Source organism: Pararge aegeria, chromosome 6 (assembly GCF_905163445.1).
Source record: "Pararge aegeria chromosome 6, ilParAegt1.1, whole genome shotgun sequence".
NCBI classification, from domain to species: Eukaryota; Metazoa; Arthropoda; class Insecta; order Lepidoptera; family Nymphalidae; genus Pararge; species Pararge aegeria.
Window position 1 is genome coordinate 1705001 of NC_053185.1, and position 243793 is coordinate 1948793.

Here is a 243793-nt window from a genome sequence, read left to right on the forward strand (position 1 = left end):
AATGCCTCTGCTTAATTCAATTCAATTCCATTCTTTTATTTGCCTAAATCATTGTAGGTATACATGTTTAGTCATAATATATGACATGCAAGTCATAATTTAAATAAACAAAATCAAAATATTCAAAGTATAATAAAAATATCATTAATTTTACTGTATGGAATAATAAATTTATAATCACGAAATGTCAATTAAAAAATAACATAAATTATTATTATTTTTTTAGCCTAGTAAAGCAGTAAAAGGCTAAAAAAGCGGCGATAGATTAGGGGTAAGGACTACCTCCTATTTCCTCGACCCGATTCTTCACCTTTTTCGAAATATCTGTGTTTTTATTTTGATCAATTAAATATGACATGCTAGGAAAACATCGTAAGGCATGCCTGAGAATTCTTCATAATGTTCTCAAAGGCGTGTGAAGACTTCAAATCTGCACTTGATTAACGAGCCTGCCTATACTCTTCTCATCCTGAGAAGAGACTCGCGCCTTTTACCTTTTTTTTAAAATTGTATTTATAAAAATCAATAATTGGTTTAAGAACATTATTTGATGCAAAAAAAAGGATAATATCCCATATCTATTTGCAAAACCAAAAGTCGGTTACATATTTAGTATAAACAAAACCCGTCCACCACATCCTTTTGTCCATCCCATTCGTATCTAAACGTAAATGGCCAATCAAAACTATATATCCGCCTGTACCTTCGCAAAGTCCCCCTAAGGTACACCCGTGAACAATATCGGGGTCCCGGGCCGGACATATTTAACCTATTTTATTTATTTTCGGATGCAAAATGCCTTATCAGCGTGTATAGTTTTGCTACACGTACACACTAGTGAACCTATAATTAATATAACTTTTTATTCATGTAACATATAACATGACGGCTTCGACGGCCGACTGGCGCAGTGGGCAGCGAGCCTGCCTTCTGCCGTGGGTTCGATTCCCACAACTGGAAAATGTTTGTGTGATGAACATGAATGTTTTTCAGTGTATGGGTGTTTATCAGTATATTATAAGTATTTAAGTGTATTATATTCATAAAGATATCCATCAGCTATCTTAGTACCCATAACACAAGCTATGCTTACTTTGGGAAGGATGGCGATGTGTGTATTGTCGTAGTATATTTGTTTATTTTATTTAACTCTTTTAAGTACCTACACCAAAACAAGCGTACGAAATGTATACAAAAAAAACGAAAGAAGTCATAACTAGTATTATAAAAGCTTAAAAAGTGTTTGTATGTTTGTCCTTCCTTTACGCCATAACTAAGCAACCAATTCATTTTGTGGAACAGGTATTATAAACAGTCATACTCTCAAATGGGTTTATTTTAAAGTAATTTTTATTAGTAAAACAATAAATTTGTATAGTTATTAAGTTGTTATAGATTGCTAAGTTGTTACATCCGTGATTTCACCCATCGAAAAACGTTCACTGAAAACCAACTCAATAAATAAATAAATATACTACGACAATACACATAACGCCATCTAGCCCCAAAGTAAGCAAAGCTTGCATTATGGGACACTGAAATGACTAATAAATATTTTTATGCATTATATAATTAATACTTACAATATACTAGCTGTCGCCCGCGAATTCGTCTGCGTTTGATTTTGTTTTTTGATGTAGCATTAAAATTAATTGTAGTTCAAAAAAATTTAAAGTATTCAGTATCGCTAAGCCTTAAATGAGGGGTTTGCTGCTGTCCGCTGAGGAGTTCTTTCCTCTATCTCCAACCACTGTTTGGGCTAAATTAAAAACATATTATAACCTCTACAGTACAAAAATTATTATTTAAATCGGTTATAATTTGTCGGAGTTATGGTGTAAAATCGTCAAACACTTTCGTCCCCTCTCTCAAAGGAAACGAGCTTAATGTCGGAATAAAAAGTATCCTATATTACTTCTAACACTTCCAAGAATATGTGTACAAAGTTTTATGAGGATCGGTTGAGTAGTTTTTGCGTGAACGCGTAACAATCAAACTTACATTGACATTTATATTAATTAGTAGGGATAGGGATAGGGATAGGGATAGGGATAGGGATAGGGATAGGGATATGGATAGGGATAGATAAGCACCCAGACACTGAAACACATTCATGTTCATCAAACAAACATCGCGTTGCGGGAATCGAACCCACAGCCTTGACACAGAATCATTGTCTAAAATGGTCACCCACTCGGCGACAGCTTCCTGCAGCTGTGGTGACGCCGAGTGGGTGACCGTTATCTTGTCACTGTCGTCGTATATATAAAAAAAAGAATTTGTATGATTAATTGTTAAGTATAAAGTCATTGTAAAGTCAACATCTCCTGGTGATGCTCCGGTTTCGGAGCGAAACGTGCGTGTATTGCCGAGGATCTGTGTGGTGTGGAGTATAAGGATTGAAGAAATTATAAATTACACCACACAGATTCTCCTGCTTTTCGCGGAGTATAGCAAATTAAGCTTAATTTTGATAATATATCATGAATTTCCGCAAAGTACGCCTGCTTCTATACAATATCATCCGAGATCTAAGCAAAGCAAAATTGAAGTAGGTATATCAATGGAAACATGCCTATACGTGGTATTTATAAACATGGTCATTTATTGAAGGTTTCGCATGATGGCGGTAGTTTTAAATGCCCACTAAAAGTTATTACGGGGAAGTTGTTTGAGCTGATAGGACAACGGTGTTAAATGGCGGTTCAAATGTTTACCTTACCTTACTTACGATATGTTTAGTTACGGTTTAAACCGACTTTACAATAAGGTGGTACCTTATTCATTGACATTTTTTACTTACCTACTTGTTTAAGAAACATCTTCTGAGATAGGTGACAGCTACCTCTCTTAAAAACACTATTAATTATATAACGCCAGGTAAACTAGAAGAGATAAATTAGTAAAAGAATTGCTGGCTCGCAATCGAGGAGTCATTTTCAAGTATAGAAATACTTACAACATTGAAGTAAAATAGATCTTATTTGCATTGAATTAAAGCTCTATTTTGACTACAATATACGCAATCGATTTCCACGCACCGTCGTCGTACTGCAACGGTAAATAGCTGGGCAGCTCGTCTTATTCGGTACACTGATATCTGACTACGATCGAAGCCTCCCACCGAACTAGACCAGATCAGAAATCATTAATTTTCAAACTACCAGATTGAACCTGGGACATCCCGCGTATACGACGACTGCGCTCACCACTGCTCTAGGAAGTCACAATTATTCGATAAAAGGAAAGTAAGATATTTTAATGAGTAGCTGACAAAAAAAAAGTTTTAATTTTCTATCACTTTTGCATCCAGATGCTTACTGTCATTGATTAAAGCAGTATTATTTCAATATTGTTGACGTTCTTGTATATGAATAATTATTATACTTAATTTATAGGCGTCAATGTATGTCATTCCAAACGGTCTCTTTAAAATCGATTACAGTAAGCCCCCTAAATATTATGTTCAAATATCTAAGGAAGCCTAGTTGTTTGCATACGAAACCCAAAAGGCCCAGAAAGGTTATCATTATTGAATCATGTCTCAGAGCAGATCCCCGTCCCAGTGTCCCGAAGTTGAATTATTTGCTCAAGTTATCAGGCCTCCGTTTATCACCGGAGCGTCGCGTTTAATAATAATTAATGATAATTGCCTTTTCGCAAAGCCGATCGGCCGGTCCACGTAACTTGCTTCAGTTTAACTTGGAATTTGAGAACTGTATCTTGTGTACTTCCCGTTTCAGGACTATAGAATGCATGGAGTTGTCTTTTTATCATATCTTTATAAACAGCAGCATTACTCGAAATTGACATACGAGTAAGTTAGTGACGTCTGCATACTTTTTGGGGCAGGTTTCTCAATATGTGCCATACTAAGAGGCAATCGTGAGGAAATAGGCATTATTATCCTAAAATGAAAATTACATGTTGAATTAGTTTGTTTTCGGTTTATAATGCGTTAAATAATTATTCATAAAAATACATTATGAATAATTATTTAACGCATTACAAACCAAATATTTAATTTACTTAACAAGCTGTATTTATTTTGTAATTTAATGGTATGTAAAATTATAATAACGTGTACCTAATATTTATAACGTGTAACCGAATTACAAAATACTGCGGAAGGTTGCATAATTATATTTCATAAGTATCACCCTGTAAAATAATTAAATCTAAAAAAAGCATATTTATTTTACAAACTAATTCAAAACAAAGTGCTTACTTATAAAACCCTATTAAAGGCATAGGACCAACACGCGCATAGTACCTACGCTACGCGATGCGTACCCAAGAAAGTGACAGGAGTTACTTGATTTAAATTTTGCATGTGATGTTATAACTGAGATGAGTAAAACTATGGCAAGTGTTGGCCCAACAACTTGAAGGTTTTCGATTTCACAGATAAAACTTAAGGACAGTACATAATATACCTCTAAAGCCTTTGAAATAATATTTTGTTTTTCATTTACACATTGTATTTAAGGGACTGTAAAAATCACTTTAAGGAAATTTTATAGTTTTTATTAAAGAGAAAGAAAAAATATATTATTAACGCTCCGTTGTCGGTTAACATATGAAGTATAAACTACTTGGTATTTCTTTCTTGACTAGCAATGCCCTCTCCACCCCACCTAAGTCCATACAACTGTATTCTTAATCACTTAGCATTGGTAAACGACAAGGTAAACAATATGAAGACTCCAACTTGAACTATAATTCACGGTTGCTTTAACTTGCGCGTTACTGCATTGTTTGACTACGACCAATTCTAACAATGACACACGGTTGTATTATTGAAATCCCTGGCCATACGGAGCCAGTGCGGGTAAGACAATCTTGATACATTATGTTTGTCTCTACTTTTGTTCATATCGCTAAACACTAAATATTATCATCGTTCAAAACCTTTATATATAAAAGTGACATAACGTTGGAATAGTTAAGCAGTGTTTTATCACATGAAATCCCTGGCCGTACGAAGCCAGTGTGAGTAAGACAATCTTGATTGTGTTTGTCTCCACTTTAAACGTTCATGTAGTAATTAGTTTCTAATATTTTACAATCGCTCAATACTTATTGGCCCTTATAAACGTGGCGTAAAGTCAGAATAGTAAAGGAGTGTTTTATCACACTTGAAGTAACCTTTCGAATATCGGGACGTGTAAAAACACTTACGTTCATTTTTGACTTGTAGGAGAGAGAATCCATATTTTTGGTCATAAGCACAAATTCAGAATTCTCTGAAATCTGTGTGCATAAGATATAAGTGTTTCATTTCGTTTCGGTGTTTTCTAAGCTGTTAAAAATTACCCGCCAACCGCCATTGAAGCAGCGGGGTGGGTCTATGCTTTGAAGCTCTTTCTTGTTTTAGAGTGGTGACATGATCCCAGCAGTGGGATATTATTGGCTTGAAGGATAATGAAGAATAATAGCATCGTAAAGTAAAATATCACGACAGGTATATTACTACTAAAACGTTTTGATGACCTTTCTGAGCTCTGTGGTTTTGAGCTAGAGATTCGATACCCAGCAGAGGCAATTTGGAAATTTATAGTTTTTGAATTTCCTTTGGTCAGGGTTCGGCCGTGGCTAGTTACCACCCTACGACAAAGACGTGCCTCTAAGCGATCTTGGGTCATCGGTTAAATATGACTGGCATACTTATTAACAGGTTAGCCCGCTACTTAGATTGCATCATCAGTAACCACCAGGTGAGATTGCAGTCAAGGGCTAACTTGTAGTGGAATAAAAAAAGTACACTGAATGTCCTTTGAGATCACGCAGTATCACGCACTAGCCCATAAACGCCCTAAATATAATACCGAAGGGCCATTCCAGCAATAACGCGTATCTATCACCCGTTTATCCGCAATCACAATAAATAACGGATAATGTTCGGGTAAATATTCATATATTAACAGGTAAGCGTCAACTTGCCGTGAATTATAACATCTACCCTGCGTTTAGGCGAACCGATGCCATTATCATTAATTTAAAATATTATTTACAGGCATAAGTCTTATTTGGATAGGACGAGGCGATTTTGGATACGACGATAAGGGGACCCTGTAAGCCACTTTAAGTGAAACTTCTACCTTCTAGGGAGTACCTCAGATTTTTTTGTAGTTTCCGCTATTTAAAAATAAGAATTTGGATTGGTCGTAAGTATATGTCATATACTCCACGCTTCGTGACTTATGCGCTAGCTAGTGGCAAATATCATAATCAATAAGGATTATTTATTTCCAATATTTTCAAACGGATCAATTGTGAATAAAAATTCAACAGTATAAAAAAAAAAAAAAATATTGCAAAGTTTTTTGAAAATCTCTAAATATACTTGTTGTATATAATAATATTTTTGTTTTGTTAAATAATATAATATACATATATATAATAAATTTTCTGACGATTGTGACATTCTATAATATTCGGTTATATTGACATGTAGGTACTGATCTAACCTTCAATTTTCTGTGAAAATGATATTAATGAATTTTGAAAAGAATATAAAATGAAATAGTGAATATTAAAGGAAATGGCGGAGTCCCATAAATATTTTATTCTTTCCCATCTTTCTCATCTTAGTACCCATAACACAAGCTACGTTTACTTTGGGGCCAGATAGCGATGTGTATTGAAACAGAATATTTAATTATTATTGCAATTAACTTAAGGATCTCTCCAATTCATTTGAAAATAGATTTTAGTCTATGTTACTTTGTTTATAGTATATTTGATAGTTTAGCTTTCTTTTGGCTAAGAAATGGCTACAATCGGTCCAGTAATTTCGGAGGTTATTGGTTACAAACAAACATAATAAGACACACAGCGCTCACCACTGTGCGGAAGTTGTCCAAACCTTAACAATAACTGTCCATTGATACAGATTTGGTCCATAATTGACCCGTAGCTCGTTTACCTGGCCCTTCTGTTCACGATCGTATCGTACTTTGTAATGCTGATAGCGCGGTAGAGCAGCGTTGTATTAACAAACAAGGTGTATCGCGAACTTTGCACATCGACTCAAATTTGTTCCCAACTCGCACAGTTAATGGGATGTAAGGATGGTGATTTGGCACTGCGATGACGGAGGTTATTGGATGTGGCATTTGTAAATATTTGATTACATCTGCGACATGCAATGGACATTAAGATTAATTTTGACGACCTCCCTGGCTTGAAATTTGAGTAGGAGGTTCGATTTCCAAAAGGGCAATTTGGGAATTTATAATTTTTGAATTTTCTCTGTTCCGGTCTGACGGGAGGCTTTGGCCGTGGCTTGTTACCACCCTACTGACAAAGACGTGCCGCTAAGCGATTAAGAGTTTATTTATTTATTCCCATCTTACATTTTTGTCATTACAGGAAAAAGTTATCCGGAGTTAAGAGTTACAGCGCAATGTTGCGTAGATAGCGATAAGCCGTAGCCCGCTATTATCTTAGACAACATCATCACTAACCACCAGGTGAGATTGCAGTAAAACTTGTAGTGAATTAAAAAAAAAAACAAAAATATACTCCGTAAAAAGCAAAAGAATCTGTACCCACCTCTTCTATCCTGTTTGTATCCGTAGTGTACTCTCTTGAAAGTACACTGCGTAGGATCTGTTTTGTGTATTTTGAAGTATGAAGAATGAAGTAATTATAAATCCACCGTACAGACTCTCCTGCTTATCGGAGGAAGTAGTTATAGCAAATTAAGCTTAATGTTTCTTAAGGCATTTCTCCTGATAAACAGGATTAAGCATAGACTTTTGAACACTGTATAAATAACAAATCTTCGTTATTATTAACAAAACTTGCCCACGTGTATCCTCTTAGAATGAGAAGGGTTTTAGCCGTTGTACATTAAATACAGATTGGCAGACTTCACACGCGTATGAGTACGTTATAGAGAACTCTCAGGCGTGCAGGTATTATCATGATTTTAAACTAAGATTCTCGTGGTTAATCAAAATTTCTCAAATATAGTTCAACGGGTACATACCACGATAATATTTTGGGATTTGTCGTATATTTCGACCCAAATGCATGGATCGTGGACACGACCGGACTCATGATGTTTTCACCTTAAAGCAAGTACATTTAATTTATTTAAACGTACATAGCTCCGGAAAGTTAAAGGTGCATTGCTAAGGATAGAACTCGGTCCTTTCGAAAGAGAAGCGGAAACCCTAAACACTAGGCTGTCACAGCGTACATAAACTAGCAACTACTAGTTAAAACATAAATAATAATAATAAAATAAATAAATAATAAATAAATATACTAAGACAATACACACATCGCCATCTAGCCCCAAAGTAAGCGTAGCTTGTGTTATGGGTACTAAGATAACTGATGAATATTTTTATGAATAACATACTTAAAATATACATATAATATAAACATACCCAGACACTGAAAAACATTCATGCTCATCACACAGACATTTTACAGTAGTGGGAATCGAACCCACGGCCTTGGGCTCAGAAAGCAGGATTACTGCAAACTGCGCCAATCGGCCGTCATACATAAACAAAAATAATTGTTTGCATTTTGCGAAAGCTATAGGACATTTCGTAAGCTGGTAGTCGTTACTATTGCACGACTCATGATGCGAAGCATCAGAAAGTGCTTTACGATCGAAAATATTTTTTTCTCCTCATTTCGGCGGCTATTTTTATTATTATAGCCTTGTTAGTTTTCATTTTCACTAATTTTTTTTTTATACTTAATAATTAATGGACCAAACAGACCAAACCATCGACTATAAACAGAAAAAAACTTCGCAGGGCATGAAAAGAACACATCCTGCAAAGTGTTGCACTGTGTCCATAAACCTGTGGCGTAGATGTAAGTCTCATGTGCCTGTCACTATGCCAGCAACTACGGCCTTCAGACTGGAACACAGCATTGTGATAATGCTGCTAAGCGGCAGAAATAAGCAAGGTAGTACTTCCCCGGACGAGATCTGATACAAAAAAGTCTATTACCACTAAAACCACATCAAGCACTAACTATTGTAAACTCTTAGGAGAGCTGATAATCATTTAAAAAGATCGTTGATGTTGTAACCTACTAACGTACGTAACCTACTACTAAGTTAAGTAACTTAAAACTAAGTTAGCGAATGTGGTTATCGCCATCATCTCACTACCTTGTAATTCTTATGTACGCATCAAAAGTGCCACCTGATTGAATAAAGATATTTTTGACTTTGACTTTGACAATTATGGCAAAACCCAGGTCCTCGTTAAACATGCTAAAAAAATAATTAAATGTCATGAAATTTTGATTAAAAGTTACCAGGTAAACATTTTACCACATCCTCGTTTCCTAAGCTCAGTCCAATAACCGTGTCAGCCGTGGGACTGTATCAGCGATCTCTTTGTTTGACTCATATCTTGAAACGCCGCTCGATACCTGATAAAATAACTCCAACGAAGAACTACAGTTCAAAAGAAGTGATTCACAATACACAAAATATTATATACTAGCGGACCCTCGCGACTTCGCCCGCGTATGAGTCAATCGAGAAGCTAGAATAGATCTAATGCTAACATAATAATCATCTTCTTGGTCTAGGTCTTTCCAAACCTAAACATACGACTAACAACCAAACTACTAAAACTAAGTTGGAAAAAACTAAGGACGGTAGTAAGCATGATAACAGGGCATTGCTCACTAAACAAACACCTTTTCATTTTAGGTATAAGCGACAGTCCTCTGTGCAGAGCATGCATGGAGGCTGATGAAACACCGACTCACGTACTGATCCAATGTATAGAAGTAGCCTTTTATTAGTAAGACGGTATGCAATATGCATGCATTCATCGTTTTCCCATATGACTTGCGACTTACTGTTATTTGTGAAGAGTTATGTCCTTTATCTCCGACAGTATTTACCAAATCTTCATTAAAATTAGACAGCACATGCTTGATAGTATACAATTTCAAATAAAAAAAGAATTATTAAAATCGGTTCAAATTTAACGGAGCTAAAATTGATAAAAATTATCATCCCGTTTCCCGGAGAAAACTTACTGTTTATCAAGATAAAAAGTATCCTATATGTTGACCAGGAATATCAGCTACAACTATTCCAAATTTTATTTGAATCTGTTCAGTAGTTTTCACGTGATGCCCGGACAGACAATACATTTCATTTCATTATATATATGTAAAGAGAACCTCTTTTCTCGAGTTCGTATATCGAACCTTTTTTGAAGTCACCAGTGATATTTACAGTCATAAGTGAATTTTAAAAATATACATAAGAGTTTTTTTGTACCAAGAAATTATAATATTTAATGACCTGAAGTAAACGCACCACCACCACCTTTTTTCCATTGTTAGTGTCGTTTTCTCTACAAACGTAGAATAAGCGTAAGATAAAAATTTTGAAATGATTTTTAACTTCTAACGCGTGTATAAGTATACATACTTTTTTCCTTTAAATTTTACTCGAGTTTTGCTTAGTCACAAGATAAAAATGTTATCTTATCCTATTCTGTAGCACTGTATCCCTGTTTAATTGGCATTTTGGGCCTTTTATTACGCGATTACTGATGGCATTAAGATGCTATCGGCACCTTGTATTGAGGTGGATAAATGAGTTTCGCCTTGTTCTAAAGTTTCTCCATCAGATAACATTGTCTCCGTGGCGTTACGGCTTCGGATTTAAATAACTGAAAACTTATTAAGGCTTAGGCTTGGAAACGTATTTGCTTTCGATTACAACAAAGTGTTGAGTGGTGTTGCCAGTTGTTCTGTTTTAGGGACGTAAGCACGATACGTAATACATTTTGATTTTTTTATCCTATTTTTTTTTTAGCAGAACCAAGCAAAACGTCCGATACTAAGCGCGGGCGAGAGGTTTTTTGGACTAATTGTATGATTATAAAAAAAATTATATCTTAGCTTGGCTTAACTTGCTGCGACAAGCGGTTACGTGCAAATTTTTGATGTTGTCTGATGACCTAGTCATTAAAACCTTCACCAAGAGTTATTTTCCTAATTTGGAGAAGGTAACTCTTGGACCAACGGACTAAAAACCTCCTCTTTTCATCACTTTTTTCTTGTTGGTATTACACTGAGTAATGGAGGAAGGAAGCTGTTTCACTTTGAAGCGTTTCCTGCCTATTCCATGCATAATCTAATATAATAAAATTTAAAAAAAAATGGCTTGTGACGATATAAATATTAGAAGCAAAAATAAACCCTTTGCGCAGTTTACTAGGCTACATAAAATTGCTAATTCGTTCAAGGGTATATTATTTTATAACAAATTACCAAATGAAATTTCTGAGATGTCTCTCAATAAGTTCAAAGTTTATATAAAAGCTAAGCTTACAGAAAAATCCTATTATTAATATTAAGGATTAATATTAAGGATTACTTAAACGATAAAAAAGCTTGGGTGTGTATTGATCTAACTTCATAGATAATATTAATTTACTGTGAAAAGTAAAGAAGTTTTTTTTATCACCAGATAAAAAAAAAAAATTTACCCGGCTAAGTTTCTGTTGGGCTCTTCTAAGACCAGGGCGCGTTTGGAACCCTCGTAGCTTTAGGTTTAAGTTGGTGAACGAAGTTACCAACGTCCCCTTACAATAAAAAAAACATATATGTATGAACGCTTCATTAGTGCCTGTGTTAGAACATGAATAAAGAAATCTTGAATTTGAATTTGGATCCTCTCGAGTCTTCCGATTCCTATAGCCTATATGTTTCTCTGTCCACGATTCGGTGTTATAATTATATTATATATTCTGCTTATCATCATCATAGCAACTCATTACCGGCCCACTACAGGGCATAGTTCTTCTCCTATAAGGAGAGGGGTTTAAGGCGGTAGTCCACCACGCTGGCCCTAGGGTTGCTAGACGGTCGGGAATTGGCGGGATTCTCCCGAATTTTTGTATGTCCTCCCGACTCCCGACAAAGCACACTAATCTCCCGAGAAACAAGTTCGATAATTTTAAGTTCACATTTTCGTCAAACGAAACTTGCAAACAAGACACAAAAAAAATAATTACAAATACTTATGGCAAGAACAAAAACAATAAACATGCTCATTCGGTTCTTATCTTATGTGTCACAAATACCTACTATGTTTTTTTTTCTTAGCTCTACAGTGCTATGCAAAAATATGTTTGTTTACTTAATATATTATGTATAATTAATATTATTAACTTATTTTTTTATTTCTCTTGACCAAAGCCCTAAAATCCCGAAAAATCGGTTATCGGATAATAGGAAGAATCGATCTTGCAACCCTAGCTGGCCTAGTGCCGATTGGTGGAGTCTGCTTATGATGACTTATAACTACGAAACGTGGGCCTTTTAAGAGGAGATCCGTAGAACTAGAAGCACTGTTCGAACACTTTGATCTTCAGGCATTGGAGTATTTTCTAAGTGAGTATCCTATTTTAAGAAGTCCAAGACATAAATATCCTAAGACATAGCCAGCTATCATTAGATAGACATCTTTAACGAAACACTCGATCGGTCGTTTAATTAAACACAAATTAGTGTTGCGAATTAACACGAACGTGTACGCATCACCTCGGCGGGCGATTAATTACGTTCCCAATTCTATTTAATTAACAAGAAGGTTTAAAATTGAGTGCAGCATTCACTAACTGTTCGTCGGAGGAAGACGATCGCGCCCTCTTACAAATTGGGCACATTAATACAGCCAAGAGGGTTATCTATCCGACCGGTGAATGTGCGTGGTTCATTGTTAATTAATATTTATCAAAATTGAAAGTCTCTTTTTATAAACAAGTTGTTTGCCACACGCATAATAAAATTTTGTCACATATTAAGTCATCGTTATTAATTAATCATCGACTAGCATTAGTATTTATTGATTAGTTACGGAAATTATTATTTTCAAAATATACAAAAATCTTTATCAACGTCAAATTTAACTTTGGATTATGGCAACCGGGTCACCTTTAAGATAGCGACCATTACTGCAAATGACTCCTGAAAATGGCACAGTATATTATGGTGTGATTAACCGGTTATAAAAATGAACCCGGACAGAGTGGTTTTGATGTGCACGATGGGAAAAGCGAAAACAAGACATATATAAACATCACAAACAGTACAAAACATACAGGTTACAGACTATAAATAACAAAGGGAAAAACCATTCGACTCAACTACTGCATCAAAACTGATGAAATATAGCAAATAATATATAGATTGCATACTAATGGAGGATATAGGTGATTTTAATCACGTAAAAGCGCCCGGGTATTCTTCAAAAGCATAATAATCTGATTGCTCAGCACCAACAAATTGACATATTTAATATAAGTTTAGCTAAATTCATAAATTATATACAGATAATTAAGTAATAAGATAATAATATTTTTTGTAATGTACATCCGTAACTGACTTAGTATACGTTTTGGCTAGCTGTAAGTATACTAATGATATAAATAAATATAAAATAAATAGCATTTGTTTATTAGCAATATACTGCTTGTATTTATCCCGGGAAAACACACGGTTCGGAAAGAGAACCTAATTAAAAAAAAAAGTTAATCACAAAAGTAAACATAGAACTGTCGCTGCTTAAAAAAATTGTATTTCGGGTTGTAAAAAATATCGTATTATTTTTTCATTCAAAAAGCAATCAGTGTATTAAAGTCGCACTATAGTGTGTCGACGGAGCATTAATGTAGTACATTCCGGTGTCGATTCGGTAACGGAGGCTGTCGAATGTTCGTCTCGCGGGCACACGGGGGATGAGCTCGGGGTGTAGTACAGTGAAAAATCCTATTGTCACAAAGAAAAAACTGTATTTTTGTTTATTTATTTATTTGAACATTTTTATTGTGTAGTATAGGATACATTAAGAATATTCATAAAAAAAATGAGAAGCAAAAGGCTATAGTGAAATATAGGTTATATGCTATCATTCAAACTGATCTCTTAATAAATTCATTCTATGCGTTAATTGAAATCTATGTTTTGTAATATTTGCATGCCAGCTAATGGTAATACACTGTGACTTCGTAATTGATATTTAAATGACATCTATGTAAACGTGTGTACCTATTATGTAAATAAAGATCTATCTATATATCTATCTATCTAAACGATAGGAATATACGAGAGAGACGGGAAATCGTAATTACATCAAAACAAACACACTTAAGTACATATTATTAATAAATAATATGATAAATGTAATAATTTTTATACTTTATTTATACTTTATGACTCCCTTCAATGGGTAGTTGAAATAAAGACGAAATTGCGTTTCTGTGTAAATACAAAAACAACATTTAAAGCCATTACTTTTACCCATTTACTTCAGGTCTTTCTAATCAAATCATTTCTTCTCAAAATAAACTCTAATAGTTTTAGAGTTTATTTTGAGATGAAATTCTTTTTTTAAAATGAACTCAAGAAAAGAGTTCTTTACATAAATATTAAGAGAGAAAAAAAGGGTATGTTTGTGTAAAAAAAGGAAGTTCTTATATGTAAACTACCTATAAGAAATTCCTATTTTCCTTACATAAGAGCTAAAGTACGTTTCATCTTTATTTATTTACTAGTTGTTGCCCACGACTTCGTCCGCGTTTGTTTTTTGTTTTCAAATCAGGTTTATAAGTTGTGTATTCTTGTAAAAAAATCGAGTGACGTTTTTAAATAGAACTTTTCCAGTTAAGTTTCGTTTAGGTGTCCTTAATTTTTTAATCTCGCTTTAACTTCTACTTTAATTTCCGATTAGAATAAATTAAAAATATTTTACTGCTATTAATTGCTATTTATATAAATAACCTCGATGGTAAAACTATTAATTTTAATAACTGTGATACTAATATAACCCACTTTTGATTCTAACAGCGATCTAGTAAAATTTCAGAACACAAAAACTGCAATTGCGACTACGACAATACACCCATCACCATCTAGTCCCAAAGTAAGCGTAGCTAGTGTTATGGGTACTAAGATGACTGATGAATAATATAAATAAATACTTATAAAATACAGATAAGCACCCAGACACTGAAAAACATTCGTGTTCATCACACAAACATTTTCCGGTTCTGGGATTCGAACCCACGGCCTTCGACTCAGAAAGCAGGGTCGCTGCCAATCGAGCGTCAAATATATGTAGTTTTTATGGATCATCAATAGTTTTCTCAGCGCAAGAAGTATCCCCGACGTAGCAGCCAACAAGGCCGGGAGCCGGCTGTCAATAAGTGCGGAGTGATACCAGTTTAATTCGCGTCTTGACACGGCGCGGAATGTTAATTAAGCGACTGATGGCCGATCGGCCGCCATTTTGTTCTTCAGTTAATCCACGTCAAAAGAAAGTAATTGCCGATTAAAATTAGTTTTGGTGTACTTGTTTTTAGTGTGTTTATTAAACTCGCGTTTTTTTGGTTGAAATTCTTGTAGACTCCTTTGTTGCAAATCTGTCAAATTGATTGTGTTTTTTTTTTAACCATAGATGTAATAATGTACAATATGGTGGTATCCAAATAAATAATAAATAAATAAATATACTACGACAATACACACACCGCCATCTAGCCCCAAAGTAAGCGTAGCTTGTGTTATGGGTGCTAAGATGACTAATGAATATTTTTCATTGAATAATATACATAAATACTGATAAAATACATATAAACACCCACACTGAAAAACATTCCTGTTCATCACACAAACACTTTCCAGTTGTGGGAATCGAACCCACGGGCTTTGACTCAGAAAGCAGTGTTGCTGCCCACTGCGCCAATCGGCCGTCGTAGTATCCAAATGTAATAAGCCATTAAAACTAATTTAAATAAACCCAGAAATGTACTTTCAGTAGAATCTACTGTGATACCCAGTGTGAGTACAAATGTTATTACAGTCTTTTTTAACTCGCGGGAGCTAACCATTTTACCAGGATATCGGACAGAGATAGCTTGAATCCTTGAAAACTGGTTCAAGGATTCAAGCTATGTCTGTCCGAAATGTCATTAAAACTTGGACAGTTCTTAAACCAAACAGGTACAAACAAATAAACAAACAAAAAAAACGCCAAAATTTCGCATTAATAATATTATTAGAATTTGCCTTTGGATTTTGTTCTACAAATACCATTAAAACCAAGTGTTTTTTAAGCATGAAAAGTAGAAAATGTTACTCTCTGTCCTTTCAACTACCTTGATGACAAAAATCAAGTCGTTTTGGCATTAATGTGATGGCGAGTTATTATGTATGACGGCCGACTGGCGCAGTGGGCAGCGACCCTGCTTTCTGAGTCCAAGGCCGTGGGTTCGATTCCCACAACTGGAAAATGTTTGTGTGAAACGCTTACTTTGGGGCTAGGTGGCGATGTGTTGTATTGTCGTAGTATATTTATTTATTTATTATCGTCCGATAGTATGTGTGGGTATGAATAGGATGGAAGGACAAACAAACAAACAAAGAAACACAATTTCGCATTTATAATATAAGTAAGGATAAGGCATCAAGAATGAGAATTAAAGTGGTTTTCATGTTTTCTATATCCTATATTAGAATTAAAATCGTAAAAGGAAACTTTTAGTGGAATCGATGATAAAGCCAAGTGGAAAAAACTCAATACAATACCCATGTATGGATGGGTACGGATGGGATGGAAGGACAAACAAATATTTTATTTAATTCATTATTATTTATTTATTTTTGTATTTTATGGTTATTATTTAAGTATTATTTTGTGTGCCCCGACCCTCCTTCTTCACTTCATGTACTTTAGGTTGCCTGGTAGAGATTTATATTTTAAGCGATAAAGCCGTCTATTGTACTTTTTATACTTTTACATTTCATTGTATATGAAAAAACTCATATCAAATACAATACCCATGTATGGATGGGATGGAAGGATAAACATACAAACAAAACGGACACAATTTCACATTTATAATATTAGTAATGATAAGGCATGGCATCTCATGTAATGAGAATAAGAATTAAAGTGGTTTTCATGTTTTCTATATCCTATATTAGAATTAAAGTCGTAAAAGGAAACTTTCAGTAGAATCGATGATAAAACCATGCGGAAAAAGCTCAATACAATATGTAAAAGAATTAAAGAACAAAAGAGCGTGCAACTCGCAACACTATCGCCGCGGGACGGCGCAATGCAAAAAGGCGCTAATTTCTCGAAACCAAAAAGTGGTAATGGTTATGCGTTGCAGCACCAACGCGTTTGTCTCGCGATAACGCGCGCTTACAATTAGTTTGGACGGCATTATGCGCTAGGAGTTCCAATAAAAAAAAAATATCCTATATAATATATTATTATTATATTTTTTAATTTCCAACAGTGAAATTATAAAAGAAAAATAAAAAAACGCTATTAAAAATTTATAAAAAAAGTCAGGGCTCCAGAGTGAACCTCCTCACAAAACGCGCCGTTTCAAGGACTACTGCCTTCTGTATCCCTTGATCAAAAAACCAAGCGAAAGCTTCTTAAGATGTTGGTCGAAACTTTTGCGAGTTCTTTGTGATGTTTGTCCAGTCTATTCTTAAACTGATTCAGTGATACTGCAATCACTACATCTTCAGGCAAGGCATTCCACATTTGTATAACTCTATTGCTGATAAAGTGCTTGGAAGTATTAAGCGATGTATGTTGAAATCCAAGTTTGAGACCAGAGCCTCTTAATCTGGGGTTAATCTTTTTTTTAAATATTTCCTCAAAGTTTGGAATTTCGTAGTACTCATTCAATATTTTATAAGTTTCAATGAAATCGCCACTTTCTCGCCAACTTTTGAGGGTCCTGTGTCCCAGGTTTGCAAGCTTTTGTTCATATGAAAGATCTTTCAAATCTCTTGGCAGTTTGTCTTTTAACCCTTTTCAAGCATTTCTATATCCTTAACCAGACCTGAAAAGCGTACTCCAACAAAGGTCTTACATATGTCTTAAATATTTGTATGAAGGTTATCTTATTTATATTATACTTCCCATTTTAGATCACTGCTTATGACCACTTCTAGGTCTTTCATATAAATGTATTATATTTAACGGAAAAAAGGATTTTTAAGAAGTTGCTTCTATTTGTTGTAGAACAATGGAAGTAACCTCAGCCGAAAAACTATTTTTTGAACTATACAAGTTGATCCTATTCGCCAGCCGATTGTATGATGAAAATAAAAGTTTTTCAGTGCCTGGGTGTTTGAGTTGTAAATAAATAAACTTTTATTGTACACCAAAGAAAACAGCAGTTGCAGGGATATAAACATACAAAACATAGAGGGAACGCTAAATCGCTTAACTATTTCCCTGGTAGGGTAACTAACCGCAGCTGAAGCCACCAAAAAAAAAATATTAAAATCATCAATTTTTTTTTTCATTACAATTCAGCCTTGACTGCAATCTCACCTGCTAGTAAATGAGGATAACCTGCTAGGGAGCGTGGCAGTTATATTTAACCCATGCCCCTAGTCGATTTCTATACAGCATCGCACCTGGCCGCTAAATAGACCAAAGAAGATTAGGATATAATTTCTTCCCAAATATCCGGGAATCGAGCTTAGGATCTCCAACATAAAACCACTGCACTCACCGTTACGCCAAGGAGGTCGTCAATATCTATTCTCACGTATGCGCTACAGCGCACCATTTTTTTTTTATCCACTACAGGTTAGCCTTTGACAGCGATCTCGTCTGTTGGTAAATATTCAGCATAAGATAGAAATAAAAGCGACTTGTTCCCTATTACATAAAGCCACCTCCACTCGCAATTAGACGTGACTTGGCGACTATAATCGTTAATGTTTAGCACCGGCCACATATTCTGTACCTTTGTGCAAATGCACCCTCCTTCAGAGCGTATGTGCGAGTTGCGAGACCAATCGGGTAGCTTCGCTTTAATAACGCTCTACGTTTGATGGAAGTATGCCTTTTTGTTTTAGCAAGCATTTATTCAACTGCCTGTGTTTGTCTGACTTTCCAGTTTAGAATATTATGTCATCCATTTTTTTTATTTTGAGTTTACTACGACAACACACAATTCGCCATCTAGCCCCAAAGTATGCGTAGCTTGTGTTATGCATAAAATTTATTAATCAGTTATCTTAATAACTGATTAATACATTTTTATGAATAATATACACAAATACTTTTATAAAATACAGATAAGCACCCAGACACTGAAAAACATTCATGTTCATCACACAAACATTTTCCAGTTGTGTGAATCGAACCCACGGCTTCGACCACGCCAGAAAGCAGGGTCGCTGCCCACTGCGCTAATCTGTTATTTTGATCAATTAGCCAGCTTATCTAAAGCGTGCTCGCTTACTATGGACCTCAAAAGAGGTCTCAGAGTCACTCAGAAGGCGATGGAGAGAGCTATGCTAGGAGTATCTCTAAGTGATCATACCAGAAATGTGGAGATCTGTAGAAGAACTAGAATTACCGAAATAGCTCAGTGAGTCGCCAAGCTGCAGTGGCAATGGGCGGGGCACATAGCTCGGAGCACACATGGATGTTGGGGTCTTAAGGTGCTGGAATGAAGACCCCGCACCGGTAACAGGCGAGTCGCTGGGAGCTGATACAGGCAAGCGGCCCCACAAAAGACCTATGTCCAGCAGTGGACGTAGATTGGTTCAATTGATCCAGCGCGTCGCCAGAAGCCAAGAGTTCCTGCAAATCATTAAAAAGAGAAAAGTCTAATTTCTGGGCTACGTGACCGACTGCTCTAGCTCATAAACAATACAGCAGGAATCTCCTAATGGACACAGTGATACTCTATTTATTTGTGCACAAAGGAGTGAATAAAAACACTCGCACTAAGGTAACTTGTGTTACGAGTGTCGCCATCTTCCTTCGGACCCATTACAACAACGTGAAATTAGGAAAATACAACCATCGCAATACATAATAGATAAAAAACAAAAATATATAATATATTAAATTAATTACAATGATCTGATTGATTTTTTTGTTTGTTTTTTTTTTTTGGTAGTAGAGCCTTTTGTACCACCATGCTTATTTCTCCGCTAAGCAGCATTCAGTCAAATTGGTTTAGTAGTTTTTGCGTGAAAGGGTAACAAACATCCATCCATCCATCCTAACAAACTTTCGCATTCATGATACAAGAAGTTAAGATTAGGTACACTTTAATCTAATAGATATTTTTCGCAGATATAAAATAGCGTGTCGTCTTCAGTTGCGAATTGCGATTTGTACACCAATCCGAATTCAAGATTCGCCTAAATGCCTTGGAGATGTGAAACTAATTAAAAGCCGTTGTGTCGTACGGGCCCTGTACAAATATGATAAGGCGCGTACTGATAGTCATTAACCGGCACATATCGACGCGGCTGATTTCTCCAGGGCGCCTCTACACTTTGATGAAGCCCGACGCCACTTTTATTAAGACGAAGCCACGGAACGCGCGTTCTACATATTATCAACATAAGACCGTGAAATGATCAGAATCGATTTCAGTATCATCCTCCCATAATGAGAAGGGTTTAGGCCGTAGTCCACCACGCTGGCCAAGTGCGGATTGATCCACACATCTTTGAACAATATGGAGAACTCTCAGGCATGCAGGTTTCCTCACAATGTTTTCCTTCACCGCTGAAAACGCACATAACTTAGAAAAGTTAGAGGTGCGTGCTGGGATTTGAACCCGGCCCCAAGAAAGTTAACCCAAAGTGGAAACCATTGAGCTATCACCACTACCAAATCATCAGTTTGACGATGCAACTTGCAATCTTTAATGATTGTCTTGGTGTCTGATGTAGCCGTTAGCGGATATCAATTTGATTCAATAAATTTATGACACTCATCTATACAAATGACTGGCTATCTTAAATACTTTTCATAAACAATTTATTTATTTTTTTCCCAAACTATGAAAATAGCAGGAGAATCTGTATGGTGTATTATATAATTTCTTCAATCTTTATACTCCGGCAAACGGCATTGGCATCAATTGCGTGCATATATGGTATGCACAGGGTATGCAGATGGTATAATGGAAGATAATCTCCAGTACAAGTTATGTAAAACTTAAGGATAGGCGTTTTAAGAGTTATAAAAAGTCTACCCGGAAGTATTTATAACTCTTATTAGAGGTTTTCTTCATTTTACATCATCTGCATACCGTCTATACTCGTTAATACACGCCACTGATTGCCATTCTAAAAAATGTAGCTTTATGAAAGTGTGATTTACAGAAGCTGAACTTATAATCAAGTCGTCAACAATTGTGACGAAATCTTTCATCCTTCCAACCTTAAAGACGAGATAAACTCAAACCTAAATTGTGCTTGTAAAATTTAAACGTTTTTCGTTCAGTTCCGCTTTAAGAATGCTACTTGATCTTCCCATGAATGTCGTAAAAGGCAATCGAGGTATAAAAATCGTTAAGTGAATTCACACTCATATTATAAATGCAAAAGTGTCTGTTTGTATATTCTTTTGCTACCTAGATTTTATTGAACCACTTCTTCGATCTCAATTAAATTTAGACAGTAAATAAATGTATTTAAGTATTGAATTTAAAAACATGGGACTTTTAACTTAAAAATCGAACGTCTAACGTAAAGCTGATTTTTTTTTTAAATTCCTATACAGGTTAGCAATCCAAGCAAATAGGGGTGAAGTTTGCTGGTTTGCCTATCTACTACGCAGGAATAATTCAACGTAATCTTTTGCTTATATAGGTAGTTGAATAATCAGAAAATGACACATTATAACCGAAATAATATGACTGTTATTTTGCGCTCTATATATAAGTATTCGTAAATAAACTAGGTAAGCGACTTTATCGCACATTTAAGAGCCACAACCCTAACCTTTTCAATGTGCCTATTCAAACGAAGGTTTGCACTTATCTTTCATTCTGCACAAAAAATATATTTTAAAAGATCACGACGTCAAAAATATTTTCATTTCTGAATATTGGGTCTGGGAATAACACCGAGATATTAAAGAGTGATTCGTCTAGAAATCTATCAACATGTTTATTCCAATGCTGGTCACAGACCTCAACTATCACATATTAAAATTATTTCGAAACGCTATGAAAACCTGTATTAAGCTGAACATTCACTTAGCTCACAACGTAGAAACTTGGACTTTTCCTAAATAAATTGACGACCTCCCTGGCGAAACGGTGAGCGCAGTGAATTTAAGTAGGAGGTCCCTCCCGCATTCCCGCATCCCGCCCTCTGGTCTGGTCTGGGAGGCTTTGGCCGTGGCTAGTTACCATCCTACCGAGAAAGACGTGCTACTAAGCGATTTGGTTCCTACCTTAGGTTGGGAACCTATTAGTATGACTATCATACTCCGTAAAAGGTTAGTCCACTACCATCTTCAGTCAAAGGATAACTTGTAGTGGAATAAATATAACATAAATTAAAAAAAAACAGTCTCTTCATACTTGCCAGTTTCATTTGAAAGTCAAGAACACCCAGTAAAAAGATGTCACCATTAAGACCAATGGGAGGAAAGAGAAATAAAAAAAAAAGAAGCGAAAGAAAAATCCACGCAAACATTGATTAAATTACGCTCTTTATCTCCTCAAATCACTGCGCTAAAGCCCGCGGAGGAAAATAAGCTGAAAATATAAAGGGGCCAAAACATCTATTAAATATTCATACACCGTAAAAAGTTCCGGGACCGGTTGGAACTCATCAAATTACAAGTTTCGCGAGTTAACAGCTTCGATCAAGAAGTAGGGGTATTTATTCTCAATAAATTCCTTCAGTGTTACGACACTGTGGGATTTTAAAATAAAAATTAACTAAAAATCGTAATTGGACAATCTTATCAATATAAATTAATCATGTCTTTTAAAAAGTTTATTTAAAACGTAAGCTTATAGAAATATCCTATTATAATATAAAGGATTACTTAAACGATAAATAAGCTTGGGTGTGTATTTCATTGCTAAATATTAATTGACTGTAAGATGGTGATAACAAAAAAAAAAAATACCCGGCTGAGTATGTTTTAGGCTTTACTTAGACCAGTGCTCCTTATTACAGCGAGGTTATTATACGATTGATGAATTTCTTAATGACAAGTTTGCTTTGAAGCATCCGGCCCCGCTTTCATCTCTCACAAGATAGAAAAATGAATTTAAAAATGCAAAATGTAAATTGTTGATATTGGAAAAGAGCAACTGCTGAGTTTCTTGCTGGCTTCTTCTCGGTAGAATCTGCCTTCCGAACCGGTGGTAGAGTCACTACACATAGATAGACTTGACGTTTCAAAAGAGCTTATATTAGGCCTACTTGAAATAAATGAATTTTAAATTTTTTTGAATATTTTTCTCGCTTGGAACCCTCATAGCTTTAGGTTTAAGTTGGCGAACGAATTTATCACCATCCCCTTACAATTAAGTAAACATATATGTATGTACGCTTCATAAGTGCCTGTGATAGGCCTACATGAATAAAGAAATTTAATTTGAAATTTGAATATCTGATCATTTCTTTAAGTGTTCTTTTTGATGCAAGAAGCTAAATTATATGAAAAACTGTTTTGTGGTTATGTACACAATTTTATTAACCTCAATTACCTACTTTTGTACATTATTTTGTTATTGTTTTCCTGTTAAATGTACTTTTTGTGGTGAACTATAATAGTAAGTGCTTTTATTCATTCATAAGAAAAAATTACTAAGGTAATGTGTAAATTAAATTAGCTCAATGCACGTTCGGGAAGCTTCGAGACTCTTTCTCTTCCAAAGTTCCTCAATGCCTGATGACCAAAGTCCTTGAACAGTGCTTGTTGCTGATGATTGATTATGACTCCCAAACGTGGTTCCTAACTGCCGACCCCATATGAAGTCTCAGAATCACTCAGTGATCAAATCAGAAATGAGGAGATCCGTAGAAAAATCACAGGTGCCTATTTAACTCAAAGAGTCGTTATGATGAAGTGGCAATGGGCAGGGCACATAGCTCTGAAAACCACTGAGACGTTGGGGTCCTGTAAGAAGCTGGAATAGCAATAAACTCAAAAAACCGAGCAGACGGAATCAAATGAGTAGCTTGGAGCCGTTGGCTTACACAGTTTAAATTACTGGAAACGATCAACCAGTTTTATAGACTAACTCTCTGCTCATCTACATCAGAGCAAAGGCATCCTCATGCCATCATAATCGAAGCTCTTTGACAAAAAAAGATGACCGTCAATTAATTAATTTGACGTATGAGAAAACGCTAGACATAACTTGTTATCATTAACATAAACAAAATTAATAAAACAAGTTGGAAAGCAGTGGTATTATTTATTTTATCAATTATATTTGATAAAGTCAATTATGCAGCGGTGTCATTATAGCACTCCCGGCGGACCGGCGGCGGCGAGCGCTCGAGGCGAACTGAATAACTTTTAATTTCTTCACCGCAGACATTGATGTCAGACGATCGCAATTGGCGGGAAAGTTACATCCCACAGATAAAGGCAAGTTTTTGAATGTAGAAATGTGTAATGGACGTTGTTGGACTAAAAGGTCGTTTAACTCGCAAACTGACTAGATGCGACGGTTTGACAAAGAAAATACTTTGCTTTTCTTTCGATTTATTAAAATGCGACGGGAGCGAGCGTCTTTTGTGAGATCACAGATCGGATAAATATTTGAAATATGGTAGCTGCCTTTGCCATGACCTCTGATAGTCTTGGAAAAATCTTAAAATCAGATGGAAAAATCTAAATATGCACCACAAATTTGCCAAACACAACGTATACGTCTACATATCCGTTATCCTGTGAGACAAAAAAAATACTCCCACAGTGCCTGTGTTTGTCTACAGAAAGCTAGACATACGCAAATAGGCTAAAATACCAATTTTTACAAATATGACTAGAGAATATCTTGATAATAAAGAATTTAGCACTTCTCGTATAAGAAATGTGACTGCAATAATTTAAACATTAGAAGTAAGAATAAACTTACAGTGCAATATACTAGGTTACATAAAATTCATAATTCGTGTAAAGGAAATTGCATACAATTCTACAATAAACTACCAATTGACATCTTGGAGATGTCTCTTAAAAAGTTCAAAGTTTGTATTAAACGTAAGCTTATAGAAAAGTCTTATTATAGTATAAGGACTACGTAAACGATAAAAAAGCTTGGGTGTAAATTATTGCTCTAACCGGGTTGCTCTTCTAATAATTTAAAATGACATTGTGAGATGGTGATAACAAAAAAAAAAAAAACACCCGGCTAAGTTTGTTGTGGGCTTCTTCTTAGACCGGGACGCGTTTGGAACCCTCGTAGCTTTAGTTTTAAGTTTACGAATGTGATTATCGCCATCATGTCACTACCGTGTAATTCTTATGTACGCATCAAAAGTGCCACCTATGGGCCTACTTGAATAAAGATATTTTTGACTTTGACTTTGACAGTAAAAGCTTACTTTACTTTAATCTTCTCCATAATGTACTCAAATGTGTGTGGAGTGTGACCACCAATCCGCACCGGGCCTGCGTGGTGAACTACGATCTTAACCCCTTCTCTTTGATGGAGGAGAGACCAGCCCGTGCCCGGTAGTGGGCCGGTAATGGGTTGATACGATGATGATGTATGTATAAGAAAGTATTTTCAAAATCTGAGAAAAGTGTGTTTCTTATTTTCATTATAAGGGCTTCAAACATATTACACGGTTTCATGGATATCACTTTAAATATGACAAACTTTTCAATGCCTTGTTATCCCTTGAATATTGAAAAGTCCTTCCTTAGTAAACCTAGGGTTCTCGAAAATTATCCCCCTTTTCACTAAACTTAGGAAAACCTTAAATCGGATGCCTAATGATAGAAATGTTTCACCAACACTTAGACGATGACTAACGACGCCATATAAAGTAACGTCACCGATTCAGCAGCGTGTAATGTTTAGGGAGCGTGAGCTGACACTTATTAGATGAAAGAAAATAAAATTCGTAATACCTAAAAATAAGTAAGTATACGAAAATAATAACCTTAAAGCCATACAAAAAATTTAAAATATGAAAATACAAACACAAAATACTACACCTTGTGTCAAGAAGAAGAAGAAATACATTATTGCACACAAATATAAAAATATATATAAAATAAAGAATAAACAAAAAAACAAGAATTGTAGGAATGCAAGGCGGCCTTATTGCTGCAAGCAATCTCTTACAGGCAACCTTTGGCAGATGGAAAAGTGCAAGAGTGCGGGATCATGCAATTATATATACATACATATTCGAAAATAAATACACATACATAAACATAATTATAATATAAATATATATATCATATATATATATATATATATATATGATATTTGTTCACATTACTTCACTCAAAGACCGATAGTAGTCTTTAAGACGACACTTACATATGACTTTTACTGATGTCAGCAGGCAAATTATTCCAAAGCACAACAGCTTTAAAAGTGAAAGAGTTACCGGAGAACTTGGTATTGCAAAATGGGAATACAAGACCTCCGATCTCGGCACGATAAGCGCAGATATTGGAGGTCAGTATGTGAATCGGAAATATAGCGAAAACGGACTGGATTGTTTAGGATAGAGTACAAGAATGAGAGAAGATGAAGTTCACGACGTAATCTGATCGGCAGCCATTTAAGTCTAACCCGTTACTCGGTACTCTCGTATAAACAACACAAATCATAAACAAGATATGACAAGATGTTTTTTGATTAGGCGTTACGATATATATGTATACGATAGTTAGTGAAAACGGGCATAATGCCTCAAATTGCAGTCATGGGCTAACTTGCGGTGGAATAAAAAAAAGCCATAAACTTCGGTCATATCACTTGCGTTGAGTTGTTTACAAAGCGTCGATTTGTATAATAAGATCCCCCATCAATACTTACGTAATCGACGCTCCAGTCAATAATCGTGATCCCGAAAAAAGGCACTCTGTTACCGAGTCAGCATATCGGCCTAATGACACGTGTTAGACGCCTAAACAATGTTTTAATGCGCCCGAAACTCCCTTACGTGGATGGGTGGACGTATTTGTTTAGGACAAGCTAACAGTCGGCCGTTTAGCAAGCGACCGTGCGCGTGTGGTGCAAATGACAAACTTTAGCTGTACGGAAAGTATATTCTTTTTCTTTAGGTGCCTCTTCAACTAGTGAAGGTTGGCCGTCAGTTTTTGATAACTCTCCTTTTCTCTCGCGAGGCTAAACAGCTGGGCGGCACTCGCTATAGTATGGATACCTGCATATTTTTCCCTGGAGAAAAGACAACATTTTATCTTTTCCCACTGGTTTATGAAATCCCAGAGCACACGTGCGCTGTGAATTCTAAGTACCTCTTCCCGATATTTGGGAATTTATAATTTCCAAATTTTCTGTGGTCTGGTCTGGTGGGAGGCTTTGGCTGTGGCAAGTTACCACCCTACCGACAAAGACGTGCCGCTTAGCGATATAGTGTTCCGGTGCGATGTTCCGTAGAAACCTATTAGGGTTATGACTATCATACTCCGTAACAGGTTAGCCCGCTACCATCATAGACTTTATCATAACTTACCTCAGGTGAGATTCCAGTCAAGTGTAGTAGATATAAATAAAAAAAAAAATACGTATGGAAATCATCAATAGCCTATCCAATCATCAACACACTCCACAGCTGGACTAAAGGCTCAACCAACAGTAGGTTTCGCCCATAATCACCCCGCTGGGCAGACGGGTTGACGATCGCAGTAGATGGTAGTAGTAGCACAGAGGAAGCTGCTGCCCGTTCTCCGCTATATTCCAGTCTGGAAATAATATACGTTTTGTAATAAACTGGAGTAAACTATTCCCTGTTGCCGTGCTTTGGCAGGTGGACACGTAAATTTTTCTCTAGTCCGGAAACACACATACACACACACACACACACAGACACAGGCTCACAACGCATGTAATGTTTCATTTGCATATGAAATAAAAATAAAATATTATATTATTAAATTTAAATGAAAATGTACCTTTATTATGTAAAGGGAGAGCGAGATCTTGTAGTACAGGTTAATTGATTACTGAATTCTTTTCAGTCTACTCTGGTCTCGCGGAAGGCTGCGGCTTTGGCTAGTCGCAATTCTCCACAAACAAAGGTACGTATCTTTTGTCGGTCGGGTGGTTATTAGCTACAGCCGAAGCTTTCCACTAGACCAGACCAGACACAATACTCAAATTTAATAATCTTCCACCGAGCGTCAAAAAAGTTTATCTATTCTTTTTTTTAAGGTGTTACGTTCTTATGGCATAAGTAATAAGACGATGTCACCGGAATCGCTATTCTCTTTAAAACTGTTCCAAGTCGTATACAGCGTGATACAGGTGTGAGATTAAATGGCTGCCGTGTATACAGGGTGTTCATTACGATATTGCTGCGACTATGGCGAATATTGCGAATGGTTTTTATTAGGGACGTCATAACGATGCCCAGTTTTTTGATGAGAATTGAAAATTTGTTTGATTTGGACGCCCGGGCTTTGTGTTCTGTTGTTTTCAGGGACCATTGTACTGATTGTTTATTGCGCTTTCCGCTTTTGGTTCAACACCTGTATTCTAATTTTGGATTGGATGCGTGGAATTCTGATTCAGCATTTTATTTTTACACTACGAGTATGTCTATACACGGTGGTAAATTTTTGGGTTCACATCTACAGCACCTCTTGTCTATAGAATCAGCAGGTTATAATGTAAAATATGTACAGTTTACTGCATTTGTGACAAAATTTTCTTTTTACTTCGAAAAAATCCATGGTTCCGGCGCGTTTTGTGAAAAACTGAATTTCGCGTAATGTACACGTATTGCACAGGTAAATTTTAACACACGTATATTCAAATTTACCTGTACAGCCTTGTTCATCTTAGAGAACACCGCGAAAATCGAATATCAAAGAAGTTTTCTGTGGCAAACTACCACGTAATTATTTTTTACTACAATTGCCAATTGCCAAGAAAAAATCACAGATGTGGACAGATTAATTCACTGCGAGCAACGCCCTGGAATGCAGCTAGTTGCTTATTTGGCTTTTGTTAATTTTGACTATCGCTAACGGCCTCTTTCTTGGGTCTAGTGGTTAGCATGTTTAACTACGGCTCACAATTCCCTGGGTTCGAATCCCGGGCCAAATAGCTATCCGTGCCTCGGAGAGCACGTAAAGCCGTAGGTCCCGGTCACTTTGTAGTAAAAGCCCACCAACCCGCGTTGGAGCAGCGTGGTGGGTCTAAAACCGTATCTCCGGTGACAGACGAGGCCTGTGAACAAGAAACTCCGTACTCCTCAAAATGTAGTATGTATGTACATATGATATTCAGGAGCATCGATTACCCCGTAACAGGTGGACGGAACGGCGCGTTTGAGTTACGGTTATATTTATGTCCGTGTGTACGTTCGCTCGTAACTCAAGAACTGGTGCATCGCTTTTGTCGCTGCCCGGCCACTACGATTATTTATCGGCTAAACGTGAGTAACACGCTGTATGAATATTCATTTTTTTATTGCTAGCTTGTATTTTAGACTAGTGCCCGATACGCGCTCATGTGACATCTACGCAACTTTTAAATTGACCTATCATTTTGTTCAATATCAAAACTAATTTATATCAAGTAGGTTTGATTTATAAGCACTTTTGAAACGTCAAGTCTGTTTGCAGTGACTCTACCACCGGTTCTTCGGTTTCTTCTCGGTAGAATTAAATTCTTCATTCAAAATAATTTTACCTACAGTTTAACAATCTATAGAATTTTTCTATTTTGTGAGGGATGAGTGCGGATCGGCTTGCTTCCAAACAGCCTTGTCGTTGAGAAATTCAACAAAACTGTTATTAAATCGTAGTTACTATAACCACTTAATAAATGCTTTTTTAATACATTGCTTAATTTTAGGTGAAGGTAGATCTAATTACCTTCAAAAGCCTATAAGCAAAGCTTTGGAGTACAAATAAAGAGTATAAATAAATATTAAAAAAAAAAAATTATAAGCCGCGTTAAAGCAGTGGAAGAGTGTCTAAGCTCTAAACACCTGCCTGAAGAGATATGTGCCAGTGAACTTATGCTTGCTATGCTTGAATGCTTGATAAATAAATAAAAAAAAAAAGTAAAAATAAAAAAAAAAATTATTTATTGAATGCTTGATAACTTAAAATAATATACAGAGTACGTCATCTCTCAACAGTATAACCTGAGTTTTTTTGTATTCCACTACAAGTTAGCGCTTGACAGCAATCTCATCTGTTAGTAAGTGATAAAATAAATAAATAAATATACTACGACAATACACACATCGCCATCTAGCCCCAAAGTAAGCGTAGCTTGTGTTATGGGTACTAAGATAGCTGTTGAATATTTTTATGAATATAATACATAAATACTTATTATATACATATAAACACCCAGACACTGAAAAACATTCATGCTCATCACACAAACATTTTCCAGTTGTGGGAATCGAACCCACGGCCTTGGACTCAGAAAGCAGTGTCGCTGCAAACTGCGCCAATCGGCCGTCAGATGCAGTCTAAGATGGTAGCGGGCTAACCTGTTAGGGAATATGGTAGTCATACCCCTAATTGGTTTCGACGCGACATCGCACCGGAACACTAAATCGCTTAGCGGCACGTCTTTGTCGGTAGGGTGGTAACTAGCCACGACAAAAGCCACCCACCAGACCAAATTAAAGCAAATTCAAAAATCATAAATTCCCAAATTGTCCCTGCCGGAACTCAAACCAGGGACCTCATAAATAAACCAAGTTACCTTTATCATCATCATCATCCCGTTACGACTCTCTCAGAATGAGAAGGGTTTAGGCCATATACACGCTGGTCAAATGCGGATTGGTAGACTTAGACTTTAGACACATCCCTCGCGATCATTATGTATAACGCTCAGGTATTCAGGTTTCCTTAAGATGTCTTGCTTCACCGTTAAAGCAAGAGAATTGCTTTATATGACCTGAGTATCAAAATAATATTTCCTTAAGTATATCGTTTCCATTATAAATCATCTATTCCCAATTTGTAACGTTCTATCCACAATACTTTACTTAATCTCCTTTTCTCAAATAATTAATTAAAATCCGTGCTAACTTTTCTTTCCCACCAATCGATCTTGTCAAACACGCGTCTCCCGCCATAGATCCTATACTTTTCTTTGGCAGTCTACTAAAGTCAATTATTCTATTTTCAATACATTTTCAATGAGTATACAAACTATGATTTGTTGATACATTTAATATAATCTTCGGGTTAATCATAGATAAAGTGCTGTAATTCCCTATTTCCTAACATGCTCATGTGACATCTACGCAACTTTTAAATTGACTTTTTAATTGATTGTTAAAACAAGAGAATTGCTTTATATGACCTGAGTATCAAAATAACATTACCATATAGAATTCCAACAGAGCCCGTTCTTCCCACAAACGATGTCACCAAAAATTTTAATTAAATATATCCGAATAAAATCATAAACACAAAGCGACGTACCTTTATTAAAGCCATTAAGAGGGTAGCCAACCCCCTCCTACGTCACAATATTATTGTTTCCTCACACGAAGTGACCTCTGCCCCCCCGTAACTCAGGGGGGGTTTGGTCAGGACAATTAAGGCTCAGCAAGATTTCACACGTACAATTTGAATTTTAAACTATAGTTTGTCATATAAATTTAATTTAATGTCCCAATGTTTGTAATTTGTAGAGTAGGGTAGTTATGGACAGTTTTGGGGTGGTTTCCGGCGCTTCATTTTCACCAGATATATGTATGGCGTATTTATGGAACCCCATCGATAAGATTTCACTTTTCATAGCGTAGTTAATTCAAAGTTCCTTTGCACTACCAACTTAAGAAACTAAGCAACGCCTCTTGGATATCCTTCAGCATGTCATTCGGTGAATGAGCTCCGTACTACCAAAATTCAAAATTCATTTATTTCAAGTAGGCCTGGTAAGTCTGTTTGTAGATAGATAGATAGAAAGTCTTTATTGCACATACAGAAAATAAAACAAATTGAACAAGACAAAAGGTACATAAATATATACGCGCAAAGGCGGCCTTATCGCTTGAAGCGATCTCCTCCAGACAACCTTTGATTGTATTGACTCTACCACCGGTTCGGAAGGCAGATTCCACTGAGAAGAGCCTGCAAGAATCTCAGCAGATTGCTATTTTCCAACGTCAGTTTATAGTATAGTATATTAATATAATATATAGTATAGTTTAAAGTATAGTTTTAAAGCCGGCAACGCATCAGTGGCTCCTCTGGTGCTGCAGATGTTTATGGGTGGCGGTGATCACTTAACATCAGGTGATCACTTGCTCGTTTGCCCGCTATTAATATTCAAAAAAAAAGTTAAACCATCTTTAGAATTTTTCTGTTTTGTGAGAGATCTCTCATCTCTCACAAAAGTGGATGCTTCCAAGCAGCCAGGAATTAATCAATCATGGAGTAACCACGATTGGTTAAACGTGTTTTAATATAAGTATACCACAAGTATTTGTCCTTCACGCCTCTTCCACCAACTGTGTTTGCTATTACGCATAACTGGAGTACCTTATAGGCACCTTGTAGCCAACCGTACAAACCTAGGCCTCGACCTTCTTTTTATGCGACGTGATTATTTATTTATTTGTTTTTCATAAGACACATCAGTAATTAATTGTAACAACATTCATGAAAAAAAAATTATGTATCAATTACCGGTGTATACAGCACTATCGTTGTTATCTCCGGTCACGTTATAAAAAAATAAAAACGAAAATAATGTGATTATTGTCGAAAGCCAAGCTGTCTTTGATGAAAAAATATGTTTTAAGTTGAAGATGCATACCAAGGTTAGACGGGCGATTGTCGCAGTGGACAGCGACCGAGCTGTCTGAGTCCAAGGCCGTGGGTTGGATTCCCACAACTGAAAAATATTTCTGTAATGAACATGATTGTTTTTCATGTCTGTATTTTCTAAGTATATATGTATATTATTCATAAAAATATTCATCAATCATCTAAGTACTCATAACACAAGCTACGCTTACTTTGGGGCTGCATGGCGATGTGTGTATTATCGTAGTAGGTATATTTATTATATAGGTAAATCTAGTAAAAATAGTTGTATTAGTGTATATAGCGTTGGAGGATTATGCCCAACAATTAATAGACTGAGAATGGTGACGAAAAATTCCTCTTCTAAGGGACTCTTTTCTTCTGTATATCATTGTATATCTCGTTTTGTTTGTATACCTACCTTCCTTTTATTGTAATTTGTTTAGTTAATTTTAATTGTAATGGAAGAGCGGAGTCATCTGACACAGGGGTAGTGATATACTCTTAAAAGAAGACTTCAGCGATATATTGATACCACTTTGTTTCTTACCGAAATAAACTATTTTTATTTTTATTTTATTCTTCTGGTACAGTAGTAGTACCTAGGTGAATCAAAAGAGGGCAAGAATTCCCACTGCATTGCGCTGAACTTCGGCCGAATTTTGCAAGACTGTGCCAAAGAAGTCGTCCTCATAATTTCTATTACACGCTCCATGACGTAACATCCTGTACCTCCATTTAGTTATGTCTGAAATAAATTGTCCTTAAAGCAAGGGACAGACGAGGGTTTACGCAATTAACTTAGTGGCGCCCGTAAAGAATAAAACGTTCGGATTCAAAGGTCGGGCGAACCGCGGCTGGACGCTGTCAGGGTTGTTGCTCAAACTATACTAGGAGCTGGAAGTTTTCACAGTTTAAAAGCTCCGGATTACGCCCGTTCAAAACGTTTTAAATCGTGAAACTGACTATATATTAATATGACGTGAATATGACGCGTCTATTTTTGGCAGTCACTGGCTAGAAACATGGACTAGTATAAATAGGTAAAAATGTTTCAGTATTGATATACCTAGGTTGATTGCGAAAACATTCCTAGTCCTAGTATCTTGCGATGAATTAAACTTTTTAAATACAACAGTAATCGGAGCGGTGATAGCCTTTTGAATGAATGAATGAATACATTTTTATATAAAATGCAAATGTACTACGTGTAACGGAAATACGAAATATACTAATGAATCTCGTTGTGAATCTTGTTTAAAATGTAAAATGTAAATCGTTATATAGATATTTTGATGTTGGAAAAGAGCAATTGCTGATTTTCTTGTCGGCTTCTTCTCGGTAGAATAGAACCTAGTCCCGTAACCAGGCAGAAAGCTGGAATGCCGTGGGATATCAGTTAGCCAAAGCCAGACATAACCTGTACTCATGAGCATTCCCTCACAAGAAAAGATCCTAACAAAAGCACCAATTGTCGGTAGCATAGCTTGAAGGACTTCAGTCCAGACTGGATGGTGCTAGAATGACGACACCACATTGGAAAAATGCATCGTTAATACAGAACCCATTTAAACCAGCAAGAGCTGTTATATCCACAGTGTTTGAGGAGATCAACCTTCTGAATGATCCTTCTGATGAGTGCTTATATGTATATTCTAAGTATTTATGTATATTATCTGCGGATCTTTAACTTGCCTATTCCCTTCTGTTTTATTTGTGGTTTGACAATATTGTATATATTTATTTTTTATTGATATTAATTATATAGGTATATATTAATTATTATCACTATCTATATATTTTATTGTAAGTTTGTTATATGTATATATTATATTTGTATATATAGGTTTATGCATGTTTATTTAAATGCACCACCTACCTCTCTTCTTGAGCTGTTTGTAACGCTTTTGGTTGCCTGGAAGAGATTGCTAATTAGCGATAAGGCCGCCAAATTGTATACTTTTTGTTAAATTTTTACTTATAATTTGTTATGTTTATGTGGTGTACAATAAAATTGTATTCATTCATTCATTCATTATTCATAAAAATATTCATCAGTTGTCTTAGTACCCATAACACAAGCTACGCTTACTTTACTAGATGGCGGTGTGTTTATTGTCGTAGTATATTTATTTATTATTAATTATTAATTATTAAAACAATAATGATTATTTTTAAATAAAATTTGTTTAAGATAAGCTGACTAATATAAGTAAGTCTTACCTGCCGTTTGCTTTAAATAGATTAACAATCAAAAGTTAGCAGCAACCGGTCGGTGTGAGGAGCCACCGGCCGATGTAACGGCGCCATTTAGCGGAATTAATAGCAGGTCTACACAGAGTCACGCCACAAAATACTAATTTTCCGTTTTACGAAATGTATTCAACTTTTCTAATTACAGCAAATGTGACGCCCCGCCTTTATTGTAACTTTGTCTAACTGGCTACTGGTTAACGATTGTAGTTGATGCTATTTTTCGTTTAACTTCATCAGAACTCTCGTGTTTTAGCATTTTAGTTCGTATTGCTGAAACACTGAATGATTGAATTAATGAATGAATATACTTTTATTGCACACCAAAAAAAGTCCAAAAAAAACGTATACAATTTGGCGGCCTTATAGCGACTTCTTTTAGGCAACCGAAAAAAACGAATACAGAAATATACATACATCTGTTAAAAATATTTTATTACTTAAATAAATATATATAACAATACTTGTAACTAAATAACTACCAATATAAACATTGTATGTAAAAATGATATTTACTTAAAAATAATATAATAAATTAAATGTGAAACAAAATAAATAATTATCCTCAAACATAAAAAATAAAAATGAAAATAGAGAAGAAGGGATTAGTAAACTATCACAGGTCATCAGACGACACTGCTAACCTATTAAATCAGTTCGAAAGGTGTTTTAATACAACAACTGTCAAGTGCCACCTCTAGTCCCTAGATGGCGTTCTTTCGACGCCCTACAAATCATAGTTAACTTTTACGCGATCGAATTGATAAAAAATCTCGCACTTAGCACACTTTCCTGTGTTGCCTGGTAGAGATCGCTTTTTAGCGATAAGGCCGCCCATTGTACCTGCGTGTTATATTTAGTGTATTTTTTTTATTTATAATTAGATTCTGTTAGGTGTATTTTAATTTTCATTTCATTTTTATTTCCGTCTAAAAGACTTTATTCCTTAAGAATTATTTGAAGATTGACTAATCGATGGCCCTGTAAAATATTTATATTCACTTCGACATAAAAAATAATATTAGAAATTATATTTCATTAAGATTCCCATAGAAGTGTCGAACGGAAGTGCATGCTGCAACGGAAGGCATTTAGCACTATCGCTGATATAAAGCTATCCGCACCAAAGCGATAGAGTTATCGCATTGACATTGCATTGAATTTCGCAACTAGCAATTTATATGATGTAATAATGATCACTGTAATCTTTTATGTTTATTTCGTGTTGTATATCTTTTTGAGGCTTCTTTTATTTTTTTTTATTTATTAATTTGACTTTTATTTTTCTATTATGCATTTATAGTAAAATATTCGTATATATATAATATTTTTGTATATCTGTATGTATTGATTTTTTAATATGTACTATGTTATATGTTTATTTAATTAAATTATAATATCTTACTTACATATATGTTGTACCTACCATCAACCAATTACCTATAGCATTTTCTCGTACGCCTTTGGTTGCCTAGAATACATCGCTATATATCGATTAGGCAGCCAAATTTTACCTTCTACCTTATTGTGCTATTGTATCTGCATCCCTGTCAATTTTCTCTGTGGCGTATAATAAAAGTGTATTCACTCATTCATTCATTCATTAAATTTAGCACGCCTAGAATAATTGTGATTTGTCATTATTTATTCTTCACTACAAATGTAACATCGCCAAAACAAGCAATTAAACATTATTTATCGTTCGTGCTCACTGTTCGTGCTTACGGAATTGCAGTTTCAAACTATATGAGGTTCCTTTTTAAAATATTTCTAGTTTGATTACTTATAGCGATATATTTTAACTGGCAACAAAGATTGAATGCCTTAGTTACTTTAATTCTTTGTAAGTTAACATAGAGAAAATAGTGTCACTTGCAAATGTGTTTACTGATTTGGTATTAATATTGTAGAGGGCGACTCATTTGCAATCATGATAGACATACTCTTTTAGATAACTAATAACGGACTTCAAATTATTTGCCAAATCTGTATTTTAGGTCTGTTCACTTCGGAAATAAACAACGATACTTGAAACATAATGCTGATTTATACCCTAAGTTTAGTTTTAAAAACTAACCTGAGTTGTAAACTTTAATAACAGTGACATCCGATTGGAAATACTAGGAATAGGTTGGCGTTGAAGAGAGTAAAAAATCTGTTTGATTAGATTAAGATGTATGCAGTATCATTATTATTGTAGAATGCAAATGGCTGTCTTTACAAATCTTTCTGTGGAAATCTACAAACAAACCTCTCAGTAAAGCCTTATACTAATATTATTTACTTACTGAAGAACAATAAAAAGAAGAGTTTATAATATATCTCTAAATAAATAATGCGCACAAATCCACTCGAAAATAACAAAAAGCAAATTCTTAAAGAGAACAAAAGGAAATTACATCATAAATAAGCTACTAAAATGGAAAATGCGAGCAAAAGCACAATGACCGAAATTAATTCCATAAACAACATCACATATGCAGCAATAGACAATAATTCGCACGCGCGCGTTTCCGAACGTAACCGCCACGTGGCCGGACAAGATGGCCACCGACCTTTTGGCGGGAATCGCTTGTCTAACGGTAATGGCGTCTTTTTACGCTACCTGCTTGCTAATTGGAAATTAGGAGCCTAATGTGTAGGGCTTAATGCTTGCTTGAACTGTTATTGCTTTGCTCAATTTACGTATTTTTGTCTGTATTTTTTAATTAGCCCCTTACTGTTTTATTTATTTAAGGAGACGTTCGCATCACGCTTAGTGTAAATAATTTTAAACATATTACATAATAATATATTTATATTTGATGAACTGTAAAATACAGGCCAAGTACTGATTTAAAAAATTGGTTGCCTGTAAAGTCGGTATACGGGCGAAAGTTTTACGTGACAACGACTTTGAGTGGTAAAATAATTTTAATGTGAATATTCATTCGTATAGTAGGAAGAAGGATGAAATAATAGTAACAATTTAAAACATTTATTTATACAAAGAATTATATTTAAAACATTAATTTATACAAAGAATCTCGCACTGAATTTCATATTAACAAAATTTTATTTTTACCTTTACACATACATACGTATTTATATACAAATATACATACAATAACTTGCAATACATTTGCGTACAATGAAACAGCGTTTACTACAAAGGGACGCGTGCCTTTCACTTTTTATGTCTGTCTCTCTCGCTCTTAGGCGGGCTAACCATGCCCGAGTGGAAGGGACGCGTGCCTCTCACTCGCTCTCATTGTGAGCGCATAACGTGAGCGGAGCGTAACGCAGTTTCTTGAAGTGTCACCCGGCAAACCAATTTATAAGACGTCACGTCAAAAGCACGTAAATGGGAATGATTATTTTACCAAAACTAAAAAACTAATATCCCGCATAAAAATCTATCTATATATTTCTAAATAAGCAAAGTACCTCGTTACTCTATTTGTCTCATAATTTAAACATTCAACCTGCTTACAATTATCTATAATATAACGCAAAATAAGCACCAAATAACAAACATTTAATATAAAATCAACAACGCTAAACGAATAAACAGCGTTGAGTGCTAATTAGATCACCTATGAATATGGCAAGATGGCCGCCGTGTTACCGCCATCTGTCGGTTGTAAAACGAATTTATTTATATATCTAATTGCTTCGCACGGTATTGCCGACGCGTATGCACTTAATACGGTTAATATTAACGCTAAAAGCTGGGAATATGCTTAAAACAACGGAATATTGTGGATATTCACGTCAAGTTTTACTGTTTAGAAACGGTTATGACGTCATCTATCTCTTAATGGTGGAACCATAACGTTTTATTAAAGGGATATCGAGTTATATCATATCGAAATAATAACAATAACTTTTTTAAGAGGAATATGATAAATCTGAGAGTCCATTGTTCTATTGAAACGTTATTTAGGTTTGTGTGTTGGTTTAGAATCAAGTTTCCGTATCTAAGAGAACCAAACACTGTTCTATTTTATGTAAAAAAAAATACAACAAGAAACTGTTTGGAGAAATTGTTTAGTTTAAAATCGAAATGTATGAAGTTTTTAAACGAGTATTAGTTTAAATTACCTCAGATTAATTTTTATCTTCTGCCATATTGCATTATAATATATAATGTATTTTAAATTCATGCAACATTTTTTTTTATTTTGTGATCACTGTTTGGTTTGTTATTATTAAAAACTGATAAACTTTATGATAGAGGGTTAGTTAAATGAGATTACTTTCCCCCCTACAATTATGCCCCTAAATTACAACCAAGTTGCCATTAGACCCGTAGAATGTCCCATAAACCACCAAATAATATGCATTAAAACATTAGATGGGTACCGGCATATCGATATTTTCACGATACGGTTACAAGTAATAAGGGTTCAAATGCGTTTTCTAAACAAACATCAAGCTATTTAAAATTCCTAACATTTAGCAGATGGATTTCGACCTAAAGTACTTTACTAATATTATCGAACGGTTATTTTGGAATACACAATCATAATCATTTATTTGCGAAAAACATGTAAAATTATAGATATTACAAAAATACAGGACAATGTTTCAGCCCATTTAAAGGCATGCAAATTTTAACTTAAAACTTTTTTTTTTAATTTTTTTGATTAAGTCAACTGTATACAATTGTATTATTTACAATATTTGAATCAAATCCTACCTTATTTAAGAACATCTGATAACTATTAATATATTTTTAATAAATTTACAAACAATACCTCTATTATATTTATCTAAAAAATCTATTGCGGTGCGTGTGCTCGATCGATTTTAATATTTTATTTTGTTTGTGTGCTTCATTGCTTGAATGGTGTAGAAAAAGAAAATGAGGTAAACCCCAAATGTCAATTCAGCATTTGAATGATAATAAAAGCATGTATCTCATGATCTGTTCTGATGTGAAGTGGAAAATGCTGTCAAATCAAATTTATGAACAGGTATTCATATATAAAATCTTAGTTCAACCAAGATAAGTTTAGCTTGATCATACAGATAAACACGTTAAACTTGTAATCCTATCTTTGCTTAAAAAAGGATTCTGGCAGCTGTTTACAGTATGTATAGGTAAATGCAGATACAGCATTCTCGATGGAGCCAGCCGAGCTACTAACGTCGCAAAACTGACGAGTTACTGTTTTTATTGTTCATCTGGTCATTAAAGCGGGGCCCGGGACATCTATCAATGGATATTGCTGTTTATTTGTTTTTATAGGGGCCCTAATATTTCGGGAGTGATGTAGATCCCGGGGAGACATAACACGCATCTGGTTTACTTCGCACTTACCCCCGGATCCAAAGATGGCGGCCATTTTGTGTTTTCTTTATGGTTATTGAAACTATGTTTTATTGTTTGACACGTCTATGTTCCCCAAGTAACCTCGCGAGTGCATTTTGGAAATGGGGAAAATATCCCGAACAAATGTCCATTTCGCCATAGTTCATTAGATAATGAACACTTTGTTATAAAATCGTTAATAACTTCAAAACCCATAACATTATTTATATATCAAACACTTTTATTTCCATATTTTTCTTATAAAAATTATAGATTTTCCCTAGACCCGGACACAGTACGGGCGCAATAAATTTCGGAAACAAAATTTCATTACGCACGGAGCCCGTTACATCAAAACCAATGTTGTTTAGTGCAAATTAAATGCAATTTAACCCTCAAAAAGCATACCGGCATTCCACAACAAATTCCGTAGTAAATTGGCAGAGGATGGTGTAACGGGCCCGATGTTTATTCTAAGGGGAAGAAAGTAAAGTAACCCATTTGAATGCATGCCTGTCCGTCAGTCAGAGCCGTATCAGGAGAGAGCGAACGCAAAGAGCTCTGCCAACCGTCCAGCTGTTCTTGACCTACCTTACCCCGATGTTATAACTCGGGGTAACATCCACGGGGGGTAAAATATACCCGCGTCAAGGGTCGAGCATATTTTGCCGCAGAATTGAACGGGCTAACTTGTCACATACACGATTAAACCTGATTGTGATGTAGGCTCACGGGATAACTGTTGATTTGATTTTATGTTACGCCGAAACGTCTGTTAGCGCGTTTATGGCTTATAAACTCTGGTTTGAATCGAACTGTATCGACAAATAAAATTGGCTGCTAAACGATTATGACTGTGTATTGCTTTGGATAGCGATGCTTACTACGGTGTTAGGAGTTCATTTAATCGTTTTTAAGCCAGTTTAGCACTTTATAAAGCAATGTAATCGAACACGGATTAGTACGTGAAATACAGAGTACGTGAGTGCTAGAAATATCGTTTCTAATAATATAAGTTGGAGTAAGTTCTTCGTTCTAAATACAAATGATTTATGTACATGTTTTTGCAAAGAGAAAAATAAATAAATATCTCGGACAATACACTCATCACCATCAAGCCCCAAAGTAAGCGTAGCTTGTATTATGGGCACTAAGGTGACTGATGAATATTTTTATGAATAATATTCACAAATACCAACAATATACAGATAAACACCCAGACACTGAAAAACATCTATGTTGAACACTGCGCCAGTCGGCCGTCAAAATGTATCTTAATCACACTATAGAGGATTTTTGATAATAAATATCTGAATAGTATTTCCACAAAGCAACCTTTAGCTTTGAAAACAAATTGTATATAAAATACTTTGATATCGACGTGATGGGCTATAAGTTACTCTACACACACGAAATATTATTGACAATACCTAATCTAAATCAAAGGCAAGGCAGTCTAAGTCACTGGCGATATTTAAAAAAGCCGTTAAGTTTTATTATTTTTCCAACTGAAGGCGATGTTTAATAGTATTTATTTACTTTTATCTAAGTATTTACTATATGGTTTATAATTAGTTTTTTTTATAGAATATAATTAGTTTTTTTTTATATATTTATTATATACTAGATGTATTTGTGTATATTAGTTTATGTATTAGTGTTTAGTTATTCGTATGTATTTATTTTATATTTTATACCACCTGCAGTTACTTCTCCTCTTTTTTTTCCTAATTCTAAGGTTGCCTTTTGTATTCTACTTCTATTTTTATGTTTATTTTTTTCTTGTATAATTCTTAATGTGGTGTACAAATAAAGAGTTATAATGATAATAATAATAATAAATATTTACTATTGAATTCCATGATATATTATAGACTATTATATTTATTAAAAATCTCAGTACAATAAATGTTTCGAATCCTGATCCCTAAACTAGGAAATCCCGTATCTTAGGGGCCAGTGATAATATCTAGTGCACTTTAACAAAGGAAGCTTTACAAAAATGTGTAGAGTTCTCTAACGGTTAAGTGAGAATAGCATATGTGTGTGTGTGTGTATGTGCGTATGTGTGTGTGCGTATGTGTGTGAGTGTGTGCGTGTTGGTGTGTTAACCAAGTAACAAATTAAACTTAATTGTGAAAACTAAGCTTACTTTGCTATACTTGGCGAAAAGCAGGAGAATCTTTATGGTGTAATTTATAATTTCTCCAATCCTTATACTCCACATCAAACAGATCTTCGGCAATGTACTCATCTACGCACGTTTCGCTCCGAAACCGGAGCATCCTCAGGAGATGTTGAAAGTTTAAGATATGTGAATACTTAACAATAATTCATTGTACATTGCCGAAGACCTGTTTGGTGTGGAGTATAAATATTAATAAAGATTGAAGAAATTATAAATTATACGGTACACATTCTTCTGCTTCACGCGGAGTATGGCAAATTAAGCTTAATTTTCATAATACTAAAAATTGACAAATAATTATACTGCATGTGGGCAGGGGCGTGCATAGAGGGTAAGCTCAGGGTATGCAGATGATATAAAATGAAGAAAATCTCCGGTACGAGTTATAAATTACTTACGGGTAGAATTTTAATAACTCTTAAAATGCCTATCCTTTAGTTTTTTGTAACTTGTATTGGAGATTTTCTTCATTTTTATATCATCTGTATGCCCTGTGCATACCCTCTATGCACGCCACTGCATGTGGGCTAGGCGTATTGAAGGATTCAAGTATTCATCAAACTGTTATCAATACTTCAATCTTTCGACAATAATACGTGTGTGGCGATACCTTACTCGACAACAGTAAATAAAAAGAAATTTACAAAGTTTGATGTATTGCGAAATATTCTGAAATGCTCTTTAACTTTTTATTTGTGTTTCTAAATATTAAAAATTTATTCTTAAATTGTCAAATGGATTTTAATTAAATTAAGTATAGATGGCAATTATTCCAAACAATAGTTATTATATTTTTATTCATTGAAAAAAAATAAAATTACACGTGGACAAAGCTGCAACCAAAGCGGTTTAATTAAGAACGCTTTTTGTATCCTAAACCCTTTTGTGTTTCTGTTTTTCTTGTTTACAGTCTTGTGTCGATTGTATTTGTCGACTCCCTACGAGACGTTTGACATCGTCCACCTAGTGGGGTCTTCCAATAATGAAGTCCTTTTGAGTACGGAGTATTGCTCTCGTGTAGAGTATCCAGCGGCACTACTATTCTCACGTTATTTGTAGATACTAACTAACTTGTTATAGACATGAACTATAAGCACTTTTAAAACGTCACGTCAGTCTTTTTGTAGTGACCCCACCACTACATATAACCTTCCAAATGAAGGCAGATTATACCAAAAAGAGTCGACAAGAAACTCAGCAGATTGCTGTTATTCAACATAACTTTATAGTTTCCAATATTTAGAATTATTATATCTTGATGAGTGCAGAACCTGCGTCCAAGCAGCCATGTCGATAAGAAATTCATCAATCGTATAGTAACCACGAATTATTATATGTGTTAAAATGTTACAAACCACATATAATATTAAAAGTTACTATTTATTATCACTCTGCTACATACAAAACATGTTTTCAATAATCGAAAACTAACAAAAACAACTCCGGTCGTCATCAACATGGCACAGCGCTGAACACATTACATTCGAACTTTGTGCACGAACCCCCCGCCAACCCCACCGGCAACCCCTCGCCCTCAAACGTGCGATAAATAAGGGGGGCACAACAAAAACTCTCAGAAGCATCACCTCGGCACGTCACCCTGCTCAGATTTCATTACCATAAAGAACTGGAAGCCTTAAAACCCCCCAGCAGTGTAAAAGGTGACGTATACCGACCATCTTAACGAGACCCTCAAGTTCGCTCAAGTTACCCCGCGTCGCTCCTGAAATTTGTATCAGAAGACGGGCGAGGAAGATCAAGAAAGATAGGGCGGTTGGATTCCCAAAGCGGGCCGGTCCCCGCGTCGAAATGTGCCGTAAATCGTCATAAAACTGTCTGGATCCATGATGTGACGCTGCCCCGGGGTAATTAAAGGACAATTTATAGTTTTGCCCGCTTCCCCCTTTCGTAGAAACCACCCCGGCCTCCTCGACGGATGTCGTAACGCTTCTGTTTAGTTTTTCTTCAATGTTTTCCTAATGTACTTTAATGTTTCATTAATTTTACATAGTTAAATCACCAACGGCATAATACAGAACATTCTATTGATTGCGTATTTATATTCAATGATTTAAAGTTATGGAATAAATGCTGAAAGCACGTAAAATAATACATAAAGTCATTTTAACTTTTAAATGCATGACAACATTGAGAGATAACGTTTATTCCTTCTGTCAAAGAGAACTTCATAAAGTTAAGAATTATTAAAATACCTCAACAAAAATTCACACTTTGGGTAAATATACGAGTAGCATAGTAAAATAATGTTATACATTAGTTACATATAGTTTTTTACATTAATTACATTACTACTCTTTTTTTTATATATATATCATGTAATCTGTTAGGTCACAATTATCTCTCTAAGTAACTATTAGGTTTAACTTATCTGTAAAAAGTAATAGTTTTTCAGTAAACCACTGCCACAGTTGTACTTACATCACATGCAAAATCAAAATCATATGACTCCGGTCACTTTATTAGGTCGCGTAGCGTAGGTACTATGCGCGTATCGGTCTTTTCAAAAGGGTTGTCATAAGAAAACACTTAGTATGTTTTGAATCAGTTTACATTGACAAATAAATACGCTTTGATTTAATATTTTTATAGGTTGATTCCTAATGAAATATAACTATGCACCCTTCAACAGTATTCCGTAATTCGGTTAAACGTTGTATACAGATATAATACAGAGGTTGAAGGGAAAGTTTGTTGTCATCGTTTGGAGCTCAACCGGGGAAGTACTGCCGCCAAGCAGCATAGCTGTTCCACAAAGTCAGAAGTCAAAGTCAAAAATATCTTTACTCAAGTATTTTGGACTTTGACTTACACAGTACTTGAATTACACGGTAGTGAGATGATGGCGATAACCACATTCGTTAACTTAAAACTTACGTTAAAAAAAAAACACTTTTAAGAATATATATTTAAAAAAAGCGTCCCACAGTATAGCATTTAGTTAATTAGCACCTTAGAGGATTTCGTCAAGGAAAAAGTGCGGCTTAAAAGCTTTGCGTGGAGACATTCATACATTTGGATAAACCGAGATTTAGTGGGGAGAGTCGGGGGGATGCTTCAGGTTTAATTAGGTATACAGAAAAATCCTATTATAATGTTATGGATTATCTAAACAATAAAAAAGCTTGAGTATGATTTGCTTTAACTTCATAGCTTGATATTAATTTACTGTGAGATGGTGATAACAAAAAAATACCCGGCTAAGTTTGCTGTGGACTCTTCTCACACCTTTTTTTTAGTTTTTTTTTGTTGACGGGGGGGAAATCTCTTGATTACGAGATACCCGAATTGTAAATAATTGGGTTATGTGGGATTTCTACCCACTAAAACCCCCTCGGTTGCCGGCCTCAGCACATGAAGGGAGGCTCCGGGATCTCCTAAGAACGCACCGGTGCCTCCCGTGTACGACGCCTACGCCTGTTTGGAATCCACCTAGCTTCAGTTTTAAGTTAACGAATGCAGAATTATCACCATCACATAACATTAGTGCTGACATGTTAAATGTATGAACGGTTTATAAGTGCCTTTTATAAGGTCCACATGACAACATTTTTGAATTTAAATCATTAAAATGGATTCAAATATGACGATTATAGCAAAAAGTAATATATAGACAAAATTTAAAAGAAAAATACATCGAATTCTTCCTCTTCAAAGAAGGTTAAAAACATAAATAAAGATACATGATTACATCGTAATTTGATCGCTCTGCGTAGACACGCGTAGCAGCGTAACCGCGTAGTCGTGCTACATCACAACCCAATTTCGTAGAGGCGTCCGAAAAATACAAAACAAAAGGGAATCATTTTAATATCCGCTCAATAACATGAGATCCTTGTTTATAATAGCAATAACACTCCTCAATAATGACGTAGTCGTGTATCGGGACCAGTGTACAAAGAGCCTCCTGTACGCGAAATAGTCAAAGAATCAGAGACTTCAAATTAGTCCTTGACTGCAATCTCACCTCGTAGTGATATATGATGCAGTCTAAGATGGTAACGTGCTAATATGTTCGGTAGTTATAGGCAGATTTATTTCATCCATATCCGAAACCCCATCGTAAAGGAACGCTAAAACACTTGGCGACACGTCTTTGTCGGTAGTAAACTAGCCACGGCCGAAGCCTCCGAATAAACCAGACTAGAGAAAATTCGGTAACAATATACTCCCAAATTGACCCTGCGGGGAAGCGAACTCGGGTCCTCTAACTAAAGCAACAGTGTGAAAAAGAATGTTTCTTTTAGTAACATCACCCTTATTGCAACCAAAGGATTAAATACTAATTAAAATTTAAAATTTCTTTATTGTTATAGTCCTATCACAGGCACTTATGAAGCGTTCATACATATATGTTTACATGATTGTAAGGGGATGGTGATAACTTCGTTCGCCAACTTAAACCTAAAGCTACGAGGGTTCCAAACGCGCCCTGGTCTAAGAAGTGCCCACAACAAACTTAGCCGGGATTTTTTTTTGTTATCACCATCTCACAGTAAATTAATATTAAGCTATGAAGTTAGAGCTACCCGCAAACCTATTCGGTTTCTATGCGACATCGTACAGGAACGTTAAAACACTTGGCGACACGTCTTTGTCGGTAGGATGGTAACTAGCCACGGCCGAAGCCAAGGACTAAACCAGACTAGAGAAAATTCGGGAATAATAAATTCCTAAAATGCTACTGCCGGGAATCGAACCCGGCACCTCCAACTAAAACAACAGCTGCGTCAGAAAGGACTTTAAAAAATTTATTACAAATGCAATCTATTATTAAAGTTTCATTCCATTCTAATGGCAGTGCAAATAAACACGGCGTTGAAATAGTTGTGCAGTGTTTTGCCACACTCAAAATGACAGCCGTTTACAATTTTTGTACTTTAAAGAAAAATACTTGAAACATAATGCTGATTTATACCCTAAGTTTAGTTTTAAAAACTAACCTGAGTTGTAAACTTTAATAACAGTGACATCCGATTGGAAATACTAGGAATAGGTTGGCGTTGAAGAGAGTAAAAAATCTGTTTGATTAGATTAAGATGTATGCAGTATCATTATTATTGTAGAATGCAAATGGCTGTCTTTACAAATCTTTCTGTGGAAATCTACAAACAAACCTCTCAGTAAAGCCTTATACTAATATTATTTACTTACTGAAGAACAATAAAAAGAAGAGTTTATAATATATCTCTAAATAAATAATGCGCACAAATCCACTCGAAAATAACAAAAAGCAAATTCTTAAAGAGAACAAAAGGAAATTACATCATAAATAAGCTACTAAAATGGAAAATGCGAGCAAAAGCACAATGACCGAAATTAATTCCATAAACAACATCACATATGCAGCAATAGACAATAATTCGCACGCGCGCGTTTCCGAACGTAACCGCCACGTGGCCGGACAAGATGGCCACCGACCTTTTGGCGGGAATCGCTTGTCTAACGGTAATGGCGTCTTTTTACGCTACCTGCTTGCTAATTGGAAATTAGGAGCCTAATGTGTAGGGCTTAATGCTTGCTTGAACTGTTATTGCTTTGCTCAATTTACGTATTTTTGTCTGTATTTTTTAATTAGCCCCTTACTGTTTTATTTATTTAAGGAGACGTTCGCATCACGCTTAGTGTAAATAATTTTAAACATATTACATAATAATATATTTATATTTGATGAACTGTAAAATACAGGCCAAGTACTGATTTAAAAAATTGGTTGCCTGTAAAGTCGGTATACGGGCGAAAGTTTTACGTGACAACGACTTTGAGTGGTAAAATAATTTTAATGTGAATATTCATTCGTATAGTAGGAAGAAGGATGAAATAATAGTAACAATTTAAAACATTTATTTATACAAAGAATTATATTTAAAACATTAATTTATACAAAGAATCTCGCACTGAATTTCATATTAACAAAATTTTATTTTTACCTTTACACATACATACGTATTTATATACAAATATACATACAATAACTTGCAATACATTTGCGTACAATGAAACAGCGTTTACTACAAAGGGACGCGTGCCTTTCACTTTTTATGTCTGTCTCTCTCGCTCTTAGGCGGGCTAACCATGCCCGAGTGGAAGGGACGCGTGCCTCTCACTCGCTCTCATTGTGAGCGCATAACGTGAGCGGAGCGTAACGCAGTTTCTTGAAGTGTCACCCGGCAAACCAATTTATAAGACGTCACGTCAAAAGCACGTAAATGGGAATGATTATTTTACCAAAACTAAAAAACTAATATCCCGCATAAAAATCTATCTATATATTTCTAAATAAGCAAAGTACCTCGTTACTCTATTTGTCTCATAATTTAAACATTCAACCTGCTTACAATTATCTATAATATAACGCAAAATAAGCACCAAATAACAAACATTTAATATAAAATCAACAACGCTAAACGAATAAACAGCGTTGAGTGCTAATTAGATCACCTATGAATATGGCAAGATGGCCGCCGTGTTACCGCCATCTGTCGGTTGTAAAACGAATTTATTTATATATCTAATTGCTTCGCACGGTATTGCCGACGCGTATGCACTTAATACGGTTAATATTAACGCTAAAAGCTGGGAATATGCTTAAAACAACGGAATATTGTGGATATTCACGTCAAGTTTTACTGTTTAGAAACGGTTATGACGTCATCTATCTCTTAATGGTGGAACCATAACGTTTTATTAAAGGGATATCGAGTTATATCATATCGAAATAATAACAATAACTTTTTTAAGAGGAATATGATAAATCTGAGAGTCCATTGTTCTATTGAAACGTTATTTAGGTTTGTGTGTTGGTTTAGAATCAAGTTTCCGTATCTAAGAGAACCAAACACTGTTCTATTTTATGTAAAAAAAAATACAACAAGAAACTGTTTGGAGAAATTGTTTAGTTTAAAATCGAAATGTATGAAGTTTTTAAACGAGTATTAGTTTAAATTACCTCAGATTAATTTTTATCTTCTGCCATATTGCATTATAATATATAATGTATTTTAAATTCATGCAACATTTTTTTTTATTTTGTGATCACTGTTTGGTTTGTTATTATTAAAAACTGATAAACTTTATGATAGAGGGTTAGTTAAATGAGATTACTTTCCCCCCTACAATTATGCCCCTAAATTACAACCAAGTTGCCATTAGACCCGTAGAATGTCCCATAAACCACCAAATAATATGCATTAAAACATTAGATGGGTACCGGCATATCGATATTTTCACGATACGGTTACAAGTAATAAGGGTTCAAATGCGTTTTCTAAACAAACATCAAGCTATTTAAAATTCCTAACATTTAGCAGATGGATTTCGACCTAAAGTACTTTACTAATATTATCGAACGGTTATTTTGGAATACACAATCATAATCATTTATTTGCGAAAAACATGTAAAATTATAGATATTACAAAAATACAGGACAATGTTTCAGCCCATTTAAAGGCATGCAAATTTTAACTTAAAACTTTTTTTTTTAATTTTTTTGATTAAGTCAACTGTATACAATTGTATTATTTACAATATTTGAATCAAATCCTACCTTATTTAAGAACATCTGATAACTATTAATATATTTTTAATAAATTTACAAACAATACCTCTATTATATTTATCTAAAAAATCTATTGCGGTGCGTGTGCTCGATCGATTTTAATATTTTATTTTGTTTGTGTGCTTCATTGCTTGAATGGTGTAGAAAAAGAAAATGAGGTAAACCCCAAATGTCAATTCAGCATTTGAATGATAATAAAAGCATGTATCTCATGATCTGTTCTGATGTGAAGTGGAAAATGCTGTCAAATCAAATTTATGAACAGGTATTCATATATAAAATCTTAGTTCAACCAAGATAAGTTTAGCTTGATCATACAGATAAACACGTTAAACTTGTAATCCTATCTTTGCTTAAAAAAGGATTCTGGCAGCTGTTTACAGTATGTATAGGTAAATGCAGATACAGCATTCTCGATGGAGCCAGCCGAGCTACTAACGTCGCAAAACTGACGAGTTACTGTTTTTATTGTTCATCTGGTCATTAAAGCGGGGCCCGGGACATCTATCAATGGATATTGCTGTTTATTTGTTTTTATAGGGGCCCTAATATTTCGGGAGTGATGTAGATCCCGGGGAGACATAACACGCATCTGGTTTACTTCGCACTTACCCCCGGATCCAAAGATGGCGGCCATTTTGTGTTTTCTTTATGGTTATTGAAACTATGTTTTATTGTTTGACACGTCTATGTTCCCCAAGTAACCTCGCGAGTGCATTTTGGAAATGGGGAAAATATCCCGAACAAATGTCCATTTCGCCATAGTTCATTAGATAATGAACACTTTGTTATAAAATCGTTAATAACTTCAAAACCCATAACATTATTTATATATCAAACACTTTTATTTCCATATTTTTCTTATAAAAATTATAGATTTTCCCTAGACCCGGACACAGTACGGGCGCAATAAATTTCGGAAACAAAATTTCATTACGCACGGAGCCCGTTACATCAAAACCAATGTTGTTTAGTGCAAATTAAATGCAATTTAACCCTCAAAAAGCATACCGGCATTCCACAACAAATTCCGTAGTAAATTGGCAGAGGATGGTGTAACGGGCCCGATGTTTATTCTAAGGGGAAGAAAGTAAAGTAACCCATTTGAATGCATGCCTGTCCGTCAGTCAGAGCCGTATCAGGAGAGAGCGAACGCAAAGAGCTCTGCCAACCGTCCAGCTGTTCTTGACCTACCTTACCCCGATGTTATAACTCGGGGTAACATCCACGGGGGGTAAAATATACCCGCGTCAAGGGTCGAGCATATTTTGCCGCAGAATTGAACGGGCTAACTTGTCACATACACGATTAAACCTGATTGTGATGTAGGCTCACGGGATAACTGTTGATTTGATTTTATGTTACGCCGAAACGTCTGTTAGCGCGTTTATGGCTTATAAACTCTGGTTTGAATCGAACTGTATCGACAAATAAAATTGGCTGCTAAACGATTATGACTGTGTATTGCTTTGGATAGCGATGCTTACTACGGTGTTAGGAGTTCATTTAATCGTTTTTAAGCCAGTTTAGCACTTTATAAAGCAATGTAATCGAACACGGATTAGTACGTGAAATACAGAGTACGTGAGTGCTAGAAATATCGTTTCTAATAATATAAGTTGGAGTAAGTTCTTCGTTCTAAATACAAATGATTTATGTACATGTTTTTGCAAAGAGAAAAATAAATAAATATCTCGGACAATACACTCATCACCATCAAGCCCCAAAGTAAGCGTAGCTTGTATTATGGGCACTAAGGTGACTGATGAATATTTTTATGAATAATATTCACAAATACCAACAATATACAGATAAACACCCAGACACTGAAAAACATCTATGTTGAACACTGCGCCAGTCGGCCGTCAAAATGTATCTTAATCACACTATAGAGGATTTTTGATAATAAATATCTGAATAGTATTTCCACAAAGCAACCTTTAGCTTTGAAAACAAATTGTATATAAAATACTTTGATATCGACGTGATGGGCTATAAGTTACTCTACACACACGAAATATTATTGACAATACCTAATCTAAATCAAAGGCAAGGCAGTCTAAGTCACTGGCGATATTTAAAAAAGCCGTTAAGTTTTATTATTTTTCCAACTGAAGGCGATGTTTAATAGTATTTATTTACTTTTATCTAAGTATTTACTATATGGTTTATAATTAGTTTTTTTTATAGAATATAATTAGTTTTTTTTTATATATTTATTATATACTAGATGTATTTGTGTATATTAGTTTATGTATTAGTGTTTAGTTATTCGTATGTATTTATTTTATATTTTATACCACCTGCAGTTACTTCTCCTCTTTTTTTTCCTAATTCTAAGGTTGCCTTTTGTATTCTACTTCTATTTTTATGTTTATTTTTTTCTTGTATAATTCTTAATGTGGTGTACAAATAAAGAGTTATAATGATAATAATAATAATAAATATTTACTATTGAATTCCATGATATATTATAGACTATTATATTTATTAAAAATCTCAGTACAATAAATGTTTCGAATCCTGATCCCTAAACTAGGAAATCCCGTATCTTAGGGGCCAGTGATAATATCTAGTGCACTTTAACAAAGGAAGCTTTACAAAAATGTGTAGAGTTCTCTAACGGTTAAGTGAGAATAGCATATGTGTGTGTGTGTGTATGTGCGTATGTGTGTGTGCGTATGTGTGTGAGTGTGTGCGTGTTGGTGTGTTAACCAAGTAACAAATTAAACTTAATTGTGAAAACTAAGCTTACTTTGCTATACTTGGCGAAAAGCAGGAGAATCTTTATGGTGTAATTTATAATTTCTCCAATCCTTATACTCCACATCAAACAGATCTTCGGCAATGTACTCATCTACGCACGTTTCGCTCCGAAACCGGAGCATCCTCAGGAGATGTTGAAAGTTTAAGATATGTGAATACTTAACAATAATTCATTGTACATTGCCGAAGACCTGTTTGGTGTGGAGTATAAATATTAATAAAGATTGAAGAAATTATAAATTATACGGTACACATTCTTCTGCTTCACGCGGAGTATGGCAAATTAAGCTTAATTTTCATAATACTAAAAATTGACAAATAATTATACTGCATGTGGGCAGGGGCGTGCATAGAGGGTAAGCTCAGGGTATGCAGATGATATAAAATGAAGAAAATCTCCGGTACGAGTTATAAATTACTTACGGGTAGAATTTTAATAACTCTTAAAATGCCTATCCTTTAGTTTTTTGTAACTTGTATTGGAGATTTTCTTCATTTTTATATCATCTGTATGCCCTGTGCATACCCTCTATGCACGCCACTGCATGTGGGCTAGGCGTATTGAAGGATTCAAGTATTCATCAAACTGTTATCAATACTTCAATCTTTCGACAATAATACGTGTGTGGCGATACCTTACTCGACAACAGTAAATAAAAAGAAATTTACAAAGTTTGATGTATTGCGAAATATTCTGAAATGCTCTTTAACTTTTTATTTGTGTTTCTAAATATTAAAAATTTATTCTTAAATTGTCAAATGGATTTTAATTAAATTAAGTATAGATGGCAATTATTCCAAACAATAGTTATTATATTTTTATTCATTGAAAAAAAATAAAATTACACGTGGACAAAGCTGCAACCAAAGCGGTTTAATTAAGAACGCTTTTTGTATCCTAAACCCTTTTGTGTTTCTGTTTTTCTTGTTTACAGTCTTGTGTCGATTGTATTTGTCGACTCCCTACGAGACGTTTGACATCGTCCACCTAGTGGGGTCTTCCAATAATGAAGTCCTTTTGAGTACGGAGTATTGCTCTCGTGTAGAGTATCCAGCGGCACTACTATTCTCACGTTATTTGTAGATACTAACTAACTTGTTATAGACATGAACTATAAGCACTTTTAAAACGTCACGTCAGTCTTTTTGTAGTGACCCCACCACTACATATAACCTTCCAAATGAAGGCAGATTATACCAAAAAGAGTCGACAAGAAACTCAGCAGATTGCTGTTATTCAACATAACTTTATAGTTTCCAATATTTAGAATTATTATATCTTGATGAGTGCAGAACCTGCGTCCAAGCAGCCATGTCGATAAGAAATTCATCAATCGTATAGTAACCACGAATTATTATATGTGTTAAAATGTTACAAACCACATATAATATTAAAAGTTACTATTTATTATCACTCTGCTACATACAAAACATGTTTTCAATAATCGAAAACTAACAAAAACAACTCCGGTCGTCATCAACATGGCACAGCGCTGAACACATTACATTCGAACTTTGTGCACGAACCCCCCGCCAACCCCACCGGCAACCCCTCGCCCTCAAACGTGCGATAAATAAGGGGGGCACAACAAAAACTCTCAGAAGCATCACCTCGGCACGTCACCCTGCTCAGATTTCATTACCATAAAGAACTGGAAGCCTTAAAACCCCCCAGCAGTGTAAAAGGTGACGTATACCGACCATCTTAACGAGACCCTCAAGTTCGCTCAAGTTACCCCGCGTCGCTCCTGAAATTTGTATCAGAAGACGGGCGAGGAAGATCAAGAAAGATAGGGCGGTTGGATTCCCAAAGCGGGCCGGTCCCCGCGTCGAAATGTGCCGTAAATCGTCATAAAACTGTCTGGATCCATGATGTGACGCTGCCCCGGGGTAATTAAAGGACAATTTATAGTTTTGCCCGCTTCCCCCTTTCGTAGAAACCACCCCGGCCTCCTCGACGGATGTCGTAACGCTTCTGTTTAGTTTTTCTTCAATGTTTTCCTAATGTACTTTAATGTTTCATTAATTTTACATAGTTAAATCACCAACGGCATAATACAGAACATTCTATTGATTGCGTATTTATATTCAATGATTTAAAGTTATGGAATAAATGCTGAAAGCACGTAAAATAATACATAAAGTCATTTTAACTTTTAAATGCATGACAACATTGAGAGATAACGTTTATTCCTTCTGTCAAAGAGAACTTCATAAAGTTAAGAATTATTAAAATACCTCAACAAAAATTCACACTTTGGGTAAATATACGAGTAGCATAGTAAAATAATGTTATACATTAGTTACATATAGTTTTTTACATTAATTACATTACTACTCTTTTTTTTATATATATATCATGTAATCTGTTAGGTCACAATTATCTCTCTAAGTAACTATTAGGTTTAACTTATCTGTAAAAAGTAATAGTTTTTCAGTAAACCACTGCCACAGTTGTACTTACATCACATGCAAAATCAAAATCATATGACTCCGGTCACTTTATTAGGTCGCGTAGCGTAGGTACTATGCGCGTATCGGTCTTTTCAAAAGGGTTGTCATAAGAAAACACTTAGTATGTTTTGAATCAGTTTACATTGACAAATAAATACGCTTTGATTTAATATTTTTATAGGTTGATTCCTAATGAAATATAACTATGCACCCTTCAACAGTATTCCGTAATTCGGTTAAACGTTGTATACAGATATAATACAGAGGTTGAAGGGAAAGTTTGTTGTCATCGTTTGGAGCTCAACCGGGGAAGTACTGCCGCCAAGCAGCATAGCTGTTCCACAAAGTCAGAAGTCAAAGTCAAAAATATCTTTACTCAAGTATTTTGGACTTTGACTTACACAGTACTTGAATTACACGGTAGTGAGATGATGGCGATAACCACATTCGTTAACTTAAAACTTACGTTAAAAAAAAAACACTTTTAAGAATATATATTTAAAAAAAGCGTCCCACAGTATAGCATTTAGTTAATTAGCACCTTAGAGGATTTCGTCAAGGAAAAAGTGCGGCTTAAAAGCTTTGCGTGGAGACATTCATACATTTGGATAAACCGAGATTTAGTGGGGAGAGTCGGGGGGATGCTTCAGGTTTAATTAGGTATACAGAAAAATCCTATTATAATGTTATGGATTATCTAAACAATAAAAAAGCTTGAGTATGATTTGCTTTAACTTCATAGCTTGATATTAATTTACTGTGAGATGGTGATAACAAAAAAATACCCGGCTAAGTTTGCTGTGGACTCTTCTCACACCTTTTTTTTAGTTTTTTTTTGTTGACGGGGGGGAAATCTCTTGATTACGAGATACCCGAATTGTAAATAATTGGGTTATGTGGGATTTCTACCCACTAAAACCCCCTCGGTTGCCGGCCTCAGCACATGAAGGGAGGCTCCGGGATCTCCTAAGAACGCACCGGTGCCTCCCGTGTACGACGCCTACGCCTGTTTGGAATCCACCTAGCTTCAGTTTTAAGTTAACGAATGCAGAATTATCACCATCACATAACATTAGTGCTGACATGTTAAATGTATGAACGGTTTATAAGTGCCTTTTATAAGGTCCACATGACAACATTTTTGAATTTAAATCATTAAAATGGATTCAAATATGACGATTATAGCAAAAAGTAATATATAGACAAAATTTAAAAGAAAAATACATCGAATTCTTCCTCTTCAAAGAAGGTTAAAAACATAAATAAAGATACATGATTACATCGTAATTTGATCGCTCTGCGTAGACACGCGTAGCAGCGTAACCGCGTAGTCGTGCTACATCACAACCCAATTTCGTAGAGGCGTCCGAAAAATACAAAACAAAAGGGAATCATTTTAATATCCGCTCAATAACATGAGATCCTTGTTTATAATAGCAATAACACTCCTCAATAATGACGTAGTCGTGTATCGGGACCAGTGTACAAAGAGCCTCCTGTACGCGAAATAGTCAAAGAATCAGAGACTTCAAATTAGTCCTTGACTGCAATCTCACCTCGTAGTGATATATGATGCAGTCTAAGATGGTAACGTGCTAATATGTTCGGTAGTTATAGGCAGATTTATTTCATCCATATCCGAAACCCCATCGTAAAGGAACGCTAAAACACTTGGCGACACGTCTTTGTCGGTAGTAAACTAGCCACGGCCGAAGCCTCCGAATAAACCAGACTAGAGAAAATTCGGTAACAATATACTCCCAAATTGACCCTGCGGGGAAGCGAACTCGGGTCCTCTAACTAAAGCAACAGTGTGAAAAAGAATGTTTCTTTTAGTAACATCACCCTTATTGCAACCAAAGGATTAAATACTAATTAAAATTTAAAATTTCTTTATTGTTATAGTCCTATCACAGGCACTTATGAAGCGTTCATACATATATGTTTACATGATTGTAAGGGGATGGTGATAACTTCGTTCGCCAACTTAAACCTAAAGCTACGAGGGTTCCAAACGCGCCCTGGTCTAAGAAGTGCCCACAACAAACTTAGCCGGGATTTTTTTTTGTTATCACCATCTCACAGTAAATTAATATTAAGCTATGAAGTTAGAGCTACCCGCAAACCTATTCGGTTTCTATGCGACATCGTACAGGAACGTTAAAACACTTGGCGACACGTCTTTGTCGGTAGGATGGTAACTAGCCACGGCCGAAGCCAAGGACTAAACCAGACTAGAGAAAATTCGGGAATAATAAATTCCTAAAATGCTACTGCCGGGAATCGAACCCGGCACCTCCAACTAAAACAACAGCTGCGTCAGAAAGGACTTTAAAAAATTTATTACAAATGCAATCTATTATTAAAGTTTCATTCCATTCTAATGGCAGTGCAAATAAACACGGCGTTGAAATAGTTGTGCAGTGTTTTGCCACACTCAAAATGACAGCCGTTTACAATTTTTGTACTTTAAAGAAAAATACAAATTGGTCCCTCAGTTTGAAGTTTCATTTATTTATTTATTTATTTATAAAGGACAACCAACAGTAGATACATTAAAACATGCTTTTTTTTTTTGGAATGAGTCACATAGTAAATGTTCAACTATTTACAGGTTATCACAGCATGCATTAAAATATAAAAAAGTCATTCTTATAAATTATTTACAATTAATAATTAGTCAGTTAATATAAACCTTTAAAAGTATAAAAGTATAAATATTTAAAGCTAAATTACAATAAAAAAATTAACTGAATCAATTATTAGGAGACAAAACAAAATCATGAGACAAATATACGACAATTTTCTTTTACATATATACTAGAGGCCCCTCAGCGCATATGTCAACTTAAATATAAAAATATGCTATTGCAGACTTTTTTTAAGAACTTTTAAAGTGAAACAATTTTGTTATAGAAATAGAAAATATTTATTACTAAAACTCAGTACACTAAATATTTGGAATCCTGACCCCTAAACTAGTAAATCCCGTATCTTAGAGGCCAATGCCTTCCCAAACATTGGTTCAATCATTAAGATAATATATAGTGCACTTTGACAAAGGAAACTTTCAAAGGTGTGTTGAGTTCTCTAACGGTTAAGTTTGAATAGCATGCTGACTGGAACGCGTGTGTATGCGTGTGTGTGTTTATGTTTGTGTGTGTATGGGTCTGTGCGCCCATCTGTACGAGAATGTTGTGAGTGTATGTTCATTTTATAAGGTTACATGATGTTGGAAACTAAATATGTATTTATATTTTTCTGTTTCGTCTTAGTTATAAATATCATACATGACTTTATCGAAACTTTAACCGTTTACGCACGCAGCGGACGCTCTCGAAAATTAGGCGGGTATTTTTTTGTTATCGCCATATTAAGTAAATTAATATTAATTTATGAAATTTGAGTAATTTATACCCAAGTTTTTTATTCTTTTTAATGTACTAGCTCTTGTGCTATAATAAAGGGGTCCGCATAGCCGGTCGTCGCGGCATTGTTGTGGATTTATAGTGAGCGTTAGGCTCGGTGGCCGGGTCACGTAGGGCTGTCCCTCTGATGGGATGATTTGGACCCGTCACGCGTCCTTGCTAACCGTTTATTATTATCTAATTCGCCTTCAATCGATCTGCGCCAATTCAATAAGGGATTCTTCTTATATACGGTTTTAATCTATTAATTCGTATATATTGATCAGTCAAATATTTCTTTATTCAAATAGGCACATAGATGACACTTTTGATGCGTTTATTATATACAAAATGTGTACATAGCAGTGAGTAGTGGTGGTGATAACTAAAATCGTAAACATAAAACTAAATCTACAGTCATCTTAGTACCCATAACACAAGCTACGCTTACTTTGTGGCTACATGGCGATGTGTGTATTGTCATAGTATATTTATTTATTTAATCTATGTTATATACTACGAAGCGGTGATGACCCAGTGGGTAGGACTCCACTTTTGGGGCAGGAGAGTTCGAATCCCAGCACGCACTTTATATCTATTTAAGTTATGTGCATTAAAATATCACTTGCTTCAACGGTTAAGGAAAACATCGTGAGGAAGCCTGCATGCCTGATAGTTCTCTGTAATGTTCTCAAAGGTGTGACGAGTCCACCAACCCGCACTGGGCTGGCGTTGTGGACTTAGGCTTCAACCCCTTCTAATTATGGGAGAAGACCCGTGCTTTGTAGTGGGCTGATAAAGGGTTGATATGATGATGATGTCCTCCGTGAGAAGTTTAAAGAAATAGGTATACTTACTGTAGCTTCACAATATATTTATAATAATGTAGTATTTGTAAGACAACATATTAGTCTTTGAAAACAAAAAGTGGATGTAAACAGTCGACTTACAAGAAATGGTCATAAATTAGTTACATCTGCATTTCGTCTGCGAAAGGTACAGAAGTCATTTGTGGGATTGAGTATACGCTTTTATAATATGATTCCTAAGATAATTTTGGACCTACCAATGCATAAGATAAAAGAATATGTTAAAACACATTCATTACAGCGAGGTTACTACATAATTGATAAATTTCTTAATGACAAGGTTACTTGGAAGCATCCGGCTCCGCTTTCATCTCTCAAAAGATAGAAAAATTAATGTTGAAATGTAAAATGTAAATTGTTGATGTTGGAAAAGAGCAACTGCTGAGTTTCTTGCCGGCTTCATCTCGCTATAATCTGCCTTCCGAACCGGTGGTAGAGTCACTACAAACAGACAGACTTGACGTTTCAAAAGTGCTTATAAGTCACTTGAAAAAAATTGTTTCGTATTTCCCAACTACCAAATTAGCCTCCCTACCTCCTAACAAATAGTTGCTAAGTAATCAATATCATGAATTATGATTACTCGTATACCAAACGACCTTTGTTACAATTACAAAAGTCACAGTACCACAATCCGCCATAGCAAAACTAAGTATTATTATAACTCTTACGCGCTCGAGTAGGTACGTTCGTAATAAAATTAGCCATTAAAAGCCAACGGGGCAGACCGAACGAGCGGAGTTCGTGCCCATAACTCACTGACTGACTCACGACTCATATTCGACACTCATAACTTTATATCACGCCGATCAGCCGTGAATCGCAAGTTCGGCAATTAAAGACGCCTGTGACTTCATTGGTACTTTGGGTGTCACATAATTCAAGTATAATTAAATACTAACCGTTTTCCAGTTAGAAAAAGTATCCTCCGTGATCCGTCTAAAAAGTAAAGTATCCAAGATGAAAGCCATTTATTTATTAAACAATTAGTACTTACACTTATTAACCATTGCATTATTATTCTCATTACACTCATGAACTACGCGAACAATATGTATTTAGGTAATTCAATAGGTACATTAAGCTGAGTCAGAACCTTTTTATTAGCACGACATATCGTAGACTTAAGCTTTTAATAATTAAATACAAAATTTTAAGTTACGTCCAGTTACGTTAGTCCGTATGTAAGTCTGTTTGTTTTGTTCTGGTAAATAAACAAATTCTATTCTATTCTATTTATTTAAAATTTGGGTACAAAAATAGAAAAGACAGAAATACTAATAATGTTAAAAACAATAAAAAGAAAACAAACAAAAAAATAATATAAATAAAAAACACATAGATAAATGAAATAAAATCAGAGTAGCTACCTACTCTGATTCATCAGTTAGATTCTTTCAGAAAACTGAAGTTACTGGAGTAGTAATTTATTATATTTATCGGCAACTATATAATTTATAAATTACGCTCATAGTTGGCACTTATGATGCGTTTATTACATGAAAAATGTGTACATGGTAGTGAGATGACGACGATCACCATTTTTGTAAACTTAAAACTAAAGCTACGAGGATTCCAAACGCGCCCTGGTCTAAGAAGACGCCCACAACAAACTTAACCGGGTGTTCTTTTTTGTTATCACCATCTCACATTGTCATTTAAAAATATTAGAAGAGCAGCCTGATTAAAGCAACAATTCACATCAAGTTTTTTTATCGGTTCCCTAATCCTTTATACTATATATTATATGCTATTTTATTTATATATATCATATAGTCATCCGGACTGAAGGATAGACCGGATGACCGAGCGAAAGTAAATGATTTAATCGTCATTTGCTTATAACCATATCATTGCTAGGTACAGGCATCTTATATCTTTAGAAAACGGTTTAATAATGATTATTTCATATAATTACCTTCATTGTACAAATTAATATAACAAAATTCGAAAAAGTAAGAATATAAAATAAATTGTCGACTGGGGCCCAAGTCTGCTATTGCAATTTTGTCTCAGTTGTCAATCAATATCAAAGAGTATTAATAAATAACAAAAATATTTATTTCAGGCGTTTTATACTCGTATTTTTTGTTACTAAAAATACATTGTTACACCTCTTTTCTATGTTCTTATGCCTTTGGTGGCCTGGAAGAAATCGCTATGTAGCTATAAGGCCACCAAATTGTACTCTCTTGCTCTATGTTTATATCTCTATAACTACTTTTTTCTTGGTGTACAATAAAAGTGTATTCATTAATTCATTATTTATATATGTCATTTTCTATATAGAAATAATGAATGAATGAATGGCATGTTATAAAACAAAAATATATTTTAAAAAATGTAAACTTAAAATAAAGCAAAAAATAAACTAAACTAACTCACTAATAAACTAAATTATACAGAAAATTAAAATTATAAAAAATAGTAAAAGACGTTTGGTTTACAGACAGACAGTCTTTAGTTTTAAACCAAATCTTCATTATAAAGATACCGCCAGCCGTTCGCGTGACATTTCATATCTCAAATCCTAAATTCCAAACACACGTTGGAACGTAACAATTGTCGTTAAACCTCAACGCGATCGGCTTGTTTACGGTTATGGCAACATACGCTGAGCTTGCAGCGACCGTTGTTAGTGTTCAGCGATGTTTATCCCGATTGTCTGATCACGCGCGCAGGCACGCCGCTTTATTAATTTTTAAACTGTTATTAGAACAAAACAAAAACGACTTCGATGTTATCCTCGTACTAACTGAAAAGTAAATATATTTTTGTATTAATCAAGCTTGAATAAAAAAATATAAATGACCTTTATTTCTAGAAACGTGCGATGATTAAATGCATATTAAAAGTATTTGAGTTCATACATAATATTTATCGAAAAAAGCTATTACATTATTACACCGACCGTGATTTCTAAGTCCAAGGCTGCGGGTTCGATTCCCGCAACTGGAAAATTATTGGGTGTAAATGTTATTCAGCATCGGGATGTTTATATGTACACCCAGACCCTGAATAGTTTTTATTATTATTAATGTGACTGAATTCCTTCTAAACGGCTGGACCGATTTGAATGAATTTTTTGGTATGCGTTTGGGTGGCACCCTGGATGGCTAAGATTCACATATTAGCCTGAGAGATGTCGCTAGTATTTTATACATATATTTTATTTAAGGAAGTATTTATATATTTTAATGTGTGAATTATGCAAATAAAGACCTATTCCATTCGATTCATATTTTCGCATACAGTCCGTCGTTTAGTCCGAATGAAATAATGTTGTTTTTATAAACAGAAAAACTTTTATAATCCCCATTCGCCGGCTCATTATTAAATGAATAATGTTGATTGCGGTGGCCTCACAACTTGCGAACTCCGCCACTATCTCGTAACTTGGATCGTAAACATTTGGTTTAAATGCACACTACGTTTGTGAATATTATATCCAGTCCGGGTTATTTCACTTTGAAATTGAGAAATTGTTTGTCTCAGGATTTGTTTCATCTCTCAGTGAAAGTTTACAAGTAAACTATTGAAGCTATTAATATGTTATTTTCTATGAAGTTTTCCGAAGAGTTATTTGCCCTAACCTTATCTTTTGTTTTTTTTTTAATTCGACTACAAATTAGCCTTTGCAATCTCACCTGCTGTTAAGATATGATGATGCAGTGCAAGATGGTTAAGGACTAAGTTGTCATGTGTATGGCAATTACACAACGTGTAAATTAAAACTTTTATATAACAAGACACAGGCTTCAGTCTTACATTATTTACGGTCTCTGAGACTTATATGTGAAACTAAGACGGTAATAGTTTTTGAGTAAACCACTGCCATAGTTGTTACTGAAAGCAATCAGATACGGCCCTAACATCACATGCTAAATTAAAATCTAGTGGCTCCTGTTACTTTATTAGGTACGCGTCGTGTAGCGTAGGTACTATGCGCGTGTCGGTCCTTTATCCTCAATAGGGTTGTCATAAGTAAACACTTAGAATGTTTTAAATTATTATGTATGAGAAAATAAATATGCTTCTTTTCATTAATATTTTTACAGTGTGATTCCTTGTGAAATATACTTATGCGCCCTTCAACAGTATTTCGTAATTCGGTTACACGTTGTATAAAACCATATCCCCTAATAGGTTTCTACGCGACATCGTACTGGAATGCTAACTCGCTACGGCATCTCTTTATCGGTAGGGTCTGGTCTGGTGGGAGTCTTCTGCTAGTACCTAAAAGAAGACTCCCACCAGAATATACCCGAGAAAATCAGAAATTATATAATCCCAAATTTTTATACAGTGAGGCTTAACACCTAAGCCTACGCTAAGTGTTTCTTGCATGCGATTGTATATCGTTTACCAACCGGTGGTCAGTCAATTATTAATATAAAATGAACAATAAAAGCAAAGGAATTACAATATCAAATTACTTACTTATAAAAATTATGTGCCAAATCTTACGAGGAGATGTCGATGCTCCAGATCTTCAAAACCGACTGTATTGCATATGTGCCCAAAAAGACAATAACCTTCGTCCACGAAATAACAAATTATTAAAAAGGTTTGCGTTCACTGCATTAAGGTGGATGGGAAACTTTAACCGGCCTCACGGTATCTACAATAATTTTTCGCAGAGTATCATTATAGTACACTATACTAATATCATGTCTTTTATAATGTTTAATGACATCTTTTATTCATTTGTCTTATAGGTAATCCATAAGATATGTAGTTATATCTAGTAAGTGTAAGTGGCCCTGCCGTACAAACAAGATGTAAAATAAATTAATAAATAATTCCTTTGAAAAAAGGTTTGCGATCACTGCATTAAGGTGGGTGGGAAACTTTAACCGGCCTCACGGTATCTCCAAGTATCCAAATCTGTAATTTCTGTAATTTGGCCGCACTTAAGCATTCACTTAGCGGAGTAATTAGCTCCATGGGCCGCTGATACCAAGTTCGTACTTACTTCCTTACGTTCAACTATGGTTTAACTACCCTCGTTAACGAAATTATTACAATAATATGCAGTTTTATCAGCAAGTGTAATAAAGAGCACAGAAATTTCAGAAGTTCCGCCTCTTTTTTTTTTTTTAAAGCGGTGATAGCGCATTCAACTTCACTTTCGGGGGGCCGAGTTAGTATCCCAGCACTCACCTCTAACTTTTCTAATATTCTTTTCTAAAACGCACATACGTTTTAAGTAATTAAAATTTCCACGATATATTTCAAAAATTAAGATTATTTTGCTATATTTCGCGAAATACAGGAGAATCGTAATTTATAATTTCTCCAATCTTTATACTCCACACCAAACAGATCTTCGGCAATGTACCCTCTACGCACGTTTCGCTCCGACACTGGAGATTTCGTGAAGAAATACTTAATTACCATACAGATTCTCCTGCTTTTCGCGGAGTTTTTTTTTTATTTATTAACTATAGGCCAGCGCTTGACGATAATCATGCCAGTTAGAAAGCAATGATCTAGGTTGGAGCACGCTTGCCTAGAAAAAGCCTATTCACTATAGCCTTGAAGGTACTCAAATTATACGTGGCAGGAAACACGTATAATTTACACGTAGTATAGCTAATAATGCTTAATTTACATTAGAACTTCTTGAGGTAAACGATATCAGACAACTCCGGACACCATCTCCGTTCCATTAAACATTTGGTTCGCAAACCCGAGTTAATCAAATTGAAACAACTATTGGAGCTATCCTACAATAAAAATAAGTCTCAGCGAGAGACCTTCAGACCCTCTGTGATGGCGGACACGATAAATAACACCCGTCTGAGTTGTCAACCGACCACCCTAATTTACTGCTAGTAATTAGGAGTTTGCACTTTGCCAAAACGATTTGCATCGATCGCCTCAAGGTTCCTTCTTGTAATATAACTGACAGAATAACTGCCCACCATTGTACGCTTTTATCTATGCGTCAATTATTGTAAAATTGCTGTCTTACTAACATACACAAATCCCTGAATTAATACCGGTCCAAAAGTAGTGCTATTTTTTTTTTTCATTTTTTCCATAAAGAAAAGGATGGTTTTTTGTATAATAATAGTTGAAGGACCAAACAAATGGCTATGAAAAAAAAAACTTAAAAATATGACATTAACTAAATTGTATTTAAACTAAATTTAGCTACTAAATCGACAGATCCAAAAGTAGTGCTGTCTTTGCTTTCGTATGATAACTTGTAGAATGTACATTTGTCTGACCGCTAAGACATTTTTCATACAACTCACGCGATGGAAAAAGGATTGGCTTCCCCAGCATTACTTTAAGGATCGCTCTTTGAGCTCGCTCTAGCCGTAAAAGTAGTGTTTTTCCGCAGCTACCCAGAAGAAGTTCGCGGAGTATAGCAAATTAAGCTTAATTTTCATAATATATTATGGATTTTCGCAAATTCCGGATTTGATTCTATGCAAAAAAAATTTTTTTTTCTCCCACAGCGTTATCAACTCTCAGAGCATTGGCGCACAAGTGGCAATAATATCCAAATAATATATATTGTGTAATAATAATAAACGCTTCTCTTTTTCCCGTGCTTAACAGGTAGACCCGGTAATTATATCCCCTGTATGTACCTATGTAATAATAGTGATGTAATTTTTGTCTCCTGCCTGTACTAGCCCTGCAGGTGTGACTAAGTGACAATCATTAATCCAAAATATTTCATTTATAATGATAGTATAAGTATAGTTTTTTTAAAAGAAATCAAATTTAAATGCTTTTTCTCTTTAATAATATTACGTAAATAATATTTTAAAAAGTGCCATCTAGCGGCTATCTTTCATACAACGTGTGGAATGTGATGAACCTATTCACCAATAGCTAGTCAACCTACATCACCATGTAGTTCAACTAGCTGACACCAGATGGCAAAGTTTACTACACATGAAAAATAATGGTCCCTCTTATACTTCATTATTTATTATAAATAATATAACATTTTTCTTTAGTTGATTTCCGATTACGTAAATAAATAAATTTAAAATTTAATGAAATTAACAAAACACTTTCGAGCTATCCAAATTGTTGATTGATTATAAATTCATTCTCATTATAAATAAGTTTTGTCTTTGACATATTTTGACGACCATTCCCGCGCATTTTTGTGTTGACTTTTGAACTTTGAAGTTTTGACATTTCAGAATAACTTGAAGATTTGGAAAGTATTTAGGAAGTACCGAGGAAAAATTGTACATCTAAACAAAACCTTCTGTTAATTAAGTCATTCAGTCAGTCATTATTGGAATCTTTATCTTACGTTACAAAATGGATCCTTACGAAATAGAGTTCATAGGAGAAAACCGAATCGTTAGCATAATACCAAATTTTTCATACGACAAAATATTCTTGATAAGCGGTGAATTTGGGCCGTTCCGGGCTGGTCTGCCAATGAATGTGCCTCTCTGGTTAGCTGTAATGTTGAAGCAGAAACAAAAATGTCGCTTAGTTCCACCAGATTGGATGGATATGGATGTTTTGGAAAATATTAAAGAGGAAGAAAAGCTTTCAAGGTGGGTACCTACTTCAATTGTTGATTCTAGGTATTTAGGCTCATTTTCGTAGTATAACTGAGATATTTAAGCTTAATCAAGTCTGTATGTAGTATTTGTATTAATAAACATCATAACCGACAAATTATTAGCCCCCTACTAGGGCAAGGGTCGCCTCACAGAACGAGAAGAGTGACTCTCAAAGGTGAGTCTCATTCACCACGCTAGCCAAGCACACATTTGAGTATTTTATGGAGAACTCTAAGGCATGCAGGTCACAATGTTTTCCTTCAAGTTATATTTTAATGATGAATGCATGCATCTTATGCACTGTAACTAAACTATGGATTATTTCATGATGTTTTTAAAATTGATATAGTTCATAAGATTTGGAGTTAATATAGGTTCTATAAAAACACATGTAAAACCAATGAACAAGTTAAAAATAACTTATAAATCCATCAAAATCAAGATACCACACTCAGCATCTTGATTTTGATGAGTTTATAAGTAACTAGGATGGTCCGTGTGGTGTTGTATAAAGATTGCAGACATTGTGAATTGCACTGTGCATATTCATATAGTTTTTGCCAATTGTAGCAAATTAAAATAATGTTCATTATCTCATAAAATCTTAAACATCTTCAGGTTCTTCACTAAAATGCCAAACGAACACTACATGGTAGAAGCAAAGCTGATACTCGGTGCAGCATCTGAAGACATTCCTCGTGCCGCTGAAATCAAGACCATTATTAAAGACATATGGGATATCCGCATGTCAAAGCTGAGGACCTCCATGGATGCTCTGATGAAGTCTGGGGGATCTTACGGTAGATTGGACCATTTGACCATGATGGAGATTAATTCAGTTAAACCCTTATTACCTCAAGCTATGGATGAGCTGCATAGAATGAAAATGGTAATTTTATGTATTCTGGGTGTAAATCAGCCAATTATATTACAATATAAATTACTAATATAATTTGCATTTGCTATATTCTGTGAGATCTGGACAAAGAAGAACATTATACAGATTGTCAGTTTGAAACTACATGTTTTGCCCAACATACTGAGAAGTAAATGTTCATTTTTTAGGTTTATCATGGGCTGCCCCATAAAAAGGCCTGCTTCTATCTAAGAATTCAATTTAACTAATCGGAATAATGTCATTGGATTGAAGTTTACTGAACGTGCATTCCAACTATTTTACTATCAGTGGTGGTAACAGCATTGCTTAACTCATGCAGTACAGTGCAGTATACAGTTTTCTGTAGGTTGTTTGTTTCATCAGGTAGAACCACTACAAACAGACATATTTGATGTTTCAAAAGTGCTTCTGTGAATTTAGTATTTTGCTTTTTGTGTATAGTAAAATAAAAAAAATAAAAATTGTGGAGACCTAGTAATTATCAAAATACCTGAGTCAGGAGGCCTTAATCTTAAATAGCAACAAAAGACAATTTTAAAAGAAACGATTGAGTAGTGTATGTTTATGTGTGTGTGTGTGCGTATGTGTGTGTTGCGTTTAATTAGTTTTTTTTGATTCGGTAAATTTTAACTATAAAGGTTTAAAAAAAGTCTTGCTGCTAATAGAACTATGTAAAAGTAAATTACTTAAAAAATTAGAAACTTTCATTTATATCATGATGACTTTTATAAAATAATTTCATTCCCTATTTGATGCCTCTGGAGTTGGAATTTTCAAAAACCCTTTCTTAGTGGATGACTACGTTGTGCAAAATTCCAGCCTGATCTGTCAGCTGTGCGTTGATAGATCAGTCAGTCGCCTTTGCCTTTTACGCTTTTATAATATGATTCCTAAGGTAATTTTGGAGCTACTAATGCATAAGTTTAAAGAATGTGTTAAATCACATTTATTACAGCAAGGTTATTATAAAATTGATGAATTTCTTCAATTCTTTCTTCTTAATTTCTAACCTTGACAACGTTGCTTCCGGCTTCGCTTTCATCTCTCACAAGATAGAAAAAAGAATTTTAAAATATAAAATGTAAATTGTTGATATTGGAAAAGAGCAACTGCTGAGTTTCTTGCCCGCTTCTTCTCAGTAGAATCTGCCTTCCGAACCGGTGGTAGAGTCACTACACACAGACAGACTTGACGTTTCAAAAGTGCTTATATTAGGCCTACTTGAAATAAATGAATTTTGAATTCTCTTGATATTATAGATAGATGATAACTCCTATCCTAATTTCAGATGACCAGAAAATCAACACCGGCCACTTTGAACACTTCAACCTTCAGCCAGTCTGGAAGCTCTCAAAACATTTGACACATAGTCTATAAAACTACCAAGTGTCAAGTTTATTTTGTTGCTGTTAACAGAAAACATTGCAGAGTGGTACTCTATTGCTTCTATGGTAGCATCAAGCTATGATGGCAGAGCTGAAATTAATATCAAGAATCAGCGAGGCCTTGCTGCAATATAATAAAGGGAGAGAAAGATAAATAAAGTATCTTCATTCCGACTATCATAGAAAGCTGCTACTTTCATTCTGTTATTTTAGTTCTTACGTTGTTGTAAAGTCTTAAATTCTTAGATAAGTTCTCGTCTAAATTTCTCTTCAGTGAAATGTTTTGACTGTACACAAATATCTTACCTATAATGACAGGTCTAAAAAAAATGCTATCTTCTTACACTTTAAATGATAGCACTACTTTTTTGACATGTCAATTTAGTTCTAAAATTTGTGTACAGAAAAATTAAGATTTTGCTTCAAATTAGCCGGTTTCTGCACTTAAAAGTTATCTGTATATAATGAATTAGGGCTTTCTGAAAGGATGAACGTTAGGTGAGAGTTTGAGAGTTTTCTATATATATTACGAAAGTTAAGCTTTTTTTGCTGTACTCCGCGAAAGGCAGGAGAATCTGTATGGTGTTATTTATAATTCCTTCAATATTTATACTCCATTGCCGAACAGATAAACTTCGGCAAAGTACTACGCACGTTTCGCTCCAACACCGGAGCACCCTCAGGGGATGTTGACATTACAATCAATAATTGTTAAGTTACATCACTGTTAACAATTATCAAATTTACACCCTACAGATTCTCCTGCTTTTCGCGGAGTATAGCAAATTAAGCTTAATTTTTATGATATATCATGGAATTCCACAAAGTACCGCCTGCTTCTATATTCGATTCAACTGTAAGCATTGTATATTTTTAATATTATTGGTTGAAGGTAACTAAGAATATAAATCTTCAATAGTAAATAAACTTATATGTAAATGAAAATGATTTGTGATGATATACTATAGTTAGATGTTAATTTAGATGTATTTAAAGTAAATAGTAAATGTAGATATTTTGTAATTATTTTTTTGCTGAAATTTACATATTATCTATGAAATAATCTTTACCGATGGTTTCTACTGAACCATAATCAAACGGATTTGAGCTTAGTTTCACAAGAAGATCATTTCATCTGATTGTTAAAAAATGTCTCGAATTATTTGATATAATTTTATAGGACTCACAGTCAATATGGTTATAAATTTATCAACTTATTGTCGGGTGCAGTTGTGTTTTATTTTTTATTTTAAATTCGTATAACTAATAGATGGCTGGCTGACATCGCACCGGTACACTAAATAGCTTGGTGTAGTGTAGCAACTACCCACGACTGAAACTTCCCAACAGACAAAAAATGCAATTGTACTTTTGTAAAAAGAAGAAACATATTGCCTACTTGGTAAAGCAATATCTGACAATCGAAAAAGAAATATACTAGTACAAATATATATATTATGTATATACATTATACAGATATACAGTACAAAAGCTTGTTAATATAGGTTACAATTTCTATTTCTATATTGTTTTTTTAAATAAAGTGTTTTAACTTATTTTTGTAACTCTAAGAGTTGCCCTCAGCGGTACCCGGAGTGTATATAGACTTATACACTCCGGGTACACATTATGTATGTGATACTACATACAGGTGCAATTTCTCCCGGATCCTTCCAGAATAGATCTTGACCTAATGTTAGAATATTCCAAATCGGTTGGTAAAGTTCTGAGGTTACAAACAAAAAAAAACATATAATACAACCGTTAAAAGCCTATGCCAAAAATCAAGTTGATTTTGTTAGGAAGTGAATGAAAATGGACGATTGGCGCTGTGGGCAGCTACCCTGCTTTTTGAGTCCAAGGCCGTGGGTTCGACTCCCACAACTGGACAATGTTTGTGTGATGAACTTGAATGTTTTTCAGTGTTTGGGTGTTTAACCTATTTATGTAGGCATATTATTCTCAAAAGGGTGTGGAGTCCACCAATCCAACCTTAACCTCTTCTCATTGTAATGGGTTTATATGATGATTATATTCGGATTCGTAAAGAAAAGAATATCTTTAAAGCCCACCAACCTGCATTGGAGCAGCGTGGCGGGTAAGCTCTAAAACCGTCTCTCCCGTAGAAGATGTGTCCAGCCGTGGGACTTTATTAAGACTGCAAATGATGATAAAATGGAGCATTATTTTGCAATGTTTAACTAATTGTTGTAATTTAATGCGATATCTTATTATGTCACTAGGACAGCAAAATAGAATTCTGGGTCACACTAAATAGCAGTGCATTTTGTAACCTACAAATTATTCAATCGTTGCTAATTAATGATAGCAATAATTTAGTTTATTATTCAACTAGCGATCTGCCCCGGCTTCGCACGGGTGCAATATAATTCAAAATTTCAAAATTTCTCTGTTCATGCAGGCCTATCACAGGCACTTATAAAACGTTCATACATATATGTTTGCATAATTGTAAGGGGATGGTGATAACTACGTTCGCCAAATTAAACCTAAAGCTACCCGTTCCAAACGCGTACTTATCTGATAAGAGCCCATAACAAGCCGGGTATTTTTTTTTGTTATCACCATCTCACAGTAAATTAATATTAAGCTATGAAGTTAGAGCAATTCACACCCAAGCTTTATTATCGTTTAAGTAATCCTTAACATTATAATATGATTTTTATGTAAGTATAAACTTTGAACCTATTGAGACATCTCAAAGATTTCATTCGGTAATTTGTTATGAAATAATATACAATTGCCCTTGAATGAATTAGCAATTTTATGTAGCCTAGTAAACTGCAGGAGTTTATTTTTGCTTCTAATAGGTAAATTTACATTTTTGAAGTAAAACTTCTTAAGGCGCGACTAGGGAGTAGCTCAGATTTTTTTCAGACGGAAGTAACCTTTACGTCAGACGTCTGTCTAGTTTCCGCTACTTAAAAATAATAATTTTGAATGGTAAGTATATGTCATATACTCCACGCTTCTTGACTTATACGCCAGCTAGTGGAAAATATCATAATCAATTAGGATTATTTATTTACAATATTTCAATGGTCAATTGTGAATGGCAAAGTGAGTAAAAACTCAACAGTGACAGTTCACCACGCCGGCCAAGTTTGCATAGCTAGCCTCCACACGCCCTTGACAATATTATGGCGCATCCACACATGCCGCCGGCTTATGCCGCCGGGTTTGCCGCCGACTTTCAGACCGCCTTGCCGCTGACTTTGCCGCCGGCTTTACCGGCGGCCTGCAGTCGCGGTTGCAATTTACGCAGTAGTGTTGTGACTTTCGTTGAAATTAGTCGTGTACGTAGAATCGAAAGATGTTGGACTATGATATAGTTGCGTGTATCGCAAGTGTAGTGTTGTATGTCATTATTCATAAAAAGAACCGCAAAATCAAACGAAGATATTGGGTCAGACCAAGTCTTCGAAATAGGCCTAATGTGTCCCCGATACTTGAAGATTTTAGAAGGGACGACATAAACCGAAGAAATATTCGTTCGAAATTTAACACTTTTCTAAGGATCTCTAGTGAAGAATTTGAAATATTACTGAATTTAACTGGACCCATGATATCAAAAACTGACACCCGCTGGAGAAATGCTGTGTCAGCTTCCGATCGACTAGCAATTACTTTGAGATACCTGGCTACAGGAGACTCTTATTTTTCACTCGGTACACTGTTTAAAGTGTCTCCACAAGTTATTTCTTTAATAATTCTAGATGTTTGTCAAACTTTGGTGTCTACATTATCCAATTATTTAAGGGTAAGTACAAAATATCCGTAACACATTAGGTAGTTAGAAACTGAACACCTACATTAGAAAACAAAACAGACCACATACATTCACACAGTTACGGCATGTACAAGACACAATTATAATATTTGATTTTATACTGTAGGGGAGAGTGCAATGGGTAACAGTGAATCAACTTTTTTGTAGAGCTAAATATTGCCACAATTTAACACTTTTAGAATGTGTTTTTATAATAAAGCCTGAGCAAAATCAATAAGGTACACACTGCCATAGCAATCTTAGGGCTACCTTTCTCAGGTTTATAGATATGACTATTTTTTTAAAGAAAGGATTTCCCTTTCTTTAAAAAAAATAGTCATATCTGATGACGCCATGTGACTTTTGATTCATATTAAATACTTTTTACAAACTGCAGCATTACATTTTTAAAACTTCAAAATATTTTGCTTTCATACTTACTTTTCCGTCGCACCCCGGTAGCGAGTCAAGGGCAATACAAAATAGAACGTAAAATGCTATATCGTGTAAATGTGCGCATTATATAGGCCGCGTTCGATCCACTGTACCCCTTGATCCACCGTTACCCACTCTCCCCTACCTGGAACTTCACACACATTTTACATACATATAACTAGAACTAAACACACAAATATCACAAACAATTTTTTTTACAGATGCCGAATACACATGGAGAATGGCTATCAGTGGCTCGAAGTTTCATGCAGAAATGGAATGTACCTAATTGCGTAGGTGCCCTCGATGGGAAACATATACGTATACTATGTCCAACTAATAGCGGTTCTGAGTTTTTTAATTATAAGTCATATTTCAGTATTGTTTTGCTAGCTTTAATCGATGCCAATTATAACTTTTTATACGTAGACATTGGATGTCAGGGCAGAATATCTGATGGTGGAGTTCTACGAAATTCAACTTTATTTGATATGATACGAGATGGAACTTTAAGTCTGCCACAAGCGATTCCATTACAAGGGAGAAATACACCTGTACCTTTTTATTTCATCGGTGACGATGCTTTCCCCATCTCACAGAATATAATAAAACCGTTTTCTGGATATCATGCAAAAGGATCACCTGAGAGGGTTTTTAATTATAGACTTAGTCGCGGGCGCATGGTTGTAGAAGACGCGTTTGGCATTTTATCTAATAAATTCAGAATTTTGCATTCACGCATTGGTTTACAAAATGAGAAAGCAAAAATTGTCGTGATGGCTTGTGTGCATCTGCATAATTTTATGAAGAGAAATGAAAGAACTACTGATGGAGTTTTGAACGAAATGCAACAAAATATACCGCAGATCGCTCTAAATGTAGAACCAAGTGTAATTAGAAATGAGCTAAAATGTTATTTTCTATCGGAACAAGGTCAGCTTCCTTGGCAATATCAAATATAATGTTTGAAAGAAATAAAATATGATTATTCAAATAATTGTTTTATTTAGGAATCAGAAACATGTATCAATAATTTTAAGCTTTTATTAAAATAAAATAATTTAACCGAAAATATAAACATTTATTTTAGTTTTAAGTAAAGGCATTGCGTTTTTCGTCATTTTAATATGTAACCTTATTTTAATCTATTACACTATTTTCGGTTAAATTATTTGGTTAAATTATTTTCCAAGACTTGTAACAGACTGTCACTTGTATTGACATCTGGGCTATTTTGCATTTCATAGTCTGATTGAACAGAGTAAGAGCGCGAAGTTGAGGGCGACGGTGACATTGCTAACGTTGTAGGTTGGCCGGTGAAGTATCCTGGACGAACATTTTGATAACGAAGAGGCTGAGTAGTATTACTAGTATCAAAATTCATCGAACCCATTCTCATTTCTGCTTCATAGATAATATTCTGGATTTGATGTTGTACTGTACACATCGTGTAATGATCCATCTTCCTCAACTTGCTACTTATATAGTCTGCAAATATAGCAGCATCATCGCGTTGCCTTGCATTAGACGTGATCTCCCTCAGTAATTGCAAAGCTTCATCAACTTCAGGTTCTCTCTCTATATTTCGCTTTCGTGAAGTCCTTGTCGAAGGTAGCGTAGTCTGGGGAGTGATATTATCTTGAGAAGACTGAAAATAAAAAGGAAATCTTATAAATAATTGCAAACAAGCTTCAATACTATATTTTGAATATATCCTATCAGTATGTAAATATTAAATAAAAACCAAGCTTATAAACATAACATGTATGTATAGTGTATACAAATAATTATGTAAGTTTAAGCTACATTTACTCAGTAAATAATTGATATTATTTCTTTATATATTTTTTTTCATCTTACATATCATACTTCATACTTCATACTAATATATACTAATATTATAAATGCGAAAGTGTGTTTGTTGGTTTGTCCTTGAATCACGCCGCAACAGAGCTACGGATCGACATGATTTTTTGCATGGGGATAGTTAAGGTCCTGGAGAGTGACATAGGCTACTTTTTATCCCGGAAAATCAAAGAGTTCCCAAGGGATTTTAAAAACTTAATCCACGCGAACGAAGTCGCGGGCATCAGCTAGTTGGCCATATATCACGTCCTCAAGTATTGCAAATGTCTCACCAGTAACCCTGTACACTCTTCACGAGCGCTTATTCCCGAATACTTCGCTTTCGGTAAGTGTTATGCCGACTACATAAGGTCAAAAACGAGAGTATGCTCGCCCGCGCTCCGTGGTATTATGTATTGTTACCGGGTTGTAGGTAGTAGGTATCTAAAATATTAATACGCGAAGCAAAAACTTTGTACCTACCCCTATTAACGAAAATATTGCATAATGAAATATGTATTTTAAATTTATTATGGTCGACCAACTAGTCTACTTAGGTAATTATAAGAATTTGATGGGTACTTACACTAGGTGTGTGGCTGTTCAGAGTCGGTACCGGTGCATTCTTGTCATTAAGAAATGATAACGCCTTATAAGCAAACCATTTCGGCAATTGAACATCATCCCGTCCAGATCCACTCCTTTTAGATTCTTCAAATTTGCGTTTTTCTCGAAAATAATGGCTAGATAAATTCTTCAGTTTTCTCTCAATTTCTGTTGATGCTATGTTGAACACAGAAGCAATATCCCTAACAGCATCGTTTCTTTTGTTGCGATTCTTGAAATCCATATGCCTTGGGTTCCACAATAGTTCATTTTCTTGATACTTTTCTATTAATAAAAGTACAGCACTATCATCCCAGTTAAATTCTGTCATTTTGTTATTTAAATGAATACGACAACACTACTACTCCGTATCGAAGCCGCAAGCAAACTGCCGCCGGCACCAAAAGCCGCGCGTGCCGCAGGTAAAAGATGCATGAGCCGGCGGCATGGCCGGCGGCCCGGCCGCCGGCCATGCCGCCGGCCGTGCCGCCGGGCATGTGTGGATGCGCCATTATAGAGACAGAGAAGGATGGCGTGCGGGTTTCTCACGATGTATATCTTCGTAAAAGAAAGCGATTGTTAATTGTTCAAATCAATAACGCACATAACTCCGAAAAGTTAGAGGTGCGAACTCAGTATCCCCGAAAAGGAAGCCAATGCTTTACGCTCTAGGCTATAACCGCTCCATTTTATTATACAGTAGCAAGGGATATTTGATTAAAAGAACTGTTACGAAAGAAAAATATATATTTTTCAGTTTAATATCAAAATCATCATGTACATTGTTTTCCTTAAACATTAACGCGTAGACGCAACTTTTACCTAAAACTAATCTTAAAACAATTTGTTAGTCTCATTTCTGTTCCTAGACTACTTTTAGTTTTGCTAAGAAAAATTTAGCGTAAAATATTTTTAGAGAGAAGCGAGAGAGAGATGCTCGGTAGATCTCTACGGGATAAAAAGGTTTTTTAATACAGAACTACCAACACTGGATGCATTCTGTACAAGATTGTGGAGCGTTGAACCACCTTCAAGCCCCATGTCCAGCATGTCAGCAATGTATGTATGCCCCTTATTTATATTCAATCTATCCGTAATCTATAGATCCATAACTTAGCAACTTTGTTATTGTCAAAAAATAGACATACAATTTTGAACCAACAAAATCTTTTCTAAGCAACCTATCAACAGATAACGAATCGATTGAATAAAGAAAACGGACGTAAGACGTAATAAACTTCTCAAATATTTTACGCTTAGTTTTTCGAAAAGTAGGTAATAGTATGCCTAGATAAGGTACTTAAATAGAGAACATCGCAACACCATTAACCTAGCTAGATTAACTAGATTCTAGATTACTAGGTATAAAAAACTGAACCTTATAGCGACATCTGTACAATATTATGAATATCGTAATAGAACGATACTTTTTTCCAAAATTAAATCATTTATCCTGCAATAAAAAATGAACTTTATACTCTATACCCTAAGTATAAACTTTGGGTTCTTGCAAAGTGAAAACTTCAAAGTAAAATTAACCTTGTATTCCTCGTTTTAAAGACGTAAGTACATAATTACTTTACTATTATTTTACACACATTCAGCTACTAGCGCTGGCTGCAAAGTGAAGACGAACTTAATTCTTAAAACAACGGTAACTGGGTCCATTTTTCTCTAACATTCAACTGAGAGTAATGCACGCAAAATAGAAGGAAATCATTACGTGCCTAATAGTAATGCTATCCTTTTCACAACATTCCTTGTAGAAAAGGACAGTGCTACTTTTAGATCTGTAAATCATGGTTTGTGTGCAATGAAATTGGCACTACTGTGTACAAATGTATTGGCATCTCGCTCTCGCAAGTCAACAATAGCTTCTTGCGGATTTCAAAAGAGCCCAGCAACAAGAAATTCAAGTAGTTGGTACTGAATAACTTGTAAATTCAATTTTTTTAATACCAATAACTTAGTACTAGATTAGGCTTCTTTTAGATGACGTGAATACTTTGGACTACATTAATAACAAATGCGTAATCTATTAACAACACAGTAACTTTAAATTCTTTGGAATCACTCCATCGCGTTGTCGCAGCGTGGTTGCAGATCATTTTAATGTCGTTGCATAGAATTCACATAAGGATAACGATTGCGTAAACGCAGAGTGAGAGCGGCGACCGTATACATATTTTCGCGTCGTCTTAATGCAGCCGAAGAGTAGGTACCTACCTATACGAATCGCTATATGGATCTTGTACAGTTCGCAATCAACCTTTTAACCACTTCAGAGCTGTTTAAGAATTTTTACTTTTATTGTATACAGTTCGTGCTAGTTAATTCAGCGTTAAATTTCCTTCTATTCAACTGATAAACTATAGAAAATAATTCAAGATTATGAATAATTTCCTTAACCTAAAAAGTTTTCAATCATTATTCATTATTAAATATATGCATTTGTTAAAAAAATCAACTTAAAAACAGAACAAAACCGGACTTAAAATAATCATTTTTTTTGTGGAATGTAACATTACAGTTGAGATAATTACAATAAATCGATAGCAAGCGTTTTTGAGAGATCCGAGAATAGATAGATACAGATAGAAAATTTTAGTTGGTCACACTGAAAGTTTGTATTATACAAATATTATAATATACATTTAACTGAGAATATAATTTTGAAATATGTTTTAATAAAAAATTACAGAAGAAGCAACCGTAAATGAAAGGTTTTTGTACACTATGCATTGAATAGAAATGAAAAAGATCAATATTCATAAAGTCCCTATATTTTTTAATCCAATATATAGGATGTTCCTGCGGAGACCAGTAAATAAAGATACCATAAATATGCAAATAAACATGTTATAATGGCAAAATGTATGGACATGTTTCAGTGGCGTGCATAGAGGGTATGCAGATACAAAATTAAGAAAATCTCCAGTACGAGTTATAGATACTCCAGGGTAGGCTTTTTATAACTCTTACAATGCCTATCCTTAAGTTTTTTATATCTCGTACTGGAGATTTTATTCATTTTACACCATCTGCATACTATGTGCATACCCTCTATGCACGCCAATGACATGTTTATGAAAAGTGTTCAGTTACGAAAATGAACTATGAAGTAAGAGGCTGGGAAAACAGTAATATAGACCACCTCCGAATAAAAGTTACATTTATAGGTTCATTTCTAATAGTTACAAAAGTGTATGTGATCTCATTTCGTTGCCTATTCTATACATAGAATACATATTATGCTTATATATAACAATCTAAATAATAAACAGCTTCGCCGTGTTCATTTGTTTCGCGTTGATCAACTTTGCCGTCAAAATGTACAAAAATAATAATAGTTATTGCTTCCGCAAAGTAATCAAAAAAAACACTTTGGTCTAACTCCAGCTTGTAAACAAACACACACAGAAATACAAGTAGTAAGATTATTTATATTTCTCTATTTACAACAATATTTTAAGGTAGAGAACACCATTTATTTAATACTAATTTAATGTTATGAAATTTTATTAATAAAGCACCAATTTAGTGGTGCAACAATTTATTTACGAGAGTTTTGGATCTGAACTTTGGGAAGTCAAGTATCTCAAGTAAACAATTTCATCTGCAATTTACCATCTCCATATTGTGACAGTTTAACATAAAAAACTTTAAGGCTTCAAAATCCTTTTACTACATTTTCTAACTGTTCATTGAGATTAAATTAAATTACTGAACTGGTTTTAGAAATGGAATCTATTAATAAAATCTGCATTCTTGACTAACTTTTGGTCCTTCCAGCCGGATAAAAATAATGCCTTCTTAATTATCAAATATCTAAGTATCTGCTAAAATAAAGGATGTTGTAATTACATAACATTAAATTGGTAATGGCCTACGTATCTTTGACAATTTTAGATAATATTATATACAATAATTTTTATTATTTGGATAAGTTATTTAGTTTAGTTTAGAAAATATATACAAAGATCTGCCGACAAAACGAATGTAAACGTTTCAAAGATTTTTTCTCCATCCATTAAATGTACAATTTTTACCCCCAAATATAAGTTGCAAGGATGTCTAAACGTATGCAAGGATTCGCAAGTTGGCAAGATATATTATATGTGTCGTATTACATTCCTGACAAAAACACCTGAAAGTTCCATATTGCAAATAGACTAATCTAATCACATTTTCTTTCCTGCACTATTGTTCCAATAGACTGATATGGAAACAGAAAGGTCATCCTTTAGTATAATTTGTACTTAAAACATCACTGCTCGAATATTATCTAAAAACTTTTGTTAATGGATGATATTAGTGCGTTTATTTGGGGGAAAAATTGTACGAAACTTTACTTTACTTTTTTGAGTTCGTGCATTTTTCAAAGAGCCTTTATTTAATCTCTGAAGGCCAACAAAAATGCAACAGAACGTTATAGCTGGCAACACACAATTTTTGCAGTGTCCTATAAAAATGTGTGTATTTCGTAATACATATTAATATAATATAGTTTAATTATTTTACAATATGGCACTGATTTTATGACAACCTTGTTCCTTTTATACAGGATGTTTGGTAAAACCACAAATTACGAAAAAAATATGACATTATATTTATGCGATAAAGTAATGGTAATACAATTAAGTTATTCAATAACATAAGTCTGTTTTCCGATTATTGTAATTAGTAGTCTACAAGTAAGTCCGAATTAGTTATACGAAAGAGAAAAAATACTTTTAAAACAGTTTGATTCGTTATTTTCTTCAAACGGCAATGAAACTCAAGAGATCTTCAGTGAAAGGATAACAATGCAGCGTTCGCAGCTTCTTATAAACTAAATATTTACAAATTTTAACCGATCGAAGCTAAATATGATGATAGAAAAAAGATTGAGGGTATGCCAACAAAAATTGTGCACTGTTTTCGGTATATGCCATTTTAAATTTAAAAAAAAAAAACATCCAGAAATTAGTTTGAAATATAACATAAATTAAAACTATACTGAGATTATAAAAATTAAAAAAAGTAACCGAGAAACATTTTACATTAATAATCATATTATTTTTGGCAGTAAGACTCAACTAACATCATAATATCGTATCAGTCTCTTAAAAAGGCCATGTAATATTTCTCGACTCTAGACGTTCTTAACTCAAAAATGCCCGCGACAACTCCAAAAATAAAGTATCCTAAAAAAAATATATACAAAAAACTTAAGAACTATGACTTTTAAATTATCTAATACTAAATAACAGTGACTTTTTGATTGTGCGTTGAAGCACCTTAGTATTGGTAGCACGGGGATTAAACTGCTACTATTTTGCTCGGATCGACCTTGACCCTGAGGAACATGACGTCATCTTTGACAAAGTTGCGTTTTTTGAGCATTTCGTGGGACACGAACCTCGGGAACCCGAAGCCTAACGCATCTGGCTCCTTTGAAGGTCTCTGGAAGTTTTTCCATGTGGGGTCTGGGACGAAGCTCTCGACGATATTGCACGCCCTGTCCGGACTGGAGCTTTGGTCGAAGAGTGTGAAGGAGACGGTGTGCGCGAAGGGCCAGCGGAGTAGGGCGTCGTATTCGCCGGGTAAAATCTTTATGTATACTGACATGTGGCTAGCCTCGCCCGCCCCGTTGCCGTTCAGGAAGAGTGACGCCTGTGAAGAAAGAAATACCGTTGAAATTGAGAAAAGGTATGACGCAAACGATAATACCTTGCTTGGGCCCAGAATTGGGACAGTTATAGGCTGAGGAGATGAGGATCGTGACTTAATAATAAAAAAAAATGTCCTTATCTATAAAACGGTGCTAAAATTATACTTTTGTGTACAATACAATTTGTATGTTAATATTAGCTAACTAATGCTAATATATATAATTGCTTTGTTGCGTAAGTTTAGTTTCAAATAACTGTATTTACTCAAACTCAATTTACGGAACAAAGTCATGTAAAAACCAAGTATAAACCAAACCAAATTCATTAAATATTTGAAAAAAAAAAACTTTATTTCTCAATGTATATATATACAATAATTTTACATTATTTTTGTAATCAAATTAAATATTAGACATAAAATGGACTATATATATTAATGGTCTTTTTAGGAAACTAATTAAATAAGTTAGTTTGAATAATTATTCATTAAGTTCTGTAATATAGTCCTCTTGCTACCTGAATTACATAAAGTCAATAACAATCAAACAAAATGGAACCTAATAGCTTTATATTCAAAAATAGAATTGAAAGTGTATTTATGGGGTACGGGGGCGAAAGACGCGATGCGATGTGACTAAGCGATACAAATTCAGCAGTGGTAGTGGGTTAGTCATACAATATTATTCACAGGTATAAATAAACCGTGCACATTTTGTTTACAAACAAAGGCCGCGTGTCATAATTTTGATTTACCGCGTAAAGTACACAATTAAAAATAGGTTTTACTTTATTATGTTGGAGCAAACGTTTTCTCACATTGATATTAATATTTAATTTGTATGTTTAAAATGGTCCTTCGAGCCGGATCGCTAACTTAAAAGTAGACCTATATAATGATTGATTGATTGGAATGATTATTATTATTTGCTACGTACTACAGCAAAATCGCAAATCAAGTTTGTATGCTACATTATTTATAACTTATAGATGGCTTATATGGAACTATGCTCTGAACCCCGTCTCCTATGAGAGAAGTGGCATATGTTCAGAAGTGGGACGTTTATAGGCTAAGAGTGAGTCTGTGCGATGTTTACTTATCATATATCTCTATGAGCAATTCGTCGCAGAAATGATCGCTGACTTTCATTAGGAGAGGCACTTAAAAAAAATATAAAGAGAAAAATGTTAAATTTTAAACGCTGGGGTATTTTTTCTCATGTAGCCCTATCACAGAACTTTGAATGTATTTAGTTCAATTTGGAATACATGGACATTTTATTAAACATACCTGCAACTTATATCCATATTGACTCGTATAAAACGCGGGTGATACAAGCTCGACGCCATCTTTGCACTTCGCCTCCGCCATCTTCGCGGCCCAGTCGCTGATGCGCCACACTAGCGCGCCGGTGTAATTGACCGACAGTCGTGCGACTGCTGACCGAAGGGATTCTAGTTGCCGCGCCTGACGTGTCGCCAGCGCGGAGACCAGGGCCAAATGCTGTTGGGAACTTTCTTCAGTGTGCCTTTCTAGAGCTTGCCTTGTACCCTGCAATGCAAGAATATATACACTACTATTGACTAGTCATCAGAATTAATAACATACAGAAACCGTGTATAAGACTATAATTGAAGCATCAAAACCACTCCACTTTAGTAGAGTTTCTCGAACAGACGGCTAATCACTTCATACCATTAAGCAGTCATTACTTTACATCTAATGTCCTAAACGTTTACCATAAAATGGGAAAATGGGAAAAAGTATGTGAGCTAGCAACATTACGCGGGTGTGAAGTGGGACGTGCGCGGGGCGTTTTCACTGTTTTAAGACGTTTTCACGTTTTCAGTGCATTAGCACTGCATGCTATAATGACTGAATGAGGGTTCTTAATTCGCTCATTAATTGGCATTAGCTCTCCACTCAGAATGATCTCATTCAGTTTTCGGTTGGGTTTAGGGCGTAGTCCACCACGTTGGCCAGTTAGTAGACTTCACACGCATTCTACATAACTCAATCATTTAGGTATCGTCACGATATTTTTCTTTACCATAACTTATAACGCAAAAAGAGAATTAAAAGGCGCGTGCCGGGGTTCGAACTCGGTCCCTCCGAAAATAAACCTCAAGTCTTACCCCGCTTCAACTATTGACTGAATACTAAAGTAGATTTTGCTATATTATTAAATGGTTTGAATTTTAATATCATGCAAAATATATGTCCTTAACTACTTCATTGCGATTTAAATTAATTTTTAATGCTATCGGTTCTTTTGGTTGTATCTATATTCTATTCAAGATACAAACAAAATAATTGCAAAACGAAATGTGAATTCAGAATGATCTAAATTTATATCAATCAATATACCTATTGAAGATAGACTATTTCTTAAGCACTTAACTTAATTGATTTTATATCGTAAGTCAGTATAATACATAATTTATATTAATCACGCCCCCATTTCAATATCTACTCTACAAGTTTATTGCATAATCGTAATTATATAAACACAGAGTGATGTCAACGACTTCGTTTACTCTAATCATAAGAACTTTATCCGCTATTATTTATCTGCATTCCTCATAAATTCATTTTATCTTACTAATAACATAAATGTGAAAGTGTGGATGTTTGTTACTCAATCACGCAAAAACGGCTGATCGGATTTGGATGAAATTCGACATGCTTGTAGCCTTTGACATGGAAAAGAACATAGGCTACCTTTTATCCCGATTCCTTAAGAAGTTCCTGATATAATTGAAAATAGTTTACGAACTAAGCCGGGGGCAGGCGGCTTTGAAATTTGGTATGCCCATGCTATGGAAATGAACATTCTGTACCGATCTGTGAAATAGTTCCCGTGGTAAGATTAAAAATGGTAACGAGCGAAAATTTAGACCCAATTCTGAAGTCTACGCTGACGAAGTCGCTGGCAGAAGCTAGGTAAATGTAATTGTTTACAGTTAGGTTACTGCCCTATCTTAATATATAATGAATCTTAATATATATTCCGATACATAATTAACGTATCAACGTTTTTTATATCAAACGTATAACAAGTTTAATTCATAAGAGATTTCATAGAGAAATCAATAACTGGCGAAAAAAATAATGAAACTTCTCTCAAGTCTCTTTGAGTTCCTATATAAAATAAACCTTCCAAGGCACAGTTTTGAGTGATCGAAACCCCATTATGTACGTATCAGTTAGGTCCGACCTTGGAAATGAACCTTCGTGATCCGCAGTCAAACATAAACCAAACAGGCTGATGTGAGTTTTGTTTGTATCAAAGAGGTTTGTTTCTTTCGTTTTCACGCTTGAACTACTTAACCGATTATCATGCAACTTCGCATACACGTTCTCAGGGTACCAAAGTCAAAGTTATCTTTATTCAAGTAGGCCCATAGGTGGCACTTTTGATGCGTACATCACATGAGAATTACACGGTAGTGAGATGATAGCAATAAGCATCTTCGTAAACTTAAAACTAAAGCTACGAGGATTCCAAACGCGTCCTGGTCTAAGAAGAACCCACAACAAACTTAGCCGGGTGTTTTCATCCAGAAAAAGTATTGTTCCTGATTGAAAATAGGTAATGCAATCTGAATACATAGGTATATCACCAACCCACCCTCTTCCCGCTGGTCTCGTACGAGTTGAATTAAGGAATATAACCAGCTGGCTGGGTTGCGGTTGTGTGCGAAAGCGTTCCCATGACCCAGTGACCAGGCGATGAGTTAGAACACCGTGGGGTTTTAGTCGGTAAGTCCGGCGTAACTACTGCACCTCCCCGTGTTTTAGTGGTATCCATGAGGATTTCCCGCCGAGAAAAAAAGGCAATATAATCAAGAACGGGCTGCAGCGTTACCGTGAAACTTATACCATCTTTCCAGACATCAAACCGTCTCCCCAGCGTGGTGTTTACCAGCGCTCTCTTGGGAGAGGGCCTTTATTCCAGAAGTGGAATGTTATAGGTTATTGATGAAAAGCTTACCTTAAAGCGACATCCAGCGTCCCTGTACGTGCACAGGACGGATCCAGCCGCGCAATGGTCTCGGAGGTGTGCATCTAGCTCGTCCCTCGCGGGCGCGGCCAGACACCGCTGCGGGCACGGCACGGGAGCGCGCGAACACATCGCCCCGTGGGCGGACACTGTGTCCTGGAACAACAGACATTCTAAGTTATCAACAGAGCCCGGAGATCTCACTATTACGTTTTTTTGCGAAAAGGAGTGCAGTGTTAATGTGTTCAGAGTTTTTTTAGGTTATTTATAGATGGAAATGACACTTACTTTTTTGATTCAAAATTAATTACTTCACAATGTTCAGACACATGCATAAACATTAAATATAATAATTATATGTTTAATGAATTTAATTTATTAGAATTTATCACCATGTAGTGTATATTGTAATATTTAGGGCTTAAATTTTTATTTGACTTAGCAAACCTAAACTAGCTTTTAAATTTTCCCATTGTTTCTTTTTTTTTGAATTTTGTTTTTGTGAAAAAATTCAAACAAAAACCCATTTTTATAATCTATTAGCGATCCTAATTTGTCTATAAAGGTTTTCCTTTTCAGTCTATTGATGTGATTCAAATATTCCTTTGTACTTCCTCACAACACTGTTAATTTCTCCAGTAAAGGTTTTCATTTGTAATTGTTCGTGGATTTTGTTGTCAGTTATGAACCATGGAAATTTGTCCACAGCTAATTTGTCGTAGGAATTGCGCTCGTTGTTAAATTTTATTATGTAATCACTGGAACTTCCCCATAATTGAATTCCATACATTCAGATTGGTTTAAGCATTACTCTGTGTATCAATAGTTTGTTTGAGCTCGTCTGGCTGGAGTGACCCAGCGGGGAGCTGTACCAGTGGCACTACGTACAACGGAAGGTGCCGGCCGACCAAGTACGGAGACAAGCCCATGGTGAACTTCTGGAGCTGCTTACCTGCGTGTACCTCTGCCCGCAATGTCTGCATGGCACGAGCCTCTTGCTGCAGTGTTGCTGAACATGCTGCTGTGTGTGTCTGCGTTGGACCTTAGCGCCACACTTGTTTTCGCAGTACACGGGCTCGTGGCCACAATTGCCTTGATGCTCCTGCAAAATAAAACACCTCGATGAGTTACAATTTTAATTTTGGATTTTAGAAACAGGTCATCTTGTTATCTAACCACAATGATAGCGCCTTGGTGCTTTAACCCCTAATTATTTAAAGCTGATGCCCGCGTTCTGTGTCCTGTCCGCATTTACTACGGTTTTTTTTACAAATCCTTTGGTTTTGTAGAGTTAGCTGAATGGACGGTGTATTACTCAACGCCCATTCAAGTAACTCTATGCCAAATTCTATATGATTGAGTGCTTGGTTCTTGGGCTACACAGTATCTGCAGAAAAAGGTACTCGCAGAGAACTCAGAGTCTACTAGGCTATCGAAGCTTCATCATTTAATTTACACAACTCTAAAAAGCATGGGTATTTGTTTATTTTACATGTTGTAGTACGGCAGGGCCACTTACAGTAACTAGATGAAACTTCATAATTTATGTATAACTAAAACGCGAATTAATGAAAGGTGACATTAAACATTATAAAATACATAATATTAATATATGTACTAAAGAGGTACCTCTGCGAATATTGAAGTAAAGGTCATTCAATATTCTTAGTACCTCAACAATTTACGGAACAAATCTGTCCACCCATCATGGTATAGATCCCATTGAGCATTGACATTAATGTCCAAGAGCGCGTTGAATGACATTGCATGCGTTATGAATTTACGCACCTCTATTGCATGAGTTATGAATTTACGTACCTCTAAAGCACTCCCAGAGAACTCCTTGCCGCAATGCTCGCAGTTGGCGCGGCGACGCGGGCACGTATAGCGCAGATGATCCTGCATCAGCACTCGCGGGATCATCGCGCCACACTGCGCCGCGCATAGCACTGCGTCGTGCTTGCAGGTGTTCAGATGTGCCTGGAGATAAGCAAATACCAATTCTTACCCCAAAAACCCAATAGTGTATCCGGTAATTTAAATTCAGTTAAAAAACGAGCCTATCTAACTTTTTATTCCACAAAAGGGCCTCATAAGAAGGCTCAGATGTTAGGAGAACGTGATCAAATCAGAAATGAGGAGATCCGTAGAGTAGGAGTTACCGACATAGCTGAACGGCAGCCCCGCACCGGTAAACGCATCGTTGGTCGACCCCAAACCAGGTGGGCAGTGGATATCAAACGCGAGTATATATAACTATTTTTGATCTATCTTAGTCAATATGATATTTTTCCTATTTACAAATCAGCTTAAAAGTCATAAAAGATAAACAATATGACATTACATCTTTATACAAATTTATTTCCATTAATCGACACAGCAACAAAACAAAACAATTAAGATTACTGAAACGCATACAAAATATAACGATAACAAAATTTTACTTAATATGCATTTCAATTGTGAGCCTAAAACTATCTACGTATACGGAAAACATATCTCTTGAGATATTTAGAGCAACACGTGCCAAGAGCAATAAAGATAAAAGAAATGTGTCGATTTCGACGTATGGACATAAAAATGATAGATGGGTACTCACTGCACGCCTTCTCAAAACTTTATCTAAACCAAATACAAATATTTACTATTCCAACTCACCTTCAGTTTACGGAGCTCGTCCGACCACTGGCATCCTTCTTTGTGATGGATGCAGTACACCACTGAACCCATGATGGCCTTTTCAGACTCCGGGTCTGGGTATATCTGGAACAAATATAAATAAATTGTTAAAAAAATTAAAACTTACAATCACTTAAAACTAAAATACGATAGATATTTACGTTGTTTCTTTTAAAAAGATGATTTGTTGACAATTTCAACTTATTAACTAGATATTTGAACATTTTGAATGAGTTTGTATGAAACACGACGTCAAAAGCAACGGTTGCCGCAAAGACTGATGGAGCGGCTGGTATAACGGATTAAATAGGACAACGCGATCAAAAATAAACCAAAACTCAAAGAGAATATCAAACAGGCGTAAGCGTACCGTGCGTTCGAATATGGAGCACATCGTTCGGAAATATGCAAACAGCAAAATGGCCGTTTGGATTTTCGCGCGTGATAAATTCACTGTGGGACAGGAGCGCTCACCGCAAGGGCTCGATACTCAATGGTTTGCGTCCCTGTTTGTACATTTTCGTTATCTTTATGGGTGCAACGAACAGATGGCTGGCTCTGGACCACCGTTCCCTTGTTTGTGTCGAGATAAGCGTGATTTTTCACTTCCCAAACCAGCTGGGTAATGAGACGGGCAAACAAACTTATTAGAATCTCTTGAGCGCTCTCTTTCACACAGTACAGTTAATTTTTCTACGAAAGCGAACCAAGATGCGCTAGAACCATACAAACGCTTTCGTAGGCCCGAACGCGTAAACAAACAAGATGAACAGATGAAATAGCAAATCTGTTTGTAAACAACGCCAGGCCGACGATGTGTGCCATCCCAAACATCTTTCACTATTACAGACGACGAAAATGTCAAAGCCAACGCCCGCTTGCCAGTTTGTTTTAATACAGATTACGCAATGTCATAGTGCTAATTTAGTGGTTAACTAAACAACAAACAAAGCTTCAAATCATGCTGACATATGTAGATAAGTATTAAGATCAACGATCGATGTAAATCGTCTTTATCGAATTTTGTTGCAAAATATCTCGCGAAAGGTGGACTTGCAACAAAAAGGTTCCACAAAATTATAATTTATAGTTCACAAATGAGCACTCAAGCAAGAGTATATACCTATACACTACACACTGTATAGTACACTATTTTATTTTATTTTATTTTAATTTAAAACCAATTTCTGCTTATACTGTAATGTCTTAAAACATAGACGAGTTAAAATTAATAACAGGGTTTCACAGATAGATCAACCTACTCGCAGAATCACTGGTATTTGGTCAACCCAGCTAAGACTTTTGCAAACAATGCCTACAGAATCGAATTTTACCAGTCCTAGTCGTTAATTTTATATGATATAAGTAATTGTCCCTTATTTCCATATCATCATCATATCAACCCATTACCGGCCCACTACAGAGCACGGGTCTCAATGAGCAGGGGTTATTTCCATACACTGAAACTATTTTACCTATGGTTTTTCACCCTATAATCGTACCTGTATATTTCTCTATATCTTAATCTTTTGAACTTCAGAGAAATAGAATCATTCATAAAAACCCAGCATCAAAACTCATAGTTGCGACGCTGACTGCTGTCTATTTACAAACATTGATGCATGTGGTCATCGGCATGGCTGCTGCATAACCGTACCACCTTAGGATCGTCACGCTGTTTTAGATTGAACACTTAATCCTTTCCATCACAAAGGAGACTATATCTTATATCAAGGTAATAGATGCGTAGTTCCTGTGGGTAGTTCGCAAGGAATAGATGATTTCAAAGTCAGCAGTGTATAAATTTTCAAATATAGAATGTTATTTGTGTAGTATTCTAAAAAGATGGACCGCGATGTGTTGAACTCTCCCGCATCGCTCAATTATAGAACGCGTTGTAGCGTAAATACGACAGAAACAGAACGTCATAAGGCTTAACAGAATCTATTCGGTTACGACCCTTTCGAACTAAAAGTCCCAAGTGAAAAGATAGATGGAAATGGTTATGTTACTATGCCATTTGTAAATAATCATTCGTTAGTTCTCTGAAGTCTGAATGTCGTATTCGTTAATTAAAGTATTACCGAAGTTAACGGTTTAGATTATATTGACAAATACCTCGTTAATCTTTGTCAAATATTTACGTAGATAATTAAGAAATAGTATCTAATCACTTTCCGGAATTAGATTACCGTGCCTATTGATTTAAAGTTACAGCTAAATTGATAAAACAATGTATTTTGACCGGAATCGAAAAGTAGGAAAGACGCTAAGTTTTATGTTCTATGAATATAACCGTTTTCATCAATAGCGTATTAAAATAGTGTATCATGACCTATTCAAATTTGTGAAGGTGTTATGATGATATTCAAAGACAAGGGGTGAAAACTCTTAATGTTAAACTGCAAATCAATATCATTCTTTTATATTATTTGTAATGGAATATTAGTTATAACGATTTAGCTTCTGTTTCCACGACCGTCCCTTTTCAGGAAAACGTATTCCATCTCACAGTAAAGAAATCTTTGCTGTCATATTTTTTTCTGTAAATATAATAACTTAGCGTTCCCAACCAGATAAAACCACTCAAATAATTTTATTAAAGGTCACTCTGCCTAAATTAGTCGCATATTCATTATGTTAAGACTAATCAATCAAGTATAATAAAATGTATGGTAAAAGAATGCCACCTAATGACGTAAATTACACCTACATAGACGTAAATTAAAACTATTTGTGCTAGGCAAATCAAAAAAAGCATGATCAATCAATGAATTGCGTTATTAGAAAGGTTATAGTAACTCAGTGGAATAAAAAAAACTGCTTATCTTATTTGATCTTTACTTTGGGATACCACATTTTTTTAAAGTAACAAATGCCAGCCGTAAGAAAATTTCCTTTCAACCAATACTTTCATCAAAATCAGTTTAACTACCTAATTTTTTTCAACCCCGAAGTCGAACTTGTAGTGTACCATTTGTTTCTACCAATAAGGACAATATTTTAATCAAAATTGATTACTTAAAATTTTAATCAAGGTCTGAGAAAAACCTATAAAGGAAGGCCGTCTACACGCGTGGGTGCCAAGCAATTATTACCATAGGCTCCCCGTAGGCGGTTCTTATTGCTCAAAATTTTTGTCTGTTCGATTTTTACTCCTTTTACGGACAAACCAGTTTCTGTTCTCGGATGGAAATTTACAACTTGTCAATTTTGTTTCTACGTTATGTTATAAAAAATGTGTATTTAATATCTAGATTTGACTACCTAGAACCATCAAAGTTTTACTTCTTATGTGCGTTTTAAGTAATTAAAATATCACTTGCTTCAACGGTGAAGGTAACTTCGTGAGGAAACCTGCATGGCTGAGAGTTCTACGTTATGTTCATGTTCTCAAAGGTGTGTGGAGTCTATCCAATCCGCACTTGGCCAGCGTGGTGGACCACGGCCTTAACTCTCATTGTGGGAGTTGACCCGTGCCCTGTAGTGGGCCAGAAATGGGTTGATAGCATGAACGGTTAAAACTGCAGTAATTCTTTATACAGATTGTCTTCTTCGACCAAGATGTTCCGGGTCTATGAATCAGGATGTGTTTTTTATAAACTGACTTAATATAACCCTTTCTAATATTATGAGTCTTACGATAGTGTGTTTGTTTTTACTTACTACGGCCTAACTAACCAACCAATTAACTAGATATTTGGCTTAGAGTTAGTAGAAAGGACGGAGAATAACATGGGCTAGCACTTTTTATTCCAGAAAAAAACACGGGCAAGAACTAGTACAAAAATCTTCTGTGTAATAGACAGCTTCGCGCTTGGCACGTACACAGATGATTAAAAGAAAGGTTCAAAACATAAGTTCATTGCTAATTTTTTTCACCGAATAGCTTCAGTTAAAATTATAGCAATTTTAAGTTTTTTATGTTGGTAGAACAATCTCACCACCTCTAAGTGCATATTGAGTTTCACAAAAAGAGCCAACTTTATGACTCCTCCAGCAAACAAATAGGTAGTTTGCTAAACTCAACACGTGTGCACAATTGAGTTAATTTCGCTTAGAAAGCCGCAGTGGTGTTATTTCGGGCTGGGCAATTGTTCGCCGCAATTTATTGGGCGGTTATGTCCGGTGCACGTCATTTTGACTATCACAATTTTATAAATTATCTCTTTGTGCAAACAATTGTGTTAATATTTGAGCAGAAAAAATATATTTGTGTTGACTTGGTGGTCAACTTACAAAGAATAAAATTAAATTAACATACAGCTAAACTTATTCAAATATACACATCAAACCGTTAACAAAAGTAACAGAAGATGGGTTACTTTCACAGTGCATTCCCATTCAATAGAAGTCATTCCCATTCAAGGGAATTCCTGAATGCGATTAAGAGAACATGTTTTCTTCACTAAAGAAATTTATCTTCTCTCTATTAAATATTTGGGCATTTAAAGGATCAAAACTGCAATATTCCCCCCCCCCCCCCCCTGCTTTGATCCCCCTTGGAAGATATGGTAGCGTTTAAAATTTAAAAATATCGTTGGTTGTTTAAAAAGGAAAGTTTACAAAAACAATAGTTTGTCATAACTATTCAAAAGGGACCGTATTGAATTGTTTCAATATTTGGAAGGTAATAGGGTAACGAGGTAGGTAAATTTAAAAATATTTTCGAAACTGATCGACGCTATCAAACCCTGCAGTCAACACCAAGTCTCTCCCACTTTACAATTAAAATGTAGTCTCCTATCGATGAGATTTCATTAACACCTGAGATCTAAACATTGTTTGCTGAGCCATCGACACCACGTGGGAATGTAAACAAATCCCAAATAGGAAGTACATTGGAGGGCAGATACACTATCGGATACCATGGTATCTCGATACGTTGATGATAACAATTGAAGATAAAAATGATATTGACTGAAATTCGTTTTTTTTTACGAATAAGCAGAATGGTGATATATAAAATGAATGTATTGCAATGCAAATTCAAAACGACTTCGTTCATAGGCGCTGATAAATTATTATTGCAAAGTTTTTCGCATTATTTTGACTTGTATCAAATTAATTGTGGGTTCTAAACTCGCCCTGGTCTAAGAAGAAGCCCACAACAAACTTAGCCTAGTATTCATGTTGTTATCACAAACTCCATGCCACTTGTAATTAAGTTAAGAGCAGTCATTCTTACTGAAGCTTTTGATCCTTATTGCTCTGGTTTATCGTCATTTTGTTTTTACAAGTCATACAAAGTACACCGTTTTAAAACTTTACAGACTGAACTGTAGTGTATGCGTTTTTTCTGTCACTATCCAACCAATCATTTAAAGCTAAGGTTTGTAAATTTTACGGTATGGGAAAAGATAAACATAGGTAATAGTGTTGTGAAAGTAAAGATGTGAATTATATCTGGTAAAACTTTACTTCGTTTTAAGTCTAAATATATATGCGAAACCACTTTTATTTTTACTTGTGTATACTATTAAAGAAATACTCATCGTAGCGAAAAAAATGTTGTAGTAGCACATTTGGTAACTAACGCACTGTTTTGAAATATTTGTAGTCACACTATCGGCATAACGAAGCTTTTTTTAGGTTTAAAGACATTTTATTCTCAAAAAGAAACAGTTTCACTTAATGAGAAATTATACACTTAATGACATGGTAATATATTATCTAATTAGTTTTGCTAAAAGCAGCTTTTGGTAGTAAAATAAAGTAAAATGTGGCGCGTTAATAAAAAATTTAAACAATGCTTTTTTAGCTTATTTTTAAATGATTTAAAAGATTTCTCGCAAAGAAATTTATGTAGACTATTGTACAGTACTGCTCCCTCAACCTGTATAGTTTTAATCTTAGGTCTAGTCTTTGGTAATATTCGTTTTTGCCTAATTTGTGTATTAAGATTAGCTTTGCGAATTCTTTTGACAGCATTGCAGATTCTTTTTTATTTCTATACACTGTCTGTCACTGTTTTTTGAAATAAAAAGTTTTACTTAACATCGGTTTCTCAGCATACACATGCTCTTATAAAGAGGTTTAGTGTAAACATTTGTAACGCAGGTAAATTGAACTTGAAATAAATTAGAAACAGTTTGCTTTGATAAGCTTACGGTGTAGCTTGTAGGGCAAGGGCTATTCTAATTAGGGAGCAGGTAAACTAGCCACGGTTACGGTTAACATGAACTTGCGCTTTGTGATGATAGATTGAGCATTCCTAATAAAGTTGCTTTTACACCGACAAAATATTTGGACTCTTGGGTATTTTCGCGGTCCGAATCTCATAGAATCACTAAGATAGGAGGATGTCAGAGTTAAAGTGCCCCATTTCTCAGTGTCTGGGTGTTTATCTGTATATTATAAGTATTTATGTATATTTTTCATAAAAATATTCATCAGTATCTCAGTACCCATAACACAAGCTACGCTTAATTTGGGGCTAGATGGCGATGTGTGTATTGACGTAGTATATTTATTTATTTATCTTCGTTGCACCCATGCGAAGCCGGGTCGAGTCGCTAGTTGTGCTATAAACGCTTTTAAGACCCCGGGTACAGCTATACCTAGTGTTTAATATTAAGTGGAGGCACTGAAGTATATCGCTAATGAACGTATTATAAGTAAACAACACTTCTCGCAAGCTACAGTTATATAAGAAGTTTTATTTACCCACTAGTTGAAAATAACCGTAACGTAGCAAGAACTCCTAGAAATCACTGTATTCTTTAATCTATTATAATTAATGCGAAGTTCTTTTTTTTTTCAAAGAAAAGTATCATTACGGCACGCAAACGGAAGTGGGTTCGATGCCCGGCGAGCGAGGGCAGGCGGGTTACCACTTACTGAGGAATATGTAATAGCTGTCTTATATCATTTTGATTGTCGCTAACAATACCTATTACTCCATTTTCTCAAACATGTTTTGTGTTGCAGTAAATTTATAGAATGGGTGAAAATGAAACTTTCGATAACTATAAATTCTTTTTTGCCATTTATTTTATTACTTGATTAGGATTTTTTGGATTAAAAATTTGAATTTGAACATGAACATTGGGTTCATGTTCAAATTCAAATTACATTCGAGTTGGTGCGTATAATGATATAAATAAGAATAGAATAGAATAGAATAGAAAAACTTTATTGCAACACAACAAAAAAAAGGAAAATACAAGGAAAACAGTAATAGTACTTAGTGCTAGGGTGCAAAGGTGGCCTTACCACTAAAAGTGATCTTTTAAAGGCAACCTGAGCTAAGACTGCTTTTTCGATACACTTCAGTCCTACATGGACTCGAACGATGCAAAGATACCTCCCGGTGTCTTAGTCGTTTATCACTTGTAATGTAAACAATCTTTTCATTATTGTTGAGTGTAAAGTATGATTAAAAATTATATAAAAAAAATAAAAAAAAATGCAATCGAATGAGATTTTATTTATGTCATTGTGTTTTTATTACGTTTTTAATAATTTGAAAATAAACTTTACACTGAATTAAGCAATAATTATTGATTATTTATTTAATACTCAGAACTACATAGATCATTTAACTTATGTGACAAAAATTTACCAAAAGTTGTATGTTGGGGTTGCCGCCTGACTTGTTATGTTGCGACTATTTATTTTGCTAAGTACTTTTTATCACAGATTCGTACAAATAAATACATTTCATTTTTCAAAAGTAACAAAAAGATCGTTTACATTATAGGGCAATTGAGGAAAAATATACTTTACACAGTTAAACGCCAAGTAATCCAATCTAACCAAAAGGATGCCCAAAATAGAACAATTCCGGGATAATTCAATTAATTTTTATGTTTTTATAACGAAACAAAGTGCGCCCTCAAACAGCGGAACCCGACACCCGCACGGCGCGTTGACAGCAACCTAATTGATATCACGTTCCACATTCAAATAAAGTGCTCTATTCTAATCTTTTATTCGACCAAAAACAATTTCTATTTTTTTTTTTCATCACAAAGTAGTTTGCGTTAGGATAGTCGAACAGTACCAGATCGATTGACGTAAGGTAAACAAAAACAAAGGCCATGCATTAGGCTGAACGGTGATTAATTGTCTGTCCATCAGTTCATTGAAGATATTCCGGTTTATAACGGCTCGACGTTTATGAATAGAAGATGTTAATAGTGCGTTTATCGCTTATAATTAGCGATTCTGATAAAACGTTTTGTTTATTTCGACATGGTCTGTTTTTGAAGCGAAGCGTAACATGTTTGAAATAAGTTCTGGTAAGAAACCGCAAAAAGAGCAATCGGTTATTGAGGTTCCGAGGATATGGAAGATTGAATAGCGCAACTGTCAAAGTTGAACCAACTAAAATCGATCAATCTCCACACGAACTATCAGAACGTGCTCAAATGAGGTTCGGTTGTGTAGAAATACCCGCGGTTACACAGGAATGCGACGTGGCGGGCTGGTATGCGCGGCATTCGGTGTTCTGCCATACATTTAGTTATCTTAAACGAGAGAAATCATGGCTAATGCGATAAACGTTTTTCCTCAATATTTTATTCTTTAAATTGTTTTTTTATTCCACTGCAAGTTAACCCTTGAATGCAATCTCACCTGGTGGTGATGATGAAGTCTAAGATTATAGCGGGCTAACCTGTTAAGGGATACGGCAGTTATATTAAACCATCCTACAATAAACCATAGCCCTTATCCGGAACGTTAAATCGCATGGCGGCACGTCCTTTTCAGTAGGCTGGTTACCAACCACGACCGAAGCCTTCCAGACATGACCAGAGGAAATTCTGAAATTTTAATTTCCCAAATTGCTCCTCCGGATGATCGAACCCGAGATTGTGAGAGAGGTCTTTAGAGTAAATAGTTTAACCAATTTAACATTTGCATGGTGTCGGTGGACACCATGCAAATGTTAAATTGGTTTTGGTATTGGTATTGGTGTAATAATTAAATGCATTCGTTCACAATTATTGTGAACGAATGCATTTAATTATTGTAAAACAATAACAGCAACCCACAAGTTTGGCAAATGAATTGTTCTTCTTCTGACTCGCGACTTGCGGTTTTCGGTTTTCCGGTCAAGAAATTCCTAGTAAGAACCGGAGTTAGGTAAATTACGTTTTGTTATTACCATGCCTCGGAGCGCACGTTCATACCTGCATGTATTTTATTATCACGAGATAATAAGCATTTAAGCTAACATTGGAGTTTATTTTATATCTTTTAACGAGCAATTCTCGTATAATATATATATATAACTAGCTGTTGCCCGCGACTTCGTCTGCGTTTGATTTTGTTTTTAAAGTATTCAGTATCGCTAAGCCTTAAATGAGTATAGTTGTATATACATATAACATGTGACTGTCAATTAATTGTAGACAAATAATTTGCAATAAAATAAAATTGTGACTTTACTTAAAGATCTAAGCTATCCTATCTCTTAAGTTGGACCAGACTGCTCACGGTGTGCCAATTTAATTTAAAATCGGTTAAGTAGTTTAGGAGTCCATCGCGGACAAACATCGTGACAGGAGATTTATATATATTAAGATTGGAATCTCGGAATCGGCTCCAACGCTTTTCATGAAATTTAGTATACAGGGGATTTCGGGGGCGATAAATCGATCTAGCTCGACCGATAATAACCGATTGGACGCAGACGAAGTTGCGCGGGTCAGCTAGTATTTAAATAACAATGGAGACTATCTTACTGTTTTTATTAATATTATTAATATTGTTAGATCTCCAATTTTAAGGAGTGACTGTGTAGCCTCTCACGTAATTTATTTATTTATTCATTAACAATATAAAAAACATACATAAAAATAATAATAAATACCTACTACGACAATACACACATCGGCATCCAGCCCCAAACCAAGCGTAGCTCGTGTCATGGGTGCTTATATGACTGATGAATAATTTTATAAATAATATACATAAATATTTATAAAATACAGATAAACACACAAATATAAACAAGAGAAAAACATTCATGTTCATCACAGAAACATTTTTCAGTTGTTGGATCCGAACCCACGGCCTTGGTCTTAGAAATCAGGGTCGCTGCCCACTGCGCCAATCGGCCGTCCAGTAGTTAATAGGTATAGTTTTAAGAATGAATATTATCCAGTGTTGCAATAATAATATATGTGAACTAACAATACTAACTTTAAACTTTTTAGAGACATCTCCATCTAAGCCACAGAATTAAAAACATACAGAATCCGTGTACACGCCTAATAAGCATCAAAACCCACTCCACTTTAGTAGTGTTTCTCGAACAGGCAGTTGGTCACTTCATTCATTTAACAGTTGACAGTAATTATTTTACCTCGTATGTTCTAAACGTTTACGATAAAATTAGGAAAATGGGAAATGTTTGTGAGCTAGCAATTCCACGACTGTGAAGTTCGACGTGCCCGGTACGTATCGAATAATTGCTAAATGAGGAATCTGTATGTTCTTAATTCTAGGTACTGTTGAGACTTGGGAGCTGTAACCTATCCTATGGTATTGACGCAACCCGCCCGTTCTACCTATCGCCGTGTTATCTCGAACAGAGAGCAGACGCCGATTCCCAGTAGTCATCGGGTGCAGTAAATCAATCGCTCGTCAGTCAGCAAGTGGGCCGGAAGCCGCGTATCTGTATCATTTGTATTGCTTTTATTTGCGTTTTTAATTGCTATACTGCATGAATGAAATGTTTATCTCCCGTTTTGTAAACTATATTTTAAAGCGCCAATAACTTTCCAGAGTTATGTGCGTTTTAAGTAATTAAAACATTGTTTGTAGAGGAACATCAATTACTGTCTTTGTGACTTATCCGTAAAACCAAACCGCTAGTAGTTATTGAGTAAAACGCCATAATTTTCACTGAAAGAAATCAGATACAGCCCTAACGTCCCTCCGGTCACTATATTAGGTACGCGTCGCGAAGGTTAGGTACCATGCGCGTTTATTTTCAATAGGGTTGTCAATAAACACTTAAAATGTTTTGAATTAGTTTGTATGGAAAAATAAATATGATTTTTTTAATTTTATATTCTTACAGCGTGATCCCTTATGAAATATACTAATGCACTCTTCAACAGTATTTCGTTATTCGGTTACACGTTGTAAAATAACTCGGTAGGAACCAGCCAACTTACATTGATTTTTAATAAACCTACGTAATTCAATATTATAATTGGATTATATATTTATATATTATATATTTATTTATATGTTATATATTTCTTGTGTTTCAGAGTCAATAAAAACTAAGCCATCAGGATCAACGTCCGAATTTCCAAAGGAAATCGCGAATCGCACGACAATAATGGCGATATCCGGTGATCGATCAATCTGCGAACCCGCAGTTGTAATGACCGTATCAATGACACACAAAATCCACTAGTATTTCAATCACAATAGAACTTTATTTTGATTGACATTACCACGCAATGATACTCCTTATTCCGGCAGTAAGGAAATTTGACCATAAACATCGTAGTGTTAAAGGTCAAAAGAGCTTGTCGCAATTGAATTGTTTCTGAAGCATTATCCAATTGGAGTTAAGCGGTTAGTGACTCGCGTACGGAGGTCACACTTGTTGAGTGGATTGTGTGATTGAACGGTGTTTTATCAATTGAGGTACAGCAAGTGATTGTAATAGCTCCATTTGAATGGACATAGGTCTTTTGTAGGAAGTTCCACATTCCACGGTCCGGGGCCGCTTGCCTCCAGCGGCTCCAAGCGACACGCCTTATGTCATCTGTCCACCTCTTAGGGGGCCGACCTACGCTGCGTTTACCGGTGTGGGCCATTCCAGCACCTTAAGACCCCAACGTCCATCGGTTCTCCGAGCTATGTGCCCTACCCATTGCCACTTCAGCTTCGCGACTCGTTGAGCTATGTCGGTAACTCTAGTTCTTCTACGGATCTCCTCATTTCTGATTTGATCACGTAGAGACACTCCTAGCATAGCTCTCTCCATCGCCCGCTGAGTGCCTCAAAATTCTAAATTCAAAATTCAAAATTCATTTATTTCAAGTAGGCCTAATACAAGCACTTTTGAAACGTCAAGGCTGTCCGTGTGTAGTGACTCTACCACCGGTTCGGAAGGCAGATTCTACCGAGAAGAAGCCGGCAAGAAACTCAGCAGTTGCTCTTTTCCAACATAAAAATTTTACATTTTACATTTTAACATTCATTTTTCTATCTTGTGAGAGATGAAAGCGGAGGCGGATGCTTCCAAGCAACCTTGTCATTAAGAAACTCATCAATTGTATAATAACCTCGCTGCAATAAATGTGTTTTAACACATTCTTTAAACTTATGCATTGGTAGGTCCAAAATTACCTTACCTTACCTCTGAGCCTGCTTATGAGGCCCATAGTAAGCGACCACGTTTCGGATCTTAGAAGGTCGTTCCGGGGATTGAACTCTGTTCCCTCGTGAGGGAAGTTGAAGTCTTACCCACTAGGCTAATATTTTGTTCGATATATCGGTATTATAAATTAAAAAAATCGATATGATATTTTTTCAGCATCCTTATTTTACTTACTATTTATATTAATTTATGGCATGTTAAGTTAGAAGATTATAGTGTCAAAAAAATAGTGTCATTTAAAAGCCAAATATTAGAGTAATGAATAAAATAAAAATAGCTTTATTTTCCAACACCAGTTTTGGGTAGAAATAAACTTAGTATAACAATTTCACAATAGACTTATTGTGAAATTATTCGATCCAAAACTAGTAACTTAGCTATATGTTGATGTATGTCAAAACATGCTGTGTTTTTTTTATTTATTCATTTCCTTTCTCAGTAGTGAAAGCCTCCTCCAACCTATATTATAGTGTGTAAATAAAAAGTGTAACATTTTGTAGCACAACGCGACATCGAATAATTTGGAAAAGAACATACAAACGAATTAAACAAACAATGAAGAGAGTTATAGAAGCTACCAAAAATAAAAAGAGACCTATAAACAGACATACCAGAAAACGTGTTAAAAAAAAAACGATCAGGGTAAAACACCGGAGATACGTTCTGTTTACTTTTTCACGGCATCGCTATTGCAATATGAATGTTTGCATAACGCGAATATTATGCGAATTACTAAAGCCAGCTTGATGTTGTAAGTTATTCGGTTGTATTTATTAGTTATACTCGTCAATATTTATTTTTCTAGCGACTGTTTTTGGTCAAGGTTTATAATGATTGTTTTTTTATTTGTATTCGTCGGTATTTAAATAAATTAAACGTAAAACAATCAATTATAAAGACATTCCATTCCGCTTCCACCACCTAATCCAAGCCTATGTTTAATAATAATAATTATTCTTTATTAAGTAACTTTGACCCATCTGCACTGTTACATTGATAACTAGCTTTTTCCCGCGGCTTCGCTCTCGTTATGTTCAATTTTTGATTTTGTAAATTTTAACTACAAAGTTTAAAAAAAATGTCTTGCTGCAAATAGAAAAATATGAACGTAAATTATTTAATAAATGAGAAACGTTCATATAAATTTTCATCCCCTATTTGATGCCTTTGTAGTTGGAATTTTTTGAATTTGTGAAACACGTATTTCTTCATGTAACTTGAAAAATAAATTGATGAATAAAGGATTTTATACAAACTTTCATCCCCTGTTTAACCGTCTTAGGGTTGGAATTTTCAAAAATCCTTTCTTATAAGTGATAAAAAACAGATGATGAGATAAAAAACAGTAATAATCAAAAACTTAATTTGTAAAATATTATTATATGAGATTGATATTAAATATTCGCCTTATTTCAATTGATTTACATGACATACCACAGTAATTATTAAAATAATTTAATGACTAAACAATTGGCTGAGCAATTTTTTAATATTATAATAGATTTATTAACTTGGCGATCTTTAATAGTGACAAACTATTCTGACAAATATATATATTCACCAATTAGAATCCTAAGACAGAAATCGTGTATTTGTATATTTATAATTTATAAGGGTCGAACTGTTTCTTATTGCTACGCCCCGACAGGGCCTCAGGACTATGTTAAGGCATGGATGCAAGTAAACAAATAAATAAATATACAAATTAGTTTAATATTATTAGTTTATAACAAAATAAAATTTCCGCTTGCAGGCAGCCCTACATAGAGTTTAATATATAGCTGGTAAATTGGAGCATCGTATCTATTTAGTAATGCCTTCAGAATGCCGTTACTGCTTACCCACGTTCTTTTCATCAAGGATGTAAAGAAAGATTTAAGTAAAGACTTTGACCCTTCGACTAAATCCTTTAAAAAAAATATATATATTAAAAATGAATTACAAATTTTTCGGTGGTATGGAGTCATCATTAGGATCATCATATAAACGCATTACTGGCCCACAACAAGGCACGGGTCTCCTACCACAATGACAAGGTGTTAAGGTCGTAGTCCACAACGCTGGCCCGGTGCGGATTGGTGGACTATGCGGTATGGACTACCTACTTCACGAAGAGGAAGTTGAAAAGTAAGAGGTTCAATTCCCATCATTTACATAAAATAAGTAAACCCCTATTCCCGCACTTACGTAAACTGAGTACATAGGTATACGTCCGTAATTAAATGACTAAATTCTATTCCATGAAGTGACCACGGTAAGTTTTATCATGCTGTGGCCCAGAATGATATGACTCACGGAATAAATTATGACTTGAGTCATGTCAAATAGATCATTGAATGTCTGTTTGTTTGTAAATTCAAAGGCCTTCCTTGTAACTTAACATCTATTAATTATTTTAAAAACATGTTTATGAAATTCTCGTAGATAAGAAGCCATTCATAAATTGCGTCACACGTTAGGGGAGAGAGAGAGGGTCAACAACGTGACATCGTGTGACAAAACGGGCGACGAGTTATAAGCTTTGACGTAACATGTATAAACCTAAAATATTAATCAATTCTAACTCTAACGATTCATTTGTCTTCTTTTTATTCCACTACAAACAAAGCCCTTAACTGCAATCTCACCTGGTGATAAATTATGATGCAGTGTAAGATGGTAGCGGGCTAACCTGTTTGGGACATGGCATTTATATTAAACCCATTATAATCGGTTTCTACGCGACATCGTATCCGAACGCAGAATCGCTTAGCCACCACTTAGCCAGCCACTTAGTTCCGACCGGCAAAGACGGGCACGTCAACGCTGAATCGCTTAGTAGCACCGCGTCGTTGTCGGTAGGCTGGTAAGTAGCTTCGGCTGAAGCCTCCAACAAGACAAATATTTCTAAATATTATATTTTTAATCTTAATATATATAAATCTCCTGTCACGATGTTTGTCCTCAATGGACTCCTAAACTACTTAACCGATTTTAAATTAAATTGGCATACCGTCAGAAGTCTGGTCCAACTTAAGAGATAGGATAGCTTATATCTTTAATTATAGTCTCAATTTTATTTTATTGCATATTATTTGTCTTTAATTAATTGACAGTCACATGTTATATGTATATATATATATCTATATACTACTATACTCATTTAAGGCTTAGCGATACTGAATACTTTAAAAACGCAGACGAAGTCGCGGGCAACAGCTAGTATACTATATTTTTAGTAAGATAAAAAACAAAATCCCCTCGTGATTTAAAAAATATAATTAAATTCCTATGACGTAAGATAGGCCCCTTAGTGCGAAAAAAACAGCTTTTAGCGAATAACAAATATATAACTACTTTTTACGTTATTGGCCGGATATCGCAGTCGCCGTCGAACGGAAGTAGCGCCATTCTATCATTAAGCCCAAATGTCCAATACATCATCCTAGATGCCAAGTGCGATTACAACGTCAAATATGATTGAAACATGCAGAGATATAAACTTCATCTCCTCAGCTTTTAAAAAGTAAAAAAATCCGACAAGTTTTATATTATTAAGGATAGTTATGGAAGTGGCGATAACCTAGTGGGTCAGTCATCGGCTTTCCTTTATTGGAGACCGTGTTCGAGTTCCGGCACGCACCATTGACTTTTCGGAGTTATGTGCGTTTTTAATTTAAGCAATTTAGATATTACTTGCTTTAAACGGTAAAGGTAAACATCGTAAAGAAACCTGCACGCCTTAGAGTTCTCCACAATGTGTTAAGACATATTTCAGGTTAAACAAAACAACACGTGAACAATTAAGTTATGTAAGCGATCCAGTTTTTGATAAAGCTGTGAGAACGAGAGACGACAGTTAAACGAGCATTAGTTTACATTCAATTACGGTTATCTGATTACGAGCTTCACCTAGACTATTTTCTTAGTTTTGCCGAGCTTATATAGTACTAGCGATCTCTCGCGACTTCGTCCGCGTATAAGTCAACCTTAAAAGATAGACATATGCTGTCGCGGACTTTTAATATTATTATTATTATCAGGTTATTGAGTAGAAATAATCACGAGTATATTATCAAATAAAAAAATTAAATACAAACAAAGCATTAAGAAATAGAAATTTAAGTTTAAAATATTACGAATTGCGGTATTTTTTATTTCATAAAGTTTTTTTTTATCGGAAACGGCTCTATTGGAATCCTTATTTCTTAGAAGTGTTTATAAACCATCAAATTATCATTAGAAAACATATATATATATATTTAGTTTCATAATTTTATTATTTTTATTAGTGTTTTTAATTTTATAAATTTAAAATGCATAAATTTTTTTTTTCTTTTTTCGGAACCGACAGGATTTGAACCTGCGACTCTTTGGCAATCGCAGCCAAAATTTATAAAATTTATACTTAGTCCATTTTCCATAGGATTATGAATTTTTATGTGTGGAACTTTTCAAGCTTAAAAAATGCATCGCCACGTTAATAAGTACTTGGCTAAGTATTAACTATTAAGGTAATTATTAGAAAGCTTTATTTTCCAACTAAATACCGCAAAAAATAGAAACCACATAACCATATAGGTTTTGCTTGGATTTGCGTAAGACATCCTAACAGTCTCTGAGAGAGGTGTTGCGATAAACGACCTACATACATTCGACGTTTATCTTCTAATAAAAATATTCCGTATCTTTATGATATTTGCTCAAATGATACAGGGTTTCACAAGAAATATACTCGTAAACGCTGACCTAGGAATTCGTTGCTAATACGTAGAGTTCCTTTTCATCGCTATTACCTATCAAACTATTTCCCATTGCTGGGCATAAGCTGGCTTCTTTTATAGGAAGGATAGCTTTGAGTAGGTACCTCGCTGCGCCATTATAAAAATAGGAACAAAAAATGTAAAAAAAAAGTTTTTATTATTGACAGAACAAAAAAGAAAAGTGTGTACTGATTTACACGCTTTAGAAGTTATACTTCTTTGGCGTATCAAGTGAAAACATATTTAAAAAAAAATTATCTTCCGCCTTATCTACGTTTGTAGAAAAAACGACACTAACTAAAACTAACTAAAAAAAATTAATACATCGAAAGTTTTATTATAACGCATTATCTAGTTATCTAATTATAGGACAATTTTCACTTAACTTAAAAGAAGTATAACATCAAAAAAATGCACCTATAATTCATTTTTAACCGATTAACAAACAAAAAAGGAGATTCTCATTTTATTAGTATTTTTCTTCATGTTTGTTACCTCAGAACTCTTGAAAAACGAAATTGAAATAGTATTCTTCCCACGAGGTCCCATTTTATTCAGGTTAAGATAGTAAAAAAGTATGGATCATATTATTCGTATTTAACCTTTTATATACCATATCATATGATATCAAACTAGTCTGCAGACGGTTGCCGGTAACACAAACCCCTTAAAGTCAGGTTTTCCTCTGACATGTGACAAGCGCGATTGTGTCTACGAGAAGGTTCCTAAGCTACGTTAGCTTTATTTTTATTTCCCACAAATTCCAGGCTATCAATTTGTCGACGTGAATTTAATTTTTTTTTTGTGATGTTATCTTAAACGTTTCACATACACTTCTGTTAGTTGACCCTAACCGAAGTGTATGAGGATCCGATGAAGTTTCTGTCCAAGAGTGAGAGGTTATCATAGCTAATATAGTAAACAAGATTAAACCCTCCAATCAGCAATACAGCAGCGTTGTGGGTTTATGATCTTAAACCCTTTCCTATGATACTGAAGACCTGTACCCAGCAATGGGGCATCATTAAGTTCAGGATGATGACTAGGAAAGTTGAAGTTGTCTACATTGGTTTGTTTTTTTATGGTGCCGGAACCCTAAAATTAAAGCTCAGTTAAGTTCCCACGGCAATTGACAAGTAACGCCTCTCGGAACCCTTAACTAAACTTGCTGATAAGTAATTAGGCGGCTTAAAACTATTAAATAAATAGGGTTGCCCGCTCATGTTACTCCAAAAAGTTTATTCTAGTCTTACTAGGATAGAAGCAACGCAAGTATTTTAACTTTAACAAAGATTGATTCAGTCGGCGTTATAAATTTAACAAGAAAACATTTGTTATGTGAAGTAATGTGTGTGAAAAAAATTTATAATAATTGCCGTATTTCTTTTAAAACCATATGTGTTTATTATCGTTTTGAAAAGGGCGCTAGGCTATATCGTGATAAATGTAATAGAAACTAAGAAATATGGTAAAACAATATACTTATTGAATCCTTACATTAAAATTTTACATAAAATTCTTAAGTGCCTGTGATAAGCCTACATTAATAAAGAATTTTTGAATTTGAATTTAGTAAAACCAAAAATAAGAACTGGATGTGCACAACATAATTATTGATATATACCCCATATATCAATAATTCTGTTGTCTAGATCCAGTTATAAATTCAAAAAAAGTCAATCTATATCCATCAGCTGTTTGAAAATTACGGACACCGAAAGTAAATTCCAATAAATTCTATACACTGTCTTTTGATCCAGTTAAACTGACCAATGTCTACTATTCCTAGGTAAAACATAAATATCAAGAAACTATATTTAAAAAAAACTTAGTGTATAAAAATTAAAAAAGCACCCTATAAAGAGTTTCAGCGTTGCGGTGCGGCGGCGGTTTCAACTTAAGCAATTGTGGATTTCTATGCAGCTAATAGCAATATCAGCTGCTTCCAAATTTCTAAATGAAGAATTCAATTCAAACAATTTGTTTTATTCAATTATTTTGGATATTACTATAGATCTAACACAGTTGCTTATATAATTGTAGATCCAATAGATTAAAGAGGCTTAAGATAATGGACGATAAACAAATCACAGTGTATATTGAAAGCAATAATATATTTATCTGCAAACCTCAAGCAACTCGTACAAGAAGTCCACATAAATCATAACTTTTTTTTTTCACACAATCACAAAGTCAGAAGTCGCGTTTACAACTGCCCCATAGACCATAGTATACTGAGGGATTAGCCAACATTGTCTATGCGAGTTTGTGCCGCACCTGGTACGCCTACGTCGCCCCTTGATGACCTGGCTTCACTAAATATGGAAACCAATCAACAGGCTTATGGAATATTTGTCTTTTTTACCGTTTCCACTCACTAATTAAATTTTACGCACCGCTGAAGGTAATTTGGTTTATAAATATGTAATTTATTAAATATTTAATAAGAGGAAATTATTTTAATGAAGTACGCAGGTACCTAATCCAGACGGCATCGCAAAGCTTTTTTGGTCTACGATTTATAGGTAACTAGTGTGCTACAAGTGGCACGTGTAACTATATGTGTATATTTTCAAAGATAGATACATTAGATATTATGTAAGATATTCCCTAGAAGTTTTACAGAGAAATGCGCATTAAGTTTAATAATGTTTCAAATAAAAAAAAGCGTAAAGCGTCAAAAAAATCCCTAACCATCAGAAATACAGAAATATCGTGTACAGAAGTATGAGGCACACACTCTCTCACACACACACACACACACACACACACACACACACACACACTTTTTTTACTTTATTTACTTGAGTCCAAGGCCGTGGTTTCGATTCCCACAACTGGAAAATGTTTGTGCGATGATCATGAATGTTTTTCATTGTCTGAGTGTTTATCTGTATTAAAATATTCATCAGTCATATTAGTACCCAAAACAAAAGCTACGCTTACTTTGGGGCTAAATGGCAATGTGTGTACTCAATGTCGTAGTATGTATAACTTGGACTCAATTGTCATAGTATATTTATTTATTTAATTTAATATTATTGGCGTAAGTTAAGCAATAAGATAATCCCACTTCGACAAGTTACGGCAAATCTCATGGCGCCAAACCGGTCTTAAAAGTAGTCCTTGCGAAATCCACAGACCACAGCTTAGCTTACTGTTGTCTTGAAACAAGACTCGAGGTATCCAACTTTATAACTTAACTGACCATCAGCAGGAATTATAAAATTATATTTTACGTTATCACTTTTGATCCCCATTCACCCATCACAAAAAAGCATAAATACCAAAAATATTCCTTTAATAGGATTCAAAGATTTAAAAGGTTAAGAATCCAGAGCCCTAAAACCACGTTGTTAAAAAAGGAAAAAATTACCAACATCCACAAACTTAGTACAAATAGGTCTGTACGAACAACAACTGATTCAAAAATAGAAGCAGACGGAAATAAAATGGCTGCACTCAATCGAACCAAGTACACCATATGGACAGTTACAATTTAGAGATGAGCGTGTAACTCTAAACATGATAATAAATCATGCTACTCAAACACATCATAGTGTACTTACAAAAACGGTAGAACAACAGATAATGAAGAGTAATGATAGAGTACAGACGCCAGCAATCAAATGACTATCTGGCGATGGAGGTTTTAATACGGCCCGTACCTTTGCGCCCCGGGCGCGGATGCGTCTTCCTTTTGTTTCCATTTTTACTTTGGCGTCCGCTTCCAAATCTGCGTGGGAACATGGCAGCAAGACATAATATCGAGCCAATTATTAAGAGGTAGGCAGGTATTTGCAAAATTTGATATTGCGATCCTTAAGGCAAGATTTCTGATTCTTATCTTTATGATCAATAATAGATTCAAGCTCTAATATTCAGCGATCAAGAAACTCAGGTTTCTTACTGTACATTTCCTTCGACTTGATACGTTATTACACAATAGTTTCTTCTCGCCATATTACCAGCACGGCTAGCATGGGCAGGAGACAATAATCTCCCCGGGAAGGAAATAAAAATTTCTTCTCCCACAGCTTCATCAACTCCGGAGCACTGGCGCACAGGTAGAAATATTATCAAAATGATAAATGTAATAAGGGTAAACTTCTCCTATTCCATGTTCCCCTGCTTTAACAAGTTATCAGGTTAATTATATTCCCTGTCTTGTTCCCTGAGTATTTAATGAATTTAAAAATTTAAAATGTAAATTGTGGATGTTGGAAAAGAGCAACAGCTGAGTTTCTTGCCGGCTTCTTCGCGGTAGAATCTGCCTTCCGAACCGGTGGTAGAGTCACTACAAACAGACAGACTTGACGTTTCAAAATTGACGTTGCTAGCCCTGCCTGCCTTAGTGTGGCTTAACATGGAACTAACGTCACATAAAAGTTATTCTGTAATTTCTATGAAATGACAACTGTATACAAATATGATATCGATAAACGCTAACTTATAAGTTATCTTGTTAAGTCGTGTGTGCTTCGAACATTGAAGCGAGTGATGACCGAATTACACCATGTAAGAGGTCATTAAATTAAAGTCAAGGGCATGTTGAAGCCGCTGATTACAATGGCACTGCGAATGGGACAGCTCTTTTAGCGATTAAGGTTAAACAACGGATGTCGGATGTTATTATGCAGCTTACAACCGCTTATTGTGTTAAAGATGGATTTGATGACTTACTTACGAAGTAACAATAAAAAAGTACGATGGTGATAATGAAATACAAAGTATAATTTATTTATTTTTTAATTCGGGATTAATGTGCCTTATTACAATCGCATTTTTGGGGAAAGCTTAATTTCAATTAGGCCTAATATAAGCACTTTTGTAACGTCAAGCCTGTCTGTTTATAGTAACTGTACCTACGGATCGGAAAACAGATACCACCGAGAAGAATCCGGCAAGAAACTCAGCAACAACGTCAACTATTTACATTTTACATTTTAACATTCATTTTTATATCTTGTGTTTAAATCATTAATTGCAAAATTCAATTTTTTATAGACGTTCCAGAATTCAGAAACACTAGATAGTAGAATTTGGAAATCCCTACAAGATATCTAGGAGTCACTAGGTGCTTGGACTCAAGCGGCACGTGATCCTGGAATTTAAACCTTCTTACAGAACACCTATATTCTGAATAGCGTGTTAATATGGTTTAACATGGTAAACATAACAAACGCTTTTATGTTAGCTTAAAATTGTTGCCAAATTAGTGTGCAACACTCGTACTTAGATGATTTTGAGAGGCGAATCGCGTACGCATTACGAAATGGTGACTAAACCCCGGCATATTCTCTCTTACAACCTGCGTATCTTTAATGACTAACGCGAAACTGGGCTTGACGTGAAATATTCGGGCTGCGTTCTGGGTTCACGCGTCTTTAAATACAAAATTATCGAAAGCTATTTAAAAGACGATATAAAAAAGTATTTTACTTGTACTTTCGAAATAACTGCTACTTATTAAGCGCATATGATTTATTTGATGATAAAATTTGGTTCAAACACATATATTCTTAAAGAGAATAAATCCAATAAGCGCGTTTAAAATAGGCTATAATAACACTTGACAGTAAGTTATATTAATCAATTTTTAAAGTACTGGAAATATATTCTTGACCTAAGCAGATAAGTTCAAAGAACTTATTCATACCATATTCAAACTTAGCGACCAGAGTATGTTTAGTGAAAAAAACCATGTTAGCATAACATGTCTCAAAATATAAGAAAAGGGATCTAGTGTTACCTTTCAACTATGCAGTAGCATTACAAACATCAACTTTTATAATGAGTACACGGTATTAATTAATTTAGATCTATTGTCCACATTAATAACTCCATTATTAATTTATATAGCATCTCCAAATCAGCACTTAAGTCAAAAACGACTGAGTCATTACAATATTTAATGGTTAGGTACACGCTGAGTATCACATTGTCCGTGAAATTGCACCGAATTGCCTTGACAATGACAATGGCCATCAAAAAAATTAAGATTTCCAACAACTAACATTACTTAATCAGGAAACATCTGTGCCGTTGTATTCAATGGAATTGAATAAATACGATACGGTTCAAAAAATCTTTCTCACAGATTCAGAAAACCTAACCGCGCTAAATTATACATGTTTGAATCGTGACATGCATTTAAATTTGAACGCTGTTTCATTTATTGTTAAGGCGATTATATGCTGTCAAAGGTACAGTTGTTTACTTCTCATGACCGCATAGTAACTTGAGTCTTTGGTTTCTATTCTTATGGTATTATTTTGCTTGCCTAGATAGAATGTGTTGCTGCGAAGGACACCGGATGTCCAGTGCGGTGGAATTATTCGGTTCGCGATAGAGGCTTAAAATGGTCGAGCATCCGGTCAATTGAGCATCAAAATTACTAATTAAGGAGTCAGTCTAAGGGTCGGAGTAATAAATGGTTGGGAACCGTTCGATGATTAATTAGATGAAAGAAACCTAACAAAATTCATTGATTCGTTTAAGCCACAACAATGGACAATAGATAAATGTAATGCTCAAATCATGCCATTGTTTTAAGTAGTAAATGAATTAAAAAATTTCTACTACTTTATTGAAATAATAAGCAGACTATCTACATATTATATTGCGAAACAAAAAACTAATAAAAATGAAGCATAAAGTACTTTCACACTCACGAATTATCAAAGTGTGTCAAGTAGCTTACAGCACAGCTTACAGACATTAATCAGGCAATAGCTAATTGATATCTACATGTGAGAAACGATCTTATTAGCGTTGATCGTGAAGTTAATCATGAGTGATCAATTACTAATACCATACCATCACAATCACAAGAACTATTTAAGAGAGAAATAACAAAAGAATTAAAAGTTTTAGAAGTCGGTTTTGTTATTACCTTTTATACCTTTGGTATAAAAGAAGCCTTTGGTAAGACCAAACCGAGTTTATTATTAAATGATTTATACAAAGAGTCGTTCAAGACGATGGATACAAAATGATACGCTGTCAGTAATTTATCGTAGCGTAATTATGGATTTGTGATGGATCGAATAAAGGTATAATCCCTTCACCGGTATTAACTCCGTTTTAAATTTTATCTCGTGTGATCACAGTAATTTGAAAAACTTCAAAACTGAATGTTTTATTTAGGTTGGAAATAACAATTGCAATCCCAAATTTATTTTCATTTGAAATATGATTCATAAAAAAGTAACACAGGACTTGGCTGTTTTCATAATATTTGTTGTGATTAAGTGCTATATTTTATGAAATATTTTAAAAAAAAATTGATATTCGACGCTAGCCCAAAGTTTATTCTTATTTAAGAGAAAAATTATTAAGTTCTGTAATGTTTAACTTTAAATACTATAATATAAATTGTGTTGTATAATAATATTTTGGCATTGCTAGAATTAGCATTATTCATATCATAACAACATACGCGACTGACATTAATAGTATTTTTGTTTTTAAGATCGTTGCCACTCATTTCGAGTAGCAACAATCTTCAAGCGGTGGTGGTGTAAATTTGAAAAAAAACAGAACGTTTAACGAGTCTCTTTGTCGGAAAGTCTAAAATATCAACAATTTACAAATATTAGCATAATCATTTATTGGAAATCGGATTAACGATTAGATCAAGAAGTTTTAAAGGAAACAAACAAAAATAGGACTGTATAAAATATCAAAGGTTGGGTACTTTTAGTAGTAAGGGCCCCGACGGTAGACATATACCAATAAACATGAGTTCGACACAAAACAGACGCAAAGAAAAGGGGACGCGCTTTGTTTGGGTGTTTTATAAATAAATTCTCAAGTACTGCCCTTTGAACCACTTCAAATATCATTTTTTTTAATCATCAATAGCCGTAATATTAACATGAACAAGTTGGTACTGGTACACTCTCATTTAAACATTCTTTGTTTGATTTCTTTACTTTTAAATTATTTACTGAATAAAATTGAGTCACTCATTCTTAAATCTATATCATAGTTTATATTTTAATTCCAGTATTCCGGATTTAAAATTTAAAAACTTCTTTCGAGTTTCAAAATTCTATCGAAACTAAAATCGAATCCTTTGTAGTTTTGATCAAAGAGCGTTATTGTCAACAAAACTATTTCCACTATGCCCACAATATGCTCAACAGTAAAAGCAAAAAACCTGCAGCTGCTCTCAAAATCAGCTGATCGATATTAAAAATCAAGACGGCCCATTCTATAGCTTCCACTCAGGTAAGATTTTTTCATCACATCGTCAGCTGTTTGGTGCGTGCGCATGTCTTAAATCTTCCAAAGTTTCCGATTGGCACCAAACATCTGCTACTCGGCAGGTGCCTGAAGGAATTCACGAATTTTAAAGACTCGACCTTTTAAGCCACTTTGAATTGCCACATTTTCCACATCTGCTTCTGTTACCAAACTGTTTGGAACAACATTTTGTTCGGTATTGTAGTGAAATTACATTCCTTTTGTTACCAAGTGAAGTACGGACATTCCACGAGCTGATATGGACATTTCAAATTATCTTGATGAAATAACACAAGTTAAAGGCATGGCTTATTTATCTTTGAACATCCCAAAAGCATCTAAAGTGTTTTTTTTTATTTTATTAAAGGACTAGATACTTGTATTTTACTTGTAGCATAGTTCTTGAGCAGACAAATAAGTACCTTACTATATTCCAAGATATATATATTGTGTATATATCAATATTGTGTATATATTGTTATAATGATTGTTCTTGTATTGCACTTTAAATTTCGCATGCTTTATAGTAGATATATGAAGGAATCTTATATCATAATAAGACCCTATGAAAGCTCAAGTTCAGCGAATACATTTTATAGGCATTTAAAGTCTATCCTATTACTATTTACTGGTATTTGCATAAGACTTATGAATAACATAGGTATTATAATCTTAATCAACCTGATCAATACAAATACGAGAATCATAACGTTATGTCTTAATTTTTTATCTTTTTAACATGCTTTAGTATATGTTTTCAACTGTAATTCACTGGCTTTAGTTAAGCTATTCATTTCGTTAGAAATTGCCGGATTCTACGAACATATTTTACATTCGTAGGTCTCATAACGGACTTATTCTGTGTTATAAAATACAATTATAATCTGAGATATCTGTTCTAGAATTGCATTTTGTCTGTGATAATCAGCATTGCGCATCCTTTCTTTCGCTTATTCGTCATCCGGGAACGACATGTTATCATTCAGAAACCTTTTTTTCGCATCCGCACCCGTACGGGTGTTATATTTCGATATCTCCCATTGATATTGTGCAGTATCGCGGAGTATATCCGTTGCGATATCATATATCATGCACGCCAACTTGATGTAGCTTATACAAATATAAGGCTACGTTATTTATTTATTAACGTGTCCATCTGTGCATAGTCACTTCTAGATCAATATCTGTTAAGTAAAACAAAGCTGTAAAGATTGTTTGTATGGTTTATGTTTGAACGCGCGAATCTCTAGAACTACCAGTAGATTTTAATTTTTTTTTTTTTTGCTTTTGATAGCCCAGTACTTAAATTAAGATTCAAAGGCAATACTCCACGACTATTCTTGGGAGCCGAGAAAACGTACGAGTCGAGCAAAGCCTTGTGGTCTCATTATGGTTTCATCAGCTATTCTGCACACAGAATAGCTGATGAAATGGGATAAAAATACCTATCAGAAATTGCACGCGGATGAAGACCCAGGGATATTAACTAATTATCATCAGAATAAAAATCGTGAATAAACGAACTATAAAATTAATAAATGAATATATTACTACAATACATCGCCCTCTAGCCCCAAAGTAAGCGTAGCTTGTGTTATGGGTACTAAGATGGCTGATGAATATTTTTTTATGAATAATATACATAAATACTTATAATTTACAGATAAACACCAAGACACTGAAATACTTTCATGTCCATCACACAAAAAATTTCCAGTTGTAGGAATCGAACACACCTTGGACTCAGAAAGCAGGATCGCTACAAACTGTGCCAATCGGCCGTCCAATTAGGCAAGAAGTACAAAAACTATTTTTATCACATACTTTACCTTGTTCACAGCTTACCATCCGTTTCATTATAAACTGTATGGGTGCAATGATATTTACAAGTTCTGCATAGTGCGCTTTTATAAACATGGGGTGTTTTTTGTCCCGTCAGCTGTTTGGGCCCGGATTCCCGGCGACTGTCACGAAACCCCATAGAGGGAGACCATTCAAGACCATGGATAATAGAGATTTCATATCGCAAACTGTTCCTTTTTTTTATTCTACTATAAGAAAGCTCTTGTCTATGATGATAGCAAACTTACCTGTTAGGCAATATGGCAGATATTATAATTAAAACCATATCGGTAATCGGTGTCTATGCTTCATACCAGAATGCTAAACTTCGCTTTTTGTCGATAGGGTGGTTAGCTAGATACGAACGAAGCCGTGGGAGACTTTCAGAGCAGACTAGATAAAATCAAAAGTTATAAATTCACAAAAACCCCGGACCTCAGTCTTAAAACCACAACGCTCATCGCTGCGCAAGGGAAGTCCCTTTAACTTAAATTTTTTTACCTTTAACTTAACTTTTTTAGTAGATAACTATAAAAAGCTGGGTTTCAAGTATTATCTACCTTTAAAAAGCTTAAGCTTAAGTTTTATATGTGAACTAACTTAGAAAAGAAAGGTTCTTGACTTGTTCCATACCATTTATTCGATATTCAAGCGTATTTTTTTTTCGTTCATTTTTTCAAAAGTATTGAAATCGCGAGTTTTTACAGAGATCTTATGAAAACCACCATAAAAGTTAAGTATTTCTTTAAAGTACACTGTTACTAAGAACATATTATACACATTATATAGATTCAAATTCATCTCTCAGTTTCAGAGTAGTTGTTAGGGAAGTACGTAAGGTAAAATGTTCTTGGGATAGAAATGTTAGGTTTATTAACTAATGACGTAGGAAGTTACTTTAAGTGCTGAGTTTTATAAAATTATCTAGGCTATACCACAGGATTAAGAAAACACAGAAACCGTACACGACTAATATTGAAGTATCAAAAACCACTCGACTTTAGTTGTGTTACTCGAACAGGCTAGGCGGTTAGTATCTTCAATCATTTAACAGTTGAGTCATTATTTTACCTCTAATGTTCGAAACGTTTACCATAAAATGGGGAAAATGAGACAAAGTTTGTGAGCTAGCAATATTCCGCGGTTGTGAATTGCGACGAGCCCGGGGCGTTTTCACTGTTTTTGGATACAATGCACTGCTTGCAATATTGGCTGAATGAGGATTCTGTAGTTTCCTAAGTCTGTGTACACAATGTAGGTATATAATAAAATATGTTAGTCATAGAAGTTTTGCACATTCCGCTAAATAACTGTTTCTAGGCAGTAGGTATTGCAATAAAAGCGAAACTGCTCATGCGTTAAGGTACTTTACAAGATTTATACTTATTTATAAATTTATCGTAAAAAGTGCATTCGTATTTATGTACTTATGGCAAACAGTAAAAGTAGAATCATAATGTTGTATGCATGTTGTTTTTCTAATTGTTTCTGCCATAATTTTGAGCCTTTGAAATAACTTTTATTTCAGCATCTCAATCATTTCGAGCGCAGACTAATATCTTAGAATTCGACTATATTACACTACTTATTTTCTGTTAGTTCTAGAACAACTTTATCTGCTTTCCCAAGGAGTGCTTGTTGGTACAACAGGGGTCACTATGATTTTTAAAGATACAACTTTTATGCTTCTTTGACTTATTATTCAGAGCTGGCGACTATTACGGTGTACATCTATTTCATTTTTCATATCAACAAGTTTTTTTCTTCGACACTCATGTGTGCACGGTTCGCTTCCCACCAGTAGCTTGCACATGGCATCGAGGAATTTGACACGCAGATGTTCGTTCCGCTACAGACACAATAAAATACCTAATAAAAATGGCCGCCCAGCACTTTCGTGGATAGTAAAAAACCTTGACATAACTTGTAGTTTCAGCTTCCTTTTACATTTCATCTTGCATTACAGCATAAAGTAACTCGGGTTCTTTGTAATCACATTCTTTACATTCATCATGGCTTTTTACTTTCATACCGACGAACTACTACTAAGGTACTTTTTACTGACAACTTTTTAACAACTCGTTTACATTGTTTGTCTTGTTTGGTAGAAATTGTTGAGACGATTTTATACTAACTCAAAAGTAATATATTTTATACTAGATGACATTGTATGAACTTTTGTTTATAGTCTCAATACATTAGTCAAAAAAGCATAAAGTAGTGTTTTTTTTTTTTTTTTATTTAATTAAAACATTCAATTTATTGCTGAACCAGACGTTGGTTTGAGTTATATTCTAAAATCTCACAAAAAATACTAAAAAAAAATTTTTTTCTATGTTTCAATAGAACAAAAATAAAAGTAAGAATGCACTACAAGAATTAAGTCCCTATGATAATCAAATAGACAATTATTTTTTGCCAGAGACATGCGAGGGATATATTTATTCTATTATATAGTTTATTCTTTATTTTATGTATATGTGCTATTGATGTTTATGTGCAATAAAGTATTTCTTCTTCTTCTTCTTCTAATACCACTCGCTTATTCTCATAGCTAAACTTAGGACAGCTTTTGTAGAAAAGGATTCCATAAACTAAACTTTGAAAACATGTCGATTCTGTTCAAATCGGATTTTACTTCATCCATATTATCATAAGATCCTTTCATCTCGTGAGTTTTAATAAAGCAAACTGATATGATGTATTGATCGCCACCCAGAAGGCCTGAGACTTATATATATACCATAATAAGGATTCTCTGGCATTATCTATTGTCTACAATTTTGCTTATGTACATGCGGTTGAAATATAACTAAATCAGAATCGTCCAATTAATACTATAGTATGTTACTCAAAACACCTCTGTTTCTAGCGAAGCAGTTGCCTTAACAACTTCTCTAGGATTATTTTAAAGATTTTAATAGATGATAATTGATGACATTTACCATTGCTACCATTTAAATGGATTAAAAAGTGGCAACAAAACGAGAAAGCTGTGACTGTGACATCCATTAGCAAGCGAGCGTGAGTTACGTTTCATATGGCAAGATCATTTGAGCCATTTCGAAATGTCATTCCGTTTGTAGTACAGAATACTCCTATTAAAAACTAAGTGTATTTTTATGGCATATTTTAAAAGCATCGGTTATTAACTTCTACATATTGTTAAAAACGGTAACTTTGACTTTCTCGTTAACAGCATTAACTGTTGAGTTAATATTACCCATTATTTGCAATTAATGTATGGTAATCCGCATTCCGTCCTCCTTATAGCAGGCATCGCGACGTGTCTTAGCACTTTAAATTAATGACGTTTAACCGATTTGTAGAACTCTGTATTCATTCTTAAACACAACGTTGAATGAATGAATGAGTTAATATAGTTTTATTGCACACCACAATAAGTACATAGAAAAAAAAAGAAAAGTATAACAAAGTAACGTATACAATTTGGCGGCCTTATCGCTTCATAGCGCATTCTTGTTACTCCGAATTTTTCTTTCAGCTCGAGTCAAAATCCGCTTCCCATCTTATAATACTGAATCTTTCTAGCATCCGTTTTCTAATTCAGCCTACTTGTACGGCTCCTATAATTATGCATGTACTTTAATGGCCTGACCTTTGGCAACCCCGAAATTTTGCTACCTACAATCCTTCAAATTCATTACGTCATCTTCATTGGCATTTTCAGCCAATTTTTTCTAGGTGTCATAATCTTATCAAACGTAGGCCAAAATTGGAATTCTCGTGAAGTTAATCTCTGATTATAGTTTATAGACAATCAATATAATACCTTAAATCTGAACTCCAAACACCAAAACACCTCTCAATACGAAATTACAAGTGATTGGATACTTTTATGCCACCTTTAACTTCGCATCTTGCGCTGAATAAATTAGTCACATCTGCTCCCAAAATTTTACCATGAAAATATCGCGACTGCTCGGCCAAATGTTATAACTTATCACAAAGAAAAATTTAAAATACCGTCGTGTGCTATAAAACCGAAAAAGTCATTTAGAAATTGATGGCGTTCTTTTTACTTTTACGATTACAAATGAATTTTTATTGCACGTTTCTTAATTTTACTGTCAGTGGGAGCATGGCATACTTTGACATCTCGTAAGTCGTAACGCATAAAGTCTGTACGATCAACGTGTTTTATTATGCATTGCGAAATATATTTTTTTTAACATGGTCGTAAATAATGTGAAGTTAATTTTGAATCACGGATATAGGTAACATTAAAGAGTTTGGTTTCGAATACCCAACAATGTCACTCAAACTGGTTTTAGAAAATGGTTTTAGAAAAAGCTACAGAGTAGCAATTAAATTTGTAGTAGGTACACGATTATGCACGTTTAACTTAACTTGCTAGAACTAAAAAAATAAGGTAAATTTTTATTTGAATGAGAAAGATGACCATATTAAGTAAAGCAGCTTTGTAATCTGTGCTCTGTATGATTCCAGTAGCAAAGAAGATAGCTGTGAATAGTGATACTATGACAGAACGTTAAATTGCTCAACTGAGGGTGAACTGGAATCTGATAGGTGCCTGCCAAGGTTAGATTCGAAATAAATTTCTGTTCTTTCTCCTTTTTTTTGTCAGTGCCTTTTTATATCTGGATTAATTAATGTTGTCATGCATAATGAATGAATGATGGCGGTATTCTTAAAAGATAAAAATATTTTCCTCACAACTTTAGGTCTTAGTTTGAAAGTTCATAGCCAATATTCATTCAAAAGTTAATGATAAACACAAGGGTTATAAAAATCATTTCCGTTAGACATGATTAAGTGTTGCAAATACCTGAGTACAACTTTAGGCAATACAAATTAATTAACCATATCAAGCTTCCTTATTCGACGAGGAATGTTGGCGCATTTCAAAAGGGTTTAAATAAAATGCCAAGCGAAGCTCCGCAAAAAAAGTTTGCGAATAGCTAGAGAACTTAGGTACTACCTAACTAATTCCTTCAAATTGCTCAAAACAACCTACCCTACATGGTTGAAATTGAAAAAAATCAATTGCCGAATGCTGCACGAACTTTCCCGGTTGAAAATAGCGAAATGGAATATTTTCAAGGAATTTTTGGCCACTGTTACTCGAAATGTAAAAAATCTGAATATCTTTAGAAATTTTCCGGACCAACACTTCGAGTCACGATTTTAAATGTGTATTAGAAACCCTAATAACATAAAATCTCCTTTTTTTTGGCAGTCTGTACATTAAACAAGAACAAAAGTGCATTGCAACGCCAGAATAATCAGTAATCACTTAGGATGCACTTCGGATATTCATGAATTTATTAAACTTTACTCGAACTGACAATTCCATTTTATTGGCTATGCAATTGCAGTTAGGCCGCTCAAAGTTTCGCTCAAAATGTCATCAGAGTTAGAGCATTAAGCTGCATAGGTACGAGGTATTTGAAATTCACAAACAAATTGCGCAAGCGCAACTGTCGCTACACCCACATAGGTATTTAATACACATTTCAAAAAGGAAACTTCGATCACCAACTAATACGGGGCCTAAATAAGTTTGAAATACTTCTGCATTTAGAAAGGTATCTCAATGGTGAAAGTCATGTGCTATCTGGCTTTGCAAAAACTCGCATCTCTGTGCGGCCTTGTCAAGGTGAGTGCAAGGGGGACATAACGGTGCGGCGGCGCTGTACACCGGCAGCGCCCCCGCACCAACAAACTAAACAATGTTACAGCACCGGCAAGACACGCGTCCAACGACAACACGGACCGATACATACGCTGGACTTCCCAAACAAAAGCGTCAATACACTTTACACAACTCGTTAGTGCCGTTAAGTGCTTTCTACGTGGGAACCGAGACACGTATCGTTCATTTCCTTTCAGAAACCTACAGCTTAATAGCTGGCTAATATGGTGGTAGCCTTTTGGCATTTCGGACACGTATTTTAGTGTCTTTTATGGGAAACCAGTTACATCTAACTGTGCCATCTTGTAGGGATAAAGGTGGACTTTCAAATATTTTGTAAACACTGCCATTCAGTGTAAATTAAAAACGAAAACAATGGTCCAGCTGAATCGAGATGTTTATTGTGCCAATTTCATAAGATTATCCGTCCCTTACGCAATTGGAACTAAAGATATTGATGCACCTATTGTTCTTATGGTGTAACATAATTAAGTGGATCGCAACTGTCTACATTTGTGTGAGATATCGAAAGAAAATTCTTTAGACTCCAATAGCAGGCTAGGATCTAGATAGATAGTCAAAAAACCGGTTAACCGTCGATGTCTAACTCATTGGACACTTAGGTACTTAAAATACATTAGACGAAATTCAACTTACAAATGCAATGTAGTTACACATCAATGATTTCTGGAACTCGAATACGCGATGGGAAAACTTAAATGCTATTCGTTTAATCCAAAAACTAAAGTTACTTGTAAGTTAGTTTATTCATGCACAACGCGTTCCGGACCCTTTCCGATAAATGAAAAAGCTCAAGGGTCCTTCCCTAAGTTAAAGGGAGACTTACGATTTGACTGATCTCGGTGATAGGGATTGGCGAGATTGTTTTGTCGGAGCCTTGCGGGAGAGAAGAGGCGCTGGGGGTCGGAGACACCCCGGGGGAGCCCGGCTGGACATTGACCACGCTCTCCTTCGACGTGCGATTAGGAGACAACCTAGCCGGGAAGCTGAGGGTCTTCGTCCACTGCGACAGGCTGCGCACCATTTTGACTGTCCATAAGCACTACACGTTCACTGAACTCTCGATACGAGCGGCACGTGCGCTCGTCACGGCGGATGGCGGACGAATGCGATGCCATCAAAACTTACAGCCTGTGCAAGTTGCGACGTGTACAGTGCGTTCGAACCTGTGTGCGTGGAAAGTCCACATGTGTGCGTGTTGCACGGACTGGTATTGGGAGCTTGCTGCGGCCTGCGGGTCCGATGCTTTTGTTTATCGCCGGGGCGGTCACCTTACCGCTTCTAAATTGACCGCTTTTGTAAACTTTTGCACAAAATAAGTCCTTCAGTGAACGGTATTGCAGAAATTAGTTTTTAATTATAACATTTGGATTATTCATGCTCTATTTGGATTTTAGATTGAGATTGTTGACTTTTTTAACCTTTTAAAGTGTAACACTCTTTTGGAATTATTAATTTAACGACCATAAGGCTGTATTTTTTGCACTTACTGCTACATGTACAACCTCATTTTTATAATTTGTTCTATTCAAGCATAAATGGTGTTGGGCATAGTGAAACATAGACCAACGAGGATGTTTGGAACTAAATTTTCTCTATGCAATTTAATTTAATACATACAGCTAGAAAGATTCTGTTCTGATATCTTTGGGTGAAATTTGTTTTTTCGTGAGATACCCAGCCCTTAGTTTGGCTTCATTGAACGGACGTAGTTAGACGAAAAACCCATATCGGGGTCGTTTTAGACAATGTGACATAACTTTGTACCTGATACTTTTACAATGTTATTTGCACACATCAATTGATAACATTTTACTAATCCCAGAGTATGAAAAGACAAAGGATTGCGACGTTACGCGGTTTTTTTTTATAGTGACGGAGCAAGCATGGCCCACCTTATGGTAAGTAAACCCTGAGGCGCAGGAGTTAAGCATCATGTACCTGTAATTATTTTTAATGCCCTAAATGTTTTTTTTTTAATTCCAGTACAAGTTAGATTGCAATCTCACCTGGTTGTGTGTTGAATAAAAATTTGCAACCATCTTTGGTTGCCAATTTTTATAGTAGACGGGTAACCTGTTAGGGGCAATGATGAAATTAAGGACTGGGCAGACAGATTGGTGATTGCAGTAGATGATAGTAGTACGTTTCTGCCCGTCCACTAGTATATTCTCTAAGTCGCCTCGTACGAAACCCCCGGGAAGCAGAGGGGTGGTGACATGACGGCCGATTGGCGCAGTGGGCAGCGACCCTGCTTTTTGAGTCCAAGGCCGTGGGTTCGATTCCCACAACTGGAAAATGTTTGTGTATAGAACATGAATGCTGTTCAGTGTCTGGGTGTTTATATGTATATTATAAGTATTTATGTATATTATTCATAAAAATATTCATCAGTTATCTCAGTACCCATAACACAAGCTACGCTTACTTTGGGACTAGATGGCGGTTTGTGTGTTGTCGTGGTATATTTATTTATTCAACTGTATTCTGATCTGAGCCTCCAAACGAATACAATCACCTTAGTAGAACAGAGACAAACGAATGAATAGGACAAAAAGTATTGCACAAAAATGTCTTATTAAAGGTCCCCATTCAGGGGATCTATTATGGAACCCCCTTCGCGCATTCAGCGCAACCTTATATGCAATGATTCAAGAATTAGCAACGGTACATAAATGCAGAAAATAACTGCACGTGGCATTCCGAAGGGTGGCACCCTTCGATTTAACCAGACTTTGATGTGCCAGAGACGCAAAAAGTGCTTCACGTCGTGAATGTGAGGCTGACATTTTACTTTTCTTTATAATTCCCCGGCAAGGCCCCTGTTCCTGGCATTAAAAGCATTCAGAGCGTGTGCTGCGGGAATTATTGATTTAAAAAATATTTTTTGAAATGGCTACTATGGGTACTAGATAATATTCATAGGAACTATATTACTAAATATTGTCTCTCATTGGAGTGAGATTACGTAATTTTTTTTATCGATGAAATTTCATATTTTTGTTTTCGCTCAATCTGGGCCCTTGGAAATATGATGTAGTTTTTATATGTTTTTTTTTTGGGTGAATCAAACTTGATGGACTACTACAAAAATCAAATCTAAAAGTAGCGAGTTTGCTTTATATTTTCCCCCTTAATATTTTCACTGCGATATTTCGACGGAGTACCAATCTACTGTGAATTTTTTAATTAAAAATAGTTTCACAGATCGATTTCGGCCGCGGTGTTCAATCTTATTATAGTGCACATGACATGAGTGCGCAAACGCAGGTGCACTCTCTATTCCCTCACTCTCATAGTCCGATGGGACGGCAGATACGACACTACCGGAAAGAGATCAGGCGCAGGTACTATAGCATAACGTGCGAACCACGGGGGTGAATAACCGCTAATTTCCAAACCCCGGGCGAGTACTGAAATTTTTTTGATAGAAAAACAAAATGCAATTCATCGATTGGATTGAACCCAGGACCTCTTGACATGCTTACCACTAGACCAACGAAGCGGTTTGTTAACTTTTAATACGTTACTAGCTGACCCGTGCAATTTCGTGGCACCAAATCGGTTATTCCCGAAAAACAAGAATAAAATTACATTTTCTAAAAATGAATCCTAGCTAGATCGATTTATCGCCCCCGAAACCCCCTGTATACTAATTTTCATGAAAATCGTTGGAGCCGATTCCGAGATTCCAATTATATATAAGTATACAAGAATTGCTCGCTTAAAGATATAAAATAAGATAAACACGTCTGGTGTCCAATTTCGCGGTAACTTATTGAATCCAACTTGAAAAAGACCTGAGTGCCTTGTCATTGAATGGTGTGTGTTGACAGTGATCCCTATGACTCTGAAAGATGTTCGTTTTATCATAATGACGTTCTGTGTTAAGTTGGGAGTATTTCTACGTAATCAGATAAGAAAGGCATAGATCCGTAGAGAAACCCAGATAGCTCAAAGGGTTTAGAAGCTAAAGTAGCGAGGGGCGGAGCACACATCCCAGATGACTGTGAGACGCTGGGTTCCTAAGGTGCCGGAATAGCGACGTAGCACCGGAAAACGCAGCGTTGTCTCTCCACAATAAGTGGAGCAAAAATATCATTTTTTTTGTTTTTTGTTAAAAGCTCACAACTAAAAAAAAATATCGCGGTAACAGTTCTTGGGACATTTTATGGAATACCTAGGACTATGTATGAAAGAAGGCTTCGGGGTTCTACTAAGGTAAAGTAATGCCGAGTTTCGGAAGGATCTGTTTAGCTGCTGAGCCATGCATGGTTAACAAAAAACCTTCACACTCACTTTCCAATTTATCTATACTAATATTATAAAGAAGTAACGTTACTTTGTGACGTTGTAAGGGGTAATCTTCGGATCTACTGAACCGATTTTAAATATTATTTCACCAATAGAAAGCTACGTTATTGTGGAGTGTCATATGCTACATTTTAAAATGAAAACTTAAAATAACTTTGCATAGTAAGTCGTAGAACAAACGGTCGAACGAAAACTTTCCTTACGAACTCTGCCTTAACGATGAGAGATATATGATTGTTTATTAATGTCCAAACCTAAATTAATATTCTACATTAAATTATGTTTTAATGTAGATCTTTCTTTTATATAATGAAAACACACAAAAGAAAACAAAACAGATAGATAAAAATTTGTAAAAATGTTACGGTAGAATCTAACCTAACATAGACTAATAAAATAACTTCACAAAAAATAACCCAACCTAACGTTTTAAATAATTTCAACAAGGACACAAGGATGGCCGTTAATCACGGTTAGTGGTATTAATGTAGCAAAGAAAATGAAAAACAGCTCATTAGTATAAAAAGACGATAATCGTCAAACAGGTTTCTTGAACAAAGACCTGTCGCGGGTTCAAATCTCGAGTCCTGTTCCGACATGTCTAAAAATGTACAGGTATCGGTTATATTGTGGCTAACGATAAAAAATGTTATGGTACGTTTGATCTACTTAGTCATCATCCATCCCAACCCATTACCGGCCCATTACAGGGCACGGGTCGCCTCTCAGAATGATAAGGGCTTAGTCCACAACGCTGACCCAGTTCGGATTGGTGGACTCCACAAGCCGCTGAGAACATAATATTCTCGTGAGGAAACCTGCATGCCTGAGAGTTCTACATAATGTTCTCAAAGGTGGGTGGAGTCCACCAATCCGCACTGGGTCAGCGTGGTGGACCACGGCTTTAACCCCTTCTCATTGTGGGAGGAGACCCGAGCATAGTGGGTTGATGTAATTCAAATTCAATCCAAAATTCATTTATTTTAAGTAGGCCTAATTAATAAGCACTTTTGAAACGTCAAGTCAGTCTGTTTGTAGTGACTCTACTCTCTGTGGCAGATTCCACTGAGAAGAGCCGGCAGGAAACTCAGCAGATTGCACTTTTCCAACATCATTTTAAAGTTTAACAATCTTTAGAAATTTTCTGTTTTGTGAGAGATGAGAGCGGAGTGGCCTGCTTCCAAGCAGCCTTGTCGTTAAGGAATTCATCAATCGTGTAGTAACCACGATTTGGTTAATCTTGCTTTTAAAATTTACTTTTTATTTTTATTTAAATATTTATGCCTCAGAGTCAAAAAAGTAAATCTATCTATCTACTGTCCGTACAAAAATCTTAAACCCTTTTGAATTTGATTTGTACCTACCTACTTTAATTATAATCTATACTTTAGTAGTCATTTACTAAATACCTAAGTAAAATATGTATTTTTTAAAGAAGTAAAAGAACTGTTTTCTTTAGGTACCTTAATTATTATGGATTAAAACAGAACTCGTTAGTTAACGAATTAAGTTTCTTTAACTTAAAAAAATATTCATGAAAAACCCAAACAGGTTAGTCCGCCACTATCTTATTCTTAATTATCACTTACCACCAGGTAAAATTGCAGACAAGCGTTCATTTGTAATGAAAAAACAGCTACAGATCAACTAGTTTACATTGCTACTTGGAAAGCGACTCGTTAAATGGAAAACAGAAATTGATAGTAACAAAATTATTTCAGTGGTAAAGGAACATCGTGAGGAAATCTGCTTGCCCCTACATTCTCGAAGACGTGTGAAGCCCACCAATCCACTCTCGCTCAGTGTGGTGGGCTACAGCCAAAGGCCTTGTCATTGTGTGGAGACCCGTCAGCTGTAGTGAAACTGTAATGGGATGTATAACTTTAGGCAGAACGACTTTACATGAAAACGATTTAACCTAAGTTACAACTGTCGCAACTGACGCAAAAACGCCCGGGTGTTATAAGTTTAACGTGTCTTTGTGCTTGTGTGTGTCTGTCTGTAAAATCGTAGCGCCCAGACGGATGAACAGTTTTTTTTTTTTTGGTTTGGTGGTGATTTAGATTTTAGACCGTTAGACGGCAGTCGGCAGACGGCTTTCGCAGACGATATGCAGACATCTGCATATCGTCCACCTGAATAAAAAACTTCAATAGTTTGTAGCGTTATTTCATATCACCAAGCTACAAGCCAGGCCTGCATATTATTTCTAATAAGCTGTGGTAAAATGATCACTTTGCCCGGTGCGCACTTTATTCGCTTGTATGCGGGGAGCGAGGGACCCCGAAACAATGGCTGCGCAGGATTCGCTGCGTGTTTACTTCCGCTGCCACGTGCGCGCGCAGCTGGCTTGCGTACCGCCCGCGGCGCATGCGCGGAGTGCTCCGACTTCTTTCCGAGTGCTTTCGAGACTTAACTTTAAAGAACTTTACAGGGCAGGTTCTGGCCTCTGTTCTATAAGTCTTTCTACGCCCCTTGGACTTTTTGAAAATTTTATTGAGCGAGCTGTCTCCTCTCAAAATAAGGGTATTGGCCGTAGTCCACAACGATGGCCCTCGGGATGGATTGATAGAGATCTCACGTCCCTGAGAACATTATGAAGATGCAGGTCATGCAGGTTTGATCTCATGTTTTCCTTCACCGTTAAAGCATGTGATATTTAATTTTTTAGTCAATAAAGTTAGAGGTTATACCAAGTTTTTGGCTGGTGCAAGCCCCACTCCTTGTTCCCAAAACGAGTGATAGGTATGCGTTAGACATTTACTCTGTATACAAAAACATGAACCGAGATAAAACAACTCCAAAACCCCATTAATAGTTCCAATCCAATGCATAAAAACCGAAGTATCCTAACATCCTGTTCCCGCGAGCCATCAATACACGAGGGTCATTATTGCCCCACGCGCTGCACTCAGAACTCTCACAGACTACCCTTGTCTTTATAAATGTAAGTACAAGTCTGCATTGTTCGGTATCACCACAGTTTTAACAGCATACAGTTCTATCGAAAGCGTAGAGCAATGACTGCTTTAAGGCAAAATCACAGTTAGTATCAACATAGTCTTGGATTGCTTTTTTCAATAAGTAGAAATGTGCGATGTCGTGATCAAGGTCAAAGCTAGACAATATACATTATAACCAATAGCAAAGTTAAAAACTTTGCCGGCAGGTTAGTAGTAGTAATTTTTATCAAGTGTAGAATATAGAAAAGAATTTATAATAATGGGTAACAGAGGAATTACAACGTGTTGGTACCTTCTTAACACATGTGTTAAGAACTTAACCTTACATTTTATCAAAATAAATACATTCACTATAATTATATTGCCCCGTAAGCTCTTGCGCTTTTGATTTCATATCTTTCTAAAGTTTGAATTTTAAGCTAAGTTCGTTGTGTCTTCTTCTTAGACTAAGGCGCGTTTGGAACTCTTATAGCTTATCAATGGAGTTATCGCTATCATCTCTCATCGCTACCGTGTACATGTTTTGTTTTTAACGTACGCATCAGAAGTGCCATATAAAGGCCTATTTGAATAAAGAAATATTGGACTATTAATATTGGATACAGGCGTTATTTTGCGGAATTCCATGATATATTATGAAAATTAAGTTTAATTTGCTATAATCCGCGAAAGCAGGAGAATCTGTATGGTTTTTTTTTATAATAAGTTTAATTTTCATAATATATTAAGAGTTTAATAAGTAGGTACGTACCTACTTATTAAACTCTTACTCGCGACGTAAGTATATCAGTTTCCGAACTGTATACTCGCTAAACTGTGGTAATCAACTTCATGTATACTATATTGTTTAACATCACCAACGCATAAAAGTAGGCAAGAACTATAGATTTCTCTCAAGAGTACCCATTAATAAAATATGAGGGTTGAAGTGTTTGATTGACAGCACCCTTCGGCGTTCATGTTGGGGTTGGTTGGTTGGTATTTAATTAAAAGAGCTCATACATATTCATTGATAACATGCGGGCTGGTTGCAATAATATAACTATATTATCAACTAAATTGACCACTTTCTTTGTTGTCATTGAATTACATATAATGTGTTTCCTGCCACGTATAATTTGAATACCTTCAAGGCTAGAGTGAATAGGCTTTTTCTAGGCAAGCGTGCTCCAACCTAGACCTCATCATTGCTTTCTAACGGGCATGATTGTCGTCAAGCGCTGGCCTATCGTAAAAAAAAATTAAAAAAATTCAAAAGTTTACCACACGCACTGACAATGAAACTGACGCACTGACAAAGCCTACCTCTTTTTAAGTAAGAAAAATGGGGAATGGGTGAAAAATTCTTTAAGGCTCGCTTACATCTTGAACTGCATCGTCACTGTACCTACCGTAGGTGAAATTGCAGCTACGCGCTAATTTTTCATTGAACAAAAATAGATTAAAAAAAAAAACTAAGAAAGCTTTCTTTCCTCACACATTACACCTGATATTAATTACAATTAGCGGTGATAGCGCAATACGTAGGAGCTCGACTTCACTTTCGGGGGGCCGAGTTCGAATCCCAGCACGCACCTCGAACTTTTCTAAGTTATGTGCGTTTCAAGTAATTAGAAATATCGCTTGCTTCGACGGTGTAGGAAAAAGGAGAAGGTTCTCTCACGATGTTTTCCTACACCGTCGAAGCGATACATGCAGGTGCATGCCTGAGAGTTCTACATAATGTTCTCAAAGTTACGTGGAGTCCACCAATCCCCACTGGTACAGCGTGGTGGACTACGCTCTTAACCCCTTCTTATTGTAGGAGGAGACCTGTGTACTGGGCCGCTAATGAGTCTATATGATAATGATTAATTAGGAAGGTAAATATATATTAATCTAATTTTACTGTTTTTATTAAAATCAAATTATTAATTACAAAATGAATTTTATTTCATGGAATTAAAATTAATAATTACCATTATGGATATTTACCTTATTTTACTGTTTTTATTAAACTCAAATGATGAATTACCTAATTACATTTTTAATATGTAATTAAAATTATTAATTACCAAGTTAAATTGTTTTGTTTTTACCTAATTGGTATACTGAAATTTTTATGGGCTTTTAATTGATTGGCACCTTCAACACATGTTTTCTTTTAATTGTTACATGTTTTTCTCCAGATAAAATTGGTAGCTGGTAAGGAGCGTCTCTATATAAAAATTAAACAAGTACATAAAACATAATAGAGAATTTCTAATTTCGACGTTACACTTTATAAAATGTAGTTTAATTCTTATGCCTTTAATTCCAATGTAACAAAGTAAAGTTAAGGATGTTGTAAATGTCACATTGATAGATTTGCATCGTTCACGGTAATGAGGTGACCATTTCTTCGTAAAAAATGGGACTAATCACGTCTCGGTGACGTTTTTGTATGAGTATTTTATTATCATCAATAACCAATGTATATATGCTATACCTAAATACTGGTTATTAATCTTAACAGCTTGATTGGGAATCAAGAGTTATTATCGTAAAAACATTAAATCATATATATATTATTCTTCCCCATAATATTTTTTTTGAAACATGCAGTTATTAAAACTGATGGAATTATCTACACGTTACGATATGTTATATCTGACTGTTTCTAAGTAAGTACCTAAGCATACCTTTATTTTGTATCAAAATGCTAATATGAGTTATGACAGTCAAGTCAAATTCATCACTCTTGACGTGAATAAGGCTGTTCGATACCAAAGAAAATCGTAATTAAAAGCATTAACAAAAATTTAAGTCTCAGTCGATAACTGGCGATGGGACTGCATTGCTTTGCACAATCACCTAAACATCCTGGCGGTGTATATATTAACAAATCTACTTAAATAGTATAACTGTCCACACCGAGTAATATAATTACAGTAACCTATTTAATTCCTAACTATGTAACGGATCGAAAGATATATAGTGGCTTGCATTGCAGCGGGCCGATGATATAAAATGGAGAAAGTCTACACTATGACTTATCATCATCATCCCGACGGCCGATTGGCGCAGTGGGCAGCGACCCTGCTTTCTGAGCCCAAGGCCGTGGGATCGATTCCCACTACTGGAAAATGTTTGTGTGATGAGTATGAATATTTTTCAGTGTCTGGGTGTTTATATGTATATTCTAAGTATTTATGTATATTATTTATAAAAATATTCATCAGTTATCTTAGTACCAATAACACAAGCTACGCTTACTTTGCGGCTAGATAGCGATGTGTGTAGTAGTAGATAGTAGTTGTCGTAGTATATTTATTTATTATGTATTTATTTATTTATCCCATTACCAGCCCACTACAGGGCACGGGTTTCCTCCAAGGGATTAAGGCTTTAGGCTTAAGATTGGTGGACTCCACCAACCTTTGAGAACATTATCGAGAACTCTTACGCTGTTTTCTTTCACTCTTCGTCGTTCAACTGATAGTTTAGTTTCTTAAAACGCACATAACTTAGAAAGTAACAGGTGCGTGCTGGGATTTGAACTCGGCCGCCAGAGAGTGAAGTCGAAGTCCCACTGGGCTATCACCGCGCCAGTACGAATAATAAAAACTTTTTAGGCTTTTCCAACTCGTACAATGCGTACCCTTCTATTTTTTATAACTCGTACAGGATTTTTTCCATTTTATATCATTTGTACGCGTAGTTCATATCACTTTGTTTAATGTGCAAACCCGGAATGCACGCAAACACCACGTGGTCACCCTACACCACTAAAGCGACAAGCATGGGGTGCTATTATTCAAAATGGCTGTAATACTTGTATGAAATTAGTCTCCCGTCAATCTCGCTGACTCGGCACTATATCGGGACGCCATAAATAATTTCCCTACGCCATAAAACGCTCCCGTTTGTTACGTTAAAATTAACATGTTAAAAGCTAATTACACGTGAGCCTTTGTTAAAGTGCGCCGAGGATTGGGGGAAGCTTTTTTTGTTCAACAAAAGGTACTTTAAACAGTGGGTTATTAGTAATTACCGTCAAGGGAAGTAGGTTTCGGCTTAGTATGAAGGGATGGGTGATTAGAACAATATTTCAGTGGTCGTCAGTTTTATGCCTCATAACGGAATTCCTATTTATTCGATAGAATTTAAGTTACAGTGTGCAGTTATCGTCGTAGTAACTTAGTTTTTTTTTAATCAACTACAAGTTAGCTCTTGGCTGTAATCTCAACTGGTGGTAAGTGATGATGCAGTCGAAGGTGGTAGCGGACTAACCTGTTAGGGAGTATAGTAGTTATACCCCAAATAGGTTTATAGGCGACATTGCACCGGAACACTAGATTGCTTAGCGGCACGTCTGTGTCGGTAGGGTGGTAACTAGCAGACCAGACAAAATTCAGAAATAATAAATTTCCAAAGTGCCTATGCCAGGTACGGAACCCGGGACCTCCTACTTTTATTAATTCACAGCGCTCACCGTTGCCTAAGGGAGGTCGTCAAAAACTACTTATCCGCAATAAAAATTACAATAGTAAATTATTAAAACTGACACAACTATTCCACATGACGATAATCTGGTGAAAGCTGAAATCAAAATGCACCTTGCTCACGAGATTACCGCCATTTTGAGTGTTGTGCCTTTTATCGGTCAATGGTCTTCTCGCGAAAAGCTTGGACAAACATCTTAAGAAGCTTCCGCTTGGCCGTTGGATCGAAGGTCGTATACAGAAGGGCATTCTTGAAACAGCGCATATTGTGAGGCGTTTCCTCACTCTGTAGCTCTAACCGCCGCCGGTTGCTTGGGTACTCAAAGCCCCGCAAGCAGAAGAGTGGATTTTTTTAAATAAATTTTTAATAGTGTTTTTTTTTTATTTATATACCTACTCATTGTTGACAATACTAAGATCATTCATAAGAGATGTTGTTAAAACAAATAATTGCCTGCTTTTATTAATAAATTTAAATTATGAAAATTAAGCTTAATTTGCTATGCTCTGCGAACAGCAGGAGAATCTGTATGATCTGTACAATGTTTGACCCAAACATTGCAAAGTCAACATCTAAAGATGCTCCGGTTTCGGAGCGAAACGTGCGTAGAGGGTACATTGAGGGATTGAAGAAATTATAAATTACACCATACAGTTTCTCCTGCTGTTCGTGGTGTAAATTAAGCTTAATTTTCATAATATATTATGGATTTCCGCAAAGTAACGCCTGCTTCTATCCATAAATATAAAAATACTTGTCCAATATACAATTGCTATTAATAGTATTTCCGAAAGTAACAACACAGTTTTAACAAAAGCTTTCCAAAAAGCAATTACCAAACCAAACAATTCCCACCATTAATTTGGGTGTTCCCATAAAAGTTCTATTGTTTTCCCAAATTTATTGACTGATATTTTACCCACACCCTTTGACATTATTAGCGATAACACTGTACGTAGAAACAACTGCCATATTGCGATAAACTTACCAGCTATTTTCCTATGAAACGAAATTAATTATCACCTAGATAAAGTAACAAAGGATATAAAAGTAAAGCATAGAAAAATGAATTTTATACGAATGACAAAAGGATATACATTTCAATGAAACGAGTAGACTACCCTTTAAAAGTGTGTTTATATGTGAATTTTTACACGTGCGATATCCAAATATATACGTGAATGGAGAATTCGTACCTTAATCATACCGTAATAGCTTTTATGCTCTCCATTACTACAAAAGCAATTAAAATTGTTTCCTACTGTTGTCTTATTGATATTTTGCGTGTGCAGGAAACTATTTTAACCCTCGTGAGGGCATTTGAATGATCACATAAAATGTATAGTCATAGATTTTTGTTTTAAACCTCACGACTTATAAACTTCGCGGTGGTCTGGAGGAGATAACGAGGTTCTGAAGAAATACTTATAACCAGATTGAAGATGGTAATATGGCATTTGACAAGCCCGAGACTTGGAAAACAAGTTGAGCCGTGGTACAATTACTACTTGTGTACCAACTTGTGACAACTACCCTCCCGAATTGGAGCAGTATGGTGGGCCAATGCCTTGACTCCCTCTGTACCATGTGACGAGGTATATAATAATAATAAATATACTACGACAATACACACATCGCCACCTAGCCCCAAAGTAAGCGTAGCTTGTGTTATGGGTACTAAGATGACTGATGAATATTTTAATGAATTATATATACATAAATACTTAGAAAATACATATAAACACCCAGACACTGAAAAACACTTAATGCTCATCACACAAACATTTTCCAGTTGTGGGAATCGAACCCACGGCCTTGGACTCAGAAAGCAGGGTCGCTGCCCACTGCGCCAGTCGGCCGTCAAATCATTCCATATAGTCAATATATCCATCATTGATACGTTAATAGGCTGACGATTAGAATAATGAATACAGCTTTTTGTAGACGGTAATAATGGCATTTATGGGTGTTTCAATAATTTTAAAGTATTTAGAACTAAGATTCAAAAATAGGTGAAACGAGCAAGCGAGCGAGCGAAAGTGCCAATTCGCATTTTTATTTCGAAGAATTGGAAACTAACCTTGGACAGGGTCCTTATTTATAGCAACACTAGGTATTACCCGCGGCCTCGCTCGCGCGTTAATTTGAAAAAAATTGCCAGGAGACGTGATTTTGAATGAGCTACATGGGCTACTTTTTATACCGGAAAAATGCAAGCAAGCGAGTAAGCGCGAGCGTTAGCGTAAGCGTGAGAGTACCTGTGCATATTTCCTTTATAAAAAGTGCTTATATCACTTTCCGGGTCATACACTATATAGAGATAGTGTATGACCCGGAAAGTGCAAAAATTGACATCAATCCGTTGCTCTGTCGCTGCGTTATTGATGGACAAACAAACTGTAGCATTTATAATATAAGTATGGATATGAATCGAGCAAACGAAAGTGCCAGTTCGCATTGCCGAAGCAGCACGCCACCTGACAATTCATATGGACCCATGGTGCAGTACAGTATTCTGCTCTAGTACTTAGCACATAAAACATAATTACTTCAATAACTCTTATTTATTTCTCCGGTTAAGTTTAGTAGTTATGAATGAACGTATCGATTCCCACTTTTAAAGTAGGCCGTTCTATAACCATGTGCAAACCCCATGCCATTAGCTAAACAATGGCGGCGGAACAACGCCATATGTGTCACGGAGAAAAAAATAAAAATAGATTTGCCGAGTGACCCCGCCTCCACATGGTGCAGGCATCAATCTTAAGGGCTTTTACGACACGTGAATAAATATTTTAAGTATTGTTTCTCAGTTTATACTTTATGGTGCGACATCCTTAGCGGTTTAAAAAAAGTTACAAACTGGAAAGGGTCATTTTGCTTCAAATAAAAAATGACTTTAAAATAAACGGCTCATAAAATTTTGGAAGCGCTTCTAATCAAAAGGTTTTGAAATTCGAACGATCACGAAAACAGATTGTTTAGTTCGAAAATTAAAATGGATTAAAATATTATTAATTTACGAATACTTAAATTTAGAAACGCTGCCTCACTTTATTATTTTTTTAATTAAAAATATCATCTTAGAAAAAGCTCATACGTCATCCCGTCTTATAGAGTTTACAGGTGACAGGAAGGCTTGCATTTGGTACACACTTTTGGTACACATTATTTGTGGCATCTTCTTACTCAACTAATTTAATAGTATGCAAAAACTCCAATAAAACCGTAATTTTATTCGTATTTATATCTGTATAATAGTAAAGTATAATTAAATAATATTATTTATATATTACAAACATTAATAAATTGGTAGGTACGTAATTATTTATTAATGAATGAACAATTCGATAATAGGAAAAGTCGTGAGCACGTGACACGCATGTATTCTGAATAGGTTATTTAACAATGAAGTGACCTCATTGGCGCCATTTTATTTTTTGATTGTCTCTGGTATAATGGCATACGTGGTCACGGCATATGTTACGTGACAAATTTCAAGATTTGCCGATTTATACCCGATTGTGAAGAGTGAAATTAAGCCTTTACCAATTCATTTTATCTGCTATTTAATACCAGAATTTCTCAATATTTAAAAATACCATGACAATAAGTAGCTTTTTAACTGACTGTTATTTAGTAAAGATTGTGGGACGTGTTAATACCTCTGTTTAGATCAACCTGATTGAGTACCATTTAATATTAGTTAATGAATGAATAAACATTTAGTATTTTAGTTTTCCCCCTCAAGTTAACCGCTCCTCATTTTGGCAACTGATAGTGGCCGGTAATGGGTTGCTATGATGATGATGATGATGATGATGATGATGATGATTTCAGTTTTTCCTTTATTAATAGGATAAAAACTTTATGTCTCTCTGTCCGCCAGTACCTTAGAATGTTGATGTTGAATTGGTGAGTGTCAGTGAGAAAGTTTAAGTGCTTTAATAGGCAATATTTTGTTAACCAAGTATAGGTTAAAGTAGTCGGTAAATAGCATGTGTTATTGGGAAAAAAATCAGTTTTCTAGCTTTATTGACCAAATTTACAGGGCGTCCGAAATGCCCTTAAGACTTTGAGAAAAACTAAAAAAGGTACAGGTGTGCTGAACTGGGCGAAAGACTGCCATGTTCGCCGATAAATTTCATTACAGTTTACAATATGAATGAATTAATGAATACACTTCCACTGAACACCACAGAAAAAAAATGTGACAGAAAACCAGAATAGTAAAATAGAGCAATTTGAATAGAGGATACTATTTTTTTTTTTTCGACAAGACACACATCGCTATCTAGCCCCAAAGTAAGCGTAGCTTGTGTTATGGGTACTAGGATTGCTGATGAATATTTTTATGAATATAATACACATAAATACTTAAAATATACATATAAACACCCAGACACTGAAAAACATTCATGTTCATCACACAACCATCTTTCCAGTTGTGGGAATCGAACCCACGGCCTTGGACGCGGAAAGCAGGGTCACTGCCCACTGCGCCACTCGGCTGTCATGTCATTTGGCGGCCCTATCACTAGATTGCAGGTGCGACTTATAAATACTTAAGGGTAGGCTTTTTATAAGTCTAACGTTGCCTATCCTTAAGTACTATACCCTGTGCATACCCTCTATGCACGCTACTGCTATATAGCGATCTCTTCCATGGCGTAAAAAAACATACCTCCAACAAACACAGCTAAACTATCTATTTACAAAACAAAATGTACAAAAATACGAACATTTCATTTAATAACAACACTACGGCGTAATAATAAATGGGAATACCTACACATATTTACGTTAATGATCATCAGAACGCCTCAAGACGGAACAACAATCAAATTCGGAGCATCGATTAATAACTCCACTGTCACTCCGGTAACACATTATCGGCCGTTATGACGATTTGTTATGTTTGTATGGTACCCCTAACGTGCAGTTAGAGTAACCATCAAGGACGTAATATATACTTTACGTCCTTGATGGTTAAAAAACATATCACAGATAAAAGCGTGTGCGTGTAATACCTTTACGCGCGATTGAATTAAGTTTTATTATTATTAACTGATGACGGAGTCCGCCATTTCATTTAATATTCACTATTTAATTTTATATTCTATTTAAAATTCATTAATTAACAATTTCACATTTTATAAATATTTTCATTTGTTAAATAGAATAATTGAGAGTAGAAAATTTAAGGTTAGATCAGCCCATGTCAATATAATCTTGTCATTGAATATTAATAATAATAATAATATAATAATAAAATTTTATTTTAGGCATAGCCCATATACAGTGCACTTAACAGTTTTTAAAAATAACATAAAATGAAGCACAAATTAAATTAACAATAATAATAATAATAAAAATAATTAAAATTAAAATTAAAATATAATATATATATATTTTTAATATTATAGAACGTCGCTATCGTCAGAAAATTTATTAATAATTTATTTTTTATAGAAGTAATAAATAAAAAGTATATTTAGAGATTTTCAAAAACCTTTGCGATTCATTTTTTATTTGAACTGTTGAATTTTTATCCACTTTACTATTCACATTGATCCGTTTAACAAAGGCTTTATTTTTTAATCCCTGGGTAGAAAATGTAAGGAATATCCATCTCTGTAAGTAAAGAAGACATAAAATCTACGACTGAAACAAACTTCCGCTGTATGCTGTATATCTTTTTGAGGTAAATATGGAAAAATCAGCAAGCAGTTTATCAAAATTGGTAGCAGTGTAATATAAAAAACATGATTGTATTGCACCCTTTTAGCATTTCAATATAAATAATTCTGTATTAAATTTCAAATGTAAAAAATATTTGCACACTATTTAATTCATCATGATCATATCAACCCATTACCGGGTCACTACAGGGCATGGGTCTCCTACCATAAAGAGAAGGGGTTAAGGCCGTAGTCCACCACGCTGACCCAGTGCGGATTGGAGGACTCCACACACCTGTAGAACATTATGTAGAACTCTCAGGCATGCAGGTTTCCTCACGATGTTTTCCTTCACCGTTGAAGCAACCGATATTTAATTACTTATTATAACGCGCGCTGGGATAAGTGAAGTGAAGTCGAGCTCTTACCCAATGCGCTATCACCGCTTCATTTAATTAGTCGAATGTAAAGGGACTAAAATAATAATTGTAAGAGCAAAAAAAAACCATTTCCAGGTAAATTATTCTATTCTATTATATAAAATAACTTGTACGCAATGTATTAAAGTTTTGAAAGGAAAATGGTACCTATAATAATTCATAAGCACACATTAATTCCCAAATTTTCTAAGTGAAATAAGACAATATGTCCGCTAAAATAAAGTGAACATGGAAACACTACAGTTCATATAGAAGTTCTATTTACAAAATAACGAACGCCAATACTGTCGTGTCATAAATGTTCTTAATTTGAAAATCCGAAACAAAGAAAGGGCAGAGAACTTTTAAATCATTGTAAAGTGAGGTGACTTTGATGACGCGTAGAAAAAAACATAAACCAATGACACATTTATTAGGACTGTCACTTGCATTTGACAGCTCATAAGTTTAAAACTTTAATTTGTGATAAGCCTAATGCATGTGTAGATGGTGTGGACGGATGGGCTACCGGATTTGAGCTTTCACATCCCGTAAATGACCTCTAAATGGAACGTTTTAGACAAAGAAAAAGATTTTCATTTTAAAGGAGTTCCATTAACATAATAATTGTTTATCTGTCGAATGACGTTACGTAATAAAGGATATTAGGCAATTTCTGGTTTTAATTACACAAGGAGTTTATTATCTTCAAAGATTTTTTTTTTTGTCTCATCAATAAAATCTGTTTCTGTAGTATAATAGTAGATATCTTGCGCTTTTTGTGTATTATACTAATATAGGTAATACCACAGAATTAAGAACGTATAGAACCCTCATACAGCGATAATTTCCGCAGTGAGTAGCGACCCTGCTTTCTGAGTCCAAGGGGGTGGGTTCGAATCCCACTACTGGAAAAAGTTTGTGTGATGAGCATGAATGTTTTTCAGTGTCTGGTTGTTTATATGTATATTCTGTGTACCTATTTACGTATATTATTAATAAAAATATTCATCAGTCATCTTAGTACCTATAACACAAGCTACGCTTACTTTGGGGCTAGATGGCGATGTGTGTATTGTCGTAGTATATTTATTATTATTTATTTGTATAGCTGCTTTAGTATTTTAACGTCATCTCGTTACAATACTCGTTAATTTCAACACATTACAAATGTCATGTCACTCAGTTATTTTATTTCACCTATCGTTACGGGCCCCTCTAAGCCAATTACGTGCGCTGACAATATGTTTAGGGGCATTAGTGGTCTAATTCATTTGACAGGCGACTCGAAGTCGTAGCCTGATGACTACGGCCGCGCCCTGTTATAAGTGTTATTAATTTTTGTTAATGGTTCTTATTGTCATGTTATGCCAGTGGCGTGCACTGGGTTTTTACCAGACTATGCGTAGGGCAGTAAAATTGAATTAAATAACAAAAATCCTACTCCTATACGAGTTATATATCAATTTTAGGGTAGGCAGTGCTTTAGCCCATGTATGAAGTGCACGCCATTTTGTTATACTACCTATCGCCAGCATGTCACTACTATGTGAAGAAATATATGGCTCGTGTCATTAAAAAAAAAGTTTGGAAAATCTAAAAGTGCACGCCTCATAATCTTCATTTCGCGCATCATTTCACGCACGAATCATTTTTCACTAAAAAAATATCCCTTATTATTATAAATATTGTGCGAAAGAATCTGAACGACATCGACAGCCTTATAAAGATCTATTCTTTAACCGAGCAGGTTATACAAAACATAAGTGACATTATTGATAATGGGATATTTGACTTTAAATTTGATTAATTCAAGAAGTTATTATCCTAAATGAATGTCTCAGTAGCGAGTAAAAAAATTGCGCATTGACCCACCACGTTCTGCACGGTTGCAGGTCGGCGGGCTTTAACGGTTTTTATTTCAAATCAATGATAATTACGCACTGAAATGAATAAATGAACGTCAACGGCAGCAACGTTCTTAAGGCTGGTACTGAAAATGTCTTGTCAGAAAAACAGAATACCAAAAGGGGTTTGTTATTGAGACCAAAGTGTAAACAGCTAGGCCCTCGCCGCTCCTACTCTTTAGAGACAGGGTATAGGCGGATTCATCAACCACGCTGCTCTTATTAAAGTTGCTGTGCTTAATTCCATGATAATGTTAATCATTAATTTTGAGAGACAGTACTGGTTTAAAACATTACAATTTTACAAACTAATTTAATCATCTCCATTTTCAAACATCGAATCGCATTACAAACATCCGGTAAGCACTACAAGCACGTATTAATTCATCAACACCCGCCCATAGACAATTAGAGAATTCCATAGACAAACAAGAATCCATCCCCATAAATATTTCGACGAAAATATCCACATATTAATATCTTTCCAATACCACGTAAAGGAATACCTATACGTAAGTATACATATAATGTCAAAAGGAATACACAATAGGGCGTCAGCTGTTCACAATGCGACAGATGTGTGCTTCGGACAATTCGTTAAGTTGCATTCGAATTCAACAATTTTGAATTTGGAATGCATGGTTAGGTAATTTATTTTTAGGTAGGTTACTGCAGACAAAGCTTTTATATCGATCGATTATAAAAGCTGAGGAGAGGAGTGTGGATGATTATGTATGAATGTTTCGTAGTTGCTTGTGATAGGCCTATATGAATAAATAAAATTCAGATAGAATTTGGAGTGGTACGAACTCCTATGCAGTACATTTTGCGATAACCAGTCGATAAAAGTAGGACTTCTATAGACTGTTAAGAATTATTTTGGAGGCTATATTTAAATTTAGCGCAGGGACTTAAACAAATTTACTTTTATGCTGAACTGCATCGATGGTTTAGTGTACAAAAAGTTTTTGTAACTTGTAGGAACATGGATTTTAGAGCTGACTATTCTTACTAGCATGTTTTTAGTAATGAACGCCAGCTTTGGATAATTTGTCCATATAAAAATATTATTTTTATTTCAATGACACAAGAATATATATTTTCTTCTATTTTCATTAGAATTCAGAATCTTATATTTTCTTAGCAGCAGACTCAATGGCATTATGTCACAAACTTTAGCCCGGAATTTGGCAAAGGTATATCATCGTACAGCCATTTTGGCGTGATATCTTAAGTAGTGTAAACGAAAATACTTATCAGCGAACAGTTTAGAAATTAATCATAACATGTTTATTGATAATCTCTTAGATCGATACGGTCGTTCAGAAATAGTAAAAAAGCGAGGTAAATGCTTGTATAGTTGTTTGACAATAGGAAAGGTCTCGGCGGTAACACGGAATGCGGCCCGAGTGACGAACGCGTTGGGAAAAAATGTGGACGACTCATTACTGTGACTACATTTGATACTATGTTACATGATTTACTTGAGTTATATTTCATGGGAAGGTCGCGACTCGCGGTCTTTAACAAAGGTGCACCGAACTTAGCGTCATTCATTATATTATGACGTCATCTGCCGCATGTATGCATGCATGCATAGTAAACACTGTTTAGACTATACTTACTAAAATTATAAATGCGGAAATGTGTCTATTTCTTGTTTGTATGTTCGACTCAGCCGTTCAACTGATCTTGATTAAATTCGACACAGACTTAGATGGCATCCAGGGGATGGACATACACTCTTAGTAATCCCGGAAAAGCTAAGCCTTATTACCTATATTACTCGGGCCTCAACAGAAAATCAGCGCCAAAAATCACGTCTGACGTAAGCGTTACTTCCGTCGTCGTTCCGTCCGAAAAAAATCTGAGTTACTCCCTAGTCGCGCCTAAAGAAGTTGTACTTCAAAAATAAAAATCGCCGTAGTCTCAGGCAGTAGCTAGTTCTCCGTAATGTAAGCAAAGGCATGTAAAGTCTACCAATCCTCACTTGGCCACGCGATGGACTACGGCCAAAACCCTGCCCAACCTCAGAGGAGACGATCAGGGCCGGTGATGGGTTGATAATGAGTCATGAAAGCGAACACACTGACATCAACGCGTGCGCATCTCGCCCGTTCACTCCAGCGACACAGCGCCGTAACTGACATCGTTTAATTGACAGAGGTCCCCGCACAAACGCCAGCTTACAAATAATTTCGACCTTTGTTGGACCACCCCGGCTTAAATAAATACCCCTAATTGGACCACAGATTAAGTAGCGATAAAATTCTACGCCTAATGCGTCTGTTTGTTGACATATGCAATATCATCCGGTGTCTGAAGAATCTGACGTGTCTAATGGATTATGTAAAAGCTATGACAGGTCAAAATTATGTTGTATACAACATAATTTTGACCTGTAGGTAAGTAGGTACGGTCCGATTCAAACATTACGTCGTCGTGGAAGCTAGCTACGAGTGTACCATCCCGCTATAATATCCGAATATTGAATTCTGTGCACTGAAATGCACGAAGTTCGAGAAGTCATATACCTACGTCCAATTTCTATATTCAATCTATAGATTTATAACGTAGCAACTTTGTTATATTGGGTAGGAGCTCGACTTCACTTTCGGGGGGCCGATTTCGAATCCCAGCACGCACGTCTAACTTTTCTAAGTTATGTGCGTTTTAAGTGATTAAAACAACACTTGCTGCAACGGTGAATGAAAACATCGTGAGGAAAACTGCATGCCTGAGAGTTCTTCATAATGCTCTTAAAGGTGTGTGGAGTCCACTAATCCGCACTAGGCCAGCGTGGTGGACTACGGCCTTAACCCCTCCTCATTGTGGGAGTTGACCCGTGCTCTGTAGTGGGCCCGTAATAGGTTGATGAACTTTGTTATTGTCAAAACATATCCATACTATATATATTTCTTTATTCATGTAGGCCTATAACAGGCACTTATGAAGCTTTCTGTTTAAATTTTATTATTATAAATATACATATCTTTTAATAATGCTTGAATAAAAGTGAGTTATCGTACATACTAACCAGTGCATGCTGTGACTACCTATAAGTGAAATTATGTGTCATTAGTAACCTAAGGCTAGCTTTATTCATAACTATAATTCATGTAATTTTGTTGTAAGTTCTAATAAAAATAAATAAATACAATTTCTAACAAGTTTGCTAAGCAACTTATTAATAGATTACAGATAGATTGAATATAGAAAACGAATGATAGTTTGCATCGGACTGTTAGTAAGTTTAGCATTAGTAGAACTTTTTGTGACAGAGCTCGTCCGGGGTAGTGATAGCGCCAGACTTATTTCTGCCGCTAAGCAGCATTGCAGTGTTCTGGTCTCAATTAGGCGCGGTTGCCGGTATTAATACAGAGACTTGAGGCTTAGCACCTACGATACTACCTACAGGATAAACACAGAGCGGCAGTTTGTAGCACGTGTTCCTTCCATGCCCTGCGAATTGTTGCTCTGTTTATAGTCGATGGTCTACCACTTACAATCGTCTTAGGCTGCGAATCAAGATTTTTAAAAGTAATATTGCACAGACATCCAGGCTTTTTAGTAATTCTGCAGTAAACAAAGAATACTAATAGCTACGCCGTCCGTCATTCCCTCTTTCCTTCCGCTATTATTTTCGAACCTCTTAGTTCCAGAAATCTGAAGAAAATTCTAAAGATTGTAAGTTGTAAAACTATGTTCAAATAGAAGAAGAAGTAGAAATACTTTATTGCGCGTATAACACACAGAAGTTTGAAGTTGAAAAATGCAAAGGCAGCCTCTAATTTTTTTTTAATAAATAAATAAATATACTACGACAGTACTGTAAAATTGTCAAACGTTTGTTAATAAGACCATAGATATAGGGAAGACACTGTCTCCTGTAACACAGTTTTAACTACCGCAGGAGACAGGGCTTCACACTCATGAAATGAATACGTTTATTTTGATAAAATAAAGATATTATTATTATTATTATTACTGTAACGCCATCTCGTCCCAAAGTAAGCGTAGCTTGTGTTATGGGTACTAAGATGACTGATTCATATTTTTATGAATAATATACATAAATACTTATAATATACATATGAACACCCAGACACTGAAAAACATTCATGTTCATCACACAAACATTTTCCAGTTGTGGGAATCGAACCCATAGATGCCCACAGCGCCAATCGGCCGACAAATAGCTTCAAGCACTCTCTTACAGAGAACGGGATAGTGCCAAGAGTGTTGTTAATACATAAATACTAAAATGAGTATATGTATATATCAAAATATATAACATAAAACACAAAATACAAATAATACGAGTAATCGGTGATAGTCACTACAAACAGACTGACTCAAAAGTGTTTATAAACTACTAGGCCTACTTAAAATATGTGAATTTGGATTTTTTTTTAATTTTCTTATTTGGCACGGGACAAAACGGCAGATTAAAATCCCGAAAAAAAAGCTTAGGATAGGCTATTACTTATATAACTTAATTTATACTTAAATTTCTAAATGTAAAGACGGTACTACTAAGTGGGGGGATATGTCCTTAAAAATATTTCGATCCTTTTTTCATCTAAATATTTATCATCTTCATCAATGTCTCACTACCGGGCATAAGGGCCCCCGGGGGAAACAAACTGTGTTATACATGAAGGGTCAGTGAAAATAAACACAACTTTCTTCTTTTAATATTTTAATTATAATTTTTCCTTTTCTTCTTAATATTACACACTTTTTGTATTCGTCTTTCCACCTTCCCATCTACTACTCGACTGACCCGTCATCAACGTCGATGTCTATTTTTGTCGGTCCAATCACCCCACCGTGGGTTGTGATTGGTCGATGTTTTTCTGCATCGATGTCATTGGCTGGTTTCATTAAAATCAGCCAACTAACCATCTAATAATCTAATAAATATTCTTGACGTATTTAAAATCAATAAAAGTAACAAGTTCTACATTCTTAAAGTAATAAAACATTTTTAAATAATAATAATTTATGTGGGATGATGGTGATTTAAAATCCGTATATTACCGAACCTAACATACATAATTATATTTATTTATCCACGTTTCTGATACGTGCCGCTAAGATGTGGAACGCCCTCCCGGCAACTGTGTTTCCAGCCACGTATAATTTGAGTTTAGCTTTTTCTAGGCAAGCGTGCTCCAACCTAGACCTCATCATTGCTTTCTAACGGGCATGATTGTCGTCAAGCGCTGGCCTATCGTTAATACAAAAAAAAAATATATATATGTTTGAGCCACCACGCTGTTCCGATGCGAGACGTTAATTATGTAAAAGTAAATATTACTGTGATGTAAATCAGCGTTGAAACATCTGGTACCTCAGATGCGCTCTAGATGGTGGCCTCGCGCCTGAGAGGCTCTAGTCCGAACACAAGCTGAGTGGCCCACCTGTTATGAAACATGCCTTGATATTAATTTTTATGTTCAGTTAATTATTTGTTTATTTTTATTAATTTATTATTTATATACCATAAATTGTGATTGTGAACATACAATACATGAAGTGTACAAAGGAAAGCTTATCTCTATAAGAGAACTCTTCCAGCTACCCCAAGATGTGAGTAAGATGAATTTAGTGTGGTAAAGGTCAAATAAAGGTACGATCTATACTTATAATAAAACTGTAACTGGAAGATTTCTGTACATTTCATATATTTTGAAAATTTTGACCGGAGGATAATAATCGACGACTTTCTAATCGATACTGAGTCCAAAACAAATTATTATTTAATTTTTGTGTCTGTCTGTCTGTCATCACGTGAAAACTACTGAACGGATTTAAATGCAATTTGGTATAGGGCTAGCTAATATTCCAGGTCAACATATAGGCTACTTTTTATTCCGTTAGTCAAAAAGTTTCCACCGGGAAATGGGATGAAAGTTTTTACCAATATTCATAGCTCCGTTAAATTTGAACTGATTTTAATAATTCGTTTTTGATAATCATCGATTTGATGCAGACGAAGTTGCGCGGGTCAGCTAGTATACTATATTATAACTACTATAAATAATATACTATGACAACGATGGAATATACTAATTACCAAGTTTTAAGTAGAAGTAGTATAACTTTTTGTAACAGAGCTCGTCCAAAAAGCACCGCTATTACTATTTCTTACGCCAAGGAGCATTTTTGGCGGAACTTGCGGCGGCGGGTCGTGTTCTTTGTATGCCCTGCTAAGTATTGCTCGGTTTATAGGTGATGGACTTCCACTTACCATCAGGTAGGCCATTTAGTTGGTCTGTCAGTTATAACTATTAAAAATTTAAGGCCTAACCTGTACTGGATTTTAAAAATATAACAATATTGGTTAAGTCATAATAGAATCCCATCCCATGTATATTACTACATGGGATGGGATTCCATTTTGACATAATATAGTATATTAATACATGTTATGATAGGTAAGACATCTGGAACAGATTATGTTACAAAAAACAGTTTCTAGACGCAAATACCTGTATGGTACCAAATGGTAAATAATAAATGTAACTTAAATATTTTTCTCACTTGATAAAAGAGCCAACATCGGTACATTTGGTGGGAAAAAATTCCGAAGTTGCAGTGAATATGGAACGTTATGTAACTGTTTATTTTAAAATTGCGGCAATCAGCATGGGACTGCCGTCTGCCATTGTATCCATCTGCCTTACATCAATGTTACAAGTCGGAATTATGTGAAATGTGAGAAAGCCTCACGAAACGAGCAATAAAATTTAAGGTATTTAACTTAACTACATAACTTCTTTATTTAAACACACCTATTACGGGCCATTACACGATCTTTTGAAGCGTTTATATATACTGTTTCCATTGTGACAACCACATACCAATTCATACCAGATAAAACTAATTACGGCTGCCGAAGATCCAACTGCATCCTGGTTAAAAAATCCCACCAGAAACCAGCTGGGTATTATTTTTGTTCGTGTAATCACACCATCGCACCATCAACCTTTTACGTCCCATTGATGGTAAAGGCTTCTCTCAAAGAAGAGAGAGTTAATAAATAAATATACTACGAAAATACACACATCAAAAATTCAAAATTCAAAATTCATTTATTTCAAGTAGGCCTAATATAAGCACTTTTGAAACGTCAAGTATGTCTGTTTGTAGTGACTCTACCACCGGTTCGGAAGGCAGATTCTACCGAGAAGAAGCCGAGAAGAAACTCAGCAGTTGCTCTTTTCTAACACCGTTTTACAATTTAACAATCTTTGTTATATCTTGTGTGACATGAACGCGGAGCGGCTTTCTTCCAGGCAACCTTGACATTAAGAAATTCATCAATAGTATAGTAACCTCGATGTATTAAATGTGTTTTTATACATTCTTATTATTACTTTCGGTAGCATGTTATAGAAGCATCGCCATATGAGATGAGCATATGCAGTGGCGTGCACTTCATACATGCACAAAAGCACTGCCTACCCCATAATTGATAAATAACTCAAAGTATAATGGTAACTACTACTACTATTAATTGGTTTTGTTGTAAGTTTTATTTTTACATTATAATAAGAAAATAGATATTATTTTCATTTATGAAGTAGGCCTACTTGAATGAAATGTATTTTTTTCGCACACACTATTTATAGTCCGTTAGCTATTTCAACTTTCTTTAGATGAGCTCATCGGAACAATTTCATCCTTAAAAGGTCACAATAAACCGGTAAGATATAAAAAACTGCCGTCCGTCCGTTAAACACGGAAACTGGTCGCACAATTAAAATCAGCTGCTCTGCCCGACGCTCCCCACATACTGGTTACGTGTTTTGCTTATTAGGACGTGCGTAGACTAATACAGATGTCTTTGAGAGTAGACTCCTATATATCGCCGAGCTGGAAGACTCATCGACATCGAAGACTTCTTCATCATCATCCGTACCAGAGAGAGAGCGAGAGACGGTTTAAGAGCAAAGACCACGACTCTCCTCCAGTACAGTTAGCTTTACCGACAGTCATCAATAGTTTATGGCAGTTCACTAAGGTCAAAATCAAAGTCAAAGTCAAATATTCTTCATTCAAATAGGGGCATAGAAAGCATTTTGATGCATTGATTACATACAAAATGTTTGCATAGTAATGAGCAGTGATGGCGATAACTACATTCTTAAACTTAAAGCTAAAGCTTCGAGGGTTCCAAACGCGACCTGGTCTAGCCGGGTGTTCCTCTTGTTATCACTCTTCGATGCCGATAAATCCTAGTAAAGCAGCAATCACTTTAATTTCAATACTTAAACTTTAATACAGTCCAAACTATATATACACACAACAATACATCTCACATTATCATTTGAAAATATTTAAGAAGCAATCCGGTTAGGTTCACACCCAAGCGTTTACCTTTATACTATAATGGGACTTTTCTATCAGCTTTCGTTTAATACAATCTTTGAACTTTTTTAGAGACATCCCCAAGATATCAACCGATAATTTATTGTATAATAAATTATCAATTTCCTTTAAATGAATTGCTTTTTCTGTGTAGTCTAGTGTACTGCACTGCAAGTTTATTTTTGCTTCTTACGTTCAAACAATTGCAGTCACATTTTCTTTTAAATTTAGATATATTTTTATGAAAAAGGACTATTAAGGGCTCTGTCTCAATGTGAGGGTTTTCCCAAAGTCACCGCGCCGGGCGGACGGGTTGGCGATCGCACTACTTAGATGTAATTAGTAACTCAGGGGATGATGCTGGCCACCCTCCGTTATATTCTCTTATTCGCCTCGTACGATACTCCCGGGAAACTAGGGAAACCCTGCCATGATCTATCTACCGTGAAGAAGCTGTCAAGAACTACCGCAGTTGCTTCTTAACAAAAGTGACAAGGCAAGTTTTGCACCCTTCGTCTTATGACACGTTTTTAATGTCAAAGCCTGAAAACTGATTATCACTTAGCTATTCCGTCGTTATGCCACGTTTATTTATAAGGCTTCTGTTGGACCATTTCAAAATTACCATCGCGCGGCAGTCTATTTTTTATATCATAAAAATATCACTCAATTATATAAACAGCACAGGAACGGGGACAGAATAATAATGCACAATCCTCATTAATCATGAAAAAAAAACTATTATTAATAAAAGATAATAGAAGTCTAAACATAGTAGTTGCTTTATGAGTTTTCCTATTAAATTGTTAAGGATTATATGAATGATAAAAAAGATTGCGTAGGAATTGCTCAATTTCGATACGAGTTTTATATATACGAGTAGGTGAATTTTAATATGACTGTGAGATGATAATTACAAAAATCCCCGGCTATGTTTGTTGTGGGCTCTTGTTTGAACAGCACGCGGTTTGATCCCTCCTAGCTTTAGTTTTTAGTTGATTACAACATTCGCTAACTTAAAACTAGGTGATAGTTTCACATGGTTGATCTATCACAATAATAGTAACATATATGTCTGAACGCTTATAAGTGTAGATACCTAGGTCACATGAATAAAACATTTTTGATTTTGAATTTGCTTACCTACTTCAAAATCCCATGTGATTACGTCAGCTGTTAACTTCACGCATTCAAACTTGACCTCTATCGTGTACGTAACGTCGGTAATTGCTCTTAAATAACAGACATCTATTATAAATTTTTCAGTCCAACTGGGCACACAGATAAACGTATTGGCATTGTGACTTGTAATAACACACGATGTTAGCTGAATATACCTAACAGCACTCGTGTCTTGATTCCATACCTAATTTGTGATGCAAAAGTTAACAGGCCGGGGAAAGAACCTGGCTGGTTTATATTTTTTGAAATTTTCTCAGGTCTGGTCTGGTGGGCTTCGACCGTTACTAGTTATCACCCTTTCAAAACAGACGTTTCGCAAAGCGCTTCAGCGTTTAAAAACCATTCAGTGGTATGGGTTATATCATTTATTTTGAATGCATTATCACTTATTTATAACCATACTCACCACGCTGGTTTAGGTTTGACCATACTCACCACGCTGGCTAGACGGGGCGGTAGTCGCAGTAGATGGTAGAATTAGCACTGAGGACACTACTTCCCGTTCTCGGTTAAATTCCGTTATTACTTTTTGCCAGTTGAAAAGAAGCATAGAAATATACTTTAATTTACGTAATTATCGCCAGAAATTCGAATTCAATCTGCCATTAAAAAATTTTGGTTTAGATTTGTTAAACTAGAAACAAGATCTCCCTTAAGAGCCTGCTGTTTAACCCACTATCGTCAGCGGCGTGCACAGGATTTTGAACCAGAGTAAGCATAAGGATGTAAATTGGCAAAAAATCCTACACTGTTGCCAATTATAGGAAAATTTTAGGGTAGGCAGCGCTTTTGTGCATGTATGAGGTGCACGCCACTGACTATCGTACTCTTTACTTTATTAACCAAACCCAAAATTGCATAATGTAGTCCTAAAACTTCATCTAACTTATACCGATACGTTAGATAAAGTTTGCATTGTTAACGATGTGGCATTTTCTCGATGATATTGACACGTTAATATAGTCGCACCTTTATGTATTATTCATTCATCTATTTTAATAACAAGGAGGCTCAGCAATAACCGACGGCGAAAAATGCAAGTTGATTCTTTGTGCTTAAATAACTTGATTAACGTTATAGGAAATAGTTTTAGCTTTAGAGACCGCTGTAACTTTTTAATACATCTGTGCCTTGAAATGACGTCTTTCGTGGAAAGGTTTACATGTACCGTTGGCTTGCACCATGGCTTATAGTGGTGATCTTTAAAAATTACAGTTTTATATCTCGAACTCTGGTATATTAGTATTACTAAACATTTTTGTAGCAGAGCTCGTCCGTGGATGTACAACCGCCATGCCTATTTGACGGCTGATTGTAGCAGTGGACAGCGATCCTGCTTTCTGAGTCCTAGACCATGGGTTCGATTCCCTCAACTGGATAATGTTTGTGCGATGAACATGAACGTGTTTCTCTTTAGGTATATAATATACCTAAAGATAAACATATAGAAGTATAGAAGTAGATACAGATAGAGAAGTATATATTTATGTATATTATTTTTAAAAAGAGGTTAATAGTGAAGGAAAACGTGAGAAAACCTGCATGGCTGAGAGTTCTACATACCTAATGTTCCCAATGGTGTGTAGAGTTCACCAACCCACCACTGGGCGTCGTGATGGACTACGGCCTTAACCCCTTATCATTGTTGGAGGAGACACGTGCTCTGTAGTGGGCCGATGTCGATCTGGTGATGATGATGAGTCTTAAAAATATTCATCAGTCATCTCAGTACCCATTTCTTTTATTGCATTACAAGTTAGCCCTTGACTTCAATCTCTCCTGTTGATGATGCAGGCTGAGATGGTAGTTGGCCAACCTATTAGGGAGTATGACAGCCTTCCCCTTAATCGATTTCTACGTGACATCGCACCGGAACTAGACTAAAACGCTTAGCGGCACGTCTTTGTAGGTAAGGTGGTAACAAGCCACGGCCAAAGCCTCCCACAAGGCAGCTTATTTTGGGGCTGGATGGCGATATGTTTATTGTATTGTGTGTTTATTTCTTTTAATTCTCCCGCCAAACAGCATTGTTAAAATGCTCTATAAACAAAGCAAAAGGGTATATACCTAAAAGGAACACGTCATTATAGTACCGTTCTGTGCCTTTCAAACCGAGACATGGATGCCTGTTATTTATAGTACAAATTGTTATATTACTAGTTACTAGTTGTACAAGCTATGTACAGATGTGTGTATATGCAGTGACGTGCATGGAGGGTATGTACAGGGTATGCAGATAATATAAAATGAAGAAAATCTCCGATAAGAGTTATAAAATACTTGAGGATAGGCATTGTAAGAGTTATAAAAACCCTACCCTTAAGTATTTATAGCTCGTACTGGGGATTTTCTTAATTTTATATCATCTGCATACCCTGTGCATACCCTCTATGTATATATAGATGTGTCCCTTACATATGGTATGATCTCTTTCCGTGAAGTGTGTGGTCAAACGCATGCAATATAATAAAAAAAGCCATCAAACGCAACAGAAAAGACAAAATACACCGAGTCTCATACCACCCACTTCTCAGTAGAAAGCATTCAATTATATGGACAGTAAATTTTTTGAAGCGGTCTCTTTATGAGTCATTATTCGATCACGCCGGAATGTGTCCGATGGGCGATGGGTGTGCAAACAAGTCGACGAAACTGACATAAACATTTAACTTCACGATCTTTACCGGTCACCACAAAATAAACGTTTGCTTAGAAGGAAGCTTAGAAGTTATTAGATATTTCATTTGCAAGTTCCAGAGATTATGAGGAAGATAATTTTCTTCTTCGTATTAATTCGATTTAAGGAATGAGATGCATTTACTACTTCATATATCGATATAAAAAATCATTTAACGAAAACGTATCAAAGAACGTTACAAAACGTCATAGATTTAACGGTATATCGGCCGTTCTTACATCAATACTTTTGGCAACTCCTGCATCCCAGCACGTCCATATAGATATAAAAATTATATCCCCCGATTTTGACAAAATTTACAATGCTAAAGCACGGGAATAGGGACCGGGAGAAGCTTATACCCATTTATTATTACACATATATTATTAGTTAATTGTTACCACACGTGCACAAATGCTTGGAGAGTTGTTAAAACTGTAGGAGAAGATAAAAGTCCTTTCCCCGGGGATAAAAATATCTCCTGGCTACGCTTGCCGCGCAGATATCAACACCTGGGGATCTACACGGGCCAGTTTTGATATGACTGGTCTACAATCTACATAAGTGTCGATCATATTCGTTTTACCTCTCATTCCTGTCTCAAATCAAACAAATACTACATAAATTTGAGATATTAGACAGAGTACGCTTTATTGGTGCCTATAAAATGTTTATGGTTTAACAAACAGTCGGTTTTTATCTGTCAACTAATTTCCAAATATGGACGCTTATAGTTCTGGCTAAAGTGGATTGTAAATAATTCTACAAATGAAGTTTTATTGCTTCTAACCGCGTGTCTCAGTGGTAAGCGTTGTGATGTTATAAGAGGGAGGTTCCGGGTTCAATGGAGAAATTCGTGAGGTTATCATTTCAGAAATTTCTCTGGTCTCATCATCATTGGTATGTGTTTAATGTAACTGTCGTATTCCTTACAGGTTTTTCCAATATTATATAATACTGTATCAACACTTACCACCAGGTAAGATCTAATTTGTGGTGGAATAAAACAAAATCAATAGATGCTGAGTTCATCACGAACAATTGCAAAGACAAAAATGTGTTGCAATTGTGAGTAGGAAAGTCAAGAACCACATATTATGAGTGAAAACACTGCCTATCCAAAAGTTTGTATTATGTTCGTATTAGAGGGTCGCCTATAAACAAAGCAAAACTTCGCAGGGTGTACAAGGAACTTCTATAAATAAATAAATATACTACGACAATACACACATCGCCGTCTAGTCCCAATGTAAGCGTAGCTTGTGTTGTGGGTACTAAGATGACTGATGAATATTTTTATGAATCACATACAATAAAAACTTATAATAGATAAAAACCCAGACACTGAAAAAAAAAATGTTCATCACACAAACATTCTCAAGTTGTGGGAATCAAACCCACAGCCTTGGACTTAGAAAGCAGACCTATGTCTTCTTTCTGTCACCTTTATGCCTACAATAGTTGAACAGACGGTATACGCCAATTAGTAAAACTTGAGATCACTTACAATGAATTGCTTTGCTACACCCGCGCCGCCAATTCCACCATATTTCGTCATCATCCGATTGATACTTTATCTCGTTTCGGTAAAAGTATCCAAACGAATATTACAGAAACCACTCTAACTTGCGCTCTATTCCCGAAGAACACATTATAAAATAAGGGTTTTTGTTAGTTTTTTCTGTTCTTTCAACGCCGGTGGTTCAACAATTAACCTGTAAATCGTAGCTTGACACCTTGTTTGTCACGATATTTGCGCCTCCCAGGATATTCAACCTTACGTGAATTGAAATTAGGTTTAATTTTGTTTGCCTCAAGTGACACATCATTCATTGTTATCTTTAAAGGGTATAGAACTTTAATACTGTAGTTTTAAGGAAGAGTTTTGCCTGTAAATGTATGGTGATATTGTTGTACCATCAAGCCGCCCTATATCAGCGGGTGCTAAGCGGTCCGATTGATGGCCTTCTACAGAAGACGCAGTGATGTCTGATTGTGTGTCTGTATGTTTTGCCGAACTGCCGAAACTGTTGGAGGTCCGGTTCTTCGTAATGAGTGGGTGATCGTCGGTGTCGTTTGGAACAGGTATAAATGCAGCCTTGCTTATAAATTAAATAGATTATATCGTCTGTCGGTAAACAGTGCATCACTTCGTTACGAAATAAAACCGGCTAAGGTCGAGTTGCACTCGCTCACGAAGGGTTCTGTACCACTATGTAAAATGAAGCTTTATAGTATTGCCATAATTGGACTTGCCTAGCTCGGGGTCTTCTGATGAGCAAGTTTACTTGCAGATCACGAGGTTTTGGGTTCGATTTCAGAGTCTGGCAAAAAACTTTTTGGTATTAGTAGTTTTATGTTAAAATATTATCAGTTATTACCAGCCCGAAGGAAAGGCAGAGAGGAAGAAGAAGGTCAGCTTCCAGAACGCTCCGCATCCATCTGAAGAGATGGAGGGGAGGTTTCGGTGCCTAGAGGACCTTAAGCCGGAAATCGTGGCGAAACATGCAGTCACGAGGCTAAGGAAATTCACAATGGTAGCAAAATGAATGGAGTGGGTGTAGCTCTGTCTTGCTGGGAAGCTGTAGAGGAAATACTGTTTAAAAAATTTCGTCTCGAAGCTTTCTGTAGTCATGAAAATAGAATAGAATTGAATATCAAACGTTATTTTACTAGAAAAACACAAACAGACTTATAAACTGAGTTACTTATAATCATTGGTTTCAACCACCGTATATACACTCCTGCTAGCTCTTACACACAATGTAAGGACGTAAAAAGACATGTAATATAGTAGGAATAAACCCGACCCATACGAAAAAAAGGAGTTTAATTTAGTTGGTAAAATAAAATTTTAATATGAGGTCTTAATAGTTAAGATATTGTAGTACACGGTCGTAGACTCTACGCAATGTAGACGCTGCACACAAAAAAAAAGAGCAATCAGAAAGCAATCCATGTAGCATATGTGAGTACCGACCTAGAACAGTATTCGATCCCAATGTCGAAGGAAAAGAGGAAGGAAACACATTATAAATTACAATATATATATATAATTATATGTATATTTATATATAAAGACGTGCGTAGGTTTATTGTGCGAAAGAGAAAGTACGACATCAGTTCTTTTTTTTTTAAATCAATTTTATAAAAGCGCGGATCATAAATAGCTAGTGAAATATTATAATCACGCGTCTGATTACGTTTTGATTACGATTTTAAATCCTTTCCAAATCAACTCCAGAACTCACCAACGAGTCAACAAGCTAACCACTTGACCAGCAAAGAATTTATTTCTCTTACAAATTACTTAAGTAAAGAAAAGAAATAACACCCTAGTTTCGCCAATTAAAACCTTAGTTTTGGGTGAATCGTCACAAGAATAACATACCCTTTTGTGTGCAAACAAAACCCATTATGGCACCTTTAGATACATTTTAGGGTGCCGTGGGGTTCTTATCGACTTCTGTTATAGGTGTCGTCACACTTAAAAACGCTTTTGAAGTCACACCCTTAATTTTCTTCGATCTCCATGGCGCAGTGAAGAGTGCTGTTATTTTTTTTTTATCATAACCTGTTTTATCTATACGTATAATAAAACTGTAACTGAAAGATTTCTGTACATTTAATATATTTTAAAAAATTTTGACCGGGGGATGCTTTATAATCGATACTGAGTCCAAAACTGATTTTTATTTAATTTTTGTCTGTCTGTCTGGGCACGTGAAAACTCCTGAACGGATTCAAATAAAAATTGGTACAGTGGTAGTTGATATTCCGGGTCAACATATAGGCTACTTTTTATCCCGATAAACAATAAGTTTCCTCCGGGAAATGGGATGAAAACTTTTATCAATTTTACTTAATATCTCTGTTAAATTTGCACCGATTTTAATCATTCTTTTTTTATTTGAAAGTGTATATCAAGCATGTATGGTCTTATTTTGATAAGGATCTGATAAATATTGTCGGAGATAAAGAACATAACTCTTCACAAATAACTGTCAGTCGCATGGCGTATGGGACAGCGATCGAATGCATGCGTACCGTCCTACTAATATTATAAATGCGAAAGATTGTGAGGATGGATGTATGGATGGATGTATGTATGTATGTATCAACTAAAATACCACGTAAAATAATAGTAGGTGCCTATCCACGATGATTATCATGTTAGCATTAGATATATTCTAGCTTCTCTATTGACTCATACGCTGACGAAGTCGCGGGGGTCCGCGAGTTATAGATAAAAATACATTAATGTTTAAATCTCGATTACATTACGCTAATCTTTGTTTGTCCACCTGCCAAAGCCCTGCAACAGGGCATAGCAGAAGATTACCCCCGTTTATTTATCATATCAATCCATTACCAGCCTCCAACAGGGCACGAGGCACTTTTATCTTAGGGGAACGAACGGTGCCTACGGGATTTATAAAAAAACCGTAATAAACGCCGGCGAAAAACGCGGGCAACAGCTATTTATTTATTTATTTTAAACATTAATTTTAACCCAATGCGGATTGGTGGACTCCACACACCTTTGAGAACATTATGTAGAACTCTCAGGCATGCAGCTATAAGACGTTTTCCTTCACTGTTGAAGCAAGTAATATTTGTAATTACTTTAAACGGGCACAACTTAGAAAGGTTAGAGGTACGTGCTGGTACGAAGGTACGAACTCGGCCCTCCGAAAGTGAAGTCGAGCTCCTACACACTGGGCTATCACGCTTCTTATTACATTCCGCGTTTATTATTACACTTAGTTAGTATAATTTAGATATGATTTCCACACGTATACCAATGCTCGGAGAGTTGATAAAATTGTTGGAGAAGACAAATTGTTGTCCTTTCCCCGGAGATAAAACTCTCTCCTGCCCACGCTAGCCGAGCAAAAAAAAAAAAGTAGAGAAAAATAAGCGTGAGCCCTTATCGTATCGCCAATCCTCAAATATTTGTATTTAACCTGCCCATGAAAGCATGAAAATTGTGCCCATAGAAAATCAGATAATAGTACACAATGTTTGCCCCGTACAGTACGAATTGACCACCTTTTACTTTTGAAAGAAAAGCACAGTTAAAACTTGACAGTGAACAAAAAAGCTGAACAGGAGTTGTCAATTTGGGAACAAAAAGCAGTTGTTAATGTCTTAACGGTCGATTTTGTTCACCTGCATTATCTGTTATACAGTCATAAAGTCCTTTTGTAACTGGTACTTGCATTATGCGCGATAAGGGATTGCGTTTGTTATCATCTTTTGTTTGTTTTTGGGTTCCGAATTTGGGTCTCGTTAATTTTTATGCTCAAATTGCAATGCGTGGTAAATTCTTGCATAGGTACCTGAGTTTTGAACCATCTGGTAAACGGTTTAAAATATAAGTAGCAATTTTTTTAACTTCTTTGAATTAAAGAATACCGGTAGTATACCGAATGAACAGCATTTTTGGTATAGCGGTGTAGATCACTTGGTCCAGGATTCGATCTGCGGGTCGAGCAAATGAATCGTTTTGGGTTTTTTATCAAGCAATTCCTATTGAATAGAAGCAGGCAGGTTACTTTGCGGAATTCCATTCCATTCCAATTGTGACATGACTTTACAATGAATTTTAATTCACCTAACAATTATTTACATGTACATTCATTGTAAAGTCAACATCTCCTGAAGACGCTCCGGTGTCGGAGCGAAACGTGCGTAGAGAACGTTGCCGAAGATCTGTTTGGTATGGAGTAAAAGTTTCAAATAATGAATTACACCATACAGGTTCTTCTGCTTTTCGCGGAGTAAAAGTAAAGTAAATTTAGCAATTCTTAGTACGAGACCGGGGTTCGGATATAAGCGTTGTTTCAACGGAGGGCACGTTAAGCTGTAGTAGGTGATCTCTTTAAGGTCGTGCCGGAGCTACGGACTTTCAGTAGAGCTTTAGGGTCCAACGATATATGGGGGGGGGGGGGGGGGGATGGTGAAACGACGACTTGAGTATTTCGCATCAGCGACCGCAGCTCGTAACGGGATGCTCCGAAGCGCTCAAAGAGGAACTCATGTTCCAGGTAAACGCTCAAAGCTAGGTCACTCCTGTAACAGATGGTCGAGAGTCTGTATTCCATTTTTACTGTTCTTTAGCGTAAAAACAAACGATGCATTTAGTTAGTGTAAAAGGACTTTTCGAAGGATATGGAGTGTGAAAAAGACAGCACTACTTTAAGGCCTTTTAATTTGAAGGAAAGAAAGAAACAAAAACAGAAGAAACTTAGAATAATTATTCCATGTGTGGTCCCAAAATAGCAGAGAAACCAAAGGCAGTGCGCTGGTCTTCCGTGGTGCCATACGAAGACGTGGACCGACGTTTAATTGCTTGTATGAATAATAATACAATTACAACTAAATATGCCACAATACATTACACAGAACATAATACACATCTATACATAAATATAAACACAGAAATAAAAGAAACGTATAATTTAAAACCTACCAGTACATAAGACAACGGAGGAGCTCTGCCATATGAACATTGTACACCAAAACATACAGAGCTTCACCGGCAAAGAATTAGAAATAGAGCTGTTTGTGGAGAAACTCAATGTACATATTCTGTGTATAACTGAGCACTGGCTCACTGGTACACAAGTAGCAGTAAACATCAATAACTTTATATTGTCAAGTGCGTTCTTCAGAAGGACTGCAATTCACGGTGGATCTTTAATTTTTGTACGTAATAATATAAATGTGTAAAAACGCATCTAGTACAGCGAGGTTACTATACATTTGATGAATTCCTCAATGACAAGGTAGAATGGAAGCAGCCAGCCTCGCTCTCATCTCCCGCAAGATAGCAAAATGATTGTAAATGTTGATGTTGGAAAAGAGCAACTACTGAGTTTCTTGCCGGCTCTTCTCGGTAGAATCTGCTTTCCGAACCGGTGGTAGAGTCACACAAACATGCATACTTGACGTTTCAAAAGTGCTTATAAAGTAGGCCTACTTGAAATAAATGAATTTGAATTTGAATTTTGAATTTCTCTAATTTAACATAAGAGATTTCCATACAAGAAAATCGGCACCAATAAATAAATACATATATACAAAAACAGAACAACACCTTCTTTCCTAATATGTAGGTACCCTTTTAATCTAATATCGTCTTGGAGTCCTTGCACCTTGCTTAGGATAATAAAATTAAAAGCAATAGATATTCGTAAATGTCAATCTCTGCGCAAAGGTTTAGCAATCAGTGCGAGGTGGTTTCAACTCGTCGCTAATCGACGGATTACGACCGGAGCTAGTATTTACGATCGGCAAGGCCGTCCATTCGCCCCGCACGACTGCCGAACGATGCTTATGCACGCCATTTTATTATTTAGCAGTTCACCGCCACTTCGTCCGGGTACGATATTCATGAAGTAATTTGTCCCATACAAACTTTAGGATCACCATAGGGCACGGATATGCTTTCAGAGTAAATATACTACGACAATACACACATCGCCAACTAGCCCCAAAGTAAGTATGTAGTTTAGTTTGCATTTTTTTATGTAGGTAGAAATTTTTATTGCTGCACCAACCCGTTCCTTCCAAAACTACTATCGCCAAAGGTTGTCTGAGAGCGATATTGGCGCAAAGGCAGGCGGGTCTTATCGCTAAAGCCATAAGACCGCCTTTGCACACCTAAACTAGTTTTTTATGATTTTTTTATTTATAAATGTATTTCTTTGTATTTTGTTTTTGTGTGTGCAATAAAGAATTTAATAAATCAATCGACTTGGTCCGTTGATAAAAACTATAAAAAACAGTGCGGATTCAGAGACTTAACACGCGTTTGATGCCATTCTGAAGAATTCAGGCATGCCGTTGTTTGACAATGTTTTCCTTCGCCGTTAAAGCAAATGATATTTAATGGCTTTAAACCCTCACAATGTGTTCCATAATCGATAAACTGATGCCTACTCATGTATAACATCGAATAATTACAAGTTCTAGCCGGGGACCGAGTTAGATTCACCCGGAAGTCCTAACAACTATCATACATTACCACACATTACAAAGCACGGGTCTCCTCTTACAATGGACAGGGTTTAATGCCGCACTTTTAAAAACATTATGGAGAACTCGCAGCATGCCGTCTTCCTCACGATGTATTCCTTCACCATTGAAGCAAGTGATATTTTAATTAATTTAAACGCACATAAATTGGAAAAGTTAGCGGTGCGTGCTGGGATTCGAACTCGGCCCACCGAAAGAGAAGTCCTACATGGGCTATCAACGAAATTCAAAATGGAGATAACTTAGTACCGTGAACTACAGGCTATAAGTACAAGTAAATACAGGCTATTTATTGCATTAAGTTCAAAGATTAAAAATACATAACCGAATTTCACCCTGCGAAGTCCGAAGTCAAAAGAATAGAAAGAAAGTCCAAATACAATAACCCCGGTGTCCCTTAAAAGATGTTGTCCTCATTCGAAGGTCGGAGCATGTGAAAACTTTAATTACAACCTTGATATGGCAGGTGCGTTAAAAATATTTCAAAAATGTAGACATGTAAGTCGGTACTTCAAATTAATACACGTACATGCCCTTTTAGCTGGTGCCTATTTATAACATGAGCTTATTTGTTGGTTATATTGCGAATTGTTATTTCCATTCATAAGGAGTTCATCAACGGGCGGGTAACTCGAGCCGGGCTGTAGGACGCCGCAAGGTCGCCTGCCGCACGACATGTTCCAACGCGTTCAATAAGGTTATTAGTATCAATTCTATTTTTTTTTTAAGTTTTGAACTCAACTGCCTTTTTGGTCTAGCGGTTGCCAGCGGGGTCGAGCTCCCCGTTTTCTTGAGTCTCATCAAAGTCATTTTTTTTTTCATTTTCATCATCGTCATCACATCAACCCATTTTCGGCCAACTACAAAGCACGGGTCTCCTCCCACAATGAGAAGGGGTAAAGGCCATAGTCCAACATGCTGGCCTAGTGCGGATTGGTGGACTCCACACACCTTTGAGAACATTTTGAAGAACTCTCAGGAGGAACATCGCGAGGAAACCTGCATGGGTTTCCTCGCGATGTTTTCCTTCACCGTTGAAACAAGTGATACTTTAATTACTTAAAACGCACATAACTAAGAAAAGTTAGAGCTGCGTGCTGGGATTCGAACTCGGCACCCCGAAAGCAAAGATGAGCTCCTACCCAATCGCTATCAGCGCTTCAATTTATTCTAGTATAATTCGAAGGACCAAGCAGATGGTTAGTAGAAAACTATCGTATTGCTATTAGTAGCAACAGAGTAAGGGAAATATAGCAACATGCCGCCCAGCGCGGCTAGCATGGGTAGGAGACAATGATATCGACGGGGAAAGGATAAAAAATTATCTTCTCCCACAGCTTTATCAACTCTCAGAGCACTGGCGCACAAGTAGAAATAATATTGAAATAATATATGTGTATTAATAAACGGGGATAAACTTCTCCTATTCCATGTTCCAGTGATTTAGCAGGTGGACACGTTGATTGTATCCCCTGTCAGGGGATATAATCGGGGGATATAATTTTTATCTCCCTCCCGTGCTAGCCCTGCTGGTCCAACGACCTGAGGCGTAGGTGCTAAACCCCACGTGCCAGTAATTACACCGGCAACCACGCCCTTCAGACCGAAACACAACATTGCAACAATGCTGCAAAAATAGGAAGTAGTACTTCTCCGAAAAGCTCCTTGACAAAAAGCTCTGCTAACATTAAACTAAATTAGATTTAGTAGGCGTAGTATGTTATCAAGTTTTTTATATATCTTTGTGTTCCCAGGTACCTACAGGGTTAAACAACGTCAATCGTTAATTAAAATTTCTTGTTAGTAAAACTCAATAAGTACCTTCTTAAAACTTAGGCCCTATTTTTTTTCGTAATGTCTGTAGCTGATTAACCTTGTTGATTTTAACAGTGTAACGCGGAACAGGAAAAGTTTGAACCCTAGAGCTCATGTGAGGCTGAACCTGGGCTCAGGCAACGATTAAAAGGACTGGGTTTCAGACGGTGATTAGTCCGCACGCCTCCGTGACCGAGGTGTGAGTCGTCACGTCCGGATGACGTCAGAAGTCGGAGAAACTAGGAATTATCACCAACGACACAGTAAAATTTTAACGGCTGATTGGCGCAGTGGGCAGCGACCCAGCTGACTCTGAAACCAAAGCAGTGGGTTTGATTCTCGCAACTGGAAAATGTTTGTGTGTTGAACATGAACGTTTTTCAGTTCCTGGATGTTTATTATAAGTATTTATGTGTTTAATTCATAAAAACATTCATCAGCCATCTTAGTAACCATAACACAAGCTACGCTTACTTTGGGGCTAGATTATAAAAATTAAGCTTAATTTGCTATACTCCGCGAAATTCAGGAAGATCTGTTTGGTGTGGAGTATAAGGATTGAGGAAATTATAAATTACAACATACAGATTCTCCTGGTTTTCGTGGAGTATAGCAAATTTAGCTTAATTTTCATAATATATGATGGATTTCCGCAAAGTAAAGCCTGCTTCCATCCAATATTGGGGCTAGATGTCGATGTGTGTATTGTCGTAGTACATGTATAATTTATTTTTTAATGAACATACTGTACAGTAAATAAATCATTAAATGCGATCACTTTGGCCGGCGCGGTTCGGACACAAGGTGGGTGCCGCGAGATTCAACTGGTAATGATTTGCGGCAGCTGCGGACACAGCTGTCGCAAGGTGTGCCTGCACGTGTGTGCCTTTTGACTTTTAAGTTTACCAACCTTACTTATAAGTGCCATATAACGTAACATTCTTAAATAACGCGTCAATACAATATTTAAATAGCTCTTTTATACCACATTTTAGCAAATATCAAACCTACTTAATATAACCAGAAAAGACTTTTGGCTTAGAAAATGGCAATTTATTTATTTTACTTATATATTATATATATATATATATATATATATAAGTATAATATATATATATATAAAAAAGGAAAGTTTTTGTCCACACCCTCACACGTTTTTCTCGCACGTCCAAAGATTGGCTGGTAGAAAAGTCCACCTTTTGTAAACCGTTTTTGTTTTTATTGTGGAATAAAGTGAACAAAAAAAATCTAGGTGAACATGAATGTTTTCCAGTGTCTGGGTGTTTAATCATTATTCATAAAAATATTCATCGGTCATCTTAGTACCCATAACACAAGCTACGCTTACTTTGAACCTAGATGGCGATGTGTGTATTGTGTTAGTTTATTTATTTATTTAAGATAAATTAACCTGTTAACCAGTGCAAAGGTAACACAGGCATTTTGTTTGGCGGTGCGGTTTCGCCTCACAGATACATAAACACGGGGAATGCACTCCTGCAGTGTGAGCTGAGGTCTTTGACTTCACAGGAAGCACTAATCATCACAACTGCATCTATCTTGCTCATATAAATTATAATGTTTACGCAACATAACGATGTAATTATGCAAGAGCTTTGAAACTTTTTGCATAAGTGAATCCTATTCCTACGCTTTTATAATATGATTCCTAAGGTAATTTTGGACCTACCAATGCATAAGTTTAAAGAATGTGTTAAAACACATTTATTACAGCGAGGTTATTATACAATTGATGAGTTTCTTAATGACAAGGTTGCTTGGAAGCATCCGCCTCCGCTTTCATCTCTCACAAGATAGAAAATTGATGTTGGAAAAGAGCAACTGCTGAGTTTCTTGCCGGCTTCTTCTCGGTAGAATCTGCCTTCCGAACCGGTGGTAGAGTCACTACACACGGACAGACTTGACGTTTCAAAAATGCTTGTATTAGGCCTACTTGAAATAAATGAATTTTGAATTTGAATTTTTGAATTTATTTGCATTTGTTTCATTTTATTAACAAACGAAACCTTGAAATTTTATATGGCATCGCTCACGTTTTATTCGACAATTATATTTCTTTTTCTTTATTAGATAATCATACCGCTAATAGGTTTCTACGCGCTTAGCGGCACGTCATTGTCGGTAGGGTGGTAACTAGCCACGGCCAAAGCCTCCCAACAAGCAAATTCAAATTACATTTGGTAAAATGAAATTTCGTAGAAATTTGAAATACCTAGTAGGCCTTTATTTTCTTGAATCCTATTTTAATCGACGCCAACTCTATTATAGCTAAACGTAAGCCAAATTTCGGCCCCAGTGGTTCAGTTTTTTGCTTAGAGTTTGGTGCTTAGAAAAAATTACTGTTTTTTTTTTTTGGATAAAATCTACGTGTCTGTTTTAGTTTTGGCAAACTGCAATTTTGGATAAAAGCAGGCGTTACTTTGCGGATATCCATAATATATTATGAAAATTAAGCTTAATATGCTATACTCCGCGAAAAGAAAAACAATTATTCATTGTTAAGTCAACATCTCTCGAGGACGCTCCGGTTTCAGAGCGAAACGTGCATAGATGGTACATTGCCAAAGATCTATTTTGTGTGGGGTATAAGGATTGAAGAAATTATAAATTACACCATACAGATTCTCCATTCTCCTGCTCTTCGTGGAGTATAGCAAATTAAACTTAATTCTCATAAGACTGCAATTTAGTCCGAAATTCAAACCTATTTTGAAAGTCACCGTTTTTTAAATAACGTATATAAATCTAACTTTTTTCGCGGGTTTACTATACTATACTATACAGGAGGACGGGCAGCCAAATCTTCTATGCTCCTTCCATCTACTGTCATCACCAATCCGTCTGCCCAGCGTGGTGAGTATGGGCTAACCCTCCGATTGAGAAAGGCCTTTAGTCCAGGAGTGGTTTGTTACCAGCTATCGATTAATGTAAGTATTTGTTTGTATTTTTTTTCGGTGTTTTTAAGGATTGCGATTTGAGAAAATGTTTGTGTGATGAATATGAATGTTTTTCAGTGTCTGGGTATTTATCTGTATTTTATAAGTATTCGCGTGTACATAAAAATATTCAACAGTCAGTTGACGGCCGATTGGCGCAGTGTGTTCCCACTAATGGAAAATTTTTGTGTGATCAGCATGAAAGATTTTCAGTGCCTGGGTGTCTATATGTATATTCTAAGTATTTATGTATATAATTCATAAAAATATTCATCAGGCATCTTAGTACCCATAACACAAGCTACGCTTACTTCGGGGCTAGATGGCGATGTGTGTATTGTCGTAGTATATTTATATTTATTTCTTTATTTATCTTAGTACCCATAACACAAGCTACGCTTACTTTAGGGCTAGATGGCGTATATTGTCGTAGTATATTTATTTATTATAACTTCCTGCTTTTGAAAGGAAAAAAAAGTTATCTACAACTAAAAAGAGTTCAACTGGTCGTTGTGTGCAACAGGTTATTTCTATAAATAACAGGCAAGCTGGAAATGCAAAAATAATCAAGTTTAAAGCCCTAGGAACAGCTGTCTTTACGTAACGGAACGACATCGATTGACCCCAGTTTTTGTGATGGCCGGCGACGTTGTCTGCTACCGATGAATAATTCAGATGAATTTTGAGTTAGACTCATTTGTTAGTCTGGCAACGAATTTAAGTGTTTGAGATGTTATCTGTAGAGGTGATATATAAAACCTCAATATATCAACGCCTTAGCCGTTTTCATTAAAATAGAATTTAAAATTCTAAAGGTCAGATAAAACAAGCGAAGGTACGGGCTAGAGTCGTAGTGAAGCTAGAGTGGTTGTAAATTCAAACTTTGATAGTAACTACTTAGACAACAAGCTTTTTAAAAATATGGTATAAGGTAAAACATTATATCATTAATATATACATATTTTTTTATTTAGTCCGCAAAACTGACAATCAACTGCTTACTCTAATATAAACTATAGCACTATTTAGCATGCGTATACAATTGTGCCTTCTTGATGCGAACATAGCATGCAAATCCGCTGGGTACATAAGGCTGCTGTAAACGGCTAAAAAAAATATTAAAATAATATAACAAAATATAAATTACTAAGAAAAGAAAAACGAAAAAAAAACAAAAATATTGTGGAAATGAGATAAAATTACTTAAGCAATGACCTATTTCTTAACTTAAGCCTAACACTAGGTGTGTTATCTCTGAAGATATCTATACTATCACGAAAGCAATTTGCAATTGCATAAATATGTCTTGTATTATACTTATCGTGATTATGTATAGCTAGAAATTCGTTGCGTTATAGCCTATTCACAGTTCTAATAAGGTTTATTGACGTGACAACGTCTTATAATTCGATGGAGCCGGCTGCACGCACGAAAAAACATGACGTATGCGGCGTTACCTCGCTCTGAGGCGTTCCATTCAAGGCTTGAAGTGCAAGCGAGAGCGCGGAACGAGCGACAAAGAGGCACAGGCGGCCTCCGCGTTCGACATCTGTCTCTCTCCTACTTGAGTGAGCGATGCGTCCGCGTGGATCCTTCTATACAATAATACATTTACATGTTTTCGGCAAGGATGAAGTCCAGTGAAAAGTGATTGTGGTGTCAATTGTTTATAGCAACGATAATATCTATCAAACAAATAAAACTAAAATTTTCTTTTGAAGAATGCAACCATTCCATCAGTATTTTCTTACGACGTTGTCACGTTCAACTATCGTCAGTAAGCCGACTTTACAGACAACCAATTTTTTTATGGTTATAATTGTTGCAGCAGCAATATGGCCCACCCGATGGTGGGAAACCATCGCCTATAAACATAGCAGCAGGACCTGCTCGGAACACGTCCTTTAACGTGCCGTCCTGTGTCCATCAACATATGGGCCTGTAATGACACCGGCAATTTCGCCTTCATACCTGAACACAGCATAGCAACAATGCTGCTTAATGGCAGAAAGAAGCAAGGCGGTAGTACTCTAAATGATGAATGAAATGATGAATTTGATGTTGGAAAAGTGCAACTGTTGATTTTCTTGCCGGCTTCTTCTCGGTAGTGTCTGCCTTCCGAACCGGTGGTAGAGCCAGTACAAACAGACAGACTTGACGTTTCAAAAGTGTTTATATTAAGCCTACTTGTAATAAATGAATTTTTGATTTTTAATTTTGGATGGCTGGATTTCTGTCACAAAAAGCTCTACCAGTTATATACCACCTTATCTCCTAGGCTTAGGCTCATTAGGCTCCTCCTCCCATCTTGTAATCCGGACATGCCACATATAATATATTAATATTAACCTTTCGTTTAGATGATACAATCGAATATCGCTAGTAAATTTAATCTGACATTTGTAAAAGATATGATAACGCGTTGATGTCTTTTGTACGGACTTACCAATTATGTTACCACTTTATGATCGCAAGTATTACGGATATAATTTCTAAATGAAAACGGTGTACCTTCATTTGTTTGTACGCGACCTTTATTAACCGATTTTTAAACTCAAAGAAAACTGCTATCCAAATACTCAGAACATAACATTTGAAAGTATTAAACTACAAATATATAATGTTCTTAACTATTTGGGAATTTTAAATGACCTACCTAGTTAAGGGCACTTAAAGCCCATAAACCATTATTACACATATAATATTAAGTTATGCCCAAAATATATATCATTCACATTTTTTAAAAGAGACGTATTAATAACGTGTAATAAATCACCATTCCAAACAAAGCACCTTGGATGTGTTCGAGGGAATCTATCACATTGTCACATAATGTTTCATGCCTTTATGAGAAGGGTGACCATTTCTAATGCCCGATACTTAAACTGTACTCCATATATTAATAATATTCAAATTATTGAGTGCCTGGTTATTTATGAATAAAATAATTAAACTTGATTTATTACGAATTAACTGTTTGTTTATTTCGGTTTTCTTTAAATCCTGCAGCATTCGTTACTACGTCGTACTTAACCGGGTTTCAAGTTATCATATATCCGTCCCCAGATATATCGTTATACAAAAATATCCGTGATATTATGCCGTACAGAGGTAACTAACTTTATTTCTTTTTAATTACCCGAGAATTATACCCATCCATTTAACTGGGTTCAAATGCTATAAAACTTTACCTTTGTGCTTCCGGGATTAAGGGTATCTTATCTCCATCTGTCCACTACAGCTCTACACAGGGGCATCTGTGTCGGGAATTAAAACTGATTTTTATAAAACGAAGTGTTGTCGGACGATGTAACGTATACTTAAAGTATGGTCACCCAAATCATAATTTACTATAGTAATCATAATCTATCACGCGTACTTGGACGTTATTGGTGCAATGCTCCGCTGTACTCCGGACCCATCAAATGGACCGCTTAGAGTGACGTAGGTACCTTCTCTTAGGTGATTAGGGTTAGTCTGAGACAATATTGAGCCAGAGAAAGTCCTTACTAGTAAATTGTGGGCGAAAATTTTACCGATTTTTTATCCTTATTAAAGAATTGTAAAAATTTCCTTTTCGGGCTGTATAAGTTTCGGCGGAAATTATTTTAAATTACTTTGCACGCCTGCCATGGGTTGGAGATATTTTTTCCACGGAGAAAAAAAAATTTATCAACAATGCACGGTCTCACGAGTGGTCTCAATAATATATGTGTAATATTAAGCTTGAATAAAATATCATATGCTTCTACCGGCGAAGTTCTCAAAGGCGCATGAACCAGCCTGGTAAACAACGGCCAGCGTGGTATTATATACAGCGTGGTAAACAACGGCCAAAACCCTTCTCATTCTATTCCAATTTCAATTTAAATTCATTCAGCACAATACATAATTGTACATTTATAATACAATATTTAAATTAAATCTAATTATATAATGTAACGTATGTACACCCAGTTTAAACGCAGCAATTTTTTTTTTTAATAAATAATTTTAAGAATTTCAAAAGACATCGTAAAGGGAAACCGATTTCATTGGGGAGCTCAAGATCAAAAAATCTTATACATAATAAAAGCAATGCTCTACGAGGTATTTTTTTTTAATATTTTATTAAATTCACTGGCAGATGAATTCAATATATTTTTATAGACATTGCGTATGGACTTTGTTTGTGGAGTGCTAATTTTGAATTGGGGCATTTAATTTATTTTTAGTTCCATTCTAAGATAAGACCCGTGCCCTGTAGTGGGCCGGTAATGAGTTCATGGATAACTGGATTAAAATAATAAACGGATTACACGTGAAGAAAAATCACCCTGTTATTTCTCTGTTTAGAATGGCCCATATCACACTTTCCTCACAAAGCAGTATAATATGTGACCTATGGCAACGGTGAATCAGCTCGATACCGTGTCCGTGTGCCCGCCGTCCGTGTCGTCTCCTAAGCTGACAGAGGTACGCATGCGCAGTGCATTGTTTAACGATCAATTTATCACCATTTTGGAACTTAGAAGAAAAAAAACGCTTCTTTTTATTTGCCTTTCAAATGAGATTTTGACGACCTCCTTGGCGCAGTGGCGAACACGATGTCCATGGTTCAATCGGGTATTCTAGAAATCTATAATTTCTGAAGTTTCTATGTACTTGTCTGGTTGAAGGCTTGGGCCGTAACTTAACACACTACAAATAAAAATGTGCAACTAAGCGATTTAGCGTTCCGGTTTGAAGCCACGTAGAAACCGATTAGGGCGATTTATTTAATATTACTATTTAATATTACTATACCATATCTTTAACAGGATATCCCACTAACATCTTAGACTGCATCACCATTGACCACCAAGCGAGATTGCAGACGAACTAACTTGTTGTGAAAAAAAAACAAAGTTAATTACTTATACTTAATTAGACCGTCAAATGAATAAAAAAATGTCTATGACATCATTTTACTACTGGTAGTTTCTTTTTCTATTAGTTCCATTATTAAAAAAGCACGCCCTTTCAAAGAACTGCTAGGAATTTCTTAGTTTAATATTTTGACGTGACAACGTCTTATAAATTGGTTTGCCGGGTGACACTTCAAGAAACTGCGTTACGCTCCGCTCACGTTATGCGCTCACAATGAGAGCGAGTGAGAGGCACGCGCCCGCCTAAGAGCGAGAGAGACAGACATAAAAAGTGAAAGGCACGCGTCCCTTTGTAGTAAACGCTGTTTAATTGTACGCAAATGTATTGCAAGTTATTGTATGTATATTTGTATATAAATACGTATGTATGTGTAAAGGTAAAAATAAAATTTTGTTAATATGAAATTCAGTGCGAGATTCTTTGTATAAATAAATGTTTTAAATTGTTACTATTATTTCATCCTTCTTCCTACTATACGAATGAATATTCACATTAAAATTATTTTACCACTCAAAGTCGTTGTCACGTAAAACTTTCGCCCGTATACCGACTTTTTTTTCTTAGAAATTTGTGATCTCATACTAAACAATAGTATTAATTAGTATCAATGTGTGTAGTCGATAAGGAGATTCCAGCTGTACACATTTTTCGATATTTAATATTATTAATATTACAAAAAGATATATAAGAATTACTCAGAGTGAATTAGTAAGTGAATCATATAACAACTAACCATTAGTTCTCATCTATTAAATAACGTAACGTAACATACTGTTATTTTTTTTAATAACAGTAAATTATAACAGTCAAAACATAAGCGCGGCTTATTAACAAGAACAAGAGATCAGTTAAGCCACATCTCCGCTTCACAGAACACCGCACAAAAAGCTTTTCTTGTTACCGTATTGCCGGTCATTTGTCGCCCTATCTCGACCTTTCTCACGCCGGGAATTCTGTTTGTCAAACAGTACATGGAATGGAGTAGGGTGATAGGTACTTTGATGACGCTTTCTAGGGCAGCGGTTTCACGCTCGGATGTTTGAAAGTCGGGTTGGATTCTCGGCAGATTCAGCACACATCATCATCGTATCCACCTATTACCGACAAGGTTGTTAAATTCTGTTAAGCGTTCATAAATATCTTCATATCGTTATAGCAAAACGCACTGTTTGGAAGACACTTATATAACCTCATCGTCATCATAAGCTTACTAACTTCCCAGTGCTTAATACAGGCCTACTTTCTGATAGTACAGAAGGATTTAGAGCAAAGACCCACCATACTGTTGCAATGCGAGTGCGTGGACTACAACACTTGTAATGACAGCTTAGTGAAAATAACCGAGAGCGATAGCTTAATGTACTCATCGAAGTACGACTAAACAATACGTTTACTTAATTGTAAATGGGATAGTGATAACTTCGTTCGCCAACTTTAACCTACAGCTTCGAGGGTCTGTGAAGAGCCCACAACAAACTTAGCCGGGTAATTTTTTTTTGTTATTACCATCTCACAGGAAATTAATATTAAGCTTTAAAGTTATTGCAATTCAAGTAATACTTAACCTTATAATGATGATGAATGCCTTCAACTTAGACCGCATCACTGCTTTCCATCAGACATAACAGTTGTCAGCCTATAAAGTATTAAAAAAAATAGCTTTTAATATTCAGATTATACACTAGTTTTCAAAGAAACACCAATGTTAGGTATTTATAAACATAAATCACCATACAAATAAAACAAACGTGTGAGCCATAAGTATTTCAATCCAAATAGAAGTGCTCGTCCATAACAGATATGATTCAAATCAAACAAAGATAATATCTCACGGGTAATGTATTCGGACATTAATAAATTCTTAGAGTATTTGTAAGGGAGCGTAAGGCCGAACACAGACTGTATCTACTCGTTGATATGTCCTGAGTGCCGCCACTTTTTAGGATTCATCCATAGTATTTTAGGTCAGTGAGACTAGTCTATAGAAAAACAGTTTCCCTGACTGGTTTAGGCCATGGTGGGCAATCTCCAGAGAGATTATTCAACTGCGCGAGAGTTATTATATATTATATATTTATTATTATATATTATAGTTCACAGATGCACTCTCTATTCTTCCACTCTCTATTCTCCCACTCTCATTAACCAATACGAAGGCAGATCCGACACGACAAAAAGATATCAGGCGCAGAAACGAGTTCAACGTTTTAACTGCCCCGGTACTAAGAATTTCTTGATAGAAAAACCGAATACTATTATTTGGCTCGACCCGGGTTTCAAATCTAAGACCTCGTGATCTGTAGTCGAACATGATCACCACTAGACCAACGAAACTACACTAATATACCCTTCCTCGGATATTTTTATTCTTCCACAAGTTAAAGTTAGCTGTAAGTGATGATGCAGTTAAGAGTATACTTTGCGGAATTCAATGATATATTATCAAAATGAAGCTTAATTTGCACTGCAATAGGAAATATTACGCCAGTATTAGCTTGCTATACTCCGCGAAAAGTAGAATATTTTCTTCAATCTTTATACTCCACACCAAACAGATCTAGTTAGTATACAAGTGCATACAGATTCTCCTGCTTGTCGTACAGTATAGCAAATTAAACTTAATTTTCATAATATAAGTTTGTACTCAGCCTTAATTCCCAAAATAATATGGGAAGACAGAGTTCAACGACCTGATCTGAAAAGGACCCAATTTGACTATATTCATAAAGCATAATAATATTAGGTTGAGCGCTTTATTCGTCCCATTTTGATGTAAAATAGTTGTAAACAATTGTTGGGGGGACGTGAGGGAACGTCTAAAGTGACCGTTCGACGTCGCCCTATTCAAATTAAGGACATCTCGGTATAATGCTTTTGTTGAAACTGAAATGGGATACCATTTTATTATTCATGGGATTAACTGCTTTAGTTAAAGTTTTCTGATGTGCTTTTTTGTTTAGATATCGAGAAACGTAATCTTGATGGTGGTGGGTCTGTATTGTTTTCTTCTTCGGATAGAGGAATCTGTTTAAGTGAAAAGGTGACCTATTATATGGTGTAGGTATGACGGCCGATTGGCGCAGTGGTTAGCGGCCCTGCTTTGAGCCCAAGGTCGTGGGTTCGATTCCCACAACTGGAAAATGTTTGAGTGATGAACATGAATGTTTTTCTGTGTCAGGGTGTTTATCAATATATTATAAGTATTTATGTATATTATTCAAAAAAATAGTCATCAATCATCCTAGGACCTACCTCATAATACATACTACACTTACTTTGGGGCTAGATGGCGATGTGGGTACCGTCGTAGTTTATTTATTTATTATTTACTACATCATAACATAATGTTATAAAAATTAATCGTCGATACCCCAGTGTGTCCTTCCCGTACTCACTTGTGGCGCTGAAACGTGGACGCTTACGATTTATCTGATCCACAAATTTAAGGTCACTCAAAGAGCTATAAAGAGGTCTATGTTGGGAGTTTTCCTGATGGAGAGACCTAGAAACAAAGAGATACTAAGGGTAACCAAACTATCAGCAAGTTGAAATGGCAATGGGCAGGCCATGCTTGTCGTAGGTGCGATGGCCGTTGGATCAGAAAAGTTCTAGAGTGGAGGCCAAGAACAAGCAAGTTTAGTGTGGGACGCTTTCATGCACGATGAACCGACGATATTAAGAGAATGACGGGGAGTGTGGATGAGGACCGGGTGTGGTGGAAGGCCTATGTTCAGCAGTGGACGTACGCAGGCTGAAATGATGGTGATGATAATGAAATTAATAAAATTATAAGGCGGTCACTGGACGATTTCACAAAGGCCTGCACGTTTACAAAAAAAAAAAAAAACTCCCACCAGTGGGTGCCAGGCGAATTCGTATTTCGTATTTGTTCAGCGTTCGTGCAACCATGTTAGGATATGAATTAACTGTAAAAATGTGTATTAAATTAAATATGTCGATACGTCGTAGCGATAAATAAATAAGAAATTAAGGTCTTAGTTTTTATGTCCTTATTAGTAGTGTTCATATTTTTAGCTTGTGCATAGCTGTAATTAATAGATTTAAGTAATATGAATAAATAAATGAATAAGTTTATGCATTGATGATGTTGTAAAGAGTAATTGCTGGGTTACAAAGAATTATTGAATTAAAAGAATGATCAAACTAGAACTCTGAAAGAAAGAAGAATTGAAAAAAAATAAGATAGGCCCAAACAACAAAAGATTCTATGCATGTCAAATCTCCCTTGGAAATAGAAACCTGATCCTTACTTAGACATTATAATAGATATAATAGGAAACCGACATTTTTGTCTCTATTCACCCCTAGCCCTACGGAACCAAATTGTTCCTCCTAAAAGACCGGATTTGAACCCGATACCTCTGTAATATTTCGGCGAAGCGTAAAAGTAATGTGAATATATTATATAGGTACATATTATTATATAGGTAATATATTACCTATGAACTATTTTACGGCCGAAATGCACAATAGTATGAGATTAGAATTACGATCAAAAGGTCTTGAGTTCGAATTTACCCGGCTAAGTTTGTTGTGGGCTCTTCTTAGACCAGGGCGCGTTTGAAACCCTCGTAGCCCCGTTTTTTTTTACGTTCAAACCTCTTTTATTGTTTAAAGGTCAGGTGTTTTACAATGAGGATGTAAACCGAGATTTTCTATCGAATTATTGCATCGAAACATGAATGTGCTAACTTTTTATTGATTATTTAATTAATTAATAAATGAAAATGAAATGAAAATACACTTTATTGTACACCTAACAGAAATTAAATTATAAACAAAAACAACACAATAAAACACAGGTATAATGGGCGGCCTTATCGCTAAAAAGCGATCTCTGCCAGGCAACCCAACAAATGAAAGGGAAAAAAACACATACTTAAGGGTTAGGTTGTACACAAGAGCAGAGCAGTTACCAAATTAAAAATAAATACATATATAAATTATTATATATAGAAGCAAAAAAAAAAACTAATTATGGTGGCATAAAATGTTTTTTAAAGAGTCTCTTGAAAATCGGTAGTGACTGCACGCGCCTAATTTGAAAGGGGAGGTTTTTAGGTTTAAGTTGGCGAACGAAGTTATCACCATCCACTAACAATTATGTAAACATATATGTATGAACGCTTCATAAGTGCCTGTGAAAGGCCTACATGAATAAAGAAATTTTGAATTTGAATTTGAATTTCAGTATGTCAAAATCACATTTAAATATTCTTTATTCATATAGCCTGTAGGCCTATCACAGACACTTATATGTTCATATAGAGTATATACGTGTTTACATTATTGTAAGAGGATGGTGATAATTACGTTCGTCAAATTAAAGCTAAAGTTACGAGGTTTTCATATGCGCCCTGGTCCAAGAAGAGCTCACAACAAACTTAAATTATGTATTAACTATATGAAATTTCTGAATTATCTCTGGTCTGATCTGGTCTGGTATGGGAGGCTTCGGCCGCAGTTAGTTCCCACCCGATAACGATACGCGATTTAAGTTCCGGTATGACGTCGCGTAAAAACCGATTAGGGCTGTGTGTGGGTTTAATATACCTGCTACCCCGAACGCCCTTTACTATCTTAGACTGCATCGTCATCTCTTACCAGTAGGTGAGGTTGCAGACAAGGACTAACTTGTAGTGGGATACAAAAAAAATATATATTATAGTTTACTGTATAACAACATTTGTAATTATATTATGAAAATTAAGCTTAATTTGCTATACTCCGCGAAAAACAGGAGAATTTGTATGGTGTAATTTATAACTTCTTCAATCTTTATACTGTACAACAAACAGATCTTCGGCAACGTACCGTCTACGCACGTTTCACTCCGAAACCGGAGCATCCTCAGGAGATGTTGACTTTACAATTAATAATTGCCGAAGATCTGTTTGGTGTGGAGTATAAGGTCGAAGAAGTTATAAATTACACCAAACAGATTCTTCTGCTTTTCGCGGAGTAGGTATAGCAAATTAAGCTTAATTTTCATAATATATCATGACATTCCGCGAAGTAACTAATTTTAATTATTTGCCTAATTAGACAGCTTACCGATGTTGAAACAGCTAGGCTTGTTTATTTCGCATACTTTCACAGTATTATGTCCTATGGGATCTTGCTGTGGGGAAAAGCTGCAGATATTGAAAGTATATTTATACTACAGAAAAGAGCCGTACGATCAATATATAAACTTGGATCACGCGAATCGCTTCGTGAAAAATTTAAACAAATAGGTATTCTTACAGTAGCTTCGCAATACATTTATAGTAATATAGTCTTTGTGAGGCAAAATATTACTCTTTATAAATCAAAAGCTGAAATTAACAATCGACTTACCAGAAACGGTCATAAATTAGTGATATCTGCATATCGTCTGCGAAAGGTGCAGAACTCCTTTGTGGGGTTGAGTATACGCTTTTACAACATGATTCCTAAGGAAATTCTTGACCTACCAATGCATACATTTAAAAAATGTGTAAAAACGCATCTAGTACAGCGAGGTTACTATACATTTGATGAATTCCTCAATGACAAGGTAGAATGGAAGCAGCCAGCCTCGCTCTCATCTCCCGCAAGATAGCAAAATGATTGTAAATGTTGATGTTGGAAAAGAGCAACTACTGAGTTTCTTGCCGGCTCTTCTCGGTAGAATCTGCTTTCCGAACCGGTGGTAGAGTCACACAAACATGCATACTTGACGTTTCAAAAGTGCTTATAAAGTAGGCCTACTTGAAATAAATGAATTTGAATTTTTTTTTTTTTTTGAATTCATTTAAAATGACGTTATTACCTATTTCCAACTATTGTATTTTTATTCTTTAAATCATTTTTATTCTTTAAATCTTTTCTATTCTTTAATTCTTTAAATTTTATCATTGTCATTTTTATTATATTTTTGTATTTTAAAACATTTGCACACTGTCTGCGACAGACGATTTTTAAGGGACTGTTTAAATAAATGTTTACTCGTCACGTACCTACAATTTGGAAAATAAATAAAAAACCTTTTTTTTTTTTATATAGGAAGGACCAAGCAGAATAAGCAGCACGTTCTTAGAACACCGCTCAGAACCAAAGCTGCTAACAATTATTTAGTTCCTGCAGCGTTGGTTCTCACGACCTGCGGCTTGCGCGCGTATTACTTGCACTCAACAAGCGGCCACACGAGCTTTGTGGACGTTACCACAAACAATCGAGCTGGGATGCTTAATAGATAAGAAAGAAAACTACTAGTATAACGTAGACTCCGTCTGTTAGGATATTTTTTATTTTACAAATTGTGTCTCTGGTCGCGTAGTTTACATTTCCAGCTTGTTTAAAGTCAAAGTCAAATATTTATTTATCCAAATAGGCACATAGGTGGCACTTTTGATGCGAACATTACATGTAAAATATGACATAGATGTGATGTTGATGGCGATAACTAAATTCGTCAACTTAATACTAAAGCTACGAGGGTTTCAAACGCGCCCTGGTCTAAGAAGCCCAAAACAAACTTAACAGATTGTTTATTTTGTTATCACCATCTCACATTGTCATTTAAAACTATTAACACGGGTCACGAGTTCTTGCATTCGAATCCCGGATCGAGCGAGTTATAAGGTTTGGAGAAAACTTTTTCTCCTATGGGAGCGGAGCCCCCAATTTAGCGTCCCATGCCTTAGACGCCGCTTAGGGGTAGGTATAAGTTTAATCTATCTGCATACTCATTAGGTTTAGGTTGATGGACAATGGGCGGCATTTTATAGGACGTGTTCCTGGCATGCCCTGAGACGTGATCCTCTGTTTAAAGGCGCTGGTTTTCCACTTATCATCAAGCCATCCTTGCCCACGATATATCTTCGATCCGTTTTGAACTACAAACAAAGGTCAGCTCGCTACCATCTTTGACTGTATTATGAATTACCAGAAGGATTGCAGAAAAGGGGTGGTGGAATTTTAAACGAACATCAGAGACATCTAGTGTTTAAAGCCGACATTAATCTTCACCAGTCCGCTTTGTTCCGTAGTTCACCTGTCACAAGCGAGATAGGTATACGATAACAGTGTCTAATTAGACAAAGACGGCAACACTGCCGATACACCGGTACGGCTGCGAGAACAAGAGGACGCCACCGTTTAGCAATTATACAGTTGGACAACGAATGCCGCATTTGCGGTCCAACTTGGACCACAAATGTCAAAAAATATTTGTATGGATATTCATGGTTATAGAGGAGCGTTAATGCTTTATAACAATATATGTTTTTAATTTAACGAGACTGATTTCAATTATTTTTAAATATCAGTACGAGTTGTCCCCTTCTAGCTTCTATTTTAGATGAATAAGTTTGAAATGTAAAACACAAAAGAATACAAAAAAAGGGAATTGTTATCTATTTCGGACCCTTCACGTAAACAATAGGGTTAAAAATATGCTTCAATTTTAGATAAGGCGACTGGCTGAAAACCAGTGCTGCGCCTTTTAGTAAGCAGCTTTATTGAGCCTGCTCACACTTTAATTTATGTAATACAAATGATACAAATTTATATCCGCTGATAAGCGCAGTGACCCTGCTTTCTGAGTCCAAGACCTACTGTCTTGTTCGATTTCTTCAACTGGAAAATCATTGTGTGATGAACTTTAACATTTTTCAGAGTGTGGGTGTTTATCTGTATATTATAAGTATTTGTGTATATTATGCAGAATGAATTATTAATGAGATTACTTTGAGGCTAGATGGCGATGTGTGTGCTATCGTAACATATTTATATATTAAATGTTACAATTTTAATCGTGACGATTTTTCTTTCCTTCTTTCTTTCAACAAACCTGTATGGTTGCTCAACCGCGACACAGGTGACCGGTTAGCATTGCAAGGTCGTTCCGCGGGGTGAGTGACTCCGCCATGCGCCCACCCCGCCCGTCACCCCGCACCCGCGTGCCAAAACACTATATATTTTAACAAGCAGACACCATTAATTTTTAATTGATGAACTAGTGATGAGTGTAATACTAGTGATGTAACTGAGGTGTTACTGGAGTAGACTGTGGTAACATCACTCGTCGTCATCGGAATTCACAGCATAGTCTCCGCCGTCCTTTACTCAAACTATTATATACTGTCTCTTTGGCATTTTACTAAAACAGTATTTCAGAGTTCAGACTGCTAGCACACTAGCACGGCTAGAATGGGCTGCAGACAATAATACCCCCGGGGAAAGGTTTAAAATGTATCTTCTCCCACAGATTTATCACCTCGCAGAGCACTGGCGTACAAGTGGAAATTATATCTACATAATATATCCATAAAAATATAGCAAAATTTCAAAAGAAAATGGACTGTAACGATATTAATATTAGAAGCAATAATAAACTCCTTGTGCAGGGCAGGGCAATTGTATATTATTTTATAACAAACTAGCGTACCCAGCCCGCTTCGCCGGGCTAGATTTTGCTTTATTTTATTTAAACAATAAAATTACATCATTAAATTTTTAATTTAAGTCTCATAATATATTAAATCATTTATTTATCTCCGTATTCATTCTCTTCTATTCTCTTCTCGAGCGGGTGAAGATCATTATCTACATCCATGTACACCCAACAATAGAATATCATCATAGTAAATAAAAGCTGTATTTGACAGTTTGACAGTTCAAAAATAGGAGTGTTCCGATCGTCACCAAACTTTACAGGATCAATCAAACGCCAGATCAATCCGGAGATTCCCTGAAAGTTTCATTTAAATCGGTCCAGCCGTTTCGGAGCCTATACGGAACATATCCACACACTTTCTCTTTTATATATATAGATAGATAGATTACCAAATAAAATCTTTGAGATGTCCCTCAATAAGTTCAAAATTTATATAAAACGCAAGCTTACAGAAAAATCCTATTATAATATTAAAGATTACTTAAACAATAAAAAAGCTTGGGTGTGAATTGCTCTAGATTCATAGCTTTATATAAATAAACTGTGAGATGGTGAAAACAAAAAAAAAATTACTCGGCTAAGTTTTTTGTGGGCTTTTCTTAGACCAGAGCGCCTTTGGAACCCTCGTAGCTTTAGGTTTAAGTTGGCGAGCGAAGTTATCACCATCCCCTTACAATTATGTAAACATATATGTGTGAACGCTTCATAAGTGCCTGTGATAGGCCTACATGAATAAAGAAATTTTGAATTTGAATATATACGTAATAATAAACGGGGGTAAACTTTTATGTTGCCGTGCCGTAGTAGGTGGACACATTAATAATATCCTTTGTCTCCTGCCCATGCTGCCCTGCCATACTGGTAAAGTGGGAAACCATCGCCTATAATTAGAGAAATACTTTGCAGCCTGCAGGATATACATATTGCACGGACTTTGGCAAAAAGCTTACGAATTAATCGTTACAAAAAGCGTACAAATGTGATTTTATAGCAACCGTCGCGAATCCGCTCTTTGATTCATTTGTTCGGCTTGAAGGACAAAAACTGAGCCTTCTAAATATGTTGGCATAAGAATGATGGTTTTGGCAAAACATTCTTTCTAATGACCTTTGAATTAATGTTAATAATTTTCATGTTTTACGCTCGTTGACTATGTTTTATGTTATCACCATCATCTCACTGCCATTAAGAAATTTTTAACCCATTAATTGTATGCAATTTTTTATGTAATATATTTTATGAATATGTGTAATTAACGCATAAAAGTGCCATCTATGTGTCTATCATCGTCATCATCATAACCCACTACGGGGCATGGGTATCCTTTCACAATAAGCAGGGTGTAGGCCATAGTCCACCACGCTGTCCCATTGCGGATTGGTGGAGTTCACACGCCTTTGAAAATATCATGGAAAACTATCAGAACTGGAGATCTCTGCCTTATTTTTATTCTTTAAAACACACACAGTTTACAAAGGTTACAGGTTTACAAAGGTTACAAAGGTTACTGGGATTCGAACTCAGGCCCCTGGGACAATTTACCTGGTTTACTCACACCAATTTTCATATTATTCCTAATATTCCAGGAATAATATGAAAAGTGCAATAATATGAAAATTGGTGTGAGGTTTCCTCACGATGTTTTCCTTCACCGTCACAGCAAGTGATATTTGACATGCCTTTGAGAACATTATAGAGAACTCTCAGAAATTGAAGTTTCTTCCTTATTTTAATTCTTTAAAACGCACACAGTTTACAAAAGTTAGAGGTGCGTGGTGGGATTCGAACTCGGCCCCCCGAAAGTGAAGCCAATGTCCTAACCACTAGGCTATCACCGGTTTGACTTCCACTTTACCTATCATCAAAATAGGCACAGCCCACTGCTGGACTAAGGGCCTCTCCCAAAGGTAGGGTTTTAGTTTCACCACGCTTGGCAGTCGGGTAGTTGAAGCATAGAGGACGCATTTACGCGTTCTCCGTTGTAACCCTTAGTCGCCTCGTATGACACCCGCGGGAAGAGCAGGGGTATGAAAATTTGGGTATACCCCTTTAGGGTAGAGTAGGGGAGTCCCATATAACCTCCGTCCTACCCAAGGGTCGGAGGTAGCCATAAAGTTTTTCCACACACAGAGAAGAGATGAGAATACAACCTTAGGATGATAAAAATGTAAAACTATTATACCTACTCATATAAGTCATAAAATAACAATTAATCAAACAGTTGTGGATGTAAAAACAAGAGTAACAGTAAACTTTACAATGCGCTTCGTGCTTTATCCATTATCCATTTACGGATTCCCATAGACGCGAGAAAGTTTTCACATAAACCCACGGAGCAATTGATATTTATCTGATGATTTGAACCCTCTGGCGGAGCGGTGAGCGCTGAGGTTTTATGTTGGGGATTCCGGATTCGATTCCCGGCAGGGGATTTATAATGTCTGAGTTTTCTCTTTAGCCGCGCGTAGTTACCTCAAAGACGTGCCGTTCGTTAGAAACCGATTATAGGGTTAATATAACTGTCACAATTCTAACTGGTTAGCCCGCTAGCATCTTAGACTGCATTTTTTTCATTCCGCTACAAGTTAGCCCTTGACTGCAATGTCACTGGTTGTAGGTGATACGGGCTAACCTGTTAGGGTGTATATGTACCCAGTTGCGTGCATAGAGGGTATGCACAGGGTATGCAGATGATACAAAATGAAGAAAATCTCCAGTAAGAGTTATAAATATTTTTATTTAATATTAATTAAAGGTAGGCTTTTTATAACTCTTACTATGCATATCCTTAAGTTTTTTAGTGGAGATTTCATTTTGTATCGTCTGCATACCCTGTGCATACCCTCTATGCACGCCACTGTATGTACCTATATTAAATCCTATAACTTTAAGTTAAAAAAAAAATGTAAGTACCGATGATCTTAAAACTGATTTAAAATCTGATCTGAGGTAATGCTACAAATTGCAACGAAGCTTCATAAATGTTCAGAAAAACGGCAATATACCGATACCACATAACCTAATATAACCTGGAAAGCATAGATGGATCGTGTTTGTCCATCGCAAATCAAAATTCCGCCAAGATTCGCACAAATCGTAATTCAAGACGATAGATTCCTTGCACGCGCACAATGTTCACACGAAGCTATTTCAAATTCTACTTACAATATACTTAGAAGGTAGGTACAAAATTAGAACTGATAACATTTCAAAAAACATTAGCTTGATGATTTTTTTTTATGAATCTATCGATATTTATGTTTATACTGGTCTCTATATTACTATTTACTACCCTATAAATAATCGTCATCATCATCATCAACACAATCGATTGAAGTCCACAGCCTGGACTTATCGATAAGAAAATGTTAGCACTACTATATTCAATCTGCCATCTGAAGATTTTGGATTAGGATCAATCATTAAGATTGATTTCGGGTGAAATAAAAAGCAATTTGTTTCCATTTAGCAAAACTGACCTCCCTGGCGCAACAGTCAGCGCTGTGAATTAAAGCCGGAGGTCCCGGATTCGATTCCCGGCAAGAGCAATTTGGGAATTTAAATTTTCTGATTTTTCTCTGGTCTGGTCTGGTGGAAGGCTTTGGCCGTGGCTAGTTGCCACCCGACAAAGGCATGCCGCTAAGCGATTTAGTGTTCCCGTGCGATGTCGCGTATAAACCGATTAGGGGTATGACTACCGTATTCCCTAACAGGTTAGCTCGCTACCATCTTAGACTGCTTCATCAGTCACCACGAGGTGAGATTGAGCAGTCAAAGGCTAACTTGTAGTCGAATAAAAAAATAACACCGTACTAAACCACCTGATATTTTTTTTGGCACTCAATTTCATGACTTAGTTAATTTGTTTGTACGGTTATAAATATATAAATAGCTAATTAACGCAACTTTGATTTTATTTATTTAATATTTATTTAACGAATATGATATATGTACGGTTACACCTACCATCTGTATTTACGCTCGGGTGAAAAACCTGAAACCTTTTACTTGGATTATGCCACAATGCAGTAAAGTTATCATCGTTAGTAAATTCAGTGAAGTAAGAGCTGATTTCTAGCATAGAGAATATAGTTGGAAATGTAACTAAAGCTACATTTCATGGAAATGCCCAGGAAAACAATATTAAGCAGACAAAATAAAGACAAAAGCCAAGTAATGTTATGAAAAAAAAATTATCTTAACAATGGCCAACAAGTACCTAGATCGAGATACCATTAAATTTTATACTTGAAACTGGTTAAAATAAACATTCCTCAGATACAAAATAACAAGAAACTTTAACTCTTTGTTTATCAAAGGCATTTAGGGCTCGTTAAAAGACCGTAAAACTAGATACGAATCGTCTCTTCACCGCAGCCTGTGCCCAAATCGGGAACTTATGACAAACGCCATCTAGCGACAACTGTCCAAACCGCTTTATGGGCTTGCGACCACCCAACATGAGTACGTAATGAAAACATAGAGGTCGACAGGGTATCGATCGCAATAAAATCTGCTATAAGGTCATTGATTTAATATGTCACTAGTTTATAGCGTTTTAATTTTATGTTAATTTCTTCGTACTAAAAACAGGTCCTACAAAATGCGCTTAATTCGAATAAAACGACTTTACTATTCAATAGCTAATTGGGGAGGATTCTATTAAATTAAATTATCATGTTTGGCTGATCATAAAATCTATGAACTTGTATTTTATATGTAAAAGGTAGGTAAGTATTGCTAGGTATATACTTAACTTGTCGTTTTCAAGTATACTTTCATATTAATTATTTATTAATTAAACTACCAATAGTTTATCTTAAAGTAAAAAATAGTTTCATTAGATTATTAATTTTAAATAAATAATTAATCAACATACCTTGGCGTAGTCAACTGGCGAAGCGTTCACAGGACTGGTGAACAAACCCTCGCTGGAACAAAAAATATAATATCAATCAAAGAGTTCATACCAAGGAAAGTTGCCTTACGACATTTTGCCGTGTTGCTTTGCTGAACACAAGCCACACTTACATTACATTTCATTTCATTGTGAGAAATAGTGTTAAATTCTCGAAATAAACCAACTAATCATACAGAGAAATCATAGGGCTGATTTTCGGCTCACGCACTCTGGATGGCTGTCTAGAAAATCCCGTATCTATCGATAGCTTTCAGAGCAGCAAAAGTTCCTTCTATCGTCGATTTGTTTCGTCGAAACCAAATACATATTCATCATATCAACCCATTATCGGCCTACAGGGGATTTCCCACAACGGGAAGAGGTTAAGGCCATAGTCCACCACGCCAAAAGTCACTGGGCTATCACCGCTTCCAAATAAATCTTACAACGAATATAGTTTTTTAGTTGTGCCACTACCAAAGAAGAGCCGCGATAGATCTTACATTAGCATTTAATAAGAAAAACTAACGCATCTTTAAATCATTATTGTGGCGTACCACAAGGTGCAGTTTTTCGTCCTTATTTATTTACAAGATACATCAACAACAGCTTCAGAATTCAAATTTAAAATTCATTTATTTTGCGTAGGTCAACTCTATAGACACTTTTGAAAATTAAAGAATGTATGTTTGTAATGACTCTACTTACCACCGGTTTGAAAGCAGATTCTACCGAGAAGAGCCGGCAAGAAATATAGGAAGTAGTTGCTGTTTTTGATCAACATTTAAAATCATTTTTCTATCTAAAAAGGAGCGGAGATGCTCGAGGTTGTTTAATTCTTTCGCTGTGGAACATTCAAGATCATCATCAGACTATAGTATACCAGTTTTCAGAAATCAATTACCGCACCCGTAGAGCGGAACACGACAATTATGGATACTGACTAGCGACTAGCGACGTATCTTGAATACTTAGTTATTAATTTAATTGCAAACACTGAGATGCAATGCCTACAGAATTTTATTGTATTTTTAATTAACTGAAGCTTGTCAATTTGATACACTAACAGGCACATGGAATGAAGATAAATTAGGATGTACCTCTTGAATACTGAGAGCTTACTACCATGGTTTTTTTACGCATTGAAGAATATTTATGTGACATTTTATACAAACTTTGACTTATATTTATTAATAGATTTGTGATTCATATATGTATATTGTTTTTATTATTTGATTTAAATACTTGATAAGAATTTAAATCAAAATTTGCATACCAATCGATGGCGATTGTAGCACTATTATATTATTGTACCCACGAACTATTTAACTTAATCTGTTAATAAAGAAATTAAAATTGAAATACCGTCGCTTAAATCAGTAAAATGTGAATATTGGATAGAAGCTGGCGTTACTTTACGGAATTCCATGATATACAATGAACATAGCAAATGAAGCCTAATGCTTATTGTAGAGTTTAATATGACATGCCTTTGAGTCTATAAAATAAGGATTCTGAACACGCACACTTACAATAATAAAAAACAATACAGCTTTAAGCCCCCAGATCATTTACTAGGTACATTCTAATTCACATTACATTTTATTGACTTATTTATAACACAATGAATCGTTGTGCCTACATCGCATGTTTTAATAAATTTATTAAATAAGCAAATATACCTAAATTAAATCAAACAATTGATAAGTTTATTTTTGACACATGCTAAGTTATAGCCACAGACCAATAACCCTACAAACTGCGTCGTCACAGACTCCAAACAGACTGCGTCCTCTGCCTAAAAGCGTTCAGTAACCTTCCTCATTAAAGTCAACTGAGATCACCTTTCAAATATCAGAGCTTGACAAAACACTGTATAACTATTCCGACGCTATGCCATCTTTACAATGCCCTTACAGTATGAGTTTTGCATAGCGCAGTGCCCGATTAATAGGTGTAATGCACTTTCGTTTTTTTCCCTCATTAGCATAGAATTGAAAGAGTTATTCAACGATAGTTAAATAACGTTACGTGGTTGTATGTCATAAAGTGATCATTTTAATGCCATCGCCTGACAAAATGTATTATATTGCCCGATGATAATATTAACTGCGATTTTATGCTAAGTTCATTTTTTAATTTGTTTACCGGTGTACGCTTGTCTGCAGTCTCACTTCATGGTACAGTCAATTTTTCATAACCTGGATTGACTGATGGATAAAAAATCATCATCATTATATTAACCATTGGACGTCTACTGCTGGACACAGCTCTTTTGTAGAGAGTTCCAAATACCACAGTCTTGTGCCGCTTGATCCAGCGGCACCCAGCGACTCGTTTGTAGATAAATAGATAAATTTGTAATTGCACAAAGGACAATCACATAGTTGAAATAAACAAACTAATAAAAGAGATTGACTAGTTCTATATTTCCTATAACCTTTAACTTTTAAAACGTAGTCTTTTGTAACCGTTTGTTGGATTTAAGTGAAGAAACAAAAGCAGTTCTAATAGTTTTAATGACAGCAATTTGCCCCGAATCATTTTTTTCGTTTATACTCACTTTATACACATAAGTATTCCCAAAAATAAAAGTATTTTTATATTGATGAAAACTACACCACTTTGTCTTTTTCTTTTGAATACTTAAACTACTGCAGAAAGAAAGAAATCGATGTAGGAGTAGCTTTCACCCTCTAACAATGTTTATTAGTAAGGAGGTTATAACAAAAACAGAAATATGACCAATACCTACTAATATCACGTGCTAAGCTTTATCTATTGTAATTAGTTTGCTTACATTTAAATTATATATTTTATATGTATAATTTAAATTTTCTTTCTTATGCTTAAGAAATGTACGCAACTTATGAAAACTGGCTAAGGGAGAATCGGACTCGCGTGGAGCGGGTTTTGTGGTTTAATATCTTTTCGTATCTCGCAAAAATTTTGGGACTTTGTATTTTTTTCAAAATTCTAAGTTTTTCTGTAGCTACATCTTATTTTAAAAATTATATGTATACTTCCCTATATATATTATGTGAGATGTACCAAAATGTACAAACTACTATAGAGAATTCGGTGATGTAATATTACACTGTGTGATAGCGGAAGTTGTGATAGCCTAGTGTAGCGGCGATAGCCAAGTGAAGCGTTGATAGCCTCTGGACACGGTGATAGCCTAGCGACGCGGTGATAGCCTAGATGGTAAACTCCAGCTTGCCTATCGAGGAGAACGAGTTCGATCAAGCGAATCTCCAACGTTTCAGAGTTTTTGCGTTTTAAGCTACAAAATATTACTTGTTTCAACGGTCTTAAAAGCGTTTGAAGACTAGCAATCTGCCCATGGCCAGCGTGGTGGACTACGGGCTACAACCTGAGTAAAAACTCGTGCCCTGTAGAAGGCCGATGATGGGTAGATAAAATTGACGTAGAATTTCTCTCTAGGTCAATGCTCGATAATGAGTGTGTCAAACAAACAGATAATTACGCTAGTGATACTAACGTAATTCAGAGGGCTTTACAACGGCCGCTTGAAGCAGTATTATTTTGAAATTGTTAACATTTTACATATTTTATTTATATATATTATATATATTTTATTTATATATTTGTATAATTTTAAATATTATTTATTGCACCACCTACCTCTTTTCTATGTTTTTTCCTTTTACGCCATTGGTTGCCTGGATGAAATCGCTATGTAGTGATAAGGCCACCAAATTGTACTCTCTTGCTATGTATTTATTTCTCTGTAAATACTTTTTTTTCTTTGGTGTATAATAAAAGTGTATTCATTCAAAGTGTATTCATTTTACTCCAGAATTATAATCTTTATTTCTAAGATGTTAAAGTATGTATGGTATTTCAAAATAATAATCTGAGAAAAGAGAATGGGTAGCTTAGTAGTAAAGCGCACAGGCCGCGATTGACACAGGTTAAAATCCTGGCGGTTTTGAAATTTTTATATGCCTTTTAAAATTTTCATATTTTTAATTTAATTGTAGGTATATTGTAGGTAATTGTTTAATTGTAGGTAAAAACATATTAATAAAAATTACGAAATTAAAAATAAAAATATGTTTTTAGAAATGGTTTGTATTATTTTTGTCATCGAATGTGCGGATCCCTGATAATTAAAAGAATATGATAAGTATCTTACGGTCACGCGTGCATTACATTCAATTAATATTAATAGTTAATACTACATGCAAAATCCATTGCAGGATCAATAAATCTCCGTTGCACGGTCCATCGCGTCGATTATACCCACTTATACCGATTATTAAGCAAAACGCTCGGCCGGAAACATCGAGAGCGTCACGCAAAAATGGCCGTGTCTCAAAACGCATAACACAGAGATGTTGGCATATAATTTCCCTTCCATTACCAACTGATTAATTACGGATGACAAGAGAAAAGTGTGATGTAGTTCTACAGAATTTATCATCATCATCAAAGCCTATCATTTAGATTTATTTATATACATATTTTTTTAAATATTTGTCAATAGTATTGTTGTATTTATGTAGTCTAGTTTATGTATTAGTATGTTTTTATTCGTATGTATGTTTTACAACAGTGTACCCCACCTTTTCGTTTTTATTTATAGTTTTCCTAATCCTAAGGTTGCCTGGCTGAGATCGCTACTTAGCGATAAGGCCTATAGCCTTTTGTATCCTACTACATTCTTGAAGTGTTTGTTATTTTTTTTTGTTTTTCTGAACTTGGTGTGGTGTACAAGTAAAGAGTATAAATATAAAAAAATAAGCCTATAACAGTCCGCTGCTGGACTAAATGCCTCTCCCAATGGGATTGGAGGGTTCCCCCATAATCACAACGCTGGGCAGACGGATTGGTAATCCCAGTAAATGTAGGTAAGGTAGTAGAAGCATGTCTGGGAAGAGTACAACGGGTTCCCCGGACGTCCAATAAATCCAACGAGAGGGACATGCCGTGGTGGTTTTTAATTCGGGTAAACGAGTCTTACATAACCTCTGTCCTGCCCAAAAGGACAGAGGTAGCCATCAAGCTTTTCCACCACGACAAAAAAAAAAAAAAAGGTAGTAGAAGCATCAAAGACGCTGTCAAACAAATTACCAGATGAAATACTTATACATAGATACTAGCTAAACCGGCGAACTTCGTACCGCGGATCTTTTTTTTTTTATGAATTATAGTAATATTTTAATACTTATTATCCTATTCCGGTCCAAGAGAAATCCAAAAAATCAAATATCATAAAAATTGCCGTTCTTGAGTTATAAATGGTTTAACTAACACAACTTTCTTTTATATATATATATATATATATATAGATATGATAAAAGTGCTTGGGCATGAATTGCTCTTACTTCATAGCTAAATATTAATTCAACTGTGAGATGGTGATAACAAAAAAACCTGGCTAAGTTGTGGGCTCTTCTAGGACCAGGGCGCGTTTGTAACCCTCCTAGCTTTAGTTTTAAGTTAACGAATGCAGCAATCACTTAACATGTATTAACGCCTGTGATAAGGTCTTCATGAATAAAACATTTTTGAATTTTAATTTGCTGATGCCCCTACTACGTTAGTCGCCCTTTCTTTAGTCGCCTCGTAAGATACCCGCGGGAAAGGGAATGGTGGTGGTGACGAACGTATTCTGATCTGCCGTCACCACACGGCATATTCTTAGGGATTCGCATATGTACGCACAGTCAACAAGTTAAACTATTCGTAGCAGATTTTTTATGCTATCAAACGGAATAAGTGCATATCGAGTTTAACAGCCAGTAGGTTGATAACGCGCCGTGGCCGAAGTATTTTACGACAGAGCTTCTTTTATTTCAAGTAAGTACTTAGATACTTGCTTAATATAGGAACTTTTGATGTCGAATCGGTCTGTTTGTCTTACTCGTTATCGCAGCCTAAATCTAAGAGAAATACAAAGAAACTTAGTAGGTACTTGTACTTGTCCAGTATTAACATTTTACAAGAATTATTAAACTAATTATTCTGTCTTCTGCGAGGTGAAAGCGGATCTGTCTGCTAACAAGCAATTAAGAGATTCATCAATATAAAACATTTTTCCTAGAAACTTTTTTTTGCATAAAACATTGTATACATCTTTAGTCTTAATATACGACATGCAAATCTTAATTTAATCAAATTCATTTATATAATAACTCAAAAAACATCAAAATAATCAAAATATGTCGGCTGAATATAATAAAAATGTAATTAATTCTACTGTATGGAATAATAAATTTATAATCATGGAATGTCAATTAAAAAATAACATATAAATTAAATTAATACCTGAATAAATTATATTTTATTATTCAAGAACTCTCTTACCGAGTAAAAGCATTTATCAACCAGTCACGTACTTTTGCCTTGAATTTAGCAAAGAAAATAGCAAATCTTTTAATGATGTTTCTCAAAATGTGGTACTTTTTGTAGCTGTATATCGTGAGGAAAGTAGGATTTTTTGCACTAGTGCTTTTTACTTTTCGAATATTTTTATTTAACTAACTTTTCAAGCCATACATCCATTGCATTGAAACTTTGAATATTTATATTGAAAAGTGTATATATTTAAAAAAAATTAAATTGCGCAGATACCTTCTTATCAAAAGGTTATCTAACAGTATTAGCAGAGTTAAAAAACAGGAAATGTGTTGGTATTATGCGCTTAAAGCGTTGATCATTAGACTCTATCAGGCTGTCCCTCTAAAAAGGAGGTATTTCTTGAGGAAAGTCATTTTAAATACTTGTTTTTATTCGGACGTGCAATAACATATATCCGCACTTGTATCAAAATGTTCTATTGACACATTGTTCTAAAGTTCTAAACTTGATTTGATTGTAAACGTAATTGCATGACTTTATTCGAAAAACTTTGTTTTAATGTAAATATAAGTAGATGATAGCTATAGAGTTTTTCTTAATGACAAGGTTGCTTGGAAGCATCCGGCTCCGCTTTCATCTCTCACAAGATAGAAAAATGAATGTTAAAATATAAAATGTAAATTTTTGATGTTGGAAAAGAGCAACTGCTGAGTTTCTTGCCGGCTTCTTCTCGGTAGAATCTGCCTTCCGAACCGGTGGTAGAGTCACTACACACGGACAGACTTGACGTTTCAAAAGTGCTTGTATTAGGCCTACTTGAAATAAATGAATTTTGAATTTTGAATTTTGAATTTTGATATCACAGATTTGCCCGGTAAACGCTTGTTATGGGATGTTCTCGCTGTTATTCGAACGCTTCATTAGTTTTACTTTACTTTCTAATTAACCTACGCGATACATAACTAACTGTTTGTGATCAACCATGCACGTATCGTAAATTACAAGGATTTACTGGGGTTTTTAATTAGTTAATTTTGATGACGGGGTGCGTACGCGGAGCTCATAGATATCGGTATCAATATTAATTGTATACTATAATGCACATAGTGTTTATTAGTTTGTCTAAAGGCGCTTATCTCTGGTACCTACTACGGGTTTATTTTTAACCAACTTCAAAAAAGGAGGAGGTATATATGCCTTTTTTATGTTTGTTCGCGGATACTTTCAGTTTTTTTTTTTGTTGCAAAGAAGATATTTCAAGGATGGTCACATAATAAGGAAATAAGGGTTTAATTATGGCAGACCAGAGAAATTGAGGGGGCCTTCCGGAAATTGTAGGGGCGACTAGTGCGGTTTTAAGTTTTTCAATAAGTATTTTATGTAGAAGGTTATGAGCAGTTGACATTCGGTTATTATTACTTATTGATACAAACCTACACACTAAGAATCGAGAAAAAACTTTTTTGACAATAAAAAACCGACTTTGTTATAGTAAATTTTCTACAAAATGTTTAAATCTGTGCCAAGTAAAATTTAGAAACTACTACTAACTATGTACGTACTTTCCTTGCTTCTATATAAAAAGGTGTACGAAGTATACTTCGTATCCTTATTCGATCTAACCCAGTAACTTTTTACATTTTATGGCACCGACTTAAAAATGTTGTAGAAAATATTTATTTCTTGATTTTTTGTTGTATAACGAAGTCGGTTATTTTTATCAAAAAACTTTTTTACATTTGGTAGTCCATTTCTTGAGGAAGGTTATTGGCTATTTAAGATCACGCCTAAGGGTCGTACCTGGGCCGTACAACGAGTAGGCGCTGTTACCCGTGACTTCGTCCACATTTATTAAGGGTTTAATAGCAAATCCCGCGGGAATTGTTAGTTTCCTTGGGATTAATAGTTATGTGGTATTTTTAACTGTCTATATCCGTGTGCCAAAGATTGTGTGACATTGGGTAAAACGGACAAGTTTGATTGGGCAAGATTGTTTAATCCTAACATAATATGTAAGGTAGCTTGCACTCTGCAGAAGGATAAAGGATACTAGTACAATTGGGAAAGTAGACGGTTTTAACAGGATTCAAAAATCGAATGCCTAAAGATTTAGGAATTGCGTAGAGTAAGAAAACGTTTTCTAACTCTTAGAAGATGACTAATGACTTGGTGCCATCTGAAGCCACCGATTCGACGGTGTGTAATCTTTAGGGAACTCATAAACTGACACTTGAAAGAAAAGATAAAAAAATCGGTTTTTAATAACCTTAATTTCATATGAAAATTTGATAATACAAACTCAAAGTAAATTTTAAACGGGTTAGGTTATAAGACTTGCCTAGTGAAAATCGATTGGTGAAAGGTAAGAGTATGCCTAGGAATCTCCGTAGACTAGTTGTTACTCACTTAGGCATTGACGTGTTTGTCGTTAATGAAAACGGGCAAAATAAACTAATAGTTTTTAATTCCATAGATTACCTACCTCAGATGAGTGATCAGATTGTATCTTTTGTCCATAATCATTTAAGTACCAGTGTTACAACACGCAAGCCCGTATCTAGTTCAAAACAAAGCGACCAGTTGTAACTGAAACCGATGGGAAACCGCAAGCCTTCTCCCCTCGCCGACCGCCGTGCTCACCGGGTTCTACAGACACTTTATTGGGTTAAGTAACTGCCTACTACTATCTTAAGTACTTTATGTAAAATATTTACATTTAAAATTTCAAAATTCTTGACTTTCAATAAAGTGTACATTATCCTACTAGTCAAGCCCTTTTATTTGATACCCATAAATTCAAATTAAAATTCAAAAATGTTTTATACATGTCGACCTTGTCACAGGCTCTAATGAAGCCTTCATACATATAACATAACATTAATGTTAGTGATGGTAATAACTGCATTCGTTAACTTAAAAGTAAGGCTAGGAGGATTCCAAACGCGCCCTGGTCTAAGAAGAGCCCACAACAAACTTAGCCAGGTTTTCTTTTGTAATATTGAGCGAGTTGCGAAAAAAATACCATTCGCCATTTTTATCCGGCGGCCATCTTGTATTTTAAATTTGTCATAGTGGATATAGTATTCTAACAGTTAATACCTTTCATTATATAACAAATGTTATCCGTAATTTTGTGAGTGGCGGTTATTTGGATCGATTTTCATAGCATACATATACAAATACATAGCTAAGAGCTCTCCCGACTACTTCGCCTTTGAAACAAAAAAAAAACAAAACAAAATCGATTCGGGAGCTACGAGGCCACAGATAGACATACACACACACACAGACATGACAAACTTATAACGTCGTTTTTGCGTTGGGGGTTAACAAAACAAAGCGGTTTCTCAATAAAACATTACGATAAGCTTTGCTGTGCCCGAAAACTGTTGATTCAACAACCGGCTTACGTTTCCTCAAAGCTATCTGACAGCTTGCTTGAGATGGTACACATACTGCTTATATAGCTTTATATTGTACACTTGATACGCACGCTATGTTTGGAAATAAAATAACAGGCGGTCATGGGCGTATCCAGGGGCGAAAATGTATAAACTCTCTTAAAAAATGTATTGCGGCTACGATACAGACAGACAGGCAGACATACAGTTAAAATGGAAAAAAATTGCAGTATCGATGGCTTCAGTATCGATTATAGAAATAACCTAAAAATATTTTCATAAAACAGCCTGAACATAAACGATCTGACCTGAAAAAAATACGGCCCTTGTCTGTAGAATCTGCTTCCGAGAGAGAAGAGAGATAGAGTCAGTATTTTAGTAGAGCCACTCCAAAAATACTGACTTGAAGTTTAAAAAGTACCTATAAAGTAGGCCTACTTGTAATAAATGAACTTGATTATTTTTGATTTTAACCTGACAAAAAAGGGGGAAGTAACTAAAAAAATTGTGATTACGAGTCCTATTCTCTTCGAGTCTTTCCGTTGAGCAAATTCGAAATTTATTAAACCAGCAAAGACTATTTCTAAGATTCCACTGCTAAAAGCTAAACGTTTTTAGCAAAAATTACTTCAAGATTCCTGGCATTCCAATTAGCGAAGAGCCCGCAAGTGGAAGTGTGTCAACGAGATGCACGGTTTGTTTGTTTGCTCGTACACAATCGCGTTGCGACACACATCGGCGTGTTACGTAAGGCATTTGCAAAACCGGGATAGCAACTGACCGTTTACGAGTTTATGTACGTCGATCGGTGCTCGGGTCAATAGCTTTCTAATTCATTGCCTTCTTTTATACATCATTATCCGCTGTCCCACAGCTGGACACAGGGCTCGTCTCTCATAACAGAGACGGTTTTAGAGACTGTTGGGCTACCTCCTAGTGCAAAGCTTTTTCTTTGCATCTCTTTATTTTTATAATAACTAACGTACCGAACAAAAAAATTATCATCAAAATCGGATCATAATAATTTGCGGACTAAAATACAAAAAAAAAAACATAGTAGAATTGAGACCTACTTTTAAAGTCGTTCCAAAAATACCTTTTATTAGATACATGCACTGCTTTGTCTAAGAAGGCTCAGAGTCACTCAGCGGGCGATGGAGAGAGCTATGCTAGGAGTATCTACGTGATCAGATCAGGAATGAGGAGACCCGTAGAAGAACTAGGGTAAACGACATAGCTCAGCGAGTCGCGAAGCTGAAGTGGCAATGGGCAGGGCACATAGCACGGAGACCCGATGGACGTTGGGGTCTTAAGGTTCTGGAATGGCGACCCCGCACCGGTAAGCGCAGCGTAGGTCGGCCCCGAACGAGGTGGACTGATACAACGCGTGATTTACCCAACCTCCTCTCCCAGGGCATGGAGATCCACTCCTTGCCCTGGGAGAGGAGGCGCGGTAAATGACAATGGAGTATCGAGATATGGGACCACGGACGGGTACAAAGTACAAGCGTCAAAACGGCGCTACGTTCTCGAAGTTTGTACTTTTCGTCGGATATCCGCTGGCGGGGTCGCGGTCGTGTGTGAAAACATTTCCATTTATCCGGTGCCAGTAGCTCATGAGAAAGACCCAGTTAGAGGCTGGGTTCTTATGTTATTATGATATAAACGCTGTAATAAAGTGATGAACAAAATCGAATTGACTACGTCTTAGACTAAGTTTTTATTTATACTCCACAACGAGTAAAGAAAATACAAAAACAGACACTTTAAGTAGTAGGATACAAAAGGCGGCCTTATCGCTAAGTAGAGATCTCTGCCGGGCAACCTTAGGATAAGAAAAACTAAAAAGAAAACTAAACTGTAGTCGTACACTGTAAAAAACATACTTACATACGAATAACTACATAGGTTCTAATAAATATAACAATACTATAAATAAATATAAAAATAAACAAATTAGCATACGTGAAGCGGTGATAGCGCAGTGGGTAGGAGCTCGGTCCACTTTCAGGGGGCCGAGTTCGAATCTCAGCACGCATCTCTAACTTTTCTAAGTTATTGGCGTTTTATGTAATTAATAATATCAATCACCCTAGAAATACATATCTAGCAGGGCCAGCGTGGTGGGCCGTAGTCCAAAAACAACAACAAAATTAACCCCTTCTCATTGTGGGAGGAGTCTATATAATGAAATGAACTTAAATATGAGTTAGAAGAAATATAACTTTATTGAGCGAGATAATGAGCCTTAACAGCATTTATATCTTTATATACATATTTCTTGTGTGCGTGGTTATGTCACTGAACTCCTCCTAAACGGATGGACCGATTTGAATGCATTTTTCGGTAGCCCGGCAGATGGCGTTGGGGTCCGCTACTATATTTATACATTTAGACCAGGTTTTCAGATCAGGAGTGTTTTAAATTTGTCTTTAATATGTTTTATCCCGCGATACAGCTTTTATAGGTACCTACGGGAGGAAGGGTTCAAATGGCTCTCAAAATCAAAGTCAAAACTTTTGTTATTTAACTAGACCTCCTATTATATTATACGTACCTAACTCCCTACATATTATAAAGTCGGCAGAGTCGTCAGGATCGTAGTTTCGTCGTCGTCGGTCAGAGAATAACTCAGGCAAAAAAAAGGAAATAAAGTTAAAGAAGCAACGATCTTTTTACTAGTGATCGGTGTGGCGAAGTAAATAAAAGTTCAAGCACTTCAGTTGATTAGCATACCTAATTCCTACACTCTCGACGCCGTACCCTTAATTCAGGATTGGCTCACGTGCAATTGAGAAGTCGCTTTCAAGTATCGAAATAAGTAAATAAATATACTACGACAATGCACACATCGCCATCTAGCCCCGAAGTAAGCGTAGCTTGTGTTATGGGCACTTAGAATATACATATAAACACCCAGACACTGAAAAACATTCATGCTCATCACACAAATTTTTACCAGTAGTGGGAATCGAACCCACGGCCATGGACTCAAAAAGCAGGGTCGCTGCCCACTGCGCCAGTCGGCCGTCGAAATACTTAAACATTAAAGTAAAAAAGGATCTTATTTATATTTTTACAATATCTACATTTTCTTAACAAGTGCTTTTGGCAGAACCTTTGTAAAATTAAAATCTGAAGTACGGGATTTACAACTCTAATATGAGCCTGTTAAGGTACGATTTACTCTGAAAGTGAAGGGTTTGCGAGTAAACAAATCTCGCACTAACGCTGCTGGTAATGAGATGAAATCCGAGGCTCTGCTACGCGTATCGACGCGTTGACCGTTAGGTCGCGAGTAATAGGATCTTCCGCGCAAACCAGTCGCGCTTCCGTATCGCTTACAAGTTTACATGCTAGAACCGCTATCATGGTAAACAGTAATAATTAGGCAGCTTCCTTACCATCACTTTAATTATGGAAGTCCACTGCTCAACATAAGCCAATCGTTATCGTTATCAACCAGGGTTGCCAGATCGATTCTTCCTGTTATCGGGATCAATAACCCATTTTTCGGGATTTTAGGGCTTTAATTGGGCGAAATAAAAAATAAGTTAATAATATTACTTATACATAATATATTAAGTAAACAAACATTTTTGCATTGCACTGTAGATATAAGAAAAAAAAACATAGCAGGTATTTGTGACACATAAGATAAGAAGCGAATGAGCATGTTTATTGCTTTGTTCTTGAAAAAAAAAATGACCAAACACTTATGTATTTGTCATTTTTTTTGTGTGTTTGCAAGTTTCATTTGTCGAAAATGTGAAATTAAAATTATCGAACTTGTTTTTCGGGAGATTATTTGCTTTGTCGGGAGTCTGGAGGACATACAAAAATTCGGGAGAATCCCGCCGTTTCCCGACCGTCTGGCAACCCTATTATCAACCCAATTGTAATACACATCTAAGCACGCGTCTTCCTTAGTATATAATACGTTTAGGTCATAGTAAAACACGCTAATCAAGTGTGCATATCATGTTTCTTAGCAAGGTATATTAAATTGCTTAAAACGCACTTAACTTCGAAAAGAAGTTGGAAGTGATTGCTGTGATAAAACTCTGTTGACTGTGAAAGATAGGCCGTGAACTTACCCACAATTATTATGCATTTTGAAGCGGTGTTAGCGCATTGGGTGGGAGCTCGACTTCACTTTTGGGGGCCGTGTTTGAATCCCAGCACGCACCTATAACATGCACCTAGTCTTTCTAACTTATGTGCGTTTTAAGTAATTAGAATATCATTTTCTTCAACGGTAAAGGAAGACATCGTGAGGAAACCCGCATGCCTGAAAGTTCTTTATAATGTTCTCAAAGGATGACTGATGCAGTGGGTTTATGTGATGATGCATTTTTATTTCAGATGTTACAAAGTACAAAGGGTTCTAGCAACAAGGTACAATGCGGATTGCGGATTAGTTGGATTAGAACAATGACCAAGAAATTTTTAAGTTATTAGATGTAAGTTGCTTAAATAAATAAAATTAATATACTACGACACGACTAAATATACACACATCGCCATCTAGCCCCAAAGTAAGCGTAGCTTGTGTTATGGGTACTAAGATGACTGGTGAATATTTTTGTGAATAATATACATAAATACTTGGAATATACGTATAAACACCCAGACACTGACAAACATTCATGCTCATCACACAAACATTTTCCAGTAGTGGTAATCGAACCCAAGGCTTTGGACTCAGAAAGCTGGGTCGCTGCAAACTGCGCCAATCGGCCGTCAAACTTTTGCTTTGCTTTAACGTAGAAGGAAAACATCGTGAGGTAACATGCATGTTGAGAGTTCTCGATAATGTTCTCAAAGGCGTGTGAAGTCCACCAATCCGCACTTGGCCATCATGGACTAATGCCTGAACCTTTCTCCATTGCGGCAGAAGACTTGTGCCCTGTAATAGCCAGTAATGGATTGGTATGTTTATGAAGGTAACCACATATTAGTGACTAAAACTGGGACCGATAAGTTAACCTACTGCTTATTCAAGACTGGAACTGCCATTTTTTGACAAAAGGCACTAACCTAACAATGTTAATTCCTGTAGCTGTATGTGTGTGTGTGTGTGTATGTATTTAATGCAATTGGTTGCCTGAAAAATAAAATATCAAAACTAGCTAATCGATAAACCAAGAAACATCTAGATTGAACACTCGATTGAACACTCCATCTAGTTTGAATACACAATCTAGATTGAACACTCCATCTAGTTTGAACACACAATCTAGATTGAACACTCCATCTAGATTGAACACTCCGTCAAATAAAAACATAACAATCAAATCGCTGGAACGACACAACGCACATGCAGGATAACAAACCGACAAAGCGGTTAAATTAACAGAAACCCGGTTTTAGCGATTAAATAAGAGCTCGTTTATTAAATCACTCACTTCACTGAACATAAATAAAGACTTTAAATTAAACTGTACATGTATATACATATAAATAACAATATACTATTTGTATCGGAATAAATAAAATTTATATTTATAAATTAATAGTAATTAAATACATTAAAGGTACCTATCGTCCCATGGCGAGAGCTAGAGGAGGCCTTTGCCAACAGGCAATCCGAAACTCGGGACATAATTAATTAATAATTTAAGTACATAATTTGAATTCAATATTAATGTTGATATAATACCTAACCTAACAATTCAATATATTAATGTTTATTAAATTTAAAAGTATAAATGTTTATTAGTGTGTATGAAATGACGTTTTGGAATTAAAGGCTATTTTATTTTATTTTATTTATTTTTATTTATCGTCCCATCTGTCACTTATATTATACAATTGACGCGATAGCCTAGTGGGTAAGGCACCGGCTTCCAATCGTCAAGACCGAGTTCGAGCCCCAGAGACTTTTCGGAGTTATGTGCGTTTTTAATTTAGCCAATTGAAATATCATTTGCTTCCTTGCAAACGGTGAAGGAAAACATCGTGAGGAAACCTACATGCCTGAGAGTTCTCTATAATGTTCTCAAAGGCGTGCCGCGTGTGAAGTCCACCGATCCGCAATTGGCCAGCGTGGTAGACTACTTCCTAAACCTTAGCTATTCTGAAAGGAGATCTGTGCCCTGTAACGGGTTGATGGTGAGAGTGATCTCTACATTACAGTATTAGTGTCAGATCGTACAAAGTGACACAAAGGCAAACGTCGCCAATAAAGAAGCTACTGGGTTGCGGTTCGGTTTAAAAATCTACATGCTATAGTGTATTATAACCTTGCAAAGACTCAACATTTTAGGCCAAATAATACACTTATTTAATGTAATTTTGCAAACCTAGTTGATAACAAAATACGATGCAACTAAAGATTTAAACGCGCTTACATGAAAGCGTTATTTTAATAGTCCTAAAATTACGCGGCGGCCGAACACGCGGAGGTACATCTTTGCAGGTAGATATTTTCCTCAATCCTTGTCCTTATTCTCAATCGAGCCTGACACTGACGACCTAACAGGTCAGTGGTTACGACTTAGATAAGTGGGAGGTCTAGGGTTCCACGGCGGGGAAAATTGCGAAGTTTATAATTTATAAATTTTCTCTGGTCTGGCCTGGTGGGAAGCTATGGCTACCAATCTACCAACAAAGACGTGCCGCAAAGTGTTTTAGCGTTCCAGTACGAAGCCGCGTAAGCACCGTTCATAAGGACCGCCCGCTACTATCTTAGACAGCATCATCACTTACCATCCGGTGTGATTTCAGTCTAGGACTGACTTGTAGTAGAATTAAGTTTTTAAAAGTACATCCTTAGTCCTTAAGATCTATGACATCCAAATCTTAGAGATTAAGATTTGCATGTTATAGATTATGACTAAACATGTATACCTACAACGTTTTATGCAAATAAAAGAATTGAATTAAATTGAATAAAAGAAAAAAAAAATCGAAAAACGACGCGGCAATACATTGGTTAACAGTTAACAGCGTACATTATTGAAACATTTTATTCTGGGAATATTACTAGCCCTTTATATCTCTTTCAAATATGAAACAAGCGCTTCCAACATCCCATCCTATCAACAAGCCAACATACAGTAAACGCATACAAACGCAAACACTTCATGTTCACAGGCGCACTCTAACTCACCTGTTCACTTTAAACAGAAGGCCCATCGGGGTCATTTCAGTTTACTCGAAAAATTCTCTTCCACACTTCACTGCAATAATTTTCACTAAACAGTTCAAATTAGTCCGGATTGTTTAACTATAACAGTCACAAAAAGTTCCTAAATCAAATACGAAGTTCGAAACAAAAAAATATAATTCTACACAATATTTATTACCAGTTCAAAAAAATTGTCACTAGACGTTCGAAACAAAAGTTTTTTAAAAATAGAATTATGGAATTAATTAAAACAATAGACGCAATATTTATAATTGAGAATATCGTGTATGGTATATTAAAACGTTCACGTTAATATTCTGAATATTTTTTTTATAAATATTGAATTAATATTGTATGCGATATTAATATTATTTGTGTGATCGTATCGTGTCGCTCTGTATCAGAGGGTCTGATCGATGTAACGCGTGGTGGCCGAGCGGCGGTCGCGAGTGTTCTGTGGAGGTGACAAACAGTCAAACAATGGAATGAGCACTAATTATACAAGTTCTCTTCGTGCGTTTACAGGTGGGAAACCTTTATTTTAACAACAGCAACCTAACAGCGGCAACTGGAATTCTTATTTTAAACACACAAAAGTGTTTGAAATAAGAATACCAACCTATCTTTTGCTTTTATTGTTTCGATTAAAACTGGTATTCTTATTTTAAACACACAAAAGTGTTTGAAATAAGAATACCAGTTTTAATCGAAACAATAATAGTAAAAGAGTTTTTCGTGACATAGTTCGCCCGGGAAAGTACGCCATGGTTATTTCTGCCCCCAAGTAGCATTGCTGTGTTCCGGTCTGAAGAGTGTGGTTGCCAGCGTAATTACCTAGCGTGGCTTAAAATGTACGTCTTAAGTTGATGGGAACATGGCGGTATTTAAAGCACGTGTCCCTCGCATTGCCAGGTGTTGCTCTGTTAATAGGCGATGGGCTTCAACTAACCATCAGGTAGGCCATATGCTTGGTTCGTCAATTATAATTATAAAAAAAAACATTTTTTTTATAGTCATAATTGACGAATCAAAAGATAATTTCTCTTTTCGTTAATTAGGAAGATGAATTGTGAATAATACTATAGCCTGAACAACAATAAAATATGAGTTTACATTAGCAAAAAGAACTAATCATATCTTTTGTTTTTTAATTTGTTACATTTTATTGAAGAAATAAAAAAATTTTCAAACATAAAAAAACAATTAGGACGATAATGCTCGCTATCATCGTCGTCCTAATTCAAACCTGTCCTGTAAGTCGTCCTGTCTAACGCAAACTTTCTTGACGTCACAGCTTTTGAGATAAGATAAACATTGTAACTGCAAAGGCTATATTAATATCATCGTCGTGTCCACAGCTGGACATAGGTCTTTTGTAGGGAGTTCCACAATCCACGGTCCTGGGCCGCCTGCCTCCAGCGGCTCCCAGCGACTCGCTTGATGTCATCTATCCACCTTGTTAAACGAGGTATATTAAAATATTTGACTGCAATCTCACCTGGTGGTAAGTAAAGATGCAGTCTAAGATGTTAGCTGGCTAACTTAAAAGGGTTTTGAAAGGTATATCTTACTCATATAAGTTTTTACGCGGCGTCGTACTGCATCTTAAAATCACTCGGCCGCACGTTGGCTTGGTGGTACCGCGGCCGGAGCGATTCAGAAATTCAGACCAAAAAAAATTCCAAATTATAAATGCCCCAGCTGGAAATCGAACCCGGAACCAACAGCTCGACATGCGCCAGGGAGGTGGACATTTTCGGAATAAATACAATTTTTTTTTTTTTTTTAGAATAAATAAATAAATATACTACGACAATACACACATCGCCATCTAGCCCCAAAGTAAGCGTAGCTTGTGTTATGAGTAAATATTTTTTATGTATATAATTCACATAAATACTTATAATATACAGATAAACACCCAGACACTGAAAAACATTCACGTTCATCACACAAAACATTTTCCAGTTGTGGGAATCGAACCCACGGCCTTGGACTCAGAAATCAGGGTCACTGCCCACTGCGCCACTCGGCCGTCAAATGTATGAAAAAGTCTGTATAGTGTTTAAATTATAAAGTATCCTACCTACAAGGCTACTTCCCATCGCTCATGGTTTATTGCGACCACATCCGCGCACGCGTCTCCACAGGATGCTATCCCAAACCAACTCCACCGTCCACCATTACCGCCTTAACTTAATACGCATAAAGTCCATTTTCCTATACCCAACAAGCTGTATAATCTTGTTATTATAAAGGCGTTTTGAACACATCCGCAGGTCATTTCTCATTGCTCAAAATGAGATTTTGTCTGGCTTCGGTCGTCGCTAGTTACCATAGGGATTTTGCGTTCCAGTACGGTGTTGTGTATATTATGTTTAGAGGTTTATTATATATAATTTTTAATATTAGTAGGATAACCACTAAAATATCAGTCGTAGCTTGAGGCATAATTTGGCGAACGAAGTTATCACCATGCCCTTACAATTATGTAAACATATATGTATGAACGCTATGTGCCTGTAACAGGCTTATATGTGTATATTATGTTTAGAGGTTTATTTATAGTAATAATTGACTGACAGATGTCCCAACTGATTGTTAGTAGCAAACGCATGTCAACAAACGAACTTTCGCAGCAGGGCTTGCACGGGCAAGAGACAATTATCTCCCGGGGGGAAAGGATAAACATGAAATGAAAATTCACTTTATTGTACACCAAATATAAAAAAAAACCAGCATTAGAAAAAAAAGGAGAAAAGGTACAATAGCCGGCCTTATCGCTTAAAAGCGATCTCTACCAGGCAATCTACGAACTCAAAATGAATACATGAAGTTGTGAAGAAGGGTAAAATGTATCTTCTTATACAGCTTTATCTACTGATAAACGACCTAGGCATCTTAGCATCGTTAGAGTCCATGTAGAACTGAGGTGCATCGATAACGCAGTGGTATTTATATCAAAATACCCACCAACTCAATGTCATGAACATTGGTTGTTAATCAAATATCATTTTAATTGATTCTTGAAAACTATCTATTAACTATTTAATAAAATACCTGGCTAATATGAATTTATAGTTATCAAAAGTTTAATTATTTACCCACTTTATAATTTACTGTAACACTACTCTCAGAGCATTGGCGCACAAGTGGAAATAATATACAAATATATGTGTAATAATAAACAGGGGTAAACTTCTCCTATTCCATGTTCCCGTGCTTTAGAAGTTGGCCACGTTAAATATATCCCGTGTCAGGATATAATCGGGAAATATAATTCTTGCCTCCTGCCGACAAAAATTTTATCCCCCGTTTATATCTCCTATTATATATATATATATATATATAATAATATCGAAATAATATATTATTTGGATATTATTACCACTTGTGCGCCAGTGCTCGAAGAGTTGATGAAGCTGTGGGAGAAGATAAACTTTTATCCTTTTCCCGAGGAGATAATTGTCTCCTACTCATTCTCATAATCTTACACGGGAACTATTCGAGAGATCGGTATAGAAAGTGCATGTCCTTTTCCGTAGCATAAGGCGACATGCATAACCCAATTTCGAAGATGTCCGCTTCCGGCTTAGCTCGCAAACAATTTTCAATTTTCCCTCGGGAACTTCTTAAGGAATAGGGATGAAAGGTAGCCTATGTTCTTTTCCACGTGAAAGACTACATGCATGCCTAATTTCATCCACATTATTAAGTAACAAACATCCACACTTTCAAATTTATAATATTAGTAGGATAACAACTAAAATATCAGTCGTAGCTTTAGGTTTAAGTTGGCGAACGAAGTTATCACCATGCCCTTATAATTATGAAAACATATATATATGAACGCTTCATAAGTGTGATAGGCATACATGAAAAATCAAATTTTGAATTTGAATTTCAGTCTTTAAGATCCTAGTAAAGCCCATTTCTATAAGGATTATTTCATTATACATGACGCCACTCTGTCGCCGGTAATGTACTGTTCTTCATATAAAGTTGTTTATTTAAATGACAATGGTATGATGACCATTTTGGTGTAAGCTTATTACTGGCTGCTTATAATAGTGTCAATTAGAATACAAACTAAGTGTTTGGCACGTACTGAACGCGTACCGATACTCAGTGGCGTGCACTGAGTATCTTACCAGGGTATGCATACACCAGGAAAATTGCATGAAACGGCAAAAGTTCTCCTTTTATACGAGTTTCTATATCAATTTAGGGTAGGCAGTGCTTTTGTGGATGTATGAAGTGCACGCCACTGCCGGAACTTGGCGTCTACGACTTAGATAAAACGCTTGTGCGTTTAGGCAACGCCATGATCATTTCTAGCACGACAGCATGCTATTAGCAAGTGACTGTTAAAATTAAGCATGCTAATTATTATTTTTTTTTAGTTGTAATAAATGGAAGATCTTTTAATAAAAGCTGTTTCAAAATCTTTCCATCATACATGTATTGATTTTTATTGTATCCGTAAATATACCTTATACGTTTCTATACACAAATACGTCAGTCATCATCATCATATCAACCCGTTACCGGTCCACTACAGAGCACGGGTCTCCTCCCATAATGAGGGGTTAAGGCCGTAGCCGCCACGCTGGCCCAGTGCGGATCGATGGACTCCACACAACTTTGAGAACATTATGGAGGACTCTCAGGTATCCAAGTTTCATCACGATGTTTTCCTTCAACGTTGCAGCAAGTGATATTTTAATTGTTTAAAACGCACATAACTTGGAAAAGTTAGAGGTGCGTGCTGGGATTCGAACTCGCCCCCCCAAAAGTGAAGTCCTACCCACTGGGCTATCACCGCTTATAAGTCAGTAATAAACAAAAATACAAATAAAACTGTATCAAGATTTAGTAAGATAACTAGTTCAACTACAAACACAATTTACTCTCAAATATTCAATTAAAGTATACATTTAGCACACAAAAAAGTGCAATACCAAATTCGGCATACAAAACCTGCGCATATAACAATGTACGGAATGTTTTAATGCTATGTTTTTGCATGTGACGCTATGAGAACTGTCGACAGATGTCCGTCTGTCCGTATCGCGCTATAGCTGAAGAACCGGTAGCAATATTTTCTATACTAATTAAACATTACCGTGATGCAAAAAGACTAGAGTTATTCAAGTTTGTGTCCAGAGTCCAGACCAATTATAAGATGCGCCCGTTTGACATAGTCTTGGCATTCGTTGTACATCGTAATAATGATTATCATTTCAACCCATTCCTACTGGCCAACTAGTTGGCAGAATGAAAGGGCTTAGGTCGTAGTCCACCACGCTGACCAAGTGCGGATTGGTAGACTCGACAAGCTTTACAGAACATTATGGAGAACTCTTAGGCGTGCAGGTTTCCCTACGATGTTTCACCGTTAAAGCAAGTTATATTCAATTGTGTAATTTAAAAACGCACATAACTCTGCAATGTTAAATGTGCGTCGAATTCGGTCCCAGCCGATGCCCTAATAATAAGGCTATCACCGCTTCGAAGTACGCAGGACGCAGTATATAGAAATGTCGATAAAGATGTGGTCGGACATGGCACTGTGGCCTACACTTTACCGTCTACTTACTATAAACACAGTATTTAATTAATCATGTATAACGCGTATGGCATGATTGTAACCCCTGATTATTATTTCTTTATTTTGCTTATTTATAGTTTAATTATTACTGAGTATGAATGAATGAATGAATGAATACACTTTTATTGTACACCACATAAACATAACAAATTAAAAGTAAAAATTTAACAAAAGGTATACAATTTGGCGGCCTTCTCGCTACATAGCGATCTCTTCCTGGCAACCAAAGGCGTTAAAAACAGCTCAAGAAGAGAGGTAGTTGGTGGTGCATTTAACTGTACTGTGTTGCAAGTAAACATGCATAAACCTATATATGCAAATATAATATGTACATATAACAAACTTAAAAAAAAATATACATAGATAGTGATAATAATTAATATATACCTATATAATTAATATCAATAATAAATAAATATATACAATATTGTCAAACCACCAATAAAACAGAAGGGAATAGGCAAGTTAAAGATCCGCAGATGCAGACAAAAAATGATCTTTGACAAGTTTTTTAAAAATGGTAATGCCTTGCCTCTCGGATTACAAGAGGCAAGGCATTCCAAATCTTAACAGCCTGAACAGTGAAAGATCGGTGGAAGAAAGATGAAGTATGAGTATATGTCAATTTATTTTATTAGTTTCACTGTAATCAAAATAACATGCTATTTTTTCGCTATAGTCTCTGTAACCCTAAATCTGGTATTTATACAGGATGGTTTGACGACACATGAACTAGACACAGTTCAATTTCACATTAGCGTACTCTATATATTATAATTATTACTGATCTGTTTTAAAAGCCTAATAAATAAAGCTTAATACATAATACTCTCATTTCATAAACTTTTTGTACAATGGTTTAAACATTGCTGCCACCAGCTCCCGACCTATAATATAGGACCAGTTGGACCCGTCATGCGTGGTTTATTTATAGGTAATTGATGAACAGTACTATGCGTCTAGAAACGTCCTAGAGCTAGAGCATTCGCTTCGGGACAAACGAAATACTAAACATAACAAGAACTGGAATAGTTCGCTTCATTAATAATTGAGGAATTAACGCCGAATGCCTCCGTGCTTCGCAGGATTTTTCGACACAAGAAGTGAGCTCTTGACTGTAGTCTCACTTAAATAAAAAACGTGTGAGCCGTCACGGGACGCCTGGCAGATGTGAAACAGCGAAATTATTTTCTGTAAGCTATTGCAGATATTGTATAATGAAAAAATAAAGCATTACAAATTCGTTCCACAAATAAATAAAAAAATACAACCAAATGGATAACCACTCCTATTTGTGGGTCGGTTAATAATTACTGTTTTATTACAAAATTAATATTCATTTTAGTGTTACATACTAAATACGAAAATTCAATCATATGGCCTGTGTCGCAACGCCAAAAATCAGGTTTACCCTTGCCTATAGATGTTTCACATAAAAAAAAAGTTTATATATAAGTACTACGACAATACCTACATAACCAATTAGCCCCAAAGTAAGCGTAGCTTGTGTTCTGGGTACTAAGATGACTGATGAACATTTTTTGAATAACGACCTCTCTGACGCAGCGGTGAGCGGTGCGGATTTAAGTGGGAGGTCCCGGGCTCGATCACCGGTAGGGGCAATTTGGGAATTTATAATTTCAGAATTTTCTCTGGTCTGGTCTGGTGGGAGGCTTCTTCGGCCCTGGCTAGTTACCACCCTACCGACAAAGACGTGCCGCTAAGCGATTTAGCGTTCCGGTCAGATGTCTTTCGACCACTTCCTCGTTTAACGCATTTTTTCAAACCGAGAAACAGTTAAAAAGTAATGTAACCGTAACTAGGTTAAAAAGTACCTACTCTATGTCCACCTTATGAGCAAGATGTGGCAAGTTTCATCAAGACCAGTTCAGTGTTTAACCCGCACAAAAGTCGCAAACAAACAAACACACACTTTGAAACACTCGCATATTTATCATAATAATAGTATGGATATCTTATCCTTTCTCTACCATCAAAAGTAAAACAATACGACAATTTCGCATGACAATAAACTCTATACCTTAATGTTACACTGTATTGTTATAAAATCTATGCAGTTTTGAAGAACAATAAAATCTAATTAGATAAAAGCAAACGAGGAACTTGATGTGTATCGGGTGATTGTCCGCGGCTGTTTTATCGCGGTGCCGGAGTTCGATTCCTGTTTGCATTCCGGAGGCGATCGTAAAACTCTACACAATGGATGTTTCAAATAAGCACGTTATACAAGGTGGGTGTAGCTTATTTCCTGCATTTCAGTATTAAACACTAGGCTGTTTCCAACGACGTTTCAAAAGTGCTTATATAAGGCCTACTTGAAATAAATGAATTTTGAATTTTTGACTTAGTTCGTGTCTGTTTCGATTTTGGATGTGAAACATCTATAGGCGAGGGTAAACCTGATGTTGGCTGGAAATACAGACCGTGGCGACGCCTTCTGATATTGGTTTGTAGTTAACTTCTTCTTTGTCGTAACACTCTTGCCAGAGTGGTCGTGGTCATCACGGTGGGACATTGTTTGTGGCAGTTGTTACTCGCCTCACGATCATTCGCCACTTCTCCCTGTTTGCAGATAGCCTGGTACACTCATGCAAGGGACCTCCCACTGAAGATTTGATTTGATCGAGTTAACTTACTCGTACATTAAATTTATTTTAAAAATCGATTATTTTTCCAAAAATTATTTATCATTCCTAACTGTCTACTTTACCTTTACATAATGGTTAATAATTTGACTAATGGTATAAGAGGAATGGTGGGATCTTGAGAAAAAATAAATACATGTATATCATATCATATCGCCATAATATGTGGTATCACGTATCTATAAAGTGTCAAGTATAATCATGTGATATTTTATGATTTTTTCCGAAATCCCCCCCGCCTAACTTTTGAGCCAACACATGGTTAATCAGTATAAAATAATACTGATCTACGCGAACAGAGCAGTGAAGCCGCAAGCAAAGCTAGTCTTGAAGAAAAATACAGCTATTCTATGACACGACACCTCTTACTACCTTCGCATAGTGCAAACAATCACAAATGCGATGGCAAATCACGCCGTTCTCACACGTCAATCGCAATCTATGTATCACAGATATTACTAACGGTGCACTGGCAACAAAACTATAACATTGTTTTACGACAAAAGAAAGTATCGTGAACTAGCTTAAAGTCGGTTATAGCTTCTAACTTTATGAGTATCATGAGATTTCTAGAACGCAGACTAATTAGGCGTAGATTAATTAATTAATTAATTCGTTTAACATTCGATTTTTACGTACCGATTTGACTAATCTTTGAGTACAAAATTAATAATAGTGGGTTTGTTTATAAAATGCTTAAGAAAGATATCCTTTAACTGGTTCAAGAAAGGTTTACTTTTAAGCGTAGACTGGGTTGATTGACCGCTCGTGTTCAATCTCGTACGTTGTACCGCAGGAGGCAGGATGGCATGGACGTGACAATTTTTTTATATAGCGTTCTCAAATAAATTCTTTCAAATTAAACTTTTAAATATGTACTTTCTTGGATCAATGATGACGGGCTGTAAAAATAAAGTGTTAGGTGCTTTGCAAGGTGTATAGGTAGCTACATACTACCTTTACACCAAAAAAAAAGCAACGCCAGAAGATTGATCGTTATAACTCAAAGGAATCGCCATCCACTTTATTTTATTAAACTGTAATAAACGGATATCCGGTATGATCTTGACTGGTTCGAAAATCACTTGGCTTAATTATAAATGTAATTAACGGTTATTACGCACGCATTATGAGGCCGTAAAACGTGTGTTATGTGGCCCTATCGGTTTTATCATTTCTGACTTTTTGGAGTACGTACAGTTCGAGAGCCGTATTTGCTATGACATTTCAATTTTAACAAATAGATATATATTTTAAAAAATCAAATTGTTACTTTAATTTAATTTAATTATAATTTTTGTTTAATTTAATTCCTAGTTGTGCACACATACAGGTTTTCGCTTAGAACGAAACTTGTTATTATCTAAGTATTTTTAGATCTACCTTTAGGTTTTTTTTGAACTTTTTTGTGTTAAATTCATGAATAAATACTTGAACAACAATACGAAGTAAGGAAAACAGCAAACGAATCTTATACTAATATATAAAGCTGAAGAGTTGGTTTGTTTGTTTGATTGAACGCGATGATCTCAGTAACTACTGCCCCGATTTGAAAAAATATTTCAGTGTTAGAAAGCCCTTTTATCGAGGTAGGCTAAATCACGCTAATACTTATAGCACCAATGAAGAAAGTATCAAAATCGGGGGTTTTTTTTTTCCTTTTGAGAGCTTCCACTGAGTGTGCTGTGTTTGCGTAAAATTTCGTACGTGTTGTGTTCAATTATGGTGTTACATAAACAAAATTGCACAAATAAGAATCATTTAGCAAATAAATAAAAAAAAAAACAAAAATTCGAGATTCTAAAACAATTATTTTCTACAAATTTAATAAAAGTATGGACAAATTATTAAGTATGGATATACTTTGAATCCAGTTCGCTTTTAAATACTTAGTAGCAAAGAAAATATCCGCCATGACAGGTGAAACGCCGAATGACGTCACGTCTATATAAACATAATTTTGTACCGCTTGAACTTGAACTTCAATCAAGAAATTGGTGATCATGATGACATTATACTTTCAACTTACTTATTTTACTGTACGTTTTGTGCAAGTAAAAGTGGCTCTACCCTCTCCGTCCTCATAAGAATTGGCTGAAGTATGCTGTATTTACGAATATTTTTTCGCATTACCTTAAATAATAGCTTACCTGTAATTTTATAAGTATTGCCTGCTACTTATAAATTTACAGGGTATATTTACTGGATGCCATGGGAAATGCAAATTTCATGCTCTAGAGAACTCTTCAATGATATACTTGATACGATAATGTGGCCGTTAAGACTCAAGCTGCACGAAACTATGGATCGAGTATTCTGTCAGCCTTCCTGGCGCAGTGGTGAAGGTTATGGTATTGCAAGTGCGAGGTTGCAGGTTCGAATCCGGGCGATTTGGGAAAAATCAGATCTTTGAAAACATTATTCTGCTCTGATCCGGTGGGAAGCCTAATACCTACCTGATGTGGCGTTTGGCTACGATGCTGCGTAAAACGTATAATACAACTGCCATAAGGTTAAGCCCGCTACCACCTTAGGTTGCATCATCACTTACTATCAGGTGAGATTGTAGTTGTAGTGGAGTAAATAAAAAAAATTAAAACTATTCATTTCGCTCTAAACAGCTCCCATTAACATTTTAACTATAATTATTGTCTTTTAACCCCAACTTTGGGGGTAGATTTCCCTAATAAAAAGTAGCCTATCTTACGCCCTGTCTATAATAGTTCCAGTAGTTCTGAAAATTATCCGAAACAAACAGACAGACGGACGGACCAAAAATTTTAACCGTTTATTTTGCCATAAGTATACTTTCATATGCCTTTAGTAAAAAGGTGTAGTTTGATATAAATAATATATAAAATAAAAATTAAGAAGACACTACTTTCTGTATTTAGTACATTATTCTACTAGTCAAGCCCTTCATTAGATACCTATATTATTGATGCAGTTGTTTAAAAACAAATATAATTCGTCATTTTGTAATGGCTTCTTAGATTAAACTCGTGTTGAGGGAGTCCTGAAAAAGTATGTAAACCCATGCCAAAAAAATGCCAAAAATCTGTTTTTTTTCCTTTTGCGTCTTTGGTTGCCTGGAACAAATCGCTATGTAGCGATAAGGCCACCAAATTGTACTCTGTTCAGTTGCTCTATGTGTATATCTCTATAGCTACTTTTCTCTTTGGTGTACAATAAAAAATATTCATTCACGCCGTCGTTTTTAGGTCGGGAGTTAAAAATAGACACTTGATTTTTATTTATTTGCATACATAGATTTATTAATGTCAACCATCAGAGATCGCTGTGCAAGTTTATTTATTCAATAGGAAGCCAACGTTATATATGCTATTAATCTATTATAAACATAATGATAAAATTAAGTATAAATTATACATTGTATACCCCACTTACAAGCTAATGAAACCTGTATGCATTATGAAATTTAGACGTCCTTCAATAATATAAAGACAATAATACTTACAATACTACTAAAATTAAAAATTTTACACACACTAAAGTATTTTTTTTAAATGTATTTCGTTAATTAATATTTATTGTAGACGATTAAAAATGCCTTTTAACTTAAATCTAAGGTCGTTGAGAAGTTACAAACTTAACTGCTTCTGACTTCCAAGTATGCAGTATAAATAAATCAAAAGTTTTGCATCTCGATGTAGGTACGTATTAAACAATATAAAATTATCTTTCAATAAAAACCGTGGGAACGCATTTGCATACAATGAGTTAGCACACGACTCCATCTGACTAAGTTAAAGCATTCATGTTAACTGCAGTTAAAACTCGGATAATTGCAGTTACGGACTCATCGTTTTAAACCTACCGCACGTAGTTAAGTGTTAAATGAAGATTGTTGATATGTAAAATGCAAAGAGTCATCTTTGTGTTCGTGGGAGTTTTTTAATATATGAATAGTGGGCAAGCGAATAAACAAATCACGTGATGTTAAGCGATTACCGATTATAAACATCTGCAGCTCCAAAGGGAAACATGGAAGTTTCGTACAATCTTCTAACCACGGTGGTTCACCCGTCCATGGTTCGTATTCCGTAATAAAAGATAGCCCATGTTTCTTACTGTATAATTTTCTAGTAAGTAACATCAAAATAGGTACAGCCGTTTCCCTGAATGGGTCTTATAGGAATTTGTTTACCCTTTTATTTGTTTCTCAATATAATAATATCATCATCATCATATCAACCCATTTCCGGCCCACTACAGGGCACGGGTACAACTCCTCCCACAATGAGAAGGGGTTAAGACCGTAGTCCACCAAGCTGGCCCAATGCGGTTTGGTGGACTCCATTCACCTATGAGAACATTATGGAGAACTCTCAGACATGCTGGTTTCCTAACGATGTTTTTTTTCACCGTGGAAGCAAGTGATATTTTAAAAGTTACAGGTGCGTGCTGGGATTCGAACCCGGCCCCAAGAAAGTTCTTAATATACTACATAAGACTTAGAAATATACTTAGTAAATATTTTAAAATATGCCTATTTGCTACGTGTAATAATCATCGTCATCATTATTAAGCCACTACCGGTCCTCTATATGGCACGGTATGAGAATGAGAAGGGCTTAGACCGTACTCCACTACGCTGACCCAGGCATTCAGGTTTCCTCACAATGATGTCCTTTAACGAGAAAATGTCATAAATATTATAACCTATTTCCAATATGAGCGTCCTAGGTTCCTTGCCGAGATCCTAGGTTCGATTCCCGAGACAGGCCAGAATTGGGTTTTTATGTTAATAATGTATCTAGCTAATTAATCAAGGTAATGTTATAAGTATATATTACAAAAAAAGATACATAAAGTCAAAAGTCAAAGTCAAAAATATCTTTATTCAAGTAGGCCCATAGGTGGCACTTTTGATGCGTACATAAGAATTACACGGTAGTGAGATGATGGCGATAATAACCACATTCGTAAACTTAAAACTAAAGCTACGAGGGTTCCAAACGCGTCCTAGTCTAAGAAGAAGCCCACGACAAACTGAGCCGGGTGTTTTTTTTTGTTATCACCATCTCACAATGTCATTTTAAATTATTAGAAGAGCAACCTGGTTAGAGCAATAATTTACACCCAAGCTTTTTTATCGTTTACGTAGTCCTTTATACTATAATAGGACTTTTCTATAAGCTTACGTTTAATACAAACTTTGAACTTTTTAAGAGACATCTCCAAGATGTCAAAATAAAAGTGATTTTTTGGTTTGTGAATTATATTAAATTTTAAACCATTGTTTATGTATCATCTTGTGAGTAGTTAACAGGTATTTACATTAGAACTCATGTTCCTTAAATATAGTTCAACGGGTACATACCTACCACGAATTGTCGGGTTGAAGTACCCGTTGAACTACATTTAAGAAATGTTGATTTACCACGAAAATGTTCGTTTAAAATCTTTAAGAACTCATGTTTTATTGGATTGATCGGGTTCATGCAGCAACAGAGCCACGGATTACGGGACAGCAGAGATAGTTAGTTACGGAGAAGATATAAGAATAACCGGCGATCAATGCTCGTTTCCTATTTCTTGCGATGACATTTCCCAAGCTTTCCACCGTCACAATGTGAGCGGTTTCACTCCAATTATATCTCGCACCGTTTTCTCATATTATAGGGACTAGAGCACCATGCACGGAATTGGAGGAGTTTATTTCTAGTTAGGAACTCGGCATTTCAAGCTTAAAATGGTAGTATAATGCAAACGAACAAAAAAATGGTAAATGTTTATATACAACGTGTAATGGAATTGCTTTAAACTGTTGAAGTATATTTCATAAGGATGTCACATCACCCTGTAAAAATATGAAATCAAAAGCAGCGTATTTATTTTCCCATACAAACTAATTCAAAACATTCTAAGTGTTTACTTATGACAACCCTACTGAAGATAAAATACCGAACGAAGAGAAGTTAGAGACAGGACATAATGTACCTCTAAAGCCTCTAAAACATTTAGAAAAAATAACTAGGTACAAGCGGCTACCCGCGACTTTGTCTGCGTTGGATTACTGATTTCTTGTAAGTCGGCAAATAACTTTTTATCTCGTGCGTGCAATGCTTTCAACAGCAAATACTGTGAGACGGACATTTTTCATGTCAAAATTGGCACTTTTAGGAAATTTATTATGGCTAAATAAGTATTATAAGCTCTGAAGTTTTTGTTTTTCTTTTTTGTATTAATTGAATTATTATTTTTCTTTTTTTGTATAATTTTCGCTTGTACTTATTCCTAAGCAATTGTGGTTAATGTTATCGTATTATATGTACAACTAAGTTGTGGAAACTTCATTGGTTTATCTGATATAAAAATACGGCATTACATTATGTGTAACAGTACTGTTTGTTTCCCTCGGAAAGCTAATAAGTAATTAAATAAAAAGTGTTTTCGTCACTAGCCCGCAGCGCTGAATGCCGACACAATTGAGTTTCGTGCTGGCAATCTACGGATCTAGAGGTGCGTGCTGGGATTCGAACCCGGCCCCCCAAAAGTGAGGTCGAGCTCCTAATCACTGTGCTATCACCGCTTCGCATAGTGGTAGTTCAATAATAATAAAACTCTTTATTTGGTGTAATAAAAAATTATTAATATTTTATTCAGGGGTCAGAGAGTAACAAACATACACATCCACGCGAACGAACTCGCGGGTAAGACATTATAAATAGCAGTGTGTTATTGGTTAGTTATATATTTTTGGTTCAACCATTGCGCCACCAAGTTTGCTCAAATTTGAGATACTGTAAGTATTAAAACTAGTACTCTAGAACAATATAATATACTATATCATTTTTTTCCAGAGTTCTAGTCCTATATTCAATATCTTATACATTTTATACCGGAGATCCCGCGGGTTTTAAAACAAAACCTTTGTTACGTATGCACGACTTAACCGATCTTGGCAAAACATAAAATACTTTCATCCCGTAAAACTTAACGGTATCCGCGAGATTTAAAAAAAAACATTTTTAAAAACACGCAGCCGCGGGCGACAGCTAGTAAGTAAATGAAGCGTTAACCTGTTGTCAAAAAAAATGGTGTGTGAACTTAATATCATTGATAACCATCCTACAGCCCAAAACCTGCGCCTACGCATGTATCGACTGACAGCAGGAGCGGTGAATGCGAGCCTTTTAAAGAAACTTGACTGAATATTAAACGACTTAACGATGTATTGAGAATTTGTAACTAGGTGTAAATAAATTAAGCGATATAATAGAATAATACCTGCCTACGTTTTTATTGTTATTAGCATAGAATAATATGGGTTCAATGGTTTCGAGGTGTGGGTTAAAACGACGGGGTGTTATAAGCTTGACGAGTCTTTGTGTGTAGTGGGATTGTAACTCTCAAACGGCTGAACCGATTTTGATTTTGTGCTTGAAAGATAAAAATTGGTCCAAGATGGCCGACGCCACAAAACACATCTTTTCATAACCACCTAAATATGGGTATCAAATGAAAAGGCTTTTTTTTTTTCTTGTAAGTTATCACCCTCACAATTATTGACCAGCCGAGTGACGCAGTGGGCAGCAACCCTGCTTTCAAGTCCGAGGCCGTGGGTTCGAATCCGACAATTAGAAAATGGTTGTGTGATGAAAATGAATGTTTATCTGTATTATTAAAGGTTTTTATGTATATTGTTCATAAAAATTTGGGGCTAGATGGCAATGTGTGTATTGTCGCAGCAGTCGTAGTATATTTTTTTTTTTCTTTATTATGTAAACATATATGTATGAACGCTTCATACGTTTCTGTGGTAGGCCTACATTAATAAAGAATTTTTGAATTTTGAGTTTGGGAGATAAACGCCCTTAGGCCCCACCCTAACAACTTCACTGTACAGTCACATAGGAAAAATTTCGTTTCTTCTCTGTAACTGTGTCATACAAGCTGTTATCATACAGCTTGTATGATACAATCAATTGAAGTCAGTAGTTCTGATTTACAAATGGCGAGAACCGCTCATTTTTATTGTTTATTTTGTCTCTTTATTTGAAGAGGTGATAGCCCAGTGATAGCCCGGTGATAGCCCTTCGACTTCACTTTCGGGGTGTCGAGTTCGAATCCCAGCCCGCACCTCTAACTTTTGTAATTTATGTGCGTTTTCATTAATAAAATATCCCTTTCTTTGACGGTGAAGGAAATCATCGTGAGGAAATCTGCATGCCTGAGAGTTATTGTTATGTATTTTCGAAGTATTTATGTATATCATTGATAAAAATATTAATCAGGCATCTTAGTACCCATAACACAAGCTACGCTTACTTTGGGGCTAGATGGCGATGTGTGTATAGTCGTAGTATATTTATTTATTTATTAATGTTCTCATAGTCGTTTGGAGTCCATTAATCCGCACTGGGCCAGCGTGGTGGACTGCGGCCTTAACCCCTTCTCACTGTGGGAGAAGACTCGTGACCTGTAGTGGGCCGGTAGAGTTGAAATGATGATGATGGATAAAATGGTTCTTGCAGGCTGACCCTTGTCATCTTCAACCCATTGCCGCTCCACCACAGGGCACGCGTCTTCTCTCATAATGAAAAAAAGTGTGTGTCAGCTCCGACGCACGACTGGAGTTTACACCTCAAGTACGATTGTCGAAACATGCACAAAAAGAGTTTATTTAGCTAAATAAAGATTAATACCATATAAAAGGATAAATTTAAAATCCTGTGCAATATATTCACACACGGCGGAAGTGTATCTTCTTAAAAGTAGCCTACGAGAGATTGAGGTGGATGTAGAGTAGACTATTAGGATAAATGTAATGTTTATGTATTTAGTTTCCATGGTAACAAAAATAGGAAAAAAAAATGTACAATGTTTTCTATCTCACTCTGTCCCATATATTTATGTGTTTGTTTCTTTACCTAGATAATATTCGGTTTCCTTGGTAACTTAAATAGGAAAAATAAGTTAATTAAACGAAATCATGCGCAAACATGCAACGTCGCAAAGCAAAAACGTAACGAGGTCATTCACGAGTAGATTTTACTCCTCACATTTTTCTCATACCGGGCGCCTTATATATGAAAATCTATTCTTAAGGAGTAAACTCCAAAAAGTTGAAGGTCGCAGTCCACCAAGCTGGCTAAGTGCGGATTGGTAGTCTTCGCACGCCTTTGAGAACGTTATGGAGAGCTCTCAGGCATGCAGGTTCCCTCACAATGTTTTTCTTTAAGTATCTTGACTGCAATCGCACTTGTTGGTAAGTGATGATGCAGTCCAAGATGGCAACGGGGTAAACTTTTAGGGTTATGGCAGTTGTATTAAAATCATTAACCTAATCGGTTTCTACGCGACATCGTACGGAAACGCTTTATCGCATAGCGGCACGTCTTTGTCGGTAGGGTGGTAAATAGCCACGGCAGAAGCCACCCACTGGAGCAGACCGGAGAAAAATTTAAAATTATAAATTTCTAATGTTATCGAACCTGGGACCTCCCACACAATTCCACAACGCTCACCGCTGTGCCACGGAGGTCGTTAATTCTAACTTAATACTGCAAATACATTGAATTGCTTAGATTAAAAAAGCAAATAAGTATAAGTTTCGGTCCTACGAAAGGGATGCCGAAGGCCTAGTCACAAGGCTATCGCAGTTGAGATACTGTATACACATAATATTACCATGGCTAGGATGTGATACACCCTCCCGGCAACTGTGTTTCTTACCACGTACAACTTTTTTGAAGTGAAACTTCTTTATCGGGGTTGGAAAAAAATTTAGTGTAACATTTTTCAGTTACGCGTCACATTTTTTCATAACGCGCCGTCTTTTTCTTGTCCCAACCACGGTTGATTCGAGTTTATTCAAACTTCAAATGCATTGCAAAATTTAAACAGCTGAAGACGTAAGCATATATCATAATACTAATGATGTTGTTAACATTGTAACTTCATCGATAGATTTTTCTGTTCTTTCTCCTGACTTATGTATGGCTCAATGCCAAATGGAAAATAGGATGAATATTTTGATTGTTGCACTTTATATATCTCCAAATCAGTAGTTGGACGATATTATTAATTTTTTTCTTCCTCCTCCCTCTTCGTGCCTCTTTACTCGGTTGCAATAATGATAAAAAACCGATCTGCATCGGAAAAATCTTTGCAGCTAGTTGAATTTTTGAAAGATTATTTGAATTTTATATATTATTAAAAAAAAGTCCTCAAACATTAACAACAAGATCCGGCACTAAAATTGCTGGAGTTTTCATGGAATGTAAACAATATTTGACGGCCGACTGGCGCAGTGGGCAGCGACCTTGCTTTCGGAGTCCAAGGCCGTGGGTTCGATTCCCACAACGGGAAAATGTTTGTGTGATAAACAGAAGTGTTTTTCAGTGTCTGGGTGTTTATATGTATATCATAAGTATTTTATTTATATTACCTATTCATAAAAATATTCTTCAGTCATCTTAGTACCCATAACACAAGCTTACTTTAGGGCTAGATGGCGATGTGTGTATTGTCGTAGTATATTTATTTATTTATATTTCATATTTCAGTTACCATAAGCCATAATAATAATATTAAAATTAAATTAAAGCTGTAACACATTTTTTGTTTTTTTTAATTTATTTATTAAGTACACTAACAATATACATTTATACCATAAACAGTAATAAGCTTGTACAATATTTTACACGCTCACTTATAATATGTATACCGATAACGAGTGACTACGACATTCATAAATTTTTTTTAAATAATAATGACACGTAAACAAACAACTTTAGTACCTTCAAGACAGTGGCGTGCACTGGGTTTCTTACCAGGGTATGCATACAGTGGCGTGCACAGGGTTTTTGACCAGGGTATGCATAAAGCAGGAAAATGGCATAAAATGGAAAAATCCTTCCCCTTTATAAGTAATACAAAAATTGCACGCCACTGTATGCATACAGCAGGAAAATTGCCTAAAATGGCAAAAATCCTCCTCCTAGACGAGCTATATTTAAATTTTAGGGTAAGCAGTGCTTTTGTGCATGTATGAACTGCTTCAAGGCAAGAGTGAATAGGCTTTTTAAAAAAAAAAAATGTAACTTGTGTAAGGTTACTTGATTTGTCGTCAAAGAAAAATGCCATTCTAAGCTAGATCATCAATACGAGAGATAAATCAATAAAATTAATCTAGAAATTTTAAAAGACCACAGTAATTAATCATTTTGATAAAAACAGTCAAGGATTTGGAGTGTTGATATTTGATAAGACGGTGCTGCCACGAAAGTTAGAAGGACTGGCGACTAAAGCGACGCGGGGAAAAAAAGAAAGTAAAAAAAAGATGGCGCGGGAAGCGACATCGGTCGTTTGAGGTTATTTTGCGAGATTTTAAAAGAGAAAAAGGAAAAAGGGAATGGAATAGGTATATTAGTAAAAAAGTAATAATTTTAAGAGTTTAAAGTGGAAGTATATTGTTAGCGTAATAGACAAAAATATGTGAAATTGTTTTTTTATTTGGACTGGAGTAGTTTTACACTTGCTTTTATTGTTATTTATCTTAGTATTTAAATCAGTGGCTTTAGAAAAAGCGAGCACTGTTTTGTAACAATAACAAAATGCACCTCGCAAGCTGACCCTTGTATCTACTCTATTATATTATTAATAATACCTAATTACGTACAGATTATGTATATGCGAGCGGTATAGGCATGCCTGGCGGCCAGCCGAGCGCGAAATGACTCACGTTGGGGTGATGGCCCTATAGAAATATAATTAATTGTCGTACACACAGATCTTATCGTCTTTGATACCGCCGTCATTTACTTGTTTTTGCCTTTTCTAGGTTTAATGTTATAGCGGATGTTCACGGGATTGGAAGATCTATTTTTTGTAATCGCAGGCTTTGTATGGACTTTGGACTAATATTGTGTATTTTTTGGGACGCTCGTTCGGTGTCTCAAAAGAAAACTAATAAAACCCAACAAGATAAAATTGACAAAATTTATATATTTTTGTAATTTTTGACAATTTTATATTATTTAAAAAAAAAATGTAATCCACCAAATATTATGTACGACCTAGTAACTCTTTTGATTCTTACAAATAATTATAAAGAATAAATTATTATTGTTGCTCGTTACTAATGCATCATCACTCACCTGCAGATGAGATTGCCATACTAAATTCAAAAATTGCACCTGCCGGGTTCGAACCCGGGACCTCCCTCTCAATCTCATCCGCGCTCACCACTGCGCCGCGGTGGTTTCCAAAATACAAATCGTTATACGCAGCGATTCAGAGATCATTGCATAGAATAGCAATTGATCATATAAATTGGTACTACTGACGACAATCGACTCCAACCTACGAGAAAATATTATTTGTAATTTTTTGTTTCATTGCACTACAAGTTAGACCTTGACCCGACTAGATAAAGTCTAAAATGCAATTCATAAACTTGCCGCGAACGCAGTCGCTGGGTAACGCACGACTAAACACTTATTTACGAAAATTGACATTAATTAAGACTTAAGAGTTAAGAGGAGAGCCATACTTTTGAAAGTTTCAAGAACTAATTAATCTTATCTTCCAGCGAGGAAGATGCGATTTTACAAAAATGCCAAATTTCATCAAGATCGGTTATCAGAAAAGACTCACAGCCCGCTATATAACGTTTTCGGTGAACCAAACGATAGCGCGATACAAAGGACTTGTGCTGCCATCCATCGCCGCGTTAGACAACTCGGTTCAAAAATATTATTAATTTAAACTCAATTAAAAAAATCTAAACAAATTGCTGAGTATTCCTCTTGACATTAATATTTATATAGACAGTATTTCTCAACCTTCAGGTTAAATTATGCTGGATCTCAGTTGACAAATGCGACGATAGATGGCACCACAAGTTCCGTCCATCGCGCTATCGTTTGGTTCACCCAAAACCCTTATATAGTGAGTTGAGCGAGCTAACTTTAACCGATTTTGATGAAATTTTGCATTTTTGGAATATCATGTCATCTTCGCTAGATGACATGGTTTATATACTATAATGAACCGGCCGATTAGTAATGTTACATATAATAAAAATTTGGAAAATATTTTTTGTTACTTTTCGACAGATGTGCGTTATTGCTATGCTAAATAATACGAGGCTAGTCTTTTGCCCGCGATTTCGTCTATTTGGGAGATGTTTGGCGTTCAATTAAGGTTTAGTACATATCTTTTTAAGATATTATCTCTAAAAATAAATGTTTTGTTTAGGTGTAGCCGCGATAAATTATATATTATGCGTCACATTGTAATGAATTAAAAAGTATTATACTTTTATATAAAAAGCCTTGATGATATAACTATTCATTTAAATAAGAATTAATACTGCGATACTAATGTAACCCACTTTTGTTTTCACCGGCGATTCCAATTTAAGAACACAAAAGCGGCTATTACAACTTATCTATGATAGTTAGATAAATTACCTCGCGGACTTTTTTGTAGATAATAATGAGTAGGTACTTTTATCATAAAGATTAAGAATTATAAGAATGATACAACAAAATCTCGGAACATATTTAATAGAAAAGGAAGGATTAACTTATTTACAGAATCCTTAAGACATTACTTGCTGGAGAAGGCTTATTATAAAAAAAACGACTTCCTAAATGAGAATATTTAATATTGATATGTATTATATATATATCAATATTAAATATTCTCTTATTAATTATTCTTTTATTTAATTATTCTTTTATTAATTATTTTATTAATATTATTATATTATGTATTATAATCTTGATATGTATTTATATCTTTGTAACTACTTTTTTCTTTGGTGTACAATAAAAGTGTATTCATTCATTCTGGTTACAGCACCCTCACAGGCTTCAATTACAAATGTAAACATTAGATTGACATTCTTTATTGAATGTAATCTAAATGACTGTTAGCGGTTGATCACCTGGCTGATACCTACCTACGCTACGCCATAAACATGTTGTGACGTCACTACAAAATTCATTAATATAGAATTGCTTTTATAGAACTATTTTGCTTTATTTAATTCGTAATAATACTTATCTAAATATTTAAAGTTTTTCAAATAGAAAAATAACAATATATTTTGTGAAATAACTTACCGGTAATTAATATCGTAAAATATTAGCAATGGTTCGTTTTATTGTCAACATTGTAAACGATACCTGAGCCAAGGGAGGATCCAGCTTTGGCGCCAGGAGGGGGTCACATAGTCGCGGTCAAGTCGAGAACTTATAATTTAATTTTGATTCCAATAGTAAAAAGTAAAAGGTAGGTATTTTATTAATGTACCTAAGTACTGTACTTAAAATTTTTTATTCTTTATTTTACACTTGCAAAACTTAACCTAAATAACTTGTACATAATATACACGTACATAATGCCATATTCTCTTGAAGACATCCAGAGAAGAATTATCACTCACGAAATGAGGCAGCCTATTTATATTCCACAACCGTGGTGAATGATTTGCCATAACAGCTAGTGGTATGTCGAGGGGTATGACGCAAAACTCCGCAAGAGTGAAGGGTTCAACAAGCTCAGGGGGGGTTGCGACCCCCATTTATATATGCACAAAAGCGCTGCCTACTCAAACATCACAGAACTGGCAACAGAGGAGGATTTTGTCATTTTATGCTATTTTACTTCTTTATGCGTACTGTTATCCAAATTCCTGTGGACGTGATTGGTAGGTAGGTAGTTTGCTAGACTTATGTTCAAGTTTTGTTTTTAATTATTCCGCTTTATGTTAGCCCTTTAATGCAACCTCTCCTGCATAGCTAATGATGGTAACGGGCTAACCTGTTAGGAATATGGCAGTTATATTAAGGTAATCTAATCGGTTTTTACGCGACATCGCACCGGAACGCTAAATCGCTTAGCGGCACGTCTTTGTCGGTAGGGTGGTAACTAGCCACGGCCGAAGCCTCCCACCAGACCAGACTAGAGGAAATTCAGAAATTATAAATTCCAAAATTGCCCCTGCAGAGAAACGAACCCGGGACCTCCTACTTAAATTCATAGCGCTCACCGTTGCGCCAGGGAGGTCGTCAACTTATCTGTATTTATAATACTAACTGCCTTTTATAGCGGAAGTATGAACCTTTTTATTATGACCTGACGTCCTAATCTCAGGTCTTTGTGCGTCACTCGCTGATCGCACCAAAGAAGGCAAGGTTCAGGGATCCATCGAGGGTTTTAATCACCTCGCCTAATTGGCTGCATAACAAATTTCATACCGACGTAGGCGTTGGCATAGCAGTAAATGCATTGACTGGAATTAAATATTAAATACTTAAAATAACGTTTAACCAGCTCTTAGGAGATTTAACGCTAAGCATTTTCAACCTGCCAACCTTTTAATTTATGAGAAGAACGGGTTAAAATCTGGAAAAACATGGTTGCTTGAAAATATTCACATTAAAAAAAGGATCGTTAGATTGTCTAGCCAAGTCGCTTGGCAGCACACGTTTGTAGAGTCGTGACTAGCCACCGCCGAAGCCTTCCACCAAAACTATAATTGTACCTAAGTATATGATGACAATTCGATCCACTAGCTCTCAAATTCATTGGCGGAGCGAAACCTGAATGTTATATCATTTAAGCGTTAATTTAAAGAGTTCTTACTTAAAAAGCGATATTATGGTATTAAAGAATATTTATGTGACATTTTATAGAACTTTGACTTATAAGTAATTAATAGATATTACAATTTAATGTATATTACAATTATTTGATTTAAATACTTGATAAGAATTTAATTGAATGAGCATTGTAAAGATATAGTGTTACAGTAAATTTATAAAGTGTGTAAACAATTAAACTTTAATTAACAACCAATGTTCATGACATTGACTTGGTGGGTATTTTGATATAAATACGAGTACATTATCGATGCACCGCACCCCCGATGTCGTCGAGCCCTGGGGCTCTTCTCATGGCGAGCTTTCGCGCTCGCCCCACTCCCCCGGTGACGCCGTAGCAACCCCTTAGGTGGTTATCGGCAAGTGTCCTTCCGAAAAAGCAAAAAAAGATGCACCGCAGTCCTACATGGACTCGAACGATGCAAAGATACCTCCCGGTGTCTTAGTCGTTTAACAATAGTTTTCAAAAAATCAAATTTGCATGCCAATCGATGGCGATTGTAGCACGATTATAATGTTGTACCCACCAACTATGTAACTCCATCTGCAAATGAAGAAATTGTAATCAAATCTGCGCTAAAATTATATCATCATAAATTACTTTGGTTAAATATTTGTGTATTTGTTGTTCAATATATAATTTCTTGTTTGATTTAATAATCAACAGTTATTCATCTTAATTAATATCTGCCCACGCACGCCCACCAATGGGATACATATTACGTCTTTCTCACGCCCGCATATCGAATTTGCACTTAGATAAGGTATATCTACAAAAAGGTGCCTTCATCACTCCCTACTAATATTATAAATGTCAATGTAAGTTTGTTTGTTACGCTTTCAACCAAAAACTTCTTAACTGACACTTGGAAGTGTTAGAAGTTATATAGAATACTTTTATCCCGACATTAAGCTCGTTTCCTTTGGGGGAAGGGGTTATGTTTGTTTGTTACGCTTTCAACCAAAAACTTCTTAACTGACACTTGGAAGTGTTAGAAGTTATATAGAATACTTTTTATCCCGACATTAAGCCCGTTTCCTTTGGGGGAGGGGATAAAAGTGTTAGACGATTTTACCAATCCGACAAATTATAACCGATTTAAATAATTATTTTTGTACTATAGAGATGTGTTTAATTTCGCCCAAACTTTGTGTAGATCTGATTAATGTGGTTGGAGACAGAGGACAGAACTCATCAGCGGACAGCAGCAAACCCCTCATTTAAGGCTTAGCGATACTGAATACTTAAATTTTTCTTAGAACTACAACTAAATTGAATGCCACATCAAAAAACAAAATCATAAGCAGACGAAGTCGCGGGCAACAGCTAGTGTATGTATATATTAATACGTGAAGCAAAAACTTTGTACCGCTTTTTACGAAAATTGCGCGGATTTTAAGAGTATGAAATTCCCACACCTACTCGTATCTTATACTAAATACATAAAGCTGAAGAGTTTGTTTACTTAAACGCGATGATCTCAGGAACTGCACGGCTAGCATGGGCAGGAGACAATTATCTCCCCGGGGAAAGGATAAAAATTAATCCTCTCCCACAGCTTTACCAACTCTCAGGGCATTGGCGCACAAGTGGAAATAATATCCAAATAATATATTATGCGTTTTAGACTGCTGGGTTCTAGTCGAAAAAACACGCAAAAAAAAAATTTGATGGTTTTGCTAAAGTAATATAGAAGCGCCATGATGTCTTCACTACGTACCTACATGAAATACGCATCAAAAGTGCCATATTTGTGCCTATTTGAATAAAGAAATGTATCTTTAATTTACAATCATGTGAGTCGCTTGCTTTTAAAAATAAAAAATATCTGTCACTGCCTTTGACTGACAATGAGGTTTCAACACCATAAATCAAAAGAAGAGATTCAATCAATAAAATATACTGCGCTATACTATATTATTAATCTATGAAATTCTTCCCATCGACAAAATACCATAATTTTGGACTAAATTATCCATAATAAAATTTTCTTGACCGAAAAAAAATAAAACGTTACTTCTATATCTTCTATCAGTTGTTTAAAAAAACTATCTATGTAGGAGTTGTTTATTTGTTATTTTTTTATATTAATGCAAATAAAATAGTGCATGGAGCGACTACGTAGCATTTATGGTCTCGTTTTAGCTTGCAACGCTCTGAAATTTTAAATAGAAAAATTATGGATATTATAAAAAACTCATCGGTCGAATCTAAAAGCTTTTCTTTTGGAAGTTATTAACCGTGTACTTTATTTATCGAAACCGCAATGGTTATTCAATTCACTAAACGAAATATGAGTATATAAGTTAAAAACAAAACAGAATCGTAGCTGGGAGGGCGCATGTGCAGTGTCGAGATGCCACGTGGCACCGTCCGTCCGTCCGTCACTGTCGGAGGTTATCACGTGCGACACGAAACATGTTGCGCCTTACATATCACAGCTACAAATTCCGCACGTGTATTTTAGTGCATATCTTTTAGCCAATGAATTGTGCCTATCCAAAAGTAGTGCATAATATAAACATACTTGCAATGCACATTTTTACTGTATTTCTACTTCCCTACTAAATAAATCGCTTAGCTAAGAATACAATAAGTCGCGTAAGTGATACAATTGACGGCCGACTTGCGCAGTGGGCAGCAACCCTGCTTTCTGAGTCTCATGCCGTGGGTTCGATTCCCACAACTGGGCAATGTTTGTGTGATGAACATGAATGTTTTTCAGTGCCTGGGTGTTTATCTATATGTTATAAGTATTTATGTATGCATATTATTCATAAAATCGTTCATCGGTTATTTTAGTACCTTAGGATACGGTGATGGTTAGGGCTTGGTCTACATTTTCGGGGGCCGAGTTCTATTCCAAGGCACGCAACTCTTACTTTTCTAAGTGCGCTTTAAGACAATCAAAATAGCAATTGCTTTAACGGTGAAGGAAAATATCGTGAGGAAACCTGCATGCCTGAGAGTTCTCCATTTCGTTCTCAAGGGTGTGTGGAGTCTGCGAATCCGCACTTAACTGCGGTCTAAATCTTCCTAATTCTTAGAGGATACCGTAATGGTTTCATAGTGATAAAGATGAACCCGGTATCTTGAAACAATGTCGCTGGTTTAAGCTAGCTAGCTGTAAAAGCAATTCCATCCCAATCAACCGCAAGTTTGCCGCTTCCTTTAACTTAGCATATTGCGGCGTAAAATAAAGCTGAAGGCGTTATAATGGCTTTATAATGAAGTTAAAATTAGCGGCTCTCGCATTAGACGTTAATTTCACGTTTCATTTACGCTCTCTCGTGTAGTGTGCACTAATTTGTTGCTTCTCGAAAGATAATCTCAACCGACAATGCTTCAGCGCTTTTCATGTTAAAATAAAAACAAATGTACGTTATTGAATAATGCATTGAATGAAATAATTTTTAGTTTGACGAAAATCAACCTTATTATAATTTATTATAAATGCGAGAGTGTGTTTTTTTGTTCGTGCGTCAACAAATCAACCAGTCGAATGTTTTTTGGCATAGAGTTAGTAGTTGGCGGAGAGGATACTTTTCATCATCATCATATCAACCCGTTACCGGCGCACTACAGGGCACGAGTCTCCTCCCACACTGAGGAGGGATAAAGGCCGTAGTCCACCAGTCTGGCCCAGTGCGGATTGGCGGACTTCACACACCTTTGACAACATTTTGGAGAACTCTCAGGCATGCATGTTTTCCTTCACCATTGAAGCGAGTGATTTTTTTAACGCTTAAAACGCACATAACTTACAAAGGTTAGAGGTGCATGCTGGGATTCGAACTCGTGCCCCCGAAAGTGAAGTCGAAGTCTACCCCTGTCACCGCTTTATCATGATCACGATGATGATTTTTAGATTAAATCCATACTTACTTATTTATTTTATTTTACTTGCATCCATCCCTTAACGTAGTCATGTGGCCCCGTCAGTGCGTAGAAATAAGAAACAGTTTGACCCTTTATATTTCACTTAGAATACTACCTGAGATTAACCGCAGACGAATAGGTATGTACTCTTTGACTACGAAACCCTTAATAAATCATAATAAATAAATAAATAAATATACTACGAAAATACACACATCGCCATCTAGTCCCAAAGTAAGCGTAGCTTGTGTTACGGGTACTTAGATAACTGATGAATATTTTTTATGAATAATATAGGTACATAAATACTCATAATACATAGATAAACACCCAGACACCGAAGAACATTCATGTTCAACACACAAATATTGTCCAGTTGTGGGAATCGAACCCACGGCCTTGGACTCAGAAAGCAGTCGCTGCCCACTGCGCCAATCGGCAGTCTTAAATGGCAAGTACATTGAATAGGTGGGCACTTAATTTATTGAAAATTTGCAATCGTCATATTCTCATGATAAATCAACTCGTGCATCATTGTCATGGTTGCTAGGCAACTGGTGCAGATACCGACCACCGCGTCGTCTTATCGGCTTTCCTAGACATACATCTTTCTAAATCACTTATCGTTTACGATACATTTGTAACCGTTCATATTGTATGATGAATACAATATTAACACGCGAATTATTGTCGCAGGGTTCAGATGGCGATGTGTGTATTGTTGTAGTTTATTTATTTATCAATGTTTAAAAATGCCTTTAAAAAACGGGGCTTTCCGGCTTTAGGGGTTAGGATTCCAAAGAATTATTGTACTGAGTTTTACTAAAACAAGATTTTCTATTTCTATTTCGTTATTTATTGTTTGCTGAGTGCTCTTGGACCATATTAGGTCTCACAGTAAAAACTAGAATGCTCTTTGTACTTCAATTAGTATGTGAGAAGTATTTCGACAGAAGTCGAAAAAGGCAATGCCAATATGTGTTCTGTGAAAGGAATATGATATTAAGATAGTGTCAAGTTCAGTTTATAGGGCTGCCACGACATTCCTTTTGGTATAATTAACCGAAACGTCAAAAGAAAGCTACTGTGCAGTTCTTGCGGTTAGGGATTAACTCTACTATATATATGTTGTATTCGTATGTATAGTATACTAGTTATTGCCCGCGACTTCGTCTGTTTTTGTTTTTCGAAAGACATGTGGCATTCAATTTAGGTGTAATTCTACTGAATTTTTTAAGTTGTGTATTCTTATATAAAAAAAGTAAGTAAGTAATTATTTTAATCGGTTACCATTGGACGGCGTTATGGTTTAAAATCGTCAAACACTTTCGTCCCCTCTCCCAAAAGAACTGAGCTTAATTTCGGGATAAAAAGCATCCTGTATTACTTCTAATACCTTCAGGAATATGTGTACAAAGTTTCATGATGATCGGTTTAGTTTACTTTTTGCGTGAAAGCGTAACTAACAAACTTACATTCAAATTTATAATATTAGTAGGGATAGGGATAGGGATGCAAAGTATATAATTATCAAATTTGGGTATTGCACTATCCCGTTTTAAGTTATATGTTTCTTCAAGTTCAACCAAAGGTTTTCTGGAGGAGATCGCTTCAAGCGATGACTCCGCCTTTGCGCATATATATTGTACTAGCTGATGCCCGCGACTTCGCCTGAGTTTGATTTTGTTTTTTGATGTGGCATTAAATTTAGTTTCAGATCTAAAAAAAATTAAAGTATTTAGTATCGGTAAGCCTTAAATGAGGGGTTTGCTGCTGTCCGCTGAGGAGTTCTGTCCTGTATCTCCAAACACATATAATTTATAAGTAAATACCTGAAGAATCTTAACTGGTCGTCAATAAAGCAGTCTTAGAGTTATTGTAGCTGGCTAAACTGTTAGGAATATGGTAGCTGCATTAAAACAAAACTCCTAATCGGGTTCTATGCGGTATCGTATTGGAACGCTAAAACGCTTGGCTATATTTATCAGTATAAGAAATTACAAATTCCCATATAACCTGCTGGGTATCTTATAAGACCAAAGCACTCACCGAATAAGCTTCTTAGCGGCAACCCTAACTCAAAGCACGTCTTGACTCCACTTCCTTACTCGGACAGGAAGCGACGAAAGCTCAGCCTCATCGCGTATGACTATCAATGTTTTATTGCACTTGTATACTGTTATTATTAGCTACTATACTTCAAAGTACGAGTTGGTATGCGACCGACTACCGGAAGTTATACCGGAGTTGCGTGTACTTCATTACAGAGCCTTTAAACGTGGACAAAAGTGGTCACCAATAGGGAATAAAAAAAAGCGTATAATAATAATTCAGGCTTTACCTATAAACATTAAAATCAATAAAAAAAATTATGATTAATAATAATGCATAAGCTCCTCTGTTCTAGCTTACGAAGTAGGTCATTATTTTTTTTTTTAATATAAGTATGGAAGCGGTGACAGCTTAGTGGGTAAATCTTCAGCTTTCCTGTCGTAGAGACAAAGTTTGAGCCCCGGCACGCATCACTGACTTTTCGGAGTTAAGTGCGTTTTTAATCGAGGAAATTCAAATTTCACTTGCTTTAAACGGTGAAGGAAAACATCGTGAGGAAACCTGCCATGCCGGAGAGTTCTCCATAATGTTTAACGGTTTGTGAAGTCTTTAAATACACACTACCAGACTGGTACACTACATCCTAAATCCTTCTCATTCTGAGAAGAGACCCGTGTCCTATAGTGGACCGGTAATGAGTTGTAGATGATGATTGATTATTCTAAGATAAAGTTTTATCCTTAGTAATGTTATAAATTCGAAATTGCGTGGCATAGATAATTAAATTTGGAGATTTGGCATAGTTAATTAAAAGAACGGAAAGTAACAGGCTACTTTTTATCCCAGGAACACAAAATTTCCCACAGAATTTGTAAAAAACATAAAACGCGGACGAAGAATGCGGGCTTTAGTTACCTGATAACTTATGTATGGAGATATAAAATAAAATAAAAATAAAAAGCCTTTTATTTCTTGTAACTTACATTTACATACCTAGTAGTTACTAACTAGTTTATTGTTAGTATTTTAGTTTTCGTTTATTTAAATTTATCGTTACAAATGTGAGCTTGTTACAAGAACCCCAGATTGGGTGGCCTCCTCCAACGATGTCCATTTGCTTGTTGCTATTTGAGCCCGTATGGAGATATAATAAATAAATAAATAAATATACTACGACAATACCCAAATCGCCACCTAGCACCAAAGTAAGCGTAGCATGTGTTATGGGTACTAAGATGACTGATGAATATTTTTAGGAATTATATATAAATAAATACTTAGAAAATACATATAAACACCCAGACACTGAAAAACACTTATGCTCATCACACAAACATTTTCCAGTTGTGGGAATCGAACCCACGGCCTTGGACTCAGAAAGTCGCTGCCCATTGCGCCAGTCGGCCGTCAAAATAATGAAACGTTTTCTAAACAAAAAATATGTACCGAACGAAGATAAGTTCCGACATCTTAACGCGTCTTTTACACTAACGTACACTTTTACACGCATATAACTATCAGCTAAGTTGACTAATTATTATCAACAAGGGACACGTGTTTCGTATATTTACGAATCGCTTCCTGGGCCCTGTGGGACCGTTGTTCTTATATCTATCCCGGCGTAAAGAAAGAGCTCGTTAAAACGCCATAAAATTATGCGCTAGCAGCGGAGCTAAATGGGAATCAGTAGCGCATACAGACGGTTTTAGTAAAGGTACGAGTAGGTAGATAAAAAAACTATTTTTACGGCAAATCTTATGGAAGAGATAAAGTATTTAACTAATCTCTGTCTTTATAAGACAACTAGCTTATGCCTGCGACTTAGTCCTTGTTTGTTTCGGATTTTTTTAATCCTGTAGGAACCACTCGTTTGCCCGGGATAAGGAACGTAGGTAACGCAAACTATCTCTATGCAAAATTTTGCAAAGGGTTGATGTTAAGTCGTGCATTGCTAACGAAGGGTATTTTTAAAACCTACGGGAATTTACCCTGGTGCTTTCCTGGGATGAAAAGTAGCCAATGTTTAGCTCAAGGATGCGTTTCTCTCGTCGTGAAGGTATCTATCTATAGGTACTATTTACTTATCAACATAGGTATCTACCAGGGTTTCATAAGCGTTCAAGATCATCTACTTTCTGTATTGATGCTAGGACAGGCACAAATCAATGACCATAGACCATAGATACAGCCCAGTTAGTTGAAGGCTTTTCAATTGATCTGTGGCAAATATGGATTCCTTTTTTGATCTTCGGATAATTGTTCGTGATTAAATGTGAATTACGAAGCGGTAAGGGCGTCGGTTTCACTTTCAGGGTGCTGAGTTCGATTTCCAACACGGACCTCTAAGTTTTCTGAGTTATAGTTATAGAGTTTAGTGCGTCATAAGAAATTAAAATATCACTTGCTTCATTTGGGAAGGAAAATGCCTGCATGCCTGAGAGTTCTGCATAATGTTCTCAAAGGGGTCAATCCGCACTGTTGGACTACGGCCTAAACCCTCTCGGGTCTCCTCTCATTGTGTGAGGAGAACCGTGTCCTGTAGTGGGCCGGTAATGGGTTAATGAAACGTGAATTAATAAAAATATTAAAAACTAAACTTACCTGCTTAAAGATACGTAGATTGGTAAAGTCGCCATGTTTTTTTTGTTTTTATCTGAAAATAATAACATCAAATATTCTTAATATGATCAAAAACGTAAACCTCCCTACAATCGGAAAAAAACGGGATATAAGTATTTTGCTCCTTATCGTAGAACGGTATTTTAGGTTCCTTATTTAAAAATCAGCTTTGACCGGAAGCCCCTCATAGACAATAGAGACATTCGATAAGCTTTATCTATTGTTTCAGGTTCGATAACACAATGGGTTCTGGCTTCACTTTTTTTTTTAAATTTTGATTGGGGTCATTAACGTCATCTTTTATTTTTTAATTCTTTTGTTTTCAAATCACTGTAACTATTTTAATTAAACTTTAAAATGATGTCGCTACTATCGATTCGCAAGGCAGAGTCTACCGAGCAGAAAGGAACTCAGCAGTAGCTCTGCTTTATTTAACTAAATACATATATCTATCGGTCCAATTTGTGACCAATGCTAAACCTCTTACATTAATTAGCGTACCATCTTAGACTGCATCATCACTTACCACCAGATGAAATTGCAGTCAAGGGCTAACTTGTAAGATAATACATTAACTATGAATGTGAAAGTGTATTTGTCGGTTTGTCCTTCCTGTGAGCTAAGCAACTAATCAAATATATTCTTGGCATAGATTTAGTTAGATAGCTAGTAGAAAATAAATTGACATAGTTTTACGATACATACTAATTTAGTGTAGGCATAGCATATCGTGTCTTTTGCACGAGACTCACTAAAAAACAGCAGAAACAGGGGCAGTCACCCTAAAAGCAGTTCGGTGGGCCCATTAGAAGTAAACGTTAGGCTTTATAAGGGGAGCTAAAATCAATAGAGGGTGCGAATCAATTTCATCTGCAAACTATTTACTCTACTCGCCCTTTGTTACCACTATGACTCATATCGCTTTTACTCTGTTGATAAATAATAATCATTAGTCTGTGGTGACGATTGCAAGAACAAATAAATACTCCCGGTAAGACTACTACACTCCGGCAGTATGGCTGTAAGGTCTTTGCCTCTGCACAGAATATACGTTCGGAAACCGGAACTAACGACTTTCATGTGACTTCATGACAAATCATCAATTACTTATAACTGTCCACTGCTGGGCTAAAGGCCTCTCAGGGTTTAGTTCATGAACTAACTCTTAGGTTGACAGCTTAAAAGGTCTAAAGCACAGAGGGTAGGTGTTGGATTGGCAACCATGCACTTCTAATCGCAGCGTTGGTTGACCGCGAGTCGGTGGACAGGCGATATCTATACTAAGACCGAACCTGTAATCTTGCCCTTCATACCACGAGACCTTGTCCAACCTTGTTGTGGATCAACCGATGATGATTACTTTGGTACTCTTAATTAAATAACAGATTTTCAGAAAAAAACAAACATCGTTTTGCGTGCGTTTACTTACGTAGAATACGTAGTTACTAGTTACATGGTAGTTTGAATGAATTCTGTTACCTACCTTTCAACATATAAACACATACATAACAAGGCATAGCTCCTTAAACAGACATCTTTCCATTATAGGTGTCACCGACAGCCCTCTTTGCAGAACATGCATGGAGGAGAATGAAACACCTACGCACGTGATGCTGGAGTGCACGGGTGTGACAGAGCAACGCGAGATCTACCTGGGATCACCAGCCACTATCCCAGAAGTCCTCAGCAACCTGGGCGGCATGCTGGGATTCTGGAACGAGCTTGGATGGCTGGAGTGGCGAGCAACAATGGGAAATTTCACGTACAACAAGCGAAGCGCTTACGTGCGGAAACTGCCCAGAGAGAAGAAGAAGAAGAAGAACAACTTTATAGGTAAAATTCATTCTCATGTAGTTTATTCAATGTACCCACATTTGACAAACGTTCAGATTAAGTACTTTATAGGTACTAAGTTATCTATCAAGGTGGGTTTCACCGTATTAACAAAACTTAGTTATTTTTTTATTGAAGGAAAAACAATGCTTACCTAACTAATTAGAAAATCAGTAGTTCAAAGCAAAAAACACATTACACTTCGTAACAATTTCCGAAACTCATCTTTGTTTACATTGATCACACAAAACAACAATCACTTTATCAGTCTTGAATGGAGGTCATTGACACACGAAAAACAAAAAAAGAAGCAATGTCCTTGCCGCGCTTTTCTACGTCAAACGCGTTCCGTCACTCACTTGTCTATGGACAAAAAGGGCCGTCCGTGCCGCTCGTTTATTTTTACTGTTGCTTTGCATGGGGTGCTCGCTATAATTTGGGGTAACAAGTGGATTGTCCGATCCGCGCATGCGTGGTGAGCGCGCTACATAAAGTACGCAAATAAACAAGAAGTTGCTTGGAATGGATATTAATAAAAATTCGCGTGGGGTAGGTGATTAAGAATCATAAGTAATCGAATTTATTGTTAATCTACCTACTATATGCGTAGGTTACTCTTTATGATTTAACTGTTTTGAATTTTTGAAGTTATAATTCTTATGGCGCGTTAGGGAAAAATGGTGAGAGAAAATTATTACGATACGCGCGCACACCGTCACAAAAAACCGACACGATGAAGTTAGCTATACTCAACATTTTAGTTTTTCTATAAAAGGTTCAGTTGACTTTCAATAATTCAAACAATACCTTTTTTCTATTGTTAGTGGAATTTTTATTGCAAACGTAGAATAAGGCGAAAGATAATTTTCAATTATATCAAGATAATACGCAAACGTTTTACAGGTGAGAGAATCGAACCCACAGCCTTGACTCAGAAAACAGGGTCGCTGCCCACTGCGCCAATCGGCCGTCATATGTTAAAATTCACGAAATTTTCAGCAGTCATGTTTTTTAAAATTACTTATATACAATTACGTTCGTTGTTGTCACATCGATGACCTTTTCCTAAGCCTTTAGCGCTATTGCCATATCTTTCTTGATTCGCGAACATAAAGCAAACTATTCTTCTCATATTTAACTTAAAAGGCAACCCCTCGTATACTTATGCAATGAGGTACGTATCAAACGGCCACCGCACCGGCCTGGAGGCACCGCGCCACGCTCAACCGAGCGCGATTCCTGCCGCCATCGCTCGACGCGCGCCGATGTTTTCCTTGCTCACAAAAAACTGAGCCGGAATGGAGATATGTGGAATACATTAGCCTAATACGTCTGCAAGTGTTATCCATATTACATGTGGCTTTTTATCATAGACTTGTATTGAATATATGTTTCTCTTTAAACTACCATCTTCATTATTCCTTGGATCTTATAGGAAAGGGGGATAAGTGGGCTTAGATATAGGTAACTTGTAATATATCCTATATTATTTATATTTTATCTTCTACTTTCGCGGGTACTTTTAACGCGGTCTCACTCGTGCTATAATAAATTATATGTCCATATGGAATTTAACTCGGTACGTTTTCAAGCGTATCCAAAGATTATCCCAACATATAAGAGATAAAATGTAGGTACTTGTACACCTGAGTGCAGCAGCTGAAAGCAGGGTAACAGGGGGAAGGCGAAATTTACCTCCGTTTTACATTTTTTTGGATAGTATTTCCACACGTGCGCGCATGTTCGTAGGGTGGATAAAACTGTGGGAGGGGAAAGCCGTGCTGGGGATGGAGTGCAGGATACTATCCAGTAAGGAAAACCAATGTTTTAGAAGTGATGTAAAACACGAGCGTCAAGTGACAGGAATCACCTAGTAACCTTAGTATAATAAATTACATATACCTAACAATTATTTTATAATGCTCTGCCATGCGGTCAAGCCAGAGTCCAATTAAAAACGAATGTGTATTATATTACGACCTTATCTATAATTGGTAAACTTCCTCATTTAAAAACGAGCAAGAAGTGAAATCAAATCAATCAAAACTAAACAACTTGACAACTGCGTAATTTTTTAGTAAAGAAAAAAATTTAAATCTGATCTGCCATTATAAAGTCTACGAAGACAAATGTCAGGGGTTAATTATACTTCTATGGTATACTTATTAATATTTAAAAAGTGTGTAAATATCAGCCCTGCACGTGCCAAGAAAAACTAGCCGAACCATAGAGTGGAACGACACGCTTACCAGGCCTAGCACTTGGATATACTCGTACCTATTTAATTACACGCTTGCCCAAAAAAGGAGTTTAATGTTTTTAGGGTGCATATATGTACATACATTGATTTTCATTCTATAGATATATATTAATTACCAACATCTATATATTATATTGTAAATTTATTGTATGTTTATATTATATATGTGTATAAGCAAATATATATTATGTTTATTTATATGCACCACCTACCTCTCTTCTTGAGCTGTGTTTTACGCCTTTGTAGCGATAAGGCCGCCAAATTGTATACTTTCTGTTAATTTTTTATTTTCAATTTTTCTATATGTTTATGTAGTGTACAATAAAAGTGTGTTCATTTATTCATTCATACCTCCGATACCACCATAACTCCTATTAATGATCCATGGTTGTCATTAGAATCCTTACACCAGCACGAGTGACACTGGCCATAGATATTTTGAAAAACAAATAAATTTAAAATATGGTGGATGTATGGTGACATTTTCAAATGCAAAAATGTTTCTCAGATTGTCAGATTGGTATAGACCAGTCTCAAGTATTTTTGTATCGGCTGGTATTACAAACGCGATTGAGCATCCTTACATCCTTATCTTTATATCCTTACATATTATAAAACAAAGTTCCCCTCCGTATTTGTCTGTCATCCGCCTTTGTATGACAGACAGATACGGGATAAACGTTTTTTATCCACGTTTCTGATACGTGCCGCTAAGATGTGGAACGCCCTCCCGGTAACTGTGTTTCCTGCCACGTATAATTTAAGTACCTTCAAGGCTAGAGTAAATAGGCTTTTTCTAGGCAAGCGTGCTCCAACCTAGACCTCATCATTGCTTTCTAACGGGCATGATTGTCGTCAAACGCTGGCCTATCGTTAATAAAAAAATAAAAAAAAACATGTAAAAAAAACCGGGATAGGCTTTTATGCACGTAAGTGCACGCCACTGGTGTTGGGATTCGAACTGAAATTGTTGCCGAAATCCTAACCACGAGACCTTTCATGCTGCTCTAATGCAACTTTACTGTTACCTTAGGACACGCTTCCTAAGGCACTGAAGTCAATATCATAACTACAGGCTACTTATTTACTTATTATTACTTACGTCAAACTTATGAGGAAAAGCTAAAAAAAAAAATATGTATATTTATTTTCCTTTCTTCATGATCTTTTATTGACTAGGCTGTACCGATAATATACAAACGAAACATGTTTTCTTAAAGAAGAAGATTATAAATGCCAGTAAGAAATAAATCTAAACATTTAATATAGGGTTCAAAAAATAACGACATATTAGAAAAGGCGAGTAGATCAATAAAAAAAAAGACAAACATAATCAATTCTTTAAAACCCAACCAACATCTTTGTAGCATTTCTCAGGTCGATCCAGGACGCAATCTACATCGCGACAGAAACAGTCGTCTTTGGGTGGATCTGAAAGTATAAAAATAAACAACGTGTAAACGAAAACCGAAATATTACTTTAGAGGCTTTATAGGTACTGCCTCGGAGCCTTATCTGCGAAACCGAAACTCTTTTAGAGTAAACCAGTGCCATATCAGATATAGGCCCTAACATCACATTTATTAGGTACGCATCGCATAGCGTATGTAATATGCACGTGTCGGTCTTTTTTCTTTAAAAGGGTTGTCATAAGCAAACACTTGAATGTTATGAATTAGTTTGTATGGCAAAATAAATATCCTTCTTATGATTTAATATTTTTACAGAGTGATTCCTCATGAAATATACTTATTTACCCTTCAACCGTATTTCGTTATTCCATTACACGTTATATAAGTAACGGTTAACTTGCCATACATATTGCATTAAAAGTGAAAGAGACAATAAAAAAGCGCACCAAAATGCGCGTTGCGTTTTTATTTGAAAACAAACAAATTAAGCAAGCATAAAATAAATCTGTGTAGAAACCTTGAAACTCCCTACCGGGCAAACACGAGCAGGAGATAAAAATTTTATCCCCCGATTATATCCCTAACAAGGAATATAATTAGATTTGACTACGTAGGTATCCTAAATCCTAGAATCACGTGTCGGTCATTAAATGCTATTGAGTAGAGTAGAGACACGTTTTTCTGTCAAGACACTCTGACTCCGACTAAACAAATTGGAGTTGTCTACCCTCGTACCTGAAAGAGCACGTTAGGCTGTTAACAAATCATAAACATGTGATCAACGATCATAAAAGCCCGGCAACCTTCATTGGAACACTGTGGTGGTTGTTAAAGTTCTAAACTCTTTCCAACCATTACAGTGAAGACCTATTCCCCCAATGTATTTGACGACCGGCTGGCGCAGTGGGCAGCGACCCTGCTTTCTTAGTCCTAGGCCACGGGCCACGGGTTTAATTCCCACACCTGGAAAATGTTTGTGTGATGAACATGATAGTATTTCTGTGTATTATATTCAACAGCTATCTTAGATCCCATAACACAAGCTACGCTTACTTTGGGGCTATATGGCGATGTGTGTTTTGTTGTAGTATATATTTAATTTTTTAATGCAACTTCAAAACGCTTCATGACAAACCTTCAGTCAAATCATCATTATAATACAACAATAGATCAGGTATGTGCAGGTTCTCAGGTAACGCCAAATCGCTGAACAAATCCCTCTCATCAGGTATGCCGTTCTCGGCCAGAGTCTTGTCGTAGCTGATCCCGCGGCCAAGGTAACGCCAGGTGTAGGAGAGCATGTGCGAGTTGTGAGGCAGGTAGCGCATCATGATCTGGTATATCGTCTCTTCGGAGCACACTTCCAGGGTAACACTGGAACCTAGTTAGAAATTCAAGCCTCAGCAATGCGTATCTATGTTACCTGACGAAAATAGGTGGGCACTAAATAAGTTTGGAAGTGCAATAGGTTTGGTCAACTTTATATGCTTATCGTGTTCGCCTGCTGCCAGGTTGCTTCTTTAATAGTTTTAAATGGCTATGTGTGATGGTGATGGTGATAACAAAAAAAAACAACCGGCTGTTTGTTGTGGGCTTCTTTTTAGACCAGGGCGCGCTTGGAACCCTCGTACCTTTAGATTTAAGTTGATCTACGTGCCTATTTGAATAAAGAAACATTTTACTTTGAACTTAAGGTATTAGATGTTCCGTCACGAAATTTCTCAATTCCAGCCCCATCTTAAGAGGCAGAGGGAGAAGAGCATATACACTCCAAAGCGTCGGGTAGCCTCTCTCGGAAGCCTTGTTCCCCGTTTTTTCTTATTCTTATCCCGCGTGGAGACTCGTGCCCAAAGTGGGCCAGTAATAATTTGATAATGATGGTGATGAGAAGATAGTTCTAACCCGTCAAACTATTAGTGATCCGAATGGGTCTCGTCCTTTCAGTCATTTTTCCTACAACGTTTTTCTCATCCAGCCACCAGGGGTTAATAACCGGCCTCCAAAGTGTCGAAGGCACCACCGGGCGCCTGTAGCCGTGCCCGTGTTGAAGGTACTCGGTTCTAGAGCCGACAATAGGGTGCGTGTAGTGGACCCACTCGTCACCTTTGAACCAGTGGCTGACGTCTTTACCGGCGTACGCGAGGATAGTCATTGCAAGCTGCAAGAATAATGTCCACTAAGTCTGTATATCTAAATGAAGCTGTCAGAAAGCCTATGCGCACGACCTGGGTTTTCAACTTACTAAGAATAAAAAACGTTTTATCTCCCTACTCTTAATTTTTTAGAATGAAACTCTAAAATCGACTCAGCTCCAAAGACGAGCCCAGACAAACGGACAGACAAAATTTCTAAAAAACTATATTAGAGATATAGAAATCAGCTCATCACGACTCAGTTATTTCTGTTTCTGTATAATATATAGACACATATACACTTCTTTATCTGTTGTAGTACTTAGATAGAACTAGGACAGTGTCTTTAAGCCAAAGCTGATAAGTCTGCACAACAGCAGAACATACAGCGAGCCAGATTTCTCGCTCAAGGTGCCGACCAATAGTTGCCATAGTTCAGGGTACATTTATTATCCAGATAATAAATGTACCCTGAACCGTGGCCGTCATTCGCGTCCGGTAATTTGTTTCCACCTTAACAATTCCATATAAACTCGACCCAAATAAAAATATACTGAGGCAAAATTATCATCAAACAACTTACTCTTTTGGCATCACAATAAGCATAACCCCTTTTAAAACAACTGCAATATTCTACACAGTCGTCCCCGCAGTACCAATTCTTCACGGCGCACGAGCAAACCTTCGTGCACTTACATAGTCTGAACTGGTCTTGAAGCCAGGACGTGAGGTTTCGGACCTTCCCGTTGAGAGAGACCCAGCAGTCACTCGCTGTGTTGTGGATTGCCACTTCGGCCGGTGTGAACCATTCTTGCTTGGTGTATATCATTGTCTGACTGTACCTACAGTCTCTAATTGTTTTTAAGGTTTAAGGTTTAGGGTTATCAACGTTGATAACGTTCTTTAAGTTGTACAGTTACACTATATTTTTTCTGTAAAAATTCAAAAAGTTTTGTATTGTTTACAAACAATAAGCATTTTGACAGTAGGAAAAGGTTTGGGCATATATTTTTTACAATTTTAAAACTGAGTTTACTAAAAAAAAAATTAGTATTATATTAAATCAATAAAAAAAAAGAAAACTTTTTCTTTTTTTACTTTTTGGATTTTAGACAATGAATCTTAGGCCAAATCAGCACTTTGTATTTCGCCAATGTCACGTGTATTGGAAGATCTACATCATCGACCTCCTAACCCGTTATTAAACGTAAGACTGCCATTAAAGAGACTACATTGTCTTTTGACCCTAATAGTGTTTATATCCTCTTTGGATATCCTTGCTGTTTAATTCCCAGGGTTTCTTCGTAAAATCGCTTCATAGTGTTATTTCATAGCATTTATGACATTCTCACATAAATCGAGAGGTGTTTGATTTAGTAATGAAACCTTTAAAAATTAATATAAAAAAAAAAAAGAGTAAATAGTAGGTTGTAAGGTGATCA

The 243793-nt window shown here is 35.8% G+C and overlaps 5 protein-coding genes across 9 annotated transcripts; 2 read left to right on the forward strand and 3 right to left on the reverse strand.

Moving 5' to 3' along the window:
- The first annotated feature begins 66742 nt into the window (after window positions 1-66742).
- Window positions 66743-70259, forward strand: LOC120624717 (probable DNA replication complex GINS protein PSF2). The gene is made up of 3 exons (XM_039891400.1): window positions 66743-67139; window positions 67767-68037; window positions 69335-70259. Exons 1-3 carry the CDS (start codon window positions 66895-66897, stop codon window positions 69407-69409), a joined length of 591 nt encoding a protein of 196 aa, XP_039747334.1. The 5' UTR covers window positions 66743-66894; the 3' UTR covers window positions 69410-70259.
- A 2341-nt stretch (window positions 70260-72600) lies between these two features.
- On the forward strand, window positions 72601-74667 carry LOC120624698. Its single transcript, XM_039891374.1, has 2 exons — window positions 72601-73212; window positions 73878-74667. Exons 1-2 carry the CDS (start codon window positions 72766-72768, stop codon window positions 74616-74618), a joined length of 1188 nt encoding a protein of 395 aa, XP_039747308.1. The 5' UTR covers window positions 72601-72765; the 3' UTR covers window positions 74619-74667.
- A 103-nt stretch (window positions 74668-74770) lies between these two features.
- LOC120624795 lies at window positions 74771-76463 on the reverse strand. The gene is made up of 2 exons (XM_039891538.1): window positions 76088-76463; window positions 74771-75304 (listed from the first exon to the last, which is right to left on the reverse strand). The coding sequence occupies exons 1-2, from the start codon at window positions 76436-76438 to the stop codon at window positions 74825-74827; spliced, it is 831 nt and encodes a 276-aa protein (XP_039747472.1). The 5' UTR covers window positions 76439-76463; the 3' UTR covers window positions 74771-74824.
- A 4658-nt stretch (window positions 76464-81121) lies between these two features.
- LOC120624794 (TNF receptor-associated factor 4) lies at window positions 81122-237016 on the reverse strand. Of its 4 annotated transcripts, XM_039891534.1 has the most exons (9): window positions 236702-237016; window positions 234697-234748; window positions 185359-185410; window positions 88421-88525; window positions 87581-87742; window positions 86715-86864; window positions 85754-85918; window positions 83050-83310; window positions 81122-81762 (listed from the first exon to the last, which is right to left on the reverse strand). In XM_039891534.1, the coding sequence occupies exons 2-9, from the start codon at window positions 234729-234731 to the stop codon at window positions 81409-81411; spliced, it is 1284 nt and encodes a 427-aa protein (XP_039747468.1). In that variant the 5' UTR covers window positions 234732-234748; window positions 236702-237016; the 3' UTR covers window positions 81122-81408. The 4 variants fall into 4 exon arrangements, with proteins under 4 accessions (XP_039747468.1, XP_039747469.1, XP_039747467.1 ...); XM_039891535.1 differs by lacking the exons at window positions 234697-234748; window positions 236702-237016 and adding an exon at window positions 202225-202337; XM_039891533.1 differs by lacking the exons at window positions 185359-185410; window positions 234697-234748; window positions 236702-237016 and adding an exon at window positions 122155-122414.
- Window positions 237017-240051: 3035 nt separating this feature from the next.
- LOC120624581 (cytochrome b5 domain-containing protein 1) lies at window positions 240052-243549 on the reverse strand. Of its 2 annotated transcripts, XM_039891218.1 has the most exons (5): window positions 243450-243549; window positions 242935-243283; window positions 242122-242377; window positions 241355-241600; window positions 240052-240238 (listed from the first exon to the last, which is right to left on the reverse strand). In XM_039891218.1, the coding sequence occupies exons 2-5, from the start codon at window positions 243178-243180 to the stop codon at window positions 240141-240143; spliced, it is 846 nt and encodes a 281-aa protein (XP_039747152.1). In that variant the 5' UTR covers window positions 243181-243283; window positions 243450-243549; the 3' UTR covers window positions 240052-240140. The 2 variants fall into 2 exon arrangements, with proteins under 2 accessions (XP_039747152.1, XP_039747151.1); XM_039891217.1 differs by lacking the exon at window positions 243450-243549 and having other exon boundaries at window positions 242935-243321.
- Window positions 243550-243793: the final 244 nt, after the last annotated feature.

What these genes read in the sequence shown, in the direction of transcription:
- LOC120624717 (XM_039891400.1), top strand. Translation starts at nt 66,895, where the DNA reads ATGGATCCTTACGAAATAGAGTTCATAGGAGAAAACCGAATCGTTAGC. An exon ending in GAGGAAGAAAAGCTTTCAAG is followed by an intron (nt 67,140 to 67,766) that starts GTGGGTACCTAC and finishes AAACATCTTCAG; the next exon opens with GTTCTTCACTAAAATGCCAA. An exon ending in AGCTGCATAGAATGAAAATG is followed by an intron (nt 68,038 to 69,334) that starts GTAATTTTATGT and finishes TCCTAATTTCAG; the next exon opens with ATGACCAGAAAATCAACACC.
- LOC120624698 (XM_039891374.1), top strand. Translation starts at nt 72,766, where the DNA reads ATGTTGGACTATGATATAGTTGCGTGTATCGCAAGTGTAGTGTTGTAT. An exon ending in CATTATCCAATTATTTAAGG is followed by an intron (nt 73,213 to 73,877) that starts GTAAGTACAAAA and finishes TTTTTTTTACAG; the next exon opens with ATGCCGAATACACATGGAGA.
- LOC120624795 (XM_039891538.1), bottom strand. Translation starts at nt 76,438, where the DNA reads ATGACAGAATTTAACTGGGATGATAGTGCTGTACTTTTATTAATAGAA. An exon ending in TGAACAGCCACACACCTAGT is followed by an intron (nt 75,305 to 76,087) that starts GTAAGTACCCAT and finishes TTTTATTTTCAG; the next exon opens with TCTTCTCAAGATAATATCAC.
- LOC120624794 (XM_039891533.1), bottom strand. Translation starts at nt 122,352, where the DNA reads ATGGTGCGCAGCCTGTCGCAGTGGACGAAGACCCTCAGCTTCCCGGCT. An exon ending in ACGAGCTCCGTAAACTGAAG is followed by an intron (nt 87,743 to 88,420) that starts GTGAGTTGGAAT and finishes GCTTATCTCCAG; the next exon opens with GCACATCTGAACACCTGCAA. An exon ending in AATATGGATATAAGTTGCAG is followed by an intron (nt 81,763 to 83,049) that starts GTATGTTTAATA and finishes CTTTCTTCACAG; the next exon opens with GCGTCACTCTTCCTGAACGG.
- LOC120624581 (XM_039891218.1), bottom strand. Translation starts at nt 243,180, where the DNA reads ATGATATACACCAAGCAAGAATGGTTCACACCGGCCGAAGTGGCAATC. An exon ending in CTTATTGTGATGCCAAAAGA is followed by an intron (nt 242,378 to 242,934) that starts GTAAGTTGTTTG and finishes TTATTCTTGCAG; the next exon opens with CTTGCAATGACTATCCTCGC. An exon ending in TAATGATGATTTGACTGAAG is followed by an intron (nt 240,239 to 241,354) that starts GTTTGTCATGAA and finishes TTATACTTTCAG; the next exon opens with ATCCACCCAAAGACGACTGT.